Source organism: Oryzias latipes, chromosome 14 (genome assembly GCF_053564925.1).
Source record: "Oryzias latipes strain Hd-rR chromosome 14, Olatipes_Hd-rR_3.1".
NCBI lineage: Eukaryota > Metazoa > Chordata > Actinopteri > Beloniformes > Adrianichthyidae > Oryzias > Oryzias latipes.
Window position 1 is genome coordinate 22,926,079 of NC_136250.1, and position 237,044 is coordinate 23,163,122.

General features: G+C 40.1%; 8 protein-coding genes, 1 long non-coding RNA gene and 1 other non-coding gene across 31 annotated transcripts; 5 read left to right on the forward strand and 5 right to left on the reverse strand.

Moving 5' to 3' along the window:
* Positions 1–2,557: 2,557 nt before the first annotated feature.
* Positions 2,558–7,612, forward strand: ftr82 (finTRIM family, member 82). Its single transcript, XM_004076627.5, has 7 exons — positions 2,558–3,293; positions 4,513–4,608; positions 4,699–4,932; positions 5,768–5,927; positions 6,013–6,069; positions 6,272–6,337; positions 6,442–7,612. Exons 1-7 carry the CDS (start codon positions 2,703–2,705, stop codon positions 6,960–6,962), a joined length of 1,725 nt encoding a protein of 574 aa, XP_004076675.1. The 5' UTR covers positions 2,558–2,702; the 3' UTR covers positions 6,963–7,612.
* Positions 7,613–9,058: 1,446 nt separating this feature from the next.
* On the reverse strand, positions 9,059–13,093 carry atp5l (ATP synthase, H+ transporting, mitochondrial F0 complex, subunit g). The gene is made up of 3 exons (XM_004076629.4): positions 12,922–13,093; positions 11,061–11,221; positions 9,059–9,245 (listed from the first exon to the last, which is right to left on the reverse strand). Exons 1-3 carry the CDS (start codon positions 12,971–12,973, stop codon positions 9,147–9,149), a joined length of 312 nt encoding a protein of 103 aa, XP_004076677.1. The 5' UTR covers positions 12,974–13,093; the 3' UTR covers positions 9,059–9,146.
* Positions 13,094–13,971: 878 nt separating this feature from the next.
* On the reverse strand, positions 13,972–22,581 carry nherf4b (NHERF family PDZ scaffold protein 4b). 8 transcript variants are annotated; one of them, XM_011483784.4, is made up of 9 exons: positions 20,994–22,581; positions 18,823–18,884; positions 18,517–18,731; positions 18,232–18,436; positions 18,003–18,139; positions 17,703–17,907; positions 17,422–17,618; positions 17,214–17,294; positions 13,972–14,686 (listed from the first exon to the last, which is right to left on the reverse strand). In XM_011483784.4, exons 2-9 carry the CDS (start codon positions 18,842–18,844, stop codon positions 14,657–14,659), a joined length of 1,092 nt encoding a protein of 363 aa, XP_011482086.1. In that variant the 5' UTR covers positions 18,845–18,884; positions 20,994–22,581; the 3' UTR covers positions 13,972–14,656. The 8 variants fall into 8 exon arrangements, with proteins under 8 accessions (XP_011482086.1, XP_011482087.1, XP_011482085.1 ...); XM_011483785.4 differs by having other exon boundaries at positions 13,972–14,683; positions 18,823–18,887; positions 20,994–21,069; XM_011483783.4 differs by having other exon boundaries at positions 18,823–18,887; positions 20,994–21,069.
* Positions 22,582–29,145: 6,564 nt separating this feature from the next.
* On the forward strand, positions 29,146–60,275 carry cltca (clathrin, heavy chain a (Hc)). Its single transcript, XM_023962702.2, has 30 exons — positions 29,146–29,646; positions 37,569–37,776; positions 41,640–41,908; positions 42,091–42,252; positions 42,356–42,469; positions 42,776–42,949; positions 45,906–46,103; positions 46,238–46,438; positions 46,685–46,837; positions 46,946–47,068; positions 47,152–47,289; positions 47,382–47,546; positions 47,643–47,823; positions 48,024–48,187; positions 50,750–50,875; positions 50,952–51,094; positions 51,739–51,973; positions 52,068–52,190; positions 52,280–52,425; positions 52,535–52,718; positions 52,795–52,987; positions 53,411–53,568; positions 53,645–53,917; positions 54,004–54,321; positions 54,557–54,688; positions 54,776–54,886; positions 54,968–55,138; positions 55,259–55,480; positions 58,422–58,497; positions 59,099–60,275. Exons 1-30 carry the CDS (start codon positions 29,605–29,607, stop codon positions 59,224–59,226), a joined length of 5,031 nt encoding a protein of 1,676 aa, XP_023818470.1. The 5' UTR covers positions 29,146–29,604; the 3' UTR covers positions 59,227–60,275.
* Positions 60,276–61,166: 891 nt separating this feature from the next.
* On the reverse strand, positions 61,167–83,964 carry ptrh2 (peptidyl-tRNA hydrolase 2). 7 transcript variants are annotated; one of them, XM_020709071.3, is made up of 3 exons: positions 64,222–64,366; positions 63,781–63,890; positions 61,167–61,847 (listed from the first exon to the last, which is right to left on the reverse strand). In XM_020709071.3, the coding sequence occupies exons 2-3, from the start codon at positions 63,845–63,847 to the stop codon at positions 61,324–61,326; spliced, it is 591 nt and encodes a 196-aa protein (XP_020564730.1). In that variant the 5' UTR covers positions 63,848–63,890; positions 64,222–64,366; the 3' UTR covers positions 61,167–61,323. The 7 variants fall into 7 exon arrangements, with proteins under 7 accessions (XP_020564730.1, XP_023818471.1, XP_020564729.1 ...); XM_023962703.2 differs by lacking the exon at positions 64,222–64,366 and adding an exon at positions 63,992–64,099; XM_020709070.3 differs by lacking the exon at positions 64,222–64,366 and adding an exon at positions 63,957–64,070.
* LOC144983598 (vacuole membrane protein 1-like) lies at positions 70,105–149,431 on the forward strand. 7 transcript variants are annotated; one of them, XM_078930444.1, is made up of 12 exons: positions 70,107–70,221; positions 74,378–74,461; positions 83,636–83,774; positions 88,338–88,428; positions 89,582–89,692; positions 111,274–111,516; positions 116,738–116,869; positions 127,239–127,319; positions 127,665–127,781; positions 131,875–131,936; positions 145,854–145,956; positions 146,935–149,431. In XM_078930444.1, the coding sequence occupies exons 1-12, from the start codon at positions 70,203–70,205 to the stop codon at positions 147,076–147,078; spliced, it is 1,326 nt and encodes a 441-aa protein (XP_078786570.1). In that variant the 5' UTR covers positions 70,107–70,202; the 3' UTR covers positions 147,079–149,431. The 7 variants fall into 7 exon arrangements, with proteins under 7 accessions (XP_078786568.1, XP_078786570.1, XP_078786567.1 ...); XM_078930443.1 differs by having other exon boundaries at positions 70,149–70,221; positions 74,375–74,461; XM_078930442.1 differs by lacking the exon at positions 146,935–149,431 and having other exon boundaries at positions 70,105–70,221; positions 145,854–146,286.
* On the forward strand, positions 148,435–148,521 carry mir21-2 (microRNA mir-21-2). The gene has a single exon (NR_107166.1). It is a non-coding gene; the product is annotated as a microRNA mir-21-2 (primary transcript).
* A 5,759-nt stretch (positions 149,432–155,190) lies between the features above and the next one.
* On the reverse strand, positions 155,191–164,534 carry LOC110016409 (uncharacterized). Its single transcript, XR_002291708.2, has 2 exons — positions 164,442–164,534; positions 155,191–155,414 (listed from the first exon to the last, which is right to left on the reverse strand). It is a non-coding gene; the product is annotated as an uncharacterized LOC110016409 (long non-coding RNA).
* rps6kb1a (ribosomal protein S6 kinase b, polypeptide 1a) lies at positions 163,262–183,753 on the forward strand. 3 transcript variants are annotated; one of them, XM_020709068.3, is made up of 15 exons: positions 163,262–163,415; positions 168,210–168,253; positions 168,944–169,064; positions 174,163–174,231; positions 174,417–174,564; positions 174,703–174,760; positions 176,461–176,561; positions 176,654–176,744; positions 176,822–176,912; positions 176,991–177,098; positions 177,195–177,257; positions 177,337–177,414; positions 177,509–177,616; positions 179,533–179,645; positions 181,910–183,753. In XM_020709068.3, exons 1-15 carry the CDS (start codon positions 163,395–163,397, stop codon positions 182,169–182,171), a joined length of 1,476 nt encoding a protein of 491 aa, XP_020564727.1. In that variant the 5' UTR covers positions 163,262–163,394; the 3' UTR covers positions 182,172–183,753. The 3 variants fall into 3 exon arrangements, with proteins under 3 accessions (XP_020564727.1, XP_004076682.1, XP_078786565.1); XM_004076634.5 differs by lacking the exon at positions 163,262–163,415 and adding an exon at positions 165,943–166,231; XM_078930439.1 differs by lacking the exons at positions 163,262–163,415; positions 168,210–168,253 and adding an exon at positions 168,384–168,476.
* On the reverse strand, positions 183,687–190,039 carry rnft1 (ring finger protein, transmembrane 1). The gene is made up of 9 exons (XM_004076635.5): positions 189,734–190,039; positions 187,931–188,382; positions 187,779–187,855; positions 187,607–187,707; positions 186,379–186,532; positions 186,153–186,311; positions 186,016–186,081; positions 185,832–185,933; positions 183,687–184,398 (listed from the first exon to the last, which is right to left on the reverse strand). The coding sequence occupies exons 1-9, from the start codon at positions 189,757–189,759 to the stop codon at positions 184,264–184,266; spliced, it is 1,272 nt and encodes a 423-aa protein (XP_004076683.1). The 5' UTR covers positions 189,760–190,039; the 3' UTR covers positions 183,687–184,263.
* Between the last annotated feature and the right edge of the window lie 47,005 nt (positions 190,040–237,044).

Below are 237,044 nucleotides of genomic sequence, written 5' to 3' on the forward strand. Positions count from 1 at the left end.
CAATATGTTAATGTGATGATAAACCTTTAAACACGAAGCATCTTCTGTGTTTTTAAATAATTCAATTCAATTCAATTTAATATAATGCGAGAAATGAGCCAGAAGCAGGATCCACCCAAGTGTGGGAGCAGTAGAAGAGGCAAGCAAAAGACGAGGTACTTGGTCAGGTACAGGAGCATGGATGAGCCAACTGGAATCTGGAAGCACTCCCCCTCGGGGGGAGTGGGAAAAGAGGGACAGTACGTGAATCGCACTGCATCAAACAGAGGCATGGAGAACTAAATGATAAATATTGATAAAATGTGAAGCAACTTCTGTGTATGTTTTTCTTTTTTATGTTGATGACAGACCTTTTATTATGAAGTATCTTCTGTGTTTTTTCTGCTTTTTTATGTTGATGATAAATCTTTAAACAGGAAGCATCATCTGTGTTTTTTCTGCTTTTTTATGTTGATGATAAACCTTTAAACAGGAAGCATCATCTGTGTTTTTTCTGCTTTTTTATGTTGATGATAAACCTTTAAACACAAAGCATCTTCTGTGTTTTTTCTGCTTTTCTATGTTAATGATTAACCTTTAAACATGAAGTGTCTTTTGGTTAATTTTTGCTTTTTAATGTTGATGATAAACCTTTAAATTTGAAGTATCACATATGTATTTTTCATTGACAGCTACTTGCGCTCCTCCTCCACTCACACCTCATAAAATGACGACTGAGCACTTGAGCTCAAATGCGCTAACGATGACTTTAGGGATTTTATATTCCTTATCAACGCAAAGCAAGATTTTTACAACTTTTACAATGATGCTTCCAAATCATCCTAATTCCAGTAATTTGACCTCTCTTCTTTTATTAGGCTTGGTTTCTTCATAGAAACTGCCCTGCCCCTTATAATGCATGCTCCAGTTTTCTATTCTAAATCAACAGAGTTGCTTGGTTAATCTGTAAGCAGAGTGCAGCCTTTACTCCAGAGGAAGGAAGCGGGAACTGGCTTATCAGAAACCTGACCAAATATAGTGAGGTGAAACTACCAGATGCATGAAGTAATGCTAGATATGAATTTAGGGTGGAGCCAGTGTACTCCTTAAACTGCTTTATCATTCTGCTTCAGTCAGCAAAGTTTTTTTTCCTTTTATTATCTGAACCAAAAAGCTTTTTAAATGACTCACACAATGAAAAACTTAGATTAAGTTATTCCCGTCAAACAGACTTTATGTTTAATGTCAGCTCATCATAAAGTGTGAGTTTTTATAATGTGAAGGAAACACTTAATAATGTCAAGAATGCAACGTAACTTGACTGAAGCGTGCAGGCTGTTGTGAAAGCAATGAATTGCAACACCTCAGGAATGTTGCAGTTGCACCTGCATTCGTGATTTGACTGTCTCCGCCATGACTGTTTTCTTTCCTGCTCCCTGAATAATACTACACATATTTGACAGTTGTATGTTGACTTCCTTTAGTCGCCTGACTGGTCAGGCTGCTCTGTGAGTTACAACTCCGATCATCTTTTGTTCTGCCGTAAAAGCGTTCCCACTAGTCTTTTAATTCTGATTATGTCATTTTTTGCAAAAATAAAAAAACCTGTGACATTTCTAGGACATAGTTTCTGCAGCGCGGCAGTAGTTCATTAGAAATTCACCTCTCAGTTGTGGGTGGGACCGTTGCCGTGGAGCAACTCCCCCTTTCCTTCCAGTTCTCTGTTTAGACACTCTCCTGCTAGCTTTCAGCCCCTCAAAACCCCAAACTAACATTGTCGTGCAGCAAAAATGGGGAGCAAAATTGGATCTATCCATCCATACAATTTTGATCCAGATTCCAGCTCAGACGAGGAAAACAAAGATCAACATGTCTGTAAGTGGATGCATCAGAATGGAGCGGAGTAAGGAGCTTGTGGCCCACCCAGCATATTCCCTAAATAAGAAATTAGCTCTTGTTCAAACTTCATTTTGTGTCTGATCCCAATTCACATCAATATGTCGTCCATGATCAGAAAAATGCCACAGGAACATGTTAAAAACAACAAAAACACTTTTTTTTTTAAATCAGGGTGGGTCTTTAAAGTTGTTTTTTTTTTGAGAGCTAACATGTTAGTAGGAGTGTTTGATATCATTCAGAGACTCAGCTTGAGCTCTGTGTTTGTTTATTTATTGGGTGGTGGTCCCTTAAATTCTTTCGGCCGGCCAGTTTAATGTTTGTCCCGGTGTAGACAATGGCGATTCTGTCTGAAAACAATAGGTGGAAATGCAGCTGCCAAAAAGTTGTGTCCACAGTTCACCCACAGATGAGCCCCGTGAGAAATGCAAGAGGGAAGCGAGCTGTGCAGGAAAAGGAAACGTTTTTCACGCACATTCTGTGCTTTTACATTTTTACTTTTCATTCATTCTCGTTCCTTCACTCTTTCCTCCCCTGCTCTGCCCGCTGTCTCTCCTTCCCTCTTTTTCTCCCTCCCTCGGGATTCTTGCTCAACCAGCTTATCTGAACTGGGCAGGGCTTGAGGCACTCACGGCGCAGGGGGGAGGGACTTGTCTGCTTTCAATCAATAACTTCAGGAATTCAGAAATACAAGTAGTTCCTGTCCTCGGCAGGCAGTACCACACTCCTGAGGGCGGGCTCCTACACACGATTCAACGGATTCTCTGTCTACGTCTGTTCTTCTGTTTCTGCTTCCACAGGTCTGACTGGGCTGGGAGTCCATCGCAATGGCAGATCAGACATCTTCAGACTACTTCAGCTGTTCGCTGTGCATGAACCTCCTGAAGGACCCTGTGGCGATCCCCTGTGGCCACAGTTACTGCATGGACTGCATCAGTGGCTACTGGAATGAGGCTGACTATACAGGGATTTACATTTGTCCCCAGTGTAAGATCACGTTCACTCAGCGGCCTGTGCTGCGACCCAACGCCACTCTCAGCATGGTGGCTGAGAAAATCAAGAAGAGCGGTCTGAACCTCAACCTCACGGCGACGCAGGGAAACGCCTACGCTGGACCAAGTGATGTTCCCTGTGACTTCTGCTCTGGGAAGAAGTTCAAAGCTGTCAAGTCCTGCCTGAACTGTCTGGCATCTTATTGTGAGAAGCACTTGAGACCACATTACGAGTCGGCCACGTTCAAACGGCACAAGCTGGTGGATGAGTTGGGAAACCTGGACAGGAAGATCTGCCCTCAGCACCAGAAGTCCCTGGAGCTCTTCTGTCGGACTGACCAGATGTGTATCTGTGCCATCTGCACGGTCAGCGAACACAAGGGCCATGACATTGTGTCTGCTGAGGCGGAGAGGGGCGAGAAACAGGTGGGAAAGCTTCTCATTTCACTCAAAAACTACCGTTAAGACATCCGTCACGCGTCTGCAGCCGCTCATCTGTCATGTGAAGAGTCATCACAAACTTGACATGGACCTGAGCAAAAGCAAACAGTGTTTTTTTCTCACTGCTGTCTCTGCAGTTGTACTGTTCAGTTGTACTTTGACCTATTTTACCCGCGTTATCAGCTACCTTGGCAGGCTTTCACCACCGCCAAAACAAATCCAGCTCTCTGATTAGCTGAGTGGAACAGTGGGGGGGAGGGGGGGGGTGCCTTGTACTTCTCACCCCTCAAAGCTGCTTTCCAGAGAATGTGGTGATCCAGCTGTGAATAAACACACAGAAACTCCACACTTTCCTGGTCTGAGCTGGTTCCCACCTGTGGGAGTGGATGTGGCCTGGTGCTGGAATGTCGGGGAGTGACAGCTTAGTGTTTCAGACTTGTACTCCAGCTTCCAAGTGACTCACAAATTGCACAAACTGTAAAACGGAGCGTAGTGGATCAGACTGTCAGAAGACCCTGCAGGGTGAACGTGGGAGTTGCTGTAGCTGTCCCAGACCGGGATGGAAGGCTTCAAGTTGACAGCCCATGATGAAGTAATGCATTTGCGTTACGGAGAGTCTGGTTTGTGTCATGCGAAGATCTACAACCAGAAACTCTCCCTCCATCTCCCGCGCTCTGTACCCTCCCCCTCTTGTGTAGCCCCCCCACCCCCATCGGATTCCCAACATTCCTCAAGCTTATCTTGAAGAATGGGCCGGTGGGTTTGAGTAAAAGCAGAATTAGAAGCCCTCTATTCAGGCCTGTTTGCACCTTGAAACATCTCTTTAAAAAGTTGGGCAGCGGTAGATTCACATTCCTGACACGGCCAGAATTCCCTTACAGAACCCCCCCCCCCCGTCTCCCTCTGAGATAAAAGCGTGCAGAATTAAGTAGTTTCTTTCATAGGGGTGTATTAGACATGCCAAAGCCCCCCCCAGATATTCTGATGAGAAAGAATGTGCGTCCACAGCCGCCAAGCATGAGGCTAATTCCCCCTAAAAACCTTCTATTATATGAATTCACCAAAATGCCATTTCTGTTGCCAACTACGACAAAAAAAACAAAAAAACAAAAATGAAGGAGGCCTATGAAGTTATCAGCATAGGAGTGCCTGCTGACAGAAAAAAACAATAAAGATGGCTCTGTAATTCTTCTTTGTTCTGCAGAAACTTCTGGGAGTCTCCCAAAGCGAGATTAAACAAAAATGCCAGGAGAGAGTGAAGGAGCTGGAAGAGCTCAAGACAGCAGTGGATTCACTCAAGGTGAGGGTTAAGTGTCTGTAAACTAACCCATCCCCACACAAATACGACGCCGCAGGTCCCGTTTTTCACAAACATCCGTGTTTTGGGCAGAACTCGGCCCAAAGAGCCATGGTGGACAGCCAGAAAATGTTCGAGGACATGATTCGCTCCATCGAGAGGATGAGGTCAGAGGTGACAAAGCTGATCGGCATCAACGAGAAGGCCGCTTTCAACCAGTCCGAGGCTTTGATCGAGCGCCTGGAGCAAGAGATTGATGAACTGAAGAAGAAGGAGTCGGGGCTCAAGCAGCTCTACAGCACTGAAGACCACATTCACTTCCTGCAGGTGAGACCTTTTCACAGATCCTCCACACAGCTAGTGAGCTGCTGTGTATGGTAAAAGGTAAATGGCGTGAACTTGTATAGCGCTTTAACCACTTCCTTGAAGCCCCAAAGCGCTTTACAGTCACAGTCCCATTCACTGTCAAACACTGGCATCAGCCTACAAGAAGAATGTGTCTTGCCCAAGGCAAGGCATGAACCGAATCTGTGTTCTTCTACTTCTTCATCACAGCTGTGATGAAGAGTGTCACATCAAACAATCTTCATGTTGTTATACACAAAGAATATAAAAAAAGAATAAATTCTTGGTAATTATTGCACTTTAATAACTCTGTTCAGACAAAAATCTGTTCTCCTTTATTGTTAATCAGTTGCGGGTATTTCTTCATGAGAAGAAAGGTTTGGCACAGAGAAAATTAGAACATCCACGTCTGCAGGGACTGTCCCGTCTGGTGGAGACATTGATTTGGATCTAATCAAATCTTTTAAAAATAAGCAACATAGTTGGAAGCAGCACTCCTTAAATGCTTAGAGTGAGAGCATTTTTGAGAATGATATCAGCAAAACCTCCTGTTTTCTATGAAATATTTGTATCACAACATCAAATAGCCGAATCTTAAGAAAGTGGTGTGACTAGTATTTTTGTCTTGAAATAAGAATTCTTAGTAAGAAGGTTTTTCTTACTCCATTGGCAGATTTTTGTTTGTTTGTTTATTTAAAGAAACTCTGCCACTGGGGTAAGAATTTTGACTTATTTCTACAAATTTTGCAGTGTACAGCTTTAACATTGCCTTCTGGTTCCTGTGGTTTTGCTAACCTTTGTGGGCTCCACCCTTCAGAACTTCAACTACCTCTGCACCCCCACCGATGACGGCTTCATCCCCAGAGTGACGGTGAACCCAGACTTCTCCTTCGGGGCCGTCAGGAAAGCTGTGGCAGAGATCAAGGAGCGGCTTGAGGAGTTCGGCAGGGAGGAGATGCTCAAAATCTCCAAATCAGGTGTGACCTGGGTTACAAGAGAAACACACGAGTCAACACTTTAGCATGGCGAGCTGATAACGCTGAATGTGATTCTGCTTCACAGTTAATGAGGTCCCGGTCTACCAGACAGAGAGCCGAACATTGGACAGGAGGAGCAGAGGTGACTGTCTGCATGTTATTTTTGCACTGTCTGCAGAGTAAATTGTGTGAAACAAACTGCTCATCGATTGCATTTTTAAGATTTTGGTTAAAATGCAGCAAAAAACAAAAAAAGGAAATCACTGGTGATAAAAGAAATAAAAGGCATTTATGTAAGAAGCTCAACTTAGACTCATAAAGTGCTTCTTCTCTTTATTCTTCAGGAAAAGAAATCACAGTGGACAACTCTCATCCTCCAGAGCCAAAGACCAGAGCAGATTTTGTCAAATGTGAGCAGCTAAAGCACACGTTGACATCAATGCATTCTTCATTTGCACCGATTCTTTTTCTTCCTCTGCAATTCTATCTAAATGTGTGCCATTTTTTTCTCCAGACTTCTGCCAGCTGAAACTGGACCCCAGCACAGCCTACAAGGAGCTGAAAATCTCAGACAACAGCAGAAAAGTCATCCGCACCAGAGACCTGCAGCCCTACACAGAAACCCCAGAGAGGTTTGACAGTTTTGCACAGGTGCTGTGTCGAGAGGCCTTATCCGGAGGCCGCTTCTACTGGGAAATCGAGTGGAGCGGCGAATTCTCCATCGGGGTGGCCTACAAAAGCCTCAGCAGAAAGGGCAAAGGCTCACTCTGTCTTCTGGGTTACAACGACAAATCCTGGAGTCTTCTCTGCTCCGACTCAGGTTACTCTGCCTGGCACAACCGAGTGGACAAAGCAGTCCACGGCCCCCACTCCCCCAGGATAGGCGTGTACCTGGACCACATGGCAGGTGTATTGGCCTTTTACAGCATAGGCAGCACCATGACCCTCCTGCACAGGTTTCAGACCACCTTCCAAGAGCCCCTCTATCCAGGTTTTGGGGTCGGAACATCTGTAAAAATCTGTAACGTCAAGTAATGTCAACACTTTTCTGATCATATTTTTATATTACTCATCAGTGCTTTTTTGAAAGAATGTATTTTGCAGCTATTATAACATCATACCAAACAGTCATGAGGTTATGTTTGACGGCAAATGTTCAGTGTGCTTCCACTTTTTTACTCTGTACTTACAGTTCTATTCACATCACCTTTTTAGTGGTAGCTTTGTCAATGAAGATAATCCGTACACAATTGCTGAAGCTAAGCAAAGAGCACAACTCTGCTTGAAGTTTTAAAGTATTAATGTTGTGAATATCAAAAGGCTGAATCGCAAAATGTTTTGTTTTTACAGCAAATTCTAAAACATGATGAACCGATGTTGGTCAATTTTACAGCTGAATTAAACACAGCATTTCATCAGTCATGCCATTTACAGTCATGCTTAGCATTAGTTTTAAATGATTCAGTGAAATCTTTTTATTATTATTATTATATCAGTTTGTTCTTCTCGTGATCAGTTTTTTTTTCTTGACCAAGCTCTTATTTCATTTCAGGTATGTCCACCAAAATGTAGGACAGCCAGAGTTTAACTACTATGCAGTAAAGGGCTTGTTTTTGATTTGTAAATTTGTACTTTAAATAAAGAACAAAATATGTGAAGGTTGGGTTGCTTGACCCGCAAATAAAGTGTGTAGAATTTGTTTTGTTTTATAAAAATGTCAAAACTAAAGTAACTTGCGGTTGTATTTGTACTCAGAGATTAAACCTTTTATGTGTAAAAATGGTAGATTTTTCGAAACAATTAACCACAAAGCGCGCTTAAGGTCTAGGGGCGCCCTCTCCAGGCTAAATGTGGTACTGCCAATTAGCAGAATGACAATTGTATAGAAACTTCAAAGAAAGATATTCATAAAATTAACGATTTCTAAATGACTATCCGACATATTTTGGTATGCTTCCTTTAATTAAGAGGTATAAATGCATTTATTTAAACAAGTATGGCTATTCTTTGGATTCTCCTGTTTGGCAAAGTCACAAGGTGATGCAATAAAAAAAAAAAAAGAAGTTAGTCCTATTAAAATTCACTCTACAAGACATAAAGAATAAGTAATTTAGTCCCAGAAGGGCTGCAGGAAATGCTTCACCAATTTAGCTTCACTAATTTAAAACATAACATATTTGCCTTAGGCAAGAGATTTTCACAGTTTAACATGCTCTAGTGTGCAAGAAGTATGAGCATAATCCAAAAACCGTAAAGAACAGTGCAGCTAGCGAGCACAAACAGCCATTTCCTTTTACGATTTCTATGAAATTGATCGTTTCAGTTTCAAAGTTTGTACATTTCTCATGTCAGAAACAGACTGTTCAGCAGCTGTCCAGGAGCACCAAAGGTTAAAATGAGTCCGTTTCTATTTGACTTTTCCAATTAGAGGAAGGCTGCTCAGGCCAGGTCCTCAACATCTACCTACCTGTTTTCCAGATCTTCCAGCACGCTTTGCTGCACTGTTACGGCTCTGGGCCGCATGAGTCTGTTCCTGTTGCCTGCCTTATTTGTCCTCCTCCTGCACAGGTGCAGCTGTTTGAGAATCGGAGGGATAAAAAGATCCACCATAGAGACTGTTGGGCTGGTCTGCGTGCCACAACCAGACGCGACTGTTTTACAGCTCTGCCTCTTCTCTGCTGCCCTGCATGCACTCATCTGGTTGGCTTCATTTTTCAAACATGCACGTTAAAGTCATGCAACAGCACATTTTCAGGCTGTCTATAATTTTGGTTGTTTATTATTAAAAGCACTTTCAGTGCTTAAACTGAATTCGCATCCCCCCTTGCTTGTTGAGATCCAGACCCAGTCAGGGCATGCACATTACCTGAATCAGGTGTGTTCAGTCAACATGAAAGACATCTTAGTCAACAAATCAGAAGGGAGAAGTGGAAATCAGACATGGTGGAAGATCTAAAGAACCAGGGTTGAGCAGCTAATCACAAGCTAGCTATTATCTATGCTAACAAAAAATATGTTGCGTGGAAATTGTGCCACTTTTCCCTTTATATCAGATAAAGTGTGCTGCTCATAAATCATATTCATCTCTAAACGTTTATAAAAAAAGATTTAAAAAAAAAACAAGATCAAAAAACAATAAATTTCTGTTTATTGGTTCCCAGGATTCTTACAGGAAGCTGAGCATACAATGGTCAAAGAACAAAACATCAAGTCCAAAATCTAGACATCATAGCCGATTATGCTTCCTTTGCCGATGCACTCTCCGATGTAGAACCACATGAGAACCTCAGTGGCCACCAGTCCATTCCTTAAAGCATCCTGTAACGAAAACATTTAACGTCACTTTTTTTTCCCATATGCATCAAATATTTACATCATTCACATTTAAAAATGTCAGCATTAAATAAAACATCTCTCAATAGTTTTCACTGTTTTGGTTAGACCAAATTGTCAACTTATTGAAACAAATGTTTGTCAATGGCTTCGATGCAAAATATTAAATCAAATCTTTGAGAGAGAGAAAACTATTTTTTAAACATCATTTGCAAAATAAATAAATTCGTGTCAGCAATGAGGCTCTCGAATTCAGTTAACACATTTATTTTAGAATAGACTTATGGAACAACCCCATAGATTGCACATTATTTCTTATATTTGTTCATTAATTCATTAAAAAAAAGGAAAACCGTCAGACAAAAAAAAAACAAAAAACAGTCAAATGTGAAATTATTACCATAAAAAAACAATGTTTGGGGTTTGAAACACAAAATCCTTTTGTTCATATTGGTCTTAATGACTGAACATCTGCTGCTCTTAGAAGATACAGTGGAGGAAATAACTATTTGATCCTGATTTTGTGGGTTTGTCCACCTAAAAAGAAATAGTCTTTCACCCTAATGCCAGACTCATTTGAACACAGAGATAGAAAATCAGAGAGAAAAAAACAGAAATCCACTTTAAAGAATTTGTTTACATTTGTTTGCATTTCATTGAAGGAAATAAGTATTTCCAGAATGGACTACAAAACCATCAGCAAGAAGCTGGAGGTTAAGGTCACAACTGTTGGTGCATCATGACCATCAATCCACCTTTAGGCTCCAAACCAGATCTGACCTGGTGGGGTTTCCATGATCACGAGAACAGAGAGAAATGAAAACAACACAGCAGGAGTTAGTTGTTGATCTGAAAGCAGCTGGAACCACAGTCACTAAAAAAACCATTGGGAATCCTTGACTCTGCAATGGTTTAACATTTTACAGAGATCACAAAGTCCTCCTGCTATATTGACCCAAAATATACAAGCAAGGCAACCAAGGCATGACAGAAGAAGCGGAGCGACGTCATGGAGTGGTCCAGCCAGTCTCTGGACTTCAATCCTATAGAAAACCTATGGAGAGAGCTGACGCTCTGAGTTGCTAAGCAACAGCCACCAAATCAGAATGATTTAGTAAATAAGAGTGGACCACAATTTATCCTCCTATGTGCAGAAACATGTTCACCAACTACAAGAAACCTCTGACCTCTGTGCTGCTAATAAGGGTTTTGCCACATAATACTAAATTGTTGCGGCAAGACGGTTCAAATATTCATTTCCCTCAATGAAATGCGAATAAGTTTAAACAAATTCCTAAAAATTGTAATTTCTTTTTAATCTCTTGCAGTTCAAATGAATCTACCAGTAAGATCATTTTTTTATTAAGTGAGGAAACAAAAACTAAAAAAATCAACAGGAGTTCAAATACTTCCTTCCTCCACTGTAGTTGTAATCATCTTTCATTTATTAAAACAGGACGCTTTATTGTTATCTTTAATTGGGGAAATTTACTGTTGATCAGTTGCAATTAAACGTAGTACTAAGACGAAGTTTCTAAATTATTTTTTGTAACTGAAATAATCTGAAATCATGTCAAAATGTTTATATTTTGTATTTTTAATTCTAAATATTTCAATCTTTTGCACCCGTTTTATTTTGTAAAAAACCTCATCAAAACATCAAGATCAGCCAAAGCACGCGAGAGCTTGACAATATAATAAATATTATTACATTTTTTTTTCACATGCCCAGCTCTTTTCCAGTTTAATGTATGGATGCATAACAACACACATTCAGTGGTCTGTCTGCTGCTCGTGTACCTTCACAGTGGTTTGACCAAGGCGTCCTGTCTGGAAACCCTTGATCAGATTTGAAGCTCCCTCGATGGCTTTGGGAATCTCAGCAGGGCTGGGGGGCACAAGCTCCACACGGGCGTAGTACCAGAAGGTTGCAAGACGAGGTTTGGAATAGGTGACAGCGGCTGTGGAAAGCAAAACACATTTTTCTTGAAAAACTTGGACAACGCAAATTTTATTGACAAATTTTAAGACATAGTTATGAATAGATCTAGGTTAGAGTTTTAACATCTTGGTTTCTTCAAAGAATAAACAGATGGTATACATTCATTTTAGGGGTGTCAAAATATCGAATAAATTGCAATTAATTAATCACAGACATTTTTGTTGCCTCTGTAAAGTAAGGGTTGTGAGGGGCTGTAAGCTAGTGGGAGGGCGTGTAAAAAGGGGGGTGACAAAAATTGGGGGTGGGCTTACTCTGCGTCAACAGTCTCGCCCACAACTTGCATTTGAATTTCTGATGAACTACTGCTGCTCTGCAGAAACTATGTCCTACAAAACAGTTTTTTGTTTGTTTGTTTGAGCTCAAAACAGCATAATCATAAAAAAAGACCACTGGGAACGCTTTGACAATAGTTTAAAAGAAGTAGAGAGTTTGGACCTTTAAACAAAGCGATGGCATTAGAGAGCCATTTAGAAAGCTCTGATACTCTAACAGAAAAAGTAGTTTGGGAGCAGAAATTCTGATCTTTAAAGTACGAAATGATTTCCCTGCTTGTTGTTAAAATATTTTGCAGTTAACAGCATCAAAATATCACATTAATTGCAACTAATAACAGTAAAATTGGCACATAATTTATTTTGGTCGTGTTAATCACCATTCCCTATGGAAGTGAGGGCTTAATGCTTTTTCAACATTGTTACACATTTCCTTTTTGATCATTGATGTGCCAACTTAAAAGACAATAACCTACTTTTATTTTAGATCAAAGTTTTAATGACAGTTTATGGTAACAAATTTTGAGGATTGTTGAAGTTTTCTTGCTGTTTTTCTATGTGTTAAATTTGATCACTAGTTAGGACCTGTTTTTTTTAATCGTTTCAGATGGGGAAAAAAACCCTTGGTGGTGTAAAAGCAAAAGTATTAAGTCTTATAATAAAATTAAAAAAAATTAAACCACTGTTTTGTAGGGGTTTTTTCCCCATCGTTTACGATGTCCCGAATTTAAATGAAAAAAGGCTTCACAGCAATTATTAGGTTGAATTAAAAATTAATTCGATTAATTAACTTAAACTTCAGGTCATAATGTACTGCTAAAAATATATATCACGTTTCAAAAGTCTACAAAAGGCAAAAGTGGTATTCAATCAAATACTTTTTTACAGTTTTTGAATGTTATTTTACCGACACCTAAACTTTGTTAGAAATTAGAGAAATGCTAATCTGCTATACTTGTCATAGATCGCAAAAAGTTAAGAAAAACTGCTTTACGATAATCTTCACGCCTAAATCATGAACATTTTATTTTAGTATTTATTGCGGAGAAACGTATGTATATGGGACTGAAGCTGCAGCACTAGTAGTAGAAAGCATCGGAGCGCTGCTACCTAGCATTAGCCACCTAGCATAACAATAAAATGTTAACATTTTTAATTTTCGTGCAGCTCGAGTCCAAAGCTGAAAGGACATGGGAAATTAAACAATGGCCTGTGCAAAGACCGTCAAATTAAACAGAAATACCCAAAATTCAATCGTAGTTTACAAAACGTGTCAGCGTCAAGGTGAGTGTGTGCCGGCCAGTGGGCAACAGACGCTAAAATGCGTAACTCTGCCTAATGAATCCGTGAGTCGATAACAACAATCTAAAATGTTTTAACGTCTTACCGCCGACGAGACTAGGTACTTTAGCGACCAATTTCTGCACTGCCTGAGCCATGTTGAAGTGTTTGTCGACGCTGACTTAACCCCACTACTGTTAGCCGACTGAAAGTCACCTCAAGGACCGGAACCGCAACTGCCCGAACATTTGCCTGAACAGAAACCTGACAATTTTCTTCTTTGCCTTTAATACCAACAAATTCACTTCCACAGCTTCTCTCTGCTGCCCTCTTGTGGAGTTGGCTTGCAATGACATGATCATTTTCCCCCGAACTTGTCCTGTCCAACAGCTAAGCAAACAGATGAGAGCTGAAAACCTTTTGTGTTGAATATTTTACTTTTACATCAGGGGTTGTGAATCTTATGATACACCAGATGTATATTTAAATAAACCCCTTTTGTAATTTCAGCTAAACTTTATTCATGTTAATTATATTTGTAAAAAAATTTTTGTCGGGCCGGACGGAAAAGAAAATGAGGAAAGAAGAGAGAGGGATGACAGATGGGGGGGTTAGAGGGGTGATTATAGTAGCGATCATGGTAAGATCATGAAGCGTCAGAAAGCAACAAGTTGCTGGAGCTTTATAATCAAGTGATCAATTTTAGCCAGGGCCAAGATTTAGTGATAAAACACCGTCATATTGTTTTTTTAACCCACAGAGCTTGTGGCAGAACTAAGTCATTGTAAGAATTAAATGTTCATTTCATGTCAGTAAAAATGTATTTGAACTATCCAAGACGCCTAACCTAAAGACTTAAGTTTGACTTTTATTAATAACAAACAGAAAAAGTACAATTAAAATTTAATTAACTGAATGGGAAAAGCTCAAAAAATGCTTTTTTACATACTATTTTTATGAAATTATTACTATTAACAACATAACATACTGTTGTGTAATCTAATTTATTTAAAACGTTTCAAAGTGATTAAAAAAAACTTTATTCTGTCAAAACACACACACTTAAACGCAACCACTTTGGTTTTAGATAAGCCTCTTCCTGTACAAGTAGCACACATAATTTGCAGTGAAAGTCACAGGAAAAATATGATAAACGCAAAGGTTATATGATTTATTCAAAGATAAATATTTAAACAGCAGGTTCTGTCATATGAAAATAAGCATTTTCTGGCTGTTATTATCTGCTCAAAAGTCCTGCATTACTGTTTAGAACAGCTCTTCCTTTTTGCTGTCACCTGTTGTCTTATACTCTGTTTAAAGTTTTAAATTAATGTACACAGGTAACCTAAACATTTGAAAAACATACAGACAAAAATATTCTTAAAAGCAAAATAACAGAAGAAGCAAATCATACATTTACCAAACGGATCATATTATCTTGATATTACTCAAAGAAAGCATAATTCAGACTTCATTTGGACATTCCTGCAAAGACTCTTTTCTGTATATTTTGACAGTTTATGTTGTTTTTAATACTTCCCCAAAATTAAAAAAGTCCTCTCAGAAGATTGCTTCCTCACCAGTTTCAATATGTTTAAATGTAGACATTGCTAAGTCATATACGACCTTTTCTGCGTAAGATTGCTGTAGCGGAATTCCCATTTTTTTCTGTTTTTGTTGATGTGAAATGTTGCAGTTTTCTACATGCTCAACTCAGTCTCAGTCCACAGGGTCTATTTTCACTTTGGGCTTTCTAGATGTTCTCTTATTCCCATTCTAAAGCTTTTTTTGTTTTGGGTGAGTTGACGTTGAAACTTCCTCTGCTGGTTGATGACTGCAATTCATAAAACGGAGACTTCCTCTTCTTCCTGCTGAGACACAAATGAAAAGAGGTGACTGAAAACAGGTGACTGATTCTGTGTTGTCATAAAAACAGAAAATGGACCAAAGCTTGAATGTTTTTTTTTTTTAAAGTTGGTTCAGACAAAAATAAAATTAGAAAGCCAAAGAAGACAAAAATTGGAAAACAATTGGTATCTACCTGAATACTTTAGAATAACTACAAAAGTTGACTCTTTGGTTGTCATTTATTTGGGTTAATTTTAAAAGTCTTATTTTCATTGTTTATTTAGATATGTGGCACTGCAATGCACTAGCAGCTTGTCCAGGGTGTACCCTGCCTTGAAAAAGAGTTTCAAATTAGAAAGTGGGAAATAACCCCTCAGGATGCTGTTTCATGGTTATGCATCAAAAAGCAAACAGCAAAATCTTGACATGGGTCTGTACCTCTGTACCTGTACATGGTTTAAAACAAAAAATGACCATTTTTTTGTGATCATACATGAAGTTTAAAGAAAAAAGACAGATTTGTGAGAATAAACATCTAAATAGGAGCATGCATGTGACAAAGAGAAAATTATGTGGCAGTACAGCAGTGAAGCCATAATTCAAAATACGAATTACAAACATCTCTCTGTTTTAGCTACAAAGTGTGGCATTTTGAGAACACATATTAAAAATGAATTTGTCAGTATTTCTTTATTCAAATCGTTGTCGATCAAGAGCAGAGGAAAAACTGCTTGAAAAAGAGCTCATTTGCTACGTAGAAAATACATTGGCCAAGCCACAAGCTTCCTGCTGCTTGCAGACAAACAGATCCGTGTGCGTCTTTGTTTTCCTCGTCTGAGCTGGAATCTGGATCTAAACTGTACATCTGGATATCTCCAGTATTACTCACCTTTTTTGTTGCATCTGTAATGTTAGGTTGAGAGTGGCTGTAAGCTAACAGGATAGACTGTAAACCGAGAGCTCTCAGCAACAAAGAGAGGAAGTGGGGGGGGGGGCACTCACTCAGCAACAGTCCCACCCACAATTCAGAGACTAATTTCTAATGAACTACTGCTGCTCTACAGAAACTGTCATAGAAAACAACACAGGTGTTTTCATTTTAGCAAAAATTGGTATAATCATAATCAAAAGACCGCTGGGAAGGCTTTTAGAATAGATCAAAAGATTATGAGAGTGGGTCTTTAAACATAGTAATGCATTAGAGAGACACTCTAAACGCCTTATTCCTCAGTCTAACAGAAAAAAGATGTTTGGGAGTAGAAACCTTGACCTTTAAAAGGGAAAGAATGATTCCCCCTGCTTATTGTTCTAATATTTTACAGGTAAATGCCTTATATCATGCTTATGGCATCTTATGCCATTTTTTAAAATTTTTATTTAACCTTTATTTAACCAGGAAAGTTCCATCTAGATTAAAAACCTCTTTTCCAATGGAGTCCTGGCCAAGAGGCAGCACATTTCAATACAAAAATACATAAAAACAAACAATAATTAAAACCACATACATCATAAAAAGCAGTTGCACATTATTGTTTCAGTCTCTGATGCTTTGAGCTTGTTCTTAAAAACATTTAAAGATACCAGTTCAGTTAGTTTCCAGTCTTTCTGCATATCCATATTACCTTTGGCACACTAAAGAATGATCTGAATCTCTGAGGCAATGCCTTTTGCTCCTTGAGGGTTGCCATCCCCATTTCATGAAGTCAACCTAGAACCGGCCTTTCAGAGGAAAACTCTGAAGAACAATAAAATCATAATGTGTCAAAATACCGCTTTAGGGTTGTTTATAATGAGGAATGAACACTGTAATACACTTAAAAGTTTATTTTGCATTGTATAGGCCCTTTAAAATGTGAGTCTCCCAACAGCTTATACGTTTTCTCACCTTCTGCTTTTAACATGCAGGAAAGAAAATAGTCTCATACTTGTGTTAAAGACTGTTGTATGTTGAAAAAGGATTAGTCCTGTCCTGTGACCTGCATTCTCCTAAGGTAGTGTTGTGTTTTTGCTGTTGTTTAAGTCCTGGTCCTTCATTCTTGAGATCAGTTGGCTAAAAATATCTTCAATGTGAAGACAAAGGCTCAATCACATTTTACTTTTTTCTTTTGGGATAAAATACATCGTCATCTTTCTACACTGCAGCTTTCAGTGTTACCAGGTGGAACCAGGGGTGGGACTATCTGGGCGGCAGCCCCCCCCCCCCACATTTTTTAGTCAATATAAGTATTATTATTGACAAAGCTGAATAAAATGATCAATACAACCTGCTTTATGTATTAGTAATGGCACCTCAGCCAAGCGGTTTTAAATATTAATAGCAATACTAGAACTGATGGAAATATATGTTTTATGTCCTTCCACTCGTCTGTTCTCATTTGCCGCCCTTCCAAAGTCTTCTGCCCCCCTCCCGCCTTGTGCTTGTTGATGAACTTGATGGGAGTCCATAAAACTAAATCTTTAATGTGGGACATAGCCCATCGAGTTTTATTGCAGAGAAAAAGCTCTTGGATGGTGTGAGTCTTTTTCTTTTTTTATTGGTCATTTGGTTACCTCTGCAGCGGCTGAGACACTTTTGTCCTCCTCTTTCTTGGCAGCATCATCTTCACAGAAGAGCTCAGGGGACAGACCAAGCTGCAGGGAGAGAACAAAGCGAACAAGACGTGAAAATAAAAGCCTTCTTTAAAATAAACCAAGACCACAATGGATGAAAATAAATCATTTCTGGAAAACATGAACTTGTGTGAAAAGTGAGGCTTACCTTTGTGTAAAACTCCAACCCAGGGAAGCTGATGGTGGTGAGGGACAACTTGTCTCCACTCAGTCTCACTCTATCCACGATCTCGGCATGTGTCAGTGACTCTACTGACTCTCCATTGACCTCCAATAAGATCTCTCCATCGGTCATGCCAGCCTCCTCTGCAGGGCTCCCCCTGTCCACCTGACGTAGAAAATGATCTGTCCCCCCCAAAAAATTTAGGATTTTTAAAAGTCAAACAATGAAATTTTGAAATGTTTGACCTGTTTTTTAAGTTCTCTTACATGTGCATCCTGACACTGTCCTCTCCAGCCGAAGGACAAAACCGTAGCCCTCATCCCCTCTGCTGAGGTGGAGCTTTCTGGCCCGAAAAGGCAGATTATGTGGAACAGCCATGGCAGGAAGAATGGGAATCTTCTTCTGCCTGTAGATCATCTCACTCTCGCTGTCTATCACCATGATGGTGATGTGATTGCCACATTTTTTCATCTAAATGAGGAGGATGAATGCTAAACAGAGCTCAATAAATCCACTCCACACTTTAGCGAAAGGTTTACACACCATCCCAGGAAGAAGTGACGCACCATTTTACTGAGGGCAGAGTGTGTGAGATGGGACACCACTGCTCCATCAACCCACACCAGATGATCTCCTTTGAGCACCCCCGCCTTCTCAGCAGCACCTCCTGCCACCACATTCACGGAGAAACGACCTTTTTCTCCTGAGGAGGAGACAAAGGAGGAGCAGCTGATTCCCTCTGCACTGACCTCAGCTTTGCAGAAATCCCAATGGGATCTTCAAGAGATGCTTTACCTTCTAAGGGGGCAAAGTGGACACCCAAGCCAGAGTCTGGGTGTTTGGTGATGTGGCATAGCCTGGGCGGTTTTAAATCATTTCCTTTATGTGTTCTGGCAAGACCTTGGAGGTCCACACCCTGAGACAGAGCACGTTCATACGCCTCTCCATCCAGCACTAATAAGCATAACTGTTGTCCGCTTTGCCTAATTTTTCTTGCCACCTGTTTGATGGACAGGAAAATAAATTAGATCTGTTATAGATCAAAATGCTTGTCCTTTTTAAATGAGGGGAAGTTCTTACTTCAGAACACAATAAACTATCAACATAGCAGTTATTGACTTCCAGGATTCTGTCGCCATCGTTAAGGCCGCTGCGCTGTGCCGCCCCTCCTGCTGTAACATTTCTAATCACATGTCCGTTGTCCTTCTCTGTCCCTGTTGGCAGATCGAAGCCGAAGCCTTCGTCCTCCTCCCGTCTGAGAACATACAGGTGTGGTCTGGGTGTTGACTCCTGCTCTGAAGCGGGACAGGTAGAGAAGTGTTTCCTCACACAGCAGACCTCTCTAATGTTTGGTTTTACAGTGTTACAGGCTTGCATGCCGCATACCTGTGCTGTCTGTAGCCGTCATCGCTGGATTGTCTATTCCTTCTTTTGGATTAAAGACAAACCTTCTTAAAAGAAGATCAAAGAGTGACTTAAAAAAAACCCACAAAGTTAATAGTTTGCTCAACTTGGATGTGTAAAATAATTTTGTTTTTCTCCCTGAGGAACACATTTTACATTTAAATATTTGTATTTTTTTAATCAAACTCTTCATTTATTGAGATATTTGTGTGATTTATCTATTGATCACAGTACAGATTATGTTAATGCAACTTCATCTTCTAAAACCTTATCACTGAAGTTCTCAAAACCAAGTCAAGTTTGCAAAAAAGCATCTTAATTCTGCAAGAAATGACTTGTTTTTTGTAGAAATTGACCAGAAACAAGTCAAATATCTGCCAGCTCAGCTAATGAATTTTACTAACCCTTTTTCTTAATGCCATCAAGACCAATTAGCCATTGTGCTATCCTATGGGGTCCAGATGACCCCACCCTTACAGTGACGTGTTATCCATGAAAAAGGTGGATAAAGGTGAAGAGGATTTCATGTAATCCACGGACACCAGTGAAGATCACAAATCATTGAAGAAAAAAGGTTCAGCGCACTGTCTTGTAGGGTCTAGATGACCCCACTCCCAATGTTAAAGTGCCTAGGATAGCACAAGGGTAAGTAAGACTTGTTCTGATGGGCTAAAAGTCCATGTGTTTTCTGATTTTCATACTATATGATGACATTTGCATTTTAGCCAATTAAAAAGAACGCTGCTCACTGACTGAAGAGGCATTGATGCAAACGAAGAAAAGCTCACTTACTCTGTCAAACCGGTGGTTTCCAGCAAAGCATGAAAGACAAACAACAAACAATAGTGGTGATTTTAGCAACACAAAATTCACACTTTGTACACACTGGAAAAACATAAAGTCAAAAGATCACTGTTTCAAGAAAAATTGTCTTATTTTTGGAAAAATAGTCTTATCAAGAAAGGTTTCCAATAGCAAAATAATCTCAGTTTGAGAAAACATGTCTTAGTAACTAGAAATTTTGCTCAAAATTAAAATTTGTCGTAAGACCATCTTCTTATCCTTTTGGCAGATTTACTTAATTTAGTTGGTTAAACATTTTTGACTTGTTTCTAAGGAGCCTGCTTATACAGTGATTTTATACAGTAACACTTGACAAGCTGCAGAACCGTCACACACCACACACGTGATCGTTGCATGTCAGCCACTGTATGGTGCATTGACTGGAACTTACCTGATGTGGTTCTCTCAGTCAACACAGTACTGTGATGACAGGCCTCAGCAGCAGCAGGGCTATCTGAGCCCTGGATGACAGATTTGCTGACTTTGACCATCGTCTGAGACGCCATAAAACAGGGTTTGACTTTTTGTCACTATCTGTACTCTTTGTCCCCTTTAAACAGGAGGGTTACTATAAAACATGGAAATACTTTCACGTCAAACATGAACATAAAAACTGCCTCTATTAAAGTTTGCTTTCAGATTGCTTTTAGAAAATTTAGAATTGAATTTTATGTTTCCCTTTGGAGATGAAGCTCCATGGGTCCAAACTAGATGCTGTTGCTCCTCCTTTCCTCCCATAGGAGCTTTTGGAAATATGAAAATGTCCTCAGCTGCAGCACTGCAGTCTGTAATCTGTAACACGTCTTATCTGTTCAGTCCAACATGTCATTGACATTGAGTCCATGTGTCTCTGATGCAAAGTATGAACTCAAACCCAAGGAGTAAAAACAGCAAAAATCCAACTTTTAAGTTGATTTGGTTGTCCTGCACAGCATTGTTATCCCCCATGAACCCTTGTTTTATTGACATGTGGGTCATAGTCCCCTGCAGATACAAAGACACCCGGCATTAGCTGATCTGATTCTGTGCACTTGACTATTTATCCTTGACACACACTTGACAGATAAACTGATCCCCACAATGTCAATTTTACTGTGCATTTTTTTTTGGAGATGTTTTTTAATCGAAGCCCTTATTTGGTTAATTTTTATCTGTTCATAGACAGCAGCACAGCTGTCACTTTCAACCAAAACAAGCAACAGAAAGTTTTTACTTCAGAAGATGTTGATGTGCCAACCACATGGACAGGGATAAGGCAGTAATACATTCAAAATAAAGCATAATAGTGAAAAAAAGCTTAAATTTCTTACCGCCATTGGATTCCATGTTGTGTTTGTATTCAGTGGGGCCAGCAAACCACAAATGGGGATGAGGTGTGTTACCACTGAACTGCACTAACTCCTCCCTCTTGAGGTTTAACAGTTAACCCTGTATGATAGCTGCTCTAATCAAAACTGCTGCACACTCCAATTCTCTCTGTCATCTCAGCGCATCAAGTTTAGCAAACAACACACCAATTCAAGTCAGGAAAAGTATTTACTGAAAAAATAAGAGATGCTGTTTCACACCTTAAACATTTTATTCTGTCATCAGGTTTTCTGCAAGTTACAATCCATGTCTTTAACAGGTACAATTGCTCCACTGACTTGAAATAGAAATCGTTGCTTTAGTGTCATTTTAAACCTAGGAAAATCCTTCTGTTTGTTTGATCCTTTCAAACACTTAAAACCTTATTTTTAGAAATTCAAGATATTTTACAAGGATTGAAGTTGTTTTGACTTGTCTTTGCTCTACACTTTGACAAAATCAAAATAATTTTTTTCCAAATCAGCACAGTTTAGATTTTTTTTGTCCCATTATTATCAGAATGAGTCAAATTCTTTTGCTCCAAACTCTCAAAATTCACTGCAATTTTTGGTTTAATTTTAAGGATGTTATTTTAAAGTTCAATAAATGTTGAAAAGTTAGACTGGCATTGATTGTCACTATTTTGGAAGCACAAATTTAGATTTCAGTTCTAAGAATAAGGGCCAGTTTTCGATTTTAAGAGGATTTCTCAAGATGAGCCAACTTTTTTTCTTATTTTGTTCATAATTTGTCCTAAATTGACTCATTTATACTTATTCCACCAGTTTTTGTCACTGTAATCAAAATAGACTAGCGTTAGGTGCATACATTCTCAAAAAATACAAACCGTTTGCTTAGAACTAGCAAAAAATGACTTATTATTGGGCTGTTTAGAATTCAGTTAGAAGTAATTCCAACAGTTTGCTTTAAAAAATAAATAAAATAAAATAAAAAATTTTTTTTGAATGATTGTGTGGAATTCCTTGTTTCTATCGTTTAATATCTTATTAAAAATCTTCAAGTTGAATTTTCTTGCTGAATGGGCAGATCTTTTTATTGCTTTCTAGTGATTTTATTTTATATCTGATATCTCTTTTTGCAGAGATATGCAGCTGTTTTGTCCAGTTTTCATTTCACACAAGCACGTTTTTCTTCAACTTCATTGTCATGAACTGGTGGTGGAGGACCCAAAATGGAGGAAACAAGGCTTGGTGACAGAAGATAAAATATTTAATAACCGAACTGAAACGTGACAAAAACTACGGGGAGAAATAAAAAGGTGATACAGCAGAGAAGATGACCTGACAAGGATGAGCAGGAACAAAGACACTTAAATAGGCTGAGGGTAATTAACTGAACTGAAGACAGTTGTGGATCATGACCCTGAAACTGGTGTGACTGACAAAAAGAAAACCTAAAACGACAATGACCAAGACCAAAACAAAACCACAAAATCCTTACCCTCATCCTTTTTAGCAGATCACTTTGAAATGATTGACTCAAGCCTGGGCAGCAGAAAATGTAGCGGGATGTGGAGTTTGATGCAAAAAACAGATCTACAACACCTCAGAGCCGCACATATCCTACAATACCCAGCCTTTACTGAAACAGCCAATCAGTTCCTCCTGTTATATACAGGAAAATAGGAACTTGAACTTGAGATTAATGTTTACACATTTTTATGATTTCTCTTTTGTTTTTCCCTAGACATACACAAAAACTGTCCAAACATTCAAGTTATTGTTGTTAGTTTTGAATTTTGCTCCCAACTGAAAAACATTCAGTTGGGAATGGTTTTGTATCTTCAAACTTCCGTAGACAGAAGGGTGGCTTTGCTTTTTTGCTGACTCAATCAGGAAATACAATATAAATATAAAATGAAATGACAAATTGTACAACAACAAAACCCAACATTGCACATAAAAAGGAATACATACACATTTAACATTTCCAGTAGAACAAAATAATAGTTGGTTGACAAACCAACAGAAAATTAAAACAAAAACCAGGATAGTTGAGCAAAAGTTAAGAAATTTTGACAATATTCAACGCATTTCATTGAAAAAAAGCTGAGCAGCTACATGCATTGTAAGAAAACTTCAAACCAAACAAAAATTAACCTGGTTCCAATTGTTTTGATCAAATAAAAGAAAAATCCATGTTGTTGTTCAAGTAATGTCCATAACGCACATACAACAGTTTGCAGAATGCTAAAATCTCAAAAAACTAAAAGGCATCTTCTTTGCAGAAATTAAGCCTTATTTGCTGTCTTGCAGCAAAAATAATCTTCAAATGTTTGAAATAATATAATATATCCAAGAAAAATATGTCAAGCTTAATCAATGTTTTTGCGTGTAAACCACAAAGCAGATTCTTTTCATGCATGATTATTTTCACTCTTTACCAACTTCTACATTCATGCAGATAGAGTGTATTGGAAAATGTAAAAACAGAAGTTTTGATTTTGTGGCCTTAAATGGTCCACTGCAAACCAAAACTGTATTCTTAAATGAGCCACTCTGATTAAAGTTTTTGGTGTTTTTAGCATTTCCTTGTAGCATTTTTGTGATGTTGGAGGGCATACAAATTAAACTTAAATGAGCATTTCTTCATTCAAATTGTTGTGAATCAAAAGCAGAACAAAAGGTGCAGTGGGAAAAAGATTGTAGATGTGACAGGACATACAACACCAAACCACAAGCTCCCTGCACTCAGTTCTGGTGCATCAACTTACAGAGAAATAGATCCATGTGCATCTTTGTTTTCCTCATTTGAGCTGGAATCTGGATCGAAACTGAACGGTTGGGTCTCTCCAATACTGCCCACCATTTTTTCTTGCTCCGCTAATGTTAGGTTGGGGTTGTGATGGGCTGTAAGGTAGCAATAGAAAATGTAAACAGAGAGGGGACCAAAGGGGAAGGAAGTGGGAGCGGGCTTGCCCCGCGCCAACAGTCCTGTCCATAGCTTGGAAGTAAACAGGTTTTTAGATTTTGGTTAAAAACAGCATTTTTTCGTCTGCTCCGGATTCACAACAGTTTAAACAAAAAAATGTTCATACATTTTAAACTTGATGTTCTTTATGTATGTCCTCCATCATCAGAAAAATGCTTCAAGAAAACGTTTATAAAACTGCACTTTCATCATAGTGGGTCTTTAATTCAACCAAGACAAACAGCTGAGCTAGATCAGATACGCCACCTGATGTCTGACTAAGGTAAGTAATCAAGTAAGGAGAAGGATCCACACCTTAAGCTACAAAGCTAAACATGTCCTGATCAAAAATAACACAAAGACAATAGACTACTGCAAAGTGCCCATAGCAGTTTTTTGACATAATGGTTGACCACATCAGTCTGGGTTCAAATCAGAGATGGGGTTTTTATTGCTCTCCTCTTTTTTTTCTTGGAAGTCATTTCAACACCCTGTTTAAAACAACTGAAAGAATTTTACTGTTTAGTAAAATAAAATGTAAATATCTTATTGATTGCAATTTTACCCTTTAAGCTTTTCAAGAATTAAACCTGTTTTAGCAAAAAATAGTTTATTTTATCAAGCATACTTGGTGTTTGCTCTAGTCTACAGGAAGTTTACTATCGAGTGCAGACCATGTACTGTAAGTGTAGTGTAGGAAGTATACTAACTGAATACTATTTCAGACTAAATTGTAACTTTTGAAGTTAACAATATAGTATCTAAAAAGATAACTTCAAGTATACTCACTTATAGTGAGTATTAGGGGTGTAACAATTCATTTTAACATTCATATTAGAATTAGTGGTAATTGTGATACGATTCAGAGTCAAGTGTGTTCATTTTAAACAATTCGATTCACTGACCTAGAATGGATCCAGGACATCTTTAGCTAAAACTTCAACCAGTGTGACTCAGAGAGAAATCCCTGCTACTGAACAGTGCAGGTGAAGTTTCCCACATTCCTTGTATTTCTTCAAGATAATCAAGTGTAAATGAAATATGCGTCCAAACAAACAAGTAAACAAGAAGGAATGTCAAATCCATTCACATTTTAGTTTCTTAAAGTTTGGCCCACTGTTCTTTTTCCACATAAAATAATCAAAAGGGAACATTATTGGAACATTCTAGCACACTGTATGGTCACATGACTTTGATAAATTCAAAGTGTTTACACTCATTAGACTGGAATAACGGACTGATCAGTTTTTGCTGACATCACGTGTGTGTTGTCCGCTATGATGGTACTTTGTTGTTTTAACGTTATAGTAAAATAAACCTACCATATCTCAATACAAATGGTATTTTCCAATATGGGTGTAATCAATTTATTCAATTTTAGAATGATTTTATGATGGTTTTTATAATTTTATAATTTGATTAACAACTTGCCTTTGACAGATTGATCTGGTTGGATCTAGGAATACAAATTGATGCATCGATTAAGTCGATTAATTGTCAAACCCTTACTAAGTATATTTGTAATGCAGGTAAATAAACTGTTTTTTGTTTAGTGATGTCCAAATCTTTACCCGACTAAAATATATCATGAACAAGCTCTGCAACAGAAAACATACATTTTTAACATCACAGTTATTGCTTTTTCAGAGCTGCGTGGTGTTGATTTGCTTGTTGGCTCATGGAAAGAAGAACTCCAGGCTGTGGGCCTCTGCTTGCATTGATTTTTTCCCCTGGGACCTCTGGCTTCCTGCCACAGGCTACAAACAGCTTTCATTGGTTTCTTTTGAAGTACAGATGGACTGGTGACCTGGGGAGGTCCTGCCTTTACCTGAAGAGAACTGGAACAGGCTCCACAAAACAGATAACCCCAATGAGGCCTTTGATAGTGAGTACGGTAAATGTTTGGGTAATTCAGACATTAGCCCAGTAGATGGCAAAAGAGGAATAGTAAGACTTTGTTAAAACACAGACTGTTTCAGTTTGAATGTGCAAAACTCATTATTGTTGTTTTAATTTATAGGCTCATATGCTAAAATAAATAAATTCCAATTTAAATGTTGTTGTTAATTTGCAGGGAAAAACAAGTGCCACACCTCTGGCTTATGAGAGATCTAATGTAATGACGACCACAAAGTTAGACTGAAAACAAACCACATTCATTTACAGTAAGATAACCTTCTGGGATTTATTTGAAGATTTTTAACCAATCCTAACTTCTGACTGCATCACATGAGCAAAAACCCACACAAAGTCAATAAGTAACTTCTACAAGTGTTCAAAGGTTGGACTACATGTGACTGTTACAAATGAAATAAAATGTAGTTAGTAAAATTCATATCACCACACATGTGGTAGTCTGTTCATTCCTGGAGCAAAAAATGTGAGGCAAATGGAAAGAAATGGAGGGAGCAGAGCACCCTTTGTTGCTTTCAGTCTTGGCTCTGGATCCAAGTGTTGGTCCTTCTCAGTCCTTCCTGATAGCAAAGACAGAGCTTCCATTTGTGCTTGTGAAAGGATCCGTGCACCAATGTTTTGACGAAATAATAAACGATATTCACCAAGCTGCACAGGAGGAAATATGTGGCACAAAGAAAGTGGAGTACGTTTTAAAAATCTGATTTAATAGCATATTTCCCCCTAAAATGTACATGATACCTAATGTTTAACCCAAGTAGACTGCAGAGTGGCACCCTAAAAGAGTCTGAAGGCAGCTTTGTTAAGGTGACACACATGCATGGGGTTCCCTTGATCTGTGAATCCATGGCAACAGCAGAGTGAATGGACCTGAATGGACCATCCATTCCACCCTGCTGGTGAAAGTACAGATCAGTTAAGAAATTGCACTACTGATTTAGTCTCCAAGCCCCACAAGATGCAATGCAGAAAAAGATGCTTTAAAATTGAACAACTTCTCTCTTAAAAAAACCAAAAACACTTAATTATCAATTAAACAAGAGGGGAAAAAATGTAAGATAACTTCCTGAAAAATGGACTTAATCTGTGCAAAAATGTGCTTGGTGACTTGTTTTGCACTAAATAAGCAAGGCAAGCTATGAAAGTAGACTTTTTGAGCCTCAAGGTGGCAGAGAGTCCTGGGATTTATAAAAATACATGAAAACCTCGAAAGGAGCCAGTTGAGGTGGCTCGGGCATCTAGTCCGGATGCCTCCTGGGGTTCCGGGCATGTCCCACTGGGCGGAGGCCCCGGGAAGACCCAGGACACGCTGGAGAGACTACATCTCTCAGCTGGCCTGGGAACGCCTTGGGGTCCCCCCAGAGGAGCTGGAGGAAGTGGCTGGGGCGAGGGAAGTCTGGGCATCTCTGCTCAGTCTGCTGCCCCCACGACCCGGTTCCGGATAAGCGGAGGAAGATGGATGGATGGACATGAAAACCTCAAACCATAGCAACAAATGTGATTAAATATAACATAGAGCTGCAATAATATGTTAAAAAAAAGTTACATGGAGATGAATAGTAAAAAATGTGTTTTTTAATGAAACAGCCTTAAACCTATGAGACAAAAAAGAACATATTTTATTTTTGATAGTCAATTTGCAAATAATCCTCAAGCTATGGTGAGTAAAAGCACCAATGATACAATTGATAGATTTTAAAGATACTTTTTTATTTCTGGAAGATGATATTGTTGATAAACAAATAAGCATCCTACACATTTCAGGATTTGCAACTATGTTCTGTTAGTAAAATATTTAACAAAGCAACAAAAACCAGTTACTAAACATGTGTCAATCAAAATGTGGTGTATGTTGTGTTTTTTTTTTTTGGGTTGAATTTATTTTTTCTAGCATCTGTTTAGGGGTATGAGGTCATTTTGAACTTGAAATAAATTGTATCCGTTTGGAGTCATCATGTTACCAAAAATTAAACATTATTTGCTTGATAATGTCATTTTTTGTTCAGAGTTACATTTGAAATACTAGAATTGGCTTTTACAAAATCAATTTAACTAAAACATTTTAAAGAAGTACTTTCACAAAACTAATGCAGGACTTTTTTATTTTACAACAGCTACAGAAAATTTAAATTTTAGAAAAATCAACTTTAGAAAGTGATCATGGGGTTTGAAAATTTTAGACTTTTGAAAACTTTTAGCGGCCAAACTTTTGGAGGACATTAAACCTTCCTAAATCCTTGATACACACTTGACAGAAACCATGCAGTTTTTTTCTGCAATCTATTTCTTCAGAGGCCACAACTGCTGGCTCATCATAGTGCCAAAGGGTATTCATGCTAATGTTGAGCAACAAATTTACATCCTCTGCCCCCAGAAATTGTGGTTGTGAAAAAAGGGAAACGAAAACTGGGATGTACACTCGTCAGATTGACTCTGCTGTGTACATCTGCTCTCAGAGTTTCATCACAAGGTTATTACTTCCTCGAAATCTATCGTTATAGTATTGCCAAGAGTATTGAGAATAAAGTTTATTAATGTGTAGCAAACTGTGGATCATGGGAAGGGGGAGGCTTGACAGGAAATAGAAAAATGCTCTGAATCAAACTGTTTAATTAGACTGTGTGCACAAACCGCATGTTTCTTTTTAAACATGCTGTTTACTGCATTTTTCAGTAAAACTGTACTCTTTCAGGCAAGTCTAACTGTGAAACGAAAGACACATTTTCTAAAAAACCCTTTGCAAAAGTTGTTACACTTTAAGTCTACTTTATTAAGTAAACCTGAGCATAATTACAAAAGCATACTACCTGAATACTTCTTTGGACTAAATTGGAAAATTTTGAGTTTACATACATTGGTTACATACATACACTTAAATAGACTACTTGAGTAGACTACTTTTGCAAAGGGAAGTCATAATTGTAAAATCAATCAAAGCAATTTAGAGGATGTTAAAAGTTTAAGGACATGAAGTTATTTTTTGGCCTCAGTCAAGTCCTTGAACCCCAATCAACTTCAAAGCAGTGACATGATTATTTCCAGGTTTATAGAGGGGAGTTAGAGGTAAAACTGTCGCTAAAATGCACATTGATTGAAAGCTAAAAATGACTACACATGCAAAGCTTTAAAATGAATTACATTTTCGCTGGGTGTAGGCTAAGCTGATTGGCTGCGGTGAACAAGTGTACAATCAATGGGTTCGGCTGGGAATGACGTGAAAATACGCAGACGAATGATGTGGCAAAAATCAAAGGGCGACTAGAAAGAACTAGTTCCATTCCTATATTTGTTGTCATGTACCGTTTCATAGTTAACCTCTAATTTTAATGGTACATTTTGTACAAAACGTTAAAAAATGTGATAAAATTAAAAACTCTATTTGGTTTACAGGACATTTCGCACTTTTTTAAGAAGTCGGTATTGGTATCCATCCGCCTTATTGAGCTTATTTCCACTTCCGGGATGTTTTCTCTGCTGGCTGAACTACATCGCCATTGCTGGTCGAAGGAGTCGGTGTAGCAGCAGCCCGTAGTTAGCCAGGGGAAGATCTCAAGAGACATAAGTATAAGGACACGTTAAAAGTAGCCATCACGTTGACAGTAGGTTTCTCGCAAGGGTTAGAATTAATACAGAATTTGACTTCAGACTAGACGCTCCCTGGAAGGCCGGCTGAGAGAAGCCGTTGGTTAGCATCAGAAGAAACTACAGGAGAGTGACAGAGGAACCGCCATGGCTCAGATACTGCCTATTCGCTTTCAGGAGCACCTGCAGGTATGGGGATGAATGAGTGCCTAAATTTACTGCAAAAGTTTGTTTGTCATTTACTATCACAGTCAGATGCTTGGCAGATTTGTAAACTTCCTTTTTAGGGAGATGAAATCTCTTTCGAGCTAAGTTAGCCATTAAAAGCTAACTAGCTTGATAGGGTGGATGACGTTTACCTTAGCTAGCATGTAGCCTAGGCTAACATTTGGACTCGCCTCTGTCTCTAATTTACAGAGTTTGAAACCTAAAATGTATCGTTAATGTACTTTACGGTCTACTCTTGCTCTTAAGAAAGTATTTTCAGCTGTTTTATAGGATTTTTCTTTTTCAATATACGTAATAAATACCAAATCGACGATGTCCCGGTTAACTTAATGGTTCGCCTTTCAGAAATGAATGTTTATACAAGTAAACTTTATGCTATAGGTTATTATTTATCATAGTTAAATCGACTTTTGTATATAACCTCATAACATTTAATGGAATTCACAAGTCAAATTTAACATTATTTTTCTTAAATACACGTTTTCATAATTATTTGTCTAATTTCTTTGAATGATTGTGTTCAATGAAGTTAGAGACGTCGGTTGTCGTGGTACTTTCCGATAACTATCCACGTAGTCGAAATTGATGGAGGCTTTAACTTTAAGCACTTGTAAGGGGGATTGAAGATAGACGTTTGCCTTAGAAAAGTGTCACTTAATTGTAGAAAGTCAACATCGCGTCCTTTTTTTTTAACCTTATCTGCTGGTCCTCTTTGTGAGCTTGCATTTGCTATCAGACTACCACACCTTTTACTATAACCGTGTCAAAACGCCTCTTTGGGCCAACTGAAGATTTTCAGGACTATTTTTTTTTTTTTTTTGATTTTTACATTGCATGAAAGTGTAAGTTTAGACTTGTTAAAAAAAATAAAAGCCAAATTTTGCTTCCTTCAGAGTACCTTTTGAATGGTTTTAAATTAAAATATTTTTTTATTGTAACTGGTTGGTTAAATTATTTTTTTTAAACTTGCTACTATGAATTGGAAATAAATTGTATGTAAACATCAATGGTTTCTACTCCTTCCCGCCACAAAAAAGAGGGAAATAAAATAAAAAAATAAAATAAAATTGACATTCACAGAAGATATAAGAAGAATGTTCTGATGCTGCAGTTCTGTATTCAAACTTTGGCTTTTGTTGTAGGTGCACAACATAAAAAAAAGATAGCTAAAGTTTATAGCAGAATGCAACAGGTTGCTGTATTAATTTGACAGCAGGTCATGTGTTAATCTGCGGGCAGAACATGAAGGCTGAGCTCTGCAAAAGCCTTTTGTGCTCACAAATTGTGGAATAATTTTTGACTCCCTGGTTAACACCTTTCTTTCCATAGAGGGGGATGCAGAAAGTAATACAGACATGGTTAACTACAGAATAATGTAGAATGTTGAAGTTAATGGATCAAATTTTATTTAAAGCATTGCCGTCTTAAACTGCAACACCATTTTATACTAAAAGTTTTAGTTTTAATATGATTTTTCACATTTGTTCAGTTTAAATCAGTATAAACTGTTTAAATAACCAATTAAAACATTTTGTGCTCTGTTTTACAAATTTGAACACATTTGCCCTAATGTAAGACTATAACATATCCATAAATTCCCAAAAATCAAAGATATACAAATTTAAATCTTAAGTTTGGTTATGTGACAACTTGAACTTTTTTTTTTTGTGTGTGTGTGTGTAGAAAGCCAATGCTTAGTCAGCAAAAACTATCTTTCAGTGTCCCCTCTTCTGTTTCCGCTCTTCTTACTCTCTGTAAAACCTTATGTCTGTCATCCGGTCAACTTGCATTGCTTGCACTTTTATATGTCATCCATTTATATAGTATAGATGGTTGGGACAGAATATTTCATTGCACAAGTATCATTTAGAAATTAAATGCTATCTGTTCTGGTCATAAGCAAAGATATCTGACATTGTGTTTTGTTGAGCTTCATCTTTGTCATTTCTGCATAGCTCTGCTATTGGTGCATTACGCTATAGGTTCATTGGTTAAACTTCGTGTGATACCTCATCTTAAATGAAAACAGCTTTAGAACGCATTGGTAAGTTTATTCCTACAGGAACCAGTAAATAACCTGAGATTGTTCTTTAAGTACAGAGCTTAGATTTAGCTTGTATAATGACAACATGGTGGGTTGTCTGTTAGCAAAGTTGTATACTTTGTATTTTGTAAGAATCAGCTAATAAGTAGGTTTCCTATCTGCCTCAAAAACCCACTGTAAAGATGTTGTGAAAACAACCCAACTGATTGTGTACATATACAGTTCTCATGCATCAAGTCATAGCTACATGTTTATCTGGCCTTCCTTTATTTGCTTAGAAATATGCTTTTTAATTTTACACAATAATTATTTTTTTTGGCGTCAGTTTTATGTGTACTAAACACCCAGCAAACATTGTGAGAATATGTGATGTAATGTGTAAAGTTGAAAAGTTTCAATCAGGTGTGAGAGTTTTGTGACTATACATTATATCTACCACATTTACAGACATCATTCATTGTGCATTGCCAACCCTTATTTTTTTCAATATTAAATTAAAGGCTTGTGTTACATCTGCAAATGTGAAGTTGTTTAAAGGAGGTTAGGCAGGTGTGCAGTTAGCAGTAATCTTGAAAATAAAGCTTATGGTTGGCTTTAAATAAGAGGTTTTTAGTCTGGGAAAATGTGTTCCCTGTTTTCTGAAAAGTAATTATACCACTGCTTACTATTTGTTGCAGTTTGTGATTTTGTTAACTACACTTGTTTCTCATTTCTTTGTTGTGTTGGAATAAAGAAAGACGTTTGTTGAACCCGGTGCACTATTCTGTTGGAACTTACAAGGTTTCCATGTCGTACTTTGAGCTATGTGAGTAAATGACCAGCTGATAACTCGTGACAGGCAGGAGAGGATGCTGACCCTTTGAACACTTGACATTCTGCAGCTCTGTCCAAATGTAAGATAAAGTCAAGAAAAAGGAAATTGCAGTCTTTAAACTACCTCAGCATTATCCGGTAGGGAGAGGGGATAAATGAACTGCAAAAACATATGCTGTCCGTTCTACTGTTCCTCTTTTATCTAACATAATAAGCAACCATTCTTGCTCTTTGCCTTCTGGTTGATCACATGTCTTCCACCAGTTGCATGTAGTAGTGGAGGGGGCAGTACTGGGCAGACCTGTTATTTCAGTTTTAGTCCACAGTAGGTTTCCAGTTTCCTGTTGTGAAGTATTGCAGTGAATTGCTGCAAGCCTCAGCATTTTGCTAGTGCATGCTTTCCTCTGCCTTGAACTTTAAATGTGTGTGCCACAACTTTTACTTTTTCTGCTTAGTAAGGCTTCTTTTAGTTAACAAGAAGAATATAAAGGTTTAACCTCATAAAAAACTCATTTGAGTTTACAGGGGCAGTTATACTGATCAGTTCATTATCAATTAAAATTCTTTTTTACAAAAATTTAGCTGAATTTGAAAAAATAATGGCCTTTGTCAAGTAGTTTTAGTAGAAAAATTGAGTCAATGAATTACAAAAAAATAAAATAACACTGAAAATAATTGACCAAGATGGATGTTTGTGGATTTCAAACATTTTAAAATAAAAAAAAATTGCATACATAACCAAAGTTATCCACTGATTCATCCAAATGATTGAATCCGTTGGTAGGCTGAACAAGCTGACAGATGGGCTCAGTAGATGCTTAGGATTAGTTGTAGATATTGCCAACTTTGTGCACAATAATTCACTACATTCAAGCTTAATGTGGCCTTGAGATCAGCTCAAGAACAGTGTGTAGAGAGCTCCATGGAATGGGTTTTCCAAGACAAACATCACCTGAGTTGTTGTTCACCTTTCGTCTTATCACCCTGTAAAATATATATACTAATGTATGGTGTATGATCAATGTAGTGATGTCGAGCACACTGCCAATGGATTCGAGCATTGGTGACTTATTCTCTGGAGGGTCAAATTACACTTTCATTTGGCAATCTTATGGATTAGTCTGAGTTTGGGGGTTTACAGGTGAACTGCACTAGTCTGACTACAGTGTCCCAAGTGGGAAATTTGGTTGAGGTGAGGTAATGGTTTAAAGTTGTTTTCGGGAGCTCAGCCCCTTAATTCCAGTAAGAGAAATTCTGAATTCTAAAGCATATCAAAATATTTTGGACTGTTCCATGTTCCCAGATTTGTGGGAGCAATGAACCCCTCCCTTTTCAACATGAATGTGCACCATTGCAGAAAGCAATGTCATGACCTTCAGGCAATAGTAAACCTTAGGGATGAGTTAGAGCATAGACTGCTAGCCAGGCATTCTCATCCAACATCAGTGTCTGATTTCAAAAATGTGCTCCTGGAAAAACCATTAAACATTCTCCTAAACACTAGTAAACCTTATGGGTAGGCTTCCCAGAAGACCTGTAGCTGTTACAGCTGCAAGGGTGGATAAACTCTATATTAAACTTTATGGATCACTAACGGGATGCCACTTAAATTCATGTATGTGTGGATGAGCTAAAGCAACTTGGGGCATAACAAAAAACAATAGTAATATTAAAAATAAATAAATAAATAAATCTCTATAGCTATTTGCAGAATAAAGGTAAACAAAAGATAATAGTTTTGTTTTTTTGTCTTGCCCCTGGTCCAAACTCTGTTTAAGTAATCATCTGAAAGTCTTTAAGAAAGAAATTTTATTTAAAAAAAAAAAGGCAAACTCTTTATTTTTAGCTTTCATACATCTGCCTTGCAGTTCGTTCTGAAATAATTCAATCTAGATAATTGGCAGTAATTTTCAAGAAAGTAAAAGGGTATGAAATAACAGATATTGTTTACATTAAAAAATGCAGGGAGTTGGAAGAAATTTGTGGAATTGTTGCAGAAATTTACAAAATAGTATTGCACTAAAGCACTTAGATTATTGACTTATCATTTACCGGTAAATGTTTAACTTTACAGCTGCCATAGACGGCAAGCCAAGCATGCTTACAGGTCTGCCAGTCCAAGCTTATTTTTAGTCTTTCACAATCAGTCTTTTTTTTTTTTTTATTCATTTTGAAGCACAGTCAACATGTTCATTGTTACTACACTATGCAGGTCTTTCCTGTTTTAGAAATGCTTTCCTTCGTTAATGAAAAGACTTCCTGCTGATTTCAGTGTAGAGGACCTGTAGTAGTGAGAAATGCATCAGTCTGTCTAGAAAAGTTTTCTGTGATTACCAAAGACAGGAAATATTTTAAATTTAAATCGGCTCATTTTTTTAACATACAATTTCTGTCAAAGAATTGCGATGGCATAAATTGTGGGAAATTATTTCAACAAAAAAATGGGCTGTAACCTTGATAGTTTAGAGAAGATTTATAAAAAGTGTAATAAACTTCCTATATGGTGCACAGTGGCAAGAGCATTATGTAATGAATGATGTCACCCTCCCAGTAAAGGGGGAAAAAACACTTCAGATCCTTTTTTTCTACATTGTGTGGAACAACAGTCTGGTGGGTCGCTCACAGTCATGCCAGAGAGGCAGGTTTTGTACTGCAAGAATGTGTGTGGGACAGGTATCGGGAATAGGTGTGCCTTCTCAGTGATAGAAAGGTGTTGCACTTTAAGCTGTTGTTGTTTGCACTGATTAGAACAAAATCAGTAATGTCACTGGGGAAAAAAAGATTGATGGCTTCAACAGACTGGAAAGTGATTCTCCAAATGCGCTATGTATAAAGTATTTTAAAATTTTACCCAAAGGCATTTATAATTTTTTTAAAATGGTTAAAATGAGTGTTCTAACCATAAGTTAGTTTGATTTTTGTCAGTGGTTTGCCCTCAGCAGTGCAGCTTACACTCATAATGAGCAAGCTGTTTTTATTTTGTAACCTTTTACTCAATTTTAAATCTATGTGAAGTTTCTCATTCCTTTTACATAAGTTTTAATAAAGTACAAGCTTTGCCAAGACTGACACACGGTGGGGCAAAATGTATCGTCATCCACCTATTGTGCAAGACACTTAAAAGATGAGAGACCTGTAATTTTCATCATAGGTGTAGCTTAACTGCGATAAAATGAGAAAAAAATCCAGAAAATCACATTGTCTGATTTGTAAAGAATTTATTTGTAAATTATGGTGAAAAATAAGTATTTGGTCACCTACACACAACCTGTAAGAGGATCATCTGTCCTCCACTCGTTACCTGTAATAATGGCACCTGCTTGAACTGGTTATCTATATAAAAGACACTTTTCCACAACCTCAGACAGATGCACTACACCAGTGGTTCCCGAACCGCCGCGGTCCGGTACCGGTCCGCGGGACACTTGGCACCGGGCCGCGGCGCGGGAAATTTTGGCACCGGGACGAACAGAAAGAAAAAATAATTTCCATTTTATTCTTTTTCTCCAAAAAAACGTTTTATTTTGAAAAGTGACCGGATTCTCTGTTACATCCGTCACACTTAACGCACGTCAAAGTCGCGAGACACCAAACATCATGTGATACACCCCGCTAAAATTAAACCCAAACAACCAAAATGAGCAAAAAACAAGGGGAAACGGTCCAATGAAGGGACAGAAGAGGAACCTGCACCCGCTAAAAAACCTGGAAAATCCGAAAATCTGCCTTTAACAGGCAGCAGTAAACGTGCTTTGCGCTGCACCTCAACCCCCCCACCCCCCCACCCCCACCCCCCCCGGTCCGCGGTGAACGTGTCTTGCGTTGTACCGGTCCGCAGTGACAAAAAGGGTTGGGGACCACTGCACTACACTATGGCCAAGACCAAAGACAAGCAAGTGAAGCATTTGAAGGTCCTGGAGTGGTCCACGCAGTCTCCAGATCTCAACCCCGTAGAAAATCTTTGGAGGGAGTTGAAAGTCCCAAAACATCACTGCTCTAGTGGAGATCTGCATGGATGAATGGGCCAAAATACCAGCAACAGTTTGGGAAACCCTTGTGAAGACTCCCTTTAAAAGTTAGAATGCTGTCATTGCCAACAAAGAGTATAAAAAAAGTACTGAGTTGAACTTTGGTTATTGACCAAATACTTATTTTCCACCAACATTTACAAATAAATTCTTAAAAAATGAGACACCTAGAACTTTATTCTACATATATGTATTTATATCATTGGTTACCAGTTCTTGTGGTACTTTTTTCAAAGGAGCTCTGCTTCAAGTAATAGCATTTCTATCTATTCTTTAGTTGATTTGTTTTAGTCACCGACCCACACCACTTATTTGTTATTCTGCGTTCATAATGATCAGGCTTGGTATTATAAACCGATATTTTTGAGAATTTATTTTTAAGGTTAATGAATGATTTGCATTTCTTTCATTACTTTTTCCTCTCATATAAAGTGAGTGATTTCACATACAAGAGCATGCAAGGAGCTAAAACAAATCCAGTGTCGTTCCCTAGACAAGACCCTTTGCCCTGCTACCTATCTTGGTCTCCCTTGAAAATTCAAGGTTGTCAGGAAATTCTCTGCCAAACCACCCGTGCGCATCTGTAAAAGCTTATTTGCTGTGGGAATCCCTGATGAAATAGGGGGTGGGGGATAAGTATCAGACGATCTATTTTTTATTTTTCTGTAATAAAAAAAAAAAGTTGCAATGAAACTAATATGTAATTTATTTTTATACATATATATATAACATTTTTATAACATATATATAATTTATACATATATAAATCTATTGAAATAGTTTACAAAAATGTACTCCCCTTCCCCCAAGTAAACTTGAAAGTTGACTCTACCGGTTAATGTAATTACATCTCATTAGGTTTTTTTTTTTTGATGAAAATTATGGCATTTCTGTTTTTAGCAGCTGCATGTAATATCGCCGGTTAACCTTTGGCAGCACATGTTTTCAAAATTGACTACAACTGCTCTAACAGTTCTTTTTTTTATTCCTTGTCTTAGCTCCAGAATTTGGGAATCAATCCGGCCAACATCGGCTTCAGCACCCTTACGATGGAGTCTGATAAGTTCATCTGCATCAGGGAGAAAGTGGGTGAGCAGACTCAGGTGGTGATCATTGACTTGGCCGACCCCAATACACCGATCCGCAGGCCCATCTCAGCTGACAGTGCCATCATGAATCCAGCTAGCAAAGTCATTGCACTTAAAGGTATGTTTTTGTATTTGTGAATATAAAGTCACAATTTTTTATGTGAAAAAACGATGTAGAAACAGGTGTGCTGTTAGGATTCAGGTCTTGTAAATTAGTGGGAGTGGAACCTAACAAACTATATAAATCAAATATTTGTCAACTGTATTATGCTTTTTAGCTTTTTGATGTAAATGTGCACCCAGCTACTTTAATTTTCTGCAGTAGTTTTTATTATCAACTGTCACAATTGAATGCCTCAAATTTTATCCAGTGTAGCTACGAGTGTTCTTTATTTTGTCCAGCATCCATAAGTACTTTGACTTTTATGTTGTTTTTGTTTTTGTCTTTTTCTGTTTATACATTTTCCATTACTGCTTTCTTATGTTTGCAGACGGTGAGTTGAAATTTTAGTACTTTATTGTGGAAGAGAAATCCTGTTTTAGTTTATTTTTAAAGAATATTTTAGTTATATATGATCTTAGTATTTTAATTTGTCAATACAACTCTTGAAACCCATGAGTTAAATGTTTACAAATAAAAAATGTGAAAGAATTCTTTCATATCCTACCAACTATCCTAAACAGGATTTGGCTTTCACAGTCATACAGCTTGCTGGCATTTCATAATTTTTTATCATGTGTCTAAGTGATTAAGAACTTCTTAATTCAGTAATCAAGTGGGTAAAAAAATGTTCATTTACATTTTATATTTTCATTCTCAAAAATCGATATACTTTTCCATTTGTATGAAGTTTTAGGTCTGCAAACTGTACTTACAACTTCACTTAAATTTTTTTAAAACCATTTCTTATCATAATTTGTGGTAAATTTCAAGTAATGCAGTCTTAGTCCATGCAAACACTCAACATTTTTGTAAATTGTTTACACTTCCCTTTGCACACCCTCACAGTGTAAAACAAATCACAAATTTGACCAAGGATTTGCATGTAATTTATTCAGAAACAGGATGTCCGCTCTCATTTCTGTTCTTTTTTTTTCAATGGCTTTCCACTGTTTGTCAAATGTCACTTCTTTTACTTTCACTTTCCAATAACTCTTGTGTTAATAAACTTGTTCATCGCTCGATTATGGCTGAACATGTAGCACTCACTTTTGGAAATTCCTTGTTGCGAATCAGAGTCCGTAAAGATCGTTCTTGCATGCCATCCAGACTGATTGGACATCACACCTCTTTATTGGAGATATTTGAAGCATGTTTTCCATTTTACATCAATCCTTTATTTGTTGACATACAGTATCAGCTTTGATAAAATGTTTGACTTCATATTGCTCAATTTAAGCACAATATTCCAGTATAATAATAAATACAAAAAAAGCAATACTTAATTTGATATACCTAGTTTTAAACACAATGTAAAACTATTTTGATCTAGATTGTTGCGCTTGATTAACTTGGGGCACCTCCAGCCCATTAAAGTAATCAAAATGACAAAAATTGAATAATGCTCTATATTGATTAACTGCTTTTAGCCAACTTCGGAGGACAGTAGAATACATGTTTTGTGTAAAGAGGAAAAATGAAAAAACAGCAAAAGTTTGTCAGATTTCCTACAAAAATAAATGATGTAATGGTTGAACAAATAGATTATATTTGATTCTGATATTTAAGACAGTTTCAGGCAGGCCTGGGCGATAAATCGATTGAATGAATTGATTCGAATTTTTTGTTACGGGCGATTTCAAAAATAACTAAATTGAGTTTTTATGTGGCGTATTTTTGGCTCCCCAGAGCTTCTGTAGCGTTAGTTTCATACGGCGATATGACACGCGACAAACACACGAAACGGCATGCGACAGCATGGCTACCGGTGAGATGGGGAAGTTTGTTCCCAAGAAAGGAATAAAATCATCTGTTGTGTGGAACAGGTATGGGTTTATGCCACAGACATGGAGGAAGAGACCCCACGCTGCTACAGTAGCCCATCGGAGTCGGGGGGGGGGGGTGTCTGACCGCGACTCCTGCTGCTTCATCGTAGACGGGGTTTATTAATTTATTTAAAACCTTAGACCCCAGATATGAGCTGTATTTTTAATCCTTTAGAAAATGCTGCTACTCTCAAGGTGAATGTTTGTCTCATTTTAGTCTAGACTACAAAGTGTGACTCAAAACACAGCTGGGACTTTAAGTAACCTTTGTAGAATAACAAAATTATATAAAACAAGACAAGAAAAAATGATATAAACAACACAAGTCAAAAAGGGAGGGAGAAGAAGAAAAATCTTATACTTAACTTTGATTCCAAGAGTGTGTTCATTCATTTATTATTCATCCCAGAAATGGGGGGTTGCATTTGTCTTGCGATTGATTAAATAAAAGCAACACTGGCTTTAAGTTGTCTGCCGTTTGTACTTATTGCTTTCCTTAAGTAGTGTGGGGGGGGGAAATCGGAAATCGAATTAAAAAAATAAAGAAAATCTGAGATTTTATTTTTAGGCCATATCGCCCAGCCCTAGTTTCAGGCAAAACTAAAATCTTGGCTTGCACAATTTAAGGAACTTTCTTGAATGTCAAAGATTTTTTCCATATGGCGAAGAAACGGGTTAATCATTTAAGAAACTTTCAAGATTCTTTAAATAGCTTCTTCACTTTTCTCCAAGTAACTTTTTTTTTATCTATTTTGGATCAGCAAAACGTCGTATTGATCAAACTTTAAAGTCCAGTTGAGCTGGAAAAACAGAATGTGATAACATAACCTAAATGACTGAGAATCTTCAGACATCCAATAAGCTGTGTACTTGTGTAGAAAAATACAAATAAAGGAGCAGAAACTATAATTAAAGACAGCTTCATATCCCTCTGACTTTGGTTGTAGTGTTTTTCTTCAGCTTGATTTGCACATTTTATTATTGGTGTGATCTTTCCCTTTATCCTCTTTGATCTCTTTCAAGGGCTCTTTCTCAGTCAGTATTAATGTAAAATCTTACATTAGCCTCTCGGAGTAACTCCAAACTGCCGATGGTCACTGGAAACATGCACACCTTCAACGGCTACTTTTGATTCATTAAAACATTTGGTGTCCTTTCTCTTCCCTTTCCACAACTTCTACGGATCCTTTTGTCAGGCAGCTTTTTTGTATTTTAATCCCCTGGCTAACTGATACCGAAATAATCTTGTTAACTCACGTCATAGCTTTGCCACACATTGCTCATATTTATTGAATAATTAACACATAAAGCGGTCACACTGCTTCTTAATAAAGCTTTAGCTCACCAAATTAACCTCACTAAATAAAAATAAAAACACAGGTAAGTCAATTTTGTTTCTTTAGGTTTTTGTCAGCACATTATACAAGATATCGGCTAAAAAAAAAAAGAAAATAGAACTTGAATAAGACCTCTTTCTAAGCTAAGTACCTTTGATGGACTTTTCAAATCTTTTCATATTTTGCCAAAACGTTTTTTTCTAAACTGGTGAATTAGCTCTTAGTATTTTCCTTTGCATTTTTGGCCAGTGTTTGTTTTCCCCCAAAGCTGACCCTGTGAGTTAAAATTTGACTGTCCTAATCATGAGCATTGAAACTGGTGTGAGCAGTTTTAAGTAAAATATGGTACTATAAGACATGAAAAGATGCTTTTTTACGCCCACTTATAAAGATAAGAGCCTGCACAGCTTTAATTTCTTTCCATTTTTTTCTATGCTGGTTTCACCTCACAAAAATGACGCACACCCACAGCATGTTCGGCATCCCTCGTCTGTCAGTCTTTGTTTCATATCAGAATTGCTTGATATTTTAATTCAAACCCTTTCTGGCCAATGACATTTCACGGGTTTAATTTTCTGGAAAGATTATGTGCAGACATTCTGGTCAGAAACTAACTTTTCTTTTGGTTTGGCTTCTGCCCTCATTTTCTCCCCTTTAGCTGCAAAAACCCTTCAGATCTTTAACATTGAGATGAAGAGCAAAATGAAGGCGCACACCATGACAGACGATGTTACTTTCTGGAAGTGGATCTCCTTAAACACAGTAGCTCTCGTGACTGACACGGCTGTCTACCACTGGAGCATGGAAGGAGACTCGCAGCCTGTGAAGGTCTTTGACCGCCATTCCAGCCTGGCGGGCTGCCAGATTATCAACTACCGCACCGACGCAAAGCAGAAATGGCTTCTGCTCATTGGCATTTCAGCTCAGGTAAAGCTGCTATGAATGAGTTTCTGACAAGCACTTGTTTACTTTTTAAAGACATCCATTTGAGAAATGTCTGTAAGCGGTGGCTCTCATTTGTAATGACCCTCTTTTGATGTGCACCTGCATGTCTGTATGCCTTTACATTTGACTTAGAACTCTGCCTGTTAATTTATGTTAATGTTTAGCAAAACCGAGTGGTGGGGGCCATGCAGCTGTACTCTGTAGACAGAAAGGTTTCTCAGCCCATTGAAGGCCATGCTGCCAGTTTTGCGCAATTCAAGATGGAAGGAAATGCTGAAGAGTCAACTTTATTCTGCTTCGCTGTCCGAGGCCAAGCTGGAGGAAAGGTAACGGATTTTGGTAACCTTCAGAGAGGAATTAACATAATTGGTTGTTGGTAGTATTTCAAGAAGACTGTCCTAACGAGCTTTTTTTTTCTTACTCATTCAGTTGCACATCATTGAAGTAGGCACTCCACCAACCGGTAACCAGCCATTTCCTAAAAAAGCAGTAGATGTCTTCTTCCCTCCAGAAGCCCAGAATGACTTTCCTGTGGCCATGCAGGTATTATTTTATTGTTGAGCAGACGCCATTAACACGGATCAGGTTGTCATGGGCCCGATCCGATTCGGAGTCATTTATTTTGAGCATCTGCCGATAGAGTCCCAATCAGATACCTTTGTATTTAAAGAAAAATGTACATCTTTAATAAACAGATCCAGGTTTTCCCCTGTTTTATTTCATTAACAATATTTTATTACTCAACACTTAAACAGGACACTAAGCCTTTTTCAATGCACTAAAAATGTCTTATCTTTGCTCATTAAGTTTTTAAAATATTGTGACATTTTTTCAAATTTTCATTTTCAGATCAGCTCCAAGCATGATGTGGTTTTTCTCATTACCAAATATGGCTACATCCACCTGTATGATTTGGAAACGGGAACCTGCATATACATGAACCGCATCAGTGGCGAGACCATCTTTGTCACTGCTTCCCATGAGCCCACCTCAGGAATTATTGGAGTCAACCGGAAGGGACAGGTAAGAATGGATTTTGAAATAAATGTCTTTACAGCTGTCCCTTGTTTATTGTGGGATTTACATCCAAAAATAACCCACTATTGACAAAATCTGCAAAGTAGTCATCCTTATTTATTTTTACAATTATAGATGTTTTAAGGCAGTAAAACCCCTCACTGCACACTTTATACACTTTTCTAAGATATTTCCTACTTATTTTCTCTTGTTTAAACTCTCAAAATTCCAACTTTCAGGGAAAACAAACAAAACGTACTGTACAGGAGAGAAGGCTTAGAGGTCCACAGCCAATCAGGATGCAGAAAATGGAAAATGTTGCACTTTAAAAACAAATCATGTGTAATTGCACCCAAAAAAATCTGTGAAACAGCTAGACTACGATTATATTGAGGGATCACTATAGCTTGACTGTTCTTCATAAAACATCCTTAATCATAAAGAGTCACCCAGTATTAACATGTGCAATATTTCACACTATTTACTGAATGTTGGTGATCAACACATCAAACAGTAGAGTGGCCATCAGCCGGGAAAAGCAACAAGTCCTTGTCTGCCACAGCGATGCTGTTGCAGAGGTTTAGGGTTTCACATGGAGAGCTGAGAGGGTTGTGTCTTGGTGGTTTTGAAATCCTGACGCAGAAAGGCGAACCGAGACAGCAGCTGATGATTAATGTTTCACCCAGGCCACACACATGAATAATTGAAGGAAGAAAGGAAAGCTGATCTGAGGTGAGCCGGATCTAGTTTTGTACAGGGGCAGTGTGTGTAAAATGTCACATGTGCACACAGGCACACAGGGGCAGTTATCTGAGAGTAAATTGGTTTCTGATCAGGCTCCTCAGTGATGCTAGTGAAGGGGATTAGTTACAAACAGAGAGTAATATGATACTGATTTATCATATTACTGCGGGGCTTTATAGTTTTCTTAATCCTGGAGGTAAAGCTGATTAATTTGATTTAAAAGTGCAAAAGCTTTCTTTAATTCCAGTCAAACGTCATTTTAAAATTGTGTTTTTATCTTGGTAAATTTATGGCTCAATCTCATTTTGTTGTAATTTTTTTATACCGTTTTTTTGGAAGAGCGCGTACATTTTTAAATTCCTCTATTATTTTAAATGTATTTTTTGATTAATGCCTATTTTCCCAGGTTTCGGTTTAATTTCAAATGTATTGCTTTCTTCTAGTTGTGCAGACAGCATGGTTGTTTACATCAGCTAAATGACATTTTATCTGTGTACTTCATGCATTCTCTTGCTGTAGTCTTGAGTTTTACAATAAAGATTTCAAATTGCTGATAAACGCATGAAATAATAGTACTTGCAGGAGATGTAATGCTGAATTGCTGCATGCAAATTGGATGGAAAGAAATGAACAAAACTTATGATTCATAAAGAGAAATTAGGCTGCACCTCTTTAAAAAGCACATGACATGAGAATGAAGGCACAGGCTGGTGCCTTTAATCCTCTTAGTGCTTGTACTCTTTCTCTTAATGGTTTCCATGTCGTCGCTGTAAGAGACACCAGTGAGAACTTCGTTGTGTGTTTGCATCAGGACTTTTTTCCTCTAGCTTTATAATCAGCATTTACTGCATTGTCTTCGGTCCTGGCCCCCTCTACACACTGCTTAGTTGTCAGATTGCTGTTGAAAGCCCTGTGTTACATTTATTAACAATGTAAAAAAAAAAGGGATTTATTCTACATAGAATTAAGTTTCAGCCCTTGCATGCAAAGGCCAGAAAGCAGTTATTTTCTGGGGTTAAAAAACATTAATAACACCTTTGTCCGGCTGAATACTCGATTCTGATTGGCTGCTGGGTGTGCATTAAAAAGTGATAACGCACACTTAAAAAAGAAGTTCGTGTCGCATACCTTAAATGTTGTATTTTACTGCGCTGGGTTCTTTAAAACAAACTTTAGCTTCATCATCTGGAGAAAAACAAGCAGTAAGAGGTGAACTTTCTTTCTGAACTGATGCCTATTAAATATATTGTGACGACCAGCATATATATCACTTTCCTTTGCTTCTGATGTCACGACAACGCGCCAAACCACATAAAAAATAGACCGCTTTTTGTGAAAAGATTGAACCAAACCGAAAAAATAACAAGAATTAAGTACTAAAAACTGAATATTTATTTATTTAAGTGACCATGGTATTAGCAGGTTGATGACCTTTGAAGTGTGGATTATCAGAAATTAATGCACTTTGCGTTGGATTGTTCAGGCTTCCACAGTGTTTTCTGATAATGCATACTTTGTTGGCCATTATCACTTAACATTCCTTCTTTGCTGACTTAATTATTTCCAACATGATGCATAATAAAACAGAAAAAATAAGGCTGTTAATTTCCTTTCATTTGTATTTGTGGTTCATATAATAAGGAGGCACATGATGGAATATAAAGAATAAAGTAGGATAGATTATCCCTGAGAACTATTGAACATGAGAGAGAGGAATTGAATAATTGATCCATGGCTCACTTTTGCTGAGAAATTATGGCCTACCGTTACTCCTACTAGTTTAGAGTTACGAAAACTCATTTTTTTGTCAAGATTTCTTAGTGTTTTGCTCCACCATTTTAATTTGGCCGAGGTCCAGTGTTACAAAATGTTTTGCCTGTTGTCAATAGTTGGGCAAAAGACAGCTGTGTTAAGTGCATTTTTCTTGACAACCTTTTTCTTGCTTTACTATGAAAAACCTTCTGAAGTCATCCTTTGATTCTTTGCAGATTTGTGTCCGTCAATGTCTTTGTAATACTGGCTCTAATACTATTGCTAAAAATGTGTTTCATCTATCTGGATGAGTGCTTTTGTGTATCACTCACATTGATAATGGGTTAAAAGATTTTGATCAGCAGTAATGTACAAGTACTCAACCTTTTCAGTTAATATAATCAATTAAGAGATGTTTTGGTTAGTTTCCCTTAACTAAATCCAACCTTTTTATCTACTTACACAGGTGCTGTCTGTCTGTGTGGAAGAGGAAAACATCATTCCATACATCACCAATGTGCTGCAGAATCCAGACCTTGCTCTCCGTTTAGCTGTTCGCAACAACCTGGCAGGAGCTGAGGAGCTCTTTGCACGCAAGTTCAACAACTTATTTGCTGCTGGCAACTATGCTGAAGCTGCCAAAGTTGCTGCTAATGCACCAAAGGTATTTTATTTTGAGCATTAAATCCAGCACTACCCCTTGAAAAACTGTGACTAAAAGTTTTCTACAACATTTTATATAGTTTTTTGTATTATTTGTGCTGACACTCAGTTAAAATCCTGTTAATTTCCTTTCAGGGAATCCTGCGTACCCCAGACACCATTCGCCGTTTTCAGGGTGTTCCCACTCAGCCAGGCCAGACCTCTCCCTTGCTGCAGTACTTTGGTATCCTGTTGGACCAGGGCCAGCTGAACAAGTTTGAGTCCCTGGAGCTCTGTAGGCCTGTCCTCCAGCAGGGAAGAAAGCAGCTTTTGGAAAAGTGGCTCAAAGAGGACAAGGTATCAGACAGAAACACTTCCTGAGTTGGCTGTTTGTTTACATGAGTCGCCTAATTCTGTTACTTGTGAGATCATCTGATATCCCTGGAATGTTTTAACTTCCGTAACAAACCATGGTTGTAAACTGTAGCTCTCAACAGTAGAGAACTTCATCATATATTATAGGTGTAAGTTTGGCGATTTCAGATGTTTTGTGTTGTTTTTATTTTAGTAAACATAACTAATGTTGCTGGTCTTGTGTCTTAGTTGGAATGTTCTGAGGAGCTGGGTGATCTAGTGAAGGCAGTGGATCCCACCTTGGCTCTTAGTGTCTACTTGAGGGCCAACGTCCCCAACAAGGTTATTCAGTGCTTTGCAGAAACGGGTCAGTTCCCCAAGATTGTCCTGTATGCAAAGAAGGTACGACGCTATATTCTTTCAGAGGTTTCAAAAAGCTTAAAAGCAGTTGTTTTTCAGTGGACCTGAAGGTGAAATTGCATTTCTGAAAAGGTTTGTTTTCTGTTTCAGGTTGGCTACACCCCGGATTGGATCTTTCTGCTCAGGAATGTCATGCGGATCAATCCAGAACAAGGTCTGCAGTTTGCGCAGATGCTGGTCCAAGATGAGGAACCTTTGGCTGACATCACACAGGTAAGAATAATACACAAGGAAGAATATTTTACTGTCCATCAGGACATTCCAATAGGTTCTTCACCCTGTTTCTGTTTTTTCAGATTGTGGACGTGTTCATGGAGTACAACCTGATCCAGCAATGCACCTCTTTCCTCCTTGATGCTCTCAAGAACAACAGACCCTCAGAAGGACCGCTGCAGACTCGCTTGTTGGAGATGAATCTCATGCATGCTCCTCAGGTGGACCAATCTGCCTATGCTTGACCTTGAAGAGTTTAATATGATTAACTTTTTTTATTATTGTTATTTAATACTTTTTCTTCTGGCTTCAGGTTGCTGACGCCATCTTAGGCAACCAGATGTTTACCAATTACGACCGTGCTCACATTGCCCAGCTGTGTGAGAAAGCTGGACTGCTGCAAAGAGCTCTGGAACACTACACAGACCTGTATGACATCAAACGTGCTGTGGTGCACACGCACCTTCTCAACCCAGAAGTATGTTCCTTTTACCAACTGAATTCAGTTGAGCTAAGACTATCCTTGTTATGAAATCCATCTCATCCACTTTCTGACGCCCTCCATCCCCCTCAGTGGCTGGTGAACTACTTCGGCTCGCTTTCAGTAGAAGACTCTTTGGAGTGCCTCAGGGCCATGCTTTCTGCAAACATTCGCCAGAACCTGCAGATCTGTGTCCAGGTGGCCTCCAAGTACCACGAACAGCTGACCACGCTAGCCCTCATTGAACTGTTTGAGTCTTTTAAGAGCTTTGAAGGTGAGAATCCAGACTTGATACTGGACTCCTGAAAGCCAGAAAACTCTTAACTTTAGTCATTTAAATGCCACTAATATTAGGCTGATCTTGTCCCTTTTGATTTACATGAGAAAGTATTACCTAGTAAATTTCATGTCACAGTTTTTAAACCTGTTGTTCAGAACGTGGTTGAATATTTTGAGTATTTTTGTGCCCCTTAGGTTTGTTTTACTTCCTGGGCTCCATTGTAAACTTCAGCCAGGATCCCGACGTTCATTTCAAATACATTCAGGCTGCCTGCAAGACGGGCCAAATCAAAGAGGTGGAGAGGATCTGTCGAGAGAGCAACTGCTATGACCCGGAGCGTGTTAAGAACTTCCTCAAGGTAAAGAACTTCACTTTGATTTATTCTCCTCGCTTTTTCTCTCATTCATCCACACTGCTGCATGTCTTCAAGGAGACTCTTGTGGGAATTTAAAAATGCGTTTCTGATGTGCCATATTGATCTTATTGTTGGTTAGTCTGAATTGATTTTCCCCATCACTTGTTAATTCCAAAGTCCAAACCCCTATGGTTTCTGTAATGGTTATAGGAATGAGCTTAAACTAAGTGAAATTATGTGCCTTTCTATTTTTGTTTACCTTCTGAATGGAAGGACATGAATCGGGTAAATGTGTCCAACCTCACAGTACAGTCCCTCCCCTCTATTTTCTCTATACCCTTTTGCCCCAACATAAAACAAGATTGAGGCTGGGATTTTAATGGAAGCTGTTTGTAGATAAACTCACAGATACGCTTATGATGCTGCCAGTAGTTTTTAAAATTAGTTTTTGGAATTGATGTTCTGTGCTTGACCTTATGAATAGATTAGGTTTCTAAGAATTCACATGTACAGTTATGTGTGAGTGTGTAGTTAGTGAAGTTTGTTCATCATGAGATGACCTGCTAAGGGAAAAGTCCCTGCTCTTTGGATTGTAAGATGATTACTGGATGGGTTCTGGTTTTTGACTGCGAGTTAAATCAGTCTCATGCTGCTACTTTATCTTATAGAAACTGTCGTTCATTCTAGTGCCAGATCTTTGTTTTTTTCCTCTGGATCTCTTAACAGATGTGACATGCTTGAGTTAAGGATGGCTTACAGTGTTTAGTTTTCTGATAGAAATCATGTTTCTAGAAGATTTTTGTCATGTCATAGCCAAAATAAACAATATCACTTTGAATGTGTCAGAATTCCTTCACTTCTCACTACTTGGTGCGTTACATAGTACATTCACCATTTTTTCGGGTTGTCTGAATCTACAATTCCAAAATCCAGCACCTTAGATATTTCCCAGAAGTATCTGCATAAAAACAGTGTGCATTGATGCTCACTAGATTGGTGAATATAGAGCACAATGTATTGCGTTAGAACTATTTTTCATGTGAAAAAAATGTATTTTCATTTCTTTTTCTAAACCATTCATGTCTTCGTCATCAGAACACGTAAATTCATAGTCTTCATAAAATGTTCACATTAGGGTTTTACTTCAGGAAATTGTTGACATCATATCTGCCGTTTAAAAGAAAAAAATAAAGTGGTGAGCATGGTGTCTGAATTGCTTTCCATGACACTAGATAATCCTTCACTGTATGGTTTTGTATTGGGGAGCATGAAGGGAATTCGGACACAGCTCATAGTAGAATAAAGCTAAACATTTGTATCCAACTTTGGTGGCGTAGACTAGGGTTGTGCCGATGGACGATATCATCGTCCATCGTGATGGGTGACTGACATCCCGATGGAGAGACCACCATCGTGATGCCACGCCCCCGCCACGTTGCGCGTCGACACCATAAGCCGCGGTTACATGTACAAAATATCTTGATGGGATCAATGGTCAGATTAGAATCCAACCGTGTACATGGGCCCAGAAAAAATGTTTTCAGAATATAAAAACGTTCACTAAGGTCACACTTTCGGTCGGAATAAATCATTCGCACATGCGCAGTAGGGTTTGAAAAACGGAAGGATATAAACTCCGCCGAGCGGCTTTTTTTTTTTTCAAACTTTATTGTATGTAACAATTCAATACAAAACATTGTTAAACAGCGCCGAGCGGCTATATACATTGACATGCCAGCTCGGTAATATACGAGACGATCTTCTAAACCTGCTTTTAATAATGTTACGGTTATTATGAAACACCTGTTCGCTCATCATTTGAATTTTAATCCGTGTGGTCAGTGCTTTTTCTGAACGAAGCCAGGATTAGCAGTATGCTAACACGGGCTAACAACATTAGCTTTGGGTGGCGCTGCATGCTGGCTGCACGTAAACATGTAAGAATAACATCAGCCTTTATTTAGTCGGGACACGACTGGAAACACAAATCCGCGTGATTGTTTGAATGTTTTCTAAGGACTGAGCGACATTTCTGCTTTGAAGCTCAAACCGCTGTGTGTGCTGACGATCCGAGCTGTGCTCAGACACACACTTTTAGACCCGGTTCTGAGTTCGGATGCTTGTACCCCTAGAGCTGCGGGACGGATCGCAGTCTTAAATCTCCCACACATACCGCTCATGTACCCCCCCCCCCTTCCCCTAAAACACAAAGCTGTAAATCCGCGCTCCGCCGGTCCACTTCACTAGTGAAGTGCAGGAGCGGATTACTTCTTTTCTATTTTGTTTGTTACTTTTTTGTTAAAGTCACTTCCCTCAGTTTATACTGGATCATCGCGGATTAGTCATTAGTTGGGAAATAAAATGAAAAAAGCAAAAAAACGAATAGCAGTTATATAAGAACGAAAAATGTGTAAATACCCCCCCCCCCCCCCCCCCCCCCGACGATGTCATCGTCCATCCCGATGGTTGACAGCAAACATCGTCAACGGCCAATTTAAGGGACATCGCCCAACCCTAGCGTAGACTTTTAAAGTACGGTATTTCAATTTCTTTTGTTCTGTGCAGGAGGCCAAACTGACTGACCAGCTGCCGCTCATCATCGTTTGTGACCGTTTTGACTTCGTCCACGACCTGGTCCTCTATCTGTACCGCAACAACCTGCAGAAGTACATTGAGATTTACGTACAAAAGGTAAGAATTGATTTCGTTGTCTGCAGCCACGCTAAACAGCCACGACGAATATTCACTGCAAGACTTTGTCTTTTAGGTGAATCCCAGCCGTCTGCCTGTTGTAATTGGAGGTCTTTTGGATGTGGACTGCTCTGAGGATGTCATTAAAAGCCTGATCTTGGTTGTCAGAGGCCAGTTTTCCACAGATGAGTTAGTTGCTGAAGTAGAAAAGAGAAATAGGTGAGTTATTATTTAAATTATATATTATCATTTACAAATTTATTTGGGGAGGAAAAAAGCTTTATTTTGGTTTGGTTTTTACCGATACAATTATTATTTTTATTAGTGATGCATGATAATGAGTTTTTATGATCTGATTATACCTGAGGAAAAATAAAAAAATAAAGAATACCTGAGGAAAAAAAATCATTTCTAAGTAAAACGTAAGTGTATAGCTCTAATTTGGTAAAATACACTTGCAGTACTATTGTTACCTGTAAAGATACTAATCAAAAGATTGCACAAACGCACGTTGTTGGCTTTTTCATGCTTTGCCATAGTTCTGTGCAGTAAAAGCCTTTTACAATTGTCAGAACAAATATTAGGACTTAAATAAGACTTGAAGAGGAGACTTGATGAAAGTGTTGTCAGGGGGAATTACAAAAACTACTACTTGTCAAAGTATGCAGGTTTTAATTACAAGTCCAATGTTATTGACTAATTTTTTACTTATCCGAATTATCGGGATGGAGTCATAATTGTTCATTATGGGTCAGTATATATCGGAAACAATATTATTGTGAATCCCTAGTTTTGATCTTGTATTTTATTTTGTTTACAACTGATCTGATCTGCTGATCCCCAAAAACAAAATTCCCTTCCAGGCTGAAGCTGCTGCTGCCTTGGCTGGAGTCTCGCATCCATGAAGGCTGTGAAGAGCCTGCTACCCATAATGCCCTTGCTAAAATCTACATTGATAGCAATAACAACCCTGAACGCTTCCTTCGGGAAAACCCTTACTATGACAGCCGTGTGGTAGGGAAGTACTGCGAGAAGAGAGACCCTCACCTGGCCTGTGTGGCTTATGAGCGAGGAACGTGCGACCAGGAGCTCATTAATGTGAGGATGCATTTCTCCCTCTAGTTTCTCATTTTGACTTTTTTTTCTTCTTTAACTGATGGCATTTCTGTGAATTTTCTTTTCATCTCTGCAGGTCTGCAATGAGAACTCCCTCTTCAAGAGTTTGTCTCGCTACCTGGTCAAACGCAAAGACCCGGATCTGTGGGCCAGTGTGCTGCTCGAGACCAACCCCTACAGACGACCACTCATCGATCAGGTACAGCCAAGTCAAACCATTTTGCCTTCTTTCATTATTCCTTCCTCATTCTTCTCTGAGCTCTTCTTTGTCTGCATTTGTGCTCGCAGGTGGTGCAAACAGCGCTGTCGGAGACCCAGGACCCAGAGGAGGTATCTGTCACCGTTAAGGCCTTCATGACTGCCGACTTGCCCAATGAGCTCATTGAATTACTGGAGAAGATTGTGCTGGACAATTCTGTCTTCAGTGAACACAGGTATCTGATGCTGATGCTGCACAAACTGTTGATCAGGAAATTCTCCTGCATTTTTGGATAACCAGCAGTTGAGTGTGCTCATAAGCAATTTTATTTCGCCTTTTCTTAGAAATCTGCAGAACCTGCTGATCCTGACTGCAATTAAAGCTGACCGCACCCGTGTGATGGAGTACATCAGCAGGCTAGACAACTATGATGCTCCTGACATTGCAAACATCGCCATTAGCAACGAACTCTTTGAGGAAGCCTTTGCCATCTTCAAGAAGTTTGACGTCAACACCTCTGCTGTGCAGGTCTGTCTCTTTTTGCACTCGTCTTTGTGACTTCAAGAACAAAGCGAGTCTTACCTTTGTGGTTTCTTCCTCTCAGGTGCTCATTGAGCATATTGGCAACCTGGACCGAGCATACGAGTTTGCAGAACGTTGCAACGAGCCGGCCGTATGGAGCCAACTGGCTAAGGCTCAGCTACAGAAGGAGCTAGTTAAAGAGGCCATTGACTCCTACATTAAAGCTGATGACCCATCTGCTTACATGGAGGTCGTACAGGCAGCTGACAAGAGTGGTAAGGAGACTTGTTGACCTTGAATGGAAGAGGCCTGGCTGAGATATTTTGTAGGAAGAAGTCAAGTAGGCCTGCATACTTCGGTGCTGAGGATGGACATTAGTGTATACATTCTTTCAACTACCGTAACTCTTCAAAGGTTTACGCAATTAATGTAATTCCAGTGGATAGTGAAGCGGAGAAAAGAGGTTTTGCACCGTAATGCAACCCATAAAGTGTTGAACGACGGCGCAAAACCCTTTTTCTAGCTGACAGAATCGGCTGGTTTACGTTGATTTCATAATGTAAACCATATGTTATTTAGGTGGTGTTCTCTGACGTTAAAGGGTTTAAAAGGAAAATATTTGCCATAGTAAATTATTAAGTCAAAAAAGTCAAGTTCAGTTTTTCCTTCATAAGGTGTATGTGTAATTTTTTCTCCAGGTAATTGGGAAGACTTGGTGAAATTCCTTCAAATGGCTCGAAAGAAGGCTCGCGAGTCTTACGTAGAGACAGAGCTGATCTTTGCCTTGGCCAAAACCAATCGTCTGGCTGAACTTGAAGAATTTATCAATGGACCCAACAACGCTCACATCCAACAGGTCAGTCTTAGTTAAAACCCTATTGAGCTGTTGCGTCAGAACTAAACCATTGTTTCTCCACGCTGCCATTGTTCAGGTTGGCGACCGCTGCTACGATGAAAAAATGTATGAGGCGGCTAAACTGCTTTACAACAATGTGTCCAACTTTGGCCGCCTGGCTTCAACCCTGGTGCACCTGGGAGAGTACCAGGCTGCTGTAGATGGTGCTCGCAAGGCCAACAGCACTCGCACCTGGAAAGAGGTGTGCTTCGCCTGTGTGGATGGACAGGAATTTAGACTGGCTCAAATGTGCGGCCTGCACATTGTGGTTCATGCTGACGAGTTGGAGGAACTAATCAACTACTACCAGGTTAGAGGGGTTTTCTTCTGGATTTCCCACTTCTAGAATTTCTGTTCATCCCTTTTGAGAATTTAGCACACATTCTTGTCTCTCAGGACCGTGGCTACTTCGAAGAGTTGATCACCATGCTAGAGGCTGCTCTCGGCCTTGAGCGAGCCCACATGGGTATGTTCACGGAGCTCGCCATCCTTTACTCCAAGTTCAAGCCACAAAAGATGAGGGAGCACCTGGAGCTCTTCTGGTCCAGAGTTAACATCCCGAAGGTCCTAAGGGCAGCAGAGCACGCTCATTTGTGGGCTGAACTGGTGTTCCTGTACGACAAGTACGAGGAGTACGACAATGCCATCATTACCATGATGAACCACCCAACGGATGCCTGGAAGGAGGGCCAGTTCAAAGACATCATCACCAAAGTACATTTTCACTCATTTATAGAGTTTTATTGGTCAATATAGAAGATGGCTATTTAGAAAGCTGCTTAATTCTTATTCTACCAATGGAATCTTGAAATACCAGTTAACTAAAAATCTTATTTTTTTGTGGCTTTCATTTATTTTATTGAAGATTTGTCAACATACGAGGAGAAGTAAAGCCTTGACACGTCTTCCATTTTCTGTGTAATAAATTCCTCCACTTCCTCTTTTGCAGGTGGCCAATGTGGAGTTGTACTACAAAGCTATTCAGTTCTACCTGGAGTTCAAGCCTTTGTTACTGAATGATTTGCTCTTGGTGCTCTCGCCCAGACTGGACCACTCGCGCGCTGTCATCTTCTTCACCAAGGTAACCACTCGTTCTCCTGCTCGTGTGACTGAAAGATGCATGTCGTCTTCTTGATTTTAAGATTTGGTTGTTTCACTTTGTTTAAAGGTGAAGCAGTTGCCTCTGGTCAAGCCTTACCTGCGGTCCGTACAGAACCACAACAACAAATCAGTCAACGAAGCACTTAACAACCTCTTCATCTCAGAGGAGGACTATCAGGTGAGCGTCTTCAGCCTTAGCATGTCAATGTGGGTGGGTATAAACGTTTGCTTACTTCTATTTCCATGTTTCTTACATCAGGCACTCAGAACATCAATAGATGCCTACGACAACTTTGACAACATCTCTTTGGCCCAACGTTTGGAGAAACACGAGCTAATTGAGTTCAGAAGAATTGCTGCCTACCTTTTCAAAGGCAACAACCGCTGGAAACAGAGCGTGGAGCTGTGCAAGAAAGACAAGCTTTACAAGGTGCTCTGTCCTCTTTGGTTTTTAGGGAAAAAGTCATCAGTAAAAATGGCAAGGATTGTGTTAAAAGAATAACATTAACAAGCAAATTTGTGGTGTTTTTTTTTTTTCTCCACTTGACAGGATGCCATGCAGTATGCATCAGAGTCCAAGGACATAGAGCTGGCAGAAGAGCTGCTCTCCTGGTTCCTTCAGGAGAATAAGAGGGAGTGTTTTGCAGCCTGCCTGTTCTCCTGCTACGACCTGCTACGACCAGATGTGGTGCTGGAGACATCCTGGAGACACAACATCATGGACTTTTCTATGCCATACTTCATCCAGGTCATGAGGGAGTATCTGTCCAAGGTTGGTGAAGACAGGAGCAGTTCATGGTAGTGCATTTTAAGAGCTTTAGCACAGTAGTTATCAAAAAGTATCACAAAAAATAATAATGAGGCAAAACTTGATAGCAATCATATTCTTAACTCAACTCCAGAATTACGCCGACATCCTCAAGTGTGAGATGCATTCTTTGTTTCCAAAAACTGACGTGGGCTGGATCCATTCAGTCATTCTTTGTCTTGGAAACCTTTTCGTTCGAGGTCAGCGTATCACCCTCAGTGTGCAAATCCCCCTGGCTAATTTATCTGAGCAGCACGCCTCCTACTTGCTAACTTTCTGATAATGTTAGGTTGGTCGGTGGAGGTTTGGTGCACCACGCTCTCGTGAATGTTAGTAGCAGTTGGAAACTTTAAAATTTAAGAATTCAGAGCACTTTAGATTCTCTTCATAGTTAGATGGCAGTGTTAAGGTACTTTGTTTCTATGGTAACTGCACTACAATCTTGCTAAAGTAACAAAATACATCAGTGTTCCCTGCCGGTTAAAAGAAACGTAATAAATTCAGATTTACATTTACGTTCCAATACATGAACACTTTCCTTAAACATACATGAACGTTTTCACACCATTTTCTTTAAACTCTCAAATAGGGCTGCACGATATGAGGAAAACTTGCGATATGCGATATTAGTGATCAATATTGCGATAACGATAAATTTGCGGTAAATAAACAAATAGAAAAATAAACAAAAACATCATTCCCATTTCATTGCAACAGTTTAAAAATTATACTCCAAATGACCCTCATCGACACGGGGGACAAACGTCAGGGTGGCTAACCCTGGTCCTCAAGAGCCTCAACCCTGTCTGTTTTCCAATTCTCCCTAGACTGCTCGATAATGATAACCAAAATCAGGTGTGTTCAGTCAATCAGGATGTGAAATCACTTGAGTCAGCCAATCAACAGCAAGCTGGTTAAGGAGAGCTGGAAAACAGGCAGGGTTGAGGCTCTTCAGGACCAGGGTTAACATAATAGGCCTCCATCTGATTGGTCAACAATGGGAAGGCGTCCATCTGATTGGTCAAAGCATAAAGGGATTTATTTGATTCGTTAAATGCTTCAAGCTGCTAGAAGATTGTTTTAACACATTTTGGGTTTGCGATTTATTGCGATATTCGCCGTCTTTTGCGATATGCATATTGCAGAGCTGGATATTGCGATAACGATAAATTTGCGGTATATTGTGCAGGCCTACTCTCAAAGTTCAAACCTTCCTAGAAAATAAGTCCAGGATTACAGGATGAAAACGCAATCAAAGTCTAATGTAACTCTGGTGAGCTGAACTCATTTTGTACAGACGATTGATTGACATGGTCTACACTCAATCAGGACGCAGAACACAAAAGAATAAAAAAAGCTTGAAGAAAGTCCAAAACCGGCGAGACCGTGAAAGTTTAATCTTGATATCCTTAGGGACCACTGTGTGTGTATATATATATATTTCTTTAATAAGTAATTAACATTTGATGATTCTCTGCACTATATTGTCAAAGTAAACTTCAGAATCTTCCATTTAAGTGACGGTCCCAATATTAATCCACATATGGAAGCTGTTGCTCTTTTAGTACAGGTTTCACACACAGGCTTAAATCAATATTTGCTTCATTTTTTAACTGAAAAGTGCTTTAGTTTTAGGTTAAGTGCTTCACATTCCTATTTTGGTTTTCACTTCTAAAATTTGACTCGCCAAAGAGTAAATTGAGAATAATGGATCCAAACAAGCCAATAATGGTTCTCGTCAAGTTCTGGTAACATTAAAAATCAAATGTATTAAAAGATTTTTTCTATTTCATATTTTTTATTTGAAAAACAGTTTTGCTGTGTTTATGAACTTACTGCGATACATGGAGTGGTGTTGTATTGAGCTTCTGGAGAGGTTTAAACATGGACACTTGACCTTTTGGAGTTTGACAGAAATTACTAAAAACCAGTCAAACCTCAATGAGATCCTCAGTGAATCTCACTCTACTTTCACATTTTCTCTTCCAGGTTGATGCAGTAGAAAATGAGGTGAAAACTCGAACTTTTGATCTGGTATTGAGCTCGGCAGAACCTGAATGTGCATGGATTGACTTATAACAGTGATGTCCAGGCACATAACCCTCAACCAAACCTTCAACTCTGATTGAAATAATCTGTTGTAAAAACAGAGAAGTTGAGGTTTTTCACTTGAAGAGTTTTGAAGAAAATCCACCAAAACAAATTTTACTTTCAAGAGGAACTGTGTTAACCCCAAGTTCAAGGCTGAAATGATATGTGGCTACAAACCTTTGACTCCAGTTGTTTGAAGTGGTCGTGTGTTATTTGATGTTGGAGCATGTGTTAGTACATCTCTAAGATTTGTCTGGTTTCTTCTGCATCGCACTGCTGGAGTTCTGAAACCCCCCTGCTGACAGGAAATTGATATCTTGTAGTCTGTGTAGTTTGAAAATAGGCTCCGGACTAACCGAATGATGAATGCTCATTTAAAGATGACATTCTGCTGCCTGTCTAATTTTTGTTTCAGAAATGTCCCATATGTTGGTGCTGCCAATCATTTGTTTGCTCATCTCAGTTTCTGCCTGCATATTTAAATAATTTTCAGAGATTTGAACAGTTGTCTGGTGACATTTGAGGTATTTAGTAGAATACTTCTTTTTCATAAAGGGCTAAAACATGTTTAGAAATCTGCTCCCCACCCATCTCCTGATATTCTAAGAAAGCCTCCTTTTAGTTTAAGAAAATTGACACAACAGTTTAAACAATAAAAATCAGGCCACTTCATGCAAACATCTAAACAGATGCAGGACACTTTTGTAATAATGGACCCGGTTTCACGGCGTTGAATTGTTGGAATGTGACATCAGTCCTCCAAACTTCTGCATAGCCTTTGTTCCTAATTGTAGATTTATTTACCGTTATGCAGGTCGATAAACTTGAAACCTCAGAGTCGCTGAGGAAAGAGGAGGAGCAGGCAACAGAGACGCAACCAATTGTCTACGGTAACAAAAACCCTGTTTTCACTTCTTTCTGTTGTGTTAAAGTTGAGTCATGGCATCTGGACTTAAAGGTGTCTTCCACTGAAACGTCTCGCCACTCATCCAAGTGGCTTCATCCGTCAGATCTGTCATCAGACTGATGTCACCTGGTTGGATGAGAACATTCATTGACATTTTTTTCTATTAACTGTTTTTCCCCCCTGATGATCACTAGAAAATTTAAATACCATTAAGTTTTTCTGTACAGCCTTAAATACATTTCAGCATTACATATTGTTCGAAAAGGACAAAAGCTGAAATTTCATGAAAGTTTTAGGGATTGTTTTTATTATTGGAGGTACAGCTTTTATTAATGTTTTTTGATATTACTCACCATTTTTGTTGCACCGCTAATGTGAGGTTGGGGGTGTAAGCTAGTGCAGAAACTTTGTCCTAGAAAAACGACAAACGATATATATATATTTTTTATTTTTGTCTAAAAATAGGATAATCATAATTAAAAGACGACTGGAAACGCTTACACGATAGATCAAAACATGATGGAAGTGGGACTTTAAAGAAGTAGTCAGAGATTATTTCCTAAAGCTTTTCTTCTGTGTTGCAGGAACGCCGCAGCTGATGCTGACGGCGGGTCCCAGCGTACCCGTGGCCCCTCCTCAGCCGTATGGCTACGGCTTCCAGCCAGGATTTACTCAACCGGCAGCTCAGCCAGGCTTCGGCTACGGCATGTAAAGACCCTGACCCCCCCCCCCACACCTTTTCTGTCCACATCCAGTCTGGAGCTGCATCCATCCATCTCCCACAGTCCTTCTCCACATCATGATTGTCTCTCCAGGTTCTGTACGGAGCTGGAGTTTATCGCTGAAAACCTTTTCTTTTCCAAACCTTTTTTTTTTTTTTTTAAACTTGTCATGAAGGACTCAGCTATATTTTTGTCAAAAAGATTAAAAAATCAAATAATTTTCTCACATTCCATAATAACTAGATTAAAATTTCCTTCTTTTTTTTTTGAGTGGGAAGTGGTTTCTGTTGAATGAGGGGCTTGTGGGAGGAGCCAGATCTCTTGTCAAGTGAAAACAAAAAAAAAAAACAGGTCTGTTGTGAAGCATCTGATTTGCACTCTGTTAGAAGAAATTATTGTAGAACTTCTTTCATGTATGTGAGCAGCTTTTTCTGTCCCCCTGTAAAATGCATTTAATCGTTGTATATTCCGACACAGAAACTGCTGTCAAGGTCCTTTCTACAGCACCACCATCAAACCAACTGCCGCTTCGTTGACCACGGTTGTGAAACACTACGTCTCCTAAGCTCTCTCTCACAGCTCGTTTTGGAAGAATATTTGAAACAAAATTTACAGAAACGTTTATTTTCAGCAAAGGTTCCCTTGTTGATCTTTTTAGAGAAAGTTTCCACGTTGCTTTAACAGAAAACCATTCCACCTCAGGAGGGACTGAACATCTGCCTGCGTGCAACTAACACGCCGTTACTGACTGCAAGAGATGATGTTGAAACGTTCTGGTCCCGCTGTGTGCTCACCAGCATCTAACTTATACAGTTGACCTGCTCGTCCTGAATATAAACACATGTGGAGGGTGGGGTTGAAGTTTTTATTAAAGGCTTGCTTGTATAAAAGAAATCAAACATTAACTCCTTATATTATCAAATTTATCTTGGATTAAATTGTGCACTTATGATATTTGATTGTGCATTATCAGGATCAGAATAAATGAAAGAGCCGCTCTGTTTTTCACTTAAAAAAATAAAAGCTTCTTGTTTGTCAACTGCTGTGTAAAATGTTTTCTTTCAACAACAAAAACGCCTGATTACACTTTAGTCTTCCCAGTTTCTATTCATTGGTGGAAGAATGTACCAGTGCCACCTTCTGGTTCCTCAATGATGGATTAGCTACACGTTTGTGAGAATATTGGTGTTTTGGAGGCAGGAAAAAAAAATTAGCAACATGTTTTTTAATTTATATTAGTTTGATGTGCTTTTTAAACAAGTCAAAGAAATTATTTAGAGAAAGAAAAGATTATTTAACCCTTTTGCTGTCCTAGGCACTTTGACATTGAGAGTGGGGTCATCTAGACCCCACAAGAGGGTGCGCTGAACTTTTTTCAATGATTTCCATGGATTACAATCCTCTCCACCTTTGTCATGGTAGGGAAAACACGTCAATGTTCATCTTGATCCCATAGGATAGTCCTACGGGTCAGAAATGACCTGCCCCACAAAAAAACAGCTTAATTGAATTTCAAATCTAATTTTTTTTGTACATGATGAAATAACCAGTTACTTATAAATTGTTTAATTTAACGGGGTAGTGCTCTTTCCTCTCAGCGAGAAGGTCCTGGATCAAATCCCAGCAGTTGTGTGTGGAGTTTGCATGTTCTCCTTGTGCATGTGTGGGTTTCCTTGGGAGACTTTAGTTCCTTCCACAGTCCGAAAACCTGCTTTATGGGTTCATTGGTAACTCTTAATTCCCTCTCTGTGTGTGTGTGCAGCTGTAACAGACTGAACTGTTCTCAGTGTACCCCACCTACTCTCAGCAGCAGGCTCTGGTGACCCCCAAAATGGATGTATGTAATGTCACCTTATCAACATAGAAACATGCCAAGCCCACTCTGTCCACATGTTCAGGTACCTTTGTTTTAAAGCTCAGCACCAAACACTTAAAGCATTAAAATGTTTTAATATTTAACAACCAGAGTCAAGAGTTTATTGTTACACTCTGCCTATGAAGACATTTAGCACAAAACTTCATAAAAACAAGCCAATTTCTTCTGAAATGTATTTTTTATTGGAAAAAAAAAATTCAGGAAGAAAACTTCAGTAAAGTTTCAGATCCCCAGTGATGCTGTCAACCAGATGAGCCGGACCTGGACCGACCCCCAGTACGGTGCGAGACCCAGGAGCGATTTGAGTCCTTCCTGCATCCTGAATGAGGCTGACTGTGAGACCCGCTGCTCTGGCGCGACTCAGCAACTCAACCAGGGTTTCCTCATCGGGTGCCTTCACCACCACCTTGGGCTGGCCGCAGTACTCCCATTGTTTGAGCAGCTCCGGGTCCCGGCGCTGGACCTGTTTGTATGCTGACACAGCAGCGTGAGAGCACTGAGCGGCCACCTTCCCTTTGCCCATCTTCAGGTCATTCCGAACCACCAGCACCATCTTAAACTCGCCCCCCTCTCCCATCACGCTTGCTTCCACCGCACCGCTCTCCACAGCTTTTATGAAGCTCCGGGATGCTGGGGCTAACCGGGCTCGAAGAAGCCATCCAAGGAGGAGTCCGCAACCCAGACCGGCTGAAACGCCGGCGCCCAGCGGACCAGTGAGCAAATCCATAGTTGAACCTGTGAACACAGTTTGAGTTCATGTTGACTCCAACAAAAGTAAAAGGACGAAAGACCAACAAACTATTGAATTTGTACACCAAAGTCATAAAAAAAAAGTTAACTAAAGTGGATTTATAACAGTAACTTTTATTTTATTTTCTTACAAATTATTCACAAACATTTTAGATAATTGATGTAGCTAATGTAAAGATACAGACACTATTTTTTGTTTTTATAGACTTGTGTTTTATACTTTAGGTTTTAGTTCTTCTTTTTCATTATTAAAAAGTTTCATCAAAATCTGACAGGACTGTTTAAAGAGATCTAGGAGGGTGAGAGGAGGTCTGAGGAATGGAGGAGCAGAGTTTAAGAAGAATGGAGATATGAAGATTTTGGAAACAATAGGAATAGAGCTGATGAGTCACAATGAAGTTATGGGATAGAGGAGTGGAAGCTCGGATGAGGTCAGAGGTCAACATTTGTAAACAACAGTTTGGTTTCATGCAGAGAAAGAGAACCACAGGTCCCCACAAAATCTGGAGTGACAGAGAAGAACGTTGGAGTTGTTCAGGACCCCTATGAGAGCTGGAAGACAGTGGTAAGATGTTCTGGAGGTGGATGTGGGACTGTACCAAGGATCAGCTGTTTGCTGTATGATGGACAGATTTAGAGATGAGATCAGACAGGAATACGTGTGGACTATAATGTTCGCAGATGACATTGTGATTTGTAGTGGGGGAAGGTGGAGGAACATCTAGAGAGGGGAAGGCTTGCCCTGGATAGGAGATGAATCAAAGTCAGCTGCAGCAAGGCTTAATATCTGCGTGTGAATGAGAGGATATGAAGTGGAACGGTGAGGTTACATTGAGCTGAGGTGGAGAAGGTGGAGGACTTTAAGTTCTTAGAGTCAACAGTCCAGAACAGCAGATGGTGTTGGAAAGGGGTGAAGACGCGTCTGCAAGCAGGTTGGAACAGTTGGAGGAAGGTTAGAGGTGGGATGTGTGACTAAAGGGTGTCATCAAGAATAAATGGAAAGGTGTGGAAGACTGTGGTGAGAGCAGCCATGTTGTTAGTTTAGAGACTGGAGGCAGATCTGGAGGTCGCAAAGATGAAGATCTTGAGGTTTTCTTTGAGAAACCAGGATGGAGAGGATCAGGAATTAATCCATCAATGGAACAGATTATGACAGATGTTTTGGAGTTAAATGATTTAGAGGGTTTGGACACGGTAAGAAGAGGAACAGTGATGATGATGATGATGATGATGGTTAAGGAATGTTGAGGTTGGAGAAACCAGGAAAGAGAGGATGACCAAAGAGGTGTAGTGAAGGACAACATGAAGGTAGCTGGAGTGAATGAAGAAGATGAAGAAACATTTTAGATGGAGGTGGATGATCACCCATAAAGGGAGCAGCTGAAAAACCAAAAAAGATTAAAATGTTTTTTAGAAGAGCGTGCGAGGCCGTCCGTGTATGTGGCTCTGCGATGGATGATCAACCCATCCAGGGTGAAGCACACCTTTGACATACAATATAGGAATCAAATGAGCATTGATAATACAAGCAACACCATGAACATTATTTTTATTTTTAAATGTTACTCCACTTTTTTCATGAATAAAACTCATGTTTACCACACTATAAACATCCTTATCAAACAAAGAAATATGTTTTCTTAGCCTTCCTCCAGTCAAATTATTTAATCCTATTTTCCTTTGGGTTTTTCCCGTCTGGGGTCGCCACAGCGAATCAGCTTCTTCCATCTAACAGTCTTCTGCATCCTCTAACACCAGCTACCTTAGTGTCTTCCTTCACTGCATCCATAAACCTCCTATTTGCTCTTCCTCTAGCCTCAGAATCCTTCTACTAATAGATTCACTGTCTCTCCTCTGGACATGCCTGAACAATCTCAGTCTCTGACTTCCTCTCCAAAACCGCTAACATAAGCTGTACCTCCAATGTCCTCATTTCTGCTCCTATCCATCCTGGTCTCTCCCAAAGAGAAGCTCAGCATCTTCATCTCTGCTGCCTCCAGCTCTGCTTCCTGTCTTTTCCTAGACAGCCTAGAGACAGTGCCGCTGTCAATAAACCGAACAACAACACATGGCTGGTCTCCAGTGTTTTTACACCTTTCATTTCATGTTAGCTGGAAATATTTTCTCACACATCACGCTCTTAGTCTTTGGCTTCGCCCAGTGATAACTGTGTTATTTCCGGTTAATTCTAGAACTCATACAACCATTTTATTTCAAATTAAAACATTTTGATGACTCCGGAACGTTTCTGATTCTGTGTTTACGGAAAGCCTGAAGGGGGGGACACATAACGCGGTGGGACCGGCTCGAAGACCGGGGCTACATGGCCTCATAGCATCAGGAAGCACAGCTAACTTACCGAGATTAGAAAGAGAATCACTTCGTCAGCATTTGCTTTGCGACAAAATAACTCAAAGAACTTAAATTTAGTAAATCAGCTGAAAATATATATATAATTAAAAGTCTCACTCCAGCAAGATCGTTTATGTTCACCACAAACTGAGAGCACATGAGCTGGCTCTATACGCGTCTTCTTCTTCTGTCATCGATGGTCGACAAACAGCGCCTCACAGTATACATCGCCACCTACCGGCCTGCAACGTGTAATGTTTTTTTTTTGACAAAAGTAACACGAAAACAACCTAATTAAAAAGTTAAAAAGTCAAACCACGAGAACAATAAAACTCATAAACAGTAAAAATCAATAGTTTCATTATAAGTAGCTTTACAAATGGATGACAAGATGAAATACAACAGTAATGATTCTAACTATTTAACAGTTTTTTTATTGTCAATTAGTTGTAGAGGGACATGTAAAGACAGAAAAACACATGCAGAAAGGAATACATGAAAAAACTGTAAAATGCAAACAAAAACAGTTAAACATAAATACATTTATATCTTTAAACTTTTAACTTTTATTTGTGTTTCTGAACAACTTTTTAATGTTTAATTTATTTTTTCCTTCATTTCTTTTCATTTCAATAACACTACAAAAACAAAACTGTACTCAAGTTATTATAAATGGGAAATGAAAGGGAAGGGAAAGAAGAACACTTTTTTCTGCCCTTTTACATTCTTAAAAAAAGCAACATTGTGTCTTATTTCAAAATGTGGGTATCTGGACTTACAGTTGAGCAAAAAAGTATTCAGTCACCCACCAATTGTGCAAGTTCTCCCACTTAAAAAGATGAGAGGTCTGTAATTTTCATCATAGGTATACCTCAACTATTAAAGACAACAAATGTTAAATATTTTTTTTATATAATTTTTTTGTAAATTATGGTAGAAAATAATTATGTGGTCCATAAAAAAAGTTCAAGTCAGTACTTTGTGATATACCCATTGTTAGCAATTGCAGCAATCAACATTTTTCTGCAAGTCTTCACAAGGTTTTCTGTTGCTGGTATTTTGGCCCATTCCTCCATACAGATCTCCTCTAGAGCAGTGATGTTTTGGGGCTGCCACTGAGCAACAAAGACTTACTATGAGGTTGAGATCTGGAGACTGGCTAGGCCACTCCAAGACATTGAAATGCTTTTTATGAAGCCTCTCCTTTGTCACCTGGGCAGTGTGTTTGGGATGGTTGTCATGCTGAAAGATCCAGCCATGTTTCATCTTCAATGCCCTTGCTGAGGAAAAAAGGTTTTCACTCAAAATCTGATGATATATGGCCCCATTCATTATTTGCTATACAAGGATCAGTCGTCCTGCTGAAAAACAGCCCCAAAGCATGATGTTTTCACCCCCATGCTTTACAGGTATGGTGTTCTTTGGATGAAATGTAGCCTTCTTTCTCCTCCAAACCAGATGAGTAGAGTTCTCACCAAAAAGTTCTATTGGGGTTTAAACTGACCATTGGACATTCTCCCAATCCTCTTCTGGATCATCCAAATGCTCTTTAGCAAACTTTAGATGGGCCTGCACATGTACCGGCTTTAGCAGGGGGTTACGTCTGGCTCTGCAGGGTTTGATTCCCTGGCGGTGTAGTGTGTTACTGATGGTAGCCTTTGTTACTTTGGTCCAGCTCTCTGGTGGTCATTGACTAGGTCGCCCGTGTGGTTCTGGGATTTTTGCTCACTGTTCTTGTGATCATTTCGACCCCACAGGGTGAGGATCTTGCAGTTGTGTCCTGGCTCTTGTTCTTATAATTCATCTATGACCAAGTATATTGTGCTTTGTATTTGTTTGTCTTCTTCTATTCTAATCTACATGATCCATTTTCCTCTTGAACCAATAAAGACGCTAAGATTTGATGGTGAGCTTTTTCACATGCGGACATGTGTATTCATTCCCTTCAGTATCATCAATGGTACTGGTTATACATATTCATCATTAAAAGCGCTCAATACATCCGCAGCTTAGATGTCGTTCTGGAAACCCTCTACCTTTTTTAATTTCTTGAAAGGCATTTCTGAGTGCAACAATTCTCCTGTAACATTGGGCCACCAGCAGTTTCTGTGACATCAGGATCGACATACCCAAAGCTACCACAAGAGGAAGCCAAAATAACATCAGAGGAGCACAAACGCAACACTACCATGACACAAGCTCCAACAGGATAAAAAAAGTTTTAGTCCAGGTGTTTTTTCAGTCATTATAGTCTATTGTCAGCCACTGGGTCAAACAGTTAAGTTTATGACAAAGGTTCCACTACAGTTGATGCTGGTCGGATTTTTGAATTGGATAAATCAACTGATTTAATCAAATATTCCCACAGTTCATTCTTATTTATTGTTTAGAAACCTTGAACTACACATTGAAGTGAAAATAATTATTGAAAAGGATCAACTCATTATTGATGCCTGTACCTACATGTTCTAACTTTTTATAGATTTATTCCTTGAAGTTGGGAGGGTTGACCTCAGTGGCTCTAAAAAGCTCTCACAGAGCTGTGATAGTAAAAGATTAAACTCAAGTTAGGAAGGAAACAGAGCTTCACAGATGGGTTTTGGCTTTAAACACATGTTCCAGTGTTTCTGAGTTTGTTTGTCTCTTTCCTGACCTCTTACCCCCTGCCGATTAAGCAGGTATTTGTATTTCTTCCTGTTCTCCATCAGGCTCGTTTGGGGAGGTCATTGCTTGGTTGCGATGACTGTTGTAGTTGCTGGTGCCAAAGGGAATCGCTGTGTGAAGCAGACATATCTGTCATGATTGCTAGTTTTTACCTGTTTTTGGGAGGATCAGGATCTTTTTGCATTATTGGTGGGTAGTGGTGTTAGAGGTTCGGCATTTATTTTATTTCTTTTTTTTAAATGTTGTGCTACATCCAGGTGTAAAAAAGCTGTATAAACAAATAATTGTTTGATTCATTTATCCTTTTGGTTGTTAAATGTTTTTTTTTTCCAGTTCATTCTGCGCACATTTTGTACAGTGCCAAAGCCTGGTACAGATGTTTGGTGGAAAGTTCCTAAATTTGATGCTTAATAAGAGCTGCTCCTTATTTATTGAAAGAAGTTAAATAAAAGTCATGGTCAAACTTTTCTGATCAATCAGAAAACTTTGTTTAAGTTATTTTTTCTGGTATGGTTTCAAGTTCGTCCCTTCCTTGGATGGACTTGGTTGCGTCACAGTACAGTGTGCGGTCAGCTTCAGTCACTAAAATAGATCTAGCAGAATGTCCTCCCATGCAGGACCCTGGGTTCCTGCTCAGCCACTTTCACACGGTGAAACAGGAACCAAGCGCTGCGTCTGAAGCTCCAAGGATCAGTTCATGTTGCTAACCTATAAAGGACCTCAGTTTGGCCCAGCATGACGATCAACAGTAAATTTGAACCAATGCTGCCCCCTGTTGTAGAACAGAGAACCATGTAAGACCAAAACTTACAGATTTATTTTTTAGAATAAAGATGTTTACACATTTAATTTATGTTCTATTTTTCTTATCTTCTGTTTGATGTTTTTTCACATCAGATGTCATGTTCCAAGCTGCCTACGCTCTATGCCCCAGATGTTTCTTGATGACATTCACTCACCGGCCGGCGGCCACTCTTCCTAGTACCAGGTTGGACCCTATATTGCCATCAGAACTGCCTTAATCCTTAGTGGCATAGATTCAACAAGGTACTGGAAACATTCCTTAGATAGTTCGGTTTATATTGACATGACATGACAGCATCACACAGTTGCTGCAGATTTGTCAGTTGGACATCCATGATGCCAATCTCCTGTTCCGCCCAAAGGTGAACTATTGGATTGAGATCTGGTGACAATGGAGGCCATTTGAGTCCAGTGATCTCATTGTCATTTTCAAGAAATCAGTCAGATTATTCCAGCTTTATGACATGGTGCCTTATCCTGCAGGAAGTTGCCATCAGAAGAAGGGATGGACGTGGTCAGAAACAAAACTCGGGTAGGTTGTGGGGTTGTAACCATCCTAAATTGATACTAAGGTGTCCAAAGTGTGCCAAGAAAATATCCCCCCACTCCATTACACCACCACGATCAGCCTGAATTGTTAAATTCTGACCCTACCGTCCGCACACCACAGCAGAAATGAAGACTCATCAGACCAGACAATGTTTCTCCAATCTTCTATTGCCCAATTTTGGTGAGCCTGTGGGAATTGCAGCCTCAGTTTCCTGTTCTTAGCTGACAGGAGTGGCAGCTAGTGTGGTCTTCTGCTACTGTAGACAATCGGCCTAAAGGTTGGACATGTTGTGCGTTCAGAGATGCTCTTCTGCAGACCTCGGTTGTAACCAGTGGTTCTTTAAATTCCTGTTGTCTTTCTGTCAGCTGGAACCAGTCTGGCATCAACAAGACATTTCCACCCACAGAACTGCCGCTCAATGAATATTTTCTCTTTTTCACACCATTCTCTGTACACCCTAGAGATGGTTGTGGGCGAAAATCCTGGTAGATCATCAGTTTTTAAAATAGTCAGACCAGCCCATCTGGCACCAACAACCCTACCACTTTCAAAGTTCCACTCCAGTCACCTTTCTTCTCCATTCTGATGATCGGTTTGAACTACGGCAGATTGTCTGGACCATGTCTACCTGCCTATTAAGTTGCTGCTACAGTTAGACAAGTGTGCCTGATAAAGTGGCCAGTGAGTGTAGCAACAGATTGATTCTTTGTTGAAGAGATTTCATGAGTGTCACCTGTCATGAGGGATTGTGTGTGTATGAAAAATGTGCAAACATGACAGTATAAGCAGAGAAGACTGTGTGACGTCAGTCAGATGAGCTCATTCAGGGGTTCCTGTTCATTAAAGTGTGAGGTGTCATCTGTCACCATGTAATTGGGTTAGTATTCTCAGTCTCATATGACGAGGGCAGTGGCTTTACCAGCTCAATCTAATTTAAGTTTATAACTGGTTTGCAGAACTCAGACATTTGGACTGAAATGACTAGACCTGCAGATATGTTTTAGTCCTGTTTATTCTATACCACAGAATTTTCTAAAAACAGGACTTTAGCTTCTGGATTCTATGCTGTCAGCAATATTACAGGTGAAGATTTGGGAAGTTTTTCTTCATCTGCCTTTTGCTATTCTGTTTCCTCCCAAACTCCACAAAAACTCAAGACAACGTCCCATTTAACCCTTGTGCTATCTTAGATGACCCCAACCTTGCATTGACGTGTTATTCCTACCATGACAAAGGTGGATAAAGGTGGAAAGATTCCATGTAATCCATGGACACCAGTGAAGATCACAAATCATTGAAGAAAAAAGGTTCAGAGCACTGTCTAGTCAGTGGGTCTAGATGACCCAACTCTCAATGTTAAAGTGCCTAACATAGCACAAGGGTTACGCTCTGATTTAGATCGCAAAAGAACATTGTTTTTATTCGAATGTTGGTCTCCATTGTTGCTGCCCCCACAAGTTGTTTCTTATTTTGTTTTTTCTTCTTCACCTCCAGGAACTTAAAAACATGTTGCCAGACTCGGCCTCCACCCCCGAGGTTACAGTGACCTGCTGGAGAACAAGAAGTGCTCTAAAATATTCAAACATGGTGACGCACGGCTGAGGACTTCTGCGGTGATGACCTGAAAAATCCCAAGCCCCATGGTCATTTAGGGAGTTAGCTGAACCCCCTTTGCCCAAATGTTGTTTGAAGGGTGCTCCAGAAAATGATCTACCTATTTATAGACCTTTTAATTAGACTGCCCCTCCTGGGGTTTTACTGGGCAAAAGATGAAATCTTTGAATGTTTCTGTCGTTTTATTTTTCGCCAGCCCCACTTTCCCCAGCAGTCCCATGTAAGTGCTCTGTCGCTCACTGGCCCCCTTCATCCCCACACCCTGCACCCAAGTTATGATGGGTAGAGTCCTGTTGCCCTACATTGCTACTGGGGCTCCAACACAGGGTTTGAGTTGAGCTCAGAGCACCTTGTGGATGAAACATCAGCAAGACGGTGAGTTTACTCTTTTTGCACGATGCAAAACAAAGACAGCGGTGTTCCATGACAGGCCTACTTTGTTTAAACCTTTTTCTTTCAAAAGCGCTCTCCATTTGTCTCTGTGTGGTCATCTCTGTTTGAAATGTGAAAGCTGATTACAGCGTATTCAGTTTCTCATCCCAACGCGTGCGTAACTCCTCATTGTCCCTCGCTCCAGCCTGGGTTGTTTTGGAAGAAGAGATTGCGCAATCCAGAGCTGGAGCAGCACTGAGCTTCTGTATGTCACCCTGGCAGCGGAGGGATTATGAAACGGTTTACTGTGTGGAAAAATACAACTGAATCTAATTAATAATCAGATCAGCTGTTTTACCATCAAGTACACAGTCTGCAGATACAGCGCAAGCACATGTTTTCCACCAATTTCCTATTTTTTTGCTTCAGGATGTGAGAATTCAAGAGTTCAAGTCTCTTCCTGCATAGAATTCTGTTTTCTCCAGAGAACAAATTATAGGGTATTTTGAACATGTTTGTGAATGTGTGGTGAGATTTGTGTTGAAAAGCTTGTGTTTGCAGTTCCCAGAGAGAGCTGAGGCTACATTACATGAGTGATACTCGAGCTTCAGAGATATTGTGTGTATCCTTCAGGATCACTACTGTTGACTCACTGAGTACTCCCAATTATGTCTCAAATCTAAGCTCATGGAAAAGTCCCAGAAAGTGTTAAGCAAGACTCTTGCAGGTTTTAGCGGTGCATCATCCTCCACTGAAGAAAACGACAAGTCGAATCAGAAACTGCAGGCCGTGTGAGGTTTAAAACAGGAACCAGAGGCCCGAACGCAGGGTACAGGATGGAAGGATTGGGTTCAATGTCTGCATGAGGACCTGACAATTCCTCCAGATGGCGAGCTGCATACCTCAGCGTCAGAATCACCGTCTCAAAGCTCACTGACAGATTCCTGAGCACCCAGAGGTCGTGCAGCGACACACTCACATAGTTGCAGGCCTTTGATGAGAAAAAACATTATTTTATTTTTTTTCAACACTTGTAGGCCTTCTGTTCTGGAAGGATGAAGATGAATGTTGTTCCTGGTGTGTCAGTTGCTGCCTCAAAAACTACTAAACTGCATTTAAAGGACCCTATGCAGACACTGAAAGCAGAACATGTTTTTTGGTTTTTAATCAGCTTTTGTAAGGCATCTTAGTTTTAAAGACATTGCTGCAATAAAGTCAGTTATTAAAATTATGTTAAAATGTTGTAGGATAAAATGTCAGGTTATTTCAGTTTTCAATGTGTGAGTTAAGAATAAATGTGTCATCGACGCAAATGAATTACAAGATCAGATTAGTTAAAAAGTGAATCAATTTACCTTTGAAGACCTAGTCTCAGAAAATTGTTCTTAAACATGTTCTTTTTCTGATGATGGAGGACATATTTAAAGAAAATTAAGCTTAAAACTGCATTTCTGAGAATGTCTTTATTCAAATTGTGAGTTGAGAGCAGATGAAATAATGTTGTTGGGAAAAGCTTGTAGCTGCGTAGAAAATATGCTTGGTGTATGGAAGCATTTCTGTTACATAATTAAAAATAAAAGTCAATACCAGAAAGGCTTTTTCATTTTCATCAATTGACTCAAAATGAAAACGAAAAAGCAATCCGCCAAATGTTTTTTTTTTTTAATTACGTCACAGAATAAGAAATGTTTGAGTAGAAAATGTAAAAGCATTTTGAAGGATAGATTTTTAATTTTATTGTTTAAGTCATTTGATGCAGTTACATTGTGGAAATGAAAAAGCATTTCTGTTAATCCATTTTAATTGTCAAATTATATATTTCTAATTGAATATTGCTACACATTTACCAGAGAACTTTTTGAAAATGAAATGTCAAATACCATTTTCTTTATCATTTTAATTACATGACAGAATAAGCAGAGTTGAAGAAGAAAAAGAAAAAGACGTTTGGCGGATTGCTTTTTCATTTTATTTTTGAGTCAACAAACACAGTTTCATTGTGAAAATGAAAAAGCATTTCTGGTATTGACTTTTATTTTTAATTATGCAATAGAAATGCTTCCAAATTGGTGAGCCTCAAACTCCCTGCTTACTGACAGACTTTAGACGACTAGATCCATGGACGTCTGGTATCTGGGTCAAAACTGTACAGCTGCAATGCAAAGACTGAATCTTAACCCTTGTGCTATCCTAGGCACTTTAACATTGGGAGTTGGGTCATCCAGACCCACTAGCCCTTGTGCTATCCTAGGCACTTTAACATTGGGAGTTGGGTCATCCAGACCCACTAGCCCTTGTGCTATCCTAGGCACTTTAACATTGGGAGTTGGGTCATCTAGACCCACTAGACAGTGCTCTGAACCTTTTTTCTTCAATAATTTGTGAACCTCACTGGTTTCCATGGATTACATGAAATCTTTCCACCTTTATCCACCTTTGTCATGGCAGGGAGAACACGTCAATGTAAGGGTGGGGTCATAGGACATCACAAGGGTTATGAAAGTAAAAAGACCCTTGTTTTAAGAAAAAGTGTTATTTTTTGTCTTGAATAAAATATAATCTTATTAAGAAAGTTTTTCAATAACAAAATCATCTTGGTTTAGGAAATCATCTAGACTTTTTTTCTTAAACCATAAACTCTTGGTCAGAACATTTTTCTTACCCCATTGTCAGATTATTATTTTTTTTGGCACAATGAAAGAAAATCTGCCAATGGGGGTAGAATTCTTTTACTTATTTTTATAAGGGTTCTGTTTTGCAATGTGGATAGCTCCACTATTGCTCACCGTATTTGTCACACAGGTAATGTTAGGGTGGGGGTGAGAGTGGTTGTAAGCTAGAGAGAGAGTGTGGAAAGCTTGGAGCTTTCAGCAACAGGCGGGGGAATGGGGACGGGATTGCTCTGCGGCAACAGTCCCGCTCACAACTCAGAGGTGAATTTCTAATGAACTCCTGCCGCTCTGCAGAAAGTAAGTGCTAGAAAATGACACAGTTCTTTTTAAAATTTTGGCTAAAAGCGTTAAATCATAATTTAAAAGACTGGGAACGCTTTGAAAATTGATCAAAAGATGATCAGAGTGGGACGTCAAAACGTTTCTTGAAACTATGGTTTTAAAAAAAAAGGGCTTCTCCATTTTTTCCAAATTCCATCTTCGTTTGATTTAAATCAGTAGTTATGCGAAAACCTTTTCCTAATCAAGATTATTGGATTTTCTGAATGAATATCCTGTAAATCACAGTCCGAGCTGATCCTAAATCACATCAGACCTCATGAATCTGAACTGGATTTACTGGGTTTTCGTGCCCAGCCCCAGGTTGAAGTGGAGATGAGACTGATCTGTCGGCACTGGACCACTGTCAGTGAATGCATCATCAACAGGTTTGGATATGATGGGCATGTTTGAGTCAAATGAGGAGATTTACTGAGATTCATCATGTATTTATTGTGGAAAGATTTTGAAAGTAATTTTAATACTAAAACATATAGGATTTCAGTTAAGGATGACTGCGTGTTTTTTGTTTTTTTTTGTTAAAATTTTGCTTAAATAAGTTATTGAAAACATCCTGCAGTTAAACCATTGGTAAGGAGCCTGATCCATATGAAGGCATAAATCTATTGCTTGTTCTTAAACATGAAACAGGTTTTAAGTCACAGAGAATTTACCCCTAAACCCCAAAGAAAAAAATGCTGGTTGCTGGTTCGAAGCCACTTCATTTCACAAGTAATTCGTGTGACCGTTAAATCATTTTTTCAGCCGCCCAGAGTTTGTTTAAATCTTGTTTTAAGGGCAGAAAGGCATCAAGTGAAACAAAGTGGTAGATTTTTGGGAAATGATGGCAGCAGGGGTTTATGGTCAATTTAATGTACAAACATGTTGTTATTCTCCTTCCATGGTGGAGATTTTTTTATTTAAAGGTAGATAAACTCTCAAGACAAAGTGCACACAGAAAAACTGCCCTGACTTGCATTTAGCAGCAGTGCTCAGATCAGTCGAGTACTGAGCTTAATCAGTCAAGCACAGGCCCGATCGCGTTACCAGTGAGATGAAGGATGCAGGAGCAGGAAAATACCTGCCTGGAGTGTTTTGGGTTCTTGTGCTTTGCTGTATGGGAGTCTGGGTTTGATCTGGACTCGTGTTGCTGCTTTCTGTCTCAGCAGGATCACCTCCGGATGAAAAAATGACGGAGACTAAGGCCGAGAGTGAGCTTCCACAGGGGCGCCCTGGTGTTCAGGAACAGACAGGTAACCATAATTTAAAGCTGAGCTGCATGTAACATAAACTAGATGAGAAAATTTAGCTGAATGTTTCTCGTGAAGTTGACTCTGTCTGGATGAAGATTTCCTTCTTATCTGCCTGATTCAGAGGTCGAAGACACACTTCAGGTGTGTTGGGTCTTAATAAAATTAAAGAGCAACTCAGCCTGTGATATAATAAGACATATATTTGTGAAAAGTGTTGATTTATTTTAAAATAAGGTTTGCCTGGTAAACAAATGAAACATGGCATGCCCTGTTAAAGGTCTGACTCAAAAAATGTCCTAGATGTGATTTTACAAAATCCACAAATTTTTCATATTTAAAGCTGCAGCCATTGTTTGGAAACATTCACAACATTCTTTTTACTTGATTTATGTAAAAACATGATACCGTTAAGTGGAGTGTTTTTTTTAATAAAAGGAAGCTGATATTCAGTTGGTGTGTCAGTTTGGTGTAAAAAAATTAGTGTTTGAAGCAGCAATGACCACCTGCTTTGGTCATCGTTGTGGCCCAAAAAGAACATATGAAAGGCTGTTAAAAAAATCTTAGAAGACTTTTGCTTAGCAGATTTTCACTATTTTTTATTTTGTACTCCGAAGTGAGATTTATTGAATTTTCTGAATTAGAATTAAATAGGTTTATTTCAAGCATTCAGACCCTAAAATACAAAAAAAATTAAGATAAATAAACAGAAGAAATATCTGTACATAGATGTGTAAAACCTTGGATGATCAATCATGACAAATTGGAAAATTAAAAGTTTAAGGGAACTTTGACGTACATACATCCATATACACTAGTAAAATGATGCCATCATAAGTACTCTTAATAAATAGATATACAGTATTTGTACTTATAAAATACATGACACACTGAATACATTGAATATGTATTTTGTCAAAAAATGTAAATGAGAGGGCTGTTTCTCATTTGAAAAATTGATCGAAAATCTTTGAAACTTTAGTGCAAAAACATTCATATTCATGGAAATGCTTTGATGTCCTCACAGAAAAAAACAACTGCTTTTGTCATCATGGTACAGCTTAGTATCAACTTCCAAAAACAGTAAATAAATGAAAACATCAGAATTTCTGGTTATTCATTCCTGATCTTAAGAAAGTAAAAAAAGACCCTAGTGTCCAGAAAAAAAAAAGTCTTATTTTTGTGTTGCAAGAAAGATAATCTTATCAAGAAAGTTTTTAAAAGAAAAATATAATTTTGAGAAAACATGTCTCAGAACAAGAATTTTTTAATGAAAAATAACTATTCCTGGTAGGAGGTTTTTTTCACTGCAAACTATTTAATCCTTGCAAAGCTTAATTCCCCCTTTTTAGAATGCCTTTGTGTTTTCTTATTCTCTGATTTCTTGTTAAAATAAAGATTTCTTGCTGCGTGGACAGATCATTTTACTAATTTGTAGTAATAGTGTTCTTTTCTTATTTTTGGCCTATACCTCTTTTGTAGTGTTATCCCATTGGCAGATTTTTTTTTTTTTTTGCTTATTTAAAGATTCTTTTTTAAATGTAAAGAATTTTTGACTTTTTTTTTAGGGGGGCTGTTTTAGCAGTGGTATTTTTTTTACTAAACTGAGTGTAGAAATAGATGTTGATGCATTTGCTTGATTAAAGGTAAAACAATCTTTTTTACTTGAGCTCTTGTTGGTCAACAGGATCATAGAAATTGGGGTGTTGTCAAGGATACGATAGCGTTTTAACCAAAAAACCTAAACTGGACTGGAAAATGAAAAAGCTCTGATCAAATGTGACAAAAACTCCAACGGGACTCAACCGAAACTTAATGGATGGAGTAAAAATCCAAGAATCTGGATCTAAACATACTGATGCACAATTTGCAAAAGGATAAATGTTAATATTCATAAAACCAGGGCGATAGGAAAGTGAAGGGTGGGGGGCAGAAACAGAAAGACAATAATACTGAATCCAACAAAGCAGCAAAAACAACAAAAATCAAGACTTGTCTCTCATGAGACATCTGAAAATACTCAGTGTCTTCAAAGACAACTGTTAAAGAGTCTGTTTATGACTTTGTGCTGAGAGGACTTTCACTGACGGCATGTGGTGAGAGGATAAGGAGGTATTCACTGAAATACTGACACAGCAGCCGCAGCAAAAGTCATGATAAAGATTCATTTTGCCCAAAATTCCTTTCAAAAAATCAAACGTCAAAAGTCACAATTGACAAATAATATTTTGAACAATTCTAACAGATCTTTTGGAGTTGTAGCTGCATCCTAACAGCTACAGTCTGCAGGGCCCCCCTTCACATTTCTGCTCAGTTACAAAAGTATGGCCTCCTGCGGCACAAAGACGGCATCGGTCTGACTCTTTTTATCTCAATTACCTTCTTTGAACCCTCTTAAATTCAAACTTTACTCACTCTTTTGGAGGTTAAAACAACAAATTGATTGCTTATCTTTCAGTTATTATGCAAACTTTATGGATCAATATAGCAAATTAATCCGCACGAGGATTTTAGAGATTTTCTTTGCCCTTCCCAGAAACACCCCTGAACTACGGCCGTGCCAGAATTTAAACAAACTCCAGAACAACAGTCTCTGTGGCACTAAAGCTGGAGGTTCTGAACAACAAACACCAGCAGGGAAAAGAAAGATTTGCCAAAATTGTTGTGACTAAAGAAAAGAACCACAGCCTGCAAAGCCAGACGGAAACTTGAACTGGCTGGGCAGGAAAACAGGAGTTGCTCTGGAAGATTCTGAGGTTCTGCAGGTCATTCAGAGCAGCACGTCATCCTGATCAATCCCAACATTTGAAATACTTTAGTTTTTGTTTGGATGTTTTAACTGTTTTTAGAAATACTGATCTTTTCCTTAAAGTATCTAAAGCAAAAAAAGTTTCAGAGGAATTTCTGTGATTTGATGACTGCACACACGCTACCAAGCAAGGCCAACATTGTCGACAAGAAAAAAACATCTGCAGCTTCTACACCGATTCAATTACTCTTATCATTGTCAGTCTGTGAGACCAATGAAAACCAGGAGCAGAAGAAGTGACTGCGATCACAGAGAGATCCTCCACTTTCCTGTTGGCTTATTTGAATGATTTAAACTTTTTGGACAAATCTAGTTGGATTACTCCAGTACTGTGCTAAAAGAATAGCTGCTGCTAACGCCCTGAAGGAATCGCAGCAGCAATCAGCCTCAAAGCTCTGATTTTACCATTTGCTCATTTTTTTATTTTTTATTTAACCTTTTTTTAGCCAGGAATTGTCCAATTGAGATTAAGAATCTCTTTTTTAAGGTAGTCCTGGCTAGGGGAAACAATAAATTACATTTACAATAAAAAAGTCAACATTTAAAACAAAAAATAAATAAAAATGACGGCTTATGTAAAACAGGTAATGTTAAAAGTGACTTTCCCTTCCAATCTCAGCCTGGATTTAAAAATATTCAGAGGAATGATTTCTTATAATTTCCAGCTCTTTTGAAGAGTGTTCCATGTGGAGGGGGCAGAAAAGACAAAAGCTTTTTTTCCCAGTTCTGTATGAGCAAATGGAACAGCGAGCAATGGTCATTTGAACGCAGTCCGTATGATTCCACAGTCCTCAGCTTGATCAAGCTGCATGTGTAGGAAGGTAAAAGTCCAAGAAGAGATTTATAAATAAAAATGCACCAGTGTGTGAACCTCCTTGACAGAGAAGACCATCCCACTCGAGAGTACAGTTCACAATGATGGGTCGAGGCCTTACAGTTTGTTACAAACCTCAAAGCGGCGTGATACAAATTTTAAATAAATTTCTCATATTATATACACAAACTTGGAGCTAGATTCTGCAGAGGATTTAATCAAGGCCATATTTTGTCAAGAATAAACCGTAAAATCCACTAAATAATTTGCACAAAGTCATTTATAAACATTTGTACACACACATAATAACGAGACCCTTATCTTATTATTATGATCAAAATTTTCCAAAAAAAAACATTGGGGTTCATGTTTTCTCCCCTGTAGTTCATCATCATTCCACTAGGGGCAGTAGAAGGGCTTTTCATGCTCATTTCAAATTACTAATTTTTCAAAAATGTATGGTGATAATAATCTATTATATAAATATATATATATATATTCAAATGGCCGCTCAATTTATAGAAATAATGCTAGCATTGTTTGTCATCTGTTGTTTATAATACAGTTGCATCATGTTAAAAACGTGTGGATTAAATTTTTTTTTTTATGGATTAAACTTAAAAGCAGGTAAAAAATGTCCTTTTTTCCCAAACACACATGCCAATATAAACTTACTCTCTCTCTCTCTCTCTCTCTCTCTCTCTCTCTCTCTCTCTCTCTCTCTCTCTCTCTCTCTCTCTCTCTCTCTCTCTATAAACCATTTCTCTGAATTGGTATGTCATTGAATGGTGGATCACTGAATGCTTGGAGCTCTACAACTTCAACAGGACTTTAAGAGCCTTCATAGGAAACTAAATAAAGCTGTGGAAAACCACCCTTGAAGCCAATAGGAAGCCACTTGTACAAGTGTCCATCAAATGTGGGAAATACCAAGGTGATGCTCTGTCCCCACAGCTGTTCTGCATAGGTCTGAACCCCTTCAGCCAAATAATCAACAAGACTGGCTATGGATACCGGCTCAGAAATGGGGCCAACATCAGTCACCTCCCCTACATGGATGACATCAAGCTATATGCTAAGAGCGAGCGTGACATTGACTCCCTGATCCACACCACCAGGATCTACAGTACTGACATTGGGATGTCATTCGGGCTCGAGAAATGCAGCCGGATGGTGACAAAGGCTACGTTCACACTGCAGGGCTTAATGCTCAATTTGGATTTTTTGAAAAAATCCGAATTGTTTGCTAGACCGTTCACATTTCCAAGTAAATCCGAACTTTTGTGATCTCCATTGTGACCGTGACACGACCCAAACGAGACCCGCATGTGCAGAAGCCAGAAGAATACTCAACGGTGAACGACGTCACTTGTTGTTTGTGGAGCCAACGTTAACAATGGATGTCAACAACAGTGTTGTCAAAAGCGGAGCTCTTTTTGTAATATTAAATTTATTTTCACGAAGGAGCAGCACAATTACAATCTTCTCATTTTAAGAAGGCATTGGAGTCGGGATCGTCTGTACCCACTGTTGTGGAATAGGAATGTGTTTGTGTTGGAGCCGCGCGCCGGCGTGTGTGCAAGCGCGTGCCGCGATAGAGAATAGGGGGGGGGGGGGGGCAGCGTGGGCGCGCATTCATGTTGTGTGTTACGGAGGACGGTAATAAAAGAAGGTTTCCCCCAGATTAAATGCTATGGACTCTTTATTTACCCGTTCTGGAGAATCTAAGGATCAGGGGCCTCATTTATAAACGTTGCGTACGCACAAAAGAAGGCGTACGCCACTCTCTACGCAATAGTTGAGATTTATAAAAAGCAAACTTGACGGGAAAATGTGCGGTCCTCCACGCAAGCTCTGACCCAGGCGTACGCACAAAAACGGGTTAAATGAGAAACGGCGACACCGTCGGCAGATGGAAGAAACACGTGAAAGTGAAAATGACAATACTGCCTCTCAGAAATAACATGAAGACTTCACAAAGCAAGTCTCAAAATTGACAGCCTACACGAACACCCGTTTGATCGATCAGCAGTGAAACAAACAAAAAAGATCAAACGAAAATTACAAAAGAAATTCAAATGAACACATATTTGCAGAAAGAAAAGTGAAATATGTTCTGCAATATTGGCATGGTGTGCAATTCATCCTCATAAATAATATAGTTAACAGAACGAAATAATGTACAAAACTGATATTCTCGTCAATGTGTCCGTCTGGCGGAGCAGATAGGTGCGGGCGTGCGGACGGACGGACAGATGTACTAATTGTCCACTGGGGAAATTTGTCTTCATATTAAAACATTTCTTCATAAGCTACGGAATTATGGTATTCATGCATATGCCTTTAGTTAGTTTTATTTTTGAAAAAAACAATGTATGGCGTATGTCTCAACCATTCAGAAAGCAACAAGAAATTACATTTGCGCTGAACAATTTCCCATTTCCACATGGATTATTGCCGACATCTGTAGCTTGTCAGATGTAATTAAATGGATGGAAATAGAATGCCCCATCACAATGCGTAATGACGCACAATGGCTGATCTTGCGCTCTTAGAAGATGTGGCAAATGGAAGAATTCGGAGTGAACGCATCTTTAGACAGCAACAAGACTTGCTGGCAAACGAGGACGAGTGGCTTATGAGCCGGTTCTGACTTCCTCCAGCCGTCCTGTTGGACCTCTGCGGGCTTTTGGGCCCGGCGTTACAGAGGAGCACTCGGAGGAACCACGCGTGTCACCCGGTGCATCTGGCGCTCCGGTCCCCCCGGCGCATGCATCTGGCGCTCCGGTCCCCCCGGCGCATGCATCTAGCGCTCCGGTCCCCCCCCCCCTGGCGCTCCGGTCCCCCCGGCGCATGCATCTAGCGCTCCGGTCCCCCCCCCCCCCCCCCCCCCCCCCCCCCCCCCGATGGGGCGCTGTAGCCTCACAACCTCGGATGGTTGTGAGGCTACAGCATTTATGGCGTCTGCCACCGTTTGCCGCTCACGTGCCTTTTTGGCATCAGTAATGCCCACACTGTGCCCTCCAAACAACACTTTTCTCCTCTTTTCCACCTCGCCAACAATAACTTCTACTTCACATTGAGTGAAGATACGTTTTTTTGATTTCCTCTCGGTGTTTGCCATGATTTTGCAATCAATGAATATTCATTTGTGGGCGTTTCACGGACTATTTATGGACAAATATGGGCGTGTCACGAAGCCGCAAAAAGCTGCGCTGCATTTAGAATCGGTTGTGATTTATTAAGGGAAAGATGCGTAGGATGTGCGTGTGCACGGTTTTATAAATCCGAATATTTCTTTGCGTACGCACGTCCTATGTTTCATCCGTACGCCACTTCTGACGCAAATCCTACGCAAAGTTTTATAAATGAGGCCCCAGAACAGGGAGGAGGAGGAGGATCGCTTCGGGTCCCCCGCGCTTCTGAGCACGGTCGGAAAAGCCGGGGAGAAAGAAAAAAAAGTTATCGCGGGAAAGGTTCAACACCACGCTCTGCCATTTAGCTGGAAATTTTTTCAAAAACCGCCCAGTTGCGATAAGAGCCCTGGAGTTTGGCCTGAAAAGAGCGATCAGCCCAAATATTAATCCAATCCGTGACCTGCTTCCCTTCCACTGACTGGTCTCAGCAGCATCGTCCACCATGGTTGATGTTTATGTTCTCGTTCCCGCCTACTTCAACGTAAAATGATGACGTTTGTTGTCTGTCGATGACGTACAGTTCGGAATCAAGTCGCCTGGCCGGTCAGACGGCGGTCGCAATTGAAAAGAACGGCTACAATTCGGAATCAGGACGGCAAACCCACGGGGCCTGGGTCGCAATTGAAAAGATCGGATCTGTGTCATTCAGACTGTCATGAAAAGATCGGAATTGGGCCGCTTAGGGGCAAAAAATTCGGAATTGGGTCGTTTCAGCCTGCAGTGTGAACGTAGCCAAAGAGAGGCAGGGTAGTCCACACAGGAGGGGTCTCACTCCCAGAAGGAACAATAGCAGACATTGAGGACAGTTACAAGTACCTTGGAATTCTGCATGCAAATGGCAACCTGGAGCAGGCAACAAGGAAAGCTGCAACAGCTAAATACCTCCAACGAGTAAGGCAAGTCCTGAGAAGCCAGCTCAATGGCAAAAATAAGAACCGGGCAATAAACAGCTACGCGCTGCCAGTTATCAGATACCCTGCAGGAATAATAAGATGGCCAAAGGAAGAGATACAGACCACGGATGTTAAAACACGAAAGCTCCTCACCATGCATGGAGGGTTCCATCCCAAATCCAGCACCCTGAGACTGTATGCTAGCCGCAAGGAAGGAGGCCGAGGACTAGTGAGCTTAGAAGCCACTATCCAGGATGAAACATCCAAGATGCATGAATACATCAAGCTCAAGGCCCCAACTGACAGTGTGCTCAGTGAATGTCTCAGGCAATGGAGAGCAGAGGATACAGTGCTGGAGGACAGATCCTCATGGGAGGACAAACCCCTGCATGGGATGTACCACCGGACCATAACTGAAGTGGCTGATATCAAGAAGTCCTGCCAATGGCTAGAAAGGGCTGGCCTACAGGACAGCACCGAAGCGCTCATCCTGGCAGCTCAGGAACAAGCCGTGAGCACCAGAGCGATAGAGGCTCAGATCTACCACACCAGACAAGGCCCAAGGTGTAGGCTGTGCAAAGAGGCGCCTGAAACAATCCAGCACATAACTGCAGGGTGTAAGATGCTGGCAGGGAAAGCATACATGGAGCGCCACAATCAAGTGGCTGGAATAATATACAGGAACATGTGTGCAGAATATGGACTGGAAACCCCAAGGTCAAAATGGGAAACACCTCCAAAGGTAGTAGAGAATGAGAGGGCAAAGATCCTGTGGGACTTCCAGATCCAGACTGATAGGATGGTAATGGTGAACCTACCAGACATTGTAGTGGTGGATAAAGAACAGAGGAAAGCCGTTGTGGTGGATGTGGCAGTGCCAAGCGATGGGAACATCAGGAAGAAGGAACATGAGAAACTGGAGAAATACCAGGGACTCAGAGAAGAACTGGAGAAAGCATGGAAAGTGAAGGTGACAGTGGTGCCTGTGGTAATTGGAGCACTCGGGGCAGTAACCCCCAAGCTGGAGGAGTGGCTACAACAGATACCTGGAAAGACCTCAGGCCTCTCACTCCAGAAAACGCAGTGCTAGGAACAGCTAAGATACTGCAGGACCCTCAAGCTCCCAGGCCTCTGGTAGAGGACCCGAGTTTGGAGGAGAAACCACCCACGGAGGGTTAGAGGGGCGTTTTTTTATTTTTTTATATATAGTTATAAAAATTATATTTTGAATCTTTGGGGAGTTAAAAAAACACATTCATTCCAAAATTAGAATCTTCTGTCAATTGTTTGATGTTATGAGTTTTACAGGGCTGAAATGTTTGAGGAACACCAAATTCAGAGGAAATAGAAGCACAAAAACTGGACTTTTCCACATTTGTATTTATCCATAAGTGGTCAAGTGTTTCAGAAAATGTCTTTTGGTGAATATTCTGTCCGTGTGTTTGTGTTTGGGTGGATGGTTAGGTGTAGAAGCTTCGCTGGAAGAGATGAAGCAGAGAGACAGGGAGGAGCGGGAGGAACTGTGGCTGTGGAAGAAACCAGTTCTTACACTCCGTTACTTCTTCATGGAACTGCTCGTCACCCTGAGAGGGTGGATGGGGAGGTGAGGATGAGGTTCAGATGTAAGCAAATACTGCCTTTGTTCTGCAGAATGGCACTCACCCACGCTCCAGCAGATGTTTCCTCTGGTTTCCTTGTGATCCCAGCAAGGCTGGCAAAGGCTTCAGAGATTCGGTTTCATTACAAAACTCTCAAACGACAAATCTTCTGAAAAGTAAACCTATACAAGAAAAAACAGTTTACATATTTACATTTTTGAGGTTCTCTAAAGCTGACAGCTGCTGAGCTGAGTTTGTTTAACAATGATGCAAATTTTGTAATTGTTCGTCTGCAAAAATGCTGAAAGACAGACGCAAGAATGTGTTTTCGTTTAATCTTTGTATCCTGCTCAGCACAAAAAGGTACAAGCAGCACCAGACAAAAGCTGACCTTGAATGTCTCTGTTTTATCATCTTGATAAACATTCACTCTCACTTTTCAGCCTCGTGCTTCCAGCGCCACTCAGGAGAAATCACACGTTTTGTTCTCATGCATTTCTTAAGAAGGCCTCAGCTTTGCCGTACGTAAAGATTAGAAAAGGTTCCTCCCACTTCATAACACGCTCTCACCTCATCCATACAGCAAAAGCAACTAACCAGACTATGTAAAGGTTTACCTCTATAGCACAAGCTGCACAATATGTGTTCAACGTTTATGATAATCTATGTTGACACCAAGGGCCCAGAAGAAGGTCAGCGTGTACTCTCAGTGGGGCCCTTGTGGTTAAGTGTGTCAGGACAACGTGTTTACTCTCAAACTACAAGAGGATGTGGTGAGCCACAAGCACTATGAGCAGCGTACTGACAGAGGGAACCAGCTCTTTACCCAACATTGAAACACATGCTGTCTTAGCTGCAGCTCCAGAATACACGTGAGTACATCACAGATGACGAGCACTTTCAGGATTGCTCATTAGTTGTTGAAAGAGGTTTAAATGTTGATGATGATAATGACCCACTCAATGAAAATTGTGTTTATAGTGTTTTTAACATGTTCTTGTGGGTCTTTTTTAAAGTTGGATGTCATTTTAAAAGAAATTTAAGATGAAAATTGCATTACTGAGTATTTCTTTATTCAAATTTTTTTGAGGCAGGAGCAGACAAAAAAGTTTTGTAGGAAAAACCTTATAGATGTGACCTACAACAACAAGCCACAAGCTCGCTGCTCCACTCCATTCTGATGCATCCACTTGCAGACAAATAGATCCATGTATGTCTATGTTTTCCTCGTCTGAGCTGGAATCTGGATCTAAACTGTATGACTGGATATCTCCAATATTGCTCACCATTTTTGTTGCACCGCTGATAAGGTTGAGGTTGAGAGGGGCTGTAATCGAGCAGGAGAGCGTGTAAACAGAAGGATATAGGGAAATGGGGTTTGACTTAGTCTGTGCTGGTCCCGTCGACACTACAGAAGGGAATTTCTAATGAATTCCTGCTGCTCTGCAGAAACCATGTCCTAGTAAACGAGACAGGTTTTTTGACTTTGACAAAAGACAGCATGATCATAAATAAAAGATAATTGGGAACACTTTGAAAATAGATCAAAAGATGATCAAAGTGGGACTTTGACATCTATTCTTTACAACAGAGACAGCCTTTTTGTTACAAGAAATACTTGGAACAATTTTCCTTTTTTTATTGTTTTGAAATATGATTATTCATTGGTTTTTTTCCCCGTTACATAAAATGATATCTATACTAATAAGTTAGATATCCTTTTTAAACTGTTCCCTGTGTTTTTTCAAAACTTACCTTTTTTTTTAAACTATACTAAAATCTTTATTTGAATAATTCTTTGAAATATAATTCTAGATATTTATTATATTGTGCTTTAGTTGAACCATATATTCCTTACTGTATGGACATTTGGGGTAATAATTTCAAAAATTCACTGCATTCTCTGTTTATACTTCAAATAAACAACAGTAGAATTAAAGTTGGTTATCTTGAACATACAGATGAATGAGTCATCAACAAATCATCAATCAGTCTAACCTTTTTAAAATGTATGACCATGTAAAATTTCAAACAGCACAACTTAGCAATGGAAAACTCCCTTCCACTATTCAAAAACTGTTTGTTGCACAAGAAGAAATAAAAAATTAAGGGAATGTTGTGAATTTAAAATTCAGATGTGAGAATCACAACAAAAGGTTTTTGTGTGTCGGTGCATGGGGTTTCGAATTTGCACTAATATTTACACATAAAAAAAATACAAAGAACTTTTAATTTTACAATATACTAGCTTGCAGATTTGTTGAAAATTTATATATATGTATATGTATTTTGGTGGACAAAATGATTGGTACCCCTCAGTTAAAGAAAGAAAGTCCACAATGCTCACTGAAATGACTTGAAACATTCAAAAGTAACAGTAAATTAAAAGTTATTGAAAATTAAATAATCAAAATCAGCCATTGCTTTTGAGTTGTTGATTAACAGAATTATTTTAAAAAACAAACTAGTGAAATAGGGCTGGACAAAAATCATAGTACCTCCATAAAAGACTGAGAACTAATTGCCCAGGGGGTCATGATGAACTCAGGTATGTCCTTTAATTGCCATCACAGCTGTTTTCAAACCCATAATCAGTCAGTCTGCCTATTTAAAAGGAGACAAATAGTCACGTTGCTGTTTGGTGAAAAGGTGTGAACCACACTGAACATGGACAACAGAAAGACAAGGAGAGAATTGTCCCAGGATATTAGAAACAAAATTATAGACAAACGTCGTAAAGGTAAAGGCTATCAAACCATCTCTAAGCAGCTTGAAGTTCCTGTGACAACAGTGGCACATATTATTCAGAAGTTTAAGACCCACGGGACAGCAGCCAACCTCCCTGGACGTGGCCGGAAGAGGAACATTGATGACAAATTGAGGAGACGGATAGTTCAAACTGTCTCCAAAGAGCCCAGAACAACCTCCAAAGACATTAAAGGTGAACTCCTAGATCAAAGTACATCAGTGTCAGATCGCACCATTCGTCGTTGTTTGAGCCAGAGTGGACTTCATGGGAGAAGACCAAGGAGGACACCACTGTTGAAAGGAAATCATCAAAAGCCAGACTGGAATTTGCAAAAATGCATGTTGACAAGCCACAAAGCTTCTGGGAACAGATGAGACAAAACTGGAGCTTTTTGGTAAGGCACATCAGCTCTATGTTAATAGACTGAAAAATGAAGCATACAAGGAAAAGAACACTGTCCCTACTGTGAAACATGGAGGAGGCTCAGTTCTGCTTTGGGGCTGCTTTGCTGCATCTGGCACAGGGTGTCTTGAAGTCGTGCAAGGTAAAATGAAATCTCAAGATTATCAAGGCATTCTGGATAGAAATGTGCTGCATAGTGTCAGAAAGCTTGGTCTCAGTCCCAGGTCATGGGTCTTCCAACAGGACAACGATCCAAAACACACAGCCAAAAGCCCCCAAGAATGGCTAAGAGAAAAGCGTTGGACTATTCTGAAATGACCTTCTATGAGCCCAGATCTGAATCCCATTGAAAATCTGTGGAAGGAGCTGAAACATGCCATTTGGAGAAGACACCCGTCAAACCTGAGTCAACTGGAGCAGTTTGGTCATGGGAAGGGGGCCAAAATACCTGTGGACAGGTGCAGAAGGTTCATTGACAAATACAGAAACCGTTTCATTGCAGTGATTGCCTCAAAAGGATGTACAACAAAATATTAAGTTATGGGAACCATAGTTTTTGTCCAGCCCTATTTCATTAGTTTTTTTTAAATAATTCTGTTAATCAACAACTCAAAAATAATGGCTGATTTTGATTATTAAATTTTCAATAAATTTTAATTTATTGTTACTTTTGAATGTTTCAACTCATTTCAGTGAGCATTGTGGACTTTCAATGCAAGTTCACTTTCTATTATGTAAAGTGTACTTATTTTTTGTCAGTCAATCCAATTGCAATGTAAACACTGTTTTCAAATTATCGTCTGCATATCTTTATTTGGTTATATTTATTGTTGGGAAATTAGTGTATTTTTTTTCTGTTGTTACGTTTCTGCTTGAAATCAATCTAAATCTGCTCTAATCTAAAAGTAACATTTCTTACTGTAGTACAACCTTTAGCTCCTCTGCTCACCTTGCCAACCAGTTTCAAGTAGCTGAAGCCCAGAGAGATCCTAACTTCTTCTAACTTCAGGCAATTTTTGAGAATATTACCTTATATTGGTTTGAAAAAAGTCTTTCCTTTTTTTCCATTGTCTTTGCTCAGCGAAGCAGAACCTTGGAGAAAGTCTGCGTCAGATCAGCTTTAACACTGTGATAAATTTCATATCACTTCTGAAGCAAGTGGTGCGGTCTCCTCTATTTCTCACATTAGGGACACCCTGTTCTTCAACAGCAGTTTGAAAGAGGGACCACTTCTCAAATGTCTTTCTTTCTCCCTGTTTTCTGAAAAGTGAAATCCTTTTCTTCGACTTACTAATTTTCCTGACACAATACTCTTCTTTTTTTTCTCTCTGAGGAAACTTTTCTTCTCCCACACCACTCCTTTCCTTGCTTTTTTTTTACGCCTGCCCCTTCACATTCTGATTCTCCTTTCCTTTAGGCTCTGGCAGCATCGACAGACAGCGCTTGGCTTGCTGATCCTCCTCGTCCTCCTCTCTATTGCCTACCGTATTGAAGGAGTCCACCAAAAGGTGACAGAACTGCATGTCAACCCAATCCAGATGAGCCAGCAAATTGCTCAAAATTTAAGACTTAGGGGTGGGGGGGGTTCTTAAGTTTCACTTTGCATTTTGGAACACTGAATGTCATGGGGTTTTTTTATGGTGCGGTTGTGGTTTGGGGGATGATCCCTGTTCTTGCTTATTCCATTAGATTTAATTGCTTCAAAACCCTCCACTAAGTCTTCTTAGGTCCTGAGATCAAGCAAAGTGGCTTAAATTTCATTGCTATGTAAAGTGGTTATGACAGAGGCCTACAAACATGCCTGCATGTGTGTGCCCACATCACATGAGCTTCATTAATTATCTATCTTTAAAGCTTTTTTGTTATCAATTGTTATCTTTTTTTGTGTTTCCTGGCCAATTGTAGAAAATTAAACCTGCCTCCTCTTTGTTAGTGTTTTATCTGTTCTGTTTTGAACTCTGCTGCCAGGAAACTGTTTTCCCTGTGTTATATAGGGAGGCTAGAGTTGTGTAATCACTTCTCAGTAAGTGCGTAACAATTGCTCGTGGCTGGCCCCACACTTCCCAGCACCCTGGCAACACTCAGGCAGGGCGAACTGTTTTTGTTTTGCTGGGTTTCCTGGGAAATTGATTTTTTTTTTCCGGAAAGAGACCCCCCCCCCCCCCCCCCCTTCCAGAGACCCCTCCCCTGTTCCCGTAATCTGTACACTCAATGATTCCTCCAAAAAACAACCTGCCCTGGCTCTGGGGAGGAGGTGTAAAAGGAGTGATGGAGGGATAGTGGCGCAGCAGTGGAGGGAGATGGATGAGTCTTGGCTCCCCTCAGCTTTGCGAGTTGTGTAAGAGCTAGTAGTTGCCACCAAAAAAAAAGAATAATAGTGCTTTTCTTCTCGGAGAACTGAACGCTCCTACCCTTCGGCTAGATCCCCTAACCTCAACAACAACAAGCTCCGACGCAGAAGGTTTCTCTTTCTCTCTTCCTCAAGCGCGCGCTTGCCCTCTTTCACCCTTTCAAGTGCCCTGCGTTCTGCACGCTTTCACTCTTGTACCTTCTCGCTCTCTCTGTCCCTCCCACCCTCTGTGCCCCCCCTCCTGCTTCCCTCGCGCTCCGTGCATGTGTCTCTGCCATGTGGTTGACCGTCCCTCTCTCTGGCCTCTGCAGTATGTGCGCTTCGCGGAGAAGAAGACACTATGGTGCGCGTATTGGGCTGGCCTGGGCATCCTCTCCTCCGTGGGTCTCGGCACCGGCCTTCACACCTTCCTCCTGTACCTGGTAAGGTAGAATTTCTTGCTTCTCTGTGGAAGAAGTTGCGCAGACCTGTCCTTTCCTACTTGTCTCTGCATGTTTATGAGTCAAAACAGAGTGGGTGATGGAGGTGCAGTGACGCAGGTCTTTAAAGGCGCTGTTGATGCTGCTGCCTGCTGCTGGTTGATCGGGGCTCCGGGGAAAAGAGAAGCTTTTGCAGCTTCTTGTGCGTTTTGCATTTGCACATGTGTTAGAATGTGTCTGCAGAAGTGGGGTGGAGATGAATAGCTGTTGTGGTACTAGACGAGCTGTTTTGACAGACAGACCTAGAACAATCGCACTCAGTGACCCCTCTGACTGAGTGCGCATGAGGATAAAAACACTCTCCCGACCCCGATCGGAGTTCTTTCTTTCGTTTTTGTCTTCTGCTCCAGTTCCCCCCTACTCTTACTTTCTCTGTCAGTCCCTGTTACCAACACCTTTCCCTGTTTTGTCTTTTCTGTGCGTCATGTTCTCGTCTTTACGCACAGCGAACCATGCCCCCTCCTCCCTGTGCCCCCACTCCCATGCAGCCTCTGCCACCACCATCACCTCTGCACACTTAAATTGAATTGGGTGTTTGGTTCTGTTCAGCTTATCAGATCAGGGACTTCAAACATCTGTCTTCAGAGCTCAGGGTCCATCTGGCACCGGGGAGTCCGCTCTGTCACACTCTGGTGACCCCTGGACTGGAACACTTTGCGGTGCTTGTCCTCCGTTCTGCTTGTTTTGAAAGTTTAACTTTGATGATCCGACATGTAACCTGAGAGTATTTTTACACTCTTCCCTTGGTGACCCTGCTCACGCTCACTGGGAAGTTTCGTGGGAAGATACCGCCATCTAGTGGCGGAAACCGTGGTACTGCATGCCGCGGTGTCACTGAGTTCACGACAGACCTTGGTGCTCTGTGCTGCTGCTGAACATTCTGTAAACAGCTTGACAGATATTGGTTTTTTCAAGGAAATGTTAGGGCCTACTGTCAAGTTCTGCTTTCCACAAGATCGATTGTTTAGCTTTAAAAAATATATATATTTCCTTTACTGTTTCTTCAGACCTGAAAACAGCGAAATAAACAAAACATCATGTGCAAAGAGCTTTTCCACCATGAATCTACATAATCTCAGCCATTCACACATCAAGATATGCTGAATGTGACTTAAAAGAAAGCATTTAAAGCTTTATGTAAACAGAAATAGAGTAAATGAAATATGAGGCTTTCAATCAAACCTTTAAGGCACTCCAGCTTATATAACTCTGCAATAAGATTGGCTCTTCCTTCCCAGCCATTGCTCTCAGTGGTACTTGGGAAACCAACTGTGGGTTTCTGCTTCCATGGCTCCATCCAGACTGTATAAAAACTGTACAGATAATAAAGGAAGCAATAAGACAGAGAAAACAAAGAAAGTAAATTATGCGGAGGGATAAAAGTAATTTCTTCAGCAACTGTCCTTTGGAAATAGATTTATACAATGTGCCATTTTTTGATTGTAAAAGAAGTACAAAAACAAGCACATCTCTTCTGCTACTTTATTACAAAAATCCTTACTTAAATTTAAGCTGCTTTTCTCTGATATCTTTGTGAAAATAAAAAAATAATTAATAAAAAGTTTTTTTTATTGTGTATTTTTAATGTGCATTTTAAAAACTCATTCATTTCAAAGGGTTACAAAAAACCCGAAGCAACCCTGAGTGCTTTCACACCATCTTACATAACGCGTGTTCCCAATCATTAACAACCCTCTTTAAAGCTCCACTTTTGAGATATTTCAAAGCGTCCCCAGTGGTCTTTTAATTTTGTATATGCCGTTTTAAGACAGAAATCAATAAACTAGTGTCGTTTTCTAGAACATAGTTTCTGCACAGCAGCAGTAGTTGCGTTGACGCGGAGCAACCCCACCGCCCCTTTCTCTCACCCGTAACTGAGAGCTCTTTGAGATAGTACAAACCACTGTGGTTTTAATCACAGAAACAAATAAATCTGTTCTTCCGTTTGGCCATTATTAAGGGTCTGATGGTCAAAAAACCAAGGAGTCGCTTCTGCAAAACGAAACGACAACAAAACAGCATGCAAAACGCTCCAACACAGAGACATAGATCAAGGTGACTTAAATAGGCAGACAACTTAATCAACTAACAAGATCCAGCTGTGGACTCCAGCAGGAAGCACAGGTGAGTGGGCGGAGCAGCACATAGAAGCCGCAACAGACCCGCACACGATCAAAAAGTAAAACAAACGTCCAGCTATCCAGCTACCATACGGACAGCTAGGCTGGTTGGGATTGTCCTTATGAAACTGTCCAATTATGTCCTTGTCCAACCACTGTCAGGCACCCACTGACTGTGTTCTGGTCCTTAACACACCCAATCAAAAAGGTATTGTATGCCCCGCCCCATTCGTCAGGTGGTAAGAAGCTGGTTGATGGTATAGACAGGCACACAGTCTACGTAATGTGGTGGGGGTGGTTTCATGTCAGCTGTGTGAGGAGGGCTCTCCCTCACTGGCTTCAACTTGCTGATATGGAACACTGGATGGACCTTCAAGATTGACGGTGCCCCAAGCCCACCTGCATGGGTTCTGGAGGAGGCTCAGAGGACGGGGCCCAGTCATCGGGTCGACAATGGGTAAGGTCAGGTGGCGTCGACCGCTGACGTTGGTGACGTGTGCTAAAACCAGGAACTGATTGTTCCTGGGTCCTCTCCCTCATGCGTCGGTCTGAGTGGCAAGATAACTCGGAGCTTCCATATCTGCAGGAACCTCCCTCGCTGGTAGCTCATTTTTTCCCTCGCTGGTGGAACACGTCCACAAGCGCCTCGTTAGGCCTACGAGTGCTGACAGCAAGTGTGCGGAACTCTACTGGATAATCCGAAAACAGTGCTGGACCCCTGGGACAGCCGAAGGAGTTAAGAAGCAGCTTCTCAGTGAGGCGTAGATGGGTTAAAAATCGTCAAAAGCCATGTGACAAAAGCACTGAAGGAACTGCAATGAGGCATTGCCCGATCCCACTCACCCAACCCCATCGTTTTGCTCTGCCCATCAAAAAATGTAGGGCATAGGCCACTTTGCTACTCTCTGATGGAAATTCACTGGGTTTGAAATCAAACTAAAGCTGACACAACTGGCAATCCTCATCCATGCCATCAAACTGTTCAGGAGAACCAAGTCTTGTTTGTCGGGGTGAGGGTAAAGGCTGCTCCAGACGTGTCAGGCGGCCATGGAGCTTCAACAGTCCCGGCATGTAGCCACGCAAGTCCTGGGCAGGTGAGGCAATCCCACCATCGGGTGAAAAGGCTTCATCTGCTTGTGGCAATGGAACTTCACAAGCCTAAGCAAACTGAAGCGTCTGACATGGAAAAACCAAGGAGTCACGTCTGCCAAACGAAATGATAACAAAACAGCATGCAAAAGGCTCCCACACAGAGACATAAATCAAGGTGACTTAAATAGGCAGAAAACTTTATCAACTAACAAGGTGCAGCTGTTAACTCCAGCAGGAAGCACAGGTGAGTGGGCGGAGCAGCAAGGAGAAGCCACAGCTGATCCACACACGATCAAAAAGTGAAAACCAAAAACAAAACAAGCAGACTGTGTCACCCAGCTCTTCCAAATACATTTTTTCAATATCATTTCTCCCGTTCTTCTATCAGAACTTGAGATTTCTTGTTTGTTCTTGCTAAGACGCGTTAGTGTTACTCAGGATGACTGCATCTATAACTACTTTCTTGTACTACTTTTCATCTCCTCAGTAGCTGTGTCCATACCACATATGCACAAAACATCGAAATTCTAGAAATGTCAAAAAACACAATTTTGCAATTACACTCTTTTCATTAAATCATAATTATGCAATTAAACACAAACCAACTCACGCGATAAGTCATCCAAAAACATCGCAACGGATGTGAGCAATACTTTGATTTTCAGTAGATTAGTACATTTAGTACATTTAAATTTCTGTCACAGCACTAGTGCTCATAATCATCTATCAAAGGAAACGACGGCGTCTTATTCAGGTCATGTAGTGGCAAACTCCTTACAATTGGAAGTTGGTACGGATTAAACCATTTTAGGAAATAGTGTTTGATGATTTTCTAGAGGAGCTGTGGATTCTGCTGCTCAACTTTTGATGAGCTGTGTGATGCTGTAGGACCTTTTGTGGCTCTCGCTGTGCAGCACCCACAGCAGCCAGTTTCTACCTAGAAGCGTAATGCCGTCGCTATCAGACTCACAGAATTGGAAAAGGGTTTCTGTTGCAGTTTTGCAAAATAAGTCAATTTCGAAATGCCTCAGAGACCACCTCCTTCAAGCACCAAAACTTTTTTTCGATAAATGTGAGGTTTTTTTTGGTCGTGTTTCCAGGCAGATTTATTATCGCAAATCCAATTTGCGCCATTCCATAGTCAATGGAAACACAGCTAATGTCCAGTCAGTTGGCTAGCACCATGTCATTTTATTTCCCACCATCCTTGGGAGGACCTCTTGAGACTTCAAACTATCACTTGCCTGCTGACAGCCTCTTGGTTAAGATGCTTTGCCACAAATAACACCTCTGTATTGGGGTCATCAATGCACAGGTTCCACACTTGTCCTGGTCTGGTGAATCCACACCATGTGCCGCATGATCCACCTTCTGAACAGTTATTTCAAGTCACTGGTAGGATCAGGTCAGCCCTCTCTTATATTTGTTAGTGGAACGTCCCAGTCCCATGGTTTTTCCATTTCCCTCTTGCTCTCTTCCAATTTACTGCTGTGTGAGATGTAGAGTCCTACCAGGCCAGCCCAACTGGAAATTTTGTGATGGGTCTTTCTTGTTTCTTTGTGGAGGGTGGACCTCAGATTTTTTATTGTTAGACCCTTAATGCACCACATGAGACTAACTAGTTTTAACATTAGTGGTTTTAGTCTTTTTTGGTCATTTTATGATCCCACTTGATTACTGGCAAGCTATAGCCGTTGACAGACCGGATCCTTATCATTTAATTAGGCCGACTTCTGAAAACCTGACATAAGCTTTGAAAATATTTACATGTGGCTGCTATCCTGGCAGCTGGTTACCATTTGTCACATACCAAAGTACTCCATTCCTTAGTTAGTGTCCATACGCAGTCTTGCCTTGTATCTGTTGTAGGGGTTCAGACCCATGACGAACAGCAGTGGGGATGGAGCACTTCCTTTTGCAAATGCCACATTTAATTAAAAGTTACTACAAATCTTCAGGATCTATTTGAGGAATGATTTTCAGGAAATTTAAGTTAAACAGGTTAATAGTTAATAGTTGCATGCAAATGGTACCTATTGCGGAATAAAAACAATGATAGAAAATCTACATTTTTAGGATAACAATATTTATACAATATAGTATTAATCAAAGCAGGGGGAATGGGCTGCTCTGGCCTGGGTTTGTGTAACAATCTTCCCTCTGCAGAGAAAAATGTATAAGGGATGTAATGAAAATTGTAATTATTCCCCCAAACTTCCTTACAGTAGGTGATGTAGGGGGAGCAATAATTTAAATATTCTCTGATTGCCTGGTAATAAGCCTGGCCAATGAGGAATGTTTTAACACACAATGCTCACAACCTCCCTGACCCTCACACACAAAAAATGAAACATTAAATGATTTATAGATAAGATACAAATTAAAAACTTGCCTTGACATTTATGTAGGGAAATAATATTTTCCTCATCTTATCACCAAAACATTCTAGAAAGATTGATACTTGTGGAAAATCAATTTTAGTGACAGTTTTGCAAATAGATAAGAGTACAGCTTAGCTTAATAAAATCCACTTATTTCTTTCTTGTGCACATTCAGGTGATTCATGTTCCCAGAAAATATTCAGCAGCCTCCAAAAACATCGAAATGATCTATAGAAATCAGAGTTACACAGTGTGAATGAAGAAATACCAGCTTCTGCAACACTCCTATTTTAGAAAGTGGGACTGTGATTGGGATTGTAATTAGGTCAAGCAAGCTCAGAGCACACGCCCCTCAAAATCCTTTGTTGGTTACACAATGAATAGGTCATGATGTATTAAGATATAAGGTTTCAGTGCTGCACAGAAACTTTATATTTTAATACAATACGGCCTGTTTTGGCAAAACAAAGCATTTTACTGTAAACTTGCTTTTGTGTCTTGAACCTCTCGACTCTAGTTTACATCAAATCATCAGGGAATTACTGATATGTTTATCAAAATGAAGCGATTAGGTCTTAAGGTCAAAGATGTTTAACCATTTTTTACTTTGATTTAGTGGAAGATTATGATGATTTAACATTATCTGGTGCATTAAAACCACCATTTCAAGATATCTATCTATCTATATCTATCTATCTATCTATCTATCTATCTATCTATCTATCTATCTATCTATCTATCTATCTATCTATCTATCTATCTATCTATCTATCTATCTGTCTGTCTGTCTGTCTGTCTGTCTGTCTGTCTGTCTGTCTGTCTGTCTGTCTGTCTGTCTGTCTGTCTGTCTGTCTGTCTGTCTGTCTGTCTGTCTGTCTGTCTGTCTGTCTGTCTGTCTGTCTGTCTGTCTGTCTGTCTGTCTGTCTGTCTGTCTGTCTGTCTGTCTGTCTGTCTGTCTGTCTGTCTGTCTGTCTGTCTGTCTGTCTGTCTGTCTGTCTGTCTGTCTGTCTGTCTGTCTGTCTGTCTGTCTGTCTGTCTGTCTGTCTGTCTGTCTGTCTGTCTGTCTGTCTGTCTGTCTGTCTGTCTGTCTGTCTGTCTGTCTGTCTGTCTGTCTGTCTGTCTGTCTGTCTGTCTGTCTGTCTGTCTGTCTGTCTGTCTGTCTGTCTGTCTGTCTGTCTGTCTGTCTTGTTATGCATTAACAGGAAAATTCAAGCAAATAGAGTCATAGTGAAACTGAAAGGAACACGTGATCAGTGGGTATCAATTACTAGTCTGTGAGTATGTATTTAGGTATTGATACTGTTTAGCGTCGCCACAGACTGGCGACCTGTCCAGGGTGTCCCCTGCCTTCGCCCGCGAGGGGCCAGGTTAGGCTCTGGCAGCCCGGTGACCCCAAAAGGGGAAAAAAAAAAACGTATTAGGAGATGAATGAATGATACTGTTTAGCTATTTTGAAACTTCTTGGCGTGGTTTTTGTTTGAAATCCCTGAGGGTGAGCAGGAAAAGTGAAACTGCGATGGTGCTACAGAGCCACCAGCAGAGGGGGATGCAGGTCTACTTACATGCAACTCTTCCCAATTGATGAACCCAGAGTGGAAGTGGCAGCCCTCCTGTTTCCTGGCATGTCCGTTTGCTGGTCTGTGGCCTTTTTTGTGTTTTCAACCAGCTGGGTCTACAGGAGATCATTGTCTGTGCTTCAGGAGTGGTTAATAGAGAAAGATAAAAGAGAGACTTCAAGGGGAAAAAAGAGAACACTTTTCAAATGTATTATCCAGCTGCCATGTATCCAGCTGCTTTTAGAGACAATGTAGCGAGTGGATACTTATAATAAATTTTATGCAAACAATAAAATCACGAAGGAAATTTGGAGAGAAATAAATCACTGAAGCTGGGAATTCAGGGGGAAAGATCTTTGCACTCAAACACAAATCCTGAGATTGAAAGTTGCAGATCATTTAAAAGTTTGGATCACAATTAAAAGAGGCAACAGCTTTCTTCTCCACTTGGCCTATTTGTTTTCTCCTGGCAGCTGTCATCAGGGCCCTCCACCAAATCCTCTTTTTTTAACGGAGACATAGTTCGCAATGCTTGTGACTTCTGAAAGCTGGGAATCCTGTAAATATTTTAGTAGAGAGCTCATCTAAGCCATCTACCATTAAATGACTTTAAGTAATGGTTGTTGCCATTAAGTCATTATGGGTTGCATGAAAATTGTTGCACTCAAAGTTAAATCAACAAAAACAAAGAATTAAAGTCATTATAATTGAAAGTGAGCATGTCGCTGTTGACACAATAGTGTTTGGGGTTGTGTGTCATTCTTCCCAATATTTCCACAAATGCAGGTTTTTCTGCTAACACGAGTGCAGTTGCTGGTAAATAAAGAGAAACAACGAATGTAGCTCCACATACTTGTAACCTGTGACTTGCAGTTGTGTTTCTTCAAAAAGTAAACTGGTGGCTCATCTAAATAAGGGAACATTTAGTACTTTTTTGTATTGCGTTTCTTCTAGGCATTCTAAATTATAGGTTACAAGGGGAGGCTTGTGGAGAATATACAGATTTTTCCTCAGCAAACCCCCTGAAATTAAGTTTTGACTGTTGGCAATTACCAGGAGCACAGCTTTAATTACAGCCAGCCATCACTGTAAGCTCTGAGCGGGTCTGACAGTGCGACTTCCGCACTGGATCCTCACATTACACTCGCATTCACACACCTTTGCCTGACTTATCAGGATTAGGTGACTTCATAAGTGCAGTCTGATCACAAATCCATTGTGTTGAAAGACCATGTGAGAGAAGGGAAGTCATCCTATGGCTGGGTATCCAACAGGACGGGTTTGTGTGTAGTCGTGACACCGCAGGCATTGCATTTGATCACCAACTAGCGTTGACAGGGACATGCCTTACTTTTATTCAAGAACAAAGAGGGCACCTTGATACACAAACCAACAGAAACCTGGGTCCTTTGTTTGGCTTGTGACTCACACTTAGCTGGACTGCATGACTGAGGATCTGCACTTCAAAGTGGTTTTAGTGGCTCACTGACAAAACTTCAGGTATAAAGTTAATATTAAGGGTTACAAAGATGGCTCACTCCTTGTTGCAATAAATCACTGTTGCATCCAATATCCGAGTTAGCTCCCGACCTGTTTTTTTTGGGGGGGGGGGGGATTTTTCTTGTCTTTTCTTTTGTTGAACGGCCTCAGGATGGCTTATAAAGCTCTGCAAACCTTTGCTAACTTTCCACCATGAATAACATTTGTGTTTGCTCTTTATTTGGGTACCACCGCTCACATTGCCAGCGATCGCTTGATGCTGAACACTCCAGTATACTTTAGGAAACGCCTGCAGCACATTCATTTGGTAAAATAAACAGCTGATGTCACTTTCAAATTTACCTTTGTGGGAGGGTAAAATAAAGGATTAAGTTGATCCAACAGCTCAGATGGGTTGACGTACAGTCAGAACTGTCTGAAATGAAACTACGCTTTGGGGGAAAATCCCTTTTGATCCAGTTGGAGAAGCAGGAGGTAAAGGTGGAAATAACTGACAATAAATTTACTGGACAGTCTATGTTGTCTTAGCATTTAGCTTTGCTTAAAAATTGATCACTTTAGCTATTTCCAGAACAGAGCAAAGTAAAAGAAAAACACAGGAGGAGAACCAGACTGCCCCCGAGTGGTAATAACTCACCGTTTAGCTGTTTGTCCAGCTGAACATTCAAAGATTTGGAAGGACACAATTCATTGTTATGTGTGAGTCTGTCAGTGTGTGACCCTGTGTTGTACTGTCAAACTGTCCAGGGTGGTTCCTTACTTTCGCCCTGAGTAGCTGGAATAGACCTCAGCATCCCTAAACAAAACAGGAATTTGAGATAAATTGATGGAGGTAGTTCATGCAATAGTTAGTATTAAAGTACTTTTGCATAAATGCAATTGTTCCAGGAAACAAAGGTGCTATGGTGGTGTATTTTTTTAGCTTGCCTTTTTTTAAATTGTTATTTTTATGAGATGCAAAGGACTGTATCCCCATCCTTTCTTTCAATCAATGAAAACAAAGCCACAGCAATAGATGTCAAAATGTCAATGTGCACCATTGCATGGAATGTAAAGACCCACTCCAATGAAATTGTGTTTTTTTTTGTGTGTTTTAGCATGTTCTTGTGGCATTTTTCTGATAAAGGAGAAATATATAGAAAATTAAGTTAAAAATTGTATTTCTTTATTCAAATCATTGTAAATCAGGGGCCGATGAAACAAATGCCACTTGGAAAAGAGCTTCTTTGTTATGCTGAAAATGCGCTGGGTGGGCCATAAACTCCCTGCTCTGCTCCATTCTGATGCAGACAAAAAGATCCATGTACATCTTTGTTTTTTCTCATCTGAGATGGAATCTGAAATGAAAAGTGTACGGCTTGATTGCTCCGATATTGGTCACCATTTTTGTTGCACCAGTAATGTTTTGGAGCGCCGTTGAGGCCATTCCAGACTGGATGCCATGTGAGTGCTTCTCGCACTTTTCAAGTTACACAAAGAATCCGGCGACCGCACCAGAGCTGGACTGCAGTGTGAGGTGGGGATTTAGATACTTTGGGAAGCATAATACGTGACTCAGGACTACACTATCTTCTCTATTCAACAAAATGAGAAGGGATACCATGCATGCATGTTACCCAGATCCTGAGTGACACATCAGGATCAAGTTTAGTGGTTCTTTGAAAAGCTGCCGTTGACTCACTGTTGGCTGGCAGTAACAGATCTCCCACTTTAACTTCATCACCGCTTGAGTTCCAGTTGGAGCCATTCATATTTAACTACATCTAGGTCGTGTGTCAGAGTTTTTTTTATTCCTGTTTTATCCTTTCACTGCTGATAAGACTGTAACACAAAAAGCATGCAGGCAGGAATTTTGGAGGCTGCATCTGTGAGGGACAGTTGGGGTCCTCAAAATTAATTTAGTTGTTTTATTTTGCTTCTTTTTTGAAAGATTAGAAATTAATAGAGAGTTACTCATTGGGTTTGTGACTGTGTGTGATCTTTCTAATGGAATTTTCTGTCATATTCTCAGTCATTCAAGGCTTGCAGCTTTCCAAGTTCTTCTAACGTCAGAGTCATGCTACGCAGCCACCAAATAGCAGCGCCTGGAACTCTGTACCTGCTTGTCTGTTGAAACTAGTCAAACCAAGCATATTTCTTTAAAAACTAGTTTGTTATGTTCCCTCATTAAAAGTTCACTTTGTACTTTTCAACGTCCCAACAACCCTCTTAGCACCAGCTGCCTGTGCAATGGCTGTGCTTTTATCCACTTGTTTTGCTGCTACGCAATCCCCAAGTGACACAAAAGAAAAAATAATTACCCAGGTTTATAAACCAAACTTGATTGATGACAAAAAATAAAATCAAACTTTTGTAGGTTTGATTTTATTGTATTGTGATTGTATTGTTTTGTTCATTTTTCTTGCTTTGATTGCTTCAAATAAACCATGTCAAAACAAATGAAATAAAAAAAAATGTACTTATAGATACAATACATGACACATTGAATCCATTAAATGTGAAGTTTGCCAAAAAGAGTTTCCTTATTTGCTTCACATACATTCATAAACAAAAAAGTAGAGCATTAACATTTTTTTCTTATGTAGAAATGGTATTTGTGGTCTCTGAATCAGAAATATGACATTAATATGTAACTCATGCACAAAAGTAGAGAAACACATTGGTTACAATGCACCGTTGGAGGCAGGATGACTGTCTGTCTGGTTTCTGAAGTCATTCAGTGAAACCACAAACATAAATCAGCAGGTTCAGCCCCTCCAATCTGCGAGTACTGACCACCCACCTCTAAACAGCCCTGCCCCTCCTCACTGTCCCTGCTCCATCACTGGCCTGAGTCCAGACTTCTCCTACCTCCCTCAGAGATCCTGTTCAGGCCTTCTTCGTAACGAACTAACCTCTAATGTTTTTCTTCCTTTGCCTCCAGCAGGCTCCCACTGTAAGAAGTGGTTAGCAGGTTATGGTAGCTGGACCATGTCTAATATGCCTAAATGGCCCCTGCCAACCACAGCGACCCGCTGTTGACTGGACCGTCTTGCGGCTGTGGTCATTGAGAACTGGTCAGTTTATGGTTACCCATTAATGTCTAGACTAAGCCCTGGACGCGTTTGTCACCACAAAGGCACACTGAATCTCTCAGGTGAATCTCTAATTTACCAACATTTATCTGACATTTTGAACTGTAACAACGTTTACATTCAAAAACAACCACAAAAACTCTTTTTCACAGAAGAAAGCCACAGATTGATCATCATTTGGCTGATTTTCTAAACAAAGTTATCCATGTTTCTTCACGAAGTATGATATTCAATCTGGATCTCCTTTTTTTATAAGTTTCAAAGAGCGGTCCCCTCCATAAGATGCACTGCATCATGCTAAAATCTAACCAATTCTGTGTTTAAATGATGCAATAAGATTAAGGAATTGTGCAGTGCATGTACTGTAGCTGTCCGGATCTTTCACAACACCCGGTTGCTTTTGTCAGCAATCTTCAGTGGATGTGCAAACATCTTCGATTCCATAATTTTCTAGAGCCAATTACCAAAGAAAGTTGGAAATAGTAAATTTTATTGCTGTAGCGCCTTCTTTAAGGGCACTGACAAACAGTGCAAAGGTATATTATGTCTCCAGTATTTCTACATATTCTTTTTCTTGTTTGATAAGCCTTCTTACACAACATAAACACATGTTACTCTTTTACAAAATATTTTCAACAACTGTGGTAACTATTTACTCATAATCTACCTTTCAGACATAAAGTGGAGAAACTAAATATTTGATCCCTTGCTGATTTTGTGGGTTTGCCCACCTAAAAAGAAATTAATCTTAATGGCAGGTTCATTTGAACAGTGACAGATAGAAAATCCCTACGCAAATCAAGAACTTGACCAAAGAATTTACATACTTTCATTTGCATTTCATTGGGGGAAATAAGTATTTGATCCTCTAGTAACCATTAATACCGTATTTTCCGGACTATAAGTCGCCCTTTTTTTCATAGTTTGGCAAGGGGTGCGACTTATACTCCGCAGCGACTTATATTAGAAATAAATTGAAATAAATACATTGTTAACCCTCCTGTTATGTTCATTTGTGAGGAACAGAGATTATGTTCCTGGGTCAATTTGATGTATGAGGTATGTTAAGTGTTAAGAGGATGTTAAGTGACTCAGAGAATCAGCAAACTTTTTTTTACAGTAAGATCTTGAAGGCTAACAACATAATATTCTATTTTCCAATGATTTCATAAATTCAGAAATGCAATAAAAATGACAACTGTTTCTACAAAAACAGGATGAAAACAGAGTATTAGTTGGCCAATGATGCTTCATGAAAGGAATAAATAAATAAGTTTGAGAAAAAATTACTGTGAAATTATTAGATAAACAGTCTGCTATGATTGTGTCATATAAGGTTGTGAAAGTTAAAATGCGACTTATAGTCCAGTGCGACTTATCTGTGTTTTTTTCTTCTTTATAATGCATTTTTGGGCTGGTGCGACTTATACTCCGGTGCGACTTATAGTCCGGAAAATACGGTAGTTCTGGTCCACACAGACCAGCTAGACTCTCCTAAGCAACCTGACAACTGAACTGAAGACACCTGTTTCAACTAATCACCTGTAAAAAGACACCTGTCCTCAGAATCAGTCCATCATCTCCAATTTGGGAAAGACTAAAGTTCTTTCAGTGGATTTAGGGGAGAAGATTGTAGACCTGCTCAAGACCAGAAGGACTACAAAACCATCAGCAAGAAGCTGGAGGTTAAGGTCACAACTGTTGGTGCAACATGACCATCAATCCTTTAGGCTCCAAACCAGATCTGACCTGGTGGGGTTTCCATGATCATGAGAACAGAGAGAAATGAAAACAACACGGCAGGAGTTAGTTGATGATCTGAAAGCAGCTGGAACCACAGTCACCAAGAAAACCATTGGGGATACTTGACTCTGCAATAGTTCAACATCTTGCAGAGCCCGCTAAGTCCTACTGCTGAAGAGGGCACATGTGCAGACCTGCCTGAAGTTTACCAATGAACACCTTTATGATTCAGAGAGTGATTGGGAGAAGGAGCTGTGGTCAGATTAGACCAACAAGGGGCTCTTTGGCATCAACTCCACCCCGTTGTGTTTGGAGGAAGAGAAATGCTGCCTGTGATCCAAAGAACACCATACCCACTGTCAAGCACGGAGGTGGAAACATCATGCTTTGGGGTATTTTTCTGCAAAGGGTTACTTCACTACTCTGTGGATGGGAGGATGAGTGGAGCCATATACCATCAAATCCTTAATGAGAATCAAATACTTGTTTCTTCCACTATAAGTTATTTGCGTTTCTAGTATCGGAGCAAAGCTGTAAAATTGTTTCCAAAGGGGCATACTCTGCAAAATTGAAGCTTTCTCAACAAGCTGCCAACAGATGAAAAAGTCCTCATTTGTGGTATATTGTACCAAAACACATGAAAGACATCATGAAGAAAACATTTACAATTTTAACAATTTTCAACTATTGCCATATAATATTCAAACCAAGGATAAATACTGGCATTGAATTACAATTAGCAATACTCAAATTTCAGTAGAGCTATTCAGTATACTGAACTCATAATAGTGTTTTTATCAGGATTAATTTTCATAGCCCCTCAGGTAGTAAAAGCAATAATATTTTTTTATATTTGAGATCAGTTTTTGTTGAGTCTATGCCATGGATGTCTTTTTTTGATTTTGCCATTTTATCTGGTAGTAGTTTTTTTGCTTCAGGAGAGATCTGACACGTTCTGCCTTGTTGCAACATCACATATGGCCGTCTTCCTGCTAAAGATATACGTGACTTATTGTTGTGTGCAAGGTAGTTATTTTCTGTTTGAATCCTAGTATGTTTTTGCCTTTGGCTGTAAACAGTGTCAGTATGTGTAGAATCAGCATGGAGTTGGAAGAGTTTACATAAACACAATTAAAGCTCTGTTATCTGTAAACCACGATGTATGTGTATTTAGGTGTGTTTGTGTGCTTTTGTTAATCATTTGCTACACCATCCTGAGAGAGAACCTGGGTTTTGTGTTTCATAAGTGTTTCGGGGAGTAAGACAGAAAGTGATACAGAGGGCAACTATTTGGATGTTGAGCCACCTGAACAACATGAGAGGACTGGAGCTTGCGTAAGGTGAGAAACAATGACACAGCATGAAACTGTGAAACAGGCACTCTGGGTCGCACAGTGTTCCTTTTATGTCAGGAGCATGGCGTACATTCAACGCCTGAAGCACTGATGTCTGGATGAGTTAGTGTGCAAGAACTCAATCTGTGTGTCCGTGCGTGCTCCTGTCTTTGTGGTGTTTTGAGGACCACTCTGTTATTGGCAGTTTTCTTTTTTAAAGAGGAAGTGTTGCTTGCAACCTAAACATGTGTTTGTGATATTTTGCCAACAAGCTAATTTGGTAAAGTGAGGACTTCCAGACTGATCTTCAAAAATACAGTTATTTCTACGGCTTAGAAAGATGATTTCGGGGATTGTTTCAGACTTACAGCTCCAGTAAAGTAAAAGTGACAATTTTTTCTTTTCTTGGCACTTGAAGGTGGACTCCATATGCACAACTCTCTTAAAGACCCACTACGATCATCTTTTGAGCTTTACCTGAAGTGCCTCCAGTCGTCTTTTAATTATGATTGAGCTGTTTTTAGCCAAAATCAAAAAATCTGTATCGTTTTCTAGGACATAGTTTCTGCCAAGCGGCAGTAGTTCATTCAAAGTTTATCTCTGTGTTGTGGGCGGGACTGTTGCTGTGGAGGAACCCGCCCCCATTCCCCTCCCCCTTGAGGTGCAGAGCAGGGAGCTTGTGGCCTGCCCAGTGTATTTTCTACATCACAAATCCAGTCCTTTTCAAAAGCATTTTTTTCTTCTGGTCCTGATTCGTGATGATTTGAATAAAGAAATACTCTGAAATGCAGTTTTAAGATTAATTTTCTTAATGCATGTCTTCCATTTTTAGAAAAATGCCACAACAACATGTTAAAAACACCAAAAACACAATTTTCATTGTGTCCTTAAAGGGGCGCACTTCCTGGAAGTTCAGAACTCTGTTGGGAGTCAGATACAAGCTTCTCTATACAAGAGATACTACTGATGTCCTTTAGCAGCATTTCTTCAGACTTGATGGGCTGCCTATAGAGACATTGTATCTAACAGAAGTCCCCCAGTCATGTCCAAACTTTGGTTGGAGTTCTATTCTCTATTGGGGTTAGAGTCAGTCTTCAGTGTTCTACTTCAAGTCCAAAGGTTAGCCTCCACCAGCTTTGATCTCAAGGCCGCTCACCATGGTCACACAAGGTAGTGTAGGCCTAACATGCACACAATGAAGAAGCATATGGATTTCTATCACCTATTTTCATTCCCCAGGAAGGCTTAGCCACTTTCTGCTCAAACTTGTGTCTGCCACATTCATAAAGTCTGATGATAAGCCTGATGAGTTTTTTTTTAAGGATCACGAAGTCCTACAGGAAGTGTGCCAACTGCAGGAGCCAGGTTCACCCACATTACAGGGTGGACAAGGAGGTCTGGTTGTCAACTGCCTCTCAAAGTGGATCACAGGAAGCTTCTTAATTTCCTGGTCTGTTTACCATCTCAAAGGTTGCCAACCCGGTGGTTATTTGTCTCCATCTACCATGACCGCTCAGAGTCTATTCTAATTTCCAGATCTTCAATGTCAACCCTGTTTGGACCTTGTAATAAGTCCTCCTCTCCAGTCCTGTCCTTGTTTTGTTCACGCAGCTGGGGACTTGGATGGCTACAGTCTGTAGAAAGGCTCCTTGGTCCCAGCCCAGGTATACCTGGATTTTGGAATTCCAGCCCTGCCATCCTAATCAGACTGGTGTACTGTCTGGTCCCAGTCCTTGAGGAGGGTTCTATCAGAAATCTCTCATAATTTCTTTTGTTCCTCTTGGTTTCGTATTTACTGATTATCCTTGTGTCCTTCAGCTGGGTTCTGCTCTATGTATTACTCATTTTTATTGCAGTTGCCATTGTGTCATAGATCTTCTGGATGGCCCAGTGCATGAATTTTATTCAAAAAACCTTCCACACTAACTTCTGGACCACATTTTTCCGAACTCCTGCCTCTCCTGCCACTCAGTCTCTCTTGAACACACAGTAAATTAAGTTGCTTCTGCTTACACTGAACCTTACCTCCAGTGTCATTTGCTATCAGCCGTCAGGCATACGTATGTATGTCCTCAAGATCTTAAGTAAAAATGATTTCACAGTTGTCAACCCTCCTTCAACTCATCGGAAACACTCACCTTGTCTTTCTTATCCTGGTCATTGGTGGACTCCGTTGGGTTGCCAATCTTTCTGCTGCTGTTACTTTGTCCACCGCAACTATACTTTGACTAAAACTTCCTACTACTGAGTCTCCTGGGCTGTCCATTTCATGCTTTACTTTATCCTATACTTAATCCTTTACAGATTAATGTGGCAAACAGACCTGTTAATGTTTCAGACTTCGACATCCAATCAATGGTTTATCAAAGGACCAGTTTATTCAGGCAGCTGTAAAACACTGATCTTAATAATCTTTTTCCAAGCACAAAACTTAGTTTTGATTTTCTCATAAGTGGTACTCATACTCATTTGAAAAATATTAAAAAGTTCAATAAACTCATGGATGCTCGCTGAATTTAATCCTAATCAATAACCGTTGGAATTGACAGGGGTCTGGTTGCTACATGAAACAAAACACACTCTGAAAATTAATTATTTTAGGAGCACTTCTCAAACATATCATTATATCTGCTGTTCCACTACCTAAGTGTACATTAGTACATGTAAAATAATGAAACATTTTATTTCTCAATAAGTTTTAATTCTAAAATTTGGGAAGATTCTCAATGTGTGCGTCAGACCTTCAGGAAAGACACAGCTGTATCCCGGACATAGACTTCAACTGTCAGCTTCTTTGTTTTTAGACTTTAAATTGTATACAAAATCGGAGACATCTTAAGGACAAAAAAAGTAAAAAATTCCTCATAGAAGGAACAGCTTTGTAGATAGAAGTATATTTTATATTTCTTTTGATAGTTAAGGTCTATGTGTTAGGCACAAATCAAATCGGATTGAGGTTCATTTTTAAATGCTTTCTGGCCAGTGATAGTCTCAGGAGTCATGTCGTCCGCTTGTGTTTGTCTGGTGAGTTTTATCAGGTTTAAAGTCAACAAAGTTCTCTACCAGGACGTTTTATTCCACTTCATCATTTCCTCTGTTGTCCCCTCTTTTCTATCTCATAAAGCTCCCTTTCAACGTGCATTTTTTGATCTGCTCCTGATTCACCTAGATTTGAATGAAGAAATACTCAGAAATGCAATTCTGACCATAATGTTCTTTATATATGTCCTTCATCATCAGAAAAAGGCCACAAGGACATGTTAAAAACACAAAAAACACAATTTTCAGTGGGTCTTTATTACACTACATGGTATAATTAATATGACCACAGGGCTTGAGTATTCATACTGAACCACACTAGTACCAAAGAAGGCACCTTATGGTGAACAATGAACTCAAGTGTCACATTTATCTGGCTTTAAACAAGCAGTAACCCGTGTGCTATCTTAGATGACCCCATCGTTACTTTGACATTTTCTCCCTACCATGACAAAGATGGATAAAGGTGGAAAGACTTCATGTAATCCATGGACACCAGTGAAGATCACAAATCATTGAAGAAAAAAGGTTCAGCGCACTGTCTAGTGGGTCTAGATGACCCAACTCCCAAGGTTAAAGTGCCTAGGATAGCACAAGGGTTAAATTCAGAGTGACATCTTTCTTGTATGCAACATCCTCAATCTCTGTTCTGAAAGGAATATTTACCTGACAAAGCATTTTTTTAGACGTAAACAAAACAACAAACCGGACAAACCAAACCAAATCAAACACACAAAAAAGCAACATAATAAAGTAAACTCAACTCCCATAATGCTCCTTGCACACTGCTTATGTTGTAGTGTGTCATTAAATTATATAATATCAATTAAATGCTTGCACTGAGCGATACAGATAACCTCCACAGCACCTGCTTATTTGAAACTAAATCTTAGTTTCTTTTTAGGAACACTTCAATGGCTCTGCTGAACAGTTTATCTGAGCTGTTCACTTTCAGCAGCAGGTCATTCTATGGACATGGGGCTAATACTGACAGCTGTCTGTCCAGTCATGTTTCTGAAAAGGGCTATGCTTTCACATAAACATAGATAGACTTAATGTGCCTTTTTCAGTCTGAGGTGATAGTTTATTTTTCTGGATAACGTCTAGCGTTAATCTTTTAATGTCTACAAGTATCTGTGTGAGTGTGTTGGGGTGATGTGAGGGCAGGGTGATCCCACTGAAGGGTCATTAAGGAGGATAGGATCTTGAGGAACAGACACTGACTAGGTCAGTGATGGGAGTTTTTCCTTTCACAGATTAGGCATGGGGATGTGAGTATCAGGCATTTTTTTCCACTCAGACCTCTAGCAGCATCTTTTTTCTCACTGCAATTTCAGTGAAAGTGTTTACAGTGATGCTTACGAATAAGGTGGATTGTATAATTCATGAATAATGTGAACTACTCCCAGAGAGGACGTCATGGTTTCCTGTTGCTCAACACACCGCTCCCCTTCCTCCCACGTCCTATCCTGTCCTGTCCTGCCTGGTCACATGCTGCTACAGAGCTTTCAACCCCACCCCAGGTTTGCCCAATTTGCTTTGGCCGTGTAGCGTGTAATGCCAAACTCACTGTGCGTCATTGGGAGCACCCTTCCTGCACGCATGGGTATGAATGGAAACCCACTGAATAGACAGGATGCTAACTGCCTGGTTAGATCAGCACACAGACCTGCCTTTATTTACATACCACACACGTTTGATCATTTCTATCCTTTCTTATCTAGATTATACATTTTAAGTGTGTGTTCATATAGAGAAAATGACGAGGTAACTTCTAGGAGTAAAACGTATGCAAGCATTGTACTGTCATGGTGTTATCATGACTGCCATCAAAATGCATCCTTCTGGAATTTGCACTTGCTTACGCAAAAAAGCTTGTTTCTTTTGCCAAATAAACATGACCAAATATTTGATCTTGTTTTGAACTACACTTCTAACTATGAGCAGAGAGACTCAATATTATGTTAATAACGTCCATTAATCTGGTTTCAAGTTTGAAGAAGTTCCTTGTTAGTAAAACAAGTTTTGTTTTGTTTTAAAGTCCCACTATGGTTTCAAAAGATAATCGGAATTCCTGCTCTGCTCTATTCTGATTCATCTTCTTGCAGACAATAGATCCGTTTACGTCTTTCTTTTCCTTGTCTGAGCTGGAATCTGGATCAAAACTGTACGGCTGGATAGTTCCAGTATATTTCACTGTTTTTGACACTGAGGTGAATTTCCAACTACCACTGCCCTACAGAAACTATTTATAAAAAATGACACAGGTTGTTTATGTATTGGCTAAAAACGGCAGAATCGTTATTAAAAGACCACTGGGAACACTTACCCTGCAAGGCTCACGCTGCATCCGGTCCGCCCGAGTATTTATATAACTTGAAAAGTCCATCCAGTCCTGTCCAGCCTCTCCAGCACTCCAAATTCGTTTCACTGGCTTCACTTTTTTGTGAAGTTGGGGCAAATGATACGACCTCAACCGGAAATTATGCAAGCAAGTGTAATGTGCATCCAGTACACTCTTCAAAATAAAACCCATTTTCTGCTGTACTCGCTATGTTTTCACCGTGGTGTAAACATTTCGTCATTTCCACAAAGTGTATGGTAGAACGTCATATCGGTCATTTAACACCATGAATGATGAGAGGCTGATCACAGAGGGCCAGAACACCCCATCCTTTATGATACAGCACATGCTTTTTATAAGGATAACGACAAAAAGAACAGAGCCTGGGCCGCAGCAGGACTGCAGCCATCCGTAGCCAATGTGAGTCATCTACCGTAGCTAGACCGCTCTGGTGCACCGGAGCTAGACTGGACTGGATGCAGTGTGAACCCAGGGTTATACAATAGATCTAAAGGCTTGCCAACTTGCCTATTAAGTGTTTGCTATGACCTGATGCTCATGCCCGTATGAAAAAATGGGCAGTGACATTTTGGCTCTACGGGCTCACTGGGCTGCCCATGATCTTAAAATTTCCTGCAAGTCAACTGGTTTTCCCACTTTTGGACCGCAGACAGCCGGTATCCACCCATAAGGGCATTGTGACTAAGGGAGACTCTTGTATGGCTGGAGAGGCTTTCTGTAAAAGAAAAACGAGTGAAGTGAGGATACGTAACGGGATTTTGCACATCTGACTCCTTTTCAGCGGCACAACATTGTGCTAAAATAACAAAAACATTTAGTGATCAGAGATCTGTAGCTTCACAGGTGCACTTTGGTGGAAATTTGGTTTTCTAACTAATAATAGAGTTAAAAGAAAGTCTATTGGTGTTAACAGTGGTGTTGTTGCTCACTGAACTGTTACGTTTTCTGTGGATTACCGTCTGGGGCTTTTTGCCCTTTTTATGCTAATTCTGTCATTAACCTTTGCTTCATCTTCAGGTGTTGTCTCACAAGTAGATTTTCATTTACTCCTGATAGTCGTTTGAACTCTTGCTGGATACGAGCCTGATAAAACGGTTTTTCAGTAAATAAATGAATAGTGTAGGACCTAATTGCTTATGATACAGAAGTCTTTTTGAGTCACTTTCAACCTGTGCTAATTATGAAGGGGTCTTCCACTGACTCAAAATACTTTCAAACAGGTAACCTCACCCCACTCAATTTTTTTTAACTCTTTTCTCCCTTATTTTCTTCCCATGCACTTTCTGTCTTTCTTCACCCCTGCTTTCTCTGTTTCTGCAGGGACCACACATCGCATCAGTCACCCTGGCAGCCTATGAATGTGGCTCTGTGGATTTCCCAGAGCCTCCCTATCCGGACCAAATCGTGTGTCCCCAACAGGAAGTCACAACGACAAGCTCAGATGCAGAGCAGGTGGGCGTGGAGGCTGCGGGGGTGGCCGGGGTGACGGGATCAGCAGCCCTGCAGGGGAGCATCTCTGTTTGGTCCATCATTTCAAAAGTCCGCCTGGAAGCCTGCATGTGGGTGAGTCACTGCAGCAGGTAGAAGACACTGAAATGTGGGTCAAAACCTGCAAAGAGGAAATGAAATAAAACAGCCAGTGCTTACACCTAAGTATCTAAAGGTTACAGTATATTTTATAACTTACGCAGTTTGGAAAGAAATGCTTGACAGATTGACGGTGATAAAACAATAAACTGTTATTGAAAGCTTTTTAAGTTATGGTGCACGTTTATGCAAGCAGGGACTAATATTTGTAATTTACCACCTTTCTACAAATTGTGAAATAGTTGATTTGGGATTTTACAGTCTTTGCAAGTCTTGTGTTTATTTTATCATCAGCTTGCATGCTTGTTCTTGTGTGTGTGTGGGTGTGTGTGTGTGTGTGTGTTTTTTGGCAGAGTCTTTTCAAGGAAAAAGACGTGTCTCCAATTTGCATAAGGTGCAAATGTGCTTATAAGTCATTTACTCGGAAAACCCCAGTTCCTTACTGTGAATTCCCCCCCCAACTGTTTCAGTGGTGTTAAATATTTTTAGTCTGAGACATTTTCTTTTCTGTGCTAAAGTATTTTTATCAATTCTTCGTAGACAAACATAAATACATTTCGTGGTTGAGCTTAACATTAGTAATAGCTGCTTTGAAAGCTTAGACTTGGTCCAACAGCTGCCTGCTTGATGCTGACTTAAACTTCTAGTTTAGGGCTAAGGTCATTTATCAATGACTCACCTGTTTCACAGGCGCTACAATGAATCCACTAAAAATACTACACAAAAAGAAAACAGTATGTGTGATTCCACTCTATAGCATGCTCTCTGGTAATGACAATGTCTTTACAACCTATTTTCTGGTCTTGTTTGCTCATCGTTATTATTTTTACGTCATCTAAAAGCAAAGCGTTGACAAAACAGAACTTATTTGACCTTTTTTCCCATTATGCTTTGTTGCCTACTTCCCTGTTGCTGATAAAGTGGAAGATATGTAGCAGAAGGGGAAATACACATCTTTAGTTACTTCTTTACTGCTGGGTCTTTACAGGAACCAGACAGGCTACTCTGTACTGTAAATCATTTTTATGCTTCCCTGGAACTGAAGCTTAACGCATGTGCAAAATCAAGCCTCTTAGAAATCATTCAAAGATTCCTACCCCACTATAGCAGATTTTCTTTAAATAATTAAACAAAAATCTGTCAGTGGAATAAGAAAAACGGTCTTAACAAATATCCTTTATTTTAAAAAAAAATTCGCTGAGATGTGTTTTTTCAAACTAAGATTATTTTGCTATTAAACTCTTTTTCTTGATAAGATTATTTTTCTTGCAAGACAGAAAATAAGACAGATTTTCTTAAAACAAGGGTCTATTTACTTTCTTAAGATTCAGTTTTTCCAATGTGCCCACCAACAAAAAGACAAGTCAGCACATAAAATCCAAACAGTTTTGCTGATATTTCTGGTGTTCCTATATTCATACATTTTTGTGTTTAAATGAAGCAAAAATGTCAGCCATATTGCAAAAAGAGATGGCCTAAAAATAGGAAAAGAACAGTAATCTTCAGGAAATCACAAGAAAGAAGTGAAATGATCTGTCCATGCAGCGAGTCATGTTTACTAAGCAAAAAATCTTAAAATAAGACACCTTAGCCAGCATCTCCCCTCCTTCTGGCTGTTTCCTGGGCCCGCTGGTAAAGAAACATGGAACCTTCTACTCCTCCTCCAAACCACCACCACCTCCTCTCCCCCTCTGTACTTTCTCTCTCCTCCTTTCTTCCGGTCTTTTTGTCCTATTGAAATCCCTTGCAGCAGATCCTTTAAGTGCCCAATTTTCAAACACAGCCACTGTGCAGGTGGACATATTTCATTGACCGTTGCACAATCACTCACAGCCGCATGCTCACAAACAGAGGCACGGCTTTTGAGTGGAGCAGCTGCCAGGGAGATTAAAACACGTCTCCATTATGAGGAGAAATCTGGCACGTTCCATCAAAGAGCAGAGTGCTAACAAGAGAACAGGGTGTCCATATTAAAGATGCAGCCTGCCAGATCTGGGGATAACACCTCCACTAAAGAACGACTGTTTGGGCTTGTTGTTGCTGCCACGGTTGCTAACTACCCGTGAATCATGTTCTGACGCAGTGCTCCGGCAACAAGCAATTTGCCTGTAATTAGTTAGTTATGCTGTTACACGACACAAAGCCTGATGCCGTGAGTCTCACCTTGACATGACAAGATCCGCTTCAGTTTTTACTGCTGTGGAGGGATTAGGCCAGGCTTGAAAACACACATATGTGATCTGCATTTGACACTCCCTGTAACTTCATATTCTCACCCACTGCCCCGTCATGTGCCTGAAAACATTAAGGTAATGAGCTGAGAGCAACCCCAAAAACATAGCATTGCTTGGCGGTTGTTTTCATTGTGTTAATTAAGTGTGCAACCCTCACCTCCTCACTCCTCATCCTGCTCAGGGGTTTTGGTGGGGGAACGTAATGAACCTCAGCCAAAATTCCAAAGAATTATTTTGCCTCAAATAACTTCCGCTTTCCTTTTTTCTTTAAGCTGTCTTCAATCACACACAGGTCTTTACAGCTACAAGCTTTGCTGGCAGTGCTACTGTTTAGAGGAAGAGTGAGGCTTTTATACCTACACCGTACTTGTGTGTTAATGTGGCCATGATCCTTTAAAAATCTGGGGGATTTTCACTCTTGTAAATCCCTTCCTGTTTTATTGTTTTTAAGTGATCCAATTGCACAATTAGCTTCATGCAGCGCAAGCTTATTTGGATTGTGAACAGTGATGTTTGCACCATGGTAACATCTTCATGTTGTGTTTGGTAAATTTATAGCAAAGAAAGTGTACTTAATGGGACCAAATAAAGCTGTTTTATGGTAATCATTTGGGAAATGTTATGCTTTTGTTCAAAAAACCTCTTTATTCAAAACCAATTTTTTTTTTATTGCATCTCACCTTGTCTGAAACAAGCTGGTGACCCCCCCCCCTCCACACACACACACACTCACACACACACTTACACATGTACTAATTCGTTCAGTAAAGAGTGCAATCTGACCATGCGATTGGCTTACTGCTCAGTGATGTTGACCACTGAAGTTTAAATAAACAGAACAGGAAGGTCGACAATTTCAAAGGAAAGTATTCCAGCTTTGTGAACCCTGCAAGGATATTTACACAAATTGACTCAGCACAACAGCGAAGTGAGGGAATCCAGTTAGAAAACTGCGATTGCAGCCAAAACTTTCATCCGTCAACTTCCATGGTCCTTCATAATGTAAAACAGGGGTGGAATTATATAAGTTAGCTTCCTCCCACTCAATTTCAACCAATCTATTTTTAATTGCTTGAAATAAACCATTTTTAAATCCCAATTCCAAATCTAAAACAGTTTAACCTAAAAAATATGGCTTTAAAATCAACTGTTCTTTTACAACAGCTTCTTATTCCAGAGAAGTTGATCAGTTTTAAACATGTGGTCTATAGTAAAGAAAGATTATTTCTTCACCAGATATATGTAATTATATTTCATATATTGCCCGTGTAGACAGAGAAACCCAGAAATAAGGAAAACTTTGATATATAGGCTTCAAACAATGAAATATGTTCAGAAAAGTTACCCTTATCTGTAAAATATTTTTAGATGTAAAATATATAATTTTCCAAGCGTTTAATGTATTCTGTCAAACATCTTCACACATTAGTTATCACACCTGAAATGTGTTCTTTTTTCACCCTCCCCCAGAGCTCTGCTACAATCTGACATTTTCTAAAGTGTTGGACAGAGAACCATTAAGCCACATTTTTAGGATTTTTAGTGTGACTGCATTATGGATTCAGACACATGGTTTGTATGCAGATCACTTTTATTTTTTTTAATTGATTTAGTCCAATAATTTAGAAGGTGGATTCTGACTGATCGAGAACACGGCTTATTTTCCACTCAACTTTTTATCCAAACAACTATTTTGATCATTTTTAAAGCTTATTTGTAAAATTAAAGTAAAGTAACCGAATCCAGTCACCCAATTCACCAAATAATCCATAGGAATTTGTTGTTACACATTCAAAGCAGACATCAATAGCAGCAGAAAGAAAGTAAATTAGTTTTATTTGTTTCATAATATTTTTGGGACTTTATCACCTATAATATCATGTTTTACAATGACATGGGCACAAATGGGAGCATGGTCTTTTAACTATTAACCATTGATGTAATTGGTATAATTCCAACAGTGGTTGGGCTTTATCCAAGACAGCACTTGTCGCGGCGCTGTGACGTAAGCGGCCTACTAATGCAGCCCAGGAAGAAACGCAGCCCTCGAATTTGGACACAACCTCTGTGATGTCATATCATGTCAAAATAGCAACAATGGTGGAGCTAAAAAACAGATCTTCATAAACCAACTGACTATGCAACTGCATAGTCTTTCATTATCTTTACCATGCAAAATCAATTTTTGAGCTTTTAAGTGTATTATAATGTTCATTGCTCACTATAAACAACCCCAAAGCGTTTTTTGTATCCATTCATGCAATGCTGAGTATTCCTCTAAAAACCTGCGCTCTGTGCACCAGCCCGCTCCCAATCCACGAAAACGAGCTGGAACTGGTCCCAATGACGTTGACCAGTGAGGAACAGCCCCTTCCAGGAAGAGTCTGCTCAGCCAGCTCCGCCCCCAGGCTAACAAACACACACACTTTCTCTGTGGAGCTAGCGCTGCTCAGCCAAACTCTTTCATTTTATATGCACAATATTCACATCCAGCTTTGCAAAAGTTAAAATGTTGGGTGGGTGAAATGGAGACACACTATCGAGGCCGACTCTAGGATGATGTCACGAAATGGGCGGTACCCACAAGGAGCGAAAGCTGCTGCCTCAGAGATTGAGTCGTAATCTGCGGAAATAACTCATATTTCATAAAAAAATCATTCTTTAGTGTGCCAAAGGTCATATATTATATTTATTAATATATATTATTATATATTATCATATATATGGATAAAGTTTACTCTGAAAGGCTAAAGAATAGCATGACATAGGCCCTTTAAACAACAAAAAATGTGATATTACATGAAGTCAGGTTTCAATGAACGTAATCATCATCATACAGAGACCTTAGGTTCTTTTAGTTCTTATAACTGTGGTCATAACTTTATCTAATCTTGGATAAAACTTTGGTCATAAATGTGTTTGTGTGTGTGTGTGTCTGTGTGTTTGTGTGTGTCTGCGTGCAGGGTGCCGGTACAGCCATTGGAGAACTCCCTCCCTACTTCATGGCACGAGCAGCACGGCTCTCTGGCATTGATCCTGATGATGAGGACTACCAAAAATTTGAAGAGATGCTTGACCAGACGGAGGCTTCACAGGTGATGTAATGTTTCCATCACCACCTTTAACCCACACCTTCCTCCTTCATCCTCTTACATCCCTATAATTCTTTTATATAAACCTCTTTAATTCTTCTTTTTCTTACCCATTTCTTGCCCTGTTTGGGCCTCCTGAACCTTTTGAGATTTTTCTTATTTTTATCAAGGCAATAATTTAAAAAAAAGTCCCCTAGATTTATTCTGTGTTTTTATTTTCTCCCTCTTGGGTTAATGCGGGAACAGCAAGCCTTCAAATTTGATCAGACAGAGACTAAAACGCAGCAGAAGCGGTATTTCCTTTCAGACACAGCAGGAGTTTAATTAGGTTTATTTAAAGAAGACAGTGTAATTTAAAAAACACATGATCAAACATGGTTAAAAAAGCCAGAACTAGCCAGAGGCTAGTTTTCATCTGCAGTCACCTGGCCACAATGTTAAAAAGCACAAATATGTATACAGTAAAATACAAAAATATATATACAAACACTTACTATACAAATGGATAAAGTGAAGCAGACTGTACCAGTAGAATTTCTAAATGATCTCATGAACCTAAACCTGGAGACGTGATCATTATTACTAATGCTCTTTAAAATAAATAAACCCGATTTCTAAGAATCCCCTGTGTCCTCCATGCATTGTAAATGGCATGAACACAGACACTGCTCCATGTAGTGATCAGGTTGAAAACATTAGCTGGAAGCTCCTCCTACATGCACCCTGGACATCATTTTTGGACAGGCGGCGAACAGAGAAGGGCGGCTGACGGGAGTTTGTCACGCTATTCGCATTTGGTTTAAAACGCAGCTTTACAACCCCCACCCTAACGTTACCGGTGCAACAAACACGGTGAACAATATTGGAGCTATATCCAGCCTGTCAGATAGTGGTGGTGAAGGACCCAGAATGCAGGAGACCAGGCATGGTGACAGAAACTAAAATATTTAATACAAAAACGAAAGCATGACAAAACCATGGGGACACAAAAAGGTGCACAACAGATCTGAGCAGATCACCTGACAATGTAAAACTGAAGACACTGAAATACACTATGGGTAATTGACATAAAGGAAAACAGCTTTGGATGATCAACATGAACATGGAGTGGCTGATAGGTAACAACTCAAAACATATCCTAAAACCAAGAAACAATCAAAAAACCAAACTACAGCACAGAATCCTTACACAGCCGTACAGTTTAGATCCAGATTCCAGCTCAGACGAGGAAAACAAAGGTGTACAGGGATCTATTCCTCTACAAGTGGATGAATCAGAATGGAGCGGAGCAGAGAGCTTATTGCCTGCTCATTGTAGGACCAACATCACTGCTACAAGCTTTTTCCAATGGCATTTTTTCATCTACTCCTGATTCACAATGATTTAAATACAGAAATACTCAGAAATGCAATTGTAAACTTAATTTCCTTTATATATATGTCCTCCATAATGGGAAAAATGCCACAAAAACATGTTATAAACACCAATTTCATTGGAGTGGGTCTCTAAGATCTCATCTTATCCCTTTGTGTTTCCTATTTTAATAAAAATCATTTAAGTTGTCATTTGTTATTATTTTTAAAGAATTTCATAAAAGACTTACCTTAATTAATTTCTTTAGTGGTCAGTTAAAGTGGCTGTTCTAACGTTTTTTTACGTTTTGCTGCACTTTAGAGATGTTTTTTTATGGATTTTGTTTGGTCATCCATTACTGACTTGTGAATTATTGAAGCATAAAATATAATTAAAAATAAAATATATTTTTTTAGCTTACCGTAAATCATGTTAAATTAACAGCATAGGAATAATTGATACAAAAACCCAAAATGTATTTTAAAAGCCTGTAAATACATTCAACATTTATTAGAATGAGGTCTAACTTCTTTGGAAGTAAAAAAATTGAAGTTTTTGGTGTCAATGTTTTTTTTTCTTTCTTTTTATCCACATTAGTATCCACCGGTGCGCTGGGTTCAGGAAGCATCATAGCCTGTGTGAGTGCCTCACCTCGGTTTCCCAACGGCACATGGTTCCAGATTTGTGCTTTCACAACATTTTGATGGAGAGAACAGTAGTGATGCATTCGAGTAAAGTGCTTTCGCCATTTGTGGCTTTGATTAGGAAATTTCCTCTAGAAAGTACTTCTCTGATCAAACATCCTGACAGCGCATTGTAAATGTTTATTTTTTATCCAGTGAAGGGGGGAGGCAGGAATGAAGGGAAAGCATGTGAGTGACTTCATCTCAGCCGTGTGTCCGGCGCTCGCTAACGTTGATTCTTGATCTTCCAGACAGACAGGCCGAAGGGGATGAAACAACTGCATCCGTAAATGGTTTGGAACTTTCTCTTCAATGTGCAGACAGGACCAAATATACATGCTGTGTTTTTGAAAGAGGATCCCAGATAACATGTCGTCTCTGAGTAGCTTAAAAGGAGGGATTCTTGCTGTTTACATTATGTGTTTTGGCTCTCAGGGTCCAAGTAGAGTAGTGACAGCTTATCTGTGCTAACAATCAGAATGTTTCATAGTTCAGAAAAAAATCAAAAATCTAAAAGTGTTCCTATTTTTTCAACATATTTCCAAAATAAATTTGCCCCTCTGCAATTATTCCACAAACATTTCATCATGTTCTGCGTTAAAAAATTGTTTATTTTTATTTGTTACAGTAGTTATAAAAAATGACTTATTACAACATTTTCTCAATGATTTCAAGTTTTATCCCTAAATATTATCACACTTACACACCAACAAGCCATGAGGGCAAACAACATAAGAATTCCATCAACTCCTCCGTGAGGTCATGGGTGTTGCTGGAGCCTATCCCAGTAACTTGAGGGCAAAAGAAGGGGTTAGCCCTAAATAGTTTGCCAGTCTATTTGGAGGGTAACAAACAGACACACACACACGCAATCACGCACACACACACACATATATACTCACACAGTTTAGAGTTAACAGTGAACCCATGAAGCAATGTTTTTGGACTGTGTGAGCAATGCCACACACGCAAGAACATGCATACTCTACACAGAAAAGAGCTGGGGTTCAAAAAAGTTGACACCACACAAGAGGTCCCCAACCCCCCAGGCTGCGGCCGAGTATAAAAAAAATATGCATGTAAGTCATTTTGAATAGATGTTATAACTGCCAAAACTTGAATGCAAATTTCATCGGAAATCAGCCTAAAAACTCAGTAAACTTTGCCAACACCCTATTTCCCATCATCCATCAGTTTACACGCTTTCCTGCTAGCTAACTGCGCCTTACAACACCAACCTAACATTACTGGTGGAACAAAAATGGTGAGCAATATTGTAGCTATCCAGCCGTACAGTTTAGATCCAGATTCCAGCTCAGACGAGGAAAACAAAGACGTACATGGGTCTATTCCTCTACAAATGGATGCATCAGAATGGAGCAGAGCAGGGAGCCTGAGACCCATCCAGCATATTTTAGACATCAAAAATACAATCTTTTTCAACCGGCTTTTTTTCGTCTGGTCCTGATTCACAACAATTTGAATAAAGTAATACCGGTACTCAGAGATGCAAGTTTAACCTTAATTGTCTTTATAAATGTCCTCCATCACCAGCAAAATGCTAGAATGCAAGAAAATGTTAAAAACATGTTAAATTTCCTTAATTTAACATCTACATGAAAGAAAGAACACAAATCTCTTTTCTTTTCTTTTTTTTTTGCATAGCTGAAAATAAATTTAGGCATCAGGGGGTTAAATAAAGAAAGATGGTAGAGTAAATAACACTTTTTTCTTGTTTTGTCAATTAATACATCAAGACCACAGACTAGAAGATAACATTAGCAGCACCTCAAGGATGATGGCAAATACCAGCAACAGATGTTCAGCTTTTCCAACATATTTAAACTCTTGGAAGTTGCACGCGTTGTCCACCGTCTGCTCCTCTTGACGTCTGACAAAGATTAGATAGAAGTATATCAGTCATTGCAGAATTTCTGCACAATCATGCAATTGCTCTTACATTTATACCATATGGTGTCATTAGCCTTTTAAGAACGAATGTTAAAGATGCTAATGCTTGTATTTTCATAAATCTATCAGCAACATGTGTTTCTGCCTCAGCTTAATCCCTGAAGTTACGGTTTGGTCACTTACCTCACAGTTAAAACCCTGGCAAGCTGTAGGAGGTGAATCTCTTTCCTCCTCCTGACGTTAAAGACGAAGACATGTTTTCTAAAGTAGCCCTTCCATTTGGTTGTTCAAAATAAATTAACGAAAACAGAGTCGAGGAAGTCACGCCGCTCAGCGTGGAGGGGACAGCCTGCTCAGCTGCAGACGCCGCACCTGCTTTAAGATCGGCTGCGACTGCAGTGGACAGCTGTGCTGGCTGGCACCAAAACATCAGCCACTGCGCTCCGACCACGTGTGTGAGGAGAGAGAGCTGCTGTGACATCACTTACAGATACTGGGGTGCTTCCCACCCAAAATAAAGGGCCATTTTGGGATGGAGGAGGCAAGCATCGAAACACACGGAAAATGTAAAGTGGAAAGTAGATCTTTTTCTTAATGACCAGAGCACGGGAACTCGCCTTTTTTTTTCAAACATGTGGACAGGGATGCAGGAGGCGTGCTTTCCCTGCTTTATTTGCATCCACGGAGAGGCAGATTAGAAGTAACACTGCTGCCGCTTTTTTTGGTTTTGTTTGGTTTTCCTCCTGTATTCTGCGGCATCGCTCTCTTCACTCCTTATTGTGTCTGTTGTGCAGTTGAGTGCATGTGAATGGAGGTGATAGGGGCTGGTGAGTTTGACCAGCATCCAGACACAGATCAAAATGCACCACCAAAGGACTTCTGACATCCAGATCTCTTCATCCCCCTCTCCAAGTGCTTTGCTGTTCCTCTGATGTTCTTGGGGTTCTTTTATTTGCCCTGATGGAGATACGCCAAATTTTTTTACATCAGCTGAGAAATCCTGTTCTGAGATCAAGGAGGAAACAGGCAGAGCTGGGATTGGAATGGAGAAAATGTGTTATCTTTGGATTGCTGTGCATTAGACAGGAAGTAGTTAACTTTCGTCGTCAAGGATGTGACCTTTTCTGGACCAAACATGACATCTCCCCGACATACATTCCATGAAGCCCACCCCTCGTCCTTTTTGTCATGATGCTGACTGTTTCCATCACCTAGTCACAGAGGTCTGTAGGTGGCAGCAGTTTGATCCAAGCCTCGTGCTACTTCTTCCAGCCCTCACGCGCCAGCTTCCTGGCACAACCGCACGTGATTCAAGGCAGCAAAGCCCCTCTGGGGTTTTTCCTCTTTCATTCAAGAGTCCTATTCAGGGCTAATGAAGTCATGCTTTTTTCTAACAGCTTCGGACATTGATGTCATGAACGTCGGCTCTATTTTTTCCCCTTCTTAAATCTTTTCTCTTGGGAGAGGAGCCCCCCCCTCCGCCCCTAACACAGATCATCCTCTCTGTGGACTTGGCTATTTCCTGGCTCGCAGTGTATTGTGTTTTGCTTTCCTAATCTGGAACGGAAAGGGTTAACACTGTGAATTCTTGATTGCCAACTCCCAGGATTGTATCTCCTGTAACTCAAATCAGGGCCATCTGCTCTGGGCGTGTGCTTGTCTCTCCCCCCTCCCCCCGCCCCCCAGCCTGGCCTACTGCACTCAAAGGCTCTCTGTGCTGCGGTTTGCCCAGCCCCATCACGTGACTTCTCTGAAAGTGCCCCCTCCCTCCTCCTCCCTTTTTATTTCCAGTAAACTGTTTGAACGGAGGGGGGTGAGTCAGAGTAAAACCAGCTTCCCTTTAACCGCAGCTTGTTAAAGAATTTGTCAACGTGGACTCAGGGGTGCAGTTGCATGTGCGCGTGTGCGCTCACGGACAGAGCAGAACCAGCGTCTCCCATCCTCTCTTTCTTCTTAAAAAGGAGACCGTAAACTTTAGTTACATCAGGAGTTCTTAATCAGTCCACTTCCTGTGGCGGACAGAGCCGCCGTGGGCTCGTCAGGAGTTCAGGAGATGAACTTCAGCCGTCTCCGCGTCGGGGAGCTCGCTCCAGAGACGTGTGTCATCCCAGTGAAAGATTTTCATTCAGAAAAAAAAAGAAAGTAGGGAGAGGGAGAGAGGCAGACAGATACATGCGTGGGTGTTGACTTGTGTATAGGCTGCACATAGATTTTTTCTGGTCTGACACATTAATTTTTCCAAACACATCATAGGGTCTTGTCGCGGCCTGCTTTGTGTCTGTGTTTGAATCCCTCAACAAGGAGGGGGGAAAAATCCTGTTTGCTCTGAAGGTTTGTTCAATACAGGGGTTTACCAAGTCCTAAATAAATAAATTTGTCATTATAGTGTCCAATGCTTTTGAGATGAAAAAGGGACAAACAAGAAATGTCTTTGTTGTTGGAAAAACTGGTTTGAATAAAGCAAAACATTTGAACACCAATTTGTATGAATTGAAATTTGTAATTCTTGACTCGTGCTCTTTAGTTGAGCGGTAGTTTGTTATCAGTAGACTGTATGAAATGTGATGTTCAGCCTTTGTCTTAACCCTTGTGCTATCCTAGGCACTTTAACGTTGGGAGTTGGGTCATCTAGACCCACTAGACAGTGCTCTGAACCATTTTTCTTCAATGATTTGTGATCTTCCCTGGTGTCCATGGATAACATAAAATCTCTCCACCTTTATCCACCTTTGTCATGGTAGGGAGAACACGTCAATATAAGGGTGGGGTCATCTAAGATAGCACAAGGGGTTAAAAGACACAAAACCGAGCTTTTAAGGCACTAAAATAAAGAAAAAAATCATTTATGTCATTGTTTTAGTTGTGGTAAGCTCTGCAGATTTAGTGATTCTTAACCTTTAACTTTGAGATTAGAAAAAACACATTTATGCCAACATCTTGTTTGACTTAAATCCACTCAATATTTTAAAGACAGCTTTAAAAAAAATCCAATCAAACACTAAATAAAATAAAAATATTTAATCAAACCTCTTTTGATTTGCTGGGTCATTATGATATATGAGGCTGGAGCTGCACAATCATCACTGACACACAAAACACTACGACAAAAAATAGTTTCGGTCATCACTTGAGCTTCTCTGAAACTGTGGTGTGGAGAAGAGAAGTGGTGCAAAAAGTCATCAGGATATAACGATCACACCACCTCTGACTGTGCGCTGAGCTGGAGCGCTTCCTCTGCTCATCACTGATGCTTGACTCAACAGTCACACATACTTCATCACCACTAACTAAACTTACTTTCGCACTTTGGGAGATAAACGGTAAAAAGTGTTTGCTCCACAGGGATGGCAGTAAATAGGAAATGCCGCTGCTGCAGACATTTGATGCATTGTTGGAGACTAAAGACCATTGAGCAGCCAAACCTTGAACTCTAACTTTCATTGTTTAATGATGCTGTACTTTTGTCAACCCTTATTAAATGTCTCAAGACTGGGGTGGGCCAGGGTTAGGAGAGTTTGTGGCAAAATCTGGCAAGAAGCCAGACAAATGTGATGACTTTCCATAAGAAACCAACAACAGAGTCTGAATGTCTGCGTCTCAGCTCTGTCAGACTTATGCTTTAACGGCTCAGAAATGCAGGACCGAGAAAGAACCCAAGTGTAGTTAGACGGCAGTAAATCTCTGTTCTACAGTTTGACTGTCTTCTTCAACCTCCCCTGATCTCCTTTGGGACCCTGTTCACACTGTGGTTAGAGTTCCATGGTCGTTTGCCGCATGAGCCGAAAGCCCCACCTCATCACCGAATGTAACAATGCGGGTGTCATGATGTGGCAGAACCGAGAGGAACATCTGTCCGGTCCGGTCCGGCTCCGACCGGACTGGCTTTGTTCACTTGTCAGGTGTTGCTCCGCGCTCCTTCACGGTTCACCGAATGGCACATATTTCCCAGTCTCCCATCAGCTGAGCAGCCACACACACACACACACACTCAAAGCTGTAACGCACATGCGCATGTGGAGTCAGGCTTGAATCAAAACTACAGAAACTGAGAAACTGTCATGACTGGACGGCTGTGGAGGCGCAAATTCAAATGATGAACCAATCAGATTTAGTCTGCGATTGCTCCCCCCACCACAACCTTATTAGGCAACCTCCCATGTCTCTCAAATTTCCTGTCTGCTGGGCTGCACCCCACAAAGAATGCCATCAGCACCATACTGGTTTTTGTTGACCATATAAGGTATGATCAAGTACAGCAAGTATCCCGTCTGTCCTACATTTATGTATAAATATATGGATAAAGCGTAGGTGGAAAACTGGCAAAAAATAAAAAATAAAAATACTTAGTGAAACAAGTATCTTTTTCAGCAGAATTTGTGTTTAAGACAAAAAAAAAGGAAGTTCTAAAAGACAATCAGTGATATTTAGTCTTAAAAATATCACAGGGAAATAAGTAATAATAAATATACGTTTTTAATAAATCATAAAATCATAAGTAAATAAGCAAAAATATTTTTTCCCTCATATTTCTAATTTAAACAAATGAGCAGAATACCAGACAGTTTTTCTATTCTTGCTGATGCACAAAATTCTGTTTTTATAAAACTAAAGTCGGGAATTTTATGCATTCATTTCATAAGAAAAAGTGGCATCAAATTACAATTCAAATGCAACTGCTTTCTTTGTATCCAGGTTTTCCACCTTTTTACTATTGTGAATGAAAGTATTTGTTTTCTTCTAAATAAATTGGGCAACCCTTTAAAGTTTTGTTTAAATGTTTTTCAAAATTTACAGAAATTGCCTGATCCATTTTCTTTTAAAATATGTTTTTGTTTTGTTTAGAACATTTTAAATATTAAGTTTAGGCCATTTGCAGAACAATATTGCAGTTAGTTCTTTATAAAGTAATAATTCCTTTGTAATTTTGCAGGATAAAGTAGTAAAGCATTCTCAAAAAATGTAGAAAATAATCAAAAGTGAAAACAGTTTTTGTAGTGCAGTCTAAAGTTTATTTTAGTTCAAGATCAAACTTTAGCATAATGAGGCCTTCAGAAAAAAAGATTTACTTTAAAATATTTTTAAAATAATTTCATCCTTTTAAATCAATGCCAAAAAAATCCTTTCAGAGTAAAACAAATTACAGGAGTTAATTAGAACTTAGCAGAATGTTTAATTTCCAAAATTGTTATCTTCAATGCTTTTGCAATCACACATTGTTCCAAGAAGTAAATTCCAGGTTTTCTTTTCAGAAAATGTGGAAATCTTTGTGTGGAAGCTGTGAAAAGAGGCTTTTGTTAAGCTGTCAGGGGAACAGGCCAAAGGCAGTGGAAAACCTCTGGATCTGTGACTCACTGTGACAAAACGCTGTTGTCTTTTTCTGACATTCCTGAAGGTGAAACAATATTAATAAAGCAGAAAAAGGCCAAGGCAGAGAAACTAAAGATTGTGGACAGTTACAGGTGATTAGAGCATTTTATGCAAGACTTTAAGGTGTTTTTGATGACAGAACTGTTGTAAATTAAATGCAAAAATTTCCACTTTAATCAAGAGTTTACAAAATACATTTAAATTGTTTCTAAAAGTTATTTGTGCTTCCCAAAAAGATTTTTCATGGATGGAGTTTGTTTCTACATTTTCAGAAGTTTAAATAACTTTGATGCAATTATTTCGAATAAAATGCAGAAGGATGAATGATTTTTTTCCCAACTGTAAGATTTTTTTGCTTAAATTAAATTGATAAACCTCATCAGGTGTAGTAACACCCTTCTGTTTGATAAAGTGAAATCCCTCTGAAAGAAAAACTTTGTAAAAGCTCAAAAACAGCACCTATAACATGATTAATTTCTGAAAATCTTGTTGGTTGTTTTAAATCTCCAAAACTAAAAAAAAGGCTCTTTAGATTTTATTTAAGGTCAAAGCTAAAGGATAAAAAATCTTTTTTGCATTTTTGATGATCAGTACACATTTAAAATGTTATCTACCAAAAGTTTTCTAGTTTTTTTAAATCATAAATTCATGTTAACAATAGAGAAAAGTAAAAAATGCATTACATTTTAGAATAAAAAAAATATAACTCAGAGAGAAAACAAAAATCCTGTTTTGTTAAAGAAAACTGTGACCGAAGACACTAAAAATTCTAGTTAGTGGGTCGAACATCTATTTATCATATCTCTATTTATTGTTTCTCCATATTCTAGAAAGACATTTTTAAGTCTCCTTAGAATCAAATTTAACATCATGTTATTAAGTTTGAATTAAAATCCAAACCATAACTTTCTGTTCAGCAGAAATAAATGATGTATTAACAGAAACATATTTTGGACAATTTGATCACAATTTTGTGTCACAGAAGCACAAATGCAGCAGGATCATTAAAGGGCAACAAGGACAGGGGAAAGTGTAACTCTTTTTTCTTTGTTTTTCAGGACTTTGCGTCGCAGGCAAAAGCTGCCGTTCAGAGGTTGATCCAGAAGGTTGGATTCTTTGGGATTCTAGCATGTGCCTCTGTGAGTCAAATCACACACCTTTAGAGTTTTTTTCCCCACCCACACCCCTGATTTATCACCCAGAATGATTCGATCAAATCCACACTTGTGCTCCTTGGCAGCCTTTTTAAGCAGTTCTTTGAAAACAACAATAAAGTCATGAATGCAAACAAAAGAGTTAAACTTTTTTTTTTTTCAAATGCAGCAACATCAGGGGAGAAGCATAAACGTGAGGCAAAAGTTGAAAAGTAGCAAACAGGCCGATAGATTTGAATATCCTCTTATTAAGTATTTTTTTGCATTTTTCCATCTCATTTTTTCAACATTACACAATATAACATTTTATCCATTTTTTTCTTCCTGTAGATTCCAAATCCTCTGTTCGACCTGGCAGGAATAACATGTGGACATTTCTTGGTTCCATTCTGGACTTTTTTCGGTGCAACACTCATTGGAAAGGCCGTCATCAAGATGCACATTCAGGTCGAGCTCCATTATTTATACATCAAACTAAAGAAGAGCCCCCCTCCCCTTCAACTGCCCCCCAAACCTGTTATATAAGTCTAGTGTAACAGGGCTGTATATTATATACATATATATATAAATACAGTAATATAATGTTAAAACCAGGTTTAATACAGAAATAGATGAATGATGTGGGTAAAGGGGGAGAGCTGTGTTTAGGGAATGACTCACAGCGGTGAACAGCATCTCTTCTCTGCACCAACTGCTCATGAGGAGGCCATTTTGTGGAGTGGAAGCAGGGGGGAGTCAACCATTTTGTGAGTGCAGCTGCAGCAGCCCCATGTGCACATTACAGAGAGGTCGGCCTGCAGCAGAATGAGAGCTTGTGCAGGGAAGTAAAAAAAAAAGTGGCTTTCTTAAACCTCAAATAGGTAACGTCACTTTCTGAGTTTTTGGCATCTTTGTTTCTTCTAATCCAGAAAAATCCTCAATTTGCGTCCAGGAATTTCCAGTATGTCCGTGATTACCGTCAAGGGCTTTGCGTTTTCTCTGTGTTCTAAGCAGATGCAGGAATTTGCTCATTGTGACACACAGGGGGGGTAGAAGTCTGGGGTGAGGGCAAAGCGTTTTTTTTCTTTTCCCTCCAAATCAATCGGTTGTTGTGTTGGTTTAAAACATGGAACAAAATTAAAAGATGGTTGTTTGGAATTAGGAAGTTGCTAAATACTGTCAGTCAAAGAACACACAGAGTCAGGGGGAGGGGGGCACAGCAGGCAAATTTAACACAAGACCAGATTACACTTGGGGGTCCCAGGGGCCCCTCACTGACAGAGGTGTGTCCCAGTTTGTCTGGCTGAAAGGAAACCATCCTAAACTCGGCACCTGCATTCATTTCCAACTCCTGCTTTTGATGCAGACGTTTACAGAGCAAAGATTAGCAAAAGTGTGACATTCAAAATCATTGGTCCCCATAGCAAAGCAAAACTGAAGATGAGATCTCGTTTCTGTCACATTTACGTCTCCTAGACATAAATGAGAACTGTTTGAGACTAAACTGCTTTTCTCATTCTTCTCAAACATTTCTCCTGAGAAATAAGTCTCACAGTGAGCACTGTTTGAGATCTCAAAATTCTCTCACAACTGTCTCTTCTCCAGATCTCAATTGAGAGAAAAATGAGCCATATTATGTTGCGCTCAAGTATGTCTCAATTTGATATCCTTACTTCAAATTCCTATCTCAGTTATGTCTCAGTGAAAGACATCAATGGTTCTGTCTCTCGTTGCTCAATAATTTAGATCTTGTTTTAGCCTTTTTTTTTATTGTCTCAGCAAAAAGAAAAATTAGAGTAGTACAAGCCCTAAAATGAGTCTCATGATGACACCATTACAGTTCATCTCTAGAAAATAATATTTTTTATTTTATTTATGTTCAACTTAAAAAAGTTGTTTATTGCTTACATATTTATATAACTTAATTACAATTTCAAGAAAAAAAAGTTAAATCATTAAGACGGTCATGTCCTCAAAAGACATATTTTTGAAACTTTTTAAAAACATGAAATTTCAAGACAACGTTGCAGTGTCGATTTAATAAACTTTTTTTTGACTGCTTAGATAAACATAAATGAACAAGAATGTATGTTGGGTTAATGATGCTAGGTTTAGTTAAACACAAACACACGCATGCACTGGCACACATGCATACACGCATATGTGCATATACGCACACTTATATGTTGGTGGGTATAAAACATTTAACACATTGATGTCTGAACTAAATAAAGGACATTTGGGATCATATTTGGATCACCGAAGGGATCAAGAGGGGACTCTGAGGCTTCTGTGTGAAACTCTGCGCAGTCTCAATGCATGGAACCCTTGTTTACCTGGTTTGTCCCCACCTGCCTCCAAGGAGTCTCTTTTTCTCCTCTGTTTGATGCTCACCAAGCTTCTTCATGTCAAATGTGTGTCAGCTGTAGTTGTCTGCAGCCGGTTCCTCACGGTCGTTAAGGTTCACACCTGACATAAAAAAATGCAGTTTTGGTGTTTGTAACAAATTCTTGTGGCATTTTTTTGAAGATGGAGGATAAACAGAAAAAAAATTAGGTTTAAAACTGCACTTTTGAATGTTTCTTTTATTTCTATCATGAATCAGGAGCAGATGGAAAAATGCTGTTTGAAAAAGCTCGAAGCAGGGACATAGAAAATACGTTTAGTGCACCACAGTCCTCGCCTGAGATGTTGCTCGCATTTTTTGTTGCTGCATAATGTTAGTTTGGGGTTGTGATGGGCTGTAAGCTAGCAGAAGAGCATATACACAGAGAGCTCTCAATTATGGGTGACGGGAAGGGGGATGGGGTTGCTACACCAACAGTCCATAGGTGAAATTCTAATAAACTCCTGCTGCTCTGCAGAAACTATGTCCTATAAACAGCTCAGTTTTTTTTTGTTTAGGCTAAAATGGCATAATAATAATTAAAAATAGATCGAAAGATGATTGCAGTGGATCTTTCATGTATCCTGAAGTTTTTACTCCAAGTGTCAGAGTTGTAATGATTTCCTCTGGTTTGTGTGTGTTTATGTTAGATCAGCATGACTAGGATGTGTGTTTGTCTGCGCGTCTCTAACCCGCAATTTTGATTAACAGAAATTTGCGAGTCAGAACAATGCAATCACAAGTTTCCGAGCAGACTAATTCAAGACATGTTAGTCAGCTTTCCTGCCATGCTGCCGTCCCTTCCTTGTTTGCCCTGACTGAGACGATGCATCATCTGCCAGGGCTTCTGCATCATCCAGGTGCTCTGCTGTTGTGTCTGTTCATTTCCTGCAAACAGCTTAGCTGATCTCATTCAAGTGCTTGTTTTAAGTGTTTTCGCAGCCTTGCCATATTAGCACTGATTTATCAAATTGAAGCCACAATGACACGCAGAGGCCCAAAAGACACACAAAGAAAAAGACAGCCCAATGACATCCAATGAATGACCTGGATCACATGCTACATAAGCTTGCTGTAACAAAGAACGGATCAAAGTGCTTGTCAAAATAAATTTACGACCGGATCGACCTGGTCTCGAGAGGCCTGCAGCGTATTCATGGGTTTTGTGGTTGCTGGATGGCTGTTCTCATGTTGCTGTTTTATTCCCCTCGGCACCTGCAGTGGATCTCACCTCCGCTTCTTTGTTGAGCAGCTGCTAAAACTCCTGCTTGTCAGGCCAGGTTACAGAGAACCTGAATGTAAGCCTCCAACCAGCAGAACTTCAGTGCTTCAGCTTCAGTCTGGGCAGCTTTGGGACTGAGACAGTTTAAAAGAATTTGGTTTTTCAAATGCTTCATGAAAAACTAGAATCAACCCCTCCCTCCGAGCTATACGGCACTTATTACCAATATATTTTATTACAGGGCACAACAAAAACACTAAATAATATATATATTTATTTTATTTGGTTAAAATAAGCACTTTTATCACTTAAAAGATATTTTTATTTCATTTTAAAACCATATCCTGCATGAAACTTATATGGTTGCAAAATAAACTGTGTAAGGTGATGCTTTGTTTGAGTGGGACTTTCTGGAAGTTTTCTGCTCTTATTTCATGATTTTCCAAAGAATATAATTACCCTAATAAGTTAGCTGTCGTGTTATGAGTGGTATCAACCCCCCCAGCTCACCAAGCCGTTCCTCGTCCCCAGGAGGCCAACAAAATGGCTGCGGTCTTGTTTTCCCATGCTCTGTCTCAGTGACTAAGCAGCACTCAGACTGGACAGGAGCCTAACCTCGACCCCCCCCACCCCGTTTGCAGTGGTGACACATCACCTTTGATTCCTCACAGGCCTCCCGCTCTCCCCCTGACATCCTGGCCCTCTGTGCTGCTGATGTGTCACCAAGGCCTTTTATGTCTTGCCCTCTGCGGCTGCATTGCTGTCCTGCCACCCTTACAATGGGGTTTGGGCAGTCGGGCTGGTGAGTCCGATAGGGGGTTAAAGACTGTCTTACTGTGTTTCATCAGACAATGATACACAGATTGCCTTGTGCAGCCCCCCAGCAGTGACCTCGGGTCTGTAACTGACTCGTTGTGTGTGTGTGTGTGTGTGTGTCCTTCTTTGTCATACAGAAACTGTTTGTGATCATCACCTTCAGCAGACACATCGTGGAGCAGATGGTCTCCCTCTTTGGGTGAGTAAGCCTCGTCTTAAGTGTGTTTCAGAACGTCTCAAAGCAGAAGATGATGGTTCAGGTGTGTCATTGCACTCATGGGGGTTTCAGGTTGTTAATGGCACAGCCGAACCCTTCCTATCCTCTTTCACATGTCTCTAGTGCTGGATCTGAGTCAAGAGTCTGGATTTTGGAAGTTTTACTCTGATCTCGCGCTTTGTAATTGTTTGTCTCTGCTCTGCTGAGCTAAAGGATTTTTCCGCTCAGAAACGGTGAGCTGCTTCACAAAACAGCTGTCTTTTGTCCAAACAGTGCAGCTACGTTCACACTGCCCTGGGCAGCACGCGTTCCAATGGAAAGTCTTTGTAAAAGTACGTATAACAAAACAGCGCAGATTTGCACCACTTTGACATTTCACCCCAAACCTCCAGGTGTGGACATGTGCTGTGTAGGTGTAACCAATAGAGAAAAAAAGAAGAAGCCCCTCCCTGCTTGTCCAGTGTGAACACAATGGGCTCAAGAACCCGCGTTTAGCTTGTTCTTGAGCGTTCGTCACACGCCCGGTGTGTCCGTAGCTTCAGGGACAGTTTTCACATTTGTAATTACACCTAAAATCACAGACGGGCTTCACCTCTAAAAATCCCCCTTTTTTTTTTTTGCATATAGAAAGCTCCTGTTTGAGTTCACATTGTTATAAACACCATCCATGCAGCAGTTTAAATGAAAGAGAATTTAGAGAAATGTTACTGTCACACGAGCAGCTTTTCGGAAAAAGGCTTGAGTGTGAGAGGAGCTGTGGGGGTGTCCTTGTACAGATGCCAGGGACTGCGGCTGGAAATCACCCTCTTCACACCTGCTGATGGGAGTGTCCTTCACCACAGCAGTGATACACATTCACTGACCCACTGCAAAAACAGGCAAAAATTCTTACCGCGTCAATCTACCAATGGGGTAAAAAAAATGGTCTTACCAAGAATTATTATTTTAAGAAAAAAATTAATTTCAAACTAAGATGATTTCGCTGTTCTTGATAGGACTACTTTTCACGCACAAACACACACGCACACTGGATGTAATGAGGGGATGTGATTGCATCAGCTCATTTTGACATGTGATGCTTTTTCTTGGGTGAGATTTTGAAAGACATTGTTCCTCCATCTTTAGTGAGAATAATTTCTCGTTTAGTAAGAAACTCAAACAGACAAAAGTCTCACTTGTCTGAAACTTGTAGCTGCGGGTCTCTCATCATTACTCACGACCGTGAAGCTGAGTCAGTATCCTGATACAAGTACCAGTAATCTGCCTCATGCTCAGCCGCCGGACTGAAAGACAAACAGTTTTTCATTTAAAAAGATTAAATTTAAAAAGTGTGTTGCTTTATTCTTAAACATACTGTAAAATACATGTTTTACACCTGCTAATGTAACAGTTCCCAGGATTTATTCAATGGCTTTTCTGAGTTTAATAAGTAATCATAATGAGGCTTTTAGTTATTGCATCTGCAAAAGACAGCTATAGTCATAAGTAATTCCTTTAAACTTATACTTTTAATGTTTTACACTGCAAAAACGGAATTTTAAGAAAGTAAAAACAAATCCTATTTGCTGTCTTGCCAAAAAATCATCTTATCAAAAAAGTTTTTTAATAACAAACTATTTTCAGTTTGAGAAAAGATGTGACTAGAATATTTTTCTCACAACAAGAATTCTACTTAAGAAAAGTTTTCATTACCCCACTGGCAGATTTTTCTGCTTGTTTAAAGAAAATCTTCCAATGGGGTAAGAACTTTTGACTGTTTTTGCAATGTAGAGAAAGATATTCTTGTTTTTCTACATTTAAAACATGTTAATACTTGTACTCTACTTGGTCTATTTCTGCTGCTGATTCCAAGATAATGCAGTAATTAATGTGAAAGTGTTTTAACATCCTACACGTTTTATTCTGCAAATAAAGTTTAAAGAAAATGACTTTACTCAAAGATGAATGTGTTCTGATTACAAAGACCTTGGATAGATGATAATCCTTATAATACTGTTATTAATCAGCAGAAAAAGCGGTTTTGATGAACACATATATTCATAGGAATATATTTGTGAGCGTGTTGTGAAATACCTGTCCCTTCGCCACAATTCATTGAGCTGCAGGTTCAGCGTGGCAGATGATTGGTTAGTGGCAGGTTTCAGTTTGACTCACTGCCTGCCTGATCTCTGTCAGAAGTTTCCCTCCTTCCAACCTGTCAACCGTCAGTTCCTTCCTCACAAAGGCCTTTCCACCTTCCCCTCTGATTCACTTTCACTCTCAGTCACAAATCTCTTTATGAATGGGCAACAGACTGCTGCGTTCAGTCCCTTCTCTGTTTAGAGACTGCAAAAGAAAAATGAATGAAGTTACTACTTGTTTTTTTTTTTTTCATTTTAAAAGAAATTCAGGTTTACTAGCTGCATGCGCTTGCACACGTCGTCTGGACACATTTGTGAAGAAAAACTGGTTATTTAAAACAGCAGCCCGTCTTAACTTCTTTTTCTCCTGCAGCTGTTGAACATTTTCCAAATTTTCCAAAAGGAAAGATAAAAACACAAAGAAAAGCAGTTTGACTTAAAAAACAAAATTTAGAATCCATAAAAATAAGATCAAGACAAAGGAATTCCATCCCAGGGTTTCTGAATTAAAGCTGCAGATGCCTCTTTCAGTCAAGGCCTTAAAATACTCTAAAATTTACACATACACTTTCATTTCCTGAAGCCAATCTCCTATGTCACATTATATCTGTTTCATAAATCATTATAATGTTATATTTCCTGCTCCAAAGAACTTAAACTAAATTTTGATTAGAATTTGTTTGAGCTCATTTTCATGGTCACTTCAGGCAAAAGTGAAATCATTTTCTCCTTCTTATCTGTACGGTAAAGTCCTGCAGGAGCCTTTCAGAGGTAACATCTGTAACATCTGAGGCCTGAACACTTGGTGCAAAGTTATAATTTAAACAAAATTGGTTTCAAACAAAAATGAACTTGAGTTTATAGAAGTTAAAATTCTATCAGTTCATTTAGGAGCATTCAGACAGAGAATGGTAACTTCTCTATAAGTTTAAGTCACGTTTTTGGTGTGAAAATGTTTTAAACATAAAAAAAAACCAAAAAACATTTGAAGTTTTTTTTCTATTCATCATCAGTTTAATTTTCTTTACAAAATGTTGGATTTTTTTCTGTTGAAACAAATAAAACTGAAACTCATTTACATAATGAATCAAGAAAAGCCGTTTTTATCAAAACGACTGTCCTCTGCTGCTTCACCTGCGTGAGAAAGAGCATTTAATGCATTTAAATTGCTGTTAGTTTTTCTATTTATATGCCCTTCAGACAGAAAAGAAAATAAATAGATATATAATGTCGATATCTCTGATTGGTCAATGTTTTTGTGAAATAGTAGGTTTGCTGCATTCTGACACAAAGCCCTTGATCCTTCCTGGAGAGCCGTAGCACAGCTATAATAAAAATAGTTTGAATTGTCAAAGAAGCTTAATCAAGTACTCCTAAAATTCCCTTTGGAATTGAAAAAAAAAACACTGAGTTGAACGCAGCAGTAAATGTGATGTAACCTTTTCTGTTTTTTCCTCCTCTTCATTTGTGCTCTGTGACTGATCCAGTCCTTCTCATAAATAGATTGGTCTGAATTCATACCCTTAGGTCTTTACATGCTTTAAAAAGCTCTAAGAAAGGCTTACTTAGACTGGCAGTCAATCATTGGTGTACTATTTCATCTACGGAATTTTTTGTAGCTAATCTCCAAAAACTATATTCTGATTTACTTTTACAGAGCACACATTAAAAGAAACAAAAAAGGTGGGAAAAAACCTTTTAAAAATTTTTTAAAACAGTATTTTTGTCCTCGCAGTTCTGAGGAGAACATTTTTCTAAAAACTTTCTGGAAAATTTTCAAAGAAAAAGTGATGCCGTGCTGCCACGGTTCATACATCACAAACAGCAACAAAATGATATCCACTCCTCCCTGTCCTCCTCCTCCTCCTCCTCATCCTATCTGGCTTTGTCCACATGCAAATAGTTAGAACAGACTGGAGGGTTAAAGAAGTCACAGACTTCATGCAGGAATAAATCAGGGAGTAACTCATTTGTTGCGAGATTCTGAGGCTGAAGAGCCTCGTTTGATTTGTGAAGGTGTTTTTAATTGGAAACCTAAAAATGTATCTCACCTGTGCTGTTTGGTTATGTAAAGAAATAATACTCTAACATTTAAAAATAATTTTGTTTAAAAAAAAAAGAAGAAGAAAAAAAAGAAAATCATCATGAGGAAGACAAAGTACAAAATAAAATCCCCAAGAAGCACTTTCTCTTGCATCATGGATAGTTCAGTTTCAAAAGCGTTTGTGTGAACAACTTCAAAAAATGTTTTCTTTGTCTCTCAGTTTTTATGTGCAATAGGGTTTTTTTCTCATTCTGTGCTCAAACAGGCCCCCTAGAAATAAATCGACATGTTCACCCCATTGGCAGATTTTCTTTAATTAAGAAAAAAATTATAGTCTGAAGACAGAATTCCACCTTCTAAGAAGATTATTTTGCTGTTGGAAAACTTTCTCAATACGATTCTTTTTCCTGCAAGACAGAAAAAAAATATTTTCTTGAAACAAGGGTCTGTTTACTTTCTTAAGATTCAGTTTTAGTGGGGTGGGGTGTCTAGACTCTCAATCCAACACTTCATTCAGTTAATGTCACAAGTGAGTTTTCAGTTTAGCTGCAACAAAGATTTTATGTTTTTCTGCTGTTTTGTAAAAATGGTTCTATCTCCTCATTTTCTTTGACTCCTTGGTCACTTGCTGCATACTTAGGATCTTATTTTGTGGAATAAATAAAATCAGTCTTATTTTATCTGAACACCCATTGTAACTTAAAAAAAAGCAAAATCCTGAGTTTTACCTTTGCATCAAAACACCTTTGCATCCCACTCATCTATACATTATGTCTGTGCTTTTGAGTTGTGATGAAAAGAAAAGATGCCAATAAAAATATGTATGGAAGTTAAAAGACAGAAAAAATATATATATATTTTAATATTTTTTAAAGCAGATAAAATAATGACCAAAAAGATTTCAAGAAAGAAAGAAATTTGACTTGCAAACGATTCAATAAAACATCTGCGAATTACTTTAAAATGGCTAAAATAATAAAGTTTCAAGTGAAAATGTTAATTTTAATTCATCTAGCTGGAGTGTAAATGACAGGGGAAATGTTAGAAGTTAGAATAATCCTTGTAAACTAAAAGATTTGATTTTTTTATTGGCGACAACTGAATTTGGATAAATAACTAACAAAGATTGTAAGATTTCAAATGCTTCCCAGCATTCACACAGACATAATCAAAATCTTTTTTTTAAACATCCATCTCAATCAGCTCGTTTTCTGTGTTTTGCAACGACATGAAATAAAATAAATGAAGGTCTTAGGAGGGGGTGTCAGTGTGGAGAAGGCTTTCCCCAAGCAGGAGTAATCCTGGCCTGAAGTCTTCTGCTTTTGGTGCACGGAGGGGGTCGACATCTCTCCGTGATGATGCATCTATTTCCATGTGAGTCCGTTTTCATGGTGGGAGTCCATTACCAGCACAATGGCTTTGCAGGTGGCCTGTGCTGTGGGCACCAGGAGCTCAGGGGGAGGCCAGGAGGGACCCTCAGGTTGGATCACTAAATGATCAGAATGTGACAGCAGATGAGAAACCAGAGCGGCCTGTTTGATCTATTCTATGATCTATGGCTCTGCAAACCTTGCATGCTGATGAAAACAAAATTCACAAAATAAATGACTCACATTTTAGGTAATTAGTTGTGAGAAATGTTTTACAGATAATTCTTAGATCTTTTGTTTTTTGTTTCTTATATCCTGTTTCCTGCTACACTAAATAAAACACAATCTACTGGAGAAGTGAAATAGCTGAACACATGCAAATTTCTGGGTTTTGCAGCAGTTATTCCTGTGTTTCTCGGTGCTCTGAACCAGCAGAGTGTACAAGGAAACAAGTTGTAACCAATTGTTTCCAGTGAAATGTACTCATCTTTACCTCACCCTCCTCACTCATACAGGAACAAGGCCTGGCTGTTTTCATAGTAAATGAGCGGTTAACTTTGCTGTGAGTGACAGTGACACCTAAGAGCTGAAAATATAACCTGACAGGAAGGGGTTTTTTCTGCTATCTGTGTCACCACAAAGACTTTTCCGGCAATAGGGCCCCAAGTTTTTTTATTTTTATTTTTTTGATCAGTCATTATCTATGGCTAAGTTTTTTATTTTATTCAGCAATGTTCTGCACCTGCGCAGATTAAAACTGTAACTGTTTTTTGTTAGAGAGCGCCAACACATAAACTTGCATAAATGCTCCGTTTTGAAGCATATGAACCAAGTCTTCCTGTTAATCCAATCTGCCGGTCCTATTAGTCACTGGTCATCTGAGAGCAGCCTGACAAAGATGGCATTGACCGGTTCTTCCACGGTCCACACCCCAACACCACCAGACGTCTCAAAGGGGATGATGGGAACAGGAGCAAGACAGGGGTGAGGTGCTTTGGACAAGCGACTGCCTCTTTTATATATATATGTATATGTATATATATATATATATATATATATATATATATATATATATATATATATATATATATATGTATATGTATATGTGTATATATATGTATATATGTATATGTATATGTGTATATATATGTATATATGTATATGTATATGTGTATATATATGTATATGTATATGTGTATATATATGTATATATATATATATATGTATATATATATATATATGTATATGTGTATATATATATATATATATATATATATATATATATATATATATATATATATATATATATATATATATATATATATATATATATACATATATATATATATATATATGTATATGGCATCGTTATGTTTAATGCAAGGCTTAGTGGGGCGTCCTTTTTCTCATCTCACCCACTTCAGCTGTGATTTCTGCCCCCAAACCCAGAGAAAAACCCAGAGGCAGGAACAGAACAGCTATGACTACAAGAAGGTCAAATATGTCAAACAATTTTCAGTTAGTGACGGACATAAAAAAAAAAAGAGGAACTTTACTACGCAATTCTGTGTGAGATGAAGGGAAATCAAAACACAAAGAAAAGACGGGTCAGATACGTGGTGTCATGTTATGAGGCTGTCCACCACAGATCGTATCCCAGGACTTCCTGCCTTTTTTGTTAATTCCTTTTTCTTTATCAGTCTGTGCCACACCAAACATGCGGCTCACTCAACAAACTGATTCCAGCTCAGGGTGAGGTTCTGAAAGGAGAGGATTGCAGGAGGCCCATATTTTGTTTGAGGAAATGGTTAATTTGTTACTTTAAAGCAGCTCATTTATCATGGAAACACAACGTGACCCCCAGCTTCTAAACAGCATCATCTACTCAGGTTTATTGTTCTGTAAACCGTTGTTTCTCTTGATGCCAAAAGGATATATAATGGTGTTTAAGTGTGTGTGTTTCTTATTTTAACACGCACTGTAAAATAACATTGATGCCCCCCCCCCAAAAAGCTGGACAAATCTTACTTGCATTAATATTGAAATAATTTAAGGGAGTTTGTGAAAGCAGTTCAGGTCTCTGCAAAGCCTAAAACTGTGCGTGTAACACCATGAAAAGCTGACACGTTTTCTGTAATATTCCATTTGAACTTTTTTTTTGTCACTGCAAAAAAGGTTTTTCTGAAAATATGAAAATAACTTTAATTTTAAGAAGAAAATCCCTGGAAAGTAGTAAAATGATCTGTCCATGCAGCAAGTCTTTTTTATCCCATAATAAGATGTCAAAACCTACAACCGAGCATTCAGAAAGAGAAAAAGCAACTGCTCGGTATAATTACTCCTAACTGAATGTTATAAAACCCAATAATAGGTATGTTTTTACTAATTCTTGGCAAATGGTTTTTATTTTTTTATGTATGTTATTGTGATTCGTTTTTTTAGTGACAAAGATTTTGCATAAAAAAATGGAAATTACTTTTTTCAAAAGAAAATGTGAGCAAAAGGAAGATATGATTTTAGTACAAGCACATCTTAATAAATGCTCATAAAATCTAATACTATCACTTATTCTTAGAACATAAATTGGAATTTTTAATGACAAAAAATAATGACAAAAAATGTCAGTGTAACATGTATTGAACTTTAAAATAGTGCCCTTAAAACAGAACCAAAAAATCACAGTAAAAGTTCAGTTTTTTTGAGTCAGTTTTAAGTTTTTCTATTGTCAGGAGAATAGAGCATTTTTTTATCATAATTTCCTTTTTTCTAGATTCCAGCTCTCAATGAAAGAACATTTCTTAACTGTACTGATTTAAAGAAAACCTTTTAAGTAGAATGGGAACTTAAAACAACTTAAAACCTGATCTTAACTATCTGAAACAAAGTTTGAAATCTTTGCGAGTTTCAAACAGTTTTCAGGGCTCTGGCTGCCTTTTCCATTGTCTATCAGTGCTACTGCTTAAACAGACAATTACCTAATAAATCTGCACTCAGTTTAGAATTTGGCAAAATCAAAATTGAGCTGACTGCTTTTCAATGCTTCAATCCTCCTGGTTATGTGGCCGAACGAGCGAACGATGAAAAAAGAAAAAAGAAATGTGCTTTTGACAAAAGGATGAAAATAAAAAAAGAGGGTCAGGAGAGGAAAACAGATGAGCTGTTTTTCCGTATCAAATATAAAGTATCATAGATGCGGTCTGTGAATGCACCAAAGAATTATATTTTATTTTTTCTAAGTGCAGCTTTTGTTTCTGCTCTAATTCAGTTAACCTACGTGCCGACAGAGCCAACAGGTACTTTCACTTTTCATTTGCTCTTTCACCCAGACACAGTGCTCAATAAGCCTACAGGTGGTTTTTCCTTATGAAAAGATAAAATTCAGTGAAGAAGTCTGAATTCTTTATTTAATGTTTTCCCTCTGTGTTCAAATGTGGCAGATCCTCTTTCCTGCATGTTTTTGTTTATTTTAGATCTCACTTCAACTGAATTTGCCGACATAGGATCTGTTTCATGTTGTGGCTTTTGACAGGTATACAGCACTGTAACCGTTGTGGTTGTCTCTGCAGTATTCTGAAGCATAGGTCACATCCCACACCATACTGTACACAGAAGAACCGGTGCCACAGAATTGTGCTCTGTGAATGTTAGTGATGAATCTTGACTTTTGAAGGGCATTTCTCATTTGAAGGACGTCATAACGTGGATTGCTCTGCATCTGCCGTTCATGTGTCCTCTTCTTTTTCTAGCCTGTCTGTCGCTGCCCCTTTGCAGGGCTTAGCTGACTCACTGAACAGCCTTTTTGCACCAGTGCAGGTGGGTCACCCTGTGACCCATCGTCTCCGCTGTCATGGAGTCTGTTTGAGTACACTTTCCTGAAGCCCGTCATGATTGTTGCTCCCGTTTTTCTGCGAGCTCTGTGGGTACCTGGGAAGACAGCATGTTTGCTCGTGTGTATGTTCTATTTGCATGTGTGCGTGTGTGTGTGTGTGCGCTTGCTGACACACATGGCTATGGACTGAGGATGTGATAAACACCCAGGGCAGGGGGATCTCCATCCAGGAGTGGGCTCCGTGTTTCTGTGGTGAAGTCATTGGGGGGGGGGGGGGGGGGGGGGGGGAAGGCTGGTTGAACACACACTCTCCCACAGACAGACACAGATTACCTTTCAATGGTTGCACATGAATCAGAATATTCCCAACTATAGAACTCCTTCTCCATTAATTCATGCAGGCAGATTGAAATTGTAGCGGACTCTTCCTGAAGAATTTGAAGTGTTTTTGCGCAGAGATGATCCCAGTTTTAGTAGCACAGGTCAGAGCACCATCCAGCCACGCAGTGTCCCTCAGTGTTGGTGCTGTTTTGTTAGGTGTGAACTCTGGCCCTGTGGAGCATTGGGTAACACGAGCGATTGCCTAAGCCAGTTGTTGTGATGATGTCGTAACCCATTGGACCTGGCCAGGGTTTGGCTGTCATGTGAGCCCTTGTTCTCTATCTGTCCAGGACGTCGAGGCGCGTGTGTGTGTGTGTGTGTGTATCTGGCATGCATGCGTGCCTTTGGGATTCTGTTACAATAAGGAACAAGAAATCATGCGTTTTATCAAGGGCTTTATGGAGGTGGCAGCAGTCACAACGGGCAGATGTGTCAAAGGTCACCTCCCACTCACAGCCCATGGAAGTCAGAGTTCATAAAGAAACAAAAAATAAAAAAACACAAACATGGGACGCCTGAACACGTTACTCCAGCAGGAAATGATACTTCTAAAATGTAAAACAACACACCGACTAAGGAGGCTGAGAGCTAGCTCACAAATTAACCCTTCAGAGTAATAATCAGACGACAGGAAGCTGAGAAATGTGGGGGTTTCCCTCCTTATTTCCTTGTTTCGCCCTTTTTTCTCTTTGTCTTTCCTTCTTATAGATCACATTTTGTTCTTTACTTTGTTCATGGGTCGATTTTTTAAAACATTTCTTTGAGCAGATGTAAAGACAATAACACAGATGACTAAGATTTCCTTCTTTTCTTTGTGAAATCCAGAGAAAACGTATTTTACATGTTTTTTTTACATTTTTGAATTGAAAGGGTTAGGGCAAAGATCAGTTGAAGGCTTCCCCTGCATTCTTCACAGAATTATTAAAACTATTATTTTTTTACACCTTTAACATTTTTACGGAATTGTATAATCTTTGATGGTGCGAGATTTTTAGATAAATGTATATCTATTTAAGGGATCATTCATGAAGTAAAAATGTTGAATTTTACGTTCTTCTATTTAAAGGTAATGTAGCTAACAGTTTCCTTATGACCACACCTAGACAAATAAAAAAATGTTTTACAATCGAAACAGTTGAGTAAATGCAACATTGTTTACTCTAGACATAAAAATTATGATATTTTTTAATAATTCAGATTGCCTGTTATTTTGGTACTAATTGCAGCATTTACGCATTTTGAAATTGCAACAAAGATTAGAATAAGTTGTTCTTAAAAAGAAAACTCCAATGTCTTTTCCTCAACAAAAACCCAAAAGAAATTGTATTTATGTGTCAAATTTCACATTTAACTCAATATTTTGAATCCTCTCTTACATTTGTCTTTTGTTTGTTGCAATATAGCTTTTTGTGAATTACTTGAGTATTGTTTTTTTTTGGACAGCTGGAAAATTAAAAAGATTTGCTGCTCCACCCTGTGTTTACCTAATTTTAGTTATATTTATTGTTTGCAATTGGTTCAAAGCTAGCAATAAAAATACAAATATTTCTGTAAATTTCCTTTGTAATCATAAAAATTCAACCCCGCACATTTTCTTTAAAAGTGTTGCTCTTTGTACTTGTCATCATTTCCAAAACTACTAAAAGTACATTTATTGGTGGTTTGCTGTTCGTGTGTTGTGTGTTTCACCTATTATGTAAGAAAACTTTTCAAATTTTATTTCAGTTTGCCTTGAACTGTGGAATAATTCAATAAAAAAATACGTATTTTCCTCCTTTTTTGTTCTGCAAAAAAAAAAGATTTCTGCATGTTTATATAATTCATTAATTATCTCTTACTCTTTATTTCTGATCCAAACACGTGCAAAATATTATGTTAATAAAGCATGTTATTTTAAATAATATACTGTAAATTACACACATTCAACACACACTTGTCTTATCCAAAACCTTCTACAAAGAAAAATAACCTCCAAATGTGATGGGGTTTCTTTCATGTATTTTAGGCTCTTTTGCCAATTTTTATTTATGCCTTTAGCAATTGGGAACTCAGTTAAAATATGTATTTATTTAACAGATTAACAGAACATTTTGCAAAAAAGTTGCAGTTAGTTATGGTATTTAAATTGTTTAAAAAAAGTTTTAAAGCTTTTAAAATGTTCTTAAAAACCATTGAGGAAAAATAGAAATCACAAAGTTTCCAATACTTTAATCAAAGCACATAACTTTAACATTTTTTTTGCTTTACAAAACTAATACTGTTTTAAAAAAACAGTATTTTTCCTATTAACAGAAAAGATTTCAAAATAAAATGAACTTTAGAAAATCTTTCCTGAACACACAAAACATCTTCAGCAGCTGGCCTGAAAGAAATCTATTTTACAGCTATTGAAGGCATGCAGAAAACCTACAAACAAATCATTTCCACCTTAATAGACGAAACATCAGCGTTTAATGACCTCATTTAACACACACTGAAAAATGTTCAGCACGAGTACTCACGGAAACATTATGAACACAGTTAGGAAATGTGAATCCCACAGTGTCTGACAAAAAAAAAAAAACATTGCCGAAAATAAGATTTAAACTCCAGCAGTTTTGCGATGGATTGAGCACGCTGCAGCCCCGACTGTGTGGCAATTTCTGTCTTAAAGTGCTAGCTTTCAGCTTCTTTGTTGCTGGATTTGCCCATGCAGGCTCATGACTCAGTGTTGCTCATCGTGCAGGAGATGATTTGCCCGCCATTTGTGAAAACTTTTCCCACGTCTGTTTCTGCCTCTGTACTCTCACATAGTGAATTAGTCGGGTTTTTTTTGTAATATATTCATTTGTTTGAGAGAACTATTTTGAATTTGTGTGAGAAGTAAAAGGAAAGTACAAGAGTGGGGGATGGGAATATGATGTGTTTCCCTCCAAAACCCTTCCTAATCCCTGCTGAAGATTTTAATAACTTCCCTCTTCATTGTGACTCAGTCTGTTTGAGTCCATTAACATTTAGGACACCCATTACCTGATATAAAGTTAATTATTACTTAAAGGCTTCCTTATTTGAGAGCAGTGTTCACAGCGTTTATGCGAGTATCTTCATGCGAACAGAGGTGTAAAGGGACGGAAATGACTTTGCTCCCTCAGAGAAAGTTATCAGCCATAAACTCAACAGTATGTGACGCGACCGCCCACGCAAACCTGCCCTCACATCTTTGATGTGTCTCCAAGCTTTGATGATGCCTCCCCAAAATGAACAAAAGAGCAGAACACGAGGCTGACACAAAACTTGACGAAAAAAGACCATTGGTGAGCCTCTTTTGTGTGTATTTGTCCAGACATTATTCACTAACTGTAGACCAGGGATGGGCCACCAATTCACTATTCTAGGTCATTCTCTAAAAAAAAAGTATTTCAGGGTGTATGTAAGCGGGCAGAGAAGGGGGGCTCTGTACTATGCTTGTAGTTGGTGGCTAAACCTTGTAAAAGAGTTTCCTAATATGGGCCGTCTTACAGCAGTGCCCTCCCCTCGTTGGCCACCCCCTCAGGTCTCAGCCAGTGATGATACTTGGTACGACTCACTTCCTCATTAATTGGCTGAAACCAGTTCTTACAGGAACCGCTTGTGATAAATGTGAGAGTTCTGAGAAGTCATTCATTTCTCCTCGCTGCAGCGGCAGAGGAGGCACTGCAGGGGAGTTGAACGGGTTCAACCATGTGTGTGTGAGAGGAAGCCGAGTATGTGTGTGTGAGCGGAGAGCTAAGCAGGAGAATGTGAGCCGCTACTGTTGCCGCAGCTGCCGGATGAGGTTCAGCTGACTTTATTTTGCTATTTTGTCATTTTCCTTTTTATTTTATGTTTTTGCTGTCAGGTTTCTTTTTTATTTTCTAGATTTTTTCCTTTGTGTTGTTGTGTTGCGGTGTGTGTGTGTCTGTGGTGATGAGTGAACGCACTCGTTGCCCTCCCCGTCTTCTCTGAGAGAGGAAGCAGGCCAACACTGTACAGGAGATAGGACAGCATGTCTCCCTTTGTTGCTGCCCTTGGGCTGGTGAGTAACAATGATGTGACGTGATTTGTGCCCCCCCCCCTCCTCCTCTTCTTCTTCCGTCCATCTGTGTATGCCCCCCTCCCTCCCCCCCTGCCCCCCTCCTCCTCTGTTGGTGGAAACAGGGCTGTTCCAGTCCTGGGTGCGGCACTGCAGAAGCCTTTCAGGGAGTACTTGGAGGCCCAGAAGGCCAAGCTGCACCACCTCGCCGGAGAGGGGGTCCCGACTGTAAGTACAGGGGCCTCACCCCCCCACAAAATTTCTGTTCAACCACGTGGGCTTGCCAAAGTTAAGAGTGAGGCCCCTCCATGTTTACCTCTCTTTAAAAAAGAAACAGTTTTTCCAATTTTCACCATCACTGAAAGTGAACTTCCTGAACCTAATTATCTAATAAAATGTCTTTGTAGATTTTAGGATAACCTGGCAGTAAATTACAGAGGTTGGTTTAGGAGCAGAATGACAGACTGACGCTCCCTGAGGCGGGCTGAAGGCAGGGAGGAGGAGAGGGGCCGGCGTGGGGTCTGGCCCCGCTGGCGGGATTGAACTGTCCTACTGTTGCGCGGGGCGTGCTGACTCATGCTCCATCGTACCAATTGGGAGCGCAAGTGTGAGCGTGGTCACTCCCCTAAGTGTCACACACACACTTGCACTCGCTGCCCCGCCTGAACCCAGCGCTAACTGTAGGACCCCCCCCCCCCCTCACCAACTCCTTCCTCCTCCTCCTCCCTGCTTGTGACAATCCATCAAAACCCCCCCTGTCTAGAACAAAAAGTGCCAGTTCAAGTCTTTCTCTGCCGTTCTTGCTTGTTCTTCTTTCCCTCTTGTACGAATTGATTCAGTGAAAACTGTTTTTCTTTGTGCGCGAGAAAAAAAAACAGCGTAGACTCGGAGTTGCACAAGGACAGATTAGGGCATTTTCTAGAACAATGTTCCTTTTTTCCTGTAACTTGAGCCTCTAGCAGTTACTGGAGAGAAGCAAGGCAATTTAACTTGGTGGAGGCAGGCTGCAGGCTGGGGTCATTGGGGGCGTTGGGAGGGAGGACGGTGGGGGCTGCTGCGTGTTTTATTACCCCTGATCTCTATCTGTCCTGCACATGGAGCTGGATCCCCACCTAGCCTTCAGCATCAGGAGCAGAGGAGGGGAGGGAGAGCGCAGGGGGAAACTGACCGAGCTCCTCTCCTGTCTCTCTGTGTGATTCCTGGCAGGAGGAGAGCTGGCTGTCGTGGCTCTTTGAGAAAGTTGTGGTCGTCATGGTATGCTTCTTTGTCTGCTCCATTGTCAACTCCATGGCGCAGAGCTACGCCAAGCGCAGGCGGCAGGAGAAGTACTCGCAGAAGAAGACAAAGTGAAGGCCAAACTTCCAAAGCCTCCTCGCAGTCTCCAAGCTTCCACCACTCTCTGCATTATAGTGCTGCTCCTCTTAGCTGATAGCTGCTGTTGACTGAAGCGAAGCGTCACCGGGCTTCCTCCCTGCTTCTGTTGAGTTTGCTTATCATGGGTTTGCGTTTGGTAGTGATTTCTGCATGGCTTTTCTCTCAAAGGTAGGTGTTTCCTGGTCTGTGTGCTTAAGCTGCTCATCTTGTGTCCATGTTGGTAGTTACAGCATAATCAGAGCAGCTTTATGCTGTCCAGTACATTATGAAGTTTATTGGAGTAGGATTTACATAATCAACAGTGTATTTATTAACGATTTATAGCAGTGCTGGTCAACTCGTCAGTACTTTCAAAGCATTGTAGCTCGTTGTTGGTTGGCGATGGTTAGATAACACATGTAAGCAAGACTGTAAATCTATTATTGTGTGTCTGCTCTAGTGTTGTACAGGATGCTCGATACTGTACGTGGTGCTTTAAGAAGACCGCGCTTTGTGCTCCGCGAAGCTCGTCATACTTCTTTTTGAATGAGAAATGATAAGTCAGCCATGAATCCCCCTGCTGGTCTCTTTGTCTGCCCTCATTGTTCTGCTTCCAGGAAGAGAGCGCATGAGTCAGCCCGGGGCTACTTTACCAGATGCAGTCATATATTGAATCAGTTCTACAACTGCTGGAGAGGGAGGCAGAGGTAGCGGATTGTGTTAGCGTGGCTGCCACATTTGCTGTTTGCTCTTTTTGGGATTAAAGCAGATTGGGATCCATTAATAGACTGGTGCCCGGCGGTCACGGTGTTTAAGAAAGGGTTTCTTTGTCTTTACGTGGTTTTCGTTTACTCTGGATGGAGGGAAGCTCCTGGATGGCATTATGCATGTATGTAAATGTATGGCAGTGCTATTTGTGTAAAATGTCAGCCTTCCTTTGCTGGTAATTGTCGGTGGAATGGTCTGTTTTCCTCTCGCTGTGTTTACCGCTGCTGTGCTACGCTGGACTGAGTGCTGTGGGGCTAGAGCAGGAATCAGCAGTAGGGGGAAAAAAACACTCAAGCGCAGTGGAAAGCGTCTGCGCTGTTACCTCAGCTGAACCTTCGAATGAACTCGTTGCACTGCCTGAGTCGCGGAGCCAGGAGACGAATCACTCGAGTAGATTCAAAACAGAGGGATACTGTTGAGCGAGCTGAACCCTGTGCTCTGCACCAGCGCTAGTCTAGAACATTCACCTCACCTCTTTTGTCGTGTCATGGTAAGTAGGATTAGCAACCTTTACGGCTTTAGTTTTTCTTTATCCATTGTTGTTGCATCTAAACATGCACATGTCTCAGGTTTGTCCGTCACTCTCCCGGCCTGTCAGATAGCTTATCAGACTGGTGTTGGCTGTTAAGATTGCAAGGCGACAACAGTCTGTAGGCTGTCTGACATTTTGGGCTCTTTCATCTGACCAGCATCCTGTTATGTCCTCCTTCTGTTTGTGTCATTGTTTCAGTTAGCATCAGTTCCCATTCAGAGGTGTGTGCTGCGATGTCACTTCCCTTTATTGCAACCGCTTGTGAAACACCAGAGATGTGGGTCTGTTGTTTATTTCCACCATGCTTACGTCTGTAGGGGCTTTATGTGGTTTTATGAGGAACTTTGTTTTCGCATGTTTGCAAATGCAGATGAAGTGATGTCAGACTTGTACTCTTCTACGTGTCTGTGTGTGTGTGTATGTGTGTGTGTGAGTTGGCTTTGTCCTCTTGGATTTCCAGAGAATGCAGACCATACACCTTGTTGCAACATATCTCATTGTGACACCCAGTCCGAGGTATAGTACACAAAGTCCTCAACCAGTTTCCCTCTTCCCTTTTACACTTCCCTCTTTTGTTGTATTTTCTTTTATTGCTCAATCTCATTTTTTTTTAAAGAACCTGTTTCTTTGGAACAGCTCTGCTGACGATGTCTTTTTATTGAGCAGTTATGAAATTGACCCGTCGGCACAAAGACTTTTTTTTTTTAATTATAATGAAGTTGTTGTAAACTACAACTAGAGAGTTGTGCGTTTTTTTTTTTTTTTTGTTTTTTGATTATTGAAGGAAAATTACTGGAAAACACTGGAGTGGCTCGCTGGCATTGGGAATGTTTTTCTTGGCAGTTTCAGGATGTCCTGTTCCATAAGAGAGCCCCCTTTTGGAATGACTTTCCCCCCATGTTTATCTAAAAAAACCTTGATATTTCCATGTGTATGCCGCTCTGCAGCCTCCACGACAGATGTATGTGTCTTCCAATGTGTTTGAATTGCATTTGTAAGGTATTTTTTTCCTCTGATCTCAGTATTAATAAAGTCTATTGAAAAGAAGAATTGTGTTGTTCTCATTGTGTGGTCGGTCTTTACAAAACTGGGTCCGTGCTGACCTGTGAGCCTCCAAAGAATCTCACGTGTCGGCCAAGGAAGAAGGAGGATAGCAAGTCCACTCCAACATCTAATGTGTCACCTAAAGCAGTTATCACATTACTCATTTGCTGTATTCAGAATGACATCATTCCAGGTTTAACTCAGAACTACAACTTACTTGGCTCACTAGAAATAAACTCAAAGTAGTCTAGCTTCAGCGAATAAGACAGATCCCATCATTCAAAGATAATTAATTGTGCCTTTTATTGCAAGAATGGATTGGTAAAATCCACTTATGTGCTTCGCATTATAGGTGTGTCTCACCTCAGAGCTGTTTCGCTTTGTTATGAAATGAAAAACAGAATCCTTTTTTTCTTCTTGAATCAGGTGAGCACAGCGTGATCTTAAGTTTCAAAGTTCATCATGTAACCTGCTCTGCTCTGAGTACCGTCCTGTTCTCTGAGCAGCCACACCCACAACACCGAACACCATAAAGAGAAGTATGTGCAGCCGCCCCATCTCGCCTCTGCCTGGGGCTCCAGCTGAAAACCCAGCATGCAAATCCTGCCTGTCCAAACAGGCCGGTGGACCCGTTTTGAAATAATGACTGGGTTTTGACTCCCCTCCCTTTCTCCCTCAGATCTCCCCATATGTCTCTGCCATACTACAGTATATGATCTGCATTTGCTGCTTTAATTTTTGGCGCAGATTTGATTCCCGCCCCTCACCCTGAACACTCCCCACCACCACCCGAACTGTCTCTCCCTCCAGCTCTTTCCCCCTTCCTGTCATCAGGCTAACCACTGGGGGGGACGCTGAAATATTACAGACTTCATCCTCCACCCACAACCCACAGCCCACTCTCCATTCGGTTATCCACTTAGGTCCTTTCACACTCTGTCTCATTGAATTATTCCTACCATGTGAATTTCTCCTCTCTTGCCTTTTTTTTTTCGTTTTTTTTTTTTCGGTATTATACTCCTAATCGCTTTAAAGCCTTTTGTTTTTTGTCAGCAGCAGCCGGGAACTACCGGGAATATCAAGCTGCAGTGATAAAGCAGGCAGATCAAATTGTGCAGACACATATGCTTACCACAGAAATAACAATTCAAAGGGGTCAGAATTTACCTGGTTTCAAAAGTTGGGTTAAATGCACAAAACAGCAGAAGCAATCAGAGCTTCTGTGCTGGAGTTAGATAAATAATAAGTAGGCTTTTGTACCATCATTCTGTTTTAACACTTAATAGACTCAAATTAAACAAAACTTGTTCTGTATATGTTCTGAGGATGTTATGACCTCCTAGTTCAGGGGTCTACAACCTGAGGCACCGACGCCACATGTGGCTCTTACATCCCTTCACTGTGGTTCTTTGGCTTTGAAGGAAAAAAGCTAACAATTTAAAAAAATAATAGATATTTATTTTTAGATTTTTAAACTGAAGTAATCTTACATGAGTACATTTTTTTAACTACTGCTGACATTCCACTAAATAAAGTGGCACTGAGAACTGTACCCTTACGTCAAAATCCACACATCTTAGATAACTACGCAAACAGATGGTAAAGCGTTCGATCTTTTGTTAGAGTGGTTTATTATTAAAATAACTTTAAAGTCATAATCTCACTTTATCTCTAGTTGCTGTTCAGAGACAAAGTTCTTAAAGTCTAATTTAATATTCTCTACAGCAGGATCTTATTAGACACAGGTTGCATTTTATTTTGAAAAGAAATTGTATGTGCTGTTGTCATAAGTTATTTGTTAGTACTATAACACAGTTATAATTCAATTATTGTACATCTTCAAAAGCTACATTTTCACAAACATATCAATGAATTGTATTTTCTAAACAAAAGTGGGACTTTGTGGCTCTCGTTGATTTACTTCAGTAAGAAACTAAAACCAAAATGGATCTTTTAACGCGTTGCAGATTAACAAAGATTATCATATTTAAATAAATCTCAAGAATATTACAGGTTGTTTCAGAAACATTTATATCTGAGTTTAGAAGGAAACTATCAATGCCATGATTTATGTTACAAGTAAGAATTTTTTATTGATTTCCTTTCTGTGTTCGCCACAAGGACGTCCTAAAATATACAACCCCGTCAAGCAAATATTTTGCGTGATCTTTGATCATAGCTGCAGTTAGTCCAAGGCCATGACTCCGAAATCTTTTGTTTCCTTTACTGTGGCCTAGGCATGTGGAGATCAAACAGGCTTATCAACAGCTCCGCACTGATTCACTCCACATATGGGGGGGTGGGGGGGGGGGGGGGGGGTATTGGACTCATTTGAATTAGATCACAAACTCCTTTCAGAGAGACAGAGTGCCTGCTAAACTTCTCACCAGGCACTTAGACGGCCCCTGCTGCTGCTGATTTACAGCTGTTCCACTCGTTCAAACCATCCATGTGTGATAATAAACCGCATCTCAAACACATTTTGACACAACAAAACGCGTCTGCCTGTGAAGAGCCGGCCTTACTCACGATGTGTGGGCATCTGAAACAGTTTGGCATACGCCTCTGGCTGTCTCTGGCCACATGGCGCCAGCATGGCAGGTGGCAGCACTGGTGACAGAGCATGTGTCCTTTTCCCAGACTTTCACTGCTCCAGAGTTTACATTTTGTTGTTGTAATTTATTTATTGATTTAAACAGAAATACTTTTTTTTAAATTGGACTAAAAGTAGAAAATTTATTTTTTAGGATTTAAGTTTCTACAATAAATGGACATACATTGGTTTGTAGGGTCGTTTAAATGATTATTGTTGGCGTTCTCGTGGATTACCAAAGAACACATAATCACTCAGATTAATGCGCTTTCTTGACATTTGATCCCTCAAACACACCCAAAAACCTACCCTAATATTTGCCCACAGCCAAAAAAGAAACCAAATCTGGTGCATGTTTGTCAAAATGAATGAAAGTTCTTTGACATATGAGCTGGATGGAGGCTCCTATCAACCAAAACATGTCAGTATGAGGAAAACATTTTATATAGGACTCAACGTTATGCAAGCTTTTTCTGACAGATTTGATAGTTGACAAACATGACACAAACATCAAAATCTAAAATATTTCACAAAATACATATTCATAAATACATACATATATTCCACATACATATATTCCACATACATATCCACATTTAAAATACATACGTATTTACTAATAGTAAATGAAATTTCACTATTGACCAGTTTCTTGCTCTGCATGACTTAAACATAAAATTACCTCTCAAATGTTCCTCTTTTCTTTTAAAATATGACTCTCAACCCTCAAAGGCAAAATACTTTTAAAGGTACAAAAGTACATTTCCAACATTCTTACATACACGATATATGTGAGTTTTATTGTGTTTGACTTTTTAAACAGTACATTTGTGTATTCATGAAAACCAACTTGATTCATTAATATTAAATTTATTTTTTACTCTAACTACTCTTTTTTTAGGTTTAATTACTGGTATTAAGGTATTATGAAAGAATTAAAGTCGAATATAAAGCATTTTTTGGTCAGTGTTTTTTTGGTTCTGTAGAGTATACATATGGCTATAGATAAATAAGCTGGTGGTCAAAATGACCCCAAGGAACTTTGTTTCATAAACACGTTCAATTTCTATTCCATCAGAATTATTTTTTTTATCATGCTTTGCTTTATCTGTACCAAAAACCCAAAATTTTGTTTACTTTTTATTTAAAAAATTACTTGTTAATCTCAGTGGGAGCCGGTTTAGCTCGTGCTGGTTTGCGGCGCCTTCCGTCCGTGAAACCAGGGTTCAAATCCGGGCTGCTCCTTGTTCCCTTCTCTACTTCTGTGCCGGTCCCAAGCCCGGCACAGAGGGCTTGAGAGGGTTGCGTCAGGAAGGGCATCCGGCGTAAAACATTGCCAAGTTTACCATGCAACTCGTTCGCTGTGGTGACCCCTGATGGGAAAAGCCGAAAGAGACACACACTTGTTAATCTCAAATCAATTTTTAAATTTAAGTAACTCCCTTTCTTTTTCTGAAAATGATTGAAAAATAACCTTTTTCAACCAAGTTCTTGACCTGAACTATATAAATTTGTATGATCTGCTAAAGTAACAAGCTGTAATATTTTTGATACCTTCCTAGCAATATAAATTAAATATGGCCAAAGTATGTACTATTTTAGTCGTAAAACAGAGGAATTCACATTCCCATTTTATAATTAATTAATTAGAATTAGAATGATTTTAGACGAGTGAAGTCCAGCAGATTCATTTGAATAGATGGGTTGCAGCAACATCACATAAACGTCACACAGCGTTTGCACACTTTGATTGTTATCTCTGTATCCAGTTTTTTTCCACAGCTTAGTTTCACAATCATTCACAATGTCGCAGCTTCCAACTGGTATAGAATTAATTCAAGACTGCTCAAGTCGGGTTTTGACACGATGACTTTGTGGAAACCACTGCTTGTGAATTTTGATGTCAAAAAAGTCAAATTGAAAGTGACTGAAGCTCTGTGCCTCCAGCAAGGAACACCTGCAAATATTTGGAGATATTTTGAAAACTGTTCTCTGTTGATGCTCTCACAGCCAGGCAGACTAGTATTGTCTGAAGAGACAAGACAAGATATAAATGGGAACCATTTTATACAACCATGTTTATACAACCATGTTTTACAAAATCGACTACTCCTAAAAGCTTTAAAATAAGTTTTTAACACCTGAACAGTGTTAATTCATGAACAGGAATCACTGTCTTTTCATGTGAATTGATTCTTGCATGACTGCCATTCGTTCTTCCTCATTTGCTTCTGTGAGAACTGATTAGGGAACACAACAAGGCAGAGCATGCCTGAGAGTTGAGTAGGCGTAAAAACCTGACACTTCAACCCACATACACATTGTTAGAAGCAGCACGTGCACTTTGGATGAGAAATGTTACGTGAACATTTGTAATGCCTAAAATTTGGCAGAACATACTCACCTGTCCTCAAATGCTGATTAGCACTCCAGTTATGAGCAGCTTTACAAGTCAGTGCAGGGTTTAGTGTGGTGGCATGATGCCTTTCCTGACACAATAGTAAGGAATGTCTCACTCTGGCTTCTAAGCATACCACCGCAGGTACCGCGTGTTCTTCCCCTTTACATCACAATTTAAACAGCAGGAACATTAACCGGAATATCAACTAATAGGTGCTCTGTCATTCTTATCATCCAGTTTTACTTTGAAAGAACCAAACGTTTCATTTTCACTAATAAGAGCAGCAAAACGTGCCACCACTGGGACATCTGCAAACGTTAAGAAAGTTTCAATGGTAACCTCACCACTGGTTCTGCTAACTAACATTTTCTTGTCCAGAAAGGTGCAACCGAACACTCCTCACAGCAGTTAAATCAGTTCAAGCAGCAATGACGACTATCAACCCATCAATAAATAATTCCTTCACAACGTAACAGTGATGGACAGAAAGTTACGCTGAATTCTAATCAACTGCTTTTGTTTATGAGAAATAGTGTTTTATATTTTGCGACATCTGATTTAAGATCCTTGTCCTATGCCGTGCTATCCTCTTGAAATCACATCTCACTCCTTTTAGAGTAGTGAGACAAAATGGACAACCCCACAATAAAAAGAAAGTAGTTAATAGTACGTTTTCATTTGCAGTCTAAGCCAAACATACTGTCATGGCTACAGGACACTTTTCGACCCAGGCGCTGGAACCCGGAAGAAACACAGAGGAGGACGAGCGTGGCAGGTAAGATGTTTTAATAAGCAGGTAGGTGAGAGATCGAGAGCAGGATCCTGGATTCCCAAACATGCGAAGAGCAGACTTCGGTGGCGTCACCGGTGGATTCTTCCGCAGGCCTTCGGCAGGAGTCGTCGTCGTCGATGGGGGTCCGAGAGATGAGAGGAGATGGCAGAGAGAAGGTTCCGGACAGAGGCTGATTCTGGCGACCACTTGTGGCTATGGATTCCTGGAGGTAAGTAGAGACAGAAGTTAGGCGCAGGCTTGACGTAACAAGGTAACATGAACGAGACGTGATGACCAACTATGCACCATCAGGGGCAACGGACTGGCGAATAATGATGATCCTGGAGCTCCTTAAGAAGGCAGGTGAGCCAATGAGGTAAGTGGTCACAGCTGGGATGAATCAGGAGCCGAGCGGAGAGGAAGGGGGAGGAGTCTGACAGAGGCACCATATCACATACTCTATAAAAGGTATAAGTTTGTAACTCTTGTACTATCCTAGGCACTTTGACATTGGGAGTTGGGTCATCTAGACCCACTAGACAGTGCGCTGAACCTTTTTTCTTCAATGATTTGTGATCTTCACTGGTGTCCATGGATTACAATAATTTTTTCCACCTGTATCCACCTTTGTCATGGTAGGGAGAACACGTCAATGTAAAGGTGGGGTCATCTAAGATAGCACAAGGGTTAAAGTGCCATTGTTGAGTTCCTCTGTCATATGGCGTAAAGTAAATGGTAAAAGGCATATACTTATATAGCACTCATCTACCTTTCTTTGAGGCCCAAAGTACTTTACAGTCACAGTCCCATTCACACATGCTCACACACAGTTTCACACTGATGGCAGCTCCACTGCCAAACACTGGCGTCAACCTATAACCACCAGGAGGTGGGGTTCAGGGTCTAGGCTAAGGACAGTTCCACGCATGCAAAGCCAAACAGGGAATTGAAACAGCCATTCTCTGATCATAGAACCACTGCTCTACTTCTGCATACTTAATTATCAATTTATTAATTAACTCTTTTTGGATGGCAAGAAAAATCCACTTATACAATAAAGAAATTACTTTGGAGTACAATAACCCACAGCTATCTGCTCCTCATTAGATATTCACAAAAGGTGAGTTTATTTCCCTTTGCTTCATTTGGCAAGTGTGAACGCTTATCTGAACCCTTGTGCAGACCCAAAAAAAAACACCCGATCTGCTTAAAAAAAAGGATTTCTTTTAAGCGTGATTGCACACTCTTTTCGCAACCCACAGTATAGAAGTGGACTAAAGGGAACAAATGACACATGCACTCTGTGTTACCAGGAGGAGTAAAAGTACTAATCTAAAGAAGGAAGAATCAGAGATAAGTGGTCAATTATCTTAAGGTATAGTCCCACGCACCCACAGGGAGGTTTTTGTGTTGTCCCGGCACACAGTCCTGGCTGGTTCAAAGCGCATCTTTGCTACTTTTACACCAGACCTTTAGTTCCAATGTTGACATTCTTTCGACTATTGTAAAATCAGCCTTTCTCTGTGTCAGAATCAGATGATTGCCGATTATTTAACTGTTGCGGGTGACAGCTATTGTGTGAAAGGGTTAAGAGGACTGTAGGTGTGCTTTGCAGTTTTCTTAAGGCTAGCTAAAGTGGAAAGTATGATTGTCATGCGTGTGGTAGGTGTGTTGAGAAGTATTAGTAAGGCTAATGAAAGTTGCATGCATTATAGGGTACGGGTGACACTGCCATACAGTGACGACCACACTCTAGGCGCTAGTACAGCACTTGTTAATGCTGCCAAGTCTGTCAAAAAATTGGGTAAAATTGTACAGGGGACCTGCACTTATCACATGAACAGCACTTACAAGCCAATAGTGCGGTATGCAGGATTTGGGAGGGTAGAAAAAAATCTGAATGAAGCTCCTCTGTCTCACCTACTTCACCCTTGCTTACCCTTGCATGTACTAGAAGTGTGCCGGCCGCAGCATGCCCATAGAAAAAACATGCATGAACATTTTAGTTGTACTGGCTTACTTAACTTTAATATATTGTTTACCTGCAGCCATGCTGTATCTACTTGTAAGGCCAGTTGTGACCAAGCCATTAAGAATGAATGCAGTTTGGTGTGGATAATATTGTCAGAGGACTAGCGGGACTTGCTATATTTTCCACCTGACCTGGTCAAATTCAACTATGAACAATGCTGACCCCAACTGAGCATTGGTTGGAACTGCGTGATTTTCACAGGCGTCGTCCGCTTTTGTCCTTCATTCGCCACAGAGTTCCATGTCTGACGGCGGAACATGAAATAGGATTTCCCATTTGGTATTCATTGTTTGTTCTCTTACTTGGTGGGCAATTTTGCTAACATGATATGGTTAGATTTTTCTATTTGCTTATATTGCTGTGTTTTCTGCATTAAAAGGTGAACCAGATTACAAGGTGCACAATAAATGTCTATTTTTGAACACATGTCATTTATAAGGCACATTGAGCGAGAGAAAAGAGTGGGGCTATGTCCGAATTCCCACCCTAACCCTACTAAAAAACTATATGGTGAGGGACTGTGTAGTGCCCTAGATTTTAAAAGCAATTCAGACACCATGCTCGCTACTTTGTTTGAATTTTTTAAATGGCAGATATGACGCCATCGGTTTCACACAGCTAAAATCTAATTGATATAAGCATTTTGCTGCGACCATTTATGAATCAACTGTCTTCTGAAGATAAAAACGTTAATATTTTATTTTAAAAAAAACATTTAAATACATTACTTTGCCAAAAATTGTTCCGACCCAATGCATTGTGGTCTATATTTGCCATTCTAGAAAGCATTGATGTACAGTGGGTTTCTTTTTAGATTTCTGGGAAATTTATAGGGCACTCGATTTTGGAATTGTTAGATTCGGACAGAAGTACAAAATGGCAAACGCACTATAGAGTGCATTATATAAGGGTTAGGGGTAATTCGGACAGAGGGTTAGATTTAAACAGCAATACAAAATGGAGAACACACTATCTAGTGGACCATATAATTAGTAGGGAAGGGATTTGAACACAACCTCAGAGATAAGTCCATCAGTCAGACAGACATTATTAACTGTGTTTACAATCACTCTAGAACCTGTCTGTAACATGCTACACGTTAGCCGCGTTAGAAGAGTTACCCGCGTTAGCGTAACCACAATAGCTGTAACTTCCAACCTTGTTTGCAACACGTAAAACAAAAGCCTGATACTGCTTAAACAATGTTACTTTTACTAATTAAGCTAATTCCCAATGTACACGCTAGCTACATGTTAGCCACTTTAGGAGTGTTAGCCGATTTAGCATGACTATGCTAAATTGAGCGGCTGAGTAGCTCAGTTGGTAAGGTGAGCGGCTACCATGCAGGTATCCAGGGTTCAATTCCCGGAGGGGAAGAAACAATGGTACTGGGGGCAATTACCATATCAATGACGAGCAGTTAGCATCACTCAGTGAGGGTCCTTAGGCAAGGCCCTTAAAGCTACTGCCTCCCGAGCGCAGTTCAGTTGCAGCTCACCGCTCCCCCAGGGGATGGGTCAAATGCGGAGAAGAATTTCCCCATTGAGGGATAAAAAAAGTATACGGAAAAAAAAAAAAAGAAAAAAAAATCCCAACCTGGGCCAGTTTAGCTCCTGCTGGTTTGTGGCACCTTCTGTCCGTGAAACCAGGGTTCGAATCCGGGCTGCTCCCTATTTATTCCCTTCTCTGCTGTTGTAACGGTCCTAAGCCCGGTTGGATTGAGGGGGTTGCGTCAGTAAGGGCATCCGGTTTAAAAACATTGCCAAGTTTACCATGCGACTCATCCTCTTGGGAGGGTTGTTTCGCTGTGGCAACCCCTGATGGGAGAAGCCAAAAGTGAAATGCTAAATCCCAACCTATACGCTACATGGTAGCAGTGTTTTACAAAAACACTCAACCAAACATTTTGACAGACCACCATGTACCTCTGGATTACAACGCTCACTGTCATTTTTTAAAAAATAGTTTAGCGACCTAGGGGTTAGCCCCGCCTTCAGCCCCTAAGAATCACGGGAAGTGGGGAATTTCGATGTGAAAACCATGAGTGAGAGGGCTGGGAACACAAGTGACCTCCATGCTGTTTGGTGTTTGTGGTGTGTTCAAATAAATGGCTATTGATGCTGAAAAGGAGAGTTTACATCTTTGCCTACCTCTTCCTCTCTGAGACTGTCCAGAGTTGTGCGGTGAATGGAGCACAGACAGCTCTCCAATGAAGCCACTTTATTAGCACCTCGGCTATAGTGACATACCAGCTGGGTGGTTACAATATTAAGGCTTTTAAGTGCGCCTTGTAAAAAATGGTACTATCTTCTGTTCTTTGCTTGTTTCAACCACTAACAGGGGTGAAAAACAAAAAGAAATCCGGAGAACATGACACTCCATTGCAAACAGTTCCAGATAATATTTTCCATCTTCTAAAAATGACACCAATCCTGTTTTATTTTATTTTTTGTTTTTACTGGATTAGATTTGATCCTTGAATTATTTTATATAAAAGTGTAGCTGCATATTCTTGAATATGTAAAGGTTTTTTTGTGCATGAATAACAAAAGTCATTAAATCAAGGAAACATTTCTTTAGTGAAATGCTTCTTATAGATTCCTTTAAAACTCAAGTTTCACAGAGGAGACTCAGATGTTCAAGTCAATTAGTGCTAAACCAAAAATATGAGCCTCATTAGGATGACATTAATAGCCCGGTTAAACATCTAGTCTGTTTTGAACTGTGTAGTACACACCACTGATCAAACTCAGAGTAAATGGAGCAACAACTTTACAACATAACAATAACCATTTGTTGGAACAAATGAGAGGTGGAGAGAAAACATATAGCAAGCATAAAGCTCAGTCTGCATCCTTTTACTCCGTTTGGTGTGTGTGGACTGTGCCAGGCCAGCTGAGTTGTACCTTCAACATTGACAAGACACAAACCTGGAGGACCCTGGTAAGAGGCACAGGTCAGTAGAAGTTAAGGTAGTGTTTAGCATTTAGTGTGTTTGTTTTCTAGAAGTAAACAAATAAGAAGAAAAAAGTTGTGCTCCCAGTTTTGCATAAATATAACCATCTTAATGTTTGGATAATCAGATTTGGCAGCTCAAAACACAAAGTTCTGGTCCAAGAGCAGCCCCTAACTTCACTGTTAATACATGCTTTTGTTTAATTTCTGTTTCTGTTTCTAACAGCCAGACAGTTCACTCAGAAAACTACACATCGCAAAGCACATGCCAGAGGAAATCCACCAATCGAAATAACAGACAAGATCCATTCAGCACAGCGACAGCAATCAGGGGGGTATTGCAAAAAGCAGGTTATGTGAGTTACCACGGTAAGTTTGAGGCTAAGGAAGTGAATAACCTCAGCTTTCGGTTCCAAAAATTGAGGTATGTTTCAGGGTATGTATGTCAAGTTGCCACAGCAACTCATGCTCTGAACATAACCTGGTCTGGAGCAGGTTTAGTTGAAGGTTAGTTTGTTTACAGAGAGGTGAAGCAGCATGACGTGTCCATTTGAAGATAATTTAGTGGATGAAGAAGCTCAGATAATACTTTTTCCACCGTGAGAGGGTGATAAGAACATGCATGGATGTTGTAAAGATAAACTTTTTTACTTTGATCTAACTTAATTATTTGCTTCAGTTAAGATAAATTAATTTTTTGAGTTCAGTCAACCTAAAAATGACACGTAGTTATCAGAGACAGTTAATTTACTTTCATTCAAATTAATTCAATTAATTAGGTTTAACTTTGGTGCTGCTGTTAGATTGGCAGTGCAAGGAATTGTGGGATACCATTCCCTTTGCCTGTCTGGACGGATTTTGGTTTAAGTGTGGGTTTTGTCCAAATATGTTTCATTGTCTTGCTGTTTTACTGCAAAGTTACTTTGTCCTACTATTGTGACGAGGAACCAAGGAGGAACCCAGGTGCAGGAAAGACACACAACTAAATAACTCGAAAGGGCTAGCAAAGCTAGAGAAGCCAGCAAACCACAACACTGCGACAATGACAGAGGGTTCAGAGCAACTTAAGAAGGGCACAAATCAGGAGCATATGAGAACCAGCTGTGAACACCTGAGAGCAGGGAGGGGAGGAGTGCAGCTGAGCAGCAGGAGGCTTTCCTTGACAACTATGTTTAATTCTTTCTGTACCATGAGTGAGAGGGAGGGAGAGGATGATGAGATTATTTAGCACCTCTAGTGCTTTTATCTGACTCAAGAACTGGAGTTAAAGTTAGAGTCATGATAATTGAATAACTGTTTTGTAATGCGAATCCACATTAAAAACATTCATTCTACTGTTATAAAAATGAGAATATCTGCAGCCTCCTCAAACTCAGACATAGAGATAAACAATAAATTAAGATGGAAAAACATTGAATTGAAATAAAATGCATTTAGTTTGATCAATATTTAAATTTAAACTGTAAAAACAATTATTGAGTTGGATAGACGTAAAAAATTAGGTTAAATAAATGTAACTCAATTACTTGTTACCAACTGAAGTAATTCATTTAAGTTGAATAAGATATATACATATACATGCGTCACAATGAAAATGGAAATTAGAAACTTGTGCATTTACTTTTTCCTTTATTTTTCTTCAAGCAGAAAGGGTATAATCCTCATACGCTGTCATTAATATCTCAGACTCCGTCTCACTGGATTCGCCCCACAGTGCCAGCAGCTTAAAGAATAATAAAATAAAATAGATAAAAGACCAGTAAGAAGAAGAAGAATAGCAATCTAAACAGTGCAAAAGAGCAATGAGATGGTTAAAGTGGCAGTTTAAAGTGACAACAGTGCTAAGAACAGTAAGTAGATGAGTCGGTGATGGCAGTCTTTGGTGAAGATGATGTTCTGAACAGCTGTGAAAGTTTTTCAGTGAGAGTTTGTAGCAGGGAGTGAAGGGGGCAGGGCAGGGAGGGAGTTGAGTTTCCTTATTGCCTGGTGGAGGAAACTGTCCTTGAGTCTGCTGGTTCTGGCCTGGAGACTTTGCAGTCTCCTCCCTGATGGCAGCAGGAGGAAGTGACTCTGGGATGGGTGTGAAGGGTCCCCTGCAATCCTGATGCCTTTGCGGGTGAGGCGGGAGTGATAACTGTAAGAGAGGCCAGTGAGAGGGACACCGATGATCTTCTCAGCTGTTTTCACAATGTGCTGCAGTGTCTTCCGGCAGGATGTGGTGCAGGTTCTGAACCACACGGTGATGCAGCTGGTCAGGTTGCTCTCGATGGTACCACTGTAGAAGGTCTGCATGACGTGGGGAGGAGCTCTGGCCCTCTTCAGTTTGCGGAGGAAGTACAGTAAAAAAAATTATCTATTGAGATGTCACAAGGCTGGATCCAAATGAAGCAGATTTATTAGCTAAGTTAGAAGTCCACAAAGCTAAATCAGGGTCAGGAAGGCAGGAGTCAACGAGCATAAGTTCATCAGAGGAGAGACGGGGTAGTCAGGATCCAGGTGAAAGTCAGGGCAGGCAGCAGGCAAACAGAGTCAGGAGACAGAAGACGAGGTCCAGACATAATGCTTAAAGGCAAGTGGCACAAACAATACTTCACTCAGTGCAGTGTTCAAGTATGCTGTGGTTGATTGAGCGAATGAGAGTCAGGTGTGTGGCATCCAGGAAGAGCACGCTGGGGTTGCTGGGAGTTTTAGTGTAGAACTATGGGGACGGCTCCCGCCAGTGACAAGAGGGGAAGACAGAGCTCAGAATTCTGATAGGAGATACACATAGATGAAATTAAGGAGCATTAAAGGAACACCTAAATAAGAACTTTAACACCTTTTTCATTTTTAAATCTAAAAAAAAAATCAATTTCAGATTTATCTTTTTTCCTGGCCACTGGCAATAAGGAAACCCTAATTTCTAGTTGAAGCCGATAATAGCAAAATAATAACATATTACATTTTTTTAAATCAATTTTAAACCTATCAGGATGTGAAGCAAACAGAAATTTAAGTTTCAGAATTGTTATTGCCTTTAAAGAAATGGAGTTCAGACAGATTTTCAATCCCTTTTGAATTAGATGAATATCAGGTGTTTTGCTGAAGCACCTCATGACATTTGTCTCCTAATTCTTCTGCTAACATTGTAGCTCTGTGTGATTCTCAAAGAAAAAACCAATGTGGGCTGAAGATTGCGCAACATCTACGCCTGACACAGCACCCATACTGCTCTGAATGACACCCAAAGAAGGAGCAGTGAGTAAGGAAACGGGTTTTACTATAAGGTGTAATGCAACAATACAACCCCTAAAAGCTCTCAGAAATTTTAAAATCTCAAAACTCAGAAGAGCAACTTATGGTGCTTTGTGGGTTTATCGCAGTTGCACTCTTTGGATTAAATTGGAAAAAAAAATGCAACAAATGCATTTCTAAGTTTTTGACTGGGGGGGTGCTTTATCTATCAGTCTATCTATCTATCTATCTATCTATCTATCTATCTATCTATCTATCTATCTATCTATCTATCTATCTATCTATCTATCTATCTATCTATCTATCTATCTATCTATCTATCTATCTATATTTATAGATGTATTAGGGTTGCACGATGTGAGGAAAACTTGCCACATGCAATATCAATGATGAATATCTCGATATATATATTTATGTGTGTGTGTGTGTGTGTGTGTGTGTGTGTGTGTGTATTTTGAGATGCAGGGATGTGGCTGCCAAAGCATGAATTGCAGGCGATTTGTAAATGTTTATTCATTTCTTGATGATCCCACTGAATACGCTCTCTAATAAGGAAGCTTGTTCTCATTAAAATCTGTCGGTTACAAGCTACTGCGTCGTTAACACAGAACACCTGCCACTTTAACTGTTTACGGCAACTGGGAATCATAAAGCAATGCCGTTTTTTTCTACTGCTTTGTGTATGGTGTTCACATAAAAACATTAAAGATGTAATAGAATACCCCACGAGGATGTAAAATCCAAGCACATGCATTTAAAAGGGAAAAGAAAAATGAAGACGCTGACAGTTTTAAGCCCAAGTCTTAAATAACAGCTTTCCATGCAGGCAAAGGCCAAACACAAAAAAAAATCTGCCTCGTCAGTTGCTATGCAAAGTGAATTTCAGTGAACACAACACTAACCTCAGATCTCCACACAGGCCCACAACAGAGCATTGCAACTCTTACTGGGTTCTAGTCTGTTCTTTTTGTAAACACAACCAAAACTAAACAGAACAGACAACACAAACAGAAAGCAGATTTTCTTTACCACTGACGTCGGTGGAAATCGCTGTGCAATCAACAGGGTCTTGAATGGAGCGCAGGAATTGCTCAAACTAACTCTGACCCCGCAGGGGGGCTTCCCTAAAACCGAGGGAGACTCCACCCTCTCCACAGCAGAAGAAGCAGTTCCTCTGGCGTCTAAACCAGGGACGTGGTGGGCTTTACATCTTTAATTACTTTTACCTCAGTGTGGTCAAGGTCAGATGTCGGCAGTTGGATTGTACTTATTTATTTGCAGGTATTTTTAAGGGAATCCCTCGCCGTTCACTGATTCTGTTCTAGATGAAGCAAAAGGGCAGAAGGGGGCTGCCAAAGATGACATTACTGTAACACGCAGTTAAATTACTCTGTACTCTCGAGTCACTGTGACGCAGCCTTTGATTCTAAAACAAATCATGCATCAGGCCCACACCATAAAATTGTTTCTTCAATTAAAATGAAAACATAAAAAAGCTACAATTATAGTCTAGCTTAATTATAGTGGGAATTTAATTGTTGCACTGTCACAGCAAGTCATCTGTAAATGTTTGATTTAGGAGGGTCCAGTTTCCTTCGGATCAAACAGAATATATACACTAGACTAAATGTAACTCATTAGTTATGATACATTGAGAGCTATGGGTTCACAAAAACATGTCGTGGCAATGGACTGCAATATTGATGAGTGTGAAGGCTTGTCTTTTGCAAGACCCAATGAATATACAGTTCAAGGGGGAAAAAAAGGTTCATAATTTAACTGTTTGTTTAATTAAAAATAATGTAACTAAACTACTTTGTTCAAATAGTAATGTGGGGGTGTTTAAGCATAAAATTTTTTATTTAATACTTGATATTCTTCTAAAAGGATCAGTTTGTAACTATGCCTCTGTAACAGTGCATTCATAATCTGATTATAAATTAAAATAAGAACAGTTCTTTTTTTTTAATTTTAAATAAACCGAAGGCAGAGCTGATACATTTTTTAACATTATAAAAACAACCAAAATTTATTTTTCTATACTTTACTCTGAGTGAAAAACAATTATTTTACTTACAGTGAAGGGACCAACAAAAGAAATGAGGGCTGTTATACCTTGACTAAATGCCTCAACCTGACGCTTATGAGAATTATGACTAAAAACTTTAGAATTATGACTAAAAACTTTAGTTACGAACTTTTTAAACAGTTTTTAAGAAGAAAAACCCGTCATCGACAGATACAAAGGATCCTCTTTTCAATGCCGCCACCTGCTGGTAGAAAAAGACGATTGCATATTCTATGGGGAATTCCGTGAAGATATTTGGATTATTTTAAGGTGGAAACATAAATACGTGAAAAAGTTAAAGGGTTGATAGTGTGTATAATTTCAAAATTATATAATTTGTTGAAAAAGGACAAGCATAATAAAAAAAAAGTTAAAAACACTGTTGAACATTGAAATTGATTATAGAATCATTTTTCAGACCAATCTTACTGGTGTTAAATATGCATATATCGTGTTTAATATGCTGAAAGTTGGCGTTTGGCTTTTTCCTAGTGCAGTTTGATCGCCTCTACACTACAGAGTAGTGCCGGTGACTGACACTAGAGGCGGGTTGTGTTGTTGTGGTTAGCGGGAGGCTAGCTTCATGCGTTCTAGCCGACAGTACCGGTAATGGCTCGCCCATGAGGTGGGGGAGCGGGCCGCTGTTTTCTGTCTAAACGCCGTGGGAAGGGTTGCGGACATGGCCGGGGTTTTCGACATCGACCTGGATCAACCGGATGACAATGTCTCTGACGACGAACTTGAGGATGGGGTGAGCCAAGTTAACAGCATTGCTAGTGCTAACGCCGCTAGTCATTAAGCTAGCACTTGGTAGCTTCGAGGCCTACTGTGCTCACAGTTAACAGGTCGGTTTCCATTATCGGACATGGCACAGTCCTGTGTTTCCCGCGAATTTTTGCGGGCTCCCATAACAACTCCATGCGTCGTAAATAAACATTTGTAAATGAATTTATTCAAGCTTTCCGCCGACACTATCACTTTAACATACTCACTTGTAAAAACAACAGAGCTGAAAAGAGCCTAGTTTGAACTAAACAGACTTTGTCTTATGCACATTGTTTCGGTCTTTATGGATAAGGATGCGCAGCGGGCTGCAAAAGAAACCATCTCAAAGTGTAAATCTGATTAGAAGATGAACGGTTTTGATGAAGTAAACCCAAGCGGAAACAACTTGTTCAGTAATTGACAAAATTTGTTGTCCCGTAATAAAATCAACGTATAATAGCATCAACATCGTTGTTTTTACTTTAAAACGATGTGTTACTTTCATTAACCACCGCATAGCTGGGCATGACTTTATGTTAATTCGACATATTAAAAACCTTGTATATAAAAAACGTTTGCTGTCATCAAAGCTAGCCTATAGACCGGCTAAAAGCTCCACACTTGCTAGCTAGCGCTGTCTTTTTTTTCCAATAAACTTTATTGTACATTTTTCAATTTACAGAAATTCACATTCACTTGCACTATAAAGAAACAATTGTTCATATCAAACACACATATAAGACCAAAAAACAATAATAGCCCTGTATGTGCCTCATTTTAATTTTTGTTTTATAAATGCTCATGCTCATATACAAACAAAGTTAGGGGGAACAGATGTTATAAATGCGCATATAGAAAAACATTTTTTAGCTAGCGCTGTGACTGCAAGTCAGATTAGCTGTTTTACTATTTTAAAGCCAATGAGTTATATCGCCATATAACTCATTGTTTAAAGCATTGATATATATATATATATATATATATATATATATATATATATATATATATATATATATCAATTTAACTTGTTAACATCATGTTTATTAATAAATATGTCTGGTATCAACCAATTATTTAACATTTTAACAGTAATCAAAATTTTATTTCTACAGTATTAACTAGTTTAAGATCTCTCTTAGGCCTGCACAATATACCGCAAATTTATCGTTATCGCAACATCAAGCTGTGCGATATGCATACCGCAAAAGACGGCGAAAATCGCAATAAATGGTTAACTTAAATGTGCTAAAACAATCTCATGGCAGCTTGAAATATTGAACAAATGAAATAAATCCCTTCATGCATTTAACCAATCGGAAGGACCCGTTTACGTTGTTGATCAATGAGATGAGCCCTTTTATGTTTGATGTTTGCCTCCTACGTCGACAAGGGTCAGTTGGAGTTTAATTTTTAAACTGTTGCAGTGAAATGGAAATTATGTTTTTGTTTTTTTTGCTATTTGTTTATATACCGCAATTTATATCGTTATCACAATATTAATCACCAATATCGCATATCGCGAGTTTTCCTCATATCGTGCAGCCCTAATCTCTCTCTAAACAATTCTAACATTTTCCAAAAACTGAAAAAGATCTCTCAGAATGCAATATTTTTCTCTTCTTTTGAAAATATGACTGCATTCTCAATGGCAAACAATTTTTAAGGGCACAAACTAACATTTCCAACATTCTTACAAGCACAATATCCACACATTTTAATGCATTTGTTTTTTTAAATAATACATTTGTAGATTCACAAAAACCATCGTTATTTACTACAAGTTAAGTTATTGGGTCAGTGTTTGTTTGATCGACATTTCCCAAGATTTCATCACAATACTGGAAATGTAACTTTTTAAGATAGACATGTTTTACTGTCACGTTGTGATGAACCTGCCGTTTTGTGCTGTGTCATGGTGTAATGGCTGTTTTTGTGCTGTGTCATGTTGTAACTGCTGCTTTCAGGCTCAGCTCGGTGAATACATGGAGCAGTGCAGCAGCTTTGACTTGTGAGTTTTTGCTGTGATTTTCCGATGCACTCACCTGTGTTAATGTGGACAATGATTTGTAATTGTTTTTGGGTTTACCAGCAAGTTTTACTGTTGTTTTTGTTTGGGACCACTGATTGAAGTGACCCTTTGGAGCTGGCATCTCAAATTCTGTGCCCCAGGGCCACTGTCCTGCTCCTTTGGCCCTTGCAGCTTCCTTTTTGGCGGGTCACCGCTTATCCAGGTGGAGTTAACTGAAAAATAAGTCTGACACTGGCCCTCAGAACCTGCATTCTGACATCTGCAGTCTTTCATTTTCTTTCTTCATCAGTGATCCTCCTTTTGTCACAAAACGACAAAGTACTGATCTGCTTTCGACTTCATGCCAACCTGTCTGGCTCTGGGCTTTGGTTTGCTCTGGTGATCAACCAAACTGCTGCTATTGACAAATCGAAACTGATCAATCTAAAACAAGTATTTTTGTGAAGACAGAACTATTTTTATTGAAGGATCCAACTTTAATAACCAACTGACTAATTTTCGCAGAGTATCAGTCAGACATGTATTTTGTACCAAAGCCAAATATTTTGCCCCTTTGGAGTGTTTTTCTGTTTTAATAAACTACATTAGGGGCTTACTTTATAGTTTGAAATATTTTTTCACGTTGTTTTTAACACCTTTTTTTTTTTTCTTCTCCATCTGTTCTACCAGTAACATGGATGACTGCGAGAAGTTTGAACTGTCAGAAAACAATGTGAACAAGGGAACAGAGCAGATCCGGCCGGAATGCTTTGAGCTGCTGAAGGTTTTGGGAAAAGGCGGCTATGGAAAGGTGAGACTTTTATTTTGAAAGTTTTTTATGTAGTAGACGTTGTATTTAAGAACAGGGTAAACTTTGGATTAGACCAGAGTTTTTCAACCAGTGTGCCGCAGCACACTAGTGTGCCACAAGTACTGCCCTCATTAACTGATCTAAAAACATTTTCCATCTCCAGGATATCAGCTCTGTTTTCATCCAAACAGGCCCTGATAAAACACTGAGTAGTTAGGAATATGACAGATCATAAAATAATGTTTTCTTTGTGTTTATTTGATTCTATTAAAGACATTTTGATAAGAATGACGGTACCCCGATTTAGCCGTAGCGTTAGCTGTTTTGGGAAAAGTCCCGCCACTTTAACTGTCTCCACCAATCATTCTTGGAGGCTTAATCACATGTCATCAGTCTAACCAATCAGAAGTGGTTAAAGTACTCACTTCCTTGTTCTGATTCTGCTCATAAAGTCTCTCAGTTCTAACAAAAATACCAGCCAAAGCTCGTCTTTAGTGGTGTAGCTTTCCACAGAATCTGGTGTCAGACCGTGGAACAAGAGAACAAAACAATGAAGCTCAGAGACGCGAGTCTGTTTGACGGCTGATTGCACTACATCTCCCATGAGGCATTGGGTTAAAGTGACAGCGTCTCAGCGAACAACGAGTCTTCTATCACGTCTTGAAACCGCATCGAACACACATCAAACAGTTTTTAAATCTTTTAACTTAACTTTTATTACATCTTTTAGAAAAAACAGCTGCAGCTTCCAGCTTTTTCTGCCACAATTATCACAAAAATGCATGTGAGATTGTGGAGGGTCTGTAGATCAATACAGACTGTGAGTTTCTCCTTTTTTTTAAAGACATTTTTGATGCTGGTGTGCTGTGGGATTGTCATCAAGGTTAAAGTGTGCCGTGGCTCAAAAAAGGTTGAAAAACCCTGGATTAGACCACCAGCATGTGGGGAGGACTTCCACTGCAGCGGTCCTGAAAATACCAAAGCTAGGTTTTTTTTTTAGTAAAGCGATTGGAATTTTGGTTCATGATGGCAATTTTTAGTCATCGTTTTTGTCTGTAAAAAAAGTCTTTTCTTTTTTTTCCTTTTTAATTGGTCAGATCTAAGGACATTAGAATGTGTTTCACTTATATTGTAGGACCCCCGTTTTAGCTTTAGAATTAAGATTTTAGAAGCTTTTTCACCTAAAACTGTGACGGCGTCGGATTTTGATCACCGCGGGGATGAACCAGCAGGGGACGCGGTGTCGCGGTTGACTGCAGCCCCCCAATCCCCCTGCGGCCGCATCGTAAATAAATACAATTACAATGCAATATTCATTTATACAGATAACAGTAACAACTAACTACTACCTATCTAACTAATGAACTAACTATATAGGTGTTGTAGAATGACTGTATGTGTGTCAGGCGCTGCGTGTGTAGAAGGAAGGAGCGCACACGTGTGTTGGGGGTGCGTGTTGATTCTTCTGCAGCGGACCGCTCTTGAGCTACAAGCAAGTTTCACCTGTGCTCTCTGGTACAGACATCTTCTCAGAATATTACATATTGCCCAGTAATAAACAGACTGCAGACACTTTGGCTACGTTCACACTGCAGGGCTTAATGCTCCATTATGATTTTTTGAAAAAATCAGATTTTTTTTGCATGGCCGTTCACATTTCCAATTAAATGCGAATTTTTGTGATCTCCTGTGTGACCGTGAAATGACCCAGAAGTGACCCGCATGGGCAGAAGAGTACTCAACAGTGAACGACGTCACTTGTTGTTTGCGGAAGTAGCTAACATTAAAAATGGATGTCAACAACAGTGTTGTCAACAGCAGAGCTCTTTTTGCATTAATAAATTTACTTTCACGAAGGAGCCAGCACAATTACAATCTTCTCATTTTAAGAAGGCAATGGAGCCAGGATCGTCTGTACCCACTGTTGTGGAATGGCGATGTGTATGGGTTGGGGCCGGGCGCGCGTGTGTGTGTAAGAGAAAGGAGAAGACCGCGTGCAGCGATGTAGAAAATGAGGGGGGCAGAGGGGGTGCGCATTCTGTTTTGTGTTATGGAGGAAGGAGAACGATAATAAAAGAAAGCTTCCCCCAGAAGAAATGCTATGGACTCTTTATTAACCTGCTCTGGAGAATCTAAGGGTCCGAACGGGGAAGTGAACCCCGGAGAGGAATCCGCCTTGGTCCCCTGTGCTTCTGACAACAGTCAGAAAGGGGGAAAAAAGTAATCGTGGGAAAGGTTCAACACCACGCTCGGCCATTTAGCTGGAAATCTTTTTAAAAGCCGCCCGGTTGCGATAAGAGCTCTTGAGTTTGGCCTTAATAGAGCTGTCACCCCAAATTTAATCCAATCGCTGACCTCGCTTCCCTTCCACTGACTGGTCTCAGCAGCATCGTCCGCTATGGTTGATGTTTATGTTCTCGTTCCCGCCTACTTCAACGCAGAATGATGACGTTTGTAGCGTATCGATGTCGAACGGGTCGGATTCATGTGGCGTGGCCGGTCAGACGGCGGTCGCATTTGAAAAGATCGGATACGTATCGGATTCAGGACCACAATACCCAAGTGGCCTGGGTTGCATTTAAAAAGATCGGATCTGTGTCATTCAGACTGTCATGAAAAGATCAGATACAGGTCGCATAGGGGCAAAAAAATCGGAATTGGGTCGTTTCAGCCTGGAGTGTGAACGTAACCTTTGTCACCTTTCCGGTAGCCATGAAGCCTGACACCCATGAAGTACGCGGGGCAGGAGGCTCCGCCTTTGTTTATACAGACACGTAACTTTGTGCTGCACAAAATTGTTACCAAACAAAACGTGTAAGGGTTAATGTCCGACAAAGTGTGCGTTATTACTTTTTAACGCTCGCCGTGGAAGCCTGAACTGGCTAAAAGAACCGAAGAAGAAAGAAAGGTACCTGGCTAAAAACAGCAAAATCATAATTGAAAGACCACTAAGAACAATTTTAGAATAGATAATCGGAGTGCGACTTTAATCTGTAGAAAACCTTTTACATAGATGGCGTTTGCATGGAAAATGTATTTTTGCAGAGTTTCTCAGAAATGTTTAGTAAATAAAATGTTTAGATTTCGTTTTCACGTCTTTCTCTTTTGGTTGTGCAGTTTGTCAGCATTTGTCTTTATCTTATCTTGGAACCAAATGAGAATGTTGAGATGTGGAGCCATTAAAAATAATTCTATGGGCTTTAAAATAATTCTATTTACCAAACAAATATAAAGGGCTTGTTGTGTTTCCAATGTATGTCCTCCTGGTGAACAGACATACTCATTTTTCTGGATCTTACTGGGGTTTAGCAAATAAACGATGAATTCAGGGACAGCTGACAGTTTTATTTCCAGGGTTTTTTTTTCTTCTTTTGCTTTGAATTTAACATGAACATCAGATATGTGAAGGTCTTTGTTTCAGAGCAATATTTCCTACTTTAATGTAGGTCAGGGGTGGGCAATTATTTTAACTCGCGGGCCACATTGGGTTCTAAAATTGGATAGACGGGCCGGACCACGAGCAGATGCGTGGAGTGAGAATGATATAACATGGAATGTAGATGAAAACATTTGGATTGAAAATTATATTCTAAAACAGAATATTCTAGAGTTTTAGTTTAAAACTTTTGTTCCCATTTTAGATCTCTTTTTTATTCTGAAGCCCTTTGGTACCTTCAATGAGTTATAAAGTGCTATATGAATAAAGTTTCATTCATTCATAATCATTTTAATAAAATAAATAACACTATTAATGAAATAAAACAATAACTAAATGACACTCTCTCTGATTTTCAAAGACAAAACTTCAGGAAAAATATACTGATACATAAAAAAAAAACGATAAATAGTGGATCATCTCCCGTCATAATCCTAATAAAGACTTTGAGGGCTGCAGCGCCTCACGTCTCACAGTTTGCGCAGCTGTGCTGTGTCCTGCACGTCCGTTTCTCATCCAGTAGTTATTTAAAAAGAAAAAGCTAATTTCTATGTCTTCTGCTGCAGCTACGCATATTTCTATTACCAGTACAGAGTTCCCTCGTTTATTGCAGGAGTTACGTTCTAAAAATAACCCGTGATTGGTGAAATCCACGGAGTCTGATTACAAACGTTTATGGCAGTAAAACTCACCTCGTCTTCTCGTCTTCACTGCCTAAATACACCTTTCTCACACAGACATGAACATTTTCACCCTTTTCTCTTGTTTAAATTCTCAAACCTTCATAGAACTTAGGTCCAGGATCTTAGAATGAAAACAAAGATCTGATCATCGATCACAGATTTCTGATCTGAAGAGCTCCGCGTTTCTGTACAGGAGACACAATGCAGCATAGTTGCTCTAAAAGGATGAGCCAAACCGGGAAAGATGAACTGCGACGTAAAAAAGGGAAGACTGTCTTCTGTTCTGTTTGACAGAGATTTTTAGAGGGTTTCAGGTTGGAGCACAGACTGCAGAAGGAGGGAATAAAATGTCACGTCTTGATCGTGTGGCCAGATTAAAAACAAAACAAAACACGGGTCTCTGATATTGTTCAGTGGGCCGGACCAAACATGGAGGCGGGCCGGATCCAGCCCACGGGCCGCAGTTTGCCCACCCCTGATGTAGGTCAATGTTCTGTTCATAGTGAAAGTAAACAAATTCTTTCAGTTCCTAAGTTTTGAGCATTTAACGACTTCTCCGTTCTGAGTTTATGAATGCATCACAGTTAGCTAAGATGAAAGAGTTCTGCTTATCTTATGGACTTTAAAAAAACCAACAAAAACATTTATTTAATCTTTCATTTCCTCAAAGTCTTGGTGAAACGTTTCTGCTGAATCCAGGTTCCAAAAAAAACATTTATTCTCAAAGGAAGTTGTGGTGAATTTCCAGCGTGATTCCACTGAGTCAGCAGAAATCACTCAAGTGGTTTAGTCTGCTGGGAGTTGAACAAAACCCTCAGGGCATCTTCTGCCTTATTGTTTTTATACGCCTATAATTATTATATTGATTGATAAAAGTTCATACAGGTGAGACGCAGTCATCAGTTGACCGCTCGTGTTTCTGTTTTGCGTGTGACGTGTCTTTAAGGTGTCTGAACTCTTCCTGGTATTATTTTTACAGGTGTTTCAGGTTCGGAAGGTATCAGGAGCCAGTTCCGGGAAGATATACGCCATGAAAGTTTTGAAGAAGGTGAGAGGATCTTCTTCTCTTCTGTGTTGTTAAAGAAAATGAGCGATCTCATCCATTTTGTCGACAAAAATGAGCTTTTTCGGGAAAAGCTGATGTCTACTTTTGTATAGAAAGACAAAGGATAAACCGATGTTGAATATTTTCCACCGTTTATCTAAACACTGATTGTGTTTGTCCTGTTCCAGGCCATGATTGTGCGCAATGCAAAGGACACGGCGCACACCAAAGCAGAGAGAAACATTCTGGAGGAGGTGAAGCATCCGTTCATTGTGGATCTCATTTATGCCTTCCAGACTGGTGGGAAGCTGTACCTCATTCTGGAGTACTTAAGCGGTGAGTACGGTCCTTGTAATGCAGACTCTCGTTTGTCTGAAAACGCTTTGGACAAAGAAACAGTTTGTGCCTGCCAGGGATTGGAGGATTGCTGCTTTGTGACATTTGATTTGTCGCTTTGGTTTCCATTGCCTGCAGGGGGGGAGCTTTTTATGCAGCTGGAAAGAGAGGGCATCTTCATGGAGGACACAGCATGGTGAGTTTACGACGTGTCCTCTGTTTGGTCAGCCACACTTACCCGATAGTTTCTTGTTGGCACAGCTCACCTGGTTCAGGTCATCGGCAACATATTGGGCAGGGTTTTCTGAAATCCCAACACCAGCCCTGAAGGACTGAGGCCTGACACCTCTCATCGGAATCAATAAAACTTGACCGTTTGCTCTTTTTGTAAATATTTAGAGTCTTCATTTTGACCCTTGGATACGAATAGAATCAATATCTCTTTGTGATGCAAAAGACGTACATGAAAGAAGTCCATAGTCTGGGCCAATGATGTCTTCCGTGCTTGGGATGAACTTGGACCATAGATGTATAATCTCTAGAACCATTGACTATGTAATAGAGCTGGACTGAGTGAGAATGCTTTACATCCGGATCCAACCAAACCAAGTCACTTCAGTCATCATTTTTTCGTGATACGATTGCCGTAACGTTGGAGCCAGATGATGTCAGTAAGCAGTGATGGGTCTGAATGGGTCTTAGTCATTGTTTCTATGGCAACCGCTATGGAGTTTCCATGGAGAGAGCTTGTTGGAAGACCATACCTCTTCTACTTGGAAGGGGGGAACTTTGAACATTTTATATGAAACAACAAAGTTTTTATGAGGCATCGGATTTATGATTTGAAAAACTTGCAATAAACAAAAACAAAAAAATAGAAAAAATTAGGATTCTCTCGAACATGTTTAATAAAGTTTCAGAGCAAGAATGGCTATTCTGACCAATAGAAGGACCGAGCGACAGCTGTTAATGGGATCTTGGCTTCTTGGAACCAGCGCATACTTCCTGTTTGGGACCGCCAGGGAGGAGGGATCACTCAGTCCAGTTTTGTTATACAGTCAATGGATATTGTTTGTCCCTATCTTAAAGTTGAGTCACGCCACTCATCCAAGAAGTGAAACATTTCCTTAAAGTCCAGATTCCACGACTTGACTTCAAGATAACGTCACCTGAATGAATGAGTGTCTTCATCGTCATTTGTTTTGTGAAAATAAACATCTGATTATCTCCAACAACCTGCATCAGAAGAGGCACAGAAGTAGCGACAGACGTATCATGTGCTCGTCATCTGACAGTCTGCAGATGTCTTTAACCCTAACCCCCCTGAACTCTAGTCTTCCTGAGGAATTTGGATAGAAACAACAATAAAAAAAAATAAAAAAAGAGAAACTATGGGAACTCTGTATTTGAGACTGCTAAAAAAAACAAAAACCTGTCGGCTCTGCCTCACAGCCGCGCAAACGCACCTTTATCCTCACGGCCATTTGAATTAGCCTTAACAAAAACAGAGGTGGCAAAAATTGTGAATATGTACCAGAGGTGGTTATTTTTCAGCTGTTGCTGGAAAAGAGCCAGTTGTGTCATGACTTCATCTGTCACTACAACATTCATGTTAAAGAGAAAATTTCTGTAGCAACAAGGTGTACAACACTCAGAAAGTCGAATATTAAAAGTAATGAGTGCCTCACCTGCTAAGGGAGCATTTTAGAAACCTTTCTAAAACCTTCTAATCCAGCGCGGATTTGCAGCCGATTTGGGCTGCAATGTTCAGCACGGGTGTTGGCAAACTGCTTTCTTCAATCCAAAATCAATACAACGGTCTGCAAATCTGGAAAGGAAAACATGTTGGAGCTGTTGGAGCTGAAAATCATGTCATGTTTGGTTTTCTGGTGGCAGTTTTTATCTGGCTGAAATCTCAATGGCTCTGGGTCATCTGCACCAGAAAGGCATCATCTACAGAGACCTGAAGCCAGAGAACATCATGCTCAACGACAGCGGTATGGACAAGAATACTTTTAAGAACAGCCTAACTCTTTCACATCCTAGATTTTTCCATTTTTCCTCATAGTTACTTGTTTCTTCCCTTTAGGACACGTGAAGCTGACAGACTTTGGTTTGTGCAAAGAGTCCATCCATGATGGAACAGTCACTCACACCTTCTGTGGCACCATCGAGTACATGTACGGCACAAGTTCATCAAAGTTGAGGTTTACATGTGTCCACCCTGTCTCACAGCGTCACCTCTTTCCATACTCAGGGCCCCAGAGATCTTAATGAGGAGCGGACACAACCGGGCCGTGGACTGGTGGAGCCTGGGAGCTCTCATGTACGACATGCTGACAGGAGCTGTAAGTATACCTGATGAAGTCCTGTGTCGAGCTAACCTCATACTCCCCACAGCTAAACCCTTGTTCCTGCACCTTTAGCCTCCATTCACAGGCGAAAACAGAAAGAAGACGATTGACAAAATCCTAAAATGCAAACTCAGCCTTCCACCTTACCTCACACAAGAAGCCAGGGACCTCCTAAAGAAGGTGACCGCTTTAGATCTGCTCCTCCTGCCGCTGCTGTTCTGGGTTTTTTGAAGTATCTGGAAAGGCTTTGGTGCTCAGCGAATATCCTTCTTGCAGCTGCTGAAACGAAGTGCCTCATCACGACTTGGAGGCGGACCAGGAGATGCTGCCGAAGTTCAGGTACTAAACCGAATCTGCATAGATGCTGTGTCAGGACAGGAATGCAATGAGGACATGTGTGGATGCTGGTGGGTTTCAGGTCCACCCGTTCTTCCGGCATATAAACTGGGACGACCTCCTCGCTCGCAAAGTAGAACCTCCCTTCAAACCGTTTCTCGTAAGTCTGCTCTGTACGCAGCAGGTGTCTCACAGGATCATTTGTGATCAAACTGCCTCATCTGACCCCATAACTGTCTTTCCCCCCCCCCCAGCAATCAGCTGATGATGTGAGCCAGTTTGACTCCAAGTTCACCAGCCAGACTCCAGTAGACAGTCCTGACGACTCCACACTCAGCGAAAGCGCTAATCAAGTCTTCCTGGTAGGTGTTTTAGTAGCATCTACCATTGACTCCATATGAGAACTGGACCCCCTGGTGTTCCAAATAAAAAGTATCCGCTGGTTCCAAGACGCCAAAATCCCACGGAGAAATAAACAGCTAATACTCAGTTATTCTATTGGTCATATTACCGTATTTTCCGGACTATAAGTCGCCCTTTTTTTCATAGTTTGGCAAGGGGTGCGACTTATACTCCGCAGCGACTTATATTAGAAATAAATTGAAATAAATACATTGTTAACCCTCCTGTTATGTTCATTTGTGAGGAACAGAGATGATGTTCTTGGGTCAATTTGATGTATGAAGTATGTTAAGTGTTAAGAGTATGTTAAGTGATTCAGAGAATCAGCAAACTTTTTTTTACAATAAGATCTTGAAGGCTAAGAACATAATATTCTATTTTCCAATGATTTCATAGATTCAGAAATGCAATAAAAATGACAACTGTTTCTACAAATACAGGATGAAAACAGAGTATTATTTGGCCAATGATGCTTCATGAAAAGAATAAATAAATAAGTTTTAAAAAAAATTCTGTGAAATTATTAGATAAACAGTCTGCTATGATTGTGTCATATAAGGTTGTGAAAGTTAAAATGCGACTTATAGTCCAGTGCGACTTATCTGTGTTTTTTTCTACTTTATAATGCATTTTTGGGCTGGTGCGACTTATACTCCGGTGCGACTTATAGTCCGGAAAATACGGTAACCGTTTTTTCTGTCAATGGCATCTCCAAATCCTCCATCTTCCCCCTCGCAGGGGGATCTGCACCATCACGAGCTGGGCTGCAGATGCTTTAGTGGCACAGATCACAGATCCACAGATTTACTGCTACACGCATCTCTGACTGCTGCCAGAGGTCGTTTCTTCACGTCCACAAAATGACCTGCAATCCAGACTGTGACAGGAACAGGAAAACACAGGGCTTCAGTCACCGATTTTTTCTTGCAGCCCAACAAATGTTGGTTTTGTTTCTTTGCTAAGAATGTGTGAAGTGCGTAGCTGTGCTAATCCAGGAGGAATCAGGAAAAAAACGAGTGTTTCCACAATTTTTGTAGTGATAACGTTCTAAAAATAACCCGCCGTGAAATCTGTGAAGAGGAATGACAGATGTTTTAAAGCTGTAAAACTCCTCACTACACGTTTCTCAGACAGACAGGAAGATTTTCACACATTTCTCTCTTGTTTAAACTCTCAATGTTCAAACCTTCTTAGAAAATAAGTCCTGGATTATAGAAATGAAAACAAAGATCTGATCGCAATCAAAGATTTGTATGGATTTAGCAAACTGAATGCATTGGATGCAGGGGATTGATTGAGAAAGGTCTACAGTCACTCAGGGTGCAGATCAAAAAAATGCTAAACAGCAAAACCACAAGGGAACAATTCAGAATCTACAGTGTCAATGCAAACAAAAAAACTCCTTTAAATGTCCAACAGATTTTTATCAAAAGGCATTAAGGTAAATATGCTCCAAAAAGAACGCATGTGTAGATTTAATGTGAGAACTTGTAACATAGAATGTGAGAACTTGCACACCTTCGTAAAAGGCTAGTAAAGAACTTTATTTGTGTTTCTGATTTAAAACCGGGGGAAACCCTTTTTGTCCACAGACGTCTGCTCCTGTGCTCGTGTTTGAACTGCAGATCAAGTGAAGGTCATTTCTGGAGAAAATGTTGTTTTGGATTATTTTCTGAGCTAGTGGGTGTTACTGGAATCAGTTAATCGATTCCATCTGCTTGGATTAGATTCCTGGAAGTCTCACTCACCCGCCACACAGCACACTGTGCTTTACTCAGCACTTTATCGCTCCTAACCAGCTGGGAGTTGTTTTGGAAAAAATAAAGTCTTTAAAGCCTTTTTTTTGTTGTTTGTTTTGTCCCCGTCTTTAACCCAGGGCTTCACATATGTCGCCCCATCTGTGCTGGAAAATGTCAAAGAGAAGTTCTCCTTCGAGCCAAAGCTCCGTTCACCGCGGAAGTTCCCTGGAAGCCCCAGAACCCTTTTGAGGTAACACCATGCTGGTTTTCTTTTGTTTTTTGTGGTCATTCTGGTTCTGTTGAGTCGTATCGGTGCTGATCGTGTGAGTGTAGCCTGATTGACGCCCAGGAACCTCGTCAGAATGGAGTTTTTGTTTCCAAAGGTGCAACAGCTGTTCAGTCAAGACGTAAACAAGCAGGACTCTGTTCTGACAGTAGGAACCTCTCTCCATGTTTCTTAGATACCGCCAACACTTTTCTTTCAATCTGAGTAAAACAAAAGTTTTCTCGTTTAGTAATAACACCAAGGAGTTTAGAAATATTAGTGTTTCTTATTTTATTCAAAGTATTTTTATTTGACATCAGTAACTGGATGTCCAAACCATTGACTGTATGTAAGAACTGGACTGAGTGACCCCTTTCCTCTTGAGTTCCAAACAGGAAGTACCTGCTGTCTCCAAGAAGCCAAATTTCCATAGATTTAAGTCTTAGACTCAGTCATTCTATTGGTCGGAATAATCATTCTGGCTCGGATACATTTTTTAACACGTTCTTAAAAATATATATTTTCAGGCGCCTCAATAAAAGTTTGTGGTCTCATGTTCCAAATGTTTGATTGACAGGTTCTCCCGAGCCCTCTTTCAAGTGGTAGGGGTGTGGCCTTCCAACAGCTCACTCCTGATTGGCAATAATGGTTGCCATAGAAACCTTGACTTAGACCGACGTGAACCAATCACTGCTTACTGTTGACGTCTGCCGTTCATAAACTGTCTGTGGCATCACTCTTACACGGCTTACTCGGTCCAGCTCTTGTATACAGTCAATTGCAGACTGTAACCCAGGGGTGGGCAAAATACGGCCCGGGGGCCACATGCGGCCCATTAAACTATTTAATTAGGCCCGTCTAGCTGGAATAGATTATCTTGATAATCCTTATTAATGTTTTATTTTTCCCTATAATTCTGGTGTCTTCAAATAATTATTTAATAGTTATTTTGCATTCATGTGTTAATGGAGGATTTGTTTTTTCTGACCTTCATGCTGTTTTTCCAAATTGGAAAGTTGTTTTTCTGATCATTCCAACAGCACATGAATGCAGCATTTAGCATTTTTCCTTGAGGGGCATCAACCAATTGGTGCAATTGGTACTAAAATGAGAATAAAGGCCACAGTTTTGAAATAAAACCCCCGAAATGTTCTGTTTTGAAGTTTACTCATCAAATGTCAATCAAAATTAATGTGTGCTTTTTGTTTTTTCTTTCTTTTATGAGGTTGATTTCCTAAACCCTACGCATCTGCTCCTGCTCCAGCCCTTGTGTTAAATTTTAGAACACTATGCGGCCCACAAGTCAAAAAGTTTGCCCACCCCTGCTGTAACCGATAACAATTCTCCAGTCTGCTCCATTGACCGTATACAAGAACAGACTGGAGCCTTGTTACAGGCCTTTTACATACGTTGATAACTGTTGTTAGACACATTCTGTGATTGCATGCAGTGGTTTCTGGGGGCACACCTGGTCGCCGGCGCTCATTCATTCACATGCTCAGGACTCCACACACCTCCATCACCTGTCAGGGACATCTTTTCATCCAGAGGCTTTTTTATTTAAGACATGAAACCTGAATTTCCAGGAAACTGTTACTTGAATCCCTGAACGATGTTTAAAGTCCCACTCCAGTCATCTTTGGATCTATTCTAAAAGTGTTCCCAGTGGTCTTTTTTTAATTATGATGCTGTTTTTAGCCAAAAAATCTAAAAACCTGTGTCATTATCTAGGACATTGTTCGTGCAGAGTGGCAGGAGCACATTAGAAATTCACCTCTGAGTTGTGGGCGGGACTGTTGTAGTGGAGTAAATCCGCCACAAAGATGTGCTAAAAAAAAAAAAAAAACAGGATTTTCATTGGAGTGGGTCTTAAATGAAGGTGCAGCGTTCACCAACATCCTGATGTCTTCTTGTGTGTGAAAGGATACCAGAAAAGACAGAGACAGCTAGCCTGGAAGGTTTTTTTTTTAGTGAGGGTAAAACAAACACAACTCTGCTGTTGTGTTAGGGAAAGTTCTGCCAGTAAAAAATAATGATGAGCGCTGGGTAACGGTGATGTCACACAGAACTTGGGTCACATTTCAAAAGTATGTGATTTTGAGCCCAGGAAGTGTTCAATTTCATGGCATTTGGACTGTTCAGACTGCCAAAAATGATGCAAGAGTAACGCCTATAATGTGACCTCATGAAAGTCCGGCTGCATCCTCAGAAATGTGCTGAAGCGATGAACTTTTTCTCCTCTTCCACAGTCCCTTGAAGTTTTCTGGGGGGGACTCCTGGCTCCGAGGGCCGCTGCCTTCGGGCAATCCTTCCACCGTTTGCCCCGGCTCCGGGGAGCACCCTATGGAGGTGTCGGGAGTGGAGCAAATGGACACGAGCAGCAGCTGCACCTCCGAGGTGTCTGCCCCACTTCCCATCAGGCCACCCTCAGGCATCCAAGCCGGGCCCTTTAAGAAGCAGGCCTACCCTATGAACTCCAAGCGGCCCGAGCACCTGCGGATGAACCTATGACCTTTGGCCTGCTATAGCTCTCTTTCAATTGCTGTCCCTGTTTTTTATAGTTTTCCTTTCCAACGCCTGTAGAAAATGTTTTTTAAAATGTGACTGACTGATGCTGATCACCAGCTCCTCCAGCAGCGCCTTCACCTCCTTGGCCTCCAAAGCCCCTTTTTCGCCCACCTGGCCTCCTGAGCTCAGCATGAATAATCAGCTAATCAAGTCTGACTCCTGATGAGACGTGAAGTCGGTTTGGAAAACGAGGTGTCATGTGACCTGGCATTATTATGATTTTCTGGTGCTCTGAGAGTTTTTTGTTTACAGACGGTTCATCTGAGGAACAGTGGACTGTGTCCGCAGGCCTTTTGGTTTTTTAACCTATCAAAGAACAGACAGTCGCGCTGCCTTCGCCGTGGGGCGTGTTCGAGTAGGAGGCGGAACCAGACTGACGGATGAGAAGTCATCATACCGTCAGTGAAGTTTGAGTTGAGCGTTTCATCCCAGTCACGACCAAATGCCAACACGGCTTCCCTCAGATGAATGTACACGCTTTGTTTTGAATGTAGACACTCCTGATGCGTTCTTTACGGGATCTTTAGTCTCCTGGACGGAGAACGGCTGCAGACCAAGTCCTCTCAAGCTGCATTTGTGTTTTGCGTGTTGGCGCTGGACTGGTACAATACGGGCGGACCACTGAGCAGAACCTGAGAGGCTGTGAAACTGCTGTATGAGGTTCTGGAGTGAGGCCACACACGCAGATATAACTGGAAACGTCAAACGAGAACTGATTATTCCTGAAACGTAGACCAAAAGTTTGAAAGCAGCTGAAGAGATGAGTGATTATGGGGAAAGTTTGGAGCGTTCCTGACTTTTTAAAAACCATTTTAGAGCGATTCTTTTATTTCATTCTGAAGGCTCACTCCTTGTCCCGGAGTTTTATTTATTCCTGGTGCCACTGTGCTTCCACTGCATCAAGCACACTATGCAAATAATGTATTTATGTAGTGTTGATGGGATAATGCAGCAGAATGTCTCCTGATTCGTCGTAATAATCATGTACAGTGTAATTTAATGTCTTAAAACCTCAGATTTGTTTGTTTATTTAAAATGGGCTGGAATGAGAGTATTTATTTTGTGCCATGTTTCCTCTCAGACGACGGGTCAGTGTGTCGTCGTTCTGCAGGGCTTGAGGCAGAGAGCAGTGGGAGTCGTGCCTTTGGTTGCAGTGTACAGTTAGATGTAAATTAAAGTGAAGGGAGGCAGAAACTGAGTGATGGATTGATACCTCCACACTCAGAACGATGCTTCAAAACAAAAGGGATCAAACTTGGTTGGGGTTTACACTTTATACCTGTTGATGTTCCCCATTCACAGAGGGCAACTAAGGAATAATCGTATGTACATAATGACACGGACATAAACACCTTAAAGGACTGATGATGTTTCTAAATGACAGCGATGTCTCCGGACAGCAGAAGGTGTTTTGATGCTGGAGGCTTCGGTTCAGCACTGAGATGATTCCACCCGGACTGTAATCCAAACTGTAATTCTTTATTCAGAAAGTTTATGAATAAAAGTGAAATCTGCATACAGAAAATAGATCCCGGTCTTTGGTTCTTACATAAACAACTTTAAAGCTAAATCGGAATACAAAAATAATTGGAGTGTCGATCACAATTCGCCATTTTCTCTTTAAGTGGTGAAAAATGTGGAAGTTACAAAACTCCTGCATCTGTGTAAAAGTATTTACCCCCCACAAGAAAGGAAAAAAAAAATCATAAACACTGGTTGGGACAGAACTTGTTCAGGCGCATAACACGAAAATCTCTTGAAAATACTTCTATTCCATTATACTCATAACTAAAAAACCAGGGCAGCACAACAACTGCCCTTCTGGTGAGAAACGTGAACTTTGTGATACTAATTAAACTAGAACATGAAAGAAAGTAGATGTTGGGGAAAAAAAGTACTTGGAGGTGAAAGTAAATCAAACAAATATTTTGTGCAAACTTCAGGGATCCTACTGTTTGGCCCTCAGAGGGCCCAGCCCTTAGCTAATCACTTAAACAGTGTACCTGCCGTAACATGACACCTGTGCTCTGATGCTTCAATAAATCTGCAGGTGTGGAGACGTGGCGCCGTCCCTCCACTTGTAGACCTTCTCTGTGATGACGGTGCGGCACAGGGGGCAGCTCTTCTCCCGGTTAAACCACAGGGTGATGCATTCGGCGCAGAAGATGTGCTGCGGAGAAGCAAAGGCAGGTTAGAAGGTGACTTCAACGGAGAAGAGGGAGATGGTCGCCTGCTAAACACCAACTCCCATCATCTTTTGATTCGTTTTCAGTGTTCACAGTGGATTTATAGTTTGGGATTACGCTGCTTTGAGCCCAAATTTAAAGCGTGTCATTTTTAGGACAATAGTTTCTACAGAATGACAGCATTCATTAGAGATTTGCCTCTGATTTGTGGGCGGGACCACTGTCCGTCACCAGGTTAGTTCACATCCCCGACCTAACATTAGCGCTGCAACAAAACTGCAGAGCAATATTTAAAGATTTTTCAAGCCAACGGGATGTCAGTAATATTTTAAGTGTGTGTGTGGACAAGCTCCGCCCCTTTTGACTAACACATACACCTGACAGTTGTAATGATAAACCTCCAGCATCCTGGTGCTTTCTCACCCCCCACCCTTTCGTTAATACCCTTACCACCCTCCCGCCCATCTCTAACATCCCACTTTCTTCTTCTTTTCTGTCCGGTCCAGCATAAAAAAAAGAGGTATTCAAACATAATTAATATACATAAAGTTTAGCCTCAAATACAAAAGGGGTTTATACAAATATACTTGTCATGTGTCTGATTCATAACCCCCTATTGTGACAGTAAATATGACCAACACAAGAGGCCTTCAGCTCTAAACTGTTTGCTCAGCTGCTGGACAGGAGAAAATGAAAGAAAAATAAAAAAGGAGCAGAAGAAATACTCAGAAATGTAATTTAAAGCTTCCCTTTCCTTAATATATGTCCTCCATCGTCAGACAAATTCTACAAAAACACGTTAAAAATTTTCATTGAAGTTGGTTTTCAAGCAGAAACAATAATAAAACCTTAGAATCCAAATGAAAGTGGGTCGTTTGGAAAAATGAAAAGTACGTCTTCACCTCTGCAGGGTTTGGACCCTCAGCTGCTGAGGCTTCTGTTTTTCATTTATCATCATCTTTAACAGACAGACAGTCATTATTCTTCCGTTTATTTTCTTTTTCTTAACAAATATCTTGTCATCTTTTAGCCTGACTTGAACAAAAGTCTCCTGAAGTTGCAGAAATCCTCCTCGGCGTCGTGAACACCACCAACCTGTCCCGACTGCTTACAGAGTTTCCTGGCTTTTATCTTGATGTTGCTTATTCAAACGCTGCAATGTGAGGCTATATTTAAAGAGCTGGAAAGGACGAGAACATCCTGATAAAACTGCAGACCGCTATTCTTTTGTTCTTTTCAAACACAGCTTGACAATAACGTGGCTATGGTGCTGCAACAGTCCCCTGTTCCAGTGTCTTCAAAGGGACGAGCTGTTAAACTTCACTTCTCACATGTTTGAGCCTTCTTGAAGCCCTAAAGGCCTCCAGATGAGACAGGACACTCTGCTCCTGTGTAACGCTCTGCTATGTGGTTTTACCTGGCAGAGCAGAGCTTGTGGACTTCTGAACTCTCCCTGACAGATGGGACAGGCGTTTCCAGCGTCACTACACTGACTTCTGGTTGCTGGAGTCCCCGTACCCTAAGACAGAAGAAAAAGAGCCTTCAGTGCAGGCGGACGCCTGAGCAATCCCGGCTTAACTAACAAGATGGTTTCCACTCACCTCACCCGCTAGGAAAATCCTGACAGTTTTTAATACAGACGTCCACTGGCTGTACAGTCCTAAAAGCTAATAAAGGAAAGTCTTTCTGGTTAACGTGTTTACAGCAGCACAACTACTGGATTTGTTGGTGGGATTACTTTCAAAATGAGGTAGACCAGAGCGAGCAGGATACCCAGTGTGAGCCCAGCAGGACCGTCGGTCTCTTGAACGGTGACCAGGTAGCGGAACCACAGAGGAACCGGAGCCACGGCCTGGTGCACTTGACCCAGCTCCTCAGACAGCATCAGCCCCCTGGCCTGACGACAGAAAGCAACTTCAGACGACGACTGAAAAACACTGAACACAGAAATGGGCCCCTCATACCTGAGTGCTGTGGGTCACCAATGAGGAGGGCAGCAGCAAGATTAGGCACTTAATCCCCATAAAAATAAACTTTATTATGAAGTTGGTGATGCCGACCGCCCAAAGAACCTCCCAGAAACCCAGTGGGTGGATGGCTGGGTTCAGGAGGATGAGGCTAGAAGAAAAATAGGACTCAGTTTAACTGGAATGGAGCTGATTGGATATTATTCCCAGTAGGGCTGCACTATACAAGGAAAACTTGTGTTATTAGTGATCAATATTGCGATGACGATAAAACTTGTGACACATGAACAAATAGCAAAACAACTAAATACATAAATTCTATTTTGCTGCAACAGTTTAAATAAGAGTCAACATAGCTTAAATTATACTTCAAACGACCTTTGTCTACATAAAAGGCTCCATCCGATTGGTCAAATGCATAAAGGGATTTGTTTGATTTGACAGACATGGAGGAGAATCTGAGCGTTCTCCTGAACTTTATAATATTCTTCTCATTTGCATCCAGACAAATTTATTCCAGTTTATACTTTTTCCTGTTCACGGACTAATGCGGGACTGCAGGTCATCAAACGGAGAGACACGGAAGTACCGCCGAAAGCGGCCGTCATTAAGGCGCAGCCTCTGCAGTGAAGAAGGTAACAATCGGCAGAAGAAAAGAAAAAAAGACAGAAGGATCTCACGAATCGAGACATGGAGACGTGATTACCGATGATTTTGTAGAGCTCAAAATAAATTAACCTGATCTCTCAACTGCATCTGTGTCTTCATGCACAGATGAGGCTAAAACATGATGGGAGCTTCTCCATTCGCATCTGGAGCGTCACGTTCATGGAGACATTTTTGGATAAGCATTGCGCATCGAATTAGATGTCCATCGACGGCGGCAGAGGACGCTCGCGTTCAATGTGGACGCAATATTACGCCGGGCTTGGTGGATTAGTTCTGACGCATCTTTTCTCCCAAAAGTGCAATTTATATATGTTTTTTTCTTCTTTATTATGCATTTCTGGCTGCTGTGAGACTTGTGTGATGAACATCATTTTCTGTTAATCTTAATATTTTCAATCCTTTTCATTCAGAACTACAGCAGAAAGAGATGAACACAGATCTGTTCTTTATCAATAACAACAAACTCTGCCCCAGGTTTTCCTTCAGGTTCTGTTGGCGTTTTCTACGACTGTGTATAAAAAACATTCAAATATATGTCGCGTGAGCTGGCTCTTACCATTGGTAAAGTTTCTCTGGGAGAAAGGTGTAGTAAAGCAGGAGGGTGGAGGAGGACAAGAAGACAATCAGCCACGCACACTGCAGCTTCGAATGACGATCCTAAAGATGCACACGGTCAAGTTTAGGAAACATCTGCACCACATCAACCATTGTTCATAAGTTCAACTAACCTGAAGAAATGCTTGAATCTGAATGTTTTTGTTGACATATAAAAAGGTTGTAAAGAGGCCAACCCCAACTGCTAACCCTGGTAAATATAAAAAAAAAAGATTATAAATGCTGTTTTGAGTTGATATTTGGGATAACAGCTATCTGTCCTTACCTAGAACATGCTGGACGACTAGTTTAGCACACAGGATAACCAGGAAAGGAAGACTCCTTTGAATCCAGCGGAAGAGACAGCGAAGATCGGACAGGGAGCTGCTGGGCTCTCCGGAGTCCGGATCGGAGTCTGGAGCATCAAGCTCATGTTCTGAGGTGGAGCGAGGCGCACCCTGATCGTGTCTGTGCGAATGCGAGTGGCTGTGGGAGTGGGCCCGAGATCTCCTGGACGACGCGCCTCCACCAGACTCTCCTCCAGTCATGGAAACATGCACTTCGCCGCCGGACTTGTCCGGAGTGGCGGTGGCGGCAGCAGAGGCGCCCGGAGTCCTGGTGAGCAGCTCAGGTTGCAAAGTTAGGGATAAACCATTTCCTGTCTGAACCCCTCCGTCAACAGAGGAAGGCTGCATTACCGTGCAGGACTCTCTGAGTTTCACTTTTCCTCTGGAATTCCTTTGGGGACACAAACACAGCACACGAAAACACAAAAAATAAGTTTGATTGATATCCTTTTATTGTAAAAAACTAAATAAATTAGTTAAACATGACCCACACTGATCATCTTTTGATCTATTATGAAAGCATTCCCAATTGTTTATAATTATAATTATGCAGTTTTTAGACAAAAAATAACAACAAATTGGTGCAACACAAATTGAGAGCAATATTGGAGCTATCCAGCCGTACAGGTTTGATCTAGATTCCAACTCAGATGAGGAAAACAAAGACGTTCATGGATCTATTTGTCTATAAGTGAATGTATCAGAATGGAGCAGAGCAGGAAGCTTGTGGCTGCCGACTGTAGTTTCTTCGGAACAACTACAAGCTTTTTCCAGAGGCATTTTTTTCTTCTCCAGATTCACAACAATTTGAATAAAGAAATACTAAAAAAAAAAAAAAAAAGCTTTTTTAATTGTCATTTTCCTTATATATGTCCCCCATCATCCACAAGATGCTACAAGAACATGTTAAAACACCAAATACACCATTTTGTATTGGAGTGGGTCTTTAAAGAGAAAGCGTTTGAAAAAGGAGTGGGTAGAAGAAAAATCTTAACACCCCCCTTACACACAAACACACACATCTTACTATATTGTATGCATACATTTATATGCATTAATCGTACAATCATTTTCACATGAACACAAAAGAATCAAAGCGGGGAAAAAGCATCACGTTACCATGACAACAGTCATGATTGTTTGTTCATTGTCCCATTAGGATTCTCACTTCATACTTTTACCAAAATTCCTATTATTAATAATATTTGTGTGTGTGTGTGTTAAATGTTTTTTTAACTAATTTTCCCACTTTCCTCCATGTTATTCCACAACCTGACACCATACAAAGACTTTTTTGTTTTGTCCTCAAAGGTTGTTGTCATTTTTCTTTCCTAATGAATATTTTTCTTCTCTTTCCTTAAGCTGTTTTTGTCTGGTTCTAAACACGACAGGTGTACAAAAGAATGTGACCTTTTTATCAGTGACGAGAACATTACGGCTAATCCTTTATTTTTCAGACGTTGTGGTTATGCAAAAGTCTTGAACACCTAACTGTTCGGAAACAGTATTGACACATTAAGCTAACTTCAGGTCTGTTGAACCTTTTAAGGGAGACTGACGACAATTTATCACGGCTAAAGGAACAAAAACAGCAGAGGAAACGCAGGTTCGCCGCTCGAAAGTCCAGTCAGCTCGAAAGACTTCGTGACAGATGACAGCGGATGCATTCCTTCGCTGACGGAGCTAGCCGTTAGCCCTTCAGACCAACGTCCGCTCTCTGGCTGCTTTCAGCTCCAGCTCACCTGTCATTCTGCACCCGGAGTTTCATGGCAAACTCTCGGACTCCATGTAGGACAAAAGCCAGGTAACCAAAACAAACCCAAAGTAAAAGAAAATCAAAAACCAACGGCGGGTTATTAGCCGTGAAGCTAAGTCCTACGGGACATTTTTGACGCTGATTTGACGTCTAAATCATTTAGACGTTGGCTGACTTCCTCTACCGACGTTTTACCGGGGATTAGGTGCAAAACGGCGCATCACTGCCATCTACCGTCAACTTTTATTACAGCAGCCAAAATTCTAGGGTGTCAATAACTGCTTTACAGAATCTGGAATTAAAATTAACCATTTATTTGTGTTTTTTTATCTATATGTCTAAATTTCTGCTAATTTCTTCTCAAAATTCTACCAAATAGTTAATGGCTTGTCATTATTCAAAACATTTTTTTTCTGTAGTGTTGCAACCATTCTTTCTTCTTTACAATTATTTCATTTTTATTTTTCTTTGTTTGGTTTAAAATCAAGTTGAATATTTAATTTCCTTTGGAAGTTTTTTTTACTCAGTTTTTATTCAATGTATTAACTGTTACTAAATTTTAAAGAAAGGTTTTAAATAAACTTGAAAAGATTAACAAGACATCAGAGTGTTTTTCTTTCTTCCATACGGTGATGACCACTGGAAAAATACTGTGACGTTTAACAGCTTTTACAACAGTCAAAATCAAATTGTTGTAAAAGTCTTAGTCACATTTACACGCTGATGGCAGCTCGTCTGCCAAGCACTGGACCAAATATAACCTGCAGGAGCAATTTGGGGGTTCTTGCCCAAGAAGACTTCAACACATGGCAGGAACCAAACCTGCAGTCCTCGGATGAGAGGTCAACCACTCTGCCTCTGCACCAAAGCCACCCCATCACAAAGCTAAAAGATAAAAATGTAAATTAAAGACATCCAGCTGTCAAAAACTGCTAAAAAGAGCTAACAAAAAAGAGACAGAAGGAAATATCAGTGTCATCTGCATAAGTGTTGCTTGATAGATTATTGCTGTACATTATGCACAGCAAAAAATGAGTAAGAAAGTAAAAAGACCATTGCTTCAAAAACCTTTGGCTTATTTTCTTTCATGTAAAAAATAACCTTATCAAAGAGGCTTTTTAATAATAGTTTAAGAAAACATTTCTTGATTAGAATTTTCTGTCTTATTAGGCTATATAAATTAAATATGATTGAATTGAATTAAAATAAAAATTCATGGTAAGACGAATTTAGCTGATTCTCATATTATTATTATTTTGGTTGTTTGGAGAAAAGTTTTCACATTTTAAGATTGTTTGAATTATTTCTAGGAGTCTGTTTTTGCAGTCAATGGTCCAGGGGAAGCTGAAGACTGATTTTAGGCAGTTTCCTAAAATTAATGATGTCAAAGATAAGTATGTCTCCATAAAAACCCAACTATGTTTTTAAGGTTTAACTAATTAGAAATTTCAAACTGAGTATTTCAGTTTGGGGTAAAAAGATTATCGACTGGTTGTTTAAACAACTCAACCTTTTCCACAATCTAGATCAGAGGTCTGTGACCCGAGGAACCGGAGCCGCATGTGGCTCTCTTATTCCTTCATTGTGTACTTTGGCTTTAAAGAAAAATTTAAATAAATAATGGGTTTTTGGTTTTGGTTAATTATTTTTTATCAAATTAGGTTTTTTCATAAATGTTTGGATTTATAACATGTCAGATCACAGCAAAATCGTGGTAAAGGTTTAATCTATTGTCAAAGGGATTTATTATTAGTATAAATTAAAGCACACATTCTGATCTTCTGCTGAACAAAGTTACTGTTCGATTTTAGGTATATAATTGAATTTATATGTGAAAATTTTTTCTTAATAAATGTATATTTCACATCAGATTTCCTCCCACAGTCCATAGGTTAATTGGTCACTCTAAAGTGTCCATAAGTGTGAATGCGTGAATGTGTGTGGGAGGGATTGTGTGGCCCTGCAAAAGACTGGCGACCTGTCCAGGCTGTCCCCTGCTTTCCCCCAACAGTGGCCAGGTTAGGATGGATGGATGGATGGATGCGGATTCAACACAAATGTTATTTATATTTAATGGTAAAAGGAGAAAAAGGATGACAGAGCACTAAAGTCATGATAGAAAATCTTAGGAGGATCATTTCAGACCGGTGTATTTTATTTTGAAAGGAACCTGGATGTCCTGCTGTCACAAGCAAAGAAAAATAGTTCCAAATGATTATATAGGATATAGAAAGAGATCATTCCAACATAGTACATTTTTAAAGCTACATGTTATATATATATTACTGGCTTAACAGCCACAAAAACATAAATCCATTTTTTTTAAATGGTAAAGCGGGACTCGCACTGGGTTTTTTAAGAAACTGAACTCTTTTAGTGTTAAAGGTTGCAGACTCCTGGTCTAGATGTTACCTCAGCCTGGCCACTCCACTTTCCCAAATCTGAGAGGGTCTTCAGGGATGGTCTTCATCATCAGATTGACTAAAAGTTCTCAGTGCTGAGGTTGAGCCTCTTCCATCCTCAGCAGCTGAGCAGGATTCAGTCTGGAACACAAGACGCTTTTGAACGGAACTGAAAAGGGCTCTGTTGTCACTAACTGCCTGAATGTGACACAGTCCCACACAGAACTGGATTCAGACTATGTGGGAACAGGAGCTTAATGCACTGTGGCTGTGCTCTGCTCTGCTCTCTATAATTGTCTTATTGCACTATGGAATTGTCAGCGGAGCTGGATGGCCCCAGTCGAGACATCAGAGCCAAGTCTGCAGAGGGAGGTTAACCCGACAGATAAATTGCCATCTACCAAGATGAATGGGTCTCGACAGAGAGCAGTGACCCGACACCACTTTTGACAGAAAATCTCAAGTCATCTTTCCCCCATCGATTCACTTATCACGGTGCCAGCTGCTTCCCCTGATGTCTTTCAGCCGCTGCCAGCGTGCTCGCGTTCATGCAGATCACAACCGTTCAGCCTGTTCTCTCCTCCAACATCCACATTCAAGTTTACTGAGACAAAAACTCCATCCAACCTCTGCTTTATGAAAGATTTTAGCCGCTCAGATTGACTATATTGATTAAGCCACAACCTCTCTGATTGGGTTTATAATGCTCACCGAGGACCTTTGTAGTCCATCAGGGAAAACATCTCTCAAAAACTACTGTGATCTTTGAGATCAATCCATTTGATCAAGAAAGGTTTTGTGGAAATTTACGTCTTGATGGCATAAAGGATGGTAATATTTTATCAATTATAAGCATCATAAAGACAGAGGCACCAATGCATGAAAGTCAATGAAGGACAGACTTAACTTCAAATTTCCCACCAGCTCCTTGTTGTTTGCAAATGGCACTTTTTTCTATATCCAGTAGGTGGAGCTGTCTGATAACCAATAAAAGGAAACTGAGTTCAGATGCATTCCATCTCCTGCTTTAAAATCCAATCTTTTTTTTTCCTTGTCATGTGTCAAACTAATGCCTGCATGTGCAAATGTGAGCTCAGGGGATGTGGAGGGAGAAGAAGAATGCACCACTTTCCCCTCCATGACAGCTGCTACCAAGGTGAAGAGGGCCGTGTGCTTTTGAATATCCACCCCTTCCAGTGCTCTCCTTTCATTCTAATAGATGGCTTTCACCTCAGCCGCTGCGAGGAAAAATAAATAAGCAGGAAGAATAAGAGCCTTATCGGCGGCGCCGCAGCCCCTGGATTGTCACTCTGATCGATGGGTGCAGGCCGGAGGCCACAGCCTGGTCACCCAGCCTCTCACATCGCTGCTCACATCTTGTTGCTCGTGTTGTAATTGTTTTCTTACCGAGACTCACTCTGACTGTAATGTGGTGTCCATTTGCAGACTCGGTGCAACCACAAACAACTTTTGAAAATGTTCAGCAGCTCTGACTAATAAAGTTGAAATTCCTCCTAATGCTCTGCTAAACACAGCTTTGGGTGAAGAGAACAGGCTGCAGAAAGCATCACAATAAAGTCAGAGTCTGCAAAGCTGAAGAGGTTCTTTTCTTTTAAAGCATCATGGTGTACTCTGCAGAGGTCCTCACTTCTACACTGTAAACTATTTGACACCTGCAAAGATTTAAAACTTTATTTTTAGACATCCAAGATAATTTACCGGGTTGTTTTAACTTTGCTTTATTCTACACCTTTCCAAGAATGTGCCTAATACAATTAGGCACATAAAAACTCCAAAAATACCAATCATTTGCATAGAAGTAGCAAACAATACTTCTTCTTAGGCTGCACAACATTTAGGTTGAAGTAATTCTATTGAACAATAGATTTTAATTTGTCCTATTTTTGAATGCTTGTGAGGAACTCCTTGTTTCTAGATTTCTCATTACAAGATTTCTTGTTCAGTGAAAATGACTTGCTGCATGGACAGATCATTTCACTACTTCCTAGTGATTTTCTCCTTAAGATTAGTGTTCTTTCCTATTTTTAGGCTACCTCTTTTTGCAGTGTACTGGCCTCTCTTCCTCATTTCCCTCGGTAGCCGGAGGCCAAAAGCATGGATGATAAATCCACAGCCGAGAGAGGCCGGCATTCTTCGGGAGCCAGCACTTCCCTTAATCTGCCCCGGACTTGGAGCAACAGTTGGCCGAGCTGGCAGGAGGGGCAGCTTTAACCGTGAGCATGATGGGTTTGCGTGGCAGAAAAAGCACTGAGAATTTAGACGTTTGCAGAGATTCAGATACAAGCGTTGGCAGACGTGATCAGTTTCACTCAGCTCCAAACACAGACAAACCCGGAGCATTACCCCACCTGCCACTCTTGCTTTCCAGCTCAATCCCTCCTGTGACTGTTTTCTTTGGAGAATGCCGCAGAATGAGAGGGCTGATAAAAGCTCCAGAGGCGCTGGACTAGGAAATGCCTTGCAGATGTGTGCAGTGACTCAGAGATTTGTCAGCCAGAGTTTTTCCCTTTTTTTTTTTTTCTAACAAAAAAATCTGTTTTCCCCGACGTTTCTGAAAGTGTGACAAACCTCAAATGTGTTTGTATCCCCTGAAGTGCGTTCCGTTACCCACTGTGAAGATTACCGATCTGATGGTGTGACAATAGCACGTCAGTGGGCAGTGGTATGTGTGAATGTACAGCCTGTGCACTTTTCACCAAAGAGATCAACTCCCAGCAAATGAATTCATCTCCGCTGGTCTCTAGTTTCGATTGATTACTTTAATTTGCCCTTTAATGAGTAGGAGGCCTCCTGCTTGCAATTAGTGCACGAGCACATGAGTGCATGTGTGTGTGTGCTACTTGTTGCATTGTGTTTAATTACTGCTGTGCGTCTATGCTGTGTGTGTAGCTCAGCGGGATCTAGCAGGAATGGAAGGATGCTTGACTGCACTTTGGCATCCAGTGACACCCACACCGACACAGCAGCAGCGCCAGGACTTCCTGTGATTTCTTCCAGTGTTTTTCCGTTGTTTTAAAGCTTAATACAGTCAATCCCAGGGTTTGAATCCTGCACTGATCTTCCTTCATACTCCCAGTCATGCTATTGGTGAAAAAATACTGTTACAAAAAAGTCTAAAAATCTCTTTTTATGTTAACAAGAAAGAGGAAAAAATATCTCATGGCTGAAAAGCATTTTCTGAGCATGCTCTGTTTTTTTTTTCTCCTTGGCCATTGTAGTTTAGGGTCAATGTAGATATTGTATATGAATGACTAAGGTTTAACACAGAATCTTTTTCTGAATATGCATTTCTAGTCTGAAAAAAACTAAAATGTAAAAACATCCAATGTGTCATTGTTTTCATGGATTTTTAGAGTCACCAATGAACCTCTGAAGCAAGTTTTTGGACTATGAGGGGAACCCGAGTGCCCGGACGGCACCCACACATGCACGCGGAGAGCACGCCAGCTCCACACAGAAGGGTCCCAGCTGGGATTTGAACCTCCTCACTGTGAGGCAGTAGCACTGTCCACTACGCTGTTCATCCCTATTCTTGTCTTACCTGTGAAAAAATAGGTGATTGTCTTTCTGTTTTCTTCTAATTAGTTTAGTTTCTTTATTTTTCAAACACAATTGAAAAATCAAAACAGTGGTTTAAAAGACATAAGACAGTACAGTGTGCTTGTAATGGAGTGGGTTGAAGAGAAATCTTGTCTGATCCCACCCCTTTTTACAACACCTGATTGTTGTTAATTGTTTCTGATCTATTAGTGATTTCTTGTAGTTTATTTTGAATACATGTAAACTTTTTCTTTGTTTTAAACTTTCATCCAATCCATTCCATAAATCCACACCACAATTTGATAAACACATTTTCTTTTTGTTGTTGTTGCACTGCTTTTTGAAATTCAGTTGTTTTCTTAGATTGTAACTCCCGTCTCTGTCTCTGAACATGTGGTGTAAGTTTATTGGAAGTAAATTGTATCTGGCTTTACACATGATGTCATGGTTAGGGTTTCCTTGTATTGGTTTTTACTTTCCGTGTTGTTTTTTTGTCATGTTTGAGTTCTGTTTCCTGTTTTATTTTGAAAGGTTCCCTGCATGTCATGTTTTTGAGTTCTACTTCCCAGGTTCCAATCTCTCCTGATCGTTGTCACCTGTCCTGTCTGTATTTAAGTCTCGTCTCTGCCTTCCTCTTGTCCTGGTCCATTAATGTCTCTTCCCTGACTCCCTTCTGCCATGTGTTCATGCCATGCCCACAGTAAGTTTAATTTTGTTTTCCTGCTCTGCAGCGCTTTTTTTTAGTTGAATAAATCCCTTGCCCTGAAACTGTGTGCCTCCCGTCTCTGCATTTTGGGTCCTTCACGCTCATCAGCCCTCCCTACCTGACACATGATGAGTCATCTTCAGTTTCACAAAATGGAGCATTTGTATGTGTCTCACAATCTACTCCATGAACAATTTTAACAGCTTTTTTTGTAAGATTTGCAAGCACTGTAGGTTTGTTTTATAAGTATTTCCCCAAACTTCTACACTGTACTGTAAATATGGTAGTATTTTGTATTTTGGATGAATATATTAGTAAATGTGCTTTGAGAGTGAGTGTATTAGTTGACCCTATAAAGTTAAGAGTCAAAGTCCCATCAGTTGTGTGACATTTGTTGCATCCCCTGAAGGTGCAATGAGCTGCAGACACAGCCCCACTTGCTAGCCTGTAGCCGGTTCACCCCCTCTTGTGCTGAACGTCAAGCAGCGAAGCACCAGGTCCCATTTTCAGAATCTTTTGTGGATTTGAACCCAAGACCTTCCACTCTCAGGACAGTCTATAGCAACTAATATTATAGTTGAGCCTTGTTTGATCATAGATGTAACATTGAATGTGAGGATGGGAATTGTTTTGGGCTTTATGTCTTGTCAGCAGAAGCGATAGTGAAGGACCCAAAAAAGCAGGAGAGCAGACTTTTGAAGGGAGCCTAAAACTTAATTAAACCAACTCAAATTTAGACAAAACCACAAACAGAGAGAGATAACATCACCTAGGTGAACTCTAAACCAGACCCTTTAATACACTGAGGATGATTAACTGGAATGAAGACAGCTGGGGACGATCAGGAATCTGATCCTGGGGAGAAACCTGAGACCAAAGAAAACAGAACTGAAAACAAACCAGAGCCCAATCCTCACATCTTGTACCTTTGAGATACAGATGTCAGGATAAAGGCAAACATAGAAACATGTTACTTACCAATGTTTTTGTATAAATGCAAAGACCCACTGTTATCATATTTTGATATTTTGTGGTCTTTTAATCATGATCATGGCATTCTGGGTTGTTTTCTAGGACATAGTTTCTGCGGAGCGGCAGTATTTCTTTAGAAATTCACCTCTGAGTTGTGGGCAGGACTGTTGGTGCGGAGCAACCGCGACCCTCCTTCCCCTCCCCATTGCTGAGAGCTGTCTGTTTACACTCTCTCCCACTAGCAAACAGCCCCTCACAACCCCAACCTAACATTACAGCTATTAAACAAGGACGAACAATATTGGAGCGATCCAGCCGTACAGTTTAGATCCAGATTCCAGCTGAGAAGAGGAAAACAACGACGTTCATGGATCTATTTGTCTATAAATGGATGGATCACAATGGAGCTGAGCACAGAGCTTCTGGCCACCCCAGCGTATTTTCTACGTAACAAATAAGCTCTTTTTCAAACTGCACTTTTTCTTCCCCTCCTGATTCACAACAATTTGAATGAAAAACTAACCAAAAATGCAATTTCGTGCTTCATTTTCTTTAAATATGTCCTCCATTATTGGAAAAATGCCACTATGTTAAAAACTCAGTTTTCCTCAGAGTGGGTCTTTAATTAATTTAAAAAGATGTGCATTAAAGAGGAAGCAACATACAAATGACATGTTTGATGCATGAGAACAAAAAAAACGGGGAACTTTAATGCGTCATCCTTTCCAGGTCAGCATCGGTGAGTGGGTAGAGGCTCCATGCCTTTTTACCTCCAATCGAGTGCTTGATAGGATCTGAATGATCCCCTTAGCCGAGAGCAGGTAGGCCTCTCAGGCACAAGTAACCTATGTCAACGTGTGGAAAAAGTGAAGTGCAGTGGCGACGGCTAGCTTCATTAATAACAAACATACTGCAATTATTTGCTGAGAATCTCCTGTCTCCAGGAGGACTGACTTCCACCTCAATTTAATTATGTTTGAGCTGTTTCATGCTGATTTGAAGTGTAAAGCAAGCCACTAATGATGGTGTGTGGTTGATTGATCTAAAGCTCCCGTGCCAGTAGGATGCATACCATTTGCCTTTCTCTGTCATTAGGAAAATAATCTTGTGTTGATTGCTGGGAGCTAATTACAAAAGCCACTGCTGGAAACTAGTGAGGAATACAATGAAACAGTTGCACAGGTGGAGCTGACAAGCTATTAGCTCAGCAGTTTGCTGTCAAAAATACTGGAGAATTTTACAGCAGAAACCTTCCTTGTTTATGGCCTTGCATCTGTGCATTTTCCTGATCATACAATTCCTCGTGGGAGCGCAACATCCCACTGCATCCATGTTATAAATAGTTTCTGGTGTCTACAGATGCAGTGAAACAGTGTGACATAACAAAGGCGTGCAGTAGATAAACATCTTTGTTGTCCCTGCAGCGGCTGTTATTAAGCACATGCATTAATCGCTCCGAAAGAAACACTGTAAGAGCACCAGGAAGCATGAGTTTTTCACAGCCACTCCACGTGTTAAACAAAGCTGTCAGAACATGTAAAGCAGCCGTGGTAACCTGAAGGAGCATTGGCTGCATCCCAACATGACTGCAGGCCTGAAAACAGGTAAAACATCCTCCATGTTTAATGAGAGAGCTTCAAAATATCCTCCCGCTCTTGAACAGAGCATCTTCTTCTGGATTCCCCTCATAAGCTCTGCATAGTGATAGTGCCAAAGGTGACCTCTGGCTACACCTGCAGATTTTCCTCCAGTCATTTTGTTGGTGCAGATAAAACATGGGGATGCAGCTGATGCTGCATTCAGTGCTTTGGAGCAGGAACGTCTCCGGAAAAAAAACCTTGAAATAACAAGCAAGAACACTTTACCTGTGCGCTGCAAAATCAAAGAAGTGCCCTCAGACGGAGTGATATTAAAAATTCTCGGTGCTTAAATTTTAGATGAGAGGCTCGGGTCCTCACAGGAGAATCTCAGACGTGTGATGTATCTGCAAGTAGATGAAACCTTCTTGAGTCCAGACATCTCTTAAGCTTCTCGTGTCTTCACAAACAAAAATACGAATTGTAATTTGTTGACAGAAGTGAGTACAGATCATCATTTGTGACAATACACTACTGTTAGTAAGGTTTGGATATTGTTATTTACGTGAGGGCTTTTCCTATTTGGTCTGAATTTTAATGTTTCCTTTGATATTGCTGACAATGAATGAGAAGAAAAACTATTTTCATTAGTTTGATATTTATGACCTCAAAAATGATAACAATAATAAAGATAGACCCAAAAAAACAAAAATGGACCATGTCAATTGTGAGTATTTCCACCATTTGCTGCAGTGACAGCTTGACAGTGACGTCTCCAACTCCTCACTAGCCTCATTATTATGTTCTGAGGTGTCCCACTCTTTCTCAAGTTCTACATGCACTTCTGCAGGTCACTTGGAGGTCTGATCATCCATCCAGTCTCTCCTTCAGCTGGTGTCAGATGTGCTCTGTGGGCCTCAGGTCAGAGGTCATTGAATTTTGACATTGTTGCCACATTGAACAAGTTTTTCTTTTAGAATTTTGGGGTTTTGGCACGGACAAGTAAGACACGCTGAACACAGAGAGACTATTATTTGGAAAACACTAAACAGGGTGCATCTATCACCACAACACTATTACCTCCCTATCCTGAAAACCTGTGAAGTGAAACAAAAAAAGGCGACATCCACTGAGTTTCTCACAATGTCCCTAACTTATTGTAAGTAGTGTAGCGGCTGCGGGCTTATGAGCGGCTAGAGAGGCTGCGGCAGGTCCTGTTTGCGACGCGCTCCACAAAAAAACTATGACCATGAAATCCACTTTGTGTGTCGTGATTTATTCCACTTCATCGTTGCCACAGATGACACTTATGATACGATCCATCAAAGCAGAGTTCATAATCATGTATGGAAGTGGTCAACAAAAAATACTGGGCCCTGTGCACCCTCTATGTATCAAACCAAACTAACACAGGTGACATGTGCGCCTAAATGACGTCTTAACTAATCACGTAACCAAAAAAGGGAATTATGAACAAACATGATAATGGCGACTACAGGGAGTGTTGTAATAATGAAATCTTTATGAGCTGCATTTAAGTTTGCACCAAGTTAAATATTTGGAGACTTTTATTTTTAGTTTTTTAACAATTTTTCTGTGTAAATCATTTAGCTATTTAAAAAACAAGTGAAAAGGGTTCAATCTTAATATCTTTAAGAATAAGTACCCCTTAAAATTCTAGATGTTGAGCATGCTGGATGAGCCCTGTGCAGATAACAAGTCGTCTTTTCAGGGCATAACAAACTCACTCGCCATCATCTCTTTTACGTTTATTCAGTCATTCATCTTTCTTCCTGCTCAGACCAAAGGAAAACATTTCCAGCATCTCTCCGCCACCTCTTTGTTCTGTTAATTCATCACACTCTGGTCTCCTGCTTCAGTGTCTGCCCGTAGCTGTTTTCTGCCATAATTGTTGTTGCTGCCCTTGGCCTCAGCTGTGGTGCTGCATGTCAGTGCTAGAGGCGCACACTGACACTCTCGCCTACAGTCAGTCTCAGAGTCAAAGCCAGCCGGATGCTCTCCAGCAGGATCTACAGTGTTTCTGTTGATGCAGCTTCCCTCAATATGTTCTGTTTATTTAGAATAACTTTGTCACTTTTCTGAACAGGCTGTGGAAAAATGTATGTGCAAATTCTAGTATTTACAGATAGGGAAATATAATTTTTTCCACAGCAAATCATCAGTTGGGGATTCTTGTTTTAGTTTAATGCCAGATTTCCTTTCTGACAAACTCCTCTGTTGGGGACCGGCACATGGAGGCATTGGATTGTGTCCTATTGTGGTTGCATTAAAACTTTTTCATTCTTCCATCCATTCATACTCTAAACCTGCGTGCTCCTGTTAACCCTTGCATTGACGTGTTCTCCCTGCCATGACAAAGGTGGATGAAGGTGAAGAGGATTTCATGAAATGCATGGACACCAGTGAGGTTCACAAATCATTGAAGTAAAAAGGTTCAGCGCACTGTCTAGTGGGTCTAGATGACCCAACTCCCAATGTTAAAGTGCCTAGGATAGCACAAGGGATACAGGTCCAGAAAAGGCATGCTGCGCCTTGGACAGTTCAAGTGTGCTAAAAACAAAAATGTGTCTAACTATGCTCAAATGTGAGAGTTTCGAAGACGTGTTTACGCACGTTTATGTCCACCGTTTTATTGGAAGTGGCCGCTTAAACACACGCTGCCGCATAGCTTCTGGTTGTCTGTTTTATCTGGACCTGAATCAGTCATCGCGCAAATCCAACTCCACCCCATTGATTCTGACTCTTTCTGTGTTTGTGCATCAACTGAGTGTTGCTGCCTCTGGGTCCTAGCTCAGTCAGCACCTCCAGCTCCAATCCAAGATCCCGTGGGCTGTGTGACCTCACGCACACACAGGCATCTGTAAACACACTTCTTCAGCTCTAATTTATGCAATCAGAGATCTCAATTTACATTTATTACCATGGATCTTACACGTTAAGGCTGCCTGCAAGGTCACTGCAGTGGAGCTCCCTCATCTTTAGTGAGATGCTCCGACAGCTCCAGGGGTGGATCCTGGATTCACCTCGGGAGCCGCACATTTGACTCCGCATTGTTCTCTTTGCAAGTGTGCGTGTTCTGTCACTGCTGCCAGCGATGACACAAGAAACGCATAGATCTCATTATCCCATAATTGCAGGGTGCATCAGTGAGGATGTTCTTCTCGGTTTAGGAGCCCTTGATGCTGAACAAAGAGCGCTCTGATTTCTCCTTGGAGGTACGTGAAGGAATGGGAAAAGAGGAGTGGGCTGGAACCAGTCATCCCTTACTTCTCTATCCCACCCTCCCTCCTACTCAGTTGTTTAATCGGCATTTCATTAGAAAAACACCCTTTTTTTTTGCCTCTTCTCCTCCACTCCCCCCTCCCTCCCCCAGGATTGGATGTAGCAATCCTCCAGGATGGCATCATATCCAAGTACACTTCCCAACTGGGATCCAGACAGTGGAAAAGCTGTGGATAATTTGCCTTTCCTCACTCCTCTGCCTCTAACTGAGATGGATGCAGATGAGCTTCTCTATACGTCTCATTTTGTGTGTGCGCGCCAGAGCTGCTGTCTGTCTTTAGCCGGGCCTGCTGAGGCAGGAGGAGAGTATAATCAGATTTAAAGCATGTCAAGGACTGTGAATAATTTCCTCATTACCCCCACCCCTCCCGTCATTTTCAGGGCATATTTAATTTACCAAGAAAAAGGAGCAGGTTTGTGTCTGCGCGTGTGCGTTCGTGCACGTGTCTTTGTGTGTAAGTCACATCTTTGCAGGAGACTGCCTCACATCTTCCTGCTTGAGGAAGCAAGATTCACTCCTTGCATGCTCGCTCTCCGTCTCTCTTTGCCACCCTCTCCGACCCCCTGAGAGCTACAGCTGTCACAGTGTCACTTTTCCCATCCATAATTGAGGAGTGTGCACTGCACAAAGCCCGTGGAACCATGTCAACCACTTCCAGTTGCTCCTGTTAAATAATCAGGCAGAACCAACACTGCCAGGGGGGGAGTGCGCTTGTGCAGCTGCTTGTGTAATCAGTCGTGCCCTGTATTCTTACCCCACCTGGCAAGTCACCCACAGAAGGAGCAGCCCCTCGTTCCTCCCAAAGGTCCTGTCATGAAAAACTGTCCCAACGGAGTTTGATTTCAACATTTTCACGAGGTTGAACTCCATGTGTGGTTGTTCTTGAATGCCAAGTTTCACATTCAGGTCTCAGATTTCATCGTTTTTCTCCTTCTGCACCTGGTCGCCCCACGCCCACTTCACCTGTTTCCAGCGTTCAATTTAATCTGTTAAAAAATCTAAAGCCCACTCGTTAACTCATTCCATGTTCTGGGTGAATACTTGATTCTGATTGGCTGCAGGGTGACCATTAAAAAATGATAATGGACACCCTAAAAAAAGACGTTCCGGTCACATAGCCTGAATGTTCTATATTATTGTGCTGGCCTAAACACCAGTTGTTCACTGGAACAAAAGAAACTTGGAACATAGTTGGACACATGTCATTCCACAGTTGATTACCACAGCAGTAGAAAAGATCTCTGGCCTTCAAATGTCTCTGTGATGGACGTGACAGAATCTCTAACAAATATTACCATGTCTTAATTTTAAAAGGGTTATTGTCTGTCTTTCTGAGCTTGTTGTTTGATGCAGAGTAAATACATGCTAATGGATAATTTTAATATTAATTAATGAAAGAAATTGTTTATAGAGAGTTTATGATGGATATTTCACGCAATATTAGCGATCTAGGAAACTACTTGCAGACTTTGTTTTATTGAAACAAATTTTAGCTTCATCATCTGGACATAAACAAGCAGTAAGAGGTGAACTTTCCCTCTGAAACGATGCTTTGGATCACTCATGATGTTTAGCATTCACTGTACTTTCCTCCGATGCGACAGACCAGGGTCGGTGCTGGCTTGATAGGGGTTTCAGTGACAACACGTCACACTATGTATGAAACAGTCTGCTTCTTGTGAAAAACAATTTCAACTTAAAAACCTAAAAAACAACAATATTAAAGTTCTAATATTTGATTTGATGTTTCTTTCTTTGAGTGAGCACGGCATGAGAAGGATAATGCCCAACGAGGTTTCCATTATCAGGAATTGATGGACAAAGTTGAAGATTAAGATCAACTTTATTGATCCCCGTAGAGAAATTCAGTTGAAGTTGAAATGAATTTGTTAATTTTAACTCTCATGTAGTTTATTCCAAAGACTAGAATTTGCTGTTTGGATCCATTTTTGGTCAATTAATCGGATCGTTTAAAATGAATCAATTTTGACTGTGAAACGTATCGGCGACCACAAGGTATGATATGAATCAAAAGGTTACTCCCCTAGTAGAATGATTATCTTTCCCAATTGGTAAAATAAAAAAAATTACATAGAGAAACTGGAACTATTGTTCATACTAAATAGTGTTTTTTCAGGTTAGGACACAAACCTTTGGTCAAACGGATGCAACGGCTGGATTTTTTTGATTTATCGTCATCTGAAAACCAGTTGAACAGCTCTAATATTTCAAAATAAATAAAAATATGTTATAAAAAAATATTTCAGAATAAATGTCTGTCTCAAAAGTGAACTGCAGTGAAACTGCTGTTTGATTTGCATTTTCCAGTTTCTGTGACAACTAGATCCGTTCCCACACTTTTATCAACAGGAGACAATATCGTGCCAAAATGTAAACGAGCTATTTCTTTTCTCTTTTTATGTGCACTTAAATGTTTTGATTTTCTCAGTCACCCTGTTTGTTTCTGATCTTTTCACACGAGCTTCTCTGCTCTCTTGACCCCCGTTTCTCCTTTCATGGGAGTGTCATGATCATCTCGCAGGAGTGAAAGCATGCGACAAGCTGCCAGAGATAAAAGACGCCTGAATGGAAATCTGTGCACAGCCTCCTTCCACACTTCTCTCTACCTCCACAGCCTTTCCTCCATCTCTGTGTAATTGAACATCTCCATCCTCACAGTGAAATTGCAGTGACTCACTGCGTTCATATCCATTAGAGCTGCACCACCTACCCCGACTCACAATCACTCTCACACCGAGGGTGGTTGTTGAAGTAGACGAGTAAACAGGAAGCCAAAGAAAAAACTGGTTAAGATCCACAGCAGTTAGATAATACAATATTGATAATAAGTTATAGACAACAAAAAGAGACGTGAATAAATATGAAAGTGTTAAATACATGTTAGTGTTGTGTTGATACATGAAAACATCTGCATGATGGGCATGTCTTGACATCCCCATGTCTGACACATCTATCAAATCATGGTGCTGCAGAAAAGTTCAGCAGAAATTCTTCAGAAGGCTCAAAGAACCAGAAACAGTCACAATTAGCACTGCAACCTTAATTGAACAATTCAAAGAAAAAAGAAAAAAAAAATCAGAAAATTGACAGTATTTGAAAAAATAAGAACTTTACTGCAGCCTCCATCCAGAAACTGTCAGAAAGTATCTGCTTTGTGTGACACAGGAAGCTACCGTACATTAAACTGAACACTCAGAAACGTGGACGACTCATAGGCTCATTAATTGATGAGTAATGACTGTGTGAAACCTCCCACTCCACAGGCTGCTGACTGCCTTTAGATTATGGAGTTTTTACTCATGATTTCAAATGCAAGAAATATCCAACATATAGTCAGGTGCAACAAGGTGGTGGTTTGCTCCACACAGATGAAGGAACGAGCTCAAGAAGTGGCAGCTTGTTACTCTAGCTCTTCAGCATGCACATTTTTCACAGGTTTTTCTGCCTCGTTTATTCAGTTAAGTACAACTGAGATTTCATCACAGTTAAACTGGGGATAGATTCGTTTTAAGGGCTTGTTTATTGGTCATGAGGGTTCATCTCATTTCTAGTTTTTAAGTCGTAATACTTGTGAAGAGACTCGCAGTTCCTGGGAGAGCTGGACAGGAGATGTAACGGATGCAGACCTAAAGTAACAGCAAACAGGAGGACAACTAAGTGACCTGTTGCACAAGCAAGTTAGGCCCCATTCACTCTAATGCAAGATGTCCCAACAACAGGGACATTTTGCATTAGTTAGGTGTGGAAACCAAGACAATTGTAAGTAGCTGAATTTTTGTCATGAACCCACAATTCTGTTTTAGTGCTCTGAAACTTGGGGTCACCTCTTTTGATTGATGGATGAGTTTGGGCTCTAAACTGAACTGCATGTCTGTCCTGCCCATTTTCATTTTCGGGAAGGTGGTGTTTAATGGCGTCATGGCTGGCGAGGATGATGACAGCCACTGAGCTGAAAAACTGGAATCAAATCAGCCCAAAACAAACCAAAATGTGGCGTCATACACTTTTGATCTCTGTTTCAAACCACTTTGGTTCATGCTTCACCTCATAGGAGCTGATGATGGTGCTTCAAAGAGTTCACTTTCACCAAACAAAACGGGAACCACTGGAAGGACTCAGTTCTTTAAATTCAACAGGGCATTCAGAATGATTTCTCTTCCTTTAATGTATCAGAAATGCTCCAGGAAACAAAGGGACTGAGCCACGACTGTTCTGATCACAAACACTTTGTAAACAGATTGCAGTTTGGGTTGTAGAAAGCCTGTGTGCCAGAGAAGGTGGTCATCGGCAGAGAAGCACCTCAGGGGTTCTCAGGGCTCTTTTTTTAACGCTGTTAACCTCTGATTCTAACTCAGAGCCTTGTCCTCTGAGAAATGCTCTGATGACTCCCCCAAAGTAAATTACTGCAGCGCTGTACAAGAGGATGGAAGTGGTGGCCCTGTTGTGACATGGTGTGGTAACTACTGCCTCATTTTGAATATCAAGAAAATCAGGAGCTGATTGAGGACTTTAGGAAACAACGTGACAAATTCAACACTATTTTTATCCAGTAAAAAGAGGTGAAATGAAATTGCAGGGAAAAAAAGGGCCGGTTTGCTGGCTAAAGGCCTTGTGACACAGAAGTCGGCACATTTCCAGCAGGGGTTGTCTGTCTACATCTTCCACATACATGCATGATGTGTGTCATTCATAAGTGTTACTTGCGTTCTTTATTCATCGATGTGCGCAGATGTCAGCTGAGGGTTTCGGCCATTACGTGACATCGGTTCTGAGCTTTTCAAAGTCTTTGGTCAGTTGAGAATTTCACATTCAACACGTTTTTTACATAGCTTCTAAGCAATTGTCACGTAAATCTAATGCAATTAAAGGTGATTTTGGGGTGCACACGCAAATTTGTGGCTTTCCACGACCGTTCCACAAATGTCTAACGAATGTCATGCATATGCCACCAATGTATAACTTTTACATCGCGTGTACAGCGTACATACCACATTAAAATAATGTAATTGATGCACGAATCACTAATGAGCACATACACAGCTCAAAGGTTCATGTTCTACGTTGATTTACATGTTCTTTGCATGGTTTGTTCTTCTGTGGCTTTTAACATCATTCATCCGTGATACATCTGTGAAAATTACACGTATAGAACCACATCCTTTCTCCCTTTTCCACGTATTTTAGCGGATGACCAATTTTCATCCTTGCAATATGCACAAAATGTACGTAGTGGCTGTGTGACATGGGCTTGAACTCTGAGATCATTTTGATCTATTTTTTAAAGTATTCTCAGTGGTCTTTTAATTATAATTATGAAGTTTTTAGCCTAAATAAAAAAACATAGTTTCTGTTGAGCAGCAGTAGTTTAATAGAAACTCACCTCTGAGCCCATTGCCTACTGATGCTCCCCTGCTAACTTACAGCCCCTCTCAAGTCCAACTTAACATTTGTGGTGCAACAAAGAGGGTGAACAATATCGTAGCCATTCAGCCGTACAGTTTTGAGCCAGATTCCAGCTCAGATGTGGAAAATGAAGACATACACGGATCTAGTCGTCTGCAAGTAGATGCATCAGAATGCAGAGCAACAGGGAGCTTCTGGCTCGCTGTAGTAGCTTCGACGCCTACAAGCTTTTTCCTACTGTATTTTTTTGTCCGCTCCTGATTCACAACAATTTGAACAAAGAAATACTCAGAAATGCAACTTTGAGCTAAATTTTCTTGATAAATGTCCTCCATCATGAGAAAAATGCTGCAAGAACATGTTAAAAGCACCAAAAAGACTATTTTCATCTAAGTGGGTCTTTAAGCTGTAAATGATTTTGATTTGAGCTGGACGCACCTGGAGGGTGAACGGATGCTACCTTCTACTCCTCCCTTGCCTTTTGCCCTCTCCCTTTAGCCACAGTGAACCATCCACCTCTTTTCGGTGTCCTTGTCACTCATACCAACCACCCCCATGTCTTCCTTGACTACCATGTTTTGCTCCTCCTCACAACTGAAATGATGGGATGCGGCACCTTTCAGCTTTGTTGTTGTTTGCCATGACACATACAGAGGCTGGAAAAGGTCAAATATTTCTCGCATGGAGAGAAATAGGAGATCCTCTTGGATCATAGCTCTATGAGGCAAGGACTCACTGCTGTGGATTTATTGTCCTGCTTCCAGGCCTTTAATGGGTACATTGTAATTGTGTGCAGATGAAGGAATCCAAGCAGGCCATATTATGTAAATGTGTGGCCTACAAGAGGAGGAGAGAGGGTGGTGGAGTCGTACATGTGTTCTCCTGCCTCTCAGCAGGCATCTCATCAAAGCAGCTTTAAGGTTTTTTTACTCTGTGTTCAAACCAACTATTCATAGCCCCGTTGGCCCTGAGCAGCGCTTTGTCTCTGTGACTAGCTTAACAAACAGCAACATCTCTGATGAACGGCTGGTTGTTTTTTCGACTTTCAAGGAATTTTGAATAATGCGGTTATTTTTAGGAGTTCTTTTTAGGAATCTGGATTGAATATTTACAAACCAAGTTCACGCATACAAAAGTTACTCCTTCACTCCTAGCTGCTACTCATTTGGTCTCTGAGATTTGGGTTCATTTAACACTGACATGCCAGGCAACAGCTGTCTTTAAACCTGTCAGTCTTTTATTACAAGCTGATGTGGAGGACATTGATTGGTAATACTTTTGCTTATGCCATAAAATAAAAACATGTCAGCCCTAACAGAGTAAAATGAAATCAAACATGTAACAAGTAGCAACTTTTTATCTGAAATATTAACCTTAACCTCTTTTATTTTGACAAATTCCTCCACACAATCACGTGCAAATATTGATTTCCCTTTTCAAGATGCGTAAAAACAACAAAAAACATTCATTTATTTGAGATTGAAAAATACAAGAGCTTAAAAGTTAAAATTATTCACACATCATGTAGAAAAATTCCTCTTTAAGCTCTAAATAAACTTAACTAAATGTTTAGATTGTTTTTGTCATTTATCTATGCAAAGCCAGAGGAAGATGACAGTTTCATGGGAAAAATAACAGGTTATACATTACAAGCAAAACATTTTAGGAGCTGGTGGTGTGGGGCCCAATGTGTGGGACACCAGGCTTGGTGGGAAATACTTTAGCATTTAATAAATAAACCTGACCTCTTAAGATATACTGTCTACATCACATTATGGATTGTTTTCATGCTGCTAATAAAGACCATATATAAATAAAAAAGGACAACGCAGATGACCTGACAAGAACTGAAATCCAGACACTTTAAATACACTGAGGAGAATTAACTAAATCAAGGCTGCTGTGGATGATTAGCAACCATAAACTTAGTGACACTGACCAGGAAAATAGAGCATAACAAAGAAACCGAAGAAAAACCACACTAAACGGCAGTTTTCCCAGTACCCCTCCCTAAAAAAGGGCAGATTCGGTATGCCCAAACAAGGGGGACCTGGCTGCCGACAAGATGGCGCCCAGAGATCATCAGCCGCAAGAACAAATTCCACAACTTCAGCCGGAAGCAGAAGGTGGTTAGCTATATGGTTGAGGGCTTCTGGTCTGCAGTCAGGTCTTCTTGGCCCAAACAGAGCACAATACCTGGGAGGAGTGGGCTATGAGGACCAACACATAAAAAACAGGAAAAAGTTAGGTTCCTCCAGCCCAGTGAGGGGTTACACGGAAAACCCCTCTTCAGGAACCGACTTGAAGAGAGGCAGTCCTGACAACTCTTCCTATGGACAGGAAGCATGAAGGTGGCCAGTCCAGTGTCGCTCCTCTGGGACAGGAAGCATTTCTGAGGGGCTGACAATCCTTTAGGTCAGGGAGCATGAAAAGAAATGGCTCCAACAACCTGCAGTAAGGAGCCCCGGCGACCCTATTCAGGGACCAGGACACATGAAGAAATGTGGCCCCATCAATCCGCCTTAGGAACAAGTAGGCTGGATATGGCATCTGTGTGTTTTTGTGGCACATGGCTGCAAGAAACCTTCTGGTGTGGCATGAACTACGGTGGTGTAAGAGCCACTGCAGCAAAAATTGTCCTGCTGGGTCCAGGTTGGTCAGGTCATACTTTCAGGAACTGGTGATGTAGGACCCAACATGCAAGAGACCAGGCTTGATGGCAGAAACGTAAACGTTTAATAAACAAACTCAAACATGACAAAACCCATGGAGGAACAACATACAAGTGACAAAGGAGATGAAGAACTGAAAACCAGACACTTTAAATACACTTCATTGACTAAATGAAGACAGCTGCGGATGATTGGCAACCGAAAACTGGAAACGAGGAAACAGAACATGACAAAAAACCAAAGACACATTTCTGAAAAACCAAAGTAAACTGCATCGTCTTGACAATAAGACAAATACACAAGGGTTAGGAATCAAATGAGTGAAAAATACAGGTTGTTTATGGTGATCACCATGACCACCATGCCAGTGACCTCAGTCCTACACTGCCAGAGATAAACCAATAAGAGTAGAATTCAAACTAAGACATTTCTATGGATGTCATTCAAAGAAAAACATAGATAAGTTGTGTCCAAGTTTTTGCCATGACAAAGGCGTTTAGGGTCTATTTGTCCCCACATAGAGACGCTCTCTTGCCATGTTGTGTCAGGATGCTTCATAAACACTTCTTTTTGTTTCCCACATGTAAAACACACCTACTGTTCATTTTCTGTATTCAGAGCACTGACACAGTCGCTTGCTGCAGCGCAGACCCAGGCTCTGCTCCTCAGACATCTTGTGTGTCTCTGGTGAGTAATCAGGTAATTGATCATAAAGACAGGTAATTATTCCTGTGCCAAGCTCACTGGCAAAAGAAAAGGCCAGCGAAAAGCATCAGTCTCATCCAGCACAGCCTGCGGGAAGAGGACAGGGGAGGTGTAAAAATGGGACTGTTGGAGGATAGATGGCAGAATGAAATAGCCTTAAATCACACGCTTTTGCTCCTTTTCAAATGCCCCTGAGTCTTTGCATGCACAGAAGTATGTGTTCATGATGTTAGACAATTCCAGTGTGATTCAAAAACGATTCCTCTCTAAAAGTAAAAAAGAGAGAGCCAAAGCTTAATGGCACCTATCTATTTCCTGCACTGATCTCTGTGTTTAAGGGGTTATGTAGTGATTTTTTTTCTCGACCTGCACTCTGTGGGTCATAAAAGCTGAGCTACTGTTGGTGTGACAGGGTGCTTGCAGGCAGAATTTTCCATTCCTGCCTGCATCTGTGATCTAGATTGCTTGCTTCATTGGTGTCATTTAGGTTTGTTCTGGAGCAGTGAATAAACCAATCTTCTTACGTATACCCCTGTCTGCAGTTTGCCTTGATTTATGAACAGGGAATAACACAGCTGAACTACAGGCTCATTTGTCACCTGTTATTAAGATGTACTGGTAAGGTGTTTTCCTGTTGCAAACAGCCCTCCTCAGCTCCTTCAGCCTCCATGCTGCTTCTGCTGCCGTTGGGCCTGTAATGTTTAGAGCCTTGCAGGGAGAGGACGAGGAGCGCCTTGCTGCCTCTCCAGCTGTGTGCAGCTCTCCAAAAGGGGAACGGTGCTATCTACTGTCATGTATGTCTGCAGCAGCGGCAACTGCACCAGAAGATCCGCTTACCCTCCATGCAATCACTCAATGTCATTTTCACATTTTTGCAAGTGCACGCGTTGACCTCCTCCAAAGCCCTCCACTGCAACTCCCACAGAAGACAGGCACGTATTTGTCTCCAGGATAAAGCTACTTGTGTGTTAAATTGAAGGGCTAAGTCTAGCATGAAACTCTGAGGACCATGGGAGACTAATCAGTTGTTGAGAGGCAAATGAACACATAAAAGCACGCTGCAAATCCAATTTAGTCTGGACATATGCTTCAGCGTCTCGTGAGACTAACCGCTGCTCAGTTGTAAAACAGACAAGTGTACAAGTGCACTGCCAAGTCCAGTAACTATGGAGAGAGTAACTCGAAGGTCACTGTCTGTTCCTATCACGCTCTCCTTCCCCAGAGAGGTGAAGGAGGGGACAACAGAGGTGGCTGAACGGACTAGGCTGAAGTCTACGCAGTGGCAGATGTCATTAAATGTGTATTTCCTGCAGCCCAAATCCCTCTGAAAACACAGTTTGAACCGACGCAGACACTGTTTTGTGTGGGGGGGGAAGGGGTGAAGACCGACACACAATAACAGAGACATTCACATGGGGAAGCAGAGGTACAGGAGGGGGTGGGCCTGTTTGACAACACCGAGAATCAAAGGCAGGAGAGTGTGTCTGCAGGGAAGAGGGCAGCTGACCACTAAGTTTAACCATGTAATTGAGTGCACAAGACTTTGAAACATTCATATCACAAACAATGCTCGTCCATGTGTACATTGTTGCACAACTGCAGCTAATGACGCCTGTTAGAGTTTCTCCCGTTATGTCTTAGCTACAACTGCCCTTACAGGGGGAAAAAACGGGCTGTCTGCGGGCAAAAAATGGGCAAACCTGTACGGAGCACCCGGCACAAAATCTTAAGATCGGTCATTCCAAGTGGTCTACAACGGACAGTTTTTGTTCATGTAAACAGGTTGTAGTAAACACTTAACCCTTTAACCTTACAGCTGTCATCGGCGATATCTAAATAACACACGCTTTTTGACATGCCGTAAATCTTCGACCGTTTATATGATCAACGTGAATCAGCTGATTCTGACACAGACAAAAGTGGTTCTTCATTTCGGCTTTGCGCCATCATAGAACTCATTATGTAAAGTGTTGCATAAAGGCACAAAGCCACCTTTCTTGCGTCAGAATAAACTGATAGATGACGTCAGTAAACAACATGTAAGGGCAAATTAGGGTGAAGTAGGTTAGATGCAGGCACATTGTGCAGATTCATATTTATCCAACCCCCCCCCCTGAAACCTGCACACTGTGCAAGAGGCCTTTCTAATGATGGTCATATAAAAAGAGCACACCTCTTGTGCATTCGTTGCGGGCTCCATATTTGGAGCCAGACTGCTAGAGAGGAGGAAATTAGACATTCAGAGTTCAGTTTGTGTCTGCATTACTTACACATCACCCGTACACTCTGTGAGCGCAGCATTTGCACGCGATCAGTAGGGACTTACACCTTACTAATGACTATAGTGTGTGTAAGGGTATTATACGACAACATCACTCGCATATTATCAGTGTGTGTACCTTACGCTATCCTCACAAATACTTCACAATACCACTCGTGACAACAATTGTCCGTTCCATTTTTATGGCGTCCCTTAAGGTGGTCATGTGAGCCTCAAAGGAACTGCAGGATTCACATGCGCTCCCCTTAAAATGCGGTCACTTCTCCCTTCCTGAGCCGGAAAACCAAAAAACCTGCAGTACGTATTTGGGGGTTAATTATGGCATTTAGTGTCGATTTTTAATGATTGACTGTTTCTTTCTACGGAACTCTGTCAATCAGTTGATGAGCAAACAGTGACAGCAAATTTCAAGACTGTAACATGAGTGGCATTAAAATGTGTGTGTTTACTGTTGCAAAATACATGCAGATACTGTTCTTACAGATTTAAAGTTAATACCAAGACTGACTTAAAGTTTCATCAGTTCTGCATCAAGGCAATGTCTCAAAGAATTAATTTTTTTCCACATCATTTGCTTCAGTAATCCGCTCGTTCTATTTTTGGCTGCTGGCTAAGAGATATCTTAGGGTTTTTTGACGTGCAGGTCTGTGAAGTGGCAAAGCTCCTTCTTCAGGGTTGGAGGTGAGCAGTGGTGCCAGACACACAGGGGATTCTGAAGAAAAGATTTAGCAAATAAAGGTCGTGTCACACTGCCGCTACCTACTGTACAGTTTGCACATTGTCAACAAACGTGGAAAAAGTGAGAAAAGTTGAGGTTCTTTACGTGAGATTTTGACAGATGTATCACGAATGAACCATGTAGAAGAAGTACCAATAAACCATGCAAATTAACCACGTAAACCTGCGCTCCATTGAAATTTGTCCTTTTGACATAGGAGCACTGGACAGAAATCACATCGTGTCAGCACCCGCCGTGGACTCTTCCACATCAGTTCTAAGTCAAGGGGGGCGGGAGCTGCAAACTGGGAGATCTGCAAGAAGGGCTCAGCGCAAGAGACGGCTCAAAACCCATTACAGGTAAAGATGCATCGGCTGAAACGCTTGTCAGACATGTGTGCACATCGACGAAGGACAAATGCAAAAACACTAATCAATTACTGCTAATCAGACTAATTAGACTGAGTTTTATATGAAAAAAATATCTAAGAACAAGAAAAAAGATTTGTTAAAAAGCTTCATTGGAACATGGTTGTGTTTAAATGAGTGAGTTCGGGTCTCAACTTTTCAAGAACCACGCTAAGATTGACCTTTTAATTAAATTTAACAACAAAACTCAATTATATTTGCCTGTGAAAGTAACTTATTTGTTCTTTAAGTGTTTAGTTTAGTTTTCATGAAAAAAATAATAATAAAGGACAAAAAATATACATAGACAGCTAAAAAGGGAGAACAGAGATGTGCCAAAGTAACATTTTGATCATTTTTCCCAGTAACATCCCGGATAGAATCCCAAAGTCAATTTACATATCACTTTTCCTGTGAATGACAAGTAGTTGTTACATGGAAAACCTGTACACTGATTGAACTTTATTCTGAAAGAGGTTTCTGTAAATTTAATCAAAAGGTCCATCCGTCTATTGCTTTATTTCGTCATTTTTCTTACCATGGTGTTTGTCTGTGTGCGGTTGTTGGCATTGTGCTGGTTTAATGTCTTTTTTTGTTTTTAAAATTTGATTAAGTTTTTATGTAAATTTATTTGGGTAGCAGGAGTTGAAAAAGTGCTCTAGAAATAAAGTTGGATTTGATTTGATTTGATTTGATTTGATTCATACATCTATACATCCATCCACTGAACCCACTGATGTCATAAAATGTCTGAAATTCTACTGGCTGTGGCTTCTCCTCCTCTCTGAGGTCTCCTGTGAGAGTCACAGCTGCATGCAATCCTCATTAGGTCCCTATTTAAGGTGTGGCTTTTTCTGTGCCTGAGCGCTTTTGTACCTGACCTGGTTGTTTTTGGTTTGTCCTCTCGAAACATTAAATCTTGGCTATATTGTGGATCTGCAATGTGTCCTATCTGCTCCTGGGTTTCTCCCCTGGCCATTCCGTTACAATGAATTGGGTTTCTGAGGCCAATTCAGCTACAGAAGGTACATCAGAGGTTGGTTCTACACCAAGATCACTGGTCCAAACAAAAGACTGCAAGCAAAAGCCTTCTCCTGAAAAAGCATCAAAGGTGTACTTAATGAAGACCTGGAGTAGATGAAAGTTTGACGAGATTCATCTTTTTTTTTTAAAAAGCAATCAGGCGAGAAAACAAAGAGCTTTGGTTCTGGTTGCAACAAGCATCAAATGAGGTGAAGAATGAAGTTAAAGTAGATGGTTTGGTAGCAGAACACTCGGATCATGTCCTGGAGTTTCTGCTGCTGGACTGAAAGAGGAAAGCCTTCGTCACAAACATTTAACAAAAATGTTTAACAAAAAAAGAACTGGTGTCAGACAAAACACAGAAAAGATGATGGACTTCTGAAAGCATCACAGACCAAAAATGAAGTCACTAAATGTGGAGCTGCAGTAGAAGATGGCTTTTGGTGGCTTTGATGTAGGAAGGGCTGAACAGTGGTGGAGTGGTTACAACTGTCACCAACAAGAAGCCCTGGTTTAAGCCCCTAATGGGTCCTTCTTGTTGTGGAGTTTTCATGTTTGTCAGTTTGCTGGTCTCATTTTTGGCCTGAGATCTAAAAGAATAACAAATAAAATAGAAAATTAAAAGCGACGGTCAGACTTTTAGCGGTTCTTCAACAATCTTTCATCAACAGCATCTGTCTGGTCTCCCCTTGACTCCCCGTTTCTCCACATTTCTCCCCTCATTCATGTCTCCTCTGTGGACTGATTGTCAGACTTCTGAGGTTTGCTGACTCGTGTCAGACTTGGAAACTTCTCCAGGTTTTTGTGAATATGTTTCCATACGACAGAAGTTTAGACTTAATGTTTTATCATATCAAAATCAGATCGTGCCCTCTAAATCTGTAATGAATCCCCTTTTCACTGCTGTTAGACCATCTGAAGCCCTCAGGACATATGGAGTTAATTCAGTGTCCTGGCACAGTGTGACAGAGGGAGCTGACCAGTTGGGACGTCCCACTGCAGTTTGTCCCACTCTTCCCTCTGTACTCCTGGACATCCCGCATGAATCGGATTTGCTGCAGGGCTCATGTAAGACAGAGCATCATCGTGAATCAATAAATGTTGTTTATTCATATCATTTTTTACTAAAATTGACTTTATGATTACGTCCTACAAAGTGGAGATTGATGTTTTAATCTACAGAAAACTATCGTCGAGGTCTCTGATTCCTCTGTTCCTTTGGCTCCACTTCTTCTATAAAACAAAGTACCATAATGAAGGTAAAGACTTCAATATTTCTTTTTCATTCATCTTTCTTGTGATGAAGTTCTTCCTTGCAAAAAGTCACTGTCCTCTACAGCAAATCAGGCTCACTTGTGATTTCCACTTCCACGTTACAGAGAGAATTGAGCCTCAAACATTGATCTAGGACATTATGCTCAAAACTTCCACCTTTCCTCTTAGTAAAGGAACTATTTATTTTTTTAAATACCCACTCTGATCATTTTTTGATCTATTTTCAAAGTGTCCCAGTTTTTAGCCTAATTTAACAAATCTGTGTTGTTTTCTAGGACATAGTTTCTGCAGAGCGTCAGTACTTCATTAGAAAGTGACTGTTGGCGCGGAGCAATACCGCCCCTCCTTCCCCTTCCTGTTTCTGTGAGTTCAGACAAGGAAGCTTATTGCCCTCCCATTGTATTTTCAAATTTAACAGCTACAATCTTTTTCAGACTGCATTTTTATTTTGTCTGCTCCTGATTCACAACAGTTTGAATAAAGAAATACTTGGAAATGCAATTTGAAGCCTAATTTTCTTTATAAATGTCCTCCATCATCAGAAAATTGCAACAAAAACGTGTTAAAAATACCAACAGGGCAACAGTCGCTCAGGCGGTTGAGCAGGTCGTCCAATGATTGAAGGATTGGCGGTTCGCTCCCCCCAGTCAACTGTCAGCCACGCCCCTGCCAGTCTGCCCCAGGGCAGCTGTGGCTACATCAGTGGTTTACCATCACCAAGAATAAATAAGGAGTGAATGAATAATGGACACATTGCAAGTGCTTTAAGCACAGATAAGTCTAATCCATTATTATTACTTATTATTATTAACATTTGTGGGGCAAAGAAGTTTGACCACATAACACCGGTCTTGGTCTCTTTGAACTGGTTGCCATTGCAACAATAGCTTTTTATCAAAATTCTGGTCCTGACTTTTAAGTCCCTGGCAGGTATGGCACCATCTTACTTCTCCAGTCTGCTTTTAAGATGTTCCCCCCTAAAGCCCTCATGCTCCACCAACCAGTTTGTGGTAATGGTTCCCAGTACCACACGTAGGTTTCGGGGGACCGTGCGTTTGCTGTGTGGGTTCCTAAACTATGGAACCACAGGCAATTAGAGAGGTCATGCCCTTAGAGAGTTTTAAAAAATAATTGTTCCTCAATTTTAGCATGAGCCTAGCTCTGTTATTATGCTGGTTTTAAACTATGTTTTAAATTGGTTTATGATTTTTATTCTTTTGTGATTGTACAATCTTTTTCCTCCTTGTGTACAGTAGCAGCACTTTGGGCCTCCTTGGCTGGTGGTGGAAGGTGCTCTATAAATGAATAAATAAATGACGATGATGATGATGATGAAAACAGAGTGGGTCTTTACGGTAAAAATAGCATAAAGCCGGGCTTTTTCTGTCTGTTGTGCATGCTTGTGCCCTATGTAATTTTACTTTTGTTCTAATTAGAAAGAGGTTAAGGAACAAAATGGATCAAAGCCACATTAAAAACAGAAAAATCTACTTCTTCTCTCGGGTCTTTTGTTTTTGTTGTTCATTGCATAAGTGGGAGCGTGGGGTGAAATGAAACAGTTGCCATGGCCAAAATACCCCAGAGTCTAACAGAAGTTAGCCAACTCTCACCCCTGATTCATGCTTTGCTGAAGCCAGCTCTGACTCACCAGGTCACATGTTGTGATGAATCAGACAGAGAAGGCCATGGCGGGTAGTGTGTGCTCTTTGCATGCGGTGTGGGCAGAGGTGAAGTGTCAATGAAAAGGTTTAATATTCGTGCAAAAGGAGCCCAACACCCAGCATCTGTGGCCGATTCTGTGCCAAAACCAAGACAACGAGATTCAAGTTTGATCTTGTGCCACACATTCCATCAGTTTCTGCTCCACCTTTTAGAACAAGAAGTTAAGTTTGTGGCATCGATGGCAACGAGAAAGACCCTTAAAGCTGATCAATTCCAAACAAAATGAACAATTTTTGACTAAATGTGGATTCTTCCTGACAGAATTATTTAGAATTGTCTTTCAGAGATACAAAGAGAAACACTGCTGTACATTTCTCTCTTGTTGATCATGACACTTTAGAAAGATAAAGTCCTAAAGCCAGACAATGAACAGAAAATGTTGTAGGCTGATCACATGCATATTGCCCCTCACAGCGAGATACACTGGAGCAAATGTAAGACACAGATGCAGTCATGAATAATGCATGAGTGTTGAGCAACTGTTCATGTTGCAGTGTGAGTGTGCTGCATTGAGCATATTTACGGCATGTTGAATAATGTCTCCTCACACGTGCGTATATACATTTTCCCGTGCATGGATGCTCACGGGTTTGGGTCCCCAAATAAGCACACAGAATGTCACTCAGCTGCAGATAGACAGCTTTTTGGTAGCTTAGAGCTTCTTTCAAAAAGCTTAGTCCACAACATGTAGACAGCATGTTAATTCCAATGTTTGCATCTACAAAAATATGTATAGAAGTGCTCATAAGATGGCAAGTTGTGTCATTTTTCTGCTGTTCCTTGTAGATAACTCTATATATTGATCTGCGAGCAGCGTCAGAACCATCCTTAAAGAAAGACCATTGATAAATCCAGCTCTTGGTAGACTTGAACATTACTGTTTGTATTTGTTTCCTGCAGATGGAGGATGCAGGACTAAATTCTGACTATTTTCTGTTTCATGCTGTTTTCAGCAGGAAGTTCAACATCAATGTTTTCACTTTGTGAACTTGTTCTATCTCTGTGAAACTGCTTCAATGGAAAAAAAGAAAATGCCTTTAAGCCACTACACCTTTTCTGACACTTTGTTCAGTATGAATTAAATGCATTAAAGGGCCCGTATCGTGCTTTTCTTATTCCTTTCAGAGTAAACTATGACCATATATATGATCATATATTACCTTTGGCATACCAAAAAAAGATTTTTTTAATAAAATATGAGATATTTTTGCAGGTCCTTTTCCTACACTTGAAACAAGACAACGTGAGCTCTGAGGCTCCGCCTTTCGCTCCTTATGGGTGCCGCCCATTTTATGATGTCATCCTAGAGTCGGCCTCGGCAGCGTGTCTGTGTTTGTCCCTCAAAAACAAACATCTGAACTTTTGCAAAGATAGATGTACCGACATCATCTTGAACTCTACGGGTTAGGAATGTGATAGCACTTCAGTTAATTTGTGAGTCAAGGTGAGTGAATATATCGTTTATTTATGTTATTAGCTAAACAAGTACGTTAAAACCCCAATTTGAATGTGTTTTATAACCTTTTTTTGTTTTCTAATTTTCTGGTCATGTTTAAACATTTTTTTGTTTTCTAAAAGGGCTTCACAGTGGTGCAGTGATTAGCGCCCTTGCCTCGCAGCAAGAAGGCCCCTGGTTCAAGTCCAAGTTGGGGGACCTGAAACAGAACACCAATGGGGGACCTTTCTGTGTTTTCATGTTCTCCCTGTGCATGCATGGGTTTTCTGCTGGGACATGATTGTCCCATTAGGTGTGAGTGTGCATGGGTGTGTTTTTGTGGACTGGTAACAGACTGGCAACCTGTCCAGGATCTTCCCTGCCATTGGCCAGGATACCAGGGTCACAGAGTAGGGATAGGCTCCGACAGCCCCGTGACCCTGAAAGGGAAAAAAACAGATTAGAAGATGAATGAATGTTTAAAAACATCCTTAAATCATTTTTCTCCATGCATTTCAGACTGTTTTGCCTCAAACTATCTTAAGAAATATTTTTTTCAATAGGACCCAGGGATTCATCAAGAGGCAGTTTCTCACCTGTCATTATCCTCACCTATCATCATGAAATGTGTCCTACTAATAAAAATACATACCAGATAATTGTTTATTAATCTTGCCTATAGATGCAATTTATATGTGTGATTATAATCACTTTTGTCCTGAAAATTGCCATACTTTGCACATTTCCTGTTCAGTGACAGTACCGAGCTCCGCCTCATGGTAGATTCCGCAATCCCATTCAAACTGGCTTAAGCACATGCCTTTAGCTTAATTAGCGTATACCAATGATGTAACGCTTTGTTAAAATAGACATTTTTAGTAAACAACCTCAATCAAAATATATTAAAAAAATAAAATAAAACTGGGTAAAGGTAGAAAGTATTCAATATCTAATGTAAACAAGTAAAGGGGAGATAAAGGCATTAAAATTCCTAATAGCTGCATTTACATGGACAAAAGTAATCAAAATGAACGCCTGGTCAGAATAAAAATCCGTCATGGAAACACGCCGTTTGAAATGCTCTGCCCCGATCAGACTCATACAGATAAAAATTTCTTTCCTTTGGAGATAGGTGGGTTATGCTGATTGTTGATCCAATCGTGGTGCAAATTAACAGTTAATTCCGATCGTGGGTCACTACTGCTCTGGTTTAGCGTCATGCATAGATGGTGTGGCACTCCAGAGGATGCTTTGGAGTGCAAACAGGACCAGCCGGCTGCTCCAACCCATGCGAAGCATGTCTCTGAGCAGAGCAGCCGGACTCATAGCTTTGTGTTTGCGGGCAGGGGAGGGTGCTTTGTTATGGCTTGCGAAGTCCTGAGAAACCGTGTAAACAATCACGTGAATTTGTATTACCAGTCTTGTCCACGGCTAAATGTTGTTAGCATGTATTAGCCTTATGTATTAGCCTTACCCTTCTTCTTCCACGTTTGTTCGACCAAGAATTAAAAGCCCTGACCGCACGGATTAAAACAATTACGAGCGAACAGTCACTTAATAATAATCATAAAAACAAAAAAAGCATGTTTAGAAGATTATCTCGCTTGCTGCAGTTTTTTTGTGTACAACGGTCTTCTTCTACGACCATTTCCGGTATTTTAGAGAGTTCTGCGTATGTCAAAATGATTTATTCTGATCGAGTGTAATGTGTAAAAAGGGAAATGTAAAGTGTAATGTATGTAAATGTTTGTTATAATCGAATGACGTTTTCCTGTGCCCATGTACCGGTACACAGTAGAGGGCTGCATTGGGATTGGGTCCCGCCGGGTCCCGCGGGACCCAACCCAAATCTCGCGGGATTGGGCGGTTCGAATTGTGCTGCGGGCGGGAGCGGGCGGCTAAAAAAAAAACGCGGGATCAGTGCTGCCATGAATATCTCATGAATATATTTTAGCGGACTACGTTAGGCTGTGCGGCTGTTGGTTTCTTATGTACTGAAGCTCCGTGAAGGCATCAGGTAGAGACGCCCAATGGCCTCTGTCATCTAACCTGTTGTTGGGGGTGTCCAACGCCCCGCCCCGCCTCTTACTAAGAGCGCGCTTCAGGCAGTCTGTCTGCGCGTGCACACACGCACACTTTTAACCGAACAGGATTTGTGAAAATATATTTAATAATTAAGTTGCAAATTACACAAAAGAGGAATGCATGAAAAGATGAGGCTGGAGGAGGGACATGAATCTCTTTAATAATATCAATACAATAACGTGTTTTTTTCCTGCGGGACGGGAGACAATACAAAATCAATGCATCTCTATTACTGTGCGGGAATAAATTCTATGAGTTTTGCGGGTGCGGGCGGGAGTGGACATACATATTGCGGGAGCGGGCTGGATTGGTCAGAAATTCAGCGGGAGCGGGATGAAGAAAATAGTCCCGCGCAGGGCTCTAGTACACAGTTCAATTCTAATCTTATCTTTTATCCAATCAAGATATTTTGCACATGTAACAGCAACTTTAGGACTTTTAAAGAAATTCCAGCAGACGTCTACAGCCATCAGGGAAAATAAGTGGTTGTAGACCACAGTTTGTAAACAGTTCTCACTTTTTTTTTTACTTTTGACTTTGAAAAATGAAATTTCTCCACTGATAAACAAGTAAAAAACGAAGGTGATCTAGTTTCAAAGGAACTATACTAAGCTGCAGCAGCAAAACCATGGTGACCCTTTGGGGTTAGACCCACCATACCTTTCACTCAAACCCTCCAAGATGTAGCCAGTTCAATTAACTGCCAGTTCAGCCCCAGTGGAGGGTTTAAGCTGTACTTGAGGTTCACTCTGCATTCATAGAGATAATGAAATCCAAAGTGTCTTATGAAGGCTGTTGAATTTTATTAATTCAGCGATGAGTCTCATAACCTTTTTAGGTTTTGTGCATAGTGTGAGCAGTAAAACTCTTTACAGAAAACATTCAGATACCACATCCATCAAAATAATAATAGTTCTAGAAAGTTTCCTCACAAGTACAGTCTTTTAACATTTTTTTAAATATATATATTTGCGTCATTTTGAAGTTTTTAAAGTTATGTTTATAAGCTGAGCTGAGACTTGGACTTCTCTAATACTTTTTCTTTAAAACATGGACAGAAATTCTTCAATCACAACAGTAATTTTATCTACATATTTCTGCAGTGGTTGGATTTTATTAGCATCATCAGTTGATGGAAGACGTTCCGGGAGGAAGCCCAGAGATTGGAAAAGGACTTGTAATCTGGGTGGCTGGGTCGGTTGCAGTGATATTCAAGCAAATAAGATCTCATCCAAAAAACTGGAGACAACTTGAGAATCTGCTAATCAGTGAGAGGATGTTGCAGCCTCTGCCATCCTACACACAGCCTCCAATTAAACAATTAGGGAGTGCTTAAGTTTAAAGAACGGCTCCATTGCATCAACAGCCCTGGGACACCCCTCCCCGGGCCATTTAGCATGCCCTTGAAATGAACTCCATCGCTCTGTGTCTCACTGTCCCCTGTTGCTCCTCAGCGCTCTCCCTTTCTCTTTCCCTCCGTCTCCTCCTCGGCTCCTGTTTCTGATCTAATTGCAGTCGTCCATATGAGTGGTATGAAGAAACTGCTGTATTTGCAAACCTCTGCAAAGGTCCTGTGGCAGCATGCTTTCATATAAGAATCCAGGCGTCTGCATTAGTCCAGAAAGAAGCCTGCATCATTGAGAGATTTTTTATTCGCTTTTTGAAGTGGCCCGTCCATCAGTGTCACTGGGAAAAAATAAAAAATAAAAGCAGGGAGTCATGGAGAAATGCAGGATGTGTTGTGGTCAACCCCCCAGGTCAAGCCCCTGACAGCAGAGCAGTTTTATGGCTTCAGCGGCAGCAGCAGCAGCCTGTAATGGTGTAATTGTGACAATGATCTCATTCTCTCCCTCTCAGCCTGATCTGAAGGAGCTCTGTGTGCTCAGTCTTCTTCCCAGTAGCTGGCAGTCGGGAGGGAGAAGTGGGGCTGCACATTTCATTAGCTTTCAATTCATGTTGAATTTATTAATCCCATGCTGGTTCTGCAGGGTGGAAGTCGGCTTCAAGAAGGGAGAGAAATATCTTCTACATAGACACTTTTTACTCCATCTGTTGGCAATATGCGTGCAAAGCTGTATGAAGGGGGGCAGAGTGTTGAAAGGATGGTGAGATGATGGTGAGGGGTGGGATGGGGGGGTGCAAAAGAAATGATGGAGGGGGGAAAGGAGAAAGGGAATAATGACGACTACCTCACAACAAGGACTTATTAAGATACTGCAGTGGTAAAAAAAAGTGTGTCAGATCATTTACCAGGGGCGATGCATGACTTCATCTTTGCAAAGGGAGCAGAGCAGCCCTGCAGAAATGCTCTTGTCTAGTCAGCACTGCAACAAAGGCAAAGCTATGGCTTTATTTGTGTGCCTGGAATGTTCCTGTGTGCAGAGAGGCAGCACCCAGACAACAAGCTAACCTCAGGCAGACCTCGCACTACACAGAGAGGCAAGAATTTTTGCAACAGCTTTACTGTGAAGCACTCTACAGAATTAATGAAGAAATAGATGTCATGTGCTGGTGGGTGAGGATCATCGGTTCTGACTAAAACCAAGTTTTTGGGTGGAAAATATAACATTAATTTGACCCAAAAAAAGATAAAAAGAACAGACATTTTTCCAGTTAAGCCTGTTGTTTTTCAATACCAGGACAACAGTGGATGACATGATCTTTGGACTTGCTTCTATGTGACCCTTAAGTCAGCAAACTCAGACAGAGTTCTGCTCGATTATTCATGGAGGCTGAGGCCACCAGCCCAACTGTCCAGTTTCCCCAGTGCCACTCTACAGACAGATGGTCCTAACTTTTCTGGATATTATTTTAAATGGTTTATTCTTGTTCCTGTTCTTGCGTGTGGGAAGCCCTCACAGGTCTGGACTCAAAAAGTGCAGTGAAGTTTTTATTGATTACCTGAAGCGTGGACGTTGCCCTTTTCTACACTGAAATAAAAAATGAAAACGCAACATTTTTGTTTTTTGTCCCCATTCGTTCTGAGATTACCTCAAAGATTTTAAAACATTTTCTACAAACACAAAAAAAAAACAATTTCTCTCAAAAATTGCTTACAAGTCTGTCTAAATCTGTGATTGTGAGCACTTCCCCCTTGCTGAGATAATCCACTCCACCCCACAGGCGTGCCATATAAAGATGCGGATTAGACAGCATGACAATTGCACAGGTGTGCCTTAGACCAGCGGCCCCCAACCTTTATTGCACCACGGACCGGTTTGATGTCTGGCAAAATTCTCACGGTCCGGTATGTTATATGTGGCGGACACACGCTGCAGCAACGCTGCAATAAAGGCAGAGACACGTGATAAGACGTACTCTGCACTTTTATTTTGACACGCTAAACATTGTACATCGCACAGGTGTCATCGTCCTCTCCCCTTCCCACACTCATGGTGCTAAAAAGAAGTAAACACATCAGGAAGAAACAACTAAGGGTGAAACAACATAACTGCCAGATGAAAGGACACGTAGGCAAAAACAAACACCCGTGCTCAACCCTATTTTGACTAAAGCAGGCAAAGGATTGATTTAATTCCCTGTGATGCCAGCGCCGACAGTAACCCCTGCAGCCTGCGGAACTCCGACAGCAGACCAAACGTGCACGTGACCGACACTACAGTACAACAAAATAATATGACTTGCATGAAAACTGTGGTATTTTCTAAACATAACAATAAACAGGAATTATGACATGAGCAACGTCCTCTATGATGACATTTAACCCTTGTGTGGTGTTCATATTGTTGTTACTCAGCCAGTGTTCGTGGGTCTGGTGGACCCGTTGCATGTTGTGGTTTTTAATGCCTCATAATCAAACACTTTGATGTTAAAATACTCGACAAATGTTTACCCCATCCAATTACAATCAGTATATTTAGTTGATATTTGCCCTTTACCTTTGTTAGATCACATTCACAACTCATTATTTAAAACGTGATAAAGAAAATCAATTAAAATCAAGATATGAGTGGAAACAAATTTTCAAGTGAAGCAAGGGTTTTCAAAACTACTGACTTTTATTTATTTGAACACAGAAACTGAACCCATTCAGGTGCACAACACAAGCTGAACACATAGAGTAAACCTATTAGTCAAGACAACACATCAGCCCCATTGAACACATGGCCTTCTAGCCACTAGCCTATACAACACATGGTCCTGCTGCTGACGGCCTGGTCCTGTGACTGGGTGCTGATGGCTTCGTTTTGGAACTGGCTGATGCTCAATCTGAATGGTAAATTGTAAATGGCATTTACTTATATAGTGCCTTTCTTCCTACAAGGACAAAACCCTTTACAGTCACAGACCCATTCACCCAGTCACACACACATTCACTCACACATTCAGACACTGGTGGCGGCTCCACTGCCAAACACAGGCGCCCGCCTACCACCAGAGGCAAGGTGGGGTTCAGTGTCTTGCCCAAGGACACTTCGACTCATGGGCGTGCAAGGCGGGAATTGAACCTGCAATCTTACGATCATGGGCCGACCGCCCTACCGCTGCTCCAAGGCCGCCCCAATCTAATCATCTTCTTCAGAGTCACTGTCAGACTCTGAATTTTCTGAAATGTGATCCTCTAATTCTGAAACCTCCTCTTCTGAATCGTCTCCCTCTACATCATCATCAAAAACGTCACTCTCTTCTAAAATCAATTCCAGGGCCCTCTGCACAGAAAGTCTTTTGGCCATTTTGATCAGTTGTGATAAGAAACCACACTGGCAAAGCTATATTTAACGTGTCCCGCCTCCAATTTGTAGCAGATAAAGATTGATATATTAAAGATTCCCGTAAGAAAGTCAAATGGTCAAATGTGCGGGAGAACGAGAGCAAACAGAGTTGATTCTTGAATTATTCTAACAATGTTGCAACCTTATGCGGGAACCGCAGGTGCAGAAACAGAACTCACATTTACAGTGAATCTTTCTCTCTCTCCCACTCTCTCTCTCTCTTTCTCACTGGTCACACACACACACATACACACCTACACACACCCACACACACACAGCAGGCCCAGACAGGTGGAGGACAGAGTGTAGGTACATAAAACATCAATTTCCACACTTCTATTAGCCCGGGGTCCAGTGGACCCGAACATCTTATATGTAATAGAAATGTGTTGGGGGGGTATACGGTGTGTGGTCATTAAAATTGTATTCTGATATCTGTTCTTCACAGAAAATGAGCCAAGGCCAGTGAGTCTGAGTTTGAAAATTTAATTAATTGCATCATTTTTCTTTTGATAAAAAATGAAAACGGGTCCCACAGACCCGAACACCACATAAGGGTTAAACATGCCTTCAAAATAAGTGCATTGAAAATCCAACTTACCACAATGCTGAATGGTTCGAGGGAATCTCCCGTTGGGATAAATCCGTATTTTAAGTAGGACTCCTGATTCTGTCTATTAAATGTAGCTTTCTTTTTTTGGAAGTGGAAGGCTCATCCTCTGTCTCCTGGCTGGGCTTTTTCCACTTGGCAAAGAAACTTTCCAAAGACATTGATCAGGATGCACAGAGTTGATCAGGTTATGGATTGTGGCCTGTTGAACGTTGGTCCACTCCTCTTAATCTGCTGTGTGAAGTTGCTGGATCTTGGCAGTAACTGGAACACATTGTGGCATACACCGATCCAGATCATCCCAAATATGCTTAATGCCTGACATGTCTGGTGAATATGCTGGCCATGCAGTAACTGCAATGTTTCCAGCTTCCAACAGTGTTGCGGATCCTTGTAACATGTGGCGGTGCATTATCATGCTGCACCTGTATAGAATTCTGAGAAGGAGATGTGTTACACTGCATAAGGCAAATGGTGGCCACACCAAATACTGAACGCTTTTTTTTTGAGTCCCCAGACCTCCTTAATAAAATAAAGCAGCATATTTCAGTGTTTTTTCTGGATCTTTGAGTTTATCTCATGACAAATGGGAGCAAAACCTAAAGTGTTGCGTTTACATTTAGGTTCAGTGTATGTTAAAACAACCTCAGGTTTTTCTGACGGTTTTCCCACTCTTGTCTAATAAAGAATGGAGAATCCTAACAGCTCCTCCTTGATCTGCAGATGGTCAGAAATGAGTTCCAGATATTATTATATATTTATAATAAATGGACTGCATCTCTGAGTGGATTTCAGACTCAAGCTGACTCATCGCAGAGTGTTAAAATTTCAAGAATTTCAAACATTCTGATGTACAGATTGTACTTTTCTCCGTTTATTCAACACATCTCTGTTCACTCTTATATTGGGGTGGGGTGTGGTGAAGGTCAATGTGTTACCAGGATTGTTGCCTTAGAACCTTTGACTGTATGTGAGAACTGGACTGAGTGAGTGTGACGTCACCCATAGAAAATGGTTTACTTCCAGTTTTAAGGAAATTAGTCACCAGTTTGTCACGATACGAATATCGCCATGTTGGAGCCAGACAACTTCAGTAAGCAATGATTCAAAAGGAAAAGGAAAGGAGGGAAGAAGATATAAGGATGGGGGGGGGGGGGGTAGGAAGGTGATTATAAGGGGGGGGGGGGTTAATACCATGAAGTAGCGTAAAGCAACAAGTTGCTATATGTTTATAATCATTACATACCTGTTGGATCCAAAAATGTTCACACGTCAATATGTACACAATACAACTTATGTTCACACACGCAAACTTATGCATTCAAACCAACTAGTGTGAAACATTTAATTCAGTCAGTCATTCCAGTTCACATACACAGTCAATGCTTTGGACACATCAGGGCCTCCTTTCCCGTGTCTATTCTTTATTATTCTCGCTATGCTGTTGTGTGTGTAAGGAACCGTTGTAGTGAATGTCATACAGTCCCACCTCTATACAACAAAGGGAATCCATCTTACTGGGTGTTCTGTCATCACTGAACCACAGCAGCACTTTCTGATGAAGCTCTTTTGGAAGAGCTGATGAAGAATATTTGTAAAAAGACCAAACTTTGCAAAGGGAGCATTCAGGCCAAGAGATGCTTGACCTTCATGTTGGTGACGATAAACAGCTCTTGTTTAGCAAGAATCGATGAGGAAATGGTCTTCTAAGCTCCAAGTTGCACAGAAAGATAAAACAGGGTGATGTATTTTCCCTGTGTCAGCCTTTAGGTTTCCACCTGTTTCATAAACCTGGTAAAGCGTTGTTTTGCGCTTTTGTGCTTGAATGCTCACAGTCCCTGCTTAGCTCGACTGTGTATACCCCTCTGCATTCAATGGTTACACAAACCATCTAAAGATCCTCTGACGTGTGCCATGAACCTGCCTTCAAATCTGTAACTGGTGGACAGATGCTCACATCTCAGATCTTCTGCATGCCATTTGACAAGCCTCAGTTTGTGCTCCATACTGTCTCTGACTGATGCAAACAAAACATAATCTTTGGCAAATATTTCTGAATGATGAGATTCATCCTACATTTATTTGCAGACTTATCAAAAACATGTGTAGCTCAACAAGAAAACCCTGTAGTCAGATGATCTGTTATTGTAACAATCGCATATTTTGCACTTTGTAATCTCTATGTCAACCCACAATAAGGAAAGTCATTGATAATAAGTACAGCGACAATCGTCAATGGAGAAACATGCCAGGGGATCAGTTTGAATGCACAAAAAGACGATCAAAGTCCAGTTTCTCTGAGGACCAGAACTTCTGTGTGAATATGATCTGAATAATTGAGAATTTTCACAAACACAGAAGAGTCTGAGCAATAAACTAATACAGTTGGCAAATTTTGGCTTTTTTTTTTCTACTGCAGCGCATATGAATGAAGGCTTTCAAAGACGGGGATTAAACCACCAACCATAAAAGCATAAGAAAACTACTCTCCTGTGTGGTCTACAGCTACGCCACAAAACAATAATCTGCTGTATCCACGTCGAAACAAAACTCAACTACATTTTCCAAAGCAGAATTCTGATTTTCATGTTGTTTCAGCCGGCTGGCTTCTGAGCCCTCAAATCATCCTGGACCTTTTTCCAGCAAGCCCACACATCCAGCGGAGGAGGCTCATTAAAGCTGCTCATGTCTCAAGTAACCTTGTGGACAGATTGTTTAAAGGGTAACTTTGCTTGTCTTTACCACAAAACACTCATCCAGTCACACAGCAGACGCTCTGTCCAGCCCTTTCTCATTTTCAACGCTGCAAAATGTCCAAACCCCTTCATTTCTGGTACAGTCAAACACAAGCTTCCCAGTTCTTTTGACAATTGTGTTTTTTTGTTTGTTGTTTATTTGTGAGGTATTAATAAGATATTACAACTTGGGGCTGCAGGGTGGGGCAGTGGTTAGAGCTCTCACCTCACAGCAAGAAGGTCCTGGTTTGAATGCCAGCAGGGTTCTTTCTGTGTGGAGTTTGAATGTTCTCCTAGTCCCCCCCCACACACACACACAGTCCAAAAACATGATTCCTAGGTTACCGGTAATTGGAGTGTCTAAATGGTCCCTAAGTGTGCATTTCAGGGTTATACCCTGCCCTTGCCCAACAGTAGCAGAGTTGGCTCCAGCAACTCCAAGTTTCTTCTGTGAGACGTTCTAACTCTGTGTGTTGTACTGAGGAGTACTACACACAGCACAGGCTGTGGTCTTAGCATTTACATAGCAAACCATGTAAAAGTAGCTGCTGTGATGCAGAGAATTGGTTTATATGAGTCTCAGCATGCATGTGTTTAGATGACAGGGAGAGACTCTTTACAAGCTGGTTAATATCAAAACTGTTTTTCCAGACTGCAATAAATGGCCCTTTTTTGGGCAGAAATGTCGCCCTAAAAATAACAGGTGAGTCTTCAGGTATTTGTTTCTCTATTCTACAGTGTATTTCATATATGTTCAACTTGTTTGTACATACCAAACTTTGTACTTTGTCGTTTTAAAATGTTTAAATACATAAAGACTGTGATAGTTTTGGTGTTGAGATCTGGTCCCATTCTTTCCTCACATTTGCTTCCAGCTGCTGAGGAGTTTGCGATTGTCTTTTTCTTTTTGCTCGGTGATGGATTAAATGTGAAAGATCTGGACTGCAGACAGACCAGTTCTGCATCCAGACCTGACCGGCCGTGCTTTTGTTATAGCTTCAGTCTGTGGGGTTACATTGACCTCCTGCTATTTACAAGCCTTTTCCAGAATGTTAAAGGGTGATCCAAATCCTTTGTACACCTTTCAGCAATCACAATTCTTTCCAAAATATAGTCAGCAGTTATGGATCATCAGAACCTCCTGACTTTGGAACTGATTGTTGCTACCACAGGAAAGTATTTTTCCTCTTAGGCCTGAGGACACAGTGTTTGTGGTTAAACCAAGGTGTCATATTTGGACTCCTCCAACCATTAAACACTGTTCCACAGGGAAACAAGCCAATCTAAATGAGTTTCACTCTCTTGGTCATGTTGTGAACAAGGTCTTGGCTCATGTGAACAGAGAAGTCTTTCAACATTGTATCAAAACCTTTTCTCTATTTCATTGTTTCACCTAGTTGACATTCTGCCCTGTTTAATAAAGGTTTTGTTTTCAGTCCCTGGGGATTTGTTGTGAAAGACTAAAACGTTTGGCTCCTTCTCCTACCAGGGCTAAACTTTTTGGCACAGCACACCCATCACAATAAGAGAAAGTACAAGTTTAGCCATCTCTAAAAGACAATTGAAATTGTGGCCTCAGAAATCTCAGATGTGTAATCACATATGACCAAGAATCAGAAAATTTTATAACAGAACAAACACAGATTTTATAATATATTTGATTTATTTTTTAACTGGATTTCAATTGGTATTTTGTGTACTGTTCTTTACCTGTGTTTTGTTTTCATTTGTGTAGTTTTGACTTCTTAAAATCGGGTTCATTCGTCCCACATGGCTGAAATGTGGTATTTTTACATTTGTTTTCAATAAACATTACTGTGCAATATCCCTTTCTTAATACATCAATGTTTGAAATATTTCTTCACACTAACTAAACTCCTCAACTTTATAAATCGACTTGCTATATCCTGACAGGTTTCTGACCTGTAGATACTCCCTTCAGCCCTTGGTCCTCATGTGCTATCAAGCTTCCAACCTTTGTGACCTCAATGTACACAACAGGAATAGTACATAACTTAACATCTACCATGTCAAAGGAATTCACCTATCCCTGTTTGTTGCAGTACAAGCTGTCAAACATGTTCATAGGCACACAGCTTGTCTGTCCGGTCGGGTCTTTATGTAAGTCAAAAAAATTGTAAGAAACATTGTTTGGGTGGAGACCAACACGTGTTCTTTTGGGTGAACAGATATTGTCCAACATTTCATAACATGCATAGACTTAACAATTGTTGGACCTGTCTTTGACAGCAGTTTCTATGCAAAAGAAAAATGCTACAAGTTGAAAACACCATAAACACAACTTTCATTGGAGAGGGTCTTTAACCTGTTAGTCTTCGCAGGTATTCCTTCCTCTGAGGAGGCAGGTGAGGCCACAGTACTTCCATATGTACATGTGCTAAAGTCAACTTCTCAGGTGCTGTCAGCTTCAGCAGTGAAGTTAACTCCTCTTCTGTCTGAATTCTGTTTTTTTATTTTCTATCATCTGACTATTTGATGTAAATGTAAAGTGCTTAAAGCCATGCACTTCCTAAAAGTTCTGTGCTTATCAAGATGCTCTAATAAGGCATGGCAACATTTCCAGGCTGTATATTCAATGTTTGCTTTTTTAAAAATTGTATTTATCTGACCAGAGCTTTCCATTTAAATCACCCCTTATACTACCTGTGGTAAAATTTCAGTTGTGATTTACATCTCTGTGCAGGGTTTAGTCACACAACAATGAGGAACGGCCCACTGACAAATGCTTTCATACCAGACTGGTCGGGATGACAGAGCGTGACAAATAAAATGTCAAGAGAGCAGTGTGCCAACCTTAAACTATCTTACACTTTGATTCCTTCAGTGTTCTTCAGCGCCGCAGCGATGGAGTATACATGACAGAATGGCTCTGTGGGATTTAGATAAGAGGAAGCTGAGATAAATGTGGGAAACCCATCGACAGCTACGTTAGCAATCTGGTGTCTGCATCACTTACTGTAACAACTGTGCTCCTCCACTTCACTGTCAGATTAATTTTACTATTAGATGAAACCCATGCTACAATTGTTTTTTTTAATCAATAAGCAGGGGGAAGAACTGAATGTGAGATAATCATCTACGAAGAGATTAGCTGATGACTCCCTTATGATCAGATGACACACGCGAGGAATACTCTGAACAGCTTAGTGACAGCAAAATGTCTTCTTATGTATGTCACACAACTCCCGCTTTTAATAATCGCTACTGCAAATCATGTCATGAAAATCTGGCTGTATTTTGTGAATGACTTAGCAGATAAAGATGCTGGTCTTACTTGAGAGCAACAGAATGCAGAAATAAAGCCAAGGACGTCTCAGTTATTATTACAAATGATGGTAAATACCTTTGCTCCTAATCATTACTGCAAGGTGAACAATGGTTAAACTATTTTACAACAACAGTTGAGATGTTTAAACTCTAAAGACTCATTTTGACTGAATATTTTCTTGATATATTCCTGAAAGAAATCCATTATAATGGTGTTTTCTTTACAGTCTGCTGCACTTTGATCATTGTTTCAAGAGAAGCCAGCTGCCTTCTCATCTCAGCTTTGGCCTTCATCGTTTCGTCCATGGACCCATTTTTCAGTATTTTATCTAAATATGTAAAAAAAATTCACTCCAAAGCAAAAAGTGGAAAATATGTTCAAATGTTGGCACAGAGCAGATTTATTTGTACAAAGACACATATTTTGGAATTATATGAAAGCAGAATGAAAACCTTAACAGACAGAAACTTAAAAATATTCCAGCAAAATCAGTCCTGATGAGGTAAAAATAATGAAGTGATGCCTTAAAAACCCCTTCATCCCTGCATTTATTTCCAATTTTATGACAAAACAATGTATTTTGTCTGTTAAATTTAGTAGAGCCTGCATTTGAATGGTATTTTGTAATTTAGCATGGTGTGAAGGGGTTAGTGACCAAAGAGTGATAGAAAAACATTGAATTTGTAGCAAATAGCTGAAAATAGCCAAATATTTCCAAAAGAAAAACAAAGACCAAATGTTTTTATTTCTTAATGGTATACTAATGTTATACTCTTTCTGGAGACGTATTACTGAAATGTGGCTGAAAATGAGTGGGGTGCCAAAACCAAGAAAGAGACTGCAGCTCAAAGTTTATACCTCCTGTTATGTTGTAGGTCAATTTGACCCATTTTGAAAAAAAAGACAAAACTCAAAAGTATTTTTCTACTTTGAAACTTCTGCTTGGCTTATTTTTCAACTCAACATCTAAAATAAAAAATTTTCAGCTAGTCTGTAAATCAAATAGAAACAAGTATAAACACTGCTTCTGAGAAACAAATGCAACAGGAGTGTTAAAAGGAAACAATGCTGACTCTTGAAAAAGCTGCTAAATCCTAAAATACTGTCTGAAATAGTTTCATAGCGTTGATTAAAATAAAACCTACTTTACATTTTACACTGTGTCTTAGCGTGTTCAATACACTCCAAACAGTTGAAGATACATTTCAACAAATTAACTAGGAGGCTCAAGAGAAAATACCACCAGCTAAGTGACTGTTAATTTATGTAATGGTTAGACATTGTAATGCATGGAAGAACAGAAATACTATGCAGAAGTCTGTGGAGCTTGTAGAGCTGAAGCCAAACCATATTTTACATTCAACTTGTATTCGTGGCTGCAGAGATGTACAGTGTGCTTAAATTCAGAAACGGATGGGAATCAACAAGTCTGTGGTGATTTAAACAGAATTGTTATGGTAAAGACCCACTCTAATGAAAATTGTGTTTGTGGTGTTTTTAACATGTTCGTGGGGCGGATGGGTGGTTGCCTAAAGCGCGAGGCGGGTTTCGTGACCCTGGTTGGGTTGGGTTGGGGGGGGGTGCAGAACTCCTGGGTGATGGTGGGTTTCTCGCCTGGGGCTGCAAGGGAGGGGCTCTCCTGTGAATGAGGGAAAACCCTAGTGGAGGCGCGGCTGGATCTTGAGCTCCCCGTGCCCCTCTGCTCCCTGCCGCTGGGGGCTCCTGTGGCAGTCCTTCTGACCATGGTCTAGATGGCTGGCATTGGGTTGCCCCAGGGGTGGTTGCTCTTGATCTGTTTTACCGCACCAGTGTCTGGGGAGTCCAGGCCCACTGATGCCTCGCCTTCAGCAGAGTTCTTGGTGAGCGGTGACCAAACACTCTCCCTCATTTCTTTTTTTCCAATGCATTCCCATCCATAGTAGAACATAGACACTCACCTGAGCACAGGTACCAGCTTACTTTTGCACCAATATCATGTGTGATACATACTATGAATGATATATGCCTGACATGTCTCTCCATATGCACAAGTATTTGCTTGTAAGCTGTAGTTGTATTGTGTACATGTTGACATGTTTGCGAGTGTAGATTTCTGGAGCCCACAGGTATGTGTGTAATATTTGAGTGAGTCTTCTGGACAGGCTCTCTCTTTTAACTAACACCTACATTTGACGGTAACAACGATAAACCTCCAACAATTTGTTCCCTATTTTCGTAATTCTATCCTCCCCCTACTTTTTAATCATCATCTAACCTGTTCAACCCACTTTTTATTTTTTTTCTCCCCTTTCTTTTGTACCCTTATCCCCCACCTCTAGTATCCCACTCTTCTTTTCACCCTTCTCTTTTCTCTTTTCAATGCGGTCCAACAAGAAATGTATGCAGATACAATTACTGTAAGAAAGGTTTAGCCTAAGTAAAAGGGGTTTATACAAATATACACCTCATGTGTCAGAAGATCCATAACCCCCTATTGTAACAGTAAAATCTGTCCAACACAAGATGCCTTCTGTGTGCTCAGCTGTTGGAAAGGTTAAATGTTCTTGTTCATTTTTTCTCATTATGGAACAAATAAAAAAATTCAGATTAAAATTGCTTTTCTGAATATTCATTTATTCAAATTGTTATGAGTCAGAAGCAGATAAAAAAAACTGAGTCCGAAAAAAGTTGTATTTGCGATGTAGAAAATATGCTGGGAGGGCCAAAGTCTTCCTGCTGCACTCCATTCTGATGCGTCCACTTGGAGACGGCTAGATTCATGCATGTCTTTGTTGTCCTCGTCTGAGCAGGTCTATGGCTTAAAACTGTAAACCTGGATATAGCTCCGATGTTGCTCACCATTTTTTTTGCACTGGTAATGTTAGGTTGGGGTGTGTGAGGGACTGTGAACTAGACAGAGATAATAGAAACAGAGAGCTCTCAGTGATGGGCTCCCTTTGTCCCAAAGGTTCAGCCCACAACTTTCTACTTAACTACTGCAGCTCTGCAAAAACTATGTTCGACACAGGTTTTTTTTAATTTTAGCTAAAATCGGCATAATTATAATTAAGAGACCACTGAGAACGCTTTCACAATAGATCAAAAGAGGACTGGGGTGGGTCTTAAAAGACATTTGATTGTAACCTTGCTATTACAATATTTTGGTTAAATGATAAGGTTACCAAGTTTGTTGGACTTACAAGTTTGTTTGTTTATTTCTTTCTTACTTCTTTCTAATTTTGCTATCTCAAGTGGAGTTGAGAAGACACAAATAAAATGATATCTTTAAGAACATTTTTTTTATTGCATGCTCTTCCATTCAGCCCAAATTTAAACATGATGCTCGCAGTTTAAGCTAATATTTATTGGAGGAAGCATGCAAACATGGGTATATTTTTCCAAAAACTTCTAATTTGCTATATTTTTGAGCCGAAAAGCGTGTGGTTTTGCAAAGCTGTAACTTTGAAAGAAAGCTAAACAAAGGCACGCGCAGGAACTGCATGCATCTTGGATTACAGACGTTACAATTGCCAGTGCAACATCACATGCGCTAGGTGGTGCACTGTGTAAGTGAGCAAGTTTATGGGGTTTGATCATTAGTAACAAAATCTGTTGCTCAGTAGCGCCACTTGCGCTGGCCCGACGGCAATACCTATAAGTCTTGTGTTATTACAGCCCTCAT

What these genes read in the sequence shown, in the direction of transcription:
- ftr82 (XM_004076627.5), top strand. Translation starts at nt 2,703, where the DNA reads ATGGCAGATCAGACATCTTCAGACTACTTCAGCTGTTCGCTGTGCATG. An exon ending in ATTGGACAGGAGGAGCAGAG is followed by an intron (nt 6,070 to 6,271) that starts GTGACTGTCTGC and finishes TTTATTCTTCAG; the next exon opens with GAAAAGAAATCACAGTGGAC. An exon ending in CAGAGCAGATTTTGTCAAAT is followed by an intron (nt 6,338 to 6,441) that starts GTGAGCAGCTAA and finishes TTTTTTCTCCAG; the next exon opens with ACTTCTGCCAGCTGAAACTG.
- rnft1 (XM_004076635.5), bottom strand. Translation starts at nt 189,759, where the DNA reads ATGAAACTCCGGGTGCAGAATGACAG. An exon ending in TGGTGACCCACAGCACTCAG is followed by an intron (nt 186,312 to 186,378) that starts GTATGAGGGGCC and finishes TTCTGTCGTCAG; the next exon opens with GCCAGGGGGCTGATGCTGTC. An exon ending in TGGTCTACCTCATTTTGAAA is followed by an intron (nt 186,082 to 186,152) that starts GTAATCCCACCA and finishes TTCCTTTATTAG; the next exon opens with CTTTTAGGACTGTACAGCCA.
- nherf4b (XM_078930429.1), bottom strand. Translation starts at nt 19,033, where the DNA reads ATGAAGAGTTTGATTAAAAAAATACAAATATTTAAATGTAAAATGTGT. An exon ending in ATAGTTTATTGTGTTCTGAA is followed by an intron (nt 18,437 to 18,516) that starts GTAAGAACTTCC and finishes TCCATCAAACAG; the next exon opens with GTGGCAAGAAAAATTAGGCA. An exon ending in GGTTGGAGTTTTACACAAAG is followed by an intron (nt 17,295 to 17,421) that starts GTAAGCCTCACT and finishes CTCTCCCTGCAG; the next exon opens with CTTGGTCTGTCCCCTGAGCT.
- cltca (XM_023962702.2), top strand. Translation starts at nt 29,605, where the DNA reads ATGGCTCAGATACTGCCTATTCGCTTTCAGGAGCACCTGCAG. An exon ending in AGAAAGACAAGCTTTACAAG is followed by an intron (nt 55,139 to 55,258) that starts GTGCTCTGTCCT and finishes TCCACTTGACAG; the next exon opens with GATGCCATGCAGTATGCATC. An exon ending in GACGCAACCAATTGTCTACG is followed by an intron (nt 58,498 to 59,098) that starts GTAACAAAAACC and finishes TCTGTGTTGCAG; the next exon opens with GAACGCCGCAGCTGATGCTG.
- LOC144983598 (XM_078930441.1), top strand. An exon ending in TGGTGTTCAGGAACAGACAG is followed by an intron (nt 74,462 to 83,635) that starts GTAACCATAATT and finishes GTGGATGGTTAG; the next exon opens with GTGTAGAAGCTTCGCTGGAA. An exon ending in GCCTGGAAGCCTGCATGTGG is followed by an intron (nt 111,517 to 116,737) that starts GTGAGTCACTGC and finishes GTCTGCGTGCAG; the next exon opens with GGTGCCGGTACAGCCATTGG.
- rps6kb1a (XM_004076634.5), top strand. Translation starts at nt 166,160, where the DNA reads ATGGCCGGGGTTTTCGACATCGACCTGGATCAACCGGATGACAATGTC. An exon ending in TGTGGCACCATCGAGTACAT is followed by an intron (nt 176,745 to 176,821) that starts GTACGGCACAAG and finishes TTCCATACTCAG; the next exon opens with GGCCCCAGAGATCTTAATGA. An exon ending in CTCCCTTCAAACCGTTTCTC is followed by an intron (nt 177,415 to 177,508) that starts GTAAGTCTGCTC and finishes CCCCCCCCCCAG; the next exon opens with CAATCAGCTGATGATGTGAG.
- atp5l (XM_004076629.4), bottom strand. Translation starts at nt 12,973, where the DNA reads ATGGCTCAGGCAGTGCAGAAATTGGTCGCTAAAGTACCTAGTCTCGTC. An exon ending in AGTACCTAGTCTCGTCGGCG is followed by an intron (nt 11,222 to 12,921) that starts GTAAGACGTTAA and finishes TGCTTTCCACAG; the next exon opens with CCGCTGTCACCTATTCCAAA. An exon ending in TTGGTCAAACCACTGTGAAG is followed by an intron (nt 9,246 to 11,060) that starts GTACACGAGCAG and finishes TTTTCGTTACAG; the next exon opens with GATGCTTTAAGGAATGGACT.
- ptrh2 (XM_020709071.3), bottom strand. Translation starts at nt 63,847, where the DNA reads ATGAAGATGCTGAGCTTCTCTTTGGGAGAGACCAGGATGGATAGGAGC. An exon ending in CAGAAATGAGGACATTGGAG is followed by an intron (nt 61,848 to 63,780) that starts GTACAGCTTATG and finishes CTGTGTTCACAG; the next exon opens with GTTCAACTATGGATTTGCTC.